Source organism: Lontra canadensis, unplaced genomic scaffold (genome assembly GCF_010015895.1).
Source record: "Lontra canadensis isolate GAN:19392208 unplaced genomic scaffold, GSC_riverotter_1.0 scaffold19, whole genome shotgun sequence".
NCBI classification, from domain to species: Eukaryota; Metazoa; Chordata; class Mammalia; order Carnivora; family Mustelidae; genus Lontra; species Lontra canadensis.
The window spans coordinates 25,040,887-25,329,244 of NW_022631013.1; the positions used below are offsets into that span (position 1 = coordinate 25,040,887).

Sequence of the window (288,358 nt, forward strand, 5' to 3'; positions counted from 1 at the left end):
GCAACAAAACACTAAAAAGTGGTATCTCAGCTATAAACATCCACACACAGGTCTCTGTGTAGACAGAAGTTTTCAGTTTCTGGATGAGTATCAAGGAGGGTGACTGCGGGCTCATAGGCTGAGAGTATAGTTTTGTGAGAAACTACCAGTTTGTCTTCCGAAGTGGCTGTACCATTTCGTGGTCCTGCCAGCAATGCGTGAGAGTTGCTGCGACTCCACATCCTCACCAGAATATGATGTCTGTTGTATGATTCTAATGGGTATATAGTAGTATCTCATTTTTCTTCTACTGTGTAATTCCTTAATGATAGAGGAGGATGAGCCTCTTTTCATATCTTTGGTACTATCCTTAGAACTTGTTTTCCAAGTGCCAGTTCAAGCCCTTTCCCTGCTTTAAAATGGATTATTGTTGAGTTTTAAGAGTTTTTTTTGTATTAAAATAAATACAGAGGTATCTTTTGCAAATATTTTCTCCTAGTCTGTGGCTTATTTTTTCATTCTCTTGTGTCTTTTACAGAGCAAATGTTTTTAATATTAATGAAGTCTAGTTTATCAGTTATTTCTTTCATGGATCCTCCCTTTGGTGTTTTATCCAGAAATTCATAGCCATGGCCAAGATCATCTGGATTTACTCTTATGCTAACTTCTAGGAGTTTCAGAGTTTTCTATTTGACATTAAAGTCTCTGATCCATTTTGAGTTGATTCTTGGGATGGGGTGTAAAGTCTGTGTCTAGATTCACGTTTTTGCCTGTGTATATTCTGTAGGACTCTAAAATGGTACCCTTTTTCTGGAATGCATTTTGGTATCCTCCACCAAAGTTCAAAATTTTAATGAACATCCCCTATGATCCAGGAAAGATTAGAATCTTAATATTCCTCAAAATGTAACACTATTTGTTAACATAAGTTGGTTATACTGCAGTAACAAATGAGCCACAAAGGCTCACCATAAACACAGCAGCGTGTTTATTTCTTGATCGTACCGTACACTTGGCATGACTTGGCAGGGATTTTCTCTGCCTTGTGGATCAAGGTCTCACGTTGATGGGGACTTCAGTCTTTTCATATTCACCTCTCCGTGCTTGGCTTTCAGGGAAGAGATCTGAAGAGTAGCACAAAAACTTTTACTTTCTCAGCCTAGAAATGACATTTGTCACATGCACTCAGTCTTCCGGCCATAATTAGTCACACGGACTCACCAAGCAGCAATGTAGTTTTCCAAGAGGCTTGGAAGGAGGGGAAAATAAAATATGGATGAGCTCTAAAAATCTCGACTTCAGTTACACATTAAGGTGGCTACATATTTACCAACCTTGGATATTTCTGTTACTGAGTAAAAAAAAAAAAAACAAAAAAACAAAAACCAAATATGTCATAGACAGCTAATCTCATTTTGTTTCAAAGAAATCTCTCTGCTTCTTCCTGGATAATAGTTTCAGATATTAAGTTCTATTCTTTTATTTCTCCCCTACTCTTAAACATATCAAAGGCTCTGTGCTTCTTGGCTTGAGGAGGAATGTGGCAGGAACACAGCAGAAGATCTTGGACTCTAGATCTGGATCTGCTCCTCATCTATGTTCCTTAGCTCACCACATCACATCCCCATCTGTCTGGTGACCAAGGTCATCACCTGGATTTTGACCTTATCCGCGCAATCTCCGGGCACCAAGCTCTCGCGAATCCAACCACCTCCTTCTCTGCACCTCCATTACTACCTTCATCTGTCATCCCAGCTAATGGGAGAGCCACTGAACTTGTCCTTTTCCTCTGGACTTCCTTGTCTTCAATTTCTTCTGAAATGTAAACCAGACCATGTCACTCCTTTACTTAAATCCTCTAACCCATTCCCCATAATTACCAGGAATAAATGACTCTCTAAATCACTCAAGAAATCATGCCTGCCTGCCTTTAAGCCTCAATCTCACAGTCTAGACTTGCTCTTCTTTCCAAAATGACATGCAATCTCTCACCAAGCATTTATGCACCTTGCTGGGAATTCCTCCCTACCTGGGCCAGATGTGTGTGTGCCCTTTTTCTAATGGGTGGTTTGGGTGTGTACTAGTTACCAGAGTGGATGCAAGTTCAGGAGATTAACAGAGCCACACCTTTTGTGCAACTCCAGCCCAAGGGGAGGGTTTCGAGGGGACAGTTCCTGTGCTAAGATGGAGCCTTCCTATTCTTACAAAAGTAGTCCCTCTCCCTGCCATCTTTATCTCTTTTATTTGCCTTTAATTCTGTCATGCCAGAGTTTCCTTCATAACTCAATATATTTTCTGCTTCATTCCTACTGAATTCTAAGCTCCATTAAAGACCTTGTCTATCTCATGTGCAGCAGGACCAAACACACCTAGTATAGGGAGGGCTCTCAAAGAGTCCTTGGGAACAAATAAAGAATGAGATCATGATGACTATCACATCTAATTATGGTTTTATAGTTCTCAATCAAGAACCATTAAGCAAATGGCACCATACTTGTATTTTTGTTCCAGTCATTTGTATCATAAAAAGGAGGCAGAAAGTACAAGATGATCTCATTCTCAAAGAATTTATAATCTCGTTTGGGATACAGTCTCACCTGCACGCCTATACAAGCATGAGCACCCCACAGAATGAATCATGCACCTGTTTATGACCTGTTACCTTCTATCGCTTTTACCTGGCCAAGTTCTTTAAAGGATTTAAAATAATGCAACACATTGTACCTCTCATGGAACTCATAATTTGGGGAGCCAAGATAAGGACATATGAGGAATTACAGATCGCTATATAAAATAGATGTAACTATGTTCAAATAATTCTATAGACCACAAATATTAGGTCCCTGACTTTTCCTCTGAGACCCACTTTCCTCATATGTAACAGGGGCTTTGCAAAGACCAAAATACAAATTATATGAGTGTCTTCTGTAAGCTGCAGAACACATTACAAATCCAACATGTACTAAATTAAAATCTTCCCAAAGCATACCAAGGTGAGTTAAACAAGACACACTCAGAAAGTACAAACTAATATTGACAAAATGTTAAGTCAAAAGCCTTGACCTTGGTTTTTCATTGTTCCTACTTAATTTTAAAGGATTCTTAAACGTGAGGGAAAACCTGCGTCGGGTTTGTGGAACCAAGGAGCCATTTCTTGGTCTTGAGTGCCTTTATTTGTGGTTCACACATTTCACTTCATTTAAACAAGTGCGTTTTAAGCACTACTTAGCATTGTGCTCTGTGAGGTGGGGAGTATCAAGTAAGATTCCTTTTCTTAAATGTTCAAGAGATAAAATGCAAACCAATTATAAACAATATTATACCACAACAAAATGCATTCTGGCTTCCCTGATGTCAATGCAAAGACACTGAGAGTATTCCATAAAATAAAATATAAGATCACTTTGTGAAGGTCTCTGGGTCTTAGGTAATGTGTGCAACAGAGATCAGTGGTCTAGCTACCAACATTTGGGAGTGATTTTTACTTTCTACTTTATTCACTCCTGTATTCCTTGAAATATTTATAAGTGTGTGTAATTTTTATCATCACAAAACTCAGGACACATCCACACACAACCGCTGGGGAAGCATCAGCCCCAACTTGCAACTATTGTGATAAAGAAGTTTTAGAAGCTTCAGTATGAAAAAGTTAAAATGTATCTGAAGAATTGGAGAACAGATTAGTGTTCAGCCAGGATGGGGGTCAGGGAAAGGACTGTGGCTATCAAAGTGTAATAGGAGGGATCTTTGTGTTAAGAGAACTACTCTATACATTGTATCAATGTCAATATCCTGGTTGTGCTTTAGGCTATGGTTTGGCAAGATACTGCCATTGGGGGAAACTGGGTGAAGGACAGAGGAATCTCTCCATATTATTCTTACAACTACATATGAATCTACAATCATCTCCAAAGAAACGTTTAATTTTCAAATATTAACTGAATAAAATTGGAATCCAAGAGCCCATACTGGTATACATAAAAGGAAGAGGACAAGACCTTCTTACAGTAGAAAGCTAACCAAAAATTAACAGGAAAAAAAAGAATTCGAAATTCATTACTTGGCAATCATCAGAGTAATGATTCATTCATCCAAGAAGTATCAACTGATGCTAAGACTAGACATCAAAATTCCATGATGAATAGAGTATTTCTTACAAAATGCCATTATTACAAAAAAAAAAAGCAAAAAGAGATTTTCTTTACAATGAAGAAATCTGGCAGGCAATATTGTCATCAAGTAATGGAAGTTGACATCACCAGGAAAGGAACAAATCAGCCTCGTGGGTTACTTGCTAGGAGGCAGTGAGAAGAACCACAGCAGCACTTGTGTTTTCTTACCAAAGTAATATGAATCTAATCATAAAGATATACTAAATGCACCCAAATTCAGGGATATTCTACAAAATCACTGACCTATGACCTTGAAATGTCAAGGTCAGGAAGGTCAAGGGAAGACTTCGGGATTGTCCAAGATCCCAGAAGACTCGAGAGATGTGGTAACTAAGTAACCAGTGATCCTAGACTGGAGTCTTTTGCTGCAAGGGGCGTTTAGCTGAAAAACTGGTGAATGAAGCTTGAATGGGGCTGTGAATAAGATGGTAGTTTATCAGTGTTAATTGCCTGATTTTGATGATTGTATTCAGGTTGTGAAAGAGAATGTTTGTAGGAATCACAGCGTATTCAAGGATGATGGGGCATCATGTCGGCAACTTCCAAATGGTTCCAGAAAATGTTCTGTGAACCTGGCAAACTTTGAAATTGTTTCAAAATAAAAATTATGTTTTATATAAAAAACACAACTGGGACGCCTGGGTGGCTCAGTTGGTTGGACGACTGCCTTCGGCTCAGGTCATGATCCCGGAGTCCCGGGATCGAGTCCCACATCGGGCTCCCAGCTCCATGGGGACTCTACTTCTCCCTCTGACCTTCTCCTCGCTCATGTTCTCTCTCACTGTCTCTCTCTCAAATAAATAAATAAAATCTTTAAAAAAAAAAAAAAACACAACTGATAATTTTTTCTGTAGTCTAGAGCTCAAGAGATCGTGGTATACCCAACTTCTTCCTCTTCTGATAAGCAATACACAAACGAGGAGGACAGCATGAGTGAAAATGGAATTCTCTAAATCAGGGGTTGGTACAGTTTTTCTGTAAAGGGTCAGATAGTAAATATTTTAGACTTTGAGGGATGATCTCTGTTGCAACTATTCAATTTTGCTATTGTAATACAAAAATAGCCATAAACAATAAACTGGTGGGTGTGACTGTATTCCAATAGAACTACTGACACTGAAATTTCATATAATGTGCTGGAAAATATTCCTCCCTCACACCCCAATCATTTAAGAATGTAAAGCTCATCCTAAGTTCACACAAAAACTATAGATTTGGCCAATGGGTCTTAATTTGCTGATCTCAGCTTTAGATTTTTTAAAATGGTCTTTACATGCCAGGTCGTTAAAAAAATTAGTAAATAATTGGTAAACATAAGCATTATAAATTTATAAGAACTAGAGAATCTTGTGTGTAGATTATCAAGGTACAGGTGAATGTTATAGAATGAACACACCCAGCTTTGGAAGATGGCAGACCCATTCGGCTCTTAGTTACACACATTTCTTCTGTCAGATCATGCCTGAATCCAAGCCCATCCCAATTCACATTCAAATCCTAATCCCTCTGAGGGCCTGGGGTTTGGTGAAGCTCATTTGGTGCGAAAAACAATTTGTTTAAAAAGGTCTTGCCATAGAAATGTTCTTACCTTGGTGTAGCGAAGGGAACTGATAAAGACATGTTTCTACAGTTTAATCTAGCAAGAGTCACAAGCCAGGTTTAAGAAAAAGGACTAGAGGGGCACCTGGATGGCTCAGTCAGTTAAGCATCTGCCTTTGACTCAGGTCATGGTCTCAGGGTCCTGCTCAGCGGGGAGTCTGCTTCTCTCTCTCTCTCTCTCTCCCTGGCTCATGCTCTCTCTCTCTCAAATAAAATCTTAAAAAAAAAAAAGGCTTAAAAACATTATCACAAAATTACACTTCTAAAGTTGAGGGACTCAGAGTAAATTAGAAGGAAGACAGAGAGTGGAACCTAAGAGTTAATTGGGAAAAAAAATGGGAAAACCACGTATCAGCTGAGGTTTTGAGTCTAGGAAATTATCGTTTCACTAATTTAAAAAAGAAAACATCTAAGAGGTGGCTAATTTGTGAAGAAGAGTTCTAAAATATGATTTCTAACAATCTTACATCCACCTAAATTTAAAGGTTCAGAATTCTCTTCCAAATAATCATTGAGACATTCATTTGAATAAACGTTTTGTTATCTTTTCCAACATCTTAGAAATATACCAAAACAAATATGATTGGCATATAACTGGAAGATAGCTGTGACTTTTGTTATTAAAATCAATAAGCATGAAGGGGCACCTGGGTGGTTCAGTCTATTAAGCACCTCTCGGTTTCCCCTCAAGTCATGATCTCATGGGTCATGAGATCGACCCCCAACTGGGGCTCCGCACTCAGTAGGGAGACTGCTTGAGATTCTCTCCCCCTTTCCCTCCTAAAATAAATAAATCTTTAAAGAAAGAAAAACAACCAATAAGCATGAAGATCACTGTCATTTTATAAACTCCTAGTGAGAGTTTTTCATCAGGTCAACCAGAAAGTTTTCATTAAATCACTTTTTCCAAAAGAAAGCCATGCTAAGAATAAGACTAATTCCTGATGTTGAAAAGCCACCGTTCTGAGCTGGGGAAGTATATGGTGGCTTCACCTCAAGAGTACGGAAGCCCCGGTGGCAGGGAAATAACGTTGTTCACAGAAGGCAGGCACCACGAAACCCAAGCTGGAAGACTCAGGGGTAAAAGAAACAGCACTGACCACAACCGCACACTGCCAAACACTGACTGAAAATGAATTTATTAAGGTCCAATTAGTATGTTTTTAATTTCAAATCATCCAGAATATATGCACATGAAAGTCCAAGTTCATTTCATCACTTCCAATATAACATGCTCTGTATTTTGTATAAAGAATGTGCAAACACCTTTCTGCTGACTGGTTCCCCCTGTTCTTCTCACGGTGGGTGCCATACAAGTCTGCCCTCTGCTCAAATGCTGACCGCGCTGACTTCTTCCCTCCTAGACAAAGTGATTCTTCTGGACATCCTTCTCTTAAACATACTCCCGACTTTCCCACACCTGCTTCATGACTGTGACTTTTACCGGTTACTTTTGCGAACAAACTGGTGCAATAACTAGTTCATCTGGACCATTCACTGAGCAGGTATCACCTACCACGGTGATTCCTAAAGAACAGTCAGTATCCAGTCCCATACCAACACACTCAACCCATTTGCTACAGGAGAGTCCCAAGCCATTTACTACGAGGATCCTTTATTCACTTAGCATGTTTGATGTCTTCCCGTGACCCTCACTTCTACATATGGGTGTGGCCACCAAGAGCTGGACATTGGCTCCTCAAACGAAATTTGGCATTGCTAGACATGTTCATTACGGTGTCATGGTTATTTGTGACAACTGTTTCTAGTCCATCTTGTGATATAAAAAAGTCACTCTCAACTAAAGTGACCACTGCATTTCCTTTGTAAAAAGGCAATTTAACTGGCTTTCCTCTCAACTGCCACCCATGTGGCGCAAAGCAGGAAATCCCTTTTTATAAAAGGTAAGAGCATAAAAAGACATTTCACATTTAAAAAAAAAATCCTTCATGGGAATATGTCCTAAGTAAATAATCAATTACACGGACAAAGTTGTATGTACACAAAATTTTTGCAACATTGTTTATAGTAGCGAAAATTAGAAATGACCTAAGGAGTCAACAGTGTGGGAACGGTTAAATAAATGGAGTTGCATCCATTAAATGGAATATTATATAGCCAGTAAAATTGTTTTTGTAAAATTTTTAATGCCGTAGGAAAATGTGGCAACTCTGCAGTGGAAGAAAAAAAAAAAAACTGGTTATAAAATCGTTTACGTATGATCCCAATTATATAAAAAGTTATATAATATACATAGAGGCATACACGAGGGAAAAGCTGTTAATGGTGGTTACTTCTGGGTTGTGAGATTACCAGTAATTATTTTTTTCTGTTTTACACATTTCTGTATTTTTCAAGTTTTCTACAATGACTATGTATTATTTTATAATACAGAAAACACAGGCTATTAAAACATTCCTCTGATGTACTGATAATTAGAACGTACTTTGATATTATAAATATGTGGGAACAATATTACTGTGCTTCAACTTCTAGGACTTTTTTTTAGAGTACATTTTCTTTTGGTAATAAACCTACATTCCCTGTTTTACATGTGTTATGACACTTTGACAAGAAGGTAATATTAGAATTAGAGCATTGTTTCATAACCTAAACAAATACTGGCTTTGACATCTAGGTTCTTCTAGGTCCTAGAAGATTTAAAATCAATACTCTTTAATCTTTTTAAGTAAGGCATACTGCATACATACATTACATGCATGCTTTCTAAAAAATCATTCTAATTTACAGTTTCCCTACAGAAGGAAAAAAATGGAATTATGATAGTTCAAAAACCACCTATAGTCTTATCCATCGCAAGCATGCTGATAAGTATACACGTTTATTAAATGAAATGTATCCTTCTGGAATAAAAAAAGGGAAGCCTGTATGTAGATGAAGTTGTGGATTCAATTAGTCAGAATTTATTCTGACTTGCACCAAACCACACCAAATCGTCGGAAGTCTAGTTAGTGTAGTCTAAATGGGCACTCCCGAGTCTGTTTATGAATTCCATTGCAAGATCTCCACTTTCTACTTTTCAAAAGGAACGGGGATCGGGATGAGGGTTGTCCCGTAAGCTAATTTTCCGCATATCTCAAGTCTTGCTGGGTCTAGGAACGAATACTGCCATTGGTTAGTGTTTAAGTACAAGAGTTTATTTTTCCTCACTCTCTCTCACACCCCACCTGGCCCTGGCACTGGGGGAGGGGGAGCTGTTCATCCCTCCATCTCTAATGGCTGGTTCCTCATCCTGGTTGCCTTTCTAAACCACAGAGTGGTCATTGCTGTGAACTCCGGCCAAGATGGTGTGGTTGAGGGAGGAAGCCGAGCGGTCAGAGCCTTCCGTGGGGCCGCTGGTGCTGTCGCTGCGCTGGCAGCAGAGGATCTGTCTGAAGGTGGCGCTCATCTCCTTGTCGCGGTAGGAGTAGATGATGGGGTTCATGGCGGAGTTGAACTCGGCCAGCAGAAGGAAAAATTTCTCATAGGCCAGGACGTCACACTGTGGACAGCACACATCGAGAAGTAACAAGACCAATCCAGGAGTCCAACAGATGATAAAGGCACCTATAAAGGGCAGGGATTGAGAAGATTTTTATTTTTCTTATTTATTATTTATAATAAATATTAATTTATAATATACTCATTTATAATATATTAATTTATAATAAAATTATTATTATTATTAAAATTTTTTAAAGATATTTTATTTATTTTACAGAAAGAGAGAGTGCCCCTTGAGAAGATTTTTAAAAGGAAGAACAAATATAATATTATATATATATATATATAAAATTACAAAGCAAAGCAACTCGGTTCAATAAAAAAACACTGAGATTTGGGGCACCTAGGCGGCTCAGCCATTAGGCTAGGCTCAGGTCGTGATCCCAGGATCCTGGGATCGAGTCCCACATTGGGGCTCCCTGCTCAGAGGGGAGCCTCTTTCTCCCTCTCCCTCTGCTCCCCCCGACTTGTGTTCCCTCTCTTGCCATCTCTCTGTCAAATAAATAAATAAAATCAGTAAGTAAATAAAATTAAAAGAAATACTGAGATTCAAAGCCACCAGACCATCATCTGAAATGAAATGCTCTTTTGCTGGAAAAAAAAAAAAACAAAAAACAAAAAACTGAAGAAAATTCTAATGTTAAAATAATTTAATAGTATCTCATTGATCTAGATGAGATCTGGATCATTTTGAGTACTTATGATACTCAAATTGAGTATTTATGAGACGATGATAATGATTACTTCAAGCAAAACACTGAGTTCCCTAAGCAACTGAGACATGACGGACTGCATAGGAGATACACACCTCAACAGTTATGACGGTAGGTTTTGAGCAGTATGACACTGTTTTGGGACAAAAGGTAAGCCTGTGACCAATGTCCTTTAATGTTTAGTTTAAGGCATAATTTCTGAGTTCAAGTTGAATGGACTCAAATCCTTGCTTTGCTGTTTTAAAAACTGGGTGAATTTGGACAATAATTTTCTTACCTCAGTTTTCTGATGTGGAAAATAGAAACAATCGTATTTGCCTCATCAGGTTTGTTGTAAGGCGTAAACGAGGGCTAAGAAAATAATCATTAAGTATGTATTTTAGCAGTAACAACAATAATACTGTTATTATCTGCTCAGTATCATGGGCCCATTTGGAAATAGAAATTTCCAACAATAAGATGGATATTTATTTTTTATTCAGCAATCACTTAAAAGGTGCTGTTCTGCACGCTTTAAAAATACTAATTCATTTCATCTGTACACCACCGTATGAGAGAGAAACCATTACCCCATCACGTGTATGATGGAGCTGAGAAAATACTAGGTGATATTCCTGCTTCCTGAACTTAATAAAATTAAATGTTTACACCAAACTTCATGCTTTAGATGTTTTACTAATTTAGATCCACTTTCTCTTCTTCTCAGCTATTCTGAATTGTTAAGATTTTACTAGAACCGGCGAAAGAAGGGAAATATAGACTATATTCTTAATTTCAGCTGATTTTGTTCCTCAAATCACTAATCTGGCTCGCAGGGGAAATGGAAGTTGTGAAACAGCACCAAAACCAACCGCTGTGTTACTCTGGGATCTGCTGGGGCTCCTCAGCCAAGAGGACATAGGTCAACAGAACCAGTGGGCCCCATTACAACCCATTACAGATCACCCTGCACGGGTAATCAGGCTCCATAGCGAGCAGAGAGGGAACAGGGAGGACCCCTGAAATGCATCTGAATCTTCAGATGGAAATGACAGCGGCCTACGTGGATCCAGGCTGGGGCTGGGGTCGTGGATCCCGACCAGCCTCAAGGAGTGAGTTTTGTAAAATGTAAACACAAAAGATTTAGTCTCCAAACAGCTCAGTTTTGAATGCAAGCTTTCTTTTTTGAACGATTCAGCAGGGAAATGAAAATAAAGGAGAGAAGTACCCCCATAAAGCTCTTTGTTCGAAAACACAAATGTGTCTTGGTTTTAAACTGCTGTTCACTTTGAAGACTGTCCAAGGTGCTTCATTTTCTAATAAATATAATACCTTAGACTTTCCTCAGAGACGAAAAAAAAATATTTCAAGTATCAGGAGATAATAGCCAAGGAGCTATTTGAACTTCAAGTAAAAATGTTAATAAAGCCTACATTCCAAGTCCTTGAATTTCCTTGCTTGAAAATCACTCAGAAAGCTAAACATAAAGGGAAATCAAAGGAATGCCTCTTGGGTTTCAGAAATAATGCATTATTCATTGAGAAGCCAGGAAGGGAATTATTCTCAGGGTGGAAAATGCTTGGATGGAAAATGCATGGTCCCATTATTCCATTTACTTGGAAACTAAAAACATGCAGGCCCTTCATGAATGGGAGAGCATTCTTGTAAGTTTCCTTTCCCTTTCTTTTATCAAAGCTCGAATTGAGCTCAAATTCAGAACTTGATTAGATACCAGCAACATGCATCTCAACAGATTTATTTGAAATAAAATGATCTTTTTCTCCTCCTGGGCAGCAGAAGGGAACATCCTTATTCTCACAGACTTTAAGTGACTGAATTCAGATATGGTCATTTGTTGCTTGTAACTTCTTCCAATTTTTAAGTTCAAAAGGACCAAGATCTTTTCAATAAAAGCCAGAGTCTCAGAAACTAACCCATGGGTGTTACTTTCAGACCAGAAGGAAAAAAAAAAAAAAAAGTAAAGGAGACTTGTTAGATCAGAGACAGGAAGTGGGAAACACCAGTCTGACACAGGAGCTAATACATGTGAACACTTCACTGAGGAACTCAGACTCATGTCCATTCTTCACCAAAAGGAACTGTTTTTAGTGCTGTGATCAGGCCCAACTACACAGTCCCAAGACTGTTTGGTTCTTCAAGACTCAAAGAGTAATTCGAGGGACTCACAGCAGAGGCCTCAGAAATCAACACCTGAAACCAATCAGGTTGGTTGACCATTTCAGTCAAGATGGACTACTGAAGGAGAAAATCTCAAGGTGCTGAGGCTTCTAAACAATAGTCAGTGGGGCTCCTGGTTCACTCACTCAGTAGACTATGTGACTCTCGATCTTGGGGTGGTGAGTTCAAGCCCCACATTGGGTGTAGAGATTACTAAAAACTAAAGTCTTTAAACAAATGAAATAGTGAGTGAATGTTATGAAATCAAGTTTGCTTAAATTAAGGATTTACCCACAAGCTTCTAAAAACAAACAAAAACTACACCCAGTCCCCTTTAGTAATAAGCAGCCAACCATAATTCCATTGGGTGATAGGACTTGAGAAGTGCATTATGGACCCTATCAACACCTAATCTGTAGAGACTCAAGGGCACACCAACAGCAGGTTAATAAGAGTCCAAAGGACTTTCATTTCCTCATCAGTGAAGTGGAAAGGTGATAGCTCCCTGCCTACTCCATAGGGTACGGTGAGGATCATGCTAAGAAACGTGTGAAAGCTCTCTAGACACTGTGCATCTATATGACTAGACTACCTACACACACTGTGGGCAGCATGAGCAAAGCCTGGTGTAGCAGAACCAGAGGAGATTTCTGCCAAGGGCAGAATGTGGAAGCATGTTTTGATCTGTAGACGAGCTGGCAGCTCCAAGAAGAAACCACCTCAACTGTAAGAGATTCCAAGGCCTTGCAGTTGAGTAGAATGAGGTAAGAAGGGAGAGCGAGGGAACGCAAAGAAGCATGGGAACCCTAAATCATTCTGAAGGTTCTCATGGGTCAACTCAATACCTATACCAAGATGGAACATAAAATGATGGAGTACTTGGTGGGGACACTGCTTTATGTAGCTTGAACATTTCCAGAACATTTCCGATGGACATATTCCCACAGATCAAGGCATAAAACGTATCGTAACGTTTTAGATTTACATTTTACGTTTTACATAAAATGTAAAAAGGAATCGTATGCAACAGTAGGAAAGTAAGAGGAAGCATAAATACTTTATGGTTATTTACTATAAATTCAGAAGCAGAAGTGGCAGAAGATAAGATGTTCAAGGTCATGAAGGCTTTGGGCATCTGGTTGAGACATCCGAAATTTCTCCAGTGTGGCACACCAGTTCTCGGGACTAGTCACACATTATAATAACTCATAAAGCTTATAAGAAAGAAGGATCTTCACCTATACTCCTCCATGAGATGTTAATGTCATTGGCCCTCCTAGTCGGTGTCTCACTGAATATGGAACACTATCATAGAGTAGAAGAAGAAAATAATCTGGATAAAAATAAAGACAAAAACATTGGATGTTTCCAAATTCCAGAGGAGAAATAATGAAAGCCTGAATCAGGGCAGTGGCACTGAGGGTGAGTATGAAAGGATCAGTGAACTATTTAGGAGACGGGCTTCATGAAATGGGTAAGATAAAAAGAATCTAAGTGTGATGCTTCGATTTTCCACTGGGGTGAAGGAAGAACGTTGCTACCTTTCACTGAAGGAGGAAAACACAGGAAAAAAGGTTGATGGGGGTTTTCTGAGGGAAGATGAGGAGATCAGAGAGGATGACCGTGAGTTTACCCATCTATAGTCCGAGGCACCTGCCAGGCTTCAAATGCAGAATTTTAAGGACATGATATGATCATGGCAACTTGAGTTCTGGGAAACCATCTCCTAGCACACTGAACAAGAGTGGTTACATTTTGCGCTATTTGCCAATGTCACAAGTAACACGGGGAGAGAGCTATTCAAAAAAATATCCGTGGGTTAGAATAAAATAGCTGAAAGTTGCTCTTCTTAGAACAAGCTTCATTCCTTCCTTCCGCATCTGTCAAATCAATCCGTGAGAGCCCCCGTGCCCACGAAGACGGAAGGAGAGGTGCTGGAATGCAGACGTGAAAAGCAGGGAGGAAGGAGGCTGTTTTGGAACAACGGGTCACAGCTGCAGATCAAGATCGTATTACCACACCTTCCTTCAAATCTACACAACCTCATCAGCTCAGTAATGCTTACCATCTGGTCTCACAATTAGAGTCTTTTTTTTTCTAGAGTGGCTTTTCCCTAACGAGTTAAACTCTGCTTACATATGGAACATCAGAACCAAAGTGAAAGAGAGTATTTGACAGAGAAGACTGCTAGGGAGGGAGCCCAAGATTTCTGATGAAGAAAAACCAGGAAACATTTCCAGTCTGGCTGGCAAATTTGTGTTTTTATAAAAACAACAACAACAACAACAACAACAACAACAAACCCAGATATCCCACAGATCTAAAACGACTCAAGGTTAACTCAATTCCACACCAGCGGTGTGTTCAAGTCAACCTCTTCTTTGGCCTCGCTCTTCTTGTTTCTCAAAGGATCTAGGAAACGAGTCTAATCTCAGAGGCGGGTGGTGTTAGAGGCTGAAGGGGAATTTAGGTGTTCAAATACATACACTCCTTCCATTGCCACTACATTGTGTATCCCAGAATTCAGTCCAATTTCTGTAGTTGTTATGATTTCTGCTACTGAGGTACACATAAACAATTTGGCTAGCTAAGAAATCATCTAAACTCTGTATCTTAAAAGAGGCTACATTAGATAATAGACCACGGGTTAAAAAGTTTATTCCTAGGTCTAGCAGTCAAGGGATCATTGCAGTGGAGATGTAAATGACTTTCCTAAATTAAAGTTTTTTTCTATAAGAGTAACCTAGATTATTTATAAGATCCTGTTCCAAGAACACGGAGAAGATAAAAGTAATGCATTTGTACTTCTTCATGGTCATAGTAAATGCTTCATACGTTTAAAGCTGCATGATTTCATTCATCGTGTGATGTACTCTTATCGTTTCCTTCACCCCTGAGAGCAACGTTTATCCTTTAAGGAAGAACATTAGCTACGTGCAGATCCTCAGGGTGCCTGGCTGGCTCAGTCAGTGGACCATGCAACTCGATCTCTGGGTTGTGACTTTGAGCCCCACCAGGTATAGAGATTACATTACATTGAAAAAACAAAACAAAACAACAACAAAACCTTAAAAACAACAACACAGAGATTTCAAAGCAGAACAGAATACTCATTATGCTTTCTTTTGAATATTTCTGGATAAAAGCTTCAGCTAGTACTGTCTTTAGTAATGCAGTGTTGGCTTTCGGATACACAGGAGAATGCCACCCCGGCTTCGCTTCGGCATTTGACACTCTCTTTCACGTTGAACACTGAGTATCATACACATACCTGCTTCGTATCCTACAAGAGACGGTAAATCTCATCCTGCAACTGGACATTGGAAAGCACGTGCTGAAGTGGTTTGCAGGCCAGCATCCCCTCTTACAGAATACATCTGTGCTCGACGACAGCCGGGAGAAACCACTTCTCCATAGCTACAACCCCAGCCGAGTAAGCAATACCTTTTATCTGCCTGCTGTGACAGGCTCCTGACCAATTCCTCTTCCTCAATGCTTCTTCCCCAAAGCTTGCACAGAATGGCCAGAGCGATCTTTCATAAGCATAAATCAATTTGTATTACATCACTTGCTTGCTTAAAATCCTACAAAGGTTTTCTTCTTGAAATCCTTACTGTGATCTGGAATGCCCCATAGGACTGGCCCCTGCCAGTCTCTCCAACATCATCTCTTTCCACTCATACCCCATTCACTAGATTCTAATCACATGCACCAAGCTCATTTCTGTCTCAGGACCTTTGCATTTGTGGTTCCTTCACCGAGGAATACTCCTTCTGGAGATCTTCACAACTACTTACTTACTATTAAGTATCCCTTCCTCAAAAGCAATACCTGTTATCCTAACTAAAGCTGCACACCCTCCCCACTACACTCTCCCGTATTTTGTCATCTTCCTATCGCTTATCTTTACCCTAAATTCTCTTATTGATTTGACATATTTATTTTCTATCTTCCTTCAGTGAGAATGTCAGCTTCGTGAAGGGAGTAACTGCGGTTTCTGTCATGTCTGGATCTCCAGCGTCTAGAACAGTAGCAGGCATATGGTGGACATTCAATGTATCTGTCACACATCAGTCACATTTAACCACCCAACAGACACATCAAAAACAAGGAAAATTAATGAGTAATAAAGTAACTGCATACGGTTTAGAAAATAAACATTAGAGGCGCCTGGGTGGCTCAGTGGGTTAATTAAGCCTCTGCCTTCGGCTCGGGTCATGATCTCAGGGTCCTGGAATCAAGCCCCGTATCGGGCTCTCTGCTCAGTGAGGAGCCTGCTTCCCCCTTCCTCTCTCTGCCTGCCTCTCTGCCTACCTGGGATCTCTTTCTGTCAAATAAATAAAATCTTAAAAAAAAATTAAAAAAAAAAAAAAAAGGAACATTAATGCCAACAGGATGCAAAGTCTTCAAATGGGTGCTACAACGCATTCCAAAGGGCATGAGGTGGACCCTAGAGGCAAAAGTCTCACCATATATGCCTTTGTTACTGTAACATAAGCAAATCTATTGCTAACAATCCTAGCGGACATCAGATTCTCTCCTGAGTTCTGGAAAAACGTGTTGGGTTCAGTGATGAAGGGAGACATGGCATTACCCATGTCGCTGCTATAGGAATGGTTCAGTAGAATCATGCTGCCCCATCAGATCCTGGATTCTGCAGTGTCACTAATGCACCAGATATACCTTTGTGCTAATCCCTCAGAATTCAAAGTTCCATGTTGGGGCTCTGACAGGTGGTGATTAGGTCTCATACCCACGTCCTGGCTCTCAGTGAGTGCGGAGAGAGAATATATTCTGTGCCTTGGCATACAGTGTCTTACCTTTTTTTTTTTTTTTTTTTTAATAGAATATGAAGTACACTTCAAGGGATGTCTGGGTGGCTCAGTGAGTTAAGTGGCTGCCTTCGACTCAGGTCATGATCCCAGGGTCCTGGGTTCCAGTCCCACATCTGGCTCTCTGCTCTGCAGAGAGCCTGCTTTTCCCTCTCTCTCTGCCTGCCTCTCTGTCTCCTTGTGATCTCTCTCTCTCTCAAATAAATGAATAAATAAAATATTTTTAAAAATCATTTAAAAAATAGAATATAAAGTACACTTCTAATCACTTATCATCATAATCAGTATCCATGCATAATATTAAATGTGAATATTTGCAGCACTTTTCCAAGTATCATGCCTATATTGGTGTATTGTTTTCATATACTTATGTCTTGATAATTTATAATAGTTTGCTTACCTCAAGGAAAACTCATAATGTATGAGAGGATAAGGATAATTCTCATTAATTATATTTTTCTTCCCAGCATATTGTATCAGCTGTTTTCCTTTCAGTGACTGATGTCTAAACAATGGTACAAAGCTAATTCCTTCAATTATTACATCTTTTTTTTCCCCTATAGAAAGTTTGGAAAATGCAGGAAATTACGAATAGGAAATTTTAAAAATCACTTAGAGCACTGCAGTCTAGAGATACTTCAGTATATGATCTTGCACTTTCAAAATGCTGTTTTTTATTCTAAATGTGTGCCTTTTTTCTGACTGCATATGAAATTAACATGGAATGACTGTTGATTAGTGATGCGGAAGGGAAGTAGATCTTTTATCTTGAGGACCATTATTTAGTTATCTGATTGGTGTTTTCATGTAGTGGATGTACCCTAGCTCGGTCAATACAACATCCACTGGAGCTGGTGAGGACATTAACTATAATTTATTTGAAGCTGATTTGTGTTTCCTGGAGGACTTCAGGTTCAATGTAAGATACTGCAGTACACACAAATCCATGCAGGGACATCATGCTTCAGGGAATGTGTGTATTCACGATGCAGGAGACTTTCCCAAACAGGGGATTCCCTGGGAAATCAACTGTCATTAGAGCCAGCTTTGTCCTATCCCTAAAATATCCAGTGATCCCATCTAATGGGTAAGCAAAATGCTGTATTAGACAATCACACAGAGAGAAGTGCGCTCCTCGGAAAGTTCTTATCTATGAGCAGTGAATACGAGACTGTAATAATGTTCAAATAAGACAGAAATAGCATGGCCAACTCGTTAGCTCCAAATTCCAAGGACTCAAGAGACAGCTGGTAAATGAAAGACGCAATGAGTTATATGTCCTTACACAGCCACAGCCATGCCCCACTTCCAGCTGTAGCTAATAATCTCCCAGAGTAGTATATGACCCCTGAGGTCTCTATAAGCATACAAAACAGGAAATGCTTGAATTTAATTGTAACAAAACCAATGCATATGAAACTATGTTAAAATGGATAACCATCTCTCCCCTTCCTCCCTAAACATGTTTTCTGATTTCTACCCAGCTGTGTCTTGGGGTGAACTAGCTGAGGACAAGTCTGGCTCACCAGAACGTCACCACCCACTAATAACCAAAAAACAGTGCTCCTCCAAATGCCTACACCAAAGCATTTTCTTGCAAGTGCTTACTATTCTCAAATGACAGATTGTAAAATTATAAAAATATATACAATTTATATATATGCACACACATGATATGAATGTATATATAACACACATGTGTATGTGTGTGCATGGATATATATTTTCATGTGTGCATATATATATACATACATATACATATATATGCATACACACACACACACAGAGTCATACATTCATACCCACATCCATCACTGCATTTTAGGGTCTTTAAAAAAAATGAGATTTATTTTCTTTCGCACACAGTAAACTCTGAGACTCAAACAAAAAGGATGCCACTTAACATATTCTTCACATAGAAAATAATTCACCATTTTCAGAATAGTGAAATCTCTTTTGCCTTCCAAGCCCTGTGACTGCAAATTTTTTTAAAAAGCAAACTTCACCCCTTATTTTAAAAATGATAAATCTTAAATCTCACTGACAATGTTGTCGACTCCAGACCAACATCAACTAACTCAGAAAGTGATACTGAACATATTGCATGACTGTGGTCCAGCTGTTACCAAGGTAATTTGAATAATATTTATTCCTTTACAAAAATAAATAAAATCTACCCCCCAGAATCTTTCCCTAGCAAAAGTTTAACATAAACATGTAATTTATAATCAGTTTTGCAACATAAATAAGGAATTTGTAATAGGCTTTGCAATATATTTAATTTTTCCACTATGAATTAAGATTCTGCCAAAATGACGCAAGTCTGAAAAATGAGTATTAAAATCTGGTTGAAAAATATTCACAGAATGTAGCTGATGACAGCATCCTATGGATCTTATTCTTTACAGTTCATGAACTACTGGCGTGGGTCAGCAAGATATGTATTACTCAAGAGACAAACTTGAAGGACAAAGAAATGTAATGAAAATTCCATTTATTATTCATTTCCTTACTAACAAAACGGGGAAAATTTAACCCAAAAGCAAATTCAGCAAATTTTGTGAAATATTATTGTAACCTAAAAATGTTTATATAAAATTATATGTGTATAAATATATAGGTGTATACATACATTTTAGTAGCTAAAAGATAATGAAAAGAACAACAACAGAAATGGAAAATCTAATTATTCTTTTCTATACTGGCTATCCCTCCTACAGTTGCTAAATGTTCTGGATGGATATTTACAAAGCAGATTCTTGGCAGAATAGGAAAAAGATACAGTCTGTTCTACTAGGATATGATAGTTGTATGCCTAAGAGATCTCTCATTATCAAAAATGTTGAAGTTTAAAAAGAAAGTTACAAAAGCAACCATTCAATTGGGAGGTGGGGATTTAGGCTAAAGAGTTCCAGATTTAAAATCATAAACATATTTTTCTACATGAACTTCAATTATTTTAACTACATGTTCCGAGCAAAATATTGATTGCTCAAAACTAACAAAACAAGATTAAATATCACAAGGCAAATTCTAAGACATAAATTCTGAACAAAAGCCTATCAGTTCTAAAGCCTTCAAAATAAACTGCAACAGTATCACTTCTGGGAATCTGTCATACAGATATACTTACACACGATACAATTGTGCTTGTGTAAGGAATTCTTTGCAGCATTATTATTTAGTTCCGGTATGGTTAACATACAGTGTTATATTAGTTTCAGGTGTACAATATAGCGATTCAACAATTCTATATATTACTCAGTGCTCATCATGGTAAGTGTCTTCTTAATCCCCATCACCTATTTCACCCAACCTCCCACCTACTTCCCCTCTGGTAACCAACAGTTTGTTCTCTATAGTTAAGACTATTTCTTGGTTTGTCTTTGTTTTTGTTTTTGTTTTTTTGTTTTTTTTCCTTTGTTCATTTGTTTCTTAATTCCACCTGTGGGAGAAATCATACTGTATTTGTCTTTCCCTGACTGACTTATTTCACTTGGCATTACACCCTCTAGTTCCATCCATGGTTGTTACCAATGGCAAGATTTCATTCTCTTTCATGGCTGAGTAATATTCCACCGTATTTATACACACCACATCTTCCTCATCCATTCATCAACCGATGGCATTTGGGCTGCTTCCAAAATTTGGCTATTGTAAATGTTATTGCAATAAACATAACGTGCATATATCTTTTCAAATTCTTTGGGTAAATACCCAGTAGTGAAACTACTGGATTATATGGTGATTATATTTTTAATTTTTTGAGGAACCTCCATACTGTTTACTGCAGTGGTTGCACCAGTTTGCATTCCCACGAACAGTCCACAGGGGTTTCTTTTTCTCCACAACCTCACCAACTCTTGTTTCTCAGCATCATTTATTTTTAAAAATAGGAAATAGTGTAGGTAATCACAACTAGAGAAGAGAAACAAATTACACTGTATTCATAAAGTAGAATCCTAGTTGACTGATTAGTAAGATACTCCATCCTGATACCAAATGATCTCCAAGATACACTGTTCAGTGAAAAAAAAAGATAAAGAAAAATATGTACAATATGCTGTCAGTTATGCTTTGACAGCAACAGAAAAGCATGTGCGAATACAAACACAAAGCAGATGCCCTATCATTAGCCCCAACTGAAGCTATCAATTTATTTTAAAAATGTTTAGAACATGAAATTATAAAAATGACACTTCAACATTCTATTTGAACTTAAAATACCAATTTGTTTTCTCATTTGCCAATCCTTTCATATAGAGCCAAGGCCCTCTATGTGAATATGGGTCTGCTAATTGGAGTTCTGCATCATCTTTCATGCAAAGCCACACCAATAAAGCATCACATATTACTTCCAAGTTGGCTCCTTCAAAGTGGAGTCAGAACTTTAAAATTCCTGTAAAGCAGTTTGAGTACAAAAATCTTGCAAATTTTTTTTCTCCAAACTTAGAGTTGTTCTCATCAGCAAATCTATAATAATTTCTTTTTGCAACTTGCTTTCATTAAATATTAATAAAATATTCACCTTCATTTTCCCAGAATCATCTTGTACTCGTTTTCCTTCGATACTGTAATATTTAATTAGTTATGCTATTTTATAATAAACTGGCATAAAGAGCTTTAGGAGCAAAAACCAACTGATTCTTGGTAATAGTCAGGAGCTGAATTACTTGGCTTTAAAAAAATATTATATGTCAAGTACTCTCCTAGGTACTGGGGATACCACGTGAAATCAAAAAGAAAGAAATCTCTCCTCTCACTGAGTTTAGGTTCCAGAAGGGATGTAAAAGACCACAAAATAAATAAAATCTCTCTTAGAGGGGGACAGCATTTGGAGACTAGGAGAGCAGGTGGGGAAGCAAGGAGATCAGTTGAAGGCTCTTGTAGAAATCCAGACAGGAGACAATGACGGCTTTGAACCTGGGAAGGTGATCACGGATGTATGCTGATGGTCAAACTTATCTAATTTGAGAATAGAATGGATGTTTGAGAGAGAAAGAGAGAGAGAGAGAGGAGTCAGAAAGCCTGCAAGCAACCAAAATAAAGGATTTAGCGCCAAGGAGTTCTGATAAGAGTTCAACGTGTCTTGAGAACGAAAGCCTGACTGGAGTGGATTCAAGAGTGAATGGAGAAATTGGATACTGCAAGAACAGACCATGCTTTGACGCAGTTTTGCTGTGGCTAAGAGAAAAAGGACCGCTGGCATTAATTGTTATGTTTTAGGAAGTTTTTGTTAACAAACATGTTGGTTAAGATAACATTAATGGGTCTACACTCTGTGCATGTGTGTGTATACATACGTGCTTACCCACCCCCCACATATATATAAGCTCATATATATACAGAGTGTTTTTAGAATGCTACATCAAACATTGATTATTGTCAAGTACATGTAAATGGTATGCTGTTAAAATATGGTTATATGTCAATTATCCTTCAATAAAGGGGAAAGGGGAGGAAGATGGGAGGGAGGAAGGAGGAAAAGTGATTGAGATGAAGAAGCAGATTGACCAAGATGAACACTGACCATCCTTAGTCTCTTTCCCATCTGCTGGCAGGAAGCCCATGTCCGGCTGCTCAGAACCACACAGTCACCTTGTGCGCCGGCTTCAAGCTGGGAGGCCCCCGGCTGTCCAGCACGGCCTGTGGCTCGGTGGTTGAGTCTTCTGATCCAGGAATGAAATGTGAGCCAACACGTCTGACTTCACAGCTAAAACTCCTCAGTGTTACATAGGATGTTCTTATCTTAAAAAGAACAGATAGCAGACTGGGGAAGATTTAAAACCCTATTAATGATGGGATGAGTCATCAATAAACGGGCACGCCCATATACTGTTGACAGAAAAGTCACTGCACCATCTTTTTGAAGGGCCATTTGGCAATGTTCTAAATTAAAATGTCCTCTTCTAGCTACCAAGTCCAACGTGCATCATCCAGAAATACTTGAAGCAGCACATAAAATTTGTGAATATGGATTGTTCAGTGAAGCAATACTTGTGATGGTAGAAAATCATAAATTTAAACATCCACCAATATTATAAATCAGCGGGGTAGTCAACAGCGGGCACACGGACAGACATTTCTCCATGTAGGTCTTTATCCACAAAGGAAGATTTGCAAACTACACATCTGTAAAGTTATACCACACACCATTCATTATAAAATCGCAATAGGTACTTACATGTGTACATACACTACACACATTACAGAAAAGTCTAGAAAGAAGACACATACCAAATTGTTACCAGCAGTTACCTCGAAGGCTCAGGGTAGTGAAGTGTAGATTCTAAATTTTAATGTCAATATTTTTGTAATTTTCAGCTTGTTTTTTTTTTTTTTAACTAGGAGCATATTTAATCATTAAGGGAATAGGTGACAATATTCAGGCATTATTCCCATGGCACTCAAGAAGCTAGCTGTGGGGAGGAAGACAGATTGAGGTTTCTTAAGGATAACATTTTGTTCAGTCTCCCAGACTGTGTGATTTGGAAGACTTGAAGGGTATATATTCATATTTGCGTGGACAAAAGAGATAGATAGGCCTGAGGTCACACACAGTTTTTTCCCTTACCAGGGGTGGGACATCGGACAGCTTCTTCAATTCTGCGGAGCCTTCATTTCCTTCTGTGTCAAATGGGGAAAGTACTTTCAGCACTAGCATGAGGACTGAAGGAGGGAGACCACCTCTAGACTAACAGGCCACCTGATACACACCCTTCATTTTTTTCCCTCTTTCCTCCTCCTTCAGGAAAAACCCAAGGAATAAATCTACAAGAAATATAGGTCTTTGGAGTGAACTATTACTGGTTCTCCAGGCCTAGAAGTAGCAAAGTGGGGAGCGGCACTAACTTCACCCTAGCCACAGAGCGAGCACAAGACCGCCTTCCTCCTCCTGGTTTGAGAATGTTCTGGAGGCGTCCACCAGTGTTTCTTGATGGGCTCTCAAATTTTAGGGCCGGTCCTCTTCCTACTTTAGGTGGAAAGTCAATTAAGTATTTTCTTTTACTTTCTTACTTTTAGACTCTATCTCCTTTGAACAAGGATTGGAGCTAAGAGAAAAATTAGTAAAAAGTTGAAAGGACCCTGATTTTATTGTGCTTCAGAGGAGAACAATTGCTAAACACTAATGGGCTACTCAGTCTTGCTGTGCTGTAACAGAGTTCTAAAAAAGGATGAACTCCTGGCTCTGGGGGGCTCAGGTGCAGGGACACAGCTGCCCACAGCCTGGCCAGTGGAGTTTCCGACGCTGGGGCCTGGCTACCTGGCAGGTGGGCCCACAGCCAAGAAGGGCAGGACTGAGACACGCCCCCTTCCCCAGTCCAGGCCCAAGGCAGAGGCCAGATTCCTCACTGGGAAACTGGCTGAGAGGGACTTGTTTTTCTAATGACAGGGTCTGACCCAGCCGAGCTGTCTGAGGAAAACAGGTAAGACAGGGAGGGAACTTCTTCAGGGAGTGGACACTGGCCTCCCATTTCTATTTTCTCCCAGGTTACCATTTAGGAAGGGATGGAGGGTACTTATTGGGCAGTACAAGCTGTGAGTGGGATGCTCGGCCTTGGAGGCCCTCCAGCCTCTCCCGTGGGCTTGGAAGCCACCCTCCTGAAACAGCCCAGCCCGCAGGCCGAGGGTGTGTGCTGAAGGAATTCCAGCACAGGGCTAGTTTTGGCTAACGGGGGGAAAAACAGATAAAATATAATTTTCCCAAGAAAAAGAGCAGCAATAGTACTAAACCAAATGAAGCCGAGAAGGGCTGGACATTTTTCTTGCCATCAGGGAATATACAATTCATTTGCCTTTCTGCAGCTCTGAAGGGTTAGTCAAATGTCTGCTTCCAGTTTACCCTGGTGAGAGAAATGGGCTTTCCCACGTTAATCCAGGGATACAATGCTAATGAAGACCCTCCCGTCTCATTTGTGATTAGGCTTGTTAACACTTAAGATTTAAAACTCTGCTGATACCTTCCAGGCCTCTCATTTTTCATAAATATTACTGATGGCTTCCTGTTAATAAACCTTTATTTTTCAGACACCTGCTGTATCATCCAGTCTTTGGTGATCTGTTGAGCTTAACTACCTAAAGTGCTGAGGGGCAATGATACCTTTTAAAGGCATTTTTACGCAGTATCTTTTGTAATGCCTGATTGAACTCACCAGGGACAACCCATTCATGGAACATTAGAAAGGCATCTCAGGATGTGAAATTTAGTTTTGCAGTTTGTACGTAAGTGTTGGATTTTTTTTTTCTATTCCCCACCATGTTCCACGGTACAATGTGGAAAGTAGCCCTACATTAAAAACAAAGCAAAGGATCAGCAAGAATTGCACCGTAAGATGGAATAATATAAGACTAGAACATTCCAGAAAGATGAAACTATTATTTTAATAGTAAAATAAGAGTGAGGTTGGTAGATCAAAGACTTCTAGAGCCAGGTGCTATACGGGTATTAAAGAAGTACATAATACATTCAAACATGGCTTTGAAGTTGGGGGTTGGGTCCAGTAACTTGTCTATCAATCTGCAACTTTTTTGTCAGGCAGAAACATTTCTTCCTACATCCTGCCCTCCCATCCTTTAACCCCCTTAGTGTATTTGCAAAGCCCCCACAGATCAGAATTGCAAACAGATCAGACACTGTTTGAGAATGGAATGTCACTTTGTTTGTTAGAGGCACCTGTGTTCTTCAATTGAGAGCATCCCCATCACACCTTTCTCTGAAAAAGACAACTGGAGAATTAATTTCAGAGAGACAGAAATACTGAGGATATCTAGAAAGAAAAAGAACTGGGTATTCACTAAAATTAGCTTTTTTTTTTTTTTTTAAACTAAGCAGATACCCACACTACACTTACAATGATATAGTTTCTATACCACTACTGTTGAATTTGAAGACTTTGGGATGATTTCATAAAGATTACATAAAATCGTCATAGAATTTTTGAAGGAAGGGAAGAAAATATTTAATGGGGGAAACAAGGGATTCAAGAAATCCTACTAGTTAGACTTAGAGTCTTGCACAAGCCACATCTCACTGGCCTTCAGACATACATTTCAGAAGCTGAAAAGATGGATAGCTCTTAATCATTTCTGTAACATCAACCCCTCAAGAATCCAGTGAAAGCCATGGCCCTACTTCAGCAGGAATAATGTTCTAAAACAACATTTCGCTTATATACAAAAATTTTCAGAAAAACTTATTTTTCCCAGTGCTAGTTATGCTTTCAAGAATTAAAAAAGAAGGGGGGGGGGTGTTTAATTTTGTCAGTAGCTGTCAATTGTAGAACTATGACATCAGAAAATTAATATAATTTGTCACTTTTATTCATCTATATAGGAAGTAAAAATTCTCTCTTATAGGTTGATCTGTGCAAAGAAACATTAGTTTAAATCTAACTTCAATACCAGTATTGTAGTGAGGACTTCCACCCCTCTGCCTATTTATTCCCTGTTCCCTCATCCCACCCCTCTGCAGATAGAAAGAGCTCACAAGAGAGGCAGTATAATGCTATAAAAAGAATGTTACTTTTAAAATGAAGAGAGCTGGGGAGCACCTGGGTGACTCAGTGGGTTAGGCCTCTGCCTTCGGCTAGGGTCATGATCTCAGGGTCCTGGGATCGAGTCCCGCATCGGGCTCTCTGCTTGGCAGGGAGCCTACTTCCCTTCCTCTCTCTCTCTGCCTGCCTCTCTGCCTGCTTGTGATCTCTCTCTCTTTCTCTCTCTGTCAAATAACTAAATACTTAAAATGAAGAGAGCTGGACTTAAGATGTTTTTAAAGTTATGAGGTACTCAAGGATCATCTGGTTTACTGCACATATTTATGAGATAAAGATAATGAAATTTAGAAGAACTTGTTGCCCTTTCCATAAAGCATAAGCCAAAAAAGGCCCATCCTTCGCCCCATTCTTACTTCTCTGGGCCTCATTATCCTTATTTGCAAAAGGAAGATCGCTTACAGCCTAAATAATCTAAGGCTAATTAAACTAGAAGTTTGATTTTCCCCTTTTCTATAGAACTTAATTCTTATTTATGCTATAAGCTATAATATTCATAATATCCATCCTTTCATGTAGTGTATGTCACCTTAACTCCAAAACAACCTATGAATGTTTTCATTGCATTAGTGTAAAGCAAGAACAATTCCTTGGCGTTTTAACTGTCATATAAAGTAATAGATTTTGATTTGTACCAAAAAACCTGATAACCCTTAGATGACTCAGACAAACAGGCAATTTAAAAAAATGCAATACGAATTATTCCATCAGAACAAATGATGATTCTGGAGATCTTTGCAATTAATATTACGAATGAAAAGGTTTAGAAGGGGCACCCGGGTGGCTTAGTTGGTTGGGTGTCCAGTTCTTGATTTTGGCTCAGGTCATGAGCTCAGGATTTTGAGACTGAGCCCTGCACTGGGCTTTGCACTGAGCATGGAGCCGGCTTGGTATTCTCTCTCCCTCTTCCTCCGCCCCTCTCTCCCACCCCCTCATGTGCACACATACACTCTTAAAAAAAGAAAAAAAAAGAATGAAAAGGTTTGCTACATTTTGTTACAGAGAAAAATCTCACTATAGCATACATACATACATACATACATATGCATTCTCTCCTTCACATCATGAAATCACTAGGAACCTTAAATTCACTATGAAATTTTCAGATATTTGAAAAGGTTATGTATTTTTTCATAGCTGACACTCTAGGGAATGCCCAAATTAAATTATAAAGTAAAAGATGAAAACAGCTGTTTTTTTGGTTAAAAGGAAAACTTACACTGATTGTTCAGAAGTTAGTTCAACAAAATTCAATCCAGAAACAATAATACCAAGCAGCTATTTTGTGCAAAACGATGTGTTAAGTGTCTTTGCGGTTGGAATGCAGAGATGAAATAAGACACAGTTCTGGCTTAAAGAGCCTAGAAACTGAGGTTGGAAAGAAAGGCACTTACGTGACTAAAAGGGAAGCAGTAAAGGGGGCCCATAGGAGGAGATGAAACAGGAAACAAGAAGGCAAGAGAAAGTCATGTAGACCCTTTTCAAACTTAAATGTGCATACGAATCACCTGGAATCTTACTAAAATACAAATTCTCATTTAATAGGTCTGGGGGAACCCTGGGAGTCTGCATTTCTAAGACCTTCCAGATGTCGCTAATTTTACTTGTCCACATAGAACTCTTTGGGTAGCAAGGGTCTAGAAGACCCTGCTGCCCAAAAGAACTTTCTGCAATGACAAAAATGGTCTATACCCAAGCTGTCCAATATGGTAGCCAAGAGGCACTGAAAATAGTGAGCCCTTGAAATATGACAAGTGTAACTGAGGAGCTATTTAAAATTTATTGCATTTTAATGAATTTAAATAGCCACAGGTCTAACAGCCACCCTACTGGACCCTGCAGGTCTAGATCAGGCAGTTAATTTAGACCAAATTGCATGGTACAGCATGCTTTGAGTAGGTAAATCAACCTAGTTCAGGATTTCTCAGCCTGGGCTAATGACATTTTGGACTGGGCAATGCTTTCCTGGGCAGGGGGTGAGAGAATGGGGGGTGGGCCTTCCAGTGTAGGATGTTTTGCAGCATCCCTGGCCTTTACCCACTAGATGCCAGTAGTACTCCCTGGTCATGAAAATAAAAAACCTCCAGACACCGTCAAACTTTCTCAGGGGGACAAAATCACTGGTCTAGGTAAGGCTTCTATAGGAAGTGAACAGAAACATCCTTAAAAGTAACCCAGTATTTGTATTCGTTTTCCTTCTTTTTTTTAAATTATTTTTATTAACATATAATGTATTATTTGCGCCAGGGGTACAGGTCTGTGAATCAGGCTGACACACTTCACAGCACTCACCATAGCACATACCCTCCCCATGCATTTGTTTTCTATTGCTGCCGGGACAAATTACCACAAACTCAGTGGGGCAAAATGACACCAATTTATTATCTTATAGGTCTAGAGGTAGAAGTCTGAGATGGGCTAAAATCAAAGGGTTGGCAGGGCTGGCTATCTTTCTGGGAGCTCAAGGGGAGAACATGTTCCCTTGACTCTGCCACCTTTCAGAGGCTACCTGTGTTCCTTGGCTCACAAACCCTTCCTCCATCTTCAAGCCAACTACCCCATCTCAAGGTCCTTAACTTAATCACAACTGCAAAGTCCCTTTTGTCACATAAGGGGGGGCATGTTCCCACGTTCTGGGAAGAAGGGTATGGATATCCTTGGCGGGCCATTTATTTTTCTCACTACTATAGTAGTAAAATAAAAGCTGAGAACATTAAGTAATTTCATACCAAAAATAATTTAAGTCTTCCTCCAATGTCCTACAAAAATTGTGATTGTATTCTGTGCTGAAAGTACTTTCCTACCTAGAAATAGCATTTTCTATTCACACATAGATTTGTCTACATAGCAGGTTGCTCCTCTTTTGCTCTTACCATTCTCATGCACTGCCTCATGCCTCCCCAATGCTGTTGAAATCGCGAGTAGAAAATTACATGTTTTCTAAAGATTTTATTTATTTGAGATCGAGAGCAGAGTAAGAGAGAGAGAGCAAAAGAGCAGAGGTGAGGGCAAAGGGAGAGGGACAAGCAGATGCCCAGCTGAGCAAGGAGCCTGATGTGGGACTCAATCCGTGGACCCTGAGATCATGACTTGAGCCAAGACAGACGCTTAATTGACTGAGCCACCCAGGCGTCCCTAAAATTACATTTTAGCACCCAAATGAGAAAATATCATTCATTTCTAAATCTTTGGATGATTTCTAGAACTTGAGAATTCTATTTGTGTATGCATATAGTTATATCTTAGTCTGTTTGTGTTGCTATGAAAAAACACCACAAGCTAGGTAGGTTATAAATGACAAAAATTTATTTCTCATGGTTTAGGAGGCTGGAAGTCCAAGACCAGGACACCAGCATGGTCAGGTTTTGGTGAGAGCCCTCTTCCAACTTCTCGTTGCATCCTCATGTGATGAGAGGGACTAGAGATCTCAGTGAGGTCTCTTTTATAAGGGCACTAATCCCATTCATGGATGGGGGCTCCACCACCATGACCCAAACACCTCCTGACGACCCTACCTCCTAATACCGTCACCGTGGGGGGTGGGGTTCAACATGGGAATTTGAGAGGGATGCATTCGAATTATAGCAGTTATATTTCCTACTTCTTTAAATACCTCTAAACTTTCTGTTATCTTTCTTAAAAGGAGAAGGAGTATTTGGTTATGTGAACTTGTATCCAAAACGTCCATCAGCAACTTTTTTGTATTTTTTAGATTTTTGCTCATATGTGCCAAGGGCTGGGGCATCTTCAGTTACAGAACAATTAGTGATGAAGGTGATTATCATTCAAAAAATACAAATCCTTTCTTCAACCTGTTCCTACAAACTGCTGTTTAGAGTAAAAGCTTACCTCTGCTCAACTGCTTCTGAAAGAGAAGAGTGGTGATGAGCAAAGCCAGATGGCATTTATACTCAGAGTGTCCTTCCCTTCTTGAATTTGATGTACAAGACTGAACGAATTGTCTTCAAAGGCCCATTTTTCCAGGCTCGGGAAGTTACACTTGTTGAGGTCAACATGAGGTGATTAGGAGGAAGGCAGAGGGAGAAGTGGTGGCCTAAGGACACAGCATCTGCTGACTCACTTTCCCACCGCAGAGAGTGGCAAACTGAAACCGAGGCTTCAATTTAGTGCTTCCTCCACACTCTTGAAAGTACAAGAACTTCCATTCATAGAAGCCTATGATGGCAGAGTGATTAGAGTGGAGGTGGCTGGGGAGAGGATAGATCGCGTTCTGGTTTCTTACAGGGAACTATGAGAGGCAGAAATGGAAAGAGATAGATTACTCTAGTTGAAATGAAGCCACTGACCAAATTCATTTTATCTATCACAGAAAGTCTTTTTTTTTTTTTAAAGATTTTATTTATTTATTTGACAGACAGAGATCACAAGTAGGCAGAGAGACAGGCAGAGAGAGAGGGGGGGAAGCAGGCTCCCCACTGAGCAGAGAGCCCGATGTGGGGCTCGATCCCAGGACCCTGGGATCATGACCTGAGCTGAAGGCAGAGGCTTTAACCCGCTGAGCCACCCAGGAGCCCTATCACAGAAAGTCTTAAAGGGTCCCTCCCAACCCCCACGAAGTCCCCTAATAAGACTTTTGGTCCCAGTAAGATGGCATAGTCTACTTTCTCCCTGTAGCTCCCAGCTAACTACAAATATAAACCATGGGGGAAAACCGTAAGAGGCAACCCAAAAACACCAAAACAAATCAAAGCCAAAACCAGAAACTTCTGAAATGCAGAAAAGGGAAGGTGAACTGGTTAGAAACCCTAAGATTGAATGGTCTTACAATGTCCACCTAGCAGGAGAAGGCCAACCAAGCCCAGATTTTCCACACGTCCAACCCAGCAACAGAAGGCAGCCCAGCTAGGATCAAAGAGTCCCACCAACACCACCAGGGTAACCAGCAGCACTGGCAGTGGGGATGATTCAGAAGCTCCGCTGACAGTAAGTGGCCAGGGAGAACACTCTCCTTACTCACTAGGCCTACGACTCCCTTCCCACGTGAGAGACAGCAGGCAGCTGGCTGTACCAGCAAAGGGGACATTGCCACAAAAAAGAGGCCTCACCCAGGAAGTGCCCTCTTTCCCTGCAGTGTTGGGGCAGAGGGAGGAGAGAGGAAGGGAGAACTGCAGAAAAATAGGTGCCAGGAAGTGTGCCTGTCCTCAGCAGCCAAAGAATGCCTCTCCTCACCCCCCACCAGAGGCACTGGGAGGCCCTTCCCAGGAAAACGCCTCCATCTCTTCAGGTGGAACAAACAGGGCCAGTGGGATGTCTAGCAACTCCAGATAAACCAAGATAGCACCACAAAGTCTCTGAAAATTTAACTGTCATTGGAAGCAACTGCCTACAAAATTAGGACAAGGTCTCCATGCTAAAACTAAATGGGATGGCTGCCTGGTAAAAGTAAAGATTTATATAAGACCACAAGCCTTCTAATGTAATAGTCAAAATGTCCAGACACAATGAAAAAAAAAATCACCCATCACAGAAAAAAACTAGGAAAATAACTATGTGATTGAGAAAAGAATCAACGGATTCTTCATCAATCCATCTTGATCAATCTTCATCAAGAATCAGTGGATTCATCTCCAACACAGAGATGAATCAGATGTTGGAATTACTGACGTCCTTGTCAAAGCAGTCATCAAAAAATGCTTTGATATCCAACAGCAAATTATTTTAGAACTATAAAAACAGAAACATCACAGCAAAAAACTAGAAGTTATAAAAAAGGACTGAAGTTATTTTAATACATGATAACAAGCAGAAGCTTAGTGGGTTCGATAGTAGAAATGACAGAGGACAGGTCATCAGTGAAGGTGATAATCAATAGACTCTATGAATTTGAACAAAAGAGAGAAAATAGACCAAACAAAAACAATGGCAGGAAATGAGACAGTAAGATCCAACATTCGTCTGTATCATGAGTCCCAGAAAGACAGGACAAAGAGAGTATAAAAGAATTTTAGAAGAATCAATGGTTTAAACTTTCCAAACTGCAAGAAACTAAAAGAGAATAAGCCCAAAGAAACACACACCAAGACATTTCATAATTAAAAATTTAGTTAATTAATTAATAATAAATTTTTTTAAAAAGAAAATGTTGATGACAACCAGAGACAAATGACACTTCATCAGTAAGGGAGCACCAGTTCACAAAACAGTAAATTTCCCATCTAAAACTATGGGGGCCAGAAAAAGTCACACATTTTCCAACTGCTGGAAAAACAAAAAAAAATAATCAACCTTCAATTCTATATCCAGCAGAACTATCCTTTAGGATGAGGGGGGAAAATAAAGACATCCTCAGAAGAAGGAAAAGGAAAAGAATTTGTTGCTAGCAGACTTACCTTGAAAGAATGACTGAAAAAAATTTTTTTTTTCAAACAGAAAGGAAATGATAGAAGAAGGAATCTTAGAACCAAGAAAGAAGAACAACAAAGGGAACAGAAATATGGTTACTTAGCTGGGAGCTACAGGGAGAAAGTAGTCTCTTGTCTGGACCAGAAGTCTTACTAGGATACTTTGTGGGGCTGGGAGGGACCCATTAAGACTACCTGTAATAGAAACAGACAATCCTCCTCCTGAGTTTTACAAAACCTATTAGATATTTGAAACAAATACTCTACCACCTGATACTCAAAACTATGATATTTCAAAGTGGGGAAGGTCAAGGCACCTCAATGGAAGTAAGGCTTCCACACTGCCAAGTGGTAAAATGTTGACATCAGTACACCATGTTCAATTACGCATGTATGCTGTAATAGCCACAGCAACTGTTAAGAGAGAAATACAAAGAGATCCACTCAAAAACACTGCACATAAATCAAGATGCAATTCTAAAAGCCATGAACTTCTACTTGGGATTCTGCACACCAGATACCTACCCATATATAAAAGCATAAAGTCATTCAGGGAAAAGTCCTGGAGTGGATGGGTCTCTATCTGAATCTAACTAGGGACGTAGATCACCAGAATTTACTGGGCCTCAGTTTCCACTTCTCTGAAAGAGAAGTGGCTGGAGAGGTATGTCTGTCAGACAAACTGGGACATGTCCAGTGATAAAATCTGATTATAAATTATGAATCTCCATTCTTCTCATTTGCCTTGTATTATTCCTTAGGATTCAGATGTCTCTAAAAGTGCTCTGAAAATCAAAACTAAAAAGATTTTTGCATGGAAAATATTCTTAAAATATGCTTAAGGAGGAAAAAAATGGGGAAAACCCACTGATTTGTTATTTCCCAACAGATAAACAAGGGGCCATTGATGGGAGGCTGAATTATTCAGACTAGATTAAGAGTTTAGCCTTTATCCACTGTAGTATAACTTCCTTCAAAATCCATTTTAGCTTTTCCCTGAAATCAGAAAAGTGGTGTGTGTGTGCGTGTGTGTGTGTGTGTGTATGTTTTAAGGATAAGCCTTTCCCCTTTTTTTCTGGTATGAAAATTTCAGAACAATTAAACAGATACATGTAAATCAGAAATCTCAAGTATTCTTTGAATAGCAAGGCATTCTCTTACTCTTTGTAGTTCCTATGCTGCTCTAAAATCTGAATCATTATAACATTTATTTCCTTCCATTGTAAAGGTAATAGATAATCAGAAAGGAGAACACAAGCAATGTAGCTATGTCGTATGGCTGGCCCAGGAGCTAGGTAGCGGGGGCAGGGGTGAGTGGTCTAGAATGGACTTCCCTTCCTTTCTCTCCAGAGCTAGCCTTCTGGATGTAGTCAGCATTTGTTATCTGGGGTTTAATCACTGCTTAGTTTTCTCTCTCTCCTTTTCCCTCTGTCCCTCCTCCTATATCTCTCTCCCTCTAAATAAAAAAATCCTCTCTGTAATTTTAGCCTGTTGTAGAAACACAAGCTTATCTTTTCTTTTTCTAATACCAGCCCAGTATATGCCAAAATGCTTACCTCAAAAAATTATCTAATAAAAGCACACATTCCAATCATTCTGTGGTAAATTTTTTTTTTCATATTTAAACATTTTTCTTGGATGTGATTCTCATAACTCTTAGAGCTGTTAACCTATTGTCAAAGTACTTTAAAAACAGTTTTCTTCTAGGACAGCAATGTTTAAATTAAAATGCTTTTCTATGTATAACATATAAATATATTCAGCAAAAATGTAACGAATATAAGATACATCAATTATATATATCTAAGACTGAAGTTTCTGTAGTGGTATTGGAATCACTTTAAGGACCAATTCAAGGACAAAGGAAGTTTCTAAAAATGACAATATGAGGACATTTTTCACTGATGCAAAAAGAGTTTTAGATAAAATTAAAATTAAGAAAAAGACTTCTATAAATACCCATATAGTGTCTTTTACTACAATATAGGTATCTAGTCACAACAGCTAACACGTGTTTGAAAATATTCAAAATGCACTGATCAAAACACTCTGACAAAGCGAATAAAAGAACGCTAATCTAATAACTCCTATTATCTAAGAGATTATAATCTTAAGAAATTGGTGGTAATGATGTCGCACATAACAACACTGTCCAGTGAGTAACATCACGGAACTATCAAGGGAGGGGAGGAGGGGTAGAGAGAAACTACGACCAACAGACAAGGATGGAGACAGGCCTAGAACGACTCCTCAGAGACCTGGCAGGCATCAAGGCATTGATGGTTCTCACCCACTTTCGCACTGAAGAAAGGGGAGGGGTAAAGTTCCAAGCTTCCATGGAAAAGGCTCTTAGGTGGAAGAGACTAAGTCCCGAGAAAGGAGCATAGGCTAAAACAGATGATCTGAGGCGAAAATAGATTAGCCATAAAAGGAGAATAATCTAATTGGCTCTAGACTCTTCTAACTCAGCGTCCAGTAAGGCAACATCTTTAAGCGTTTGCGGGAAATGTCCTCATCTGTTCTCTCTTCTCTCCAGTCATTCACACGTCAGGACCACAGAAAGCCCTGCTCAGATAAAAGGGAACATTATTGTCTGCGTGATGGGACCACAAGTGACTATTTTCTTTCTTCCTTTCTTTCTTTTTTCCTTTCTTTCTTTCTTGACTGATTAGACAAGCCATTTTACTTCTACTTATATTAATCTCTTTTTCAAAATTATGTTCAGTTAGCCACTGTACAGTACATCATTAGTTTTTGATGTGGTGTTCAATGACTATTCTCTTTCTTTTTCAGTATTTCCCAATTTATCTTTACAGTGGAAGGAAATTAACATAGTAATTCAGAGATTAGAGCAGACCAGGACCTATAGAGAGAAGAATGACTTTCTGGTCAAATAATTGAGATTTCTGATTTACTGGACTTAAATGTATTTTAATTGTTCTAAAATCTTCATACCAAAAAAAAAGAAAGACTCATCCTTAAAATACACACACACACACACACACACACACACACCACTTTTCTGATTTCAGGGAAAGGCTAAAATGGATTTTTAAGGACGTTCTACTGGGGGTAAAGGCTAAGCTCCTTTCTATTCTGAATGATTCAGCCTCCCATCAATGGTCCCTTATTTGTTTCTGAAGAAATAACAGATCAGTGGGTTTTTCCCATTTTTTTCTCCTTAAGCGTATTTTAAGAACATTTTCCATTTAAACCAGGAATTAAAGTACTGTTAATTTTAAATATTTAGCATTTAAATATTTAAGAAATTCTTAGTAAGCTGTTTTAAAATCCTTTAATTATTATTTTATTGTATTTTAGGATACGACTATAAATGATACAACAATTTAACAGTAAAAGCCATTTTTTCCTATTAGACTTTCTTATTAAATTACCTTAATAGTTTAGTTTCAATTATTAAAGTCTTAAGGTAGATTACTCCTATATAAATTAATGCCTTATCACATAATATCTTTGAAAGAAACCCAGAGGGAAATATGAAGTACACTAATGACCCAAGTAGATAAATACATTTTAACCAACTGCACTGAATAGAACATTCTCCCCTGTCAGAGTCTCACTAAGAAGTCAGATCAACTAGACACTGTGAAGAAATGTCTTTTCCTCTGTGGAACAGAAACTCCCTGACCTGCATACAATTTCCCAGAAAGCCTCCTAAACTCAGAGACAACAGCTCAGGGAGGGAGGAAGCGCCTTGCTGAAGGACAGGGAAGGCGTGCCCAGCATCCCTAGAAGAGAGGGTGCACATTCCACACACAGGAAAAAGTCAGCAGGACTTTTGAGTTTCCATTTCAGAAGGGACAGGAGAACTAGGGACCGGACACCAGAGGGGTGGGCTGTGTCTATGATCCTGAGCGCTTTTGTTCCTTCCCCTTACTCCTAACACTTCCTGTTTCTCAGTTGAGATCGGAAGGAAACAGTAAGACCCAAAAGGTCTAGGTGCCCGTATAAGGGATGACAAGAAAGCAGAAAGGCCAGAGAGCCGCTGCACCGGTCTAAAGGAAACCTCAAAGGCAGAAAACCCAGAGAGAGTAAGGAGATGGAAGAAAAGCAACGAGGGTCCCTGTGGACCATGGAAGGGAGAGAGGAAAGCACAAAAGCAAAACAGAAATGAAACCATTAAATCATAGGTTTTAAATACTTCAAAGACAACGGAAAGAAAAACACAACTTCTTTCCAAACACACCCTGCTTTTGACCACCCATAAGGCTAGGATTCTCTGCCGGGACCCTCTCCTCATGAAGGTGAGTGGAAGAACCTCCTATCTCAGAACCTTGAACTTGGAAGCTGGGATAGTGCCAAGAAGCTCCCTCCCTCGAAGGCAATTCTTGTCTTCCTAGATGCAAACGTCTGATCCCGGATCCCGAGACAGAGTATAAAACCTCAAAAAAGGAAAACTCTAGTCTTTTAATGAGAGTTTACCAAAAAAAGAGAATTAATAGAGGTCAAAGGCCTTTTTGCTGACAGCAGAGTCCTCATTTAATTGTTTTTACTTCTAAAAGCAAAGAGAGAAGAGGTGAAATTAAATGAGCTTCTCCTTTCACAATAAAACTGTTTTCAGACATTCCTCATTCAGAGAGCTCTGAAATCTTATCAATGGAGCTAATGGTTAGCCACTCAGGTTTCCATCAACTATAGAAACGTGAACCAACTATTGACACACAGTCCTAATGTCTCTTGCTGAAGACAGTATCTTAACATCATAGCTTTCCCCCCATAACTCAGAAACTGTCCAGAAAGATGGGTTAGAGATTCCATTCTCAATGTCCCCTGGAATCTGTCCTTCCTTCTCCAGCCTCCCGGTGAGAGAGGGTTGCTTTCAGCACAAAGGGAGCTCATCCTGCCTCTCCAGGGACTGCCTCAACAAATGAAGCTGGACTGAGCAATGGCTCACACTTGGCAAGGTCAGATGTTCAGCCCCCGGAAGGTCTGGCACAGAAATAAGGCAAGGAAGTTCGCAAGCACCGAATGAGGACTTTGTGGCAGACATTCTGCCTTTATTCTTCAATGCAGTGTGGGAAGTATGATCAGCTTTCCTGCCTCCCAGATGAGGAACCTAAAGCTGATTTCAATGGGCTCGTCAATGGGCTACCACCCAATCTGAATTTTGTGTGCAAATTCAGGTATACCTCTGTATTCCCAGACCCAGAAACTCATCTGGTAGACAGAAGGTGCCATTTATTTATCTATCAATGTGGAAATACAGTGTTATACTATCTGACTCAAAGGTATTTCCCCCAGACCATGTCATATGGTAAATACAGAGAAGCCCACACATTAAGCACAAGTTTGTACAAGTAGCATTTACCACTGTTCCAAGTTGGTCCGAGAGCCAAATCAGAAAGGTTCATCCTAAGAGAAGTGAAAATCAGCATCAACTTAACACACACACACACACACACACACGTACGCACGCACATACACATTCTCTAAGTCTCTGAGTCAAATTTAGCAAAAGTAGTGATGAAAGGTATTTTTCCATATATCTTAAGTATACCCACTTTTAGCTTTAGACATCACGAGCCCATGGAATAAGCAGGAGAGACCAGCAGATAACCGCACAATATGCCCAAGGAACAACAGCCCGTTTTCGATGGAAGACAGTAAATAGAGGGGGTAATGGGACATAAGTCTCCAGAATAGGCTGGACTATCATTCTAGAAGGATGAAAATATTAGGGTAAGAGATTTAGGCTTTCCTTCTTAGGCAGTAGGGGACCTATCTGAATTATCAATTAGGAAGATTGCCGTGACAATTTTGTAGGACAGAGAGGAAAGGTATGATGCCCTAAGTGGAGGGAGGGGCTCTGACCTGCAGTCTGGCACCTGTGGTACTCCTCCCCAGAAAGGCTGGCAGTTATTAGACTGTATTAATGAGACGTGTCCAAACCTGACAAGTATCAAGTCCTTTATCTTTGGCAGGAGATGAAGAACTACAGGAAGTTCCCCTATTGCTTTTTTCCTTGTTCCTGCCCACAGAAAATGCCATCATCTCAAAGACTGCCTCTTCTCAGGGGAAAGCAAGCTCCACACCCAAGAACTTACAAACCTCCAGCTCTTTCAATTCTAATCACATTTCCCCTTATTTTCTCGTGTAGGTATCTCCCTAGCTTTTCAACTGTTTTATCATTATATACACAATGTCTTTAATAAATGTGTTTCTATCAAGCTTCAAGAACAATCTCATTTGTGAGAATAACTCATGGTTTCCTTCTTATGAGAATGGCACTCCCACTATCTTTATTTTACAAATGAGAAAATTGAGGTTCAGAGAGCTCCAGAAACCTCTCCAGGCATTTCAGTTAACAAATGGTGGGACAGGGATCTCAGTGCCTCCAGAGGTCCTCACTCTAAGCCACAAAGCTAACACTGCCATAGGAACAAATACACAGCATAGACATATGTCAAAATGGCGGCGGTCAAATTCAGGATGAGTTTGGTATTCTTACTCTGATATTTCTGTATATTTTAAAACATCAATACTAGGTGGCGTTTACTTTGATAGTTGGGAATAAATTAGTGATTAGTAAATTAGTATCACATGCAGCCCTTGGGAATCAGCACCATGAAGTCCAGAAGGCCCAGTCCCTTGCTCTGCACAGGGATCCTGGACGTGGCCACGGGGTCTCCCTTTCCTTTCTTTGCAATGGAGGTAGAACAGTTTCCAAATGAGGCAGATGACGTTTGAAGCTTCTCAGGTTTCTCTGGAAAATGTTAATTACCAACCACCTCCCACACACACAACTCACCAAAAAAATAAACAGAAAATCCCACTGACTTCGATCAAACTATACTTAACTAGGAAAAAAAAAAAAAGTGTTCAGATGTTATCAAGAAATAGAATCTGAAGGGAAAAAACTTTAAAAAAGAGCACGATATAATGTGCATGGCAAACTGCACCCCTCAGTCTTCTACACGAGCTACAATAAAGATTCTTAATGGTTGCTGGAAAACGATATATAATACCTAGGGCTATGTGTTCATTCTCAATAATGTAATGACTTTCCAGCTGGAAGATAAACCAAATTCACCTCAAAACATACTCCAAGGGATGAAAAGCAAAATTTTAAAAATGTCTTAAACTTCTGTGTGGAGGGCAGGAAGTATGAAAGAGACTAAGAAGTACTGTGCTACATTTCATTCCAAATTGAGTCAACCGATAGATTAGAAAGTCAAGCCCCACAGAAAGGCTTTCACTGACCACACTTTGGCAGCATGCCACCAGCCTTCATGGAAGAATGTTCTAAGATATGACCAATGGGACACGGCCCTGCATGTGAACACCATCAGCTGTCCAGCACACCACACCAGGGCCAACGTGTCCACCACAGATAAAGACCCCCAGGAGAAATGTCTACTTTGGGCTCAGTACTCAGAGGCGCTATTTCTCCTGATCTTACCTTTGGCCACCAAATCATGGACCTTTTGTGTTTATGTCCACATGAACTGCCAGAAAGTACGCCCTTACCTCACTCCATGTCACTTTCTGACATTGATTCTTCCCTCTCTTTCTTGCTTATTTTTAGTTCAACTTTTGTCCTCTGAACTGTATGCCTCTTTCTGAGCTGCCTTAAATTCTTTTTTTCCACAAAGCGTAAACCAACACAGGCACATACCCTGCACACGTCTGTAGGACTGTTTACATAATCTGCTATTAGAACATAAAACCACCCAGCAAGAATGAAACCAGCGTGTCTCCTACAGACCAAGAAGGAGAAAGTAAATTTTCATTCCTATTTTAACAGCGAGATACAAACACGCGTAAGGTCCATGCCCCACAGGCCTTCCGGCAGACGCTCAGATTCCAGCCTGACCCCAACAGAGTTGCTGGCTTAGTGGCAGGGTCACAATTATGCTGTGATTATGTGTTTCTGCACCACTGTGCTCAGGAAGTCGGTGGTCGGGGTGTAAGACTTCCATCCTTGAGGTGGGTGGACAAAGACAACTGTCAGGCTAGAGGTGTGACATTTCAAAAACAGAGAGGAAGGAAGAAGGCAAGGGAAGGGATGCATCAAGATGCAAGGGAACCCGCTAGGAGTAATTTCCCAGCAGCCAAAGGGAAAGAAAAATCCAAGATGGAAGTGTTCATTGACACATTCTTTAGGGAAAGGTAAATAGCTCAGGTGCAAATACCTTTTTTGAAAAATGTGGACTTAAATACATAGTATCCTTTAGTCTTTCGCTCAATAACGGATTCCTTTTAAAATGGAACTTTTCAAAAGTAAATTTTTCTTCCAGCTATAATCCTGTTGAAACACACGAGCAGGTCTATGGCGGACACACTCCCACATTGGACCCCCCAATGAGTCAGACCCCGGTATAGCGCCCTCCCCTTGTGTGTGGGAAGAGCCTACAATCTGCTTCTAACAATATGGCAATTTGGGTTGGAGGAGTCACTCTCTTGACTAGGTTCTATTATATGGCAGAGGTGAAGGGATTTTCCAGATGTGATTAAACTTAATCAAATAGGAGATCAATCTGGGTCAGCTGGACTTGATCAAGTCAACTCTTTTCAAAAAGAATCTAGAGACCAGAGACGAGAATAGAAGCAGCAGAGACTATCCTCCTTGCTGCTTTTGAGGAAGCAAGCTGCTGTGAAAGCTACAGACAATGAAATACGCTCCGTCTGCACCTGGGGGGGGTCTCAGAAGCAGATCCTCCCCAAGTCCAGCCTCCTGAGGAGAACAGAGCCCAGCCCGACAGCTCATTCAGCCTGGTGAGACCCTGGGCAGAGAACCCACGAAGGAGGGCCTGGAATTCTGACCTGCAGAAACTGAAATAAAAATAAATGGGCGTTTTACCACCAAACTTGTGGCGATCTGTTATGCAGTATGGAAAATGAATCTCACGTCTCAAGATAGTCAGTTGGCATGGGAATTGCTTATAGTATTAGCCAAACAAAAACAAGTGGAATGGAGACTTCAGACTCTTTTTACCCTGGGAGTTTCTATTCTTTCTTTGTTGCTTTAATGCTTTTTTAAAACCACTCTATCAAGACATGACTGACATCAGACTCTTTTTTTTTTTTTAAGATTTTATTTATTTATTTATTTATTTGTGAGAGAAAGAGAGAGAGCACAAGCAGGCAGAGTGACAGGCAGAGGAAGAGAGAGAAGCAGGCTCCCCACTGAGCAAGGAGCCTGATGAGGGACTTGATCCCAGGACCCCGCGATTATGACCTCAGCCGAAGGCAGTGGCTTAACCAACTGAGCCACCCAGGTGTCCCCTGACATCAGACTCTTAACTATTCACATTACTAAAGCTGCTGTCACCATGTCTGGAAGACCACCACATGGCATCTTTGTGAGGATTCAGGGCTTACCTGCTCCCAAGAAACCTGCCTCCAGTAGGCCAAGAAACATTTAGGCTGTCCATCCTATGACTTCCATGATTTCCTAGTCAGCCAAGCAGAGAATTAAGCTCCATTTTTAGATTATTACAGTGATTCAGCACATCCAAGTCAATGCCTTTGAGCCTGACGCTAAAAGACCATTTCTTCCCCCTCACCTGCCATCTGGACATGAAACCCACCAAACAAGCATGGAACCAGCAAGCTTCTGACAGACCTGAGAGGAGCAGCCTGGGCTTTACTTCCATTTTAACACTGAAATCAAAACACAGTCTACCACCAGGCTACCCAGCAGAGATTCGGTTCCATAATAGCATGTTCTCCTGGCTATGCACAAAATTATACCCTGATGATGTATTTCCATGCCACTGTGCCCAAAGAGCGGTTAGGCAGCAATGGCTCTAGCACGGGTGAAGGGGTTAGGCATGTGAACATTTGGGAATAAAAGAAAGACAGGGAGAGGACAAAGTTTGTCCCTTTTTCCGGGGCCTTTTCTCTTCATCAGAAACTGAAATTAAAATTTTTTTTAAATTTTTTATTTATTTATTTGATACACAGAGAGAGAGAACACAAGCAGGGGGAGAAGAGGGAAAGGGAGAAGCAGGCTCCCTACTGAGCAGGGAGCCTGATACACGGGGCTCAATCCCAGGACCCTGAGATCGTGACCTGAGCTGAAGGCAGACATTTAACTGACTGAGCCACCCATAATGCCCCCTTGCATTATGTTTTTTTGTGTGGTGAATACAGTGTTTTTGGTATGCAGTGAGAAGGCCAAGCATTTTCTCTTCTGAAATTATTTCAGGCAACAAAGCATTGGCAATGTTCCTTCAAACTGCTATGACTCCTATACACTAATTAAAATCAGTAGCACACTGAGATGTACTGGACCCAGCAGAAATGGCCAATTTTCATTGCTTACAAAAATCATGAGTAATAGTCACCTTTTCTTTTCCTTCCTTTTCTTCCCTCTTTTCTTCCTTCCTTCCTTTTCCATTTCTAACTTTTGAAATATTAAAAGGAAGCAACACAGCAAATTTGGAGTGCTAGTTCTGAAATTACAAATTCTGAGTGAGGGCGCAGACTACCGTAAACAATGAATAATCTTCAGCAATAATCAATGAATGATCTCTTGAGACTCAGTTTTAGCACCTCTGCAATGGGAACAATAGTACTTGCGCTGTCGAACCTATAAGGTATACATGTATTATAAGAACTTTTTAAAGATTTATTTTAAAGGGAGCAAGAAAGAGAGAGAGAGAAGCAGACTCCTCACTGAGCGGGGTGCCTGACCCGGGGCTCCATCCCACAACCCCGAGATCATGACCTGAGCGGAAACCGAGAGTCAAACACTTAACCAACTGAGCCACTCAGTCACCCATCATGAGAATCTTCAATGATTACATAGGTCTATGAAGATACTTTAGTTCATATAAACCAAATGTTACAAGAATGCAAAGTGCTTCATGTTTAATAATTGATGCTTTTGCTCTTAAACTGGCAAAGACAATCACTAAATTTAAAAAATTAGTGGTTATGTTATTCCTAACAAAATTTGAAATATTTGGAAGTAAATTTCATGGTTACTGTCAGAAAAAAAAATAGCAGTACCTGTCAACATTTATTCAGTGCCTCAATAATTTATTAATGTCAGGCATGGCTCTAATTTTCTCACTTGATTCTCATGAGAATTAAGGCCTATTATCATCTCCATTTTGTAGATGGGGAATATGGAGCTTCGGGAAATGGAACAGTAAGTGGTAAACCAGGACACAAAAGCAAACAGTCTAATCCAGAGCCCACAAGTAACCACTCAATGGTTTCAAACACATTTCCTGGGTGGACAGGCCAAGAGCACCGCCAGCGAGATGTGGTCTGGGCAGTTCTCTGTCGCTTAAAAGCAAAGACTGCTCCTGAAGAGTTGGGAGGTCTGGTGTGGAGGGCATGTCCACCCACACCGTGGGGGAGTGCCACAGATGGGTATCTAAAGAGAAGCCACATCACTGGCATACCATTTAGGAAGCCTACAGTGGAAAGGACGCTCCCCAGAGTTGTGAACTGAAAAAATCCTCTCAGATTTAGAGCCCCATGACTGACCTTGGCCAGCTACCAAACCGTATCAGGACCTCCACGGCTGCAGTGAGGGCTGTGAAGGTCCAGCAGCAACCACACACACACCAGTGCTGCTTGACGGGAGACTAGACAGAGAACGACCCTATGCAAAGGAGAAGGAAATGAGGCAGCTAGAACCAAGAAATAAATAAAAACAGGAACTAGAGAACGAGAGGGGGCAACTAGCCAGAAGAAAACAAAGCTGAAGTAAAACCAGAAAACAGAAATACCGTAGGGCCCTGGTTCCCAAACTGCACCCCAAGGCACCGTAAGGTTCCACAGTTCATTTGAAAAAGAGCACTGCTGGATATTTTACGTTTGAGGGCATCAGGGACACTCAATGTCTGTCAGAAAGTGTGAAAACTGACAGCTTGAAGTAGTTCACAGTTTCAACATTAGATGGCATTAAATTCCTTTCTGTGACATGTTTTTGCGTTATTGTCTGCTATAATAAAAATCAAACATTGCCTAAAGCTCACTGTGGAACAGGAAAGGAGGATGGTGGTATCTGATTCGAGTCCAAAGTTTGAAAAGTTGCATAGTGGTCAAAAGGTGTACACAGCCCTCCGTTGTTGCTGTTAAGAATTAGGTTAAAATGATCTTTCTCTCAATTTATTTTGTTGTTAGTGCTGTTGCTACAAAATGGCTGCTAGTTTATTAGGAGCTGTGTACTTGGGTTTGTTTGTTTAAGATTTATATATTTATTTGAGAGAGAAAGGGGGTAGGAGGGTGGGGCAGAGGGAGGGAGAAAGAGAAGCTTAAGCAGACTCCCTGCTGAGCACAGAGCCTGAAACAGGGCTCGATCCCAGGACCCTGAGCCCATAACCCAAAATGAATCCAAGAGCCAGCCACTTAACCAACTGAGCCACCCAAGCAACCCAGGAAATGTATATACTTATTAAGTTGACTTATCTGCTAAATAAATTAAGCTCTTATGTATTTATTCAGAACTGTGAAAAGATGGAAATAAAGACACTGAGAAATGATGGGAACCTCTGCATGTGGGACTAAAGTCATCTAGGGCAGATAGCATGGGGGGAATCTCAGAACTGAGCTGTCTCCAGAGACTTTCAGGATCCCTGAGATGAAAGCCCCACCCAGTCCACGGAAAACCCGTCTTACTGAGTCCCAAAAGCGTAATGGGTCCCGATCCTTCTGCTCTGCCACTTCTTCTCACAATATAATGAATAAAGACCCACCACAATGAGGACTAATCCAGGGGCTTTAGGTTTCAACATAACAGCATGATCTTTCTATACAAATACCAAGTTATGTCTTTTGTCATAGTATCTACCAAGTACCTATATTCCTGGCATCTTATGTAACCGTCTTACTCATTTGGGGCTTTTCTGTTTCAGCTCCACCTCTCCTTATCCAGACAGAGGAACGGAAGCATGGGGTGACTGAGCCCATCGCCCAGGACGACACTGCTCTGTAGCAGGGTCAGGACTAAAACCCAGGCAGCTGGAACTTCAGAGGAAACCCTGTTTTCCCTGTGCTATGCTGTTCAGTTGTTAGGCCTGTAGGTTTCTAGAGAAATAAATACACTTGTTAGACTTTTACATGGAACAACGTACTTCAAAGTAGTGTAGATATTTAAGTGGAGTGGACTAAATGCATTCCCATTTTTTTTATCCTTAGTTTCTCAATCCTGGAAAAGCTTCCATTTCTTTTCCAGGCCTGTGCTCATGAATAAAAATAACATAAATGGTTACAACATGGCACCATTAAGGAGGGGAAAAAAAAAAGCCTTCCATCCAAATACTGGCATGAATATAACAAAATATTCTCATTCCTTTGTGTTAAGAGTGTAAATTGGTACACACTTTATGGAGAACTAGTAATCAAGATTCATAAAGTCTCAGTGAGGAGAGTAAAGATTCACATTAGATAATATTTATCTTGGGGCCCCTGGGTGGCTCAGTTGGTTAAGTGTCTGCCTTCAGCTCAGGTCATGATCCCAGGGTCCTGGGACTGAGTCCTGCATTGGGCTCCCTGGTCTTCGGGGAGCCTGCTTCTTCATTTCCCTCTGCCAGCTGCAACCTCTGCTTGTACTTTGTCTCTCTGTGTCAAATAAATAAATAAACTCTTTAAAAAATAGATAATATTTATCTCAGTGTTATTTACCATGGCAGAGAGAGAGAGAGAGAGAAAGAGAGATAAAACTTAAATGCCCACTGATCTATCACTTGGAATGTCTCAATCTGTGTAGAAAATTCATGTTTTCATACAGATGACCCTCAGACACATGAAAAGATGTTCAACATCACTGATCATCGGGGAAATGCAAATCAAAACCACAATGAGATATTATCACCTTCCATCTGTCAGAATGGCTAAAATGAAAAACACAAGGAATAACAAAGTGTTGGCGAGGACCTGGAGGAAAAGAAACGCTTGTGCTCTGTTGATGGAAAGGCAAACTGGCGCAGCCACCCTGGAAGACAGTATGGAGGTTCCTCAAAAAATTTAAGAACACAACTGCCCTATGATCCAGTAATTCCACTACTGGGTATTTACCCAAAGAAAATGATAACACGAATTTGAAAAACAAAAACAAAAACAAAAAAACAGATACACCCCTATGTTTACTGCAGCATTATTTACAATAGCCAAATTATGGAAGCAACTCAAGTGTCCATCCATGGATGATGAATGGATAAAGAAGAAGCAGGCCTAACAACACACACACACACACACACACACACACACACACACACACACGGAGGAATATTACTCAGCCATAAAAAAGAATGAATCTTGCCATTTGCAACAACATGGATGGACCTAGAGGCTGTGATGCTAAATGAAATAAATCAGAAAGACAAATGCCATGATTTTACTTACACATGGAATTTAAGAAACAAAACAATGAACAAAGAAAAAAGGGGACAAAAAAAAAAAAGACTCTTAAAATACAGAGAACAAACTGGTTGTTGCCAGAAGGGAGATGGGTGTGGGGATGGATGAAGTAGGTAACCTGGATTAAAAGGACACTTGTCTTGATGAGTGCTGAGTAATGAATCACTGAATCACACTATATGGGATACCTAAAAATAACAGAATACTGTCTGTTAATTATACTTCAATAATAAAAGGAAAACTCATGTTTTTAAAAATTACTTAAGGACATTAACGAGCACAGGATTTTTTTTTAATTGTGCAACAAAACTGTACTATATAACCTCAGTTGAAAAGTATTCATTAAAACAAAGGACTGGAGAGAAACAGTGTATTCATTTTAATATTTTGCTTTTTCTCTGAATGGTTTAGAATTCTAGATTTTCTTAATTTTAATTTTTTAATTTTCTTCATCTTCCCTTTTTTCCCTCCTGACAAGTATGTGTTACCTTGGTAGTCAAGAAAAAAGTCATAATATTAAAAAAGTGTTCAGATCTAAAGAGGTAAATGCAGTCCAACAATATCTCATTCCTCCCTCATCACCTACACTGTACCACTCCAAACCTCATTCACATAAAGCTTTCCTGATTATACTGATAGGATTCTCTCCCTTCTATCCATTTTTAGACAGCTTTATCTGTACTTCTTTGTTGGTATTTTTGTGACCGCCTACCTTCTACAATCATCACCTATATACATATGGAATCTTTCCTACCAGACTGTGGGCTTTAGGGTGGCAGGGCCAAATCTGCTTCATAACTGTACCTGTCATCAACCTTACTCCCATCCTGCCTTGTAGTTGGGTCATACTGGTAAATGAGTAGGGATTATACATTTTGGTATTTGTTATTCTAATACCCAAAAGGCAATATAGGCCATGTGAACTGAATTAGTTAGTAAATACTTGCAGTGTTCTTTATGGCACTCAAGGGCAGTAACTAGATCTGGTGAGTGGTTCCCAGAAAACGGTTCCCTCCCAGACTGTGACTCAGTTTCTGTACTAGTCCCTCTGTAGCTGAGGACAGTCTGGTCTCTAGAGAGACAAGAGTGCTCCAGGCATCCAAGGTGTTTGAGCAGAGGCAAGAAGACCACGTGTTCTTCTGGCTTTGTAAGAGGGTATAAATACAGGGAACCTGAGTGGCTCAGTGGGTTAAGCATCTGCCTTTCGCTCGGGTCATGATCCCAGGGTCCTGGGATCGAGCTCCACATCGGGCTCTCTGCTTGTCGGGGAGCCTGCTTCCTCCTCCTCCTCTCTCTCTGCCTACTTGTGATCTCTGTCAAATAAATAAATAAATAATCTTAAAAAAAAAAGAGAAGGTATAAATACCATGATCCTTGAAAGTCTCATTCCACACCAAGTTTCTAGGATTCTACATGGATAGATGTGCACGGACGAACTAATGGGCTGAATCCCCATATAGGGCTCTCCGCTCCATTTCTATGGGAAGACAAGGCAAAGCGCCACCAGTGATAATATAGGCCTGTAAAGTAGCTGAATATCTGCAAGAAATGACCGTGCTGGGCACACAGTGCAAAGCATTAATTGCAGCCAGTTGCAGGTGGAACTTTCATGAATGCAGAACAACAGGAAAAGCGTGTTCACTCCAACAGGTGCCAGACAGGATTACAAGCACTTAACATGCATCATTTAAATTTTCAAAATAACCTCCCCTTTTGAGGAGAGAGTGGTGAGTAATGCTCTTCCCCACCCGTAGGGAAAAGAAGCTCTGAAAGGTCAAAAATACTGCCCAAGGTTAAAGTTGATAGGTCAGCTGAAGTGGGATTTTTAACCCATGGACATACCCACTCTAATCCCATGCTCCTTATGCCAAGCTGAAGAAAATAAAGGAATAGTGGGGACAGAATATTCTTTATGTAACCTGTGAACAACTAAATGATCATTCTGTCCTTCTCTGTAAAGGTCTCCATGCAGACCCACATAACTGCAACAGGTTACCCCCCCAAAAAAAAAGAACATGGTTGCCTTATCTCCCCTTTTGGGGTGACAAAACCTTTCTCCTTGGAACAGAAAATTACATGTCTACCTGAAAAAAATCTTAGACTTGCCATGATTTCTCAAGGGACCTGTACAGTAAGTTAGCTGCATTTTCAGTCATTAAATTAAAGGTGACAGATTTTCCTTGGGTGCTAACAATTAGCATGGATATTCAAATATTTTGAGAGTAAAGTCTATTTAGTGCAAAAATATCAATCTTCTTCACAGGAAGCTTTTTAAAAACCAAGCACCTTCTCTTAGTAATATCATTTTCTCCATAATTCCAACCTCCATTACTTTCTCTCTTCATTCCATGGCTGGCAAAGCAAGTCCACAAACACCCAAGTGTGGGGGCCATCACCGGTCCTACTCATGGGTAAGTGGTACTCATTATGTGTCTCTTTTAGTAGGAGAAGAGGAAATAGATTTTTTTTTCAAGATTTTATTTATTGGGGTGCCTGGGTGGCTCAGTGGGTTAAAGCCTCTGCCTTCAGCTCAGGTCATGATCTCAGGGTCCTGGGATCGAGCCCCTCATCGGGCTCTCTGCTCAGCAGGGAGACTGCTTCCTCCTCTCTCTCTGCCTGCATCTCTGCCTACATGTGATTTCTGTCTGTCAAATAAATAAATAAAATCTTTAAAAAAAAAAAAAGATTTTATTTATTTATTTGAGAGAGCAGGAGAGCACACACAAGCAGAAGCAGAGGGGCAGCAGGCTCCTGATGAGCAAGGAGCCCGATACGGGGCTCGATCCCAAGACCCTGGGATCATGACCTGAGCTGAAGGCACGGAGCCACCCAGGTGCCCCTGAGAAATAGATCTGAGAAATGAGCAAGGACAGGTTTAATGCCAGGTCTACATGACTCAACTATGATGACCAGATGCCGCCACAGAGAATCTGCTCCCATAGGTCTGGGCTAGGACCCAGCACTCAGCCTGTTCAACAAGCAGCCCAGGTGATTCACGTGCTGGTGGCCCTCCAGGCACACCTGGAGAGACACCGACAGAGTGAAGCCCCTCATGGTACAGATGAAGAAACTATCACAAGGGTCAAGTGCTTTGCCCAAAGTTAGAGGCAAATTGGAAGTTAGAATATGGTTAATGGCTTTGCAAACTCTCTACATCACATTTCTTGCTTGGCATTCCAAACTTTTTTTTGGTCACTGCTCTATAAGCAGCAGCTGCAAAAACATTCATAACTTACATTTATGTGACATTTCCTATACAAAGAGCTTTCACAACCACTATCATATATGATCTTCACAAAAATGTATGATCCACATTTGCCAGATGAGGGAACTGAAATTCACAGGGATTTAGATTCTTGCTTGAAATTCTTCTATTGTATATATTTGGGGCAAAGTAGTAGGATCTGGTAAGCCCTCAAATGTTAACATTATCTTTTTTTTTTTTTTAATAAACTGTAAATATCGACTCAGGAGATGTTAAAATTGGTAGGAAAACTTAATTAAAAATAAAACTAACAACCAAACTCAATAACACTTAATACTAATTAACCCCCTCCAAATCAAGTATTTTTTTAAAAAATTTAGCCATAAAGTAAGGCCAAGGAAAAATCAATGTGGGAGGAAAAACTCACAATTTATCAGAAAAACTGATAAATTAAGTCATTTTATAAGCTATATAAAAACATGTGATTCTCTTAAAAATTTCAGAACTTTAAATCTGAAGAAAAATGTAGCAAACTAGAAATGCTTTCATTGTGCTATATATTAAATTGTTGAAGTAATTAAAACAGACTAGTAATATACACTTCAGAAAATACCTTCTCAACAAAAATGTTACTCCGATTTAAATACATAGATTTATAAAGACAGTCCTTGAGGTCTGCACGAAACAATGGGTCAAAGTACTCCATACCTCAGTAAGTTACAGAGTAATAAAGCTACCTACAACACTATTATTAAAGCTGTAAGCCTGACTGCTGAGGGACAACACAATGGTCATGTATTATACTGTAATATATCGCTTACTATGTAATGTACTACAGACAGATCAACATATGAATGACTGCATTTTCTAATTCTGTTCCTAATTTTTTCTGCTCCTGCTTCTAATGTCTTTTAAGTTTATGTAAGGCATCAGCCTTAAAAGTGACAGAACCAAATCAGATTGAACTACAATGCTAAGACATTCCATTACAGAATTATAGCAGTCTTGTTATCTTAGACTTACTGCTCACATCTTGTTTCCGCAGCATCCTCTTGCATTTTAAATAAAATGCTGTTATGGATTGATACTTGCAAATATGGTAGAGTATGTGCATGGTACCTTGCGAGTAATTTATTTTATTTTATTTTTTTAAAGACTGTATTTATTTATTTGACAGACAGAGATCACAAGTAGGCAGAGAGGCAGGCAGAGAGAGAGGAGGAAGCAGGCTCACCGCTGAGCAGAGAGCCCAATGTGGGGCTCGATCCCAGGACCGTGAAATCGTGACCTGAGCTGAAGCCAGAAGCTTTAACCCACTGAGCCACCCAGGCGCCCCGCAAATAATTTATTTTTATGAAAACCTCTTCCCTGGCCCCCCGACCCCTGACCAAGACAGTAGAATTTGCCAAATTAAATAAAGCTGGTGCTTCTCATCTCTACCACTTCTGCGTATCTGGATCATTACATAGCACTTTGTAGAACGTCCAAATACAGGCTCCCATTTTTGGTCTGAACCTCACTAATTCCAGCTCCTCAATTTATAGGGTGGCATTTCCTTTGGGGCTGGGGCAATTTACAAAGGAGCATTCCAGGCTACCACGTGCTCAGCTAGGTTAGCAGAGCAAATCCCTGCAGCGTTAACGTGGTGAGTCACATGCTGGCTGCCACAAAAGCTTCTCAGCTTTTCAGTTCATCAGTTTGCTGGGCAGGTCCTGGACTCCTAAGTGTATCTTCCCCTCTCCTAAAAGAAAGGAAAATAACTCGGGCAAATGAATTCATTCTGGTTGCATGAAGAGAAGCTTTTTGAAGTGCAGAAATGCCCATTTAGAATGAACTCATGGAAAACCCTGCTTAAAATGCAGTGTTCTCTGTGTCAACAAAGGTCTGCTTGGGCAGGATAAATAGGTGAAGCCATGAATTTCCAGTCTCCTGATGCCAGATTAAATCCCACTTCTTCAAAAAAGACCCTGTTATTGCTGTGTCACCCTATTAGAACTTCTTATTTGCTTTGGATCATCACAGTAACTCCTCTATTGGCGGAGGAGCCCTGCCAGGGTTTAAGTAAAGCCATGACCACACTCAGTCTAGACACTATCATCTGCGCTAAAACACATGAATAAAAAGTTGCTTCTCAGCAGCATAAGGCTGTAATTTAGACCTCAAAGGAGAAAAATATCGAAGGTACAAACACAAGGAAAAAAATCCTTTGTTCCTATGGAAAAACAAACTTTTGTTAAAGTACTTTTTTTTTTCCCCAAAAAAGCATGATGAAGAATGTGTAAAAGGAGAGAATAATTCAGTTTTGAACTGGATGGATGCGGTATACAGGATGCTCATAAACCAACATAACTTCTGAGACACAGATAAAAGATTTTATTAAACCAGATATGTCCCTCTATTTCTAGACAACTCAAAATACAAATCAGAAGTATTAAATAAGCGAAACCATTCATGCACTTAAATCGATCTCAGGATAATATGGAAACCTGTAAGAGAAAAATCTCTGTAGAGAGAGTTGATTGCCGTCTAAAATGCTTACCTTCCCATTCAACGCTGTGTATTGGGGTTGCAAGATAAAATGTATCATCTGACTTTCATATCAACAATGAGTACTTTTGTTAGCACGTCCCCCCAAAATTGTTTTTATTTGCTAAATCTGGCAATTCCCCACGCACATCTGTGTGTTTATTGCCATATTTCCTGGCAATACTCTTTCAGGCCCTGAAACGTACATGTCACTACAGAGCCCATCTTACTTCCCACAGGATGTTAATTTGCACATGTAGAAATTCATCCCTTTCCTGACAGGTCAGTAAAGGAACTCCTTTACTTTACAAACAATTGCATGTGAAGCTGCTAACTATGGTCAATTTAAAAAAAGATGTATTATACCAGTTCAAAAATGAGGGCAAAAAACGATACACACAATATTGTCTTAAAATTATGCAAGCCTTCCCTCCTGCCTCCAGCAGACTTGCCAGCCTAACGGGACTAATTGTCATATCTAAGTGACACATTAACTGCACTCTAAGAAGGTGACTGAGTATTTAATTCAATTCAGAGTTCCAAGAGTATTTACTGAAATTATTTCTTTGCTGGGGTTCACATGGCAAACTCTTACGTACCATCTAAGATGTAATTCCGAATCATCATCATGAAGTCTTTCCTTTCACCACCCTGATGGAAAGACAGCATTCTCACAGCACCTTGCATATTTTATTTTTACCATACTATACTGCATTTACTTAAATTACCTATCTTGATCTACTAAAATGAGAGCTCCTTGAGAACAGAGCCCCTATTTTCACTGATCTTTGCATCCCTACTCCTTAACAGAGGACCTACTCCTTAACAGAGGACCTACTAGACATTCAATACATGTTTGTTGACAAAATAAACTATTATTAACAAGCTCACTCTGGAACTTAGCCCCAAAAAATGTGCTTGACAGGCAGGATGTGGGATTGCCTTACAACTACTCCTTTGAATGAGACTCATTATTACATTATACTGAATTTCAAGCTAGACAGGTATATTTCTATTGTTACCGGGGAGCCTGTAAAATTCTATCCAGAATAAAAAGTATATTTCACTGATTTATTCTACAAATATCTAGAGTTGGCTAAATGCTAGCCCCCGTTCTAGGTACTGGGAAATAATAAAGCCCCGCCATCACGGAATGTCCATAATGGTACTCCGAGGAGACTGATGAAGTAGCAGTGAGAGAGTAGGAGTTAAGTATCTTTTATCCTTTTCTTTCCAGGGGAACAGCGATGAGGCCCCAGCTCAAGTAATCCTAACTGGATACACTGTCAAGCTGGGCCTGAATAGGGAACAGCAATAAGGTGTCCTGACCCCAGCCTCTGGCTAGTCTTCCATTTATGCCAAACATGTCCTTCACTGTAGGTCAAAAGCAAACAGAACTGGTGCCCTTAATGGTAGCTGGACTGCCAGCTGTGCCCTAATAATAGCACGTCCATTTGAAGGAACTGAAGACCCTTTTCTTTTTTTTTTTTTTTTTTTTTGAAGATTTATTTATTTATTTGAGAGAGAGCGAGCACGTGAGCAGGGCGGTTGGGAGAGGTGCAGGGGCAGGGAAGGGGCAGAGGGGGAGAGAGCGTTAAGCAGACTCCGCATTGAGCATGGGGCCCGACGTGGGGCTCGATCTCACTGCCCTGAGTTCACAACCTGAGCTGAAACCAAGAGTCAGACGGACAATTAACCGACTGCACCACCCAGACGCCCCCGATGACCTTTTCTAATAGATATTGGCAGAGTGGCCTGTTCCGTTTCAGAAGTCCTTTTTTTTTTTTTTTTTTTCCCAAAGTTCATTTTAAGGGTTAATGCCATTTAATCTTCAGAGAGTTACCAGGTCAAAACTGCCACTACTTACGACGCTAACAGGACTTTGAGTACATTGAGCTGTGGCTCAAGAAGACGCAGACACCACTGCAGTACAGACAGATCTCTGGAAAAGCAAGGGCCTGTCTGAACCAAAGGTACAGCCTGAAACTGGAGCCGACAGCGGCTAAAACACAGTAGGACGTCTACACGGTGTCCCAGAAAGGAAGCGCTATCTCAACCACCAAATCCACTGGCCACGGTCTGCTGGCCTGTGGGTGTGGCCAAAGGAGAGAAGGGGGAGGGTGCACGTGCCGACAAGACCTAACGGTAAGGAGGAGATCCGCTACCACTCGGGTTTTATATTGGCGGGACCCTGGCTGCCTTTGCTTCATGTGCTCAGCACATCGAGTGGTCCTCATCACTTGAGAAAGGTCCCACTATTAATTCTGAAACTGAGGTTCAAAGGGATTAAACCAAACGCTCACAGTTACGAAACCAGCAAGAGATGGTCAGAGCTTGAATTCTAAACTCTGGCCTAGCTTATTCCAAACCCCTGCCCTCAAGCCCTCAGCAACAGTGGGTTCCCGGGGGTCACCACACACCGTTCAAGGAATCGCTACATCTCTTACGACCTTTCCTGATAAGGACAAATGTCTGTGCAGAGCTCACAGGGGGACTGACAGGAGCCCCAGGAACACGAAGTCTGCATGAGGCCTAAAATAATAAAGAGCTTCGTGTTCTGGCTGCTCCGTCCACACCTCAAAAGAAACTCTGTTAGGTCCGTGCGGTATTTTTGTTTTTTGTTTCTGTTTGAGAGTTGCTCCTGAGTAAAAATATTTGAATGGAGTTGGGCAACAAAAGGGTATAAAGAACTGGTATTTCAAAGTTGTTTTTGCTTTTGACCAGGGCCGTGGATTTGGGGTCTGGGCAGCCCTGTGGCGCTTCTGTAGGATGTCCCTCCTGACCACACCCAAGGTGCCAAGCCAGCCGTGTGGTTGGCCAGACAATCAGGGCTCTCATGAATATTCTCTTAGGTCCCACCTCAAAGAGGTCTTAACAGGGATGCCACAGAGACCTGAGAAGACTTGGGATGGCTCTAGTTCGTGTGCAGAGCAACAGGATGTGTGACTGGTCACCAGCGGCCAGGGAATAAGAGCCTCTTGTACCCACTCCTTTCCTCTCACAACGGGACAAACTGGGAAGCCTTCTCTTCCTGGCACAGAGCTCTCTATGGGGGTGGGGGGGAAGGGTAAAGCAAAACAACTCATTTGAGATTATCCTGTATGAATGTACCCCTCCCTCTAATGGGGTATAGATATCTAAAACTAATTATTAAAGAAGTGGATATGGAGAAAGATCACCATCCCTTGCTATTATTCCATTTCTATTTCTGTGTTTTCTACTAGAGAATTTTGCATGGTCGACCCACGAGAGTTATGTTCTTATTGTTTTATTGACAGGGTAATAAGCAGAACTGTAATCTTGGAAATCAAATTAGCCAACTTCCTCCTACAGATGAAAGTACAGAGAAATTAATGCACAGAAAAAGTAACTTGCCCAGAATCACCCAGATGGTTAACAGCAGAGTCAGGAAAGATCCCAGAGGCATCTACCTTGATGAATATTAACTGGGAAAACACACATACACATACACACTCCCCGTGAGTAAAACAAACTTGATAATAAACTAAGATAAATGAGAAATTCATACAACTGCTGTTATTAAAGCTGACAGGATGCTATAATGTGTAAAAACTACTTGCTGTGCCAGTTATTCAGTTCCCAAGGACTTTTGTGAAAGTTTCATTACAGAGATTACTAGGTGGTTATAATGAGGCCAAATTCAAGGTGACCCTTTCTGTGGGTGCCAGGTAGCTTTACAGCCACAGTGTTTACTCCCATCCTGGCGGGCTAGCCCCATAAATACATGCTGAAGTTCACAAGGAAGAAAATGATGGAAATTGTGGGTGGGACTGAACAACATGGAGACATATACAGTAAGAACAGAACCTTTCTGGAAGTGAGCAAACCTGGATCTTGGCTTGGGCCACCAGAGAACTCAGATCTAAATTTTTCAATTAGCCCGGGAGCTTCAGTCTCTCTCTTTGTAGGATGAAGGAGCTGGATGGTGTAATTTTTTGGGTTTTTGTACTACTTGTAATTTATAAGGACTCTTTCAGCTCTAAAATTCAAATCTGGACAGATCCTTGCTTTAAAACAAAGCAGAGGGGCACCTGGGTGGCTCGGTGGGTTAAAGCCTCTGCTTTTGGCTTGGGTCGTGGTCCCAGGGTCCTGGGATAGAGCCCCATATTGGGCTCTCTGCTCAGCGGGGAGCCTGCTTCCTCCTCTCTCTCTGCCTGCCTCTCTGTCTACTTGTGATCTCTGTCAAAAAAATAAAATCTTAAAAAAAAAAAACAAAAAACAAAGCAGAAACGAAAAACAGAAGTTCTTCCTCACCATCTATACAATGGATCAAAACCAGAGTTGAAATCTGCATTTAAAAAGCCAAAAGAAAATGTGGAAAGACTATAAACAAAAAGCAGAACCCAGAAGCAGAGTGACCACACACCCTGCATTGACCACACTTGGTTTAGGCCTGTTGCTCCTGAGTTCCAACCAATTAGTGCCTGTCTTCACTACCAAAAGCATCTCATTTGGATGATAAATTATATGGGAACCCCTATAGGGAACTGGTGTTATCAGGAACCCCTTACCACCTTTGATCGCCTACAGCCAGAAGTCTAAATGCCTTGGTATGTTATGAAGGCTTTGACTCTCCAGTCAAAACTCTCCAGCACACCCACCATATGCTAATCACACCTGATTGCTTCAGTGCCCGGAAGATAAGGAGCATTGCTCCTGCCATTGCTTTCCTTCTCTGCCCCATCCTACAGATGGCATTTCCTTCACAAGCATCAAGACCTCCACTAGATTCAGTATAACTCTGTTAACTCTGTTCCCTCAGTACAAAACAGGCGAAATACGACTTTCCTTGGTAAGATTATATACGGCGCATGAAGACTGGTGCCAAGTATTGACCCTGGCACAGGGTATGCAGGTAAAAAGTAGTAATTTCATTTTAGTGGTGATCATTTCCAACCAGAGCAGATCAAGCTAGAAAAAACCATGACTCCTCCCTGCTCCCCAAAGAGGTAAGCCCCACCTGGATTTATTTTGCTTTTTTATGTCCCTTACTCTCTCCTGGGGAAAGATGCCAAGACCTCCACAGAGTAAATATTATTCTCCTTCCAAATCCTGCTTCTTTGCTTTTCTAATTATCACCAATACAAAGGTCAACACGAGGAATATGGCAAGAAAGACAAGGACTTACAACTCAAGATAGACTTTGGTCAAATAAGGAAGAACTTCTTGACGGCCACTCTGATTCAACTAGGAACACACTCCAGGAATTCTTGGCAAAATGTCAATAGGGAGAATTCAAGCCTGGGGAAGGATTACATGGCCTTTTGCTGGAACCGTGAATCCTTAAGTGAAATACGCCTTGAGCAAAACACTCCCTCACAATCAATAGTTGGTTCTTGGTGCTCCATCACCAAGCAGTGGAAACGGACTGACAAAATGACTGTCGTGAGCATCTTTAGCAGAAGGAAGAGGAGTAAAGGAATGTTCCCTTCGAGATTTCTTCATCAGAGGAAACAAGGCACAGACAGCTAGGCAGTATCAACAGCAACGAATGGGATCACGATGTTTCCATTAAATAGCACAGAGCTGTTGGAACTTTAAAACAAAATACAGCCTGTGCTCATAGTTGTTTTTATTATAGAGAGGCAGGATCGCATGGAGGTAAAAACAAAAGACAGGAAAACCAGGACGCCCGGGTGGCTCAGTGAGTTAAGCCACTGCCTTCAGCTCAGGTCATGATCCCAGGGTCCTGGGATTGAGTCCCGCATCGGGTTCCTTGCTCAGTGGGGAGCCTGCTTCTCTCTCTCTGCCTCTGCCTGCCGTTCTGCCTGTGTTCTCCCGCGCTCGCTCTCTCTCTCTCTCTCTGACAAATAAATAAATAAATAATATCTTAAAAAAAAAAAAAAAGACAGGAAAACCCCACATGAGCTCTGGAACCAGACTGCCTGAAATGTTTTCTAGCCTCTGTCCTTATCTAGCTGTGTGGCTCTCGGCAAGTTACCTCATCTCCCCATACCTCACGTTTCACCTCTGGAAGGTGAAGATAACAAAAAGAAATGGTACCTATACTCTGTGGGGCTGTTTTTTTGTTTGATTTGGTTTTTTGGTAAATACTAATTCCTCAGGTAGAGTAGGGCTGGGCACATGATTAATGGTACATAAGTATTTGACAACGAAAAATATTAAGACTCAGTCCTCAAAAGTAGCATACGTACAACCTTGCGCTGAAAAATTTCTACCGGTGTTGCCATGATACATCTCAAAGATGTCTTTACTTTATGTTGACTCCTGGGAGTCTGACTTGTTGACCAACACATCTTTTGTTGATCATGGGAACTGAACAGGTCTGAAACCCAGAGGTCATTCTGACATGGTAAAATGGAAACTGAAGGTTTCTAACAAAATTAATTAAACCTTAATCATCATCCCACAATAAATGAAAGTAAAACATATTACTGAGTCACTTCCTAAGCTGTTGTATTTGATTGGAAGGCACCTAACGTGATAGGAGTGTACCTAGGTCTATCTTCTGCCACACAGCTCAATACACTGGTCTTAGCTTAGTGAATTCACCACGGCTCTCTCCGCTCCTCAGTTCTGAAGCCTCGATGGCTTTGCACCATATTCATTCATTCATCAGTTACTTAATAAGCATCTACTTTGTGCCAGATACCAGGACAGGTAATGTGGACCAAATGGACAACATGTCATAACAGTCCCTGCTGGCCATCACAAAGCTGACCATCTGGCAGAAAAGGCAGATGTTAAAAACCAAATGTGCACACACAAAGCCTGATGATCAATAAATGAATTTACAGTGGGAAGAGCTTCGAGTAGATTAGATTTATTTCTATAAGACCAAGTCATGTCTTCCATCCAATCATTATGACTACACAGGATTCAGAAGAATACATTGTATAAATAATATTAGACATCACCTTGACAAACATCTGATTGTTGAGGATTGTGAATTCCCTATTCTAAGCTTTCCAACCACCCATCCCCTCACCCCACCCGTTCTTCCACTCATGCTGCTTTTCTAAAAAAGGCTACAGTCCATTTAGTTTCTCCTTCTCATATTACAATCATATACATGTCTTACTTCACCAAATTTCTTCACCTATCACCCTGATTGGAGTTTTCCATGTTCTAAAATTTCTTCCATCACACCCCTATAAAAAATGTTATTCATTCCAGAGATAGTTACACATATTCAATCCTCACAGAGGCTACTAGTTTAAACCTCAGAGGGCAACATTAATCCTGTTATTTTCATGTTTGGGGTTGGCACGGTGGTGTGGGAGAGGCATTCAGGGGCGGATCTACACCGAAGCTATTGCCCCATAAAGCCTCAAAATAATTCTCATCTAACCTGTAAAACGATCCAATGAAGCACAGAAGTTAATTTTATATGAATCATGAAAACTCACTACACACCAGAAGGTGCTACACATTGTACAAAGGGCAAAATTAAAACAAGAACTTGGTAGGTTCATAGTTTAAGATCATTGTTTACTGGTGTTTCTGTGAACTATAAGCAGCACTCGAGATGGTAATAGAAGAAGTACACCCATATGAAAAGTTTCAACCAACATTCAGAACATCAGTAAATGAACAACTATTTCAGTCGACGCAGAAGTAAAACATCTCATGTTATTTCATTTCACACAAAAATGATAATCATGGTAAACTAAGACAGGGCTTCTGTTGTGTCAGCCATTTCAAGGTTTTGTTTTTATTCTTGGAGGTCTACTAGAGGACCACAAGCAGGATACTCAGGTATGAACTCCTGGATGCATTCGCCCTTACCAAAATGGATGGGACTGATGCATTAACCAGAATGTTAGCTTAGTTAGCCATAATTAGGGCTCCCTTCTCCAGTGGCTCAGATTAATATGAGTCCCAGAGTTTCCAAGGAGCCACACAATCCAAGTTATACTCATTCAACACTGCTCTACAAATTGATGCAATGAGCATTACAGGAACTTTCCAGTGAATTTCCACGGGAAAAGATGAAATGCTCAAGATTTTTAGATATTTTCAAATGGTGATCAAACATTAATCTGAATGTAGCCTGTGGAAAAAAATGTAATTCAAGAGGGTAATTATTTAAACAAATTTTCACTGGGTGAACTTCTATTTTTTATTTAAAAAAAAAAAAAAAGATTATTTGAGAAAAAGAGTGGGGGGGGGGGTGGAGAGACGGAGAGACTGTCCCAAGCAGACTCCACACTGAGCACACAGCCCAATGCAGGGTTCGATCTCGCCACCCCGAAATGATGACCCAGACTGAAACCAAAGGTCAGCTGTTTAACCTACTGCACCACCCAGGCACCCCTCGCTGGGTGAACTTTTAAAACAGGTACTCTAAGCTCAAAAAGAAATGTTCTGTGTTTGTCTTCTTGGGTACATGGCCAGGAGTCAGCACAGGGTCTGGAACATATGAGGTACTCAGAACTATTTTCTGAGTACATATATGAATAAATATATTCCCCTGATCCTTCCCATGCATTTACATCTAAGAAAAACAACAGTGAAAGGCAGAAGTTACTAGAGTGTATGGAAAATAAAATCTTCCTCTTCACCTTGAAATATGAATTTTCCGCCACTAAAAACAGAAACTTAATGAAAACATAAGTTTCCATTAAGATGGTCACAGAAGTGCTATTTTGTGCAGCAAATCTATACAAAACCTTAGCATGTTTACCTCCATATTTGTTATTACAACTACAGAATGTGGAAGATAACTTATTTAGAAAGAGTCTCAGAAAAACAACTATATGTGAAAGCATATTCATATTATATAAAAGCACTTACTTTCTGAATATCTGTAATAAAGAGACCACAAGGCAAAAATAACATGATTTGGGCTATAAGGAAACCCTTTGAAAGCTGGTATTTTCAATACTTGATAGCTAAACTCATTAATGACCTCTTTCACATTGTATCACTTACAGCGCATCACTGAGACATTTCCCCAAAACCAATTCTGCAACTGTAGAAAGAGCTGTGTGCTGACTTCATCCTAGGCATTTGTTATAAAGTGCCTCATCCCCCTTTTAATTCCTATATGTTCATCTGCCTACCACTATTATAAATATGGTTTTATATAAAGACAATGATATTCCATAAAATAAGTTAACGGTCAAGACAAAACTTACCAAGCACAATGACCACCGTCTTCAGAAGACTCATCATGGTATCCCGATTCCGCCGGGGTCCAGAACTGTGCCGAGACATTCTCATAGTCCTCTGGCGAACATAGCCAAAGATATGCGCATAGAGAACCACCATGACGACAAAGGTCACCAAGTTGAAAATGGCCCAGAAGACTAAGTAAGAGTCACTGTAGAGGGGCGCCATGTTGGAACAATTTTCGATATCACAGATGCAGTTCCAGCCCACACTGGGTATAGCGCCCATGACAATGGCCATAGTCCAGATGACCACAATCACTACCACCACCCGCCGGTTGCTCATCCGGGTGTGGAGCTGCATGCGGAAAACCGTAATGTGCCTCTCGATTGCAATAGCCAGTAAGTTGGCCACAGATGCTGTCAGGCTGGTGTCAATGAGGCCCTGGCGGAGGAGCCACGTGCTGACAGTCAGTCTCCGAGTGTTGGGTCCTGTGTTGAACATTAGGTAGAAATAAGCCAACCCAGCAAAGAAGTCTGCAGCAGCCAGATTGGCCATTAGGTAATAAATAGGAAAATGGAAGCGGCGGTTGACATAGATTGCTACCATGACCAGTAGGTTGGCCAACATGATGAAGATACAGACAGTGATTCCAAGTCCCATCACCAGCTTGCTGACCGTGTTCCATTCTGTGGCGAGATACTTTCCACTCCGGTTATAAAAGAAGGCGATGGACTCATTGTAGAAGCACTGTGGTTCATTCATGGCTGTGAACTAAAAGAGAAAGGAAGATGAAAAAGAAAGAAGAAACCACAGATCCAAATTTAAAGATGTACAGTATGGTAAATGTGGCAAAAAAAAAAAAAAAAAAGAAAGAAAGAAAGAGAAAACCTACACACACACACAGACACAAAGGCAAAGAATCTGAAAATCTGACCCTGCATAACATTCTATATTATGTTGAAAACCCAAGGCTCTTCAGTGTCTTACTGTCCTCAAGATTAAAGACAGCTGGAATTAAATAAATGACAAGGTCTGTGCTTAGTGGTAGCAGGTCATTGAAGTCTACTAGAAAAGCCACATGGCCCAGAAATCTTGCTTAAAATACATGAGACAGATGAAAATTGAGCAGAGATTGCAATTGGAGTATTTACCGTCGTAAAACCTACATTGACCTGTTATTTAGGGAATCTGTAAACACAGTTGGTTTATAGACAGGGTATTATTGCTCCATTATTCTGCATTTCTGTTCTCACATAGTATGTTCGATCTGTGACAAACACTTTGTAATGCAAGTCCCCGCAAGGACCATCAGTACCAACATTTCAGAGAGGTCACCATGCATCAAAGCTGCTCTGCCCAAAGCCAGCATTTGCTGTTCGACATTCCTGTGGTCAACACTGTCTACCCCCATGACTCCTTATCCCCAGAATAGCATTTGTCGACCAATCTATGACGTTGGAGAACTTTTTTCTCTTCGGAGGACATAAAAAATATGTTACCTAATGTAACCTCCAATGTAATCCAAAATGTAGTTGACACTTTGACGCTGCTCTACAAAAAGTGAAGTGTACTTCAGGTTTTTCCAAAATGTGAAGTAAGGATGTTTTATTATGTGTTCTTATTTTTCAGCAATTAGATACACTCATTTATTAATTATACTCACTTGAATCCTAAAGGGGCTGAACAAGTTTGTAACATAATATAGGTAGTCAATAAAAGGATTAAAATTAGAAAATAGTAACATAAAATAGAATGTGAAAATTACACATCAAGTAGAAAAAGTGATTCTCCTGAAGCCTTGAGTTTGTGTGAGACTCCTAGAATCAGAAATTATTTAAAGACACTCACATCCTAACTTTTTATCTTTTATGTTTAACCAATGACTTAGCAAATATGACAGTTTTAACCACTATTTTTGATCCAATGTTATACTGACTATCCATAGGGTATACAAAAATTTTAATAAACACCAAACATTACAAGAGCGTAAGATGCTTATTAAATGGTTACTATTCTGACTTGACCATTTAGTCTCTCCTCCTTTAGACTTTAAGACCTTTTAGATCATGTTTCTATCATTACCCTTACCATGTATATCATTATTTATCAGCTGTCTGTTTCTTAAGGAGATCATGGCCCAAGAAAAGAGTGAAGACCTTGTCTTACACACCCTGGTAATCTTGTTTACTTTCCAAAAAGTCTCATTCATTGGCGATCTGAGAACCTGGTTTGTCATGTCCCACTCTACCCCAAATCATGCCAGTCCTCTGGCTATTTCATCTAATTTTCTTGCCTCTCAGTTTCTTGACCTCATCCCTAATGACCTTCTATTTCATTATAACTCAGCTGCCCATTCCCATGGTCACACCCTGAACTTTGTAACCACTCAGAACTATCTCCCTTTGGAAATAAATTATACACTTTAATTACTCACCACACCTGCCATTTTCCCAATTTTCTCATTTGATCCCCAATACATCAATTCTTTGAAGTCATCTATTTCCTTACGCATCCTACCTTTCCCCACTGGATACTCTCGCTATCTTCTCCCTTTCCCTATACAGCTTAGATTTCATAGTATACATTTCAACCTCTTTATTGCTAAGACAGAAATACATTCTCTCCTTGAAGATTCTGAGGTCAGATCCTTCAAAACTCAATTTTTTTTCTGGTTTTAAGAACAGTTACGCAGTAGATAATCCTTAGATGATAAAATATCCCCCAACAAAATTTGAAGCCTCATTCCATAATCATACACATTATTTTCTATAGCAAAATATATTAACATATACATTAAATTTGATAAATAAAAGTTATAAATAGCCTCACATAAATTCATTCTGAGGTATTGCCACTAAGTGAATTATGAAAAAGTCTTCAGTTTTCAGACCTTGAATATTGTAACTTCAGATAAGGAAGAAATGACCTTTCTCCTTTAGCCTACTTGCCTCACTGCCCTTCCATGACCAGTCTCTTGAAATAACACCAGTCTTGGCTGAATGCAACTGGATGTCACTTCCACATCTATACCAAGGCTTCTGAGAAACGTTCAAGAAAATTGACATATCTGGGAGATTGTTTCTGATCTAAATTCATGACATCTAACCTCAATGGAGACTTCAGGAGCACAAGGGGTTTGATTTTCCCATCATTCTCCCTCTTCTCCACAGTGGCTAATTTAAGCTTACCTAGTGTTCTCTTTGATGAAAAACAAAATCACCTATTCAAGAATCCATCCTTTCTTCCTCTTCTGTTACAATGGAAGGGATCTACCTTCCATCCAAGTGTTGTGAACTCCTACACCTGACCTCCAGCCTCAACCCAAACTGCTAATGACTTCCAGCCCTCTTCTTTAGCTCTACGTAATGTGATGTGCTCTCCCTCATCTCTGCTTCTCAGAACAGTGTTTTTTCTATCAAGATCACTTGGAGGGTTTCTAAAACATGGATTGCTGGCCAGATCCCGAAATTACTGATTCGGCAGATACAAAGTTGGTCCCCAGGTGATACTGATGCTGCCGGTCCAGAGACCACACTGTGACTCCCACTGGCCTAGAACAATCATCCCCCAGTTTTCACCTGGCTCCCTTGCTCTCATTCTTCATGCAGAAAGGAAACCATCAGTTTCCCTAGACATTCCCAAGTCTACGCAAGGTGTTTTCCGCTACAGTTCACTGCATTTATCCCACAATAACACTCAGCACACTGTATAATAATTGCTCAATTAACACGTCCTCATAATAGGCCATAAACCCTATGAGAGCCAAAATCCTAACTTTCTTGCTCATTGTTGTACAGCATTCAACTGTTAGATTAGATACTAACTATATGTTGGTTGCATTAATAAATGCCAGAAATGTTTACAAGTTTCCTCTCTGCAAAGGACATACAGTACATAAAAATATAAATTCTAACTAGAAATGCAAAACTCTCTCTTCCCTTTAGCCCCTATAACCATTTACTTTCTCTGGACAAATCCATTTTTAAATCAAACACCAAGCACACAGTATTTCATAGTGTTCCAACTTTGTAAACACCAGATCACATTTAATGACATAACTTACATGACTGTTTGAACCCCAGTTTTATCATCTGTGAAATAAGAAAACTGAGCTAGATTATTATTATCTGTATCAAGAGAATTCTGGATAAGAACTTAACATTTCATAAAAACTGCAAGCTAAATATTAAGACAGCCCAAAATATGCCTGGAATGGAAATAGTAAGGATAGAATATACCTGAGAAAAAGAGGGAATGTCAGCTGAATTGAGGGTAACAGGACTGAACTGAAAGAAGAATGAAATCTCCTCTCTTTTCATCTGCAAAAAGGAGGCCTGGAGTATAAGTGAAGGTGACCCCGACAAAGCCACCAACGGGGTAGAGTCAACCGGCTTTCTCACTTCTTCAGGACCCAAGGGACTTAGGCAGAAACCCAAATCAAGCTCAGGGAGAATCTAACTCAACTATGATTGGACTATAATACATTCAGGCAGTCATGCTTGTAACAATACAGCAAACAGAAAAAAAAAAACAATCAAATACAGTAAGACAAAAATGCAACCTCAGAGGAGAGGACCATTCTGAAGAATAGAAAATACCCACCTTGAGCAAATTTATTGGGGGAGGAGGGGAGGTTAAAAGAAAAAGATTAAGTTATAGGACATTTCTGATTTGTATTCTCAAAGTACTTTGTTAGGGTACTAGCACTGAAAACAGAACAAGCCATGGTGAACACAAAAAACAAAAATAAAAACAGTAAAAACTACATGGAGATTGTAGTTTCCTACTGCTACTGTAATAAATCACCACACAGCTTAAATACAAATTTATTACTTTGTACTCCTGGAGGTCAGAAGTCCAAAGTGGGCAAAAATCAACATGTTAGCAGAGCTGTGTTCCTTTCCAAAGGTTGCACAGTGACTTTTTCTTGTCTTTTCCAATTTCTAGAGACTGTCCACATCCTTTGGTTCTTGGCCCCCTTCCCTGAAAGCCAGCAACAGCCAATCAAGTCTTCCTCACACTGTATCATTCTTATACCTACCATTCCCATCCACTCCCCCTTTCCACATTTAGGGACCCTTGTGCTTACACTTAGACTACCCAGATAACCTAGGATCATCTCCCCATGTCAAAATCCTTAACTGAATCACATCTTGTCCAGTAAAGTAGAATATTTACAGGTTCCAGAGGTTAAGTAATGGACATCTTTGAAAACCACTATTGTGCCCACCAAAGATGAAAAACAACTTCTGAATTAAAATCAGCAATTCAAACAATGAAACAAAGTTGAAAATTCCAGAAAACATGAAATGGCAAGTTGAAGACATATTGAAGAAATTCACTCAGCACTCAGAGAAGATCAGAGATGACAAGAGTAAAAGGAAAGGAGGCATAGAGAGGGAAACATCTAGTTACTAGGAATCCAAGAAAGATCAGGACAAAGCTGAGTAAGATAGCTTGAAATGGAAGTTACTGCTTAAGAACAAAGACCTCAGATTACTGGTTTGCATTTGTGTAAATTACATAACAGAGTTAATTAAAAGCAACCAGAATTTAGATATAACTTGGTTAGATTTTGCAATCTCAAGGGTAAAGATAAAAATTCTTTAGGTATAAAAAGAAAAAACAAAAAAATAAACAAAAAGCCAACAAATCAAATACCTAGAGAAAGAGAGACAAAATAGGGTATTGCCAAGCTACTGCGACAGAAGAATTCCAAAGGACAGAACACAACCAAACCAAATCTCCATTAAATAGAGAAAATGAAGTCCATAAATTCCACAACCAACTATACTGATGTTCCCATATGAGGATAATATACAACAGTTTCAGAAATGTGGCAGGTCACAAAGAACATCATCTACACTTCCTGCCTAAAAAACACAACAGAGCAAAAGCAGTGGCAGCAAGATGCCTAAGTCACTGCTCTTCATGTGGTTCTAAAACTTAAAGCAAATATCAAAAGTAAGGCTTGACAGTGTACTTATAAAAATAACTTAATCTGGAATTAGAATCACTTTATCAAGAAGAGCCTGGACTACAATGCATTGAAATGAGGGAGAAGTATGTAAACGTTCATTTTCTCTTCTTTCTCAAGAATCAAGACGTGCTACTTCAGTCATAACGGTAATTTTCAAAAACGTTTAAAAACCACCTCATTGGGGCGCCTGGGTGGCTCAGTGGGTTAAGCCTCTGCCTCCGGCTCAGGTCATGATCTCAGGGTCCTGGGATCGAGGCCCGCATCGGGCTCTCTGCTCTGCGGGGAGCCTGCTTTCTCCTCTCTTTCTCTATGCCTGCCTCTCTGCATACTTGTGATCTCTCTCTCTCTGTTTCAAATAAATAAAAATAAAATCTTTAAAAAAAAAAACACCTCATTGAATAATTATCATATCATTCGTAAAAAATCTAGGGAAAACAAAAATATGATCAGATGGAACTCAACACTTTTAAAAAGCTTATTGTGCTGGGGCGCCTGGGTGGCTCAGTGGGTTAAAGCCTCTGCCTTTGGCTCAGGGTCATGATCCCAGGGTCCTGGAATCAAGCCCCACATCGGGCTCTCTGCTCAGTGGGGAGCCTGCTTCCCCCTCTCTCTCTGCCTGCCTCTCTGCCTACTTGTGACCTCTCTCTCTCTGTCAAATAAATAAAAATCTTAAAAAAAAAAAAAGTTTATTGTGCTAAATCCAAATCACTACAGTCAGAAATTTCTCTGTAATCAGAGAAGTTGCAGAATTCTGCAACGCCCAAGGAACAAAGATGTAAATAAAACAGGATTATTTTATTCCGAAAATATTGTCCTTGATGCTAAAAAGAGAAGTCCCCATTTCATGCCCTTTTCACATCCACCAATTACATCTCAGGCTGATGGGGTGGAGGGAGGCCTCTTGGCTGCCCTGCACAGCAGATGTTCCCAATCTGAGACGTTTACCTCACCCTGTCATGTGATCTCGAAAGAAGTCATAACAATTCCACCAAGCCTGAACGCTAAGGAGCCACATACGGTGTTCATCTTCACTATGCACCTCATTGACTTGTTCACACACTCACAGACATTCAGAGAATGCCAGGTAGGGGTGGGGCACTGCACGGCACTATGGCTTACAGGGGTACCGAAATGATAACCCTGGTGCCTGCTACACATCCCCTCACAGTCCACACAATGTGACTTTTTAAGACAATAATGTAGTCATTTCCACCTGTAGCCAGGTGGAAAAGAGAACACATGGCACAAGCTCTCAGACTGGTAATCAACCCTTTGTGATTTAGTAACTATTTAGATAAAAAGTGTGTATGCAACTCACATTCTAAAAGGGAGATTTCACTCTACACTAGATAAAGGACCAGTCGTAAGATATACATGAAGCTTAGTTTCCCATTTCTGCTGAAGTAAAACAATGGAGTGAATGCTTCTCCCTGATTCTGACGCTGGGGAGAGCTAACTCGTCTTCAGTAAGCCCCGTTAACTGCCCAGATTGGTGATTCTCTTATTTACAAAGCAAGGTATGAATGCTAAGGCCCCTGAATTCAAGTTCCTCAATCTAAAATAATCAGGCCTTCTACACATTTCTTCCCCCTTCCAAAAAAAGAAAGAAAGAAAGAGAGGGAGAAGGGAGGGAGGGAGGAAGAATCAGAAAAGAGCACAGAATTAAATGCCATCTTTATGAAGAAAAATAATTCTCACCCCATTTAGAGCCTCAACTTAGAAACCAAAAAGTGAAAGGATCTGCCACTAGAACTAGAAAATGGGCCACAAAACAATGCTGACAGAAACAAAAAATGTGTGAAAGCTATAATTTGGGGAGGGGGTGCGGATGGTGAGGGAGAGAATCTCAAGCAGGTTCCACGTTCAGAGCAGAGCCCTACGTGGGCCGTGATCTCATGACCCTGAGATCATGACCTGAGCCTAAATCATGAGCCAGATGCTTAACTGACTGAATCACACCTGCACTCCTGAAAGCTAGAATTATTACCAAGGTACAGAACAGGCCAACTATAAGATTTTTGAAAGTTTACCTGAAAGGGTACATAAAATGCTATTTCTTATAAAGTAACAATGTACATGAAAAGAGATGTACCTATGTAAAGAAAAACCATTGAAAGCAAATTGCACCCCAGTAAAAATACTCTGTATCTGTTATAGCCCCTTGCAAGGGGCAGAGATAAAGCGGGGAATATTATACTCATCAAATTTCCAACAAGAAAATGCAGAGTTGGTCCTAAGAGGAAGGAATTTTTTTTAAAAATTAATAAAAGGATTCAGAGGTTATGGAGAAAATATAATACTCTTTTCAATTCATTATTGAGTTAAAAGGGAACCACAAGCCAAGGCGACAGGCAGCCCCAGTAGCACACTGTCAGATTACGGAGACAGGGCATTCAATATTACTGGGGGAAAAAGGAGTCCTGAGCCTTGACGGAGGCAGTGAGCTAAAACTAAGAACAATCACTAAGCTAGAAGGCTTGAAGATCCCTTATCAGTAAAAGAGTGCAGGGGTGTGTGTGTATAATCTACCCACTTGCACTGGGGAAAACAAGGAAGTCTGTCTGTCTCAGCTTAGGCTCCAGGCTAGGAAACAGATAAAAAGTCTCCCTTCTGAGTCATGACCCCAAGCCTATAAATCACATATAGTTGTGATCTGAAGTTCAACTACCTGCCAAGTCTTGTGAAGTCACAGGAGAATGACCACAAACCATGGTCCTGGGGGTGCGATATCCCCACCCCCTTCCTCCTGCTGCACATTTGCCTGGCACTAGCAAGCAGCAAACCTCTCTGGAAGGCCAGACCTGAGGGCAGCCAAACCAAAGACAAACTCATCACCAAAAGAACAAGGACACACGAGGAATACCACATGTGAGAACCAGCAGAACAGTCCACAGCAGGATTAGTCCCAAGCATAGCAGATTAAAGATTATCAGAATATCAGATTTAACATGCATATCTGACATCCAGTCTAAAGATGATCTTCTTCCCCTGATGCAAGCTTTCCTTCCAATGCCTCTGCTCCCATCCTATGTGTTACTGCCGCTCAGCATTCTACTTCCATTTGTTTTTAAACCTACCTAAAATACTTGATATCACTGGGTTTTTTTTTTTTTTTTAAGATTTATTTTAGAGAGAGAGAGCACACAAGCAGGGGGAGGGGAGGGAGGAGGAGAGATAGTCCCAAGCAGACTCTATGCTGACTGTGGAGTCCAATATGGGGTTCCATCTCACGACCCCAAGATCATGACCTGAGCTAAAACCAAGAGTTGATGCTTAACTAAGCCACCAGGCACCCCTCCTGTTTTGGTTCTATATTTTCAAAGTCTATTTGGCTATCTTTGTATGAAGCCAGCCTAACTGTTATAAGAACAAACAAGGAAACTAAGAGCAAAAGAAATTATTAGTCAATATTTTTTAGGAATATAAATAAGAGCTTCTAAATACATTATATATTCCTAATGTATATTAGACATTCATGTATTTATATATTATAGTGATATTAGAACATACATATAATTATATATCATATATAATATAAAAATATAATTTTATAATTCAAGAATAAATAGGGTTTAATCCAGAATGCAAAGATGATCTAACATTTAAGTATCTAATAATACAATCCACCACACAAATTCAAGGAAAGAAAAAAAGCCAATGATTATCTCAACAGACATGAGAAGAATGTATTTGGCAAACTGTAGTGCCTTTTCATGATAATATGGCAATGTAGAATTAGAAGGGAGCTTCTTTAGCTTGATAAAAGATGCATGGCAATTGTTGCTGTTGATGGAAGTATTCCCTTCCAGAAATGAGGGGCACCTGGGTGGCTCAGTGGGTTAAAGCCTCTGCCTTCGGCTCGGGTCGTGATCCCAGGGTCCTGGGATCGAGCCCTGCATCAGGCTCTCTGCTCAGCAGGGAGCCTGCTCCCTTCCTCTCTCTCTGCCTGCCTCTCTGCCTACTTGTGATCTCTCTGTCAAATAAATAAATAAAATCTTAAAAAACAAATAAATAAAAACAGAAATGAAACAAATTAACAAATGCTTTTTTAGCATGTATTGGTGGTCATAGCCAAACAGTAAGAACAAAAAACAAAAAGAATTAGAAAAGAAAAACTTATTGTTTTTCACAAATGAGATAATCAGTTACATAGAAAATGCAAAGATGACTGTATGATAGGGCTTAGCCAATTTGTTAGATTAAACATCAAGTCACATGAATCAGCTGTGTTTTTACAAACACCAGAAAAAGTATTTTTTTCATTATTTTAAGAACTCATTTACAAGAACAAAATCTCTAATGTACCTAAGAATAAGTCTAAATATTCAAAACTTACAAGTAAACCTAAACAGAGAAAATATTTTATGGCCAGAGAAAGATTTTAAGATGTCAATATTCCTGCTATTAATATATCAATTCAGTACAATAAAATGAAAAATCCCAAAGGGTTCATCACGGTGCTTGACAGTTTCCCTGAACATTGACATGGAGGTATACAAGAATCAGAATACCCAGGTAACTTGGAAGACAAGTTGTCCTATAAGATGCACCACATTTTTAAAGTCATAGTAGTTAAGACATTGTCACAGAAAATCATGAATGGCCCAATGGAATAGCGAGCCAGAAATTTCATAAGAGACATGCTTTACCCATCAATGGAGAAAATGGTGTAACTGTTCCTCTATATGAAAAAATAAAATAAATTGATTACGCCACATACACAGAAATCAATTTCAGGTAATATAAAGACATGTGCGAAAAATAATAAATCTCTAAAACTTTTAGAAGAAACAAAGACCTATGTTTATAACCCATAAACAGATTTTTCCAAACAAGGCCAAAACATTGACAAAATACGACTAATTAGAAACCCGAGACTTCTATGCTGCGAAGAACTTATAATTAGCAAAAAGAAAAGCCGAAGACTAGAAGAAATTCTGGCAATGTCCACAAAAAAGACTTACAGAGAAATGTACAAAACAAACAATCCAATAATAGAACAGGCAGAGCTAAGGAGAGGTAATTCACAGAAGAGGAAACCTTAATGGCCAATAATCACACAAAAAGGTAATTGGTCTTCAAGGAATCAGAAAAAGTTACATACAAAGTGCAGTCAGATGCAACTTAGGTCCATCAGGCTGGCAAAAATTAACACGTGTGAAAACATCAAGAGTTGTCAGTGGGAGTAAAATTTAGTACAACTGCTTTGAAAAAGTTTGGCAGGAGCCACTCAAGTTGGACATGTTCCTACACGTGACTGAGAGATTCTAATCCTAGAAAAAACTCACACATGTGCCTAAGGAGGCACGCGCAAGACTTTTCATTGTTACTCTCTTCTTTAACATTGAAATACGAGGATGCCTGGGTGGCTCAGTGGGTTAAGCCTCTTCAGCTCAGAGCATGATCCCAGGGTCCCAGGATCGAGCCCCACATCAGGCTCCCTGTTCAACGGGAAGCCTGCTTCTCCCTCTCCCTGCCCCCAGCTTGTGTTCCCTCTCTTCTTGTCTTCTTTCTGTCAATCTCTTAGATAAATAAAATAAACACATTGAAATATCAGAAGCAACATAAATACCCACCAAGTGGAGAATGGGTAAGTTATAATCTGGACAGAAAGGTATGCTATGGAGCAGTCAGAATGAACAAAGAGAGCTTTATGTATGCTGATGACTAAAGCGGTGGGTGCACCACACCATTCTTGGGAAGCATTTCTTGCAGAAATACTAAATATCGTTTGTGTTTTCCCACGTATGTATATATATCCACCAACACACGCAGGGAGATGACAAATCTCCAGGTCAGACATGAGCCAAGAGGGAGGTTCATTAAACTAGCAAAGACTACAAGGGTTTTCAACTTTATCTGTAATTATTTGTTTCATTTATTCAAGACCCAAAGATTTTGAAGGGATTACACCAAAATGTTTAAAATTTTACAAGGCTGGGTAACAGATCTACCACTGTATTGTAACAGTCTCTACACTTTTCTGTAGACTTGACATATTAAAAACAACAACAACAATAATAAAAACCACACAGGGGTGCCTGGGTGGCTCAGTTGGTTGACTGCCTCCAGTAATAATCCTGGAGTCCCTAAATCGAGTCCCGCATCAGGCTCCCTGCTCGGTGGGGAGTCTGATTTTTCCCTCTGCCCCTCCCCCACTCTCCTGCTCTTTCTCTCGTTCTCTTTCAAATAAATAAATAAAATCTTAAAAAAAAAAAAACCAAAAACACGCACAGCTAATGGAGTTGGGAGTCACAGCAAATGGGTTGCATTGTCAATTTAAAAGGGCTCGGGAAGAAGGAGAGGGAAGGGTAGCAGCAAGCCTAACAGTGTGATTAAAGAGTAACAACACCTGGATACGGGATGATACTTCACCTTCAATTGCCCATTTCCTGGGAGACAGCAAGGGGAATGGGAGGCGCCACCACAGATTTATAGCGGCTGGGAACTTATATTAGACTCAGCGAAACCGGAGTTCAAATGCCAATTATATAACACTCCACTCTCAGTGCTCCGTTTCCTCAACTGCAAAAACGGAGAGAAAAACACCACCCACTTTGAAAGATGGAGTACTTATTACTCAGTCTCTGTGAGATCCCTTCTCTGGAAACTTTTGAATTCAGTAACCCAGAGAGCTTGACATTCATAAATCAATGACCACCTCCAAACACAATGTTCTTGAACTCACAGATGAAAACAGTATGTCATTCATCCATGAAGAAAATGAAAAATTATTTTCCATTAGCCCCTCTTTTTCATAGTCTGACAGTAGAATGTTTCCTTATTATCTTGTTCCAATTTGTTTTTTTTTCTTTACAGCGATACGGGTGTGGACTGGTGTCTATTTCTCCTGATGCTTTATCTATCCCCACACAAATACCTCACTGCCTTATTCATTTTAACTTTATTATAAATTCTGGTATCTGGAAAAGCACTTTTTTCCCATCTAGTTTTTAAGATTTTATCAGCTTTTTGACCTTTTAAATTTATTTTTTTAAAGATTTTGTTTGATTTGACAGAGATCACAAGTAGGCAGAGAAGCAGAGAGAGAGAGAGAGGAGGAAGCAGGCTCCCCGCTAAGCAGAAAGCCCGATGTGGGGCTCGATCCCAGGACCCCAGGATCACGACCCAAGCCGAAGGCAGAGGCTTTAACCCACTGAGCCACCCAGGCACCCCTGACCTTTTATATTTTTATACAAGTGTTAGAACTCGTGAGGTTTCCAAACAAATTTAGTATTTTATTGTGATCACATTCAATCTACAAAATGCATTTGCAATGAACTGACATCAAATCAATGAGTCTTACAATCTACTGACACAGCACCTATACAAGTCTTCTCGAAGGTCTATGAAACTTTGATAAGTAATCTGAAAGAGCTCTTACATCTATTTTATTATTATTCTTAGGTGCTTAATACTTTTCACATACTTTCTTAGGTGCTTAATACTTTTCACATACTTACACGTTGCTTGTCTGGATAATTTTCTCAACTAACAGTGGTTTCTTTTATTACTGAGATATAACTGATAAATAATATTAGTTTCAGGTGCTCAGTTTTTAAAAATAAGATTATTTACCTATTTAAATTTTTATATTCTACCACCTACAAATATGTACTCTTTTATTCCTACAGAGCTCATCTGCTTTTTTTTTCTGTAATACAGAAAGCAATAAAACGTGCATCCAAAAGCAGCAGCACTCACTACTTTATTGGCTTTTTAATGATTTTTAAGGAAAATATGCAAAAAAGTTCTAAGAATAAGTGTATATTCCTGATACATCATCTGAAAAAGCTAAACATCACAGTGTAACTACAACCATAATCCTCACAGATTCCCCATCATGCCTCCTTGTTTCTTCCACCTTTTCTTGCTCCACTATCAAGGAACTGAATTCCCATCTGCAAGCTCAGTGTCATCCTAGTTTTCCAAGCTCATCCTGAATGAAACAATGGCCGATGAGCAGCTGAGTCTCCACCCTGATGAGTCTCACAGAGGTAGGAAGATCTTTGCCTGACCATGACTGCAGAATCCTGAGTCCCCACCGGTCACCCACTCAATCCAGCATGTCAGAGATAAACCCAGAACACAAGGCATAGGGCTGGGGTTCTTCCGGGCCCTCCCCTCCACTGTTTTTTCCAGATTTCTTTGGTAACCTGATCGACTACAATTAAGGTCATGCTAGACAGAGTTTCAGAGTATGCAAAGCCCTTAGAGTTGGGGCTCAAAGCTGATTGTGGATGAACAGATCTTCTTTCCAGGCCTCAACTAAGCCTCCAAAACTTAACCATGCTGGCTGGTGGGGGTTCAACTAAGTGCAAATATTGAGACATCAGGAAGCTACCTAGTTCAACCATGTCCTATCCCTCCTTTCTCTGAGACTGGAGGTTCTTGCTTCCAAAGTGGGTCTGAATCATTGAAAGTCACTTTACTTCCAACTTAACCTTTCAAGAACTCAATCTATTCCATGACTCTTTCACAAATTTTCTGTCTTAGACGCTAAGGTGAAGGTAACAATACACTTCTTTCCCAGCCTGTGCCTGCCTAGGATTACCGTTTATGAAGTGGGATAAGTTTAACTGAAGGGCAGTTCTTAAGGGATGCTGTGCAATTATGAAACAGCAGTATCATCACAGACAGGGGATGGAGGCTGATTCTTTAAATGACAGTCTTCTTATAGCAAGGTACGGTTCTCCAAAGACAGAAATCTGGACTCTGTGATTATGCTCTCCTCCACTGGGAAACGCAGCAGGGCCCAGCCCCACCTTAGTGTCTATTCCTGGAAAAGCTGCAGTGAAAGTTCAAAGAAAAATAGTGGGAGAAGCTAGGCAGGCGAAAAGGAAACTAGGCAAACAGCATCAGAATGGGCAGAAGAGTGAGAAAAACACATCCCTTTTGAAGGCTATAGAGGAAGCTCCATTAATCATTAAAGACTAATTAGAAAGAAAATATTGGAAAGAAAAAGCAGCAAACACGAAAGGTCTTTGTACCCAGATATCTTCACTGTATGAATAGAAAAGTCAAAATGTGCCCTCATATAGATGAATGGATAAAGAAGATGTGGTGTGTATAGAATATTACTTGGCCATAAAAAGGAATGAAATCTTGCCATGTGCAACAATGTGGATGGACTCAGAGGGTATTATGCTAAGTGAAATAATTCAGAGAAAGAAATTCTGTATGATTTCATTCATATGTGGAATTTAAGAAACAAAACAAATGAGCAAAAGAAAAAAAGAGAGAGACACACATACACACCAAGAAACCAGAGGGGAGGTGGGTGGGGGGATGGGGGAAATCGATGATGGGGATGAAGGAGTGTACTTGTCAAGATGAGCACTGAGTAATGGACACAACTGTTGAATCACTATACTGGACACTACAGTGTACACTATTATACACTATATTATACACCTGAAACTAATATAACACTATATGTTAACTATAATAGAATTAAAGTTCAAAACTTACTAAATGGGTATAATTGTTAAACATTTCCTAGACCCATTCTAAGTAAAATCACGTGGCCTCAGGGCTCCCAGCTGGTTCAGTCCCTGTGGCATGCAACTCTTGGATTGTGAGTATAAGCCCACGCTGGATGTGGAGTTTACTTAACGAAAATAAATAAATAGGGAAGCCTGGGTGGCTGAGCCGATTAAGTGTCTGCCTTCAGCTCGGGTCAAGATCCTGGGGTCCTGGCATTGAGTCCTGCATTGGGCTCCCTATTCAATAGGGAGCCTGCTTCTCCCTCTTCCTGCTGCTCCCCCTGTTTGTGCTCTCTCTCTCTCTCTCTCACCCTCTCCCTCTCTGGCAAATAAATGAATAAAATCTTAAAAGAAAAAAAAAAGAAATACATAAAATCTTTTTAAAAAAATCACATGATCCTGGGCACCTGGGTGGCTCAGTGGGTTAAGCCTCTGCCTTCGGCTCGGGTCATGATCTCAGGGTCCTGGGATCGAGCCCCACAACAGGCTCTCTGCTCAGCAGGGAGCCTGCTTCTCTCTCTCTCTCTGCCTGCCTCTCTGCCTACTTGTGATCTCTCTCTGTCAAATAAATAAATAAATAAATAAAAACCCTTTTTTAAAAATCACACGACTTTTTGTCACGTGAGATAATTAACTCCCTATCCCTCTTCCCCCACCTTTATTTTATGTAAGTTGGTTTGGAGGGGGAAAGAAAATGTGCCCTCATATTATGAAATAAAATATCCTCTCAAGCTTTATCTGAGCTTATAAACACAAAAAAGAGCAGAGATGAATTTAAATTTCAATATAAGCACAAGTTTTAACCTCTAAGAGAAATGTGGCTCAAGACAGAGTAAGTTGGAAATCTAAGTGTTTATCTACGCATGCATTTGTTCCTGGCAATAGGCTGGAGTTTTCCGTACTGTTTATCTAACTTGGCTTTCCTCTGATGGATATCTGGCATACTACATAAGCACATCATATACACAGACCATTTGTAGAGGTAACCACCATCTCCCTGTAAAGAATTCTCAGAATAATTATGGGGGGGGAAGGAAGGAAATAATATAGGTCACATATCTAACTAAGGGGCTGATAGTGTACTTAACAGATATTTTGCCATTTAAACAGATAAAGGACTTCACAGATATTTTGCCATTTAAACTTAGGAGCACCGTGTATATTACTTGAATTTTAGAGATTAAAAGAAATAAAACTAAAAGAGATACTTATATTAAAACATGCCGTAGTGGGGCGCCTGGGTGGCTCAGTGGGTTAAGCCTCTGCCTTCGGCTCAGGTCATGACCTTAGGGTCCTGGGATGGAGCCCCAAATCGGGCTCTGTGCTCAGCAGGGAGCCTGCTTCCTCCTCTCTCTCTGCCTGCCTCTCTGCCTACTTGTGATCTCTCTCTGTCAAATAAATAAATAAAATCTTAAAAAAAAAAAAAAGAAAAAACACGCCGTAGCTATGAGATTTGACCTAAAATTCACCTGTATCTCAGGAACTCTTTTTTCTCAATTCCATGTTAGATGAAGCCAGACCACACCATGTCTTCACTGTGTGGCACTGGAAATATATTTCAAATTCCAATATTTACATTTTAGTCTAAAAGCCCTATCCAGCTGTCTGTGATCCCTTAGAGACTGAAAATTTAACAATTACAATCACTCTTTTACTTTGGAGCCTTCAGTGTATGTCCCATTTTTTTTTTTTAAAGACTCTTTGTTTTTTTTAAAGACTTTATTTATTTGACAGGGAGAGAGATCACAAGTAGGTAGAGAGGCAGGCAGAGAGAGAGAGGAGGAAGCAGTTTCCCGCTGAGCAGAGAGGCCGAGGTGTGGCTCGATCCCAGGACTCTGAGATTATGACCCAATCCAAAGGCAGAGGCTTAAACCACTGAGCCACCTAGGTGCCCCCATTTCATTTTTTCTTATTCTTCAGTGGTGAAATATTCTGATTCATATATCAATCTACCTCCCACCTAGAGAATAAAGGAAGGAAACGGAACTGCCTTTTAAACCTTAAAAAGTGATGGAATAGTCTTAGAGAAAACGGATCTATCAATGTGTTTAAAAGATAACACGACTGCAAAACCACTTTTTAGAAGAGCAACTGGGGATATCTGAATATGGAGGAGTATAAAAAAACATTAAGGAGTTGTTTAAAATTTTGTTAAATGTGATAACGGTACTGTGGTTATAGACATGAATAATTTTTAGAGATGCACACCGATGTACAAAGGTCGAGGTGAGAGGACACAATGTCAAACATTGGCTTTACAATGGTTCATCTCCCCAAATGAGAGGAAGTGAAACAAGCACGGTAAAATACTAAGAACTGTTAAATCTAGGTAATGGCTCTACTGGGATTTGTTATACTATTCTTTTTTTTTTTTTTTTAAGATTTTATATATTTATTTGACAGATAGAGATCACAAGTAGATGGAGAGGCAGGCAAAGAGAGAGAGGAGGAAGCAGGTTCCCTGCTGAGCAGAGAGGCCAATGCGGGGCTCAATCCCAGAACCCTGAGATCATGACCTGAGCCGAACGCAGAGGCTTTAACCCACTGAGCCACCCAGGCGCCCCTGTTATACTATTCTTTTTTGGTTTTGTGAATGTTTGAAAAACTGCCATCATAAAAAGTTCTAAAAAACTTTAGTTTCAAAACTTTTCTTTCAATGGCAAAAAATGCAACCCACTTAATATGGAATTCAAGTGCTTTAATCCAAAAGTATCCAGTCTCTAACATCAGAAATGAAACCTCTAGAACATACATTTTGGAAATATGATGGATTTTGTTAGAGGAACCTATTGGGTAATGTTCAAAAACACCTGTCTTCCAAGAGACAAGTAGAGACCTACTTGTGTTCCATGAAAACACTGGGTATCTACTAGTCCCTATCTACCCAAACTCATGTCTTTAAAGAAAGCTACAGGAAATCACTTGGAGGGATCAAAATATCTTTGTTTCCCAGGCTTAAAACCAAGATAGCCACTTCACAAATGACAGAATGAAGTACCTTGTAAAATGCGGCTAGAAGAGAGTCCTCCCTTATTGGAATCCCAGGGAGCGGGATTGGAATACCGTTGAAATTCTCCACATCAGTCCTGGGATTGAGATAGGCCAAACTGTTCATGCATGTAGTGAACCACTCAGCGCTTCCAATCAAAAGGAAAATAAAACTTCGAATCCATCCTCTACCCACGGTCATTGGATGCAACTCAATTAAAGCAATGCTAACCAGAATTCCAGAAACAGAAACCGGCCATTAAGAATGGCAAGATTTTTTTTTTAATTTCCTACCCCACCCCAAGCTCATATCTGCAGGATATGAACACATTAATTTAACCTAATGGTGAACGTGTTCCCGTCTGCAAACATTTCCCTAAAGGTTTCCTTGGGCAAGGAACTCTTTATCGAGGCCTAGACTAACACAGGAGTATCTTAGCTACACACGGTCTTCCTGCTGCTACTAGCCTGGTTTCGCTGCAGTATTTATCTCGCTTCGTAAGAACAAGGTGCTTTCTCAACAGGAGAAAACAAAAATCCACCCCACAGTCTAGTCAGGGGCAAAGCAGGGAATACAAACTTGTCCCACTTCAAAGCACAAGGCCTATCTGTCACTAACTAAACAGCAACCCCAGCCCAAGTGACAAAGGAAGCTTTCTTCCCTATTATTGTTTGAAACAATTACAGGCTATTTGTTCATATTAATTAGCTTATATCTAGTATTAGGCAGCCTTGATTAGAAAAATGCTCTTTGTTACCAAATGAATAGAGGAAAACAAAACCAAAAGCTTTTTTTTTTTTTGCAATTTTTTTTTTTTTTTTTTTTTGCCTTAGAAAAGGTTTGTCAGGATTCTCACACTCGAAGGTGGGTTTATCTTTACATAGGTCCCTGAATTCAGTCTAAAAGAACGCAAGTGGATATGCCAGACGATACCAGGCTAGACTGATGGAAGGAATTGCTCATTTCGCCTTGTCTGAGGAGACGGTGTATTTCAACTACTTTCACCTTCTCTAAACCTGGAGAAACCTGGGAGAGTAGACATCCATACAGACTCTTGAGCGAGGGCAAGTCAGCCTGGGATTAAAATCTGACAGCACAAATTACATGTGAAGAACGGATGTACAGATCATCAGAAGGCATGTCGTTGACCAGAGGACCTGGGAACAAAGTGACCCAGGGACGTGCAGCTCTCCAGGAGCATAAGCTCCCTCTCCCTGGGACTTAAGCTGATAGTTTACTGCTGACTCCTTCCAGGTGGACTTGGGTTCCTCCAACAATCCGAGGCTGCTTGTTCCCAGCACATGCTAAGAATAATGGGACTTGCTACCCTCATTGAGATTAATTAATGAACTTGTTCAATAGAACTATCAAAAGTCAGGGTCTGAAGCCAGCCCCATGACTCCAAAGCTACACACGCTTCAAGACTAATGTTTAATTCTTCCATGTAGCTTTCGACCTTGTAACCTAACCCATCTCCCTCCTCTACAACCAGAAGTATGCTGATAAATACCTAACAATGGGCCCTTAAGAGTCAGGGACTGTGTTTGCCAATTTCCCTGGTTAAAGACTCCACCCCGGCTGAGTGCAAGCTACAAGCATGAAGTCAGCTGGCTTGCACGGTTCCTGAAAATGTTAACAATCAGATCTCAGGAGCTGGCAGAGCTGGCTTGAGCACATCTGTGCTTACCACCTCACACCCCAGCAGACGGCAGCCATCCTGAACGGACCCCCAAATGCTGGGCTCTCGCTCTCCCCTTGGGACATTCAACATTCACACGTGCTCCTTCTCCTCCCTTGTCAAAGTGAGGACACATCAGCTCCCAGCCTGGCGGTCCTCCTTCCAGAAGCCTTCCCTGATCCTGCAGATCTTTCCTGGCTGCTTTACTTTTCTCCTAAAGTCCCCATACTTCTATCCTAGCGGGTGTGACATTGGTCTCTAATATTTTGTTTCCCCGTCTGCACATTTCCCACTACATTTCTAAACCCTGCAGGGCAAAAGCCTTGTTTCTTTTATTTATTCTTGGACTCCCCAGGCCTGCCCACAGTGAGCGTGCTCAACACTATTAACTAAAGTGTACTGAGCACTCGGTGCCAGACTTTGTTCTAAGTTTCAGACATATTATCTCATTTCATCCTTAAAACAATCCTATGAAGCTGGCTCTGTAATTTTTATGTGCATTTTGCAGGTAAGGAAGCACCTCACAGGGCAGAAACCTTTCTCCCACCCCCACAGGCTCAGGCAGTAAACGCTGAGCCAGGATTTAAACCCCAGGATTTAAACCCAGGGAGAGCCCTTGAACATCTATCCCAGGGTTTGACTTTTTGCACCCCCACCGTGGTAATTCTCAACAAGAAAACTCACTATATTTAAATTCTCTCCAATGAGAGAAATTAAATATTAAGGGACAGGATGTCATCAGGTAGGGTTAAACTTTAGAACGGCTTTTTCTGTCTCCCAAGATCCAATTTTTGCACTCTGGGGGAAAACATCATCCCCACTGACAATGTATGTTCTAGACTTTTCACTATGCGCTTACATTAATGTATCCTACAGTTGTCCCTAAAAACATACGATCTTGGTTTACGGTTTGAATGATACCTTCCTGAATGAGTCTGCATTTTACTTTCTTTTTCCTCCGTCAGGTATCTTAGGGAGACAGAACTGTGTTGAGATATGTACTTACCATTTTTCTAATTGCTTCATGGTACTTAAATCATACCAGCATGCCTGAATTGTCGCTCTGCTATCATATATTCAGAAAGTTTTGTACTTCTTGGCCTTCAACTAATGCTTCAGTGAATAAATATCTTAATGCAAGTCTCCCTGGGCTCATCTACAAGTGTTTTTCTAATGCAGTTACTGAGATGGGAAGAGGGTATATGGAAAGGGATAGAATTTTAATAGATGCTATCAAATTACTCTCCAGAGTGACTGTACCAATTTACCTTCCCACAGAGGATTTACAAGAGCCCATATTTTCCCCCAGTGTTTGTATTCAATACAAAATCTTTCTACCTTGGGTGGTGTTAAACATTTTAATTAAATGAGTCACTGAGAAATACTACTCTGGCTTACCAGCTGATAGTAGCTTGTGTAAGAGCAAAAAGGTGTGCAGATAAGATGCTCCTCTGGGAGATGCTGACGGAAGCAACAGCAAGACAGAGGGGCTGAAATCCTTGCCCAGAAAACCGGAGCTAGGGCCTACCTCACTTCACCAGAGGCTCAGAATGGCTGCTGCATGGGGACCGCCACAGCAGACTCTGACAGGGCGACCTCGGGTAACGGGTGCTCGGTCTCACCACACACTTACAAGGTCTCTGCAGCACTAAAAACCCGACTGAGGGGAATGGAAACCAAACAGCCCAAGTCAATGAAATGCTGGAAAAGCAAGATTCATTTACCAGAAAGAGAAATACACATGATGGTGGTAACAATAAACTTTGTGGAAAATATCAAATGCTTTAAAATCTTAGATAACAGGAGGACTTTATCCAGATGACAAATTCCAAGGTCTTTTTTTTAGAAGAGACAAAAATCACTTATATATACATGAAGTAAAAATGCTCTCTGCCCTCTCCCCACCCCCCGCCCCCGGCTTCTTGGCTCTTCCCTCCACATATCCCTTACTTGAAATACGTACAGAACCCAGTGGCCTGGAAAACAATACAGAACCAAAAAAGGTGTGGAAAAACATTCTGTATCACCAAGATTTAAACTTCAAACAAAATGGTTCTTTTTTCAAAGGTATACTTTTTTCTTAACCTTGGCTTAAAAATGATTATCATGAATGAGATGGGGAAGGCCACACTCTAAAAGGAGGGGTGGAAGACGATGGAAGAGCAGATGGGAAACTAATTGTTGAGCCCCTGCTATGTGCTCCACATATATGCTATCACTTAATCCAGAGAACCATCCCGCAAAGTAGGGTGGCATGAGGAGAGGTCGAAGCTGAGCGAGGTCAGCATGACCAAGGCCATCCAACCATCGGGATGTGACTTCAGGCCCAACACTCGCAAAGGCTGTTTCCCCACTACACCACACTGCCAGTTAAAACGGAAAGGGTCCAATGACTACTCTAATAGATCAGACTGTAAAATAATCTGCAGGCAATGTTCTTGCCACGTGACTGCTGTTCACTGGACAGGAAAAATAACGCATGACTACGGTTCACAAGTTTCGGGAGAGGCCTCTTCTTTGCAAAGCTCCTAGAACAGGTCAAGGCAAAACAGTAATTAGAGGAAGCAGACAATGAGACTGCATTCAGAAAACTTCTAAGATGAGATCTGGCCTGAGCTATTTCACTGAAACCCTAAAAAAAGCCAAGAGAGGGAAAGCATCAGGATTGACCTTCAACTGTCTTGACTGGGATGCCTCTAGGAACAGACAGACATTCAAAGCACTGAAAACGAAAACCCCTCCACACAGAGGGTGGTCCTCTGTCATCACCTGCTCATTGTTCCAGCTGCTTCGAACTCAACAGCACCTCCCCCACAAAAGCACCATTATCCAAATGCCCACCAAATGATCATTACAAGGTTTCATACCGTCCCTAGAGTCAGACGCACCTTCTGAAACTCAATTTAAATATCTGGTGCAATCAAGATCAGTGCAAACTTACGCCAGGTTGAATCACTTACCTGGGGTTGTGAATTTAGAGGGGTGGACGTGGAGGCAGCAGCCATGGCAGCTCTGTAGTTGTGGGCAGTGACCAGCCCCCAGCACAGCTGTGCCACACACAGGAGTCAGGTCACGTTAGCTGTTGATCAGATCACGGTCATGCTAAGAGGAACTGTGTACCTGGAAAAGGGCAGGAAAATCCACAGTTAACCTGAAAGGAATAGGGCATGGGAGTCAAGTACTACTGGCCAGAGGAAGCAAAAGTCCCTGTGCCACATACCAACTCCTAGCTTAATGAAAGAACCCAGAAGACAGCATCGCACAACTCAGAGCCAGGACTTCCATACCACTCAGCCAAATCATGTTAGGTTGATGCATTTTCAGAAATCTGAATCCAGCTGTCCTTGCTGGCTAGATGTTTTGAGGAGGCTGTTTCAAGCTGTAAAGCTGGGGACGGTGGGCCCAAGGGAGACACCATTCCATCATTCAAAATCAAAGGACCCACGATCGATAACCGCCAGTTTAAATACAAAGGGCAAAGAGTGTCTTAAAGACCACCTAGTTCAAGTATACCCATTTGCAGATGGAAAACTGAGGTGTGGAGAAGAAACTATTGTCATATATTTCATTAATGACAGAAGCAGGATTGGAGCTACAATCATCCCCAGTCTCGTAGGGATTGTAAGATAGTAAGTATGTTCCATGTTCACATTTCCTCAGGAAACTGAGTTACCGCTAAAATTAAAGAAAGGGAAGACGTTCCAAAGTGATAGGAGTCAGTTACAAGAATGAATCAAGAACTCCAACTGCTGGTTTCATTCCCCTTGCCCATGAGTGGGGAAGAGTACATTTCTACAGCCTTCTTGACATCCTTGGAGACAGGATGCTAGATAGGCACAGAACAGTAACAAACCTTCTGTTACTAATATGTTCATTAAGGAAACTCAAAAAGATGTTGAATTCTCTGCAGTAAAGCATGGCCCCAGTTCTGTCTGAAGACCGAAGTGATTGTTTCCACACTATAATTCGATCCGTGGGGAAACTGTTTTCATTGTAAGAATTTAAGAAAAGTCTTCCCTTCTAAGTTCTTATTCTTACGTTGTTTTCGGGCCACCTAACAGTACCCTTTCTTTTATTCAAAAGATATTTATTGAACATCTACAGTGAACCAGAAGCATAATGAATTAAACTGACCTCAGCTCCCTGACCTCAGGGAGCTCTTGTCTGGAAATATCCTTTCTCGTTTCACCAGCATGCAAGATGATACTCAGCACTTCTCAACTACTGGAAGACGATACTTTCCATTATAGCAGAAGTAAAGATTTAACTCTTGAGCTGGACATCTAATCCAAGCCTTCTGAATACCGAATTCTCTGGCACCACTCTGTACCAGCTGGATGATGCCAGGCAAATCACAGAATCTCACAACTGTGTCCCAAGAAATAACCTAGGTTCTATGAACCTAAAGTTCTAATTTTTATCCCATCTTTGCATATTACCCTTCATCCTAGAGTTTCAATCGCTTTAGGTTTTGTGTAGAACTATGGCTCCTTCCTTCTTTGTCTTCTCTGTTATAGGGATTACAGTTATCAACAGGTAAGGAGTAAAGCTGTCAAACTATTTTGGTATAGAATGTTCAACATTAAATTCTTTAGGTGCCCTAATGTTCTCCTTAATCCTCGCTTTAGGGGAGAAAGAAAAAAAAAAAAGACCATTGTTCATCATACTGTGAATCTAAGTGAACAGCCTGGGAGAAAGGTGTATGTAAAGGGGAGTGGGAGTGCCTTTGGGCTTGAATGCCAAGCCTCCACTGAGAAAATTACAGGACACCCATGGTGCACTGTTTTGTACTGAACTTATTCCCAGCATCATTTTGTGCCCATCCCTACTTTTTTTTTTTAATTTTTCCTCTTTCCTTCTCATGTGTCTTACTCTATCATATGTGGGGTGGACAGATGTATATATAACCAAGAAACAAAATAAGCAGGCAAGTGAGATTCTATTCTTAAAGACTCACACTGTGTGCTCGGGTCCAATATCTAAATTAAGTCATTTAGCGATATGACCTTAAAAGATTTTCAAGATTCAGAGTACAGAGAATTGCCTGAAAGATGACTAGAGAGCAGCTAGCCTGTGGTGGGGAAAAGGATACAGAAGTGGATGTGGCAAATATGCCACATATGTGGCATCACTGCCAACCAGCAAAGGGGGCAGGCAAGACACTGGGATTTAATGAAAGCCTAGGAGATGCTGAGCACTGAGAAACTCATTCCGCATACAGTTTGAGGCCCAGAGTGTCACCTCATTTCACGGACAAGGACCCTCAGGCTGTAAAAGTTTGTGTAGCATAGGTAGCCAAAGCCACACAACACGGACACGAGGGAGGGGACACCTGTTCACGTCCCACTCCAGGGCCATGCTCTTTCCACAGACTAGCTGCCCCCGACCCATGTGAACACAAATTAACGACAGAACGTGTTTAGGCTTGAAGAACAAATTTCAGATGATCCTGAAGAAAGCAGGATGTAAGCCAGAGGCCCTGTAGAGTAACCAACTTCCCCAAACTCTGAAACAGAGAACCCTGGGCTGCTGCTCTCATCTGTAGAAAACGGTAACAAGGCCTTCCTAATTTTGATTTATGTCACACATCCTTGAGATACGTAAGAGAGAGCCCATATTCTTAGTTTCCTATCTTCAAGAAGCAAGCAAGAAAATAAGGCGGAAAGTTAACTGCCTTCTCTAATGCATTTCAGACCTATAGAGTTGTGAGGCTTCTGTGGAACCTATTCTGACATAACAGGAGACCTTTATGAAATGGCACAAGGTTACTTAACTCCAAAAATACGAGGGCTAAGCGATACTACTGCAAAGGGTATAAATCAGCTCTCTTGTGGGAGTGAAGTCCTAAAACTACATTTATAAAACCTATGTACTTCCCAGCTTATTTACCAAACTGCACAGATCATGGGGGAGCTAGACAAGATAAGAGGACATCCTAAATACTAACATTCAGTCCCTATCCAAGTAAGCCACCACCCTGTGACATGCTAGTCCCCTGCTGTCCCAGAGCCTCGCAACGTCAACCATAGCATCGCACCGAATTTCTGAAGAAATTAATCCCTCTTTGAACTCTTCCAAATATCTGGTTGCCCATCCTGTAGTTCTTCCAACGGGCCACCAATCCAGCTCTCCACTCCCTTCACTTGAGTCGGAACACTGTGCCCCAGCTAGAGAGAGCCACAGAGTGAAGGGGGTTGGCCCCACTGACCCCAGCTGCCCTTGGGTCATTATCGTTGCTCTTCCCCTCCTTCTCTACTTCACTTAATTCTCCATTCTAGGCATCTCTTCTGATCTCTACCATTCTTCCCCAAACCGCAAACCACTTCTCATGCCCTTCACTTGCAAAAGATCAGCCATCACTTACTTATTTACTGGCCCATTCATCTATTCCTCTACAGTCATTGGGTATGAATTAACTCATTATCCCTCCCTACGATTCAAAACAGATGTACAAAATACAGTTCCTAAGTAAGAAAGCTACATAGGCTCATTCCTCTGTGCCACATTACCAGAGAAATCACCAGCTGACTCTAAGAACAGGAAATATCCTGAATCAGCCTCAGAGGCCCTGCTATTGCTTGAATTTTCAGAAAAATATTCTAGAAAGAATCAATATGAGAGGCTGACAGGAGGACTAAGGTACAACATTGCCTTCATGTGAAACCACACTGAATGGACAGAAAATAAGCAAATGAGACCCTAATAGATTCATAATGATACTCCTAGTTCAGAGGGATGAGGGGTGGAGGGAATGAAGCCAGGAGGCATTGGAGCACCTTTCCAATACACTCACTCCTTAGATGGGGTTCCTGGCTTCAACTGAGCAAGTCACCTCTGGCTGTATTTACTTCTGATTTACATGTGGCCATGATGACTGCCCCAGAAAACATGTGGGCAAAAACTCTACCAGCTGGCTTCTGACATGGGCTTGCCAAGTGACAAAGACCTTACTAAGTGCCACCCCAAATAACTAAAAGAAAAGTCTTTGGTTCTGAGGGAGTTTGCCTTGTTTACTTCTGCAGCTGATGCTGGCTCCTTCTCTAGGCCTCACAGGAAGATGAATTTCTAACTGGCAAATTAATGTACTATAAATCTAACCATTTTCCTTTATCTGGACTTGAGTCCAACAGTGACTCATTTCAGTCTCTTGAAAGAACACAGAGCAATACCGGATACTGAATATGCATAGACTTCCCTCCCTATGGATAAGCAACAGAGAAAAATTCAAATCCACCAGGCAAATGAAAAATATTATGGCTCAAGAGAAGGGAAGATTCTAGGATCAGAGCAAGTATTTACTTAAGGAATGGGGGTACTATGTTAAGAAAAAAACTTTTAAAATCTTGAGGTCAGAATGAGTCTACGTTAACCAAAAAGAAAAAAGAAAAAAATCTGAATTATGAACTTGAATGAAGGCAGTCGATAAAGCAGAAAACAAAAAATAAAGTAAAAGACGGTTTTCCAGAAGGAGAAGATAAATCAGAGCTTGGTGGGGGAGGGGCTTACATGGGTAAAGATTTCAAAGCTGCCATTCCATAACAGATGAATGAAAAGTACCACAGGGGGGGAAGAAAGAAGTCATCCATGCTACAACCAGGAAAGAATAATGTTTAAAGTTTTAGAAAAACATTACATATAAATAAAGACGTTTAGATGATGTAGGAAAAAATGCCAGACTTTAAATCTGTGCATCCTTCCACAGGGAACTCTTTTTAGTCTGGCAGAAACCAACTAGAAAAAAATACTCTGAACCTCAAACCTGGAGGAACAAGATGTGAGATAGGAAGGTCAGAGCTATAGGTCGTCTTTCTTGGTATTTATTCCCCCTACCAGAGCAAAATAGCATTGAGAGCCAGCCTTATAGCATCAAAGGACTAATGTTCTCTGGATTCTAAGCAGATGAAAACGTAACAACAGTAACACCAGAAAGATAACATTGCACCCACTGAAACAAACACAGGATACTTAACAAATGCTAATTCAAAATGCAGTAGAAAGACTGAAATATCAGGTTAAGAAACTTGCCCAAAATGTAGAGCCAAAAAAGCAAAGGAAAATAGAACGGTAAGAAGGAAAAAGGTAGTGGATAGTCAAGGAGATCCAAGAGCTCAAGAAAAGCAATTCCAGAATGAAAGAAAAAAGGAAATGGGAGGAGGAGGGTCACATAACTCAAAACATTTCCTAAAACAGAAAAGTCATAAATCTGTTGACTATTAGAGTCCACTGAGTGCCTACCTGCCCAACTCAACTGATTTTAACATGCCCACATTAAGCATACGATTACAAAAATTTTTTAAATGGTAGAGATAGAAAAAAATCCCATGGCCAATCAGAAATTGGGGGTGGGTGGTGCAGATAAACAAAGAATTACGGATCAGAGAGTCTTTGGACTTCTCAACAGCAACCTGAAAGCCGGAAGACAATGAGGCAAGCCATTTACAACCTACAATTGTATTGGAGGATATTCTTCAGCAAAACAGGGAGGAAAATAAAATAAAAGGCATGTAATACAGAAACAGGAGTTCAAAACAGGAGAAAAACCAAAGGAGTTTCTGGCATCACTGAGAAATGCGATCCCTGGCTGACAGGTGATAGGACTCAAAAAGCAGCTTTGGCAAAATAACTGTCCATCTGGATACATCGAGAGCAGACTTCTAGAACTGACAGAGTTTAGGACTGAATGAGTCCACAGAACACAAACATAAAAAGAAGGATTAAAATTTTGGAGGATTTGCAGAAGAGGAGAAAGATTCCTAGAATTCTAGATACCTCCACTATTAACATTAACAAGGTCACAATGGCATTAACACTGAGGAATGAAGGGCCCTAATCAAAATCATGACCTGTATTAGGACAAAGAGGTACAGGATGGGAATGTGTGTATGACATACCTTCCCCGGGGGACAGCTAGAAATATTCAAAACTGATATACCAAAAAGTACAAGTAAAGATCTTAGAGATCTTAGAGATCCAATGAAAATACTGAATAAAGCCACTAAAACGAATGAAAATGCTGTTTATGGTGAGGGTAAAATGGTAGGGAGAGAAGAGCTCCTTTTCTTAAGCAAGTCTCATAACAGCTACTTGACAAAGTTATAAACATGCAGCAAAAAATAAAAGCAAAAGAAATAGTCTCACTGCTGACACTAAAAATTTAAAACTACAACAGGCAGAAGTATTACAACAGAAAACCAAGTGGATGCCATGGAAGAGGGGCTTGAGAAAAACTACACATACTTATAGTAATAGAATTTACTAGACTGATTAGACAGTATGGCTATGGAGCACAGAAAGAAGAGAGTCAATATAAGAATAAATGGTAGATCTGAGGACAAATGGCACTTTAGTTACTTAAAAATACAAGCAAATTTTTCTTAAAAGATGTAGAAAATTTAAAGAGCTTGCCACAACACAAACAATAGAAAGAAAAAAAAAAACAAGATGCAGTAAATCAAAATTAAGAATTTCTGTGCAAAGGACACAATCAAAAGTAAAAATACAGTCCATGGAATCGAAGAAAATATTTGCAAATCCTAAATCTAAAAAGGAGTTAATATCCAGAATATATAAAGAACTGCTACAACTCAACAATAAAATCAAACACTTAAAAAATGAACAAAAGACTTGAACAAACATTTCTCCATACACAGATGGCCAAAAAGCACCATGACAAGATAGTCAACATCACCAAGTGTTAGGGAGATGCATATTGAAACCACAATGAGATAGCACCCCACTGTTAGAACGGTTGCTATCCAAAAAAGCAGAAAATAAGAATTGGCAGGGATGTGAAGAAATCAGAACCTTTATTTTACTGCTTGTGTACTATGCACTAAGTACATAGTACATATATAGTACATAGTACACTATGTACTAATACCAGTAGTATGATGTACTACTGGTAACATGGCTCAGCTCCTATCAAAAACAGGACGGGGGTTCCTCAAAAAGTTAAGAATGGAATCATCATATGACCCAGCAATTCCACTTCTGGATATATCACCAAAAGAACTGAAAGCAGAGTCTCAACAGAGATATTTGTATACCCATGTTCCAACTAGCATTATTCACAATAGCCAAAAAGTAAAAACTCCAGTGCCCATCAGCAAGTGAACGGAGCAATGATGTGGTAGTAAATACGAGGGAATATCACTCAGCCTTCAAAAGAAGAAAATGCTGACCCGTATTACAACATGGATAAACCTTGAGGGCATTATGCTAAGCGAAATAAGCCAGTAACGAAAAGATAAACCCTTAGTGATTCCACTCATACACGGTACCTAAAGCAGTGGGATTCACAGAGACAGAAAGCAGAAGGATAGCTGGCAGCGGCTGCGGGGAGGAGGAAATGGGGATCTGTTGTTTCATAGGTACCGCGTCTCAGTTTGGCCAAATGAAGAGTTCTGGAGAGCTTCTCCCCAGCAATGGGAAGATACTTAACACTATTCAAACCTGAAAACGGGTAAGATAGTAAATTTTATCTTAGGTATCTGCTACCACAATTAAAAGGGGGAAAACAGAGAGCTCACCACCTTCCAGGGAAACTATGGGGTAAATGACCTACAACTGAAGCACTAAGTTAAGTTAGTGAACCACAAGGGTTAAAAGCATTCCCGTTAAAATAAAGATCAAGGCGAGGCAGTGGGTATGGGCTGTACATAGCCACCATCATCCTGACCACAACAGATAAGACAGGAACAAATTTCATGGTTTTGTCAGAAACACGGAATGACTCAAAAAGTATATGTACGGGGCGCCTGGGTGGCTCAGTGGGTTAAGCCATTACCTTTGGCTCAGGTCATGGTCCCAGGGTCCTGGGATCCAGCCCTGCATCGGGCTCTCTGCTCAGCAGAGTATATGTTCACCCAAACTGTCAGCTACTTGCAATAGCAAGAACAAGGCACTTTTATTAAATATAATTGGGATATAGTTCTCCCTGAAACATCCACTCAATGGTATAATGCACATGATAAATAAAAATAAGGTGCTGAGGGGAGCCTGAGCACGGGCAGGCTTTCAATGTAAACACAGAATACCTGGGATCCTAACAGGACCAAAAAATGCAGTTATTGTAACTTTTACAGGACCAAAAATGCAGTTATTCTAACTATTAAAAGCTATGTAACTGAAATGCATATAGCTGTAGTGAACTAAGAGAAAAACTCCGTCAGGGCACCTGAGTGGCTCAGTCAGTTAAGCATCAGACTCTTGGTGGCAGCTCAGGTCATGATCTCAGGGTTGTAAGATCAAGCCCCGCATCAGGCTCTGCACGAGTCCTTTCCCTCTCCCTCTGCACCCGCTCTCTTCAGCTCACTCTCTCCAAAATAAATAAATAAATAAATAAATAAATGTTTTTTTTAAAAAGACCTTCAGTAAATTGCCAGAAAAAGGAAAACATTCATCACCTTTTGAGAGTTAATCAATACTCTTTTATTTCTAATGTCAATAAAAGGAAAATTTCAGGCTCAAAGGACCAAAAAAGGGGGAACACGTGGGTGACTAAAGATCCATGGTGCATTCTTTTAGCTCAATTTCCTAGCCTTACCACTGCTTCACATAAAACCAATGAAGCAAATGGTCCAGCTGGGATGAAGAAAGCTGTGATCATTCTCAGGGTCCATTTGCTTCCCATGCAGACTTAGAACAAAGAAATCAGAAAAGCACTTAAGAAACCGAATCGTTTCCTCATGTTTTGTTTTAAAATACCATCTCTACCTGTGGCGGCAGAAACTTTTCCTCTCTTCTTCAAAGTATCAGGCCCAAGACCTTGCTTCAATATATTTACTGAAGACAAAATGTTTCGTGTTCTTAATTCTTTTCCTACATATAGGATCAGTTTTTCCATCTGCTTTTCCAGCTTTTCAATCAGACCTTTCACTCTACACTTGGCCTAAGAGTCTATCATTCTTTCCATATGGCACTCAGCGGACGCATTCCAAGGAAGGGATACACGCGGCCAGCAGAAGGAGAAACGAAAGTACCACCATCGCCCATTTTAACATGTATCTTATCTGTTCAGTGTCCAGCATTCTACAGATGTTAGAAACTGGCCCAAAATGATCTAAAGAAACTCACTGTTCTGATTTCAAAGAGTGCACTGACAGGCACACTGTTTTCACTTTTGAACAGTGCTCTTGACTGGGAGAGATACTTTCCTGAAATGTCTCAAAATAACCAGGAATTGTCAGAACACAAGTGACAGAAAAATCTCAGAACAGCTGTCACTACTAAAGGGAAAGATGTGTTGCTCATCCTCTGTTTATCGTCTCAAACTCAAGCTAGTCTGTGTTATAATTGCTTAGAAAATGGGGGAGAGGGGTTGTGCTTTAGTAAGAGTAGATCAGGAATGGGCTAGAATTACAGCTTTCAGGGTTAGAAAACAATGAAAAAGTGAGTGTACTCCATCACGAAGGGGGAGAGAAGGGACAGGGATGAAGGAAGAGAAGTCAACTAAAAGGACTGAGAGAATCCTCTTGAAAGGTAGGACAAATTTCTCTTTGGATAAGAGATAGACTCAGGACGCCTGGGTGGCTCAGTTGGTTGAGCAACTGCCTTCGGCTCGGGTCATAATCCTGGAGTCCCAGGATGGAGTCCCACATCGGGCTACCTGCTCGGCGGGGAGTCTGCTTTTCCCACTGACCTCTCTCCTTCATGCTCTCGCTCTCTCTAATAAATAAATAAAATCTTAAAAAAAAAAAAAAGATTAAAAAAAAAGAGAAAGAGAGACAGACTCACTACTGCCAAGCCCCACAATGTCTAAGCTCTTGGTCTTCTTGGTATCTCATGCCATGACCCTCAGCCATTTGCATAGGTACCCAGAGTAGTGCAAAGACCAATGGGACTTAAGACTTGTATCTACAGTTAAGAAGAAGTACCCTGACACATAGCATGGATAAATTTTACTGAGGAATGTTTAGGGAGGGTGCCTCTGAGCTGTGCTGGAGTATTTGCAGTCCCTCAGTTTCAAGACATGGAGAATGACAACCTCCCTAACCAAGCCTTGGGCCAAGCTAGACTCTGCCAAAAACAGCCACTGGAGGAGATGGAAGGTACTTCCTCCTGAGAGCAAGCGCATATTTCTCAAGTCAGAATTCCCAAATGGCCCACAACTGAAGGAATATGGACATGCATATTCATGTTAATGGAGGTAAGGAGAAGGGAAGAGGGGAAGAAAAGAGAGCAAATGGGAGGGGGGGGCAAAGTATCCAAACAGTTGGCCAGAATACAGAAGTCTACAGCTATGATAAGACCAGTGACTCAGCCCAGAGTAACAGTTTGTAAGAGCAAAGGGGCCTGTTAACAAAGGCATCTAGGAATTCATACTGGGTAAAGAATTAATACTAAGCAAAGATTTTGCTACAAGGATGCTTGATGCATTGTTGTGTATGACTGGCAAATTTTAGAAACAATCTAAACACCTGATACTACAAGACTTGCCAAACTGAGTTACTAAAACTGTTTACATACAATTTAATTTTATATGATAAAAATTTATACAATTTTATACAATGAAAATTAAATTATATTGAAATTGTGTATCTATACACTGCCCACAATTTGGAAAAACATACAAAGATAATACACACATATTTACTAAGCCCTGAAATGGTACATGGTATCTCTCAGAGTATCTTGTTTTGCCAGAAAGACAGCACTCAAAGAATCATGGGGACATGTTAAAAGAACAGGGAAGTTAGCTTGAAGGGCAGCGCCTTGGCCTAAAATAAAAATTTTTAATCTTCAAAATAAAGGACAGTAACAGCTTTAAAACCTTTTAAATAGAAATCCAGGAGTTCATTTTAATGTAAATAAATAATAAAATGTAATGTAATGTAAATGTAATGTAAATAAATAAATAAAAATTTGGCAAGAAATGGGATATTTCCATAGACCCAAACACTCTCCCACAAAATCCCATATACATTACAAAGGGAAATCAGAAGCTTTACAGTGGAGAAGTCTGGAAGACACCACCTTAATCAAATCTTTGAAGTAAGTATCACAGGAAATTGGAACAAATGGACTCTGTGCCACTGAGAGGATGTGATGAGAAGAACAAAGTCTCACTTCTGTGATATTCCTGCCCAAGTTTCAAAATCTGAATTTAACCAAGGGAAACATGAGCCAAACCCAAATTAAGGGACGCTCTGCAAGATAACTTTCCTATAACCTTTAATTTTAAGTTTTACTTATTGAAGTAAATCTCTACACCCAATGTGGGGCTCAAACTCACGACCCTGAGATCAAGAGTCATGGGCTCCTCTGACTGAGCCAGGCGTCCTGTAATTTTTTAAAAGATCAGGTCACAAAAGGGGGAAAATAACACCGAGACACTGTTCCCTGTTAAAGAAGACAAGAGACATGATAAACGAATACAATGCAAGATTCTGGACTGGATCCTTTGCTATAAGGATTATTGAGGTAAATTGGGGAAAGCACAGGAGGACCTGAAAATTAGACACAATAAAGATGCTCATCTCCTAATGTGGATGGTGGCTTTGTGACTATATGAAGAACATCCTTGTATATGGGAAATATATTCTATAATATTTGAGGGTGTCAACATCACATCAACAAGTCACTTCTTTTTTTTTTTTTAAGATTTTTTTATTTATTTATCTGACAGACAGAGATCACAAATAGGCAGAGAGGCAGGCAGGGTGGGTGGGCGGAGTAAGCAGGCTCCCTGCCGAGCAGAGAGCCTGATGTGGGGATCATGACCTGAACCGAAGGCAGAGGCCCTAACCCACTGAGCCACCCAGGTGCCCCTCAACAACTCACTTCTAATTGACTCAGTGAGTTAAAAGGTCCCTTCGTACTTTCGTAATCTACTTGCAACTTCTCTGTAAGTTGGAAAGAGGAGGGAAAGGTGGAGGATGAGGAGGGGAGAAGCAGGGGCAGCAGAAGCCCCACCATCCAAGAGAAAATGTGTTTAATTGGAAAGGAGTGTTCATGTGTCACCGTTTAACATAGGAATACACAGGCCCGAAAATAAATTGAATTTTACAAAATTTAATCTGGTTAGGAGTTACTGTTACAAATTACATGACTACCCCAGACACACATGCGCCTGATTGTACAGAAGACAGGAAAAGAGGTCTCAGACAAACGGCTGGGTATGAGAGGCGCGTTGCCAAAAGTCAAATAGGTCTTTTGAAAGAGGAGAAAAGTCTGGACCACAGCGCACAATGCAGGCAGCATCACACCATTAAGTTTTGCTTGAGTTTCAAAGCTAAAGAAGTATTACGGCACCAAAGAGATACATTTCCATGCAACACAAAACAAAGCAAAAGGCAGATGACCCACCAATGTGGTCTTAAGACGTCTTCAGTTTCCAGGCTATGGGGGAAATGGGACAAGGTATCACGTTCTTTGAAGAGGGTGGATTATGAAACTTCTTCTGCCTACCAGTGAGAATAATCTCTTCCAGATGCTTTTTGGCTCTCAACGTGCTATTCAGAAATATGAATGTTTTATTTCTTTTCAAAGTTCAAGAGCCGAATAAGAAACCACGTTTCCTTTACTAATCTCTAATTAAACTGGAGATGAGTTACCTTAAAAATAAAAAAAGAAGAAGAAAGAAAGAAAGAAAGAAAAAAATCCTATACATCCTAAGTCTAGACCTAGACATCCTGGCCAACGTTTTGAGGAGGGAAAGAAATAATACCTGTTGAATACAATGGGAACAATGAGGCGCTTAATTTAATTTCCTTTCCTGCTCGCTGTTTCTCAGTGAGGTCCCTCCTGGCGATCTCTCTTTAAAACAGACTTCCTAAGAACAATAAGTATGGAGGGAAATCTGAAGACCGCTAGGATTGGGGGACAGCATGAATTGTTCCCGGCTGGGCGGAGGATATGTAAATACCATTGGTTCCTGAGAATTCTCGAACATGCTTTTGCCAACTTGAAAGGTCAGTAAGGGAAGGCTGGCCTCGTTCATTAATATAACAATTTCATGAGTAACATTTTACAACATTATCATCCCTGCTGAAGAAATTAGGAATGTGGAGCAAAGGGAATTAGAGGACTCTCCTCTGTGCGCCATGATTTAGTAACTAGGAAAACAAGCAAACAAAAAAGGGGCCCCTCCCGAACTTACGTGAATGGTATTCTAAGTCTTGTTTTCCTCTTATGAAAGGATTTTAAATGTGACAGTGGTTATCTTTTTAAATTATTGTTGAAGCTGTTTATCAGGAAAGCAGCAGAAAATGGGAAGGTGGTGAAGGCTTTTTACAAACTGCAGAGATAATAAAACCACCAAGTAGCCACAGAACCCCTATGCCTGAGACGTGACCTAAAAACCAGCTGGAGACCTAAAAACAGCTGTGAGACACCACTTTAAAGGCTTCTGACCATCTAATCATCAGTCTGAAAAATGCTGTCCTACTTGTCCAGAAAAATCACAGGGGGAAATCCAAATATGTAAAGAATGGAGAGTGTCCTACAGAAAAACATCTCGCCAGCGTGAAAAGATATTATATGGCTAAGCCCAAGAGAAGAGAAAGCATGATAAAATTAAAAAGGGTATTCTGGTAGAAAAGGAATCAGAAAAAGAAAAAAAAAAAAGTTTTGCTCAACAGATGTTATATGAAAAATCTGGAAGAAGGAAAAACCCCCAACCACACTCAGTGGCAGAGTTTCTACCTGAAAAGGGTTTCCTGGGGCTTAAAAAAGGAAGGAGTATGCTGTAAGGCCAGGGTTCATGTGGTTGCCATTTTAAGCCAAGTCATGGAGATAAAATAAGCAGGCAACAGATCTATAAATCCTCTGTGTTCCGAGATTTCTTCATTTTGCACTACTGTGGCACAGGGTTCCAACTGAAGGTGGTGTGCTCAGTCCACAGCCCAGAAGGGGATCCAGATGCAACAGGAACCAGTCACCTCTCTAAGAGCCATCCCTGTCTTAGTGGTGGCTGTGGAGGTGACCAGGATGACAAGGGAAGACTCTTCTCCTGCTGGGGCCTGATGGTTTCGTTTTGGAGCCTGATCTCAGATCCATGTTACATGAACTCCTCTCAGCTGGAGTTCAGAGCACCACACTGATTTCTTCTGGCCCCAATCCTGCATTGCAGCTGTTTGTACTTATTTGAGGTATGGTGTATTTTGAAACAAAATGAACTAGATTTCCCCTACTGCCTAGGTCAGTGCCTGGTAATGGAAAACATTAACTCTTTCACGACCAGGATACTGACAACTGTAGTACGTCTATCATATATGTAAGAAGACACAAAGGAGACAGGGATCCACAGCTGGGAGAGGTTCTCCAAATAAGCTTATTTCAAAGCCAAAGGCAGATATTATACCACTTACATAGTTTCTGGGCCCCCTCCATCTCCAGTTTCAGCCAGCTTACAGGTTTTAAAAGAACAAAAGTTATGAGTTCGAACAACTGTATGCCAACAAACTGGACAATCTAGAAAAAACAGATAAATTCCTAGAAACAAACAACCTACCAAGACTGAATCATAAAGAAATAGAAGATCTGAACAGATCAAACACAAATAAGGAGATAGAAACACTAATCAAAAACCTCCTCCCAACCAAAAAAAGGCCAGGCCTAGATAGTTCTGCTGGTGAATTCTACCAAACATGTAAAGAAGAATTAATGCCAATCCTTTCCAAATGGTTCCCAAAACAACTGAAGAGGAAGGAATACTCCCAAGTCCATTGTATGAGGCCTACATTAACCTGATGCAAAAGCCAGATAAAGATACTACAAGAAAACATAAGCCAATATCCCTGATAAACACAGGTGCACAGGGTGCCTGGATGGCTCAGCTGATTAAGCGTCTGCCTTTGGCTCAGGTCATGATCCCAGAGCCCTAGGATCAAGCCCCATGTTGGGCTCCCTGCTCAGTGGGGAGCCTGCTCCTCCCTTTCCCTCTGCCTGTCACTCCTCCTGCTTGTGCTCTCTGTCAAATAAGTAAATAAAATCTTAAAAAAAAAAAAAGTGCAAAACTTCTCAAAATTTTAGCAAACCAAATTCAATAGCCCATGAAAAGGATCATACACCATGACAACTGTGATTTAACACTGCAAGTGTGGCTCAACATACACAAATCAATAAGTATGATACAACCACATTAATAAAAGGTTAAAATATTGTTATCTTCTCAACAGATGCAGAAAAAGTATTTGACAAAATTTGACATCTGTTCATAATAAAAAACTCTCAACAAATTGGGACTAGAAGGAACATATCTCAAAATAATAAAGGCCACATATGACAAACTCACGACTAACATCATGTTCAACTCTGAAAGGTTAAAAGCTTTCCCACTAAGATCAGGAATGAGGCAAAAATGGCCACTCTCACCACTCCTATATTTAGTATTGGAAATTCTAACCAAAGCAATTAGGCAATAAATAAATAAATAAATAAATAAATAAATGGCTTCCAAATCAGAAAGGAAGAAAAGTTGTCTCTCTTTGCAGATGATAGGATTTTATAAATAGAAAATCTCAAAGACGCCACCAAAAAAAGAGTTAGAATAAACTCAATAAAGTTGCAGGATATGAAATCAATACACAAAAATCATTTCTTTCTTCACACTAACAATCAACTATATTAAAAAGAAAATAATCCCATTTAGAATGAGTCAAAAACAATAAAATGTTTAAGAATAATTATTTGATGAAGGCACAAAGAGCTGTATGCTGAAAATTAGTAGACTGATGAAAAAACAGAAGACACAAATGGAAGATATGTGTTCATGAATAAGAATATTGTTAAAATGTCCATACTACCAAAAGCCATCTATCAATTCAAAGCATCTTCTATCAATGTTCCAATGGCATTTTTTATAGCGATAGAAAAAAAAAAATCCTAAAATTCTTATGGAACTACAAAAGACCCCAAATAGCCATTGTTCCTGAGAAATAAACCTAGAAGCACCCCAATTCCTGATTTCAAACTTTATCACAAGCTGTCATAATCAAAACTAATGGTACTGACATAAAAACAAACACACAGCACTGGGGGTTATAAGTAACCAATGAATTGTTGAACGCTACATCAAAAACTAATGCTACTCAAACATAATTAAAAAAGAAAAAACACAAGCAACTGAAACAGAACTGAGGATTGAGAAATAATAGCAACATATATGATCAACTAATATTTGACAAGGGAGCTAAGAATCCTCAATGGGGGAAAAGACAGTCTTCCCCACCAATGATGCTGAGAAAACTGGATATCCACATGCAAAAAAGAATGAAACTGTACCCCTTCTTCTACTCACAAAAATTAACTCAAAATGAATTAAAGACTTAAGTATAAAGCCAAAACCATAAAACTACTAGAAGAAAACATAACAATGTCCTTGACATTGGCCTTGGCAACGATTTTTTTAATATGACACCAAAAGACAAACAACAAAAGCCAAAATAATTAAATGGGACTATATTCTCTATATTCTCTGCCCAGCAAAAGAAATCATCAACAAAATGAAAAGACATCTACATACTGGGAGAAAAAAATCACAAACCACCTATCTGTTAAGGGATGAATATCTGAACTAGATAAGGAATTCCTACAACTCAATAGCAAAAAAAAAAAAAAAAAAATTGTGGATTTTAAAAATGGGCAAGGGTCTTGAATAGAGATTTTTCCAAAGACATACAAATGGCCAATGGATACATGAAAAGGTTCATAACATCACTAATTATCAGGGGAATACAAATCAAAACCGCAATGAGATGTCTCCTCACACCTGTTAGAATAGCTGTCGTCAAAAAGACGAGAGATAATAAGCGTTGCTGAGGTGGTGCGCAAAAAAGAATCCTTGTGCCCCTTGCTGGGAATGCAGACTGGTACAGCCACTTTTGGAAACAGAATGGAGGTTTACAGACAATCAGAACTACCTTACGATCTAGCAATCTCACTTCTGGACTTCATTACTGAAGGAAATAAAATCATTATCTCAAAGGAGTATCTGCACTCCTATTTTTATTGCAACATTAACAACAGAAAAGACATGGAAACAACCTAACTGCCCATGGACAGATAAATGGCTAAAGGAAAAGTGGTGTATATATGTACAATGAAATATTATTTAGCCATAAAAAGGGGGAAATCCTGCCTTTTGTGACATCGATAGACCCTGAGGGCATTATGCTAAGTGAAGTCAGACAGAGAAAGACAAATATTGTATGCCCTCACTTGTATGTGAAATCTAAAAAAGTGAAGTCATAGAAATAGTGAGTAGGACAGTGGTTGCCAGGGGCTAGGAAGTAGAGGAAATGGGGAGATGTTGGTCAAAGTTTACAAAATTCCAGTGATAAAATGAGTAAGTTCTGGGACTCTGTATAGCATGGTGACTATAACTAACATTCTGTATTATACACTTGAAAGTTATTAAGAGAATAGTTCTTAAATGTCATGACCACCAAAAAAAAAAAAGGTAATTATAAGAGATAATGGTTATGTTAACTAAACTTTTTTATAATCATTTTGCAACATATACCTACAAATCATCATGTTGTGCATCTTAAACTCAGTGTTACAGATCAATAATATCTCAGTAAAGCTGGGGGTGATAAGACTCATGGATAAAAGTGGACAAGGGAAATAAGTATTTCTAAATTGAGTGCAAAATGTTACCGAGCTCTCTGGTAACTAAACCAAAAAGAGAAAATGAAGAGCTGCATATTAACTATTGGGAGAGAGAGACTATGTTCTACTAAATCTAAGTGAGAGTCATCATGTGGTAAAAACAGAAAGAAATATTAATATGGCCATTTCTTCTCTACCAACCCTCAATGAAAGCAGAAGACAAAAATCCATGGTTCTTAGGATATTTGCAAATGACAGATCCAATAAAGGGTTAGTACCCAAAACATATTTAAAAAACTTATACAACTCAACACCAAAAAAAACCAAATAATGTAATTTGAAAATGGGCAGAGGACACAAACAGACATTTTCCAAAGAAGGTATACAGATGGCCCACGGACACATGAAAAGATGCTCAACATCACTGATCATCAGGGAAATGCAATCCAAACTACACTGAGATACCACCTCACACCTATCAGAATGGCTAAAATCAAAAACACAAGAAACAAGTGTTGGCGAGGATGTGGAGATATAGGAACCTTCTTGCATTGCTAGTGGGAATGCAAACTGGTGTAGCCACTGTACAAGACATATGGAGATTCCTCACAAAGTTAAAAATAGAACTACCTGTCAATCCAGCAATCACACTACTGAGTATTTACCCCCCAAATACAAAAATAGTAATTCCAAGGGATACATGTACCTCTATGTTTACAGCAGCATTAATCATAATAGCCAAATTATGGAAGCAGCCCAGTGTCCATTAGATAGATGAATGGATAAAGAAGGTGTGTGTGTTGTGTTCCACATGTGTATGTATACACACACACACATACACACACACACAATGGAATATTATTTAGCCATAAAGAAGAGTGAAATCTTGCCATGTCATCATGGATGGAGCTAGACAGTATTATGCTAAGTGAAAAAAGTCCATCAAAGAAACACAAATACCATATGATCTCACTCATCTGCGGAATTTAAGAAACAAAACATATGAGGAAAGAAACAGGTAGAGAGAGACTGACAAACCAAGACAGGCTCTTAACTATAGAGAACAAACTGATGGTTACTAGAGGCAGGTAGGGAGGTAGGTAGGGTAAGGCATAGAGGAAATAGGTGAGGGGGTTTAAAGAGTACATTTATCATGATGACCACCAAGTAATATACAGAATTGTCGAATCACTATACTTCACACCTCAAAGTAACATAAGACTGTATGTTATCTATACTGGAATTAAAATTAAAAACTTAATAAATAAAAAAAAAAATTAAATCCACAGTTCTCAGAGGGCTGAGACTCTTAAACCCAGAACACACACCAGAATGAACAACTCTCCTCACCTCTACCAGAGGCTTTTGCTTTAGCAGAATCCAGTCACCTGTAGTTTTAACACCTTCTTAAGTAAACCTCCATTAAATGCAAGCCATGTTCTTAAATCAGAGTTCTACAGAGACACCTGTATACGGACAATGCATTATCTTCCACATGTATATAACTGAGTGATCTAATAGGCCACAAGGTGAGAGCAGAGGTTGCCAAAGCAGGCTTTGCCACAGAATATTAAAAACACCAATTCCTGGGCCCTATGCGAGGCTCACTGAATCAGACTGTGTGTGGATGTGAACCAGGAATGTGTATTTTATTTTATTTTATTATTTTTTTTAAAGATTTTATTCATTTATTTGACGGAGAGAGATCACAAGCAGGCAGAGAGGCAGGCAGAGAGAGAGGAGGAAGCAGGCTCCCTGCTGAGCAGAGAGCCCAATGCGGGGCTCGATCCCAGGACCCTGAGATCATGACCCGAGCCGAAGGCAGCGGCTTAACCCACTGAGCCACCCAGGCGCCCAGGAATGTGTATTTTAATGACTGCCCCAAGAGAGCCTAGGTTGAAAGCCAGATGTGTTAACTAGTGCATTAGACTGGTGGTTCTCAAACTATAGTCTACAACGCCCAGATTTCATCAGAAGGTTTGTTCAAACACCAGACGGCTGAGCGCTGACCTACGGAGTTTCTGATTCCATAGGTCTGCAAGGGGCAGCCATCTTGCACTCAGTAACAAGTTCTCAAGTGATGCTGGTGGAGCTGCACCAGGGACGACACTTTGAGAACCACTCATGAGACTGTTCCTTTAATCTATCAGTTCCCTCAAATGGCCTTTGATACAACTGGAAAGTAGACAACTCAGGACTGCAGTCTCTGCTAAGTGCCTAAAGTCTAAGTGTTCAGGGCTGTTGAATAAAAACCAGTCCCATGTGTTTTGGATACCAGAAATAAAAAGCAAATTCGGTCTTTTCTTAAAAAAAAAAAAATGACTTTGTAATCCAAACAGAGGGCAATTTTATTCAATTGTGAGGATTTCCAGAAATTTTCTTAGGAAGGAGCTTTGCATTATTCAGTAAAGACTAATTGAAACTCCACGGGTCAGTGATGAAAAGATCGGAGTTCAGGTGTTGCCCTTTATATAAGTCTTGGACATGAACACACACTTACTGAAGCTAAGAACAAGTCATTTTGAGCAGGACTCAGTCCCAGTGTGAGTCCACAAGAATAAGAGGGCTGCAAAATGTACCCAGCACACCATTATACGAACTGACCCACGGAATGAAGGGATTTAATGCTGTCCATCTGAAAGGTGAAAGGTGTCTGCCAAAACCAACAGTTTTCATGTGGACAAAGTCAACAGCAAGGTTTCCTTTAAGAAAAGGACCAGCCAACACGTCTGAGGCATCTTAAAATCATTTCCTGGTCAGAAGCACAAGATCACACCACGATAAAGGAAATAGCTGGTTCACAGAAAGGTTTAAGTTATTAGTCATAAATTTAAAAGAAAACAGAGGGATGTGGACACAGATAGGTTTTAGATCACTTGGAAATGGAATTGGATCCATCTAAAAGATAATTCCTATATACTCATGATTCTCAGGGCGGCTGTAATAACCCTTTTAAATACTCAAGTCTAAAATCTTTGAGATCAATTAGTTCAACCCAAGAACCATTTCATTAGGATCAAAAGCCTTGGTTAAGTCAATACATCATGCAAATGGTCATAAACGGACTTCTGAATAAAGATGACATCAGACCCAACTCCTTGATACGTCTCCACCCAATTTCCGGTTAAAAAGACAAGCAAAAACCTCAACATGGCCTCAAAACCAAGAATAACGGCCTGCCATTAATAATAATAATAACAGGGACCCCTGGGTGGCTCAGTCCTTAGGCGTCTGCCTTCGGCCTGGGTGGGGATCCCAGAATCCTGGGATCGATCCCTGCCTCCGGCTCCCTGCTCAGTGGGGAGCCTGCTTCTCCCTCTCCACTCCCCCTGCTTTGTTCCCTGTCTCTCTCTGTCAAACAAATAAAATCTTTAAAAATAATAATGATGATGATGATGATGATACCCAGCAGTGATATCTACTAAGTACAGTGTATTATCTATAAAGTACAGTGAAGGTGAGGCTGAGTTAAAAAAAGTGAATGTCCACTGAACGCTTCATTTGCTGATAAAGAACAATTAAAAGCGAGAAGGCTCAGACCTCCTCCACTCTCCCTCCTTTTCCAGAATAAAGGGTGGGTACCAAAGAGAACAGCGGGGAACAGCCCTGTATGATGTAGCTCTGCTTTCTGAAATAATCATGTAGCAATCCACTATTTCCCCTTTTCTCCCATCACCCTCGGAAATCCTGTGCAAGGAACTTTTTTGGTTGTCAGTAGGCACAAGGAAGAATCCACAGGCAGGTCCAGGGTCTCCTGAATATGGCAGAATGCAAGTCTGTTCTAAAGAGATCTGGGTACAGGAAGAATTCTAACATGCAGTTTGTCTGTCTGTATACCCGAGGCTCTTAGCACTGATTTGTAACTTGGGAAAGAATGGGCCGAGCTCTAAGTGGGGAGACTTCTTTGGGGCATGGAGCCAGGGTTTTCTCCCGGGTCAGAAGTCAAGGTACAGAGCTTCGGTGGTGAGGTGGTGGGGAGGGGGTCATCCTTGCCAATGGTCCCACTTGCTCTCTGCACAAGAACACATGGCTAGGTGGGAGGGGCAGGGCTGGAATCCAGCAAGCACCCTCCCACTCACTGTGGAGCTGTGCCTGCCCAAAAGAAAAGGCCTTCTGAAACCAGCAGAGCTACACAGCTAGTAACAGGGGTTGGTTTTCAGTCCAAAGTCAGGGTCTGCACTATCCAATACGATGGTCATGCGTAATATGCAAACAGTGCAAAAATAGAACATTTCCATCACTGCAGAAATTTCTATTGGACATGCTGGAATGCTGTCCACAAACACTGTGAAGTGGAGAAAAGCTCTGTTACTTTCTAATTAAAACAGAAGCGGGATAATTCTCTTCTACAAAATGTAGTTTCCAGAGAGTTCTGTCCTTTTGGAGTCAGAATGAAATCTAGCTCCAACCAAGTAGGCATTAAGGCAGTGATGATAAGATCACAGCCGATTAACGATTTCTGTTCACTGTTTCCCAATTTTTCATACATTAAAGTAAAATACATGGAAACACTGAGCGGTTCAAAGTAAATCCCTTAAAAGGAAGAGGGTTCTAATTACATATTTGTCTATATTCCTCTATTATGCTATCCTTGTAAAATTCCCTTGAGCAATCAATTTTTTATCTTACTTTTAAGCCACCCCACACTGCACATGCCACAGTAAATCACTGTAATACTAGAGTATGTATTGTAGCTATTTTAAGACAAAACACACTTATTTTTACCAGACAATATTCACTGTGTGTCAAAGTTAAACCAGAATATATTTCAGAAAGATCTTTTAAAATGGAGAAAAGTATCACACAATATCAATGGGAGAATAGTGAGGATAAATGCAAGTCAATATCCATCAGCTTTTGAGAGCTTAATAGGTGGACATCCTTTTTTAAATTTTATTTTTTTTAAATTGCTTTTCAGTGTTCCAGAATTCATTATTTATGCACCACACCCAGTGCTCCATGCAGTACATGCCCTCCTTAATACCCACCACCAGGCTCATCCATTCCCCCCACCCCTCTCCCTTCCAAAACCCAGTTTGTTTCTCAGAGTCCACAGTCTTTCATGGTTTGTCTCCCACTCCGATTTCCCCCAACTCACTTTTCCTATCTTCTAATGTCCTCCATGCTATTCCTTACGCTCCACAAGTAAGTGAAACCATATGATAACTGACTGTCTCTGCTTGACTTATTTCACTCAGCATAATCTCCTCCAGTCCCGTCCATGTTGATACAAAAGTTGGGTATTCATCCTTTCTGATGGAGGCATAATACTCCATTGTATATATGGACCACATCTTCCTTATCCATTCATCTGTTCAAGGGCATCTTGGTTCTTTCCACAGTTTGGCGACTGTGACCATTGCTGTTATGAACATTGGGGTACAGATGGCCCTTCTTTTCATCTATATTTTTGGAGTAAATCCCAATAGTGCAATTGCAGGGTCATAGGGAAGCTCTATTTTTAATTTCTTAAGGAATCTCCACACTGTTTTCCAAAGTGACTGCACCAACTTGCATTCCCACCAACAGTGTAAGAGGGTTCCCCTTTCTCCACATCCTCTCCAACACACGTTATTTACTATCTTGTTAATTTGGCCATTCTAACTGGTGTAAGGTGGTATCTCAATGTAGTTTTTTGTTTGTTTGTTTGTTTGTTTTAAAGATTTTATTCATTTATCTGACAGAGATCACAAGTAGGCAGAGGCAGGCAGAGAGAGAGAGGGAAGCAGGCTCCCTGCCGAACAGAGAGCCCAACGTGGGGCTCGATCCCAAGACCCTGAGATCATGACGTGAGCCAAAGGCAGACGCTTTAACCCAATGAGCCACTCAGGCACCCCCTCAATGTGGTTTTTATTTTAATCTCCCTGATGGCTAGTGATGATGAACATTTTTTCATTTGTCTGTTAGCCATTTGTATGTCTTCTTTGGAGAAGTGTCTGTTCATGTCTTCTGCCCATTTTTGATGTGATTATCTTGTGTGTGTTTTGTGTGTATTGAGTTTGAGGAGTTCTTTATAGATCTTGGATATCAGCCCTTTGTCTGGACTGTCATTTGCGAATATTTTCTCCCATTCCGTGGGTCTTCTCTTTGTTTTGTTGACTGTTTCCTTTGCTGTACAGAAGCTTTTCATCTTGATGAAGTCCCAAAAGTTCATTTTTGCTTTTGTTTCCTCTGCCTTTGGAGACCTATCTTGAAAGAAGTTGCTGTGGCCAATGTCGAAGAGGTTACTGCCTATATTCTCTTCTAGGATTCTGTTAGATTCCTGCCTCATGTTGAAGTCTTTTATCCATTTCGAGTTTATCTTTGTGTATGGTGTAAGAGAATGGTCAAGTTTCATTCTTCTACACATACCTGCCCAATTTTCCCAGCACCATTTATTGAAGAGACTATCTTTTTTCCACTATTTTTTCCTGCTTTGTCAAAGATTATTTGACCATAAAGTTGAGGGTCCATATCCGGGCTCTCTACTCTGTTCCACTGGTCTATGAGTCTGTTTTAGTGCCAGTAGGTGGGCATCCTCTTATCCCTAATTGAAGGTAAATAAACATGAGGATCTAAAACCATAAATACACATGGGATTTTTCCTGCCAAGGGTAATAGGGCAAAGCAATTCAAACTGTCAGTAAAAGAAGAATATAAGGACCAGGCTAATTTGCATGCCTAGATCAGAAACTCTGGAAATCCAAGCAGGTCTTCAGGAGCCCATTTTGAAATGGAATCCTTAGTTCCCATGGAATCAATCGGAAAGTATTTAAACCACAGAGATTCATTCTCAAACAGAGGAGGACAGATGATGGCTGCCCCAATCCCTAAAGTTTAGTGGGCAAAACCAGAATACTCCAAGGTAGAAGAGCATTCACAGGTGCACACTCACGTCTCAAGTGCTGATTCAGAGAAAGGTTGGCCTAAGTGCAAAAAGCAGGATGGCACCCAAATCATCCTAGCGCCCATCCTCCGGGGAAACCTAAAATAAAATTTGCTTAGTGGGAAGTGCCTTTGAAAGTGCAGGCATCTCTGAGAATGCCTAGTAGAGTTTCCCTACTTAGAAGGACAAGTTCCTTCCGTTGTCGGGAGATGGAGGAAGGTGAACTATTATTTGGAATTCAGTGACTTCAAAGTGGTGGCAGCAATCACAGAATGAGCAGAATCACCCAGGTTTCTGTACAACATGGTATGACCGGGAGCTTCCTTCCTTCCCAAGAGCACCATCCGTCTGAAGTCATCTGTCTGGGAGCCAGCAAATGACAACTAAATCAGTCTTTATGGGAATGAAGGCAAGATGTGAGCCACAAATCTTCATTATCTCCTAACACCTCTGATTGTACTTCAGGTTCTCGTGGCTCACAGAAGCAAGAATGTAATGGAAACCAGAATTAGGCTAAGCAATAATCCAAAAGTAACAATGTGTTTACAAGTACCTGTGAACATTGTGCCAACTATGGTTTTTATACAGTGTCCTTATATTTTTAGTCGTGTCACAATCTGATTAATGATTCCAATAAAGTTTATCCCAACAAGTCAGACTTAGGAGGAAATGACCAACTCATCACTCCATGAAGACATAATCAAGGCTCTATCATACACCCAATAGACAGCTTACACAGTTCTTTGTGCCCATAAACATCTGTAAAGCATATGACTTGAAAACCTTCACCTTCCAATGATAGTAATAGTCACCAGTTTTGGCCAACACTGACTCTGTAAGACATTTCTCCCCATCCATCCTAGTCCTCAAACAGCCATATCTAGTTTTGAACTGAAGTTTGCTTTACTCTTATTCTCTCTTTTGTACCTTCAGCTTTGTTCTCTCCTCCATTCCCAGCCCTCAGAATAAAAACATACTATAATTCATATTTTTAACAGAAGAATACTCCCTTGACCCCAGCTACTACTTCTTCCTCTCTCCCCACGCCCCACTTTGCTCCTTCCCTCCATCACCCTCTCTGTTTAAGGCCAAGAACACTGAAGTAACAGATTGTGTTCACTGCCTTTGCATCCTTCAATGATGTACCATGGCTTCTGCTCTCACCAACTCAAATTTTTGAGAAAAGATCACTTTCCTCTAAATAAGGACATTTCTCTGTCTTCATCTTACTTGACCCTTGAGTGGCATTTTACACTGTCAGTCACTATCTTTTTAAAGTGGCCCTACTCATGACACCATACTCCCTTGATTCTTAACCAACTTTCTGACAGCTCTCTCTCAGCCATCTTTGCAAGATCCTCTTCCTTTGCTGATCTGGAAATGTTGGTGCACCCCTGAGTTCTCGTCTGGCTCTTTTCTATTCTCCTTCTGCTCCCTCTTCTTAGACCAGCTTATTCATACCAATGGATCCCACAGATTTTTGCAGGCTGATGCTTCTTAACTATACATCCCCATTCTAGAACATTCTCCCACACTCCAACTGGCCTATATATAATTTAAGGACCTCACATTTTAAAATATTCCAAATCCACTTATTATTTTCCTACTTCGAACATGCCACTAAATCCTATTGACAACACTTTCCACTAGATTCTAATCCACTCTCTCTCCTCTACTGCCCAGTGTCCCTTACTTAGTTCAGATCATCTCCCCAGGACAATTGTAGGAATCTCTATCACTAATCTTACTGCACTTCTCTGCCCCTCTCCAACTTAACCTGCCATAGTAGGTTCAGATCTACCTGAAAAGCCTGTGGAAATCCTTTCAATTGTTAAGAATTGAGACGGAAGAGACAAACTTAGATTCATCTCCATACTCCACAAGACCTCTCATAATCTGGCCTCTGCCTCATGCATGAGCAAGTCTTCCATTATTTACCAACGGAACTACTTGGTGTTCCTAGAACACACCGTATTATTTCAAGCCTTTTATATCTATTTTCATGGATTAAAATGCCCTCTTCCACTACTGAAATGCAAAGTAAGCTCGTCTTTATCTTTTGTTACCAAATCCCAGCAGTCTCCAGTCTCCTTAGTCACACACACAGACCTATCAGTACCAGCAGAGAGTTGTGTATCCTCATATATGTCGTCCTCTCTGCACCTTGCACACAAGAGATAAGAGCCACCACACTAAACTATTTATGACACAGCTGCCGGACTTTGTGCTCCTTGAGGACATAATCAGCACCATAATTATCTTGTTCTACTAATACCCAGTGCGCCTGACACACAGTCCTCAATAAAGGCTTGTGGAACAACAAAAGGAAAAATGAATAAGGACACACAGCCATGAGAAATGAAGAACGAACTAAAGAACTGGTCTACCCCAAACCGCAAAGTATTTAAATACTACTTAACTATATGTCCTAGCCAGTGGATCTCATTTATTCATTCATTCATTCATTCATTCATACAACGAACACTTATTCAGCACCCACGATACACAAAAGGCCATACCACACAAGAAACAACGTGCCGGTAACAGAGTCCTCTCAGCTTTCTCAAGTCACTGCAACCCCCGACAATACAAGAGCCTTCCTGGTCAATCCCACACATTCCCAATTGTCACTAGGAAGACAAAGGAAAAACATACACGAATTGGTAGAAAGATGACCCTTTGATGGTTAAGCATTATACTTAACCTTCTTCTTTAACACATCCCTAAGCTCATTCCTTCTTCCTTAACACACTCACCTGCTTTGTTCATCATGAATTTGGAATTCACCATTGTCCATATGAACATCTACATTACAAATTCCATATTAAGCCAATTCTATTTCTAAAAGTTATAGCCTCAACATGAAAAACACTCCCAAATAATTTGGCTTTATCCAACCCGTACCTCCAAGCAATAACAAAGACAAATCAACATGAAAAAAAATCTGCAGTGGTCTAAGGTGATAGATCTTTATACCACATAAACAAATACAGTTTCTATGAAAAATAAAGCTTTAATGGACCTAAAAGAAAACATAATAGAACACTTATGTAATTGTAGAGAAAGGGGAGGCTATTTTAGCAAAAGCAAAAGCAAAAGCCATACAAGATCAATAGAGGTGACTAAACATTTAAAGCTTCTTTATATTAGGAAAAAAAAGAAAAGGAAATGCACGCTGGAATGTGTTTTACATCGTATGAACACATTACTATCTTAAAAGTTTTAAAAGAATTATATATGATATACAGTTTAGACAAATAAAAAGAAACCTAGAAATGACCATCCTAAGAGAAAAACAATTGATAAATATGAATGAAAATTGATGAGAGAAATCCAAATGGTCCTCATTGAGGATAAGAAAATGTTATAATTTGGGGCACCTGGGTGGCTCAGTGGGTTAAAGCCTCTGCCTTCTGCTCAGGTCACGGTCTCAAGGTCCTGGGATAGAGCCCCACATCAGGCTCTCCTCTCAGCAGGGAGCCTGCTTCCTCCTCTCTCTCTGCCTGCCTCTCTGACTACTTGTGACCTCTCTCTCTGTCAAATAAATTAAAAAAAAAAGAAAAAAAATGTTATAATTCACCTTTCAAAGAAATGGTCAAAGAACACTCAGTTTTAATTAAGTATGGCACTTTCAAATACCGTGATCACAAATTTCAATACGGAACAATCATCCTGACCCTTCAGGAGGACTCTAGCAACGTCTATCAAAAACCAAACAAGCATGCTCTTTGACCTAGCAATTCTGCCTCAAGATATTTGTCCTGGGGAAACAATCAGTGGCCTATGCTAAGACAACTATATGAGGACATCTATTACAACACTGTAACAGAGAAACTGAAAGTAACCTTAAGGTTCCAAGGAAGGGGATTATTTAAGTAAAAAACGTATTTGAAGGATGACACGTATCCTATGGTTAAAAAGTCCCACTGTAGACTTCCTTGCCAGGAAAGCTAAGAACAAATTACCCTCAATACACTCCCAGTACAAAATCATCTAAAACCGCTGAGTATTTGTATACATATGCATCACATACACACATACACCCACACCTGCCTTCATAAATGCCTAGTCAAGGTGGCCAAAAGAGTAATGAACCTCTTGGAAAGCCAAAATGTGTTAAGAAATCAGTCAATGTGAAAGAACACTGAACCGAGTAACCAGGTACATCCTAATCCTGGGTGACTGCTAATTTTTACTTTCACAGGCAGAAAGCAAGTAAAAAGTGGGAAGTCAAAAACCTCTGCAGAAACCTGGGACATCCCACTCACAACCCCTAAATCCCCTAAATTTAGGGGAAAAGATATACTGACCCTCATCGCATAGGAAGCACGTAAGGAAATAGGACTGGCTCAGACTTGAGTATAAGCAGGAAAGAGTCTCTCCTGAGAATTTGCATCCATATACATGCCCTTAATACTGGGGAGGCTTGAATGCACACACTCTGTGTAGCCACTCAAAAGATCTCAAGCTGAACATTTAAACTGAAGTGAACAGGACCCCAAAGTATCTTCAAGGCATCTAGTAGAAGCAAATGCAAGATTTTCTGAACTGATTCACTTTGAGTTCTCAAAGAATTCCCAAAGAAAAAGTTCCTAGAAATGTGAGATCCCATTAAAAAAAAAAAAAAAAATCGCAAAACACATGAGGAAGTAAGGCAACATATACAAGAATCATTAAAAACAACAAACAGAGTTGGACCTACAAAATCTACAAATAATTCCAAAATCTAATGGAATTATTTAATACAGCCTATAAAATAAAAATGTTTATGGGCGCCTGGGTGGCTCAATTAAGTGTCTGCCTCTCTTTCTGTCCCTCCCCCTTGCTTGTGCGCGCTCTCTAATAAGTAAAATTAAAAAAAAAATTTGATATGCTCCTAAGATTAAAAAAAAGGCAGTATATTGTGCTCCAAGGTCACTTTTTTAAAATTTTATTTATTTATTTGACAGACGGAAATCACAAGTAGGTAGAGAGGCAGGCAGAGAGAGAGGGAAGCAGGCTCCCCGCTGAGCAGAGAGCCTGATGTGGGGCTCGATCCCAGGACCCCGAGATCACAACCTGAGCCGAAGGCAGAGGCTTAACCCAATGACCCACCCAGGCACCCCTCTAGGGTCATTTTTATAAGAAGTGTCAGTTTACAGACACATGTATGTACTTAGAAGAGCTGGTTTTAAAAATTGTTAGTGTATGCTTATTTTAAGTGGAAAAATTTGTCTATTTTTGATTTATGCTTTTTAATCTTTTCCAGGGATTCTGAATTATATATGTATCATTTTTATAACAAGTTACCTAAACTTTTTTTTTTTTTAAAGATTTTATTTATTTATTTGACAGGCAGAGATCACAAGTAGGCAGAGAGGCAGGCAGAGAGAGGAAGGGAAGCAGGCTCCCCGCTGTGCAGAGAGCCTGATGCGGGGCTCGATCCCAGGACTCTGGGATCACGACCCGAGCCGAAGGCAGCAGCTTAACCCACTGAGCCACCCAGGCGCCCCTTACCTAAACTTTTTAAAACAATGCTGAACATATGTATTCGAGTATATGAAAAAACATACCAAAATGTCAACAGTCAATATTTCTAGTTTATAAGAATTTGAATGATTTTTACCTATAGTTTCTAATTCACAATCACACAAGTATAGGTACAAATATAGATAAATTATATGTATAAATACAGAAGGAAACAGGTGGTATTTTAAAACATATACAGTGGCTTTACAAGAATGTTATTACTACATGACCTATAATTTTTATATTTTACAAATTCATTTTTTTATTGTTAATATCGGTTACATTTTACACATTTTCATTTGGTGTTTCAAAATTCAGAAAAAAATTAACATGTGCATATGAATATATAAGTGAGCCAGTTGGGTCTCAGAATTCTGGATAGAACTTTGTATAAGAAAACCCCATTTTAAAATTATCAAAATTGAGAACAAACATGCAGCATATCCACACATTTACATACAATGTTTTCAGAGGGTTATACTGTTATGGGAAAGTGTTGTCTTTAAATGTTAAAATTTTAAAGCCCACAACCAAAACAGGTGCAGATCTCATGAGCCATCTGCAGGAGGATAACAGGCAGAAATAACAGAATGCTAGCAGTGGCTGTCCCTGGTGGTGCAGTTTCCTTCTTACATTAATATCAGGGGAGAGAGAGAACAAGAGGGCCAGTCAGGGTTTCTCAATGCTGACACACATCTGGCCCCAATTTTTGAGTCCTGGGAATCAGAGCAGTGCAAACAAGAGAACCCGGAAAATAAGACAGGAACTAAAACCACCTATCTTAAAACACATTAAAATTTAGAATAATTGGCACTTAGAGGGGAAAAGTCAACATTGACTAGGGCCTTTCTACATAAGGAGAAAAGACCAATGTGACTAAGGAAAAGGGGCATAGCTAATAATGCATGGTGGCTGCCACTTCTCTTTAATGCCATCAAAATCCACATCAGATACACGATTTGTGTGCTGGCATAGAGTATCTTTAACCTAAAAAACAGATTTTAATCTCTTATTTATTCAGGAATCAACATTCAAACTATAGGCAACACACTCTGATGAAACTTTAAATATGCATTATTATTAGCAAATGAGAGGAAAACCTCACATTGCCTGGTTGAGTTTACACAAAAGGTCATGACTCCCCCTTTCTACAAGCAGATCCCTAATCAAAGGACATGAATACAAAGTCTCAGAACAAAACTTTTAATTTATTCTATTCAGTCTTCGTCTGATCTCTAAAGGAGTGATTCTGCTGTGCCTTCCAAATTCGCAGCAGACCTGATGTATAAACATCGAATCATCAAAGACAGTTCAAGAGAGCACTCTGCTTCCAGAAACATTACAAGGAAAAACTAAGACCTTCTACACCTGCAAATAATAAACTTCAAAGACAACCCCAAACTAGCCTGGCATTTATCACTAATGTGCCTAAGTATATGTGTGTATACTCAATCAACCCACTATAGTTTACCTAGTCTTCTTTAGCTCTGAGTTCTTGCATTGTGTCCTCAACAGCATCTCCCAAATGGAAGGAAATTTCTAGTCCAGTTCTGCCTCTTATCCAATGCTTTAATCGTGCCTACATTCTCCAGTAGCTGCAGGAAACTTCCAATGATGGGAAGCTCACTACTTCCCAAGGCCATCCATGAAATCCTCAAGCAGGTTGCTTCCTAGAAATTCTCTCTTAGATGTAGTTCAAGTCATTCTGACTGAGAAGGCCATGCACGGGACGCAGCCGCTCTTCTATAGCTAAACTGAATCTCATCCTTCAAACACGTGAAGGTATAGCAAACAGATGAACCTAGTGGTCAGGTCACCCGTTTCTTTCTTTTTGTCATTTCTCACGATGTGTTTCACACATCTTCAGAGAAATGTCCCACTCTCCACTCAGAGCACAGCTGTTCTCAAAGGGTGACAGCTAAAACACCTGACAGTACAGCACCCTTGCTGGATGGTTCTACCCAAGCCAAGAGATGGGGAAACCAACCTGTCATTTGCATGCGTGTTAATTTTCACATGTGAGGTGTACAGAGAACACACTGCAATGAAAGAAAGTCTACACGTTGGTATAACAGCCACTTCAAACATCCCCGCTTCAGAAACTGCTACTACTATGAAACGGAGAATTATAAAAATTAAAGTTCTGAAATCTGCTGTTTCTCGAAGAAAATGTGGTCCACCAATAAAGTTTGCTTAAAAATGCAAAGTCCTGGATCCTTCCCAGGTTGCATGAATCAGAATCTTTGTGAGAGGGCCTGGGACTTTGAGTTTTAAAATATAGTCTCTGGTGATTATGACACAATGTAACGGGTGAGCACCACCGGGGTACCCCATGATCGCTACACTGCTGTTGCCTTACCACACACACACATCTCCCTGCCCCTTTCCCTCCATCTCCTGGCCGTCCACAAAGGCAGAAACAAAATGACTAGTACCATCTCACCTGCTTTCAGTTGATGGCTCAACTGGGATTAGAACCAAATAATAGTAATCACTTCTTTTAGCTCCAGTCCAAGCTCGTCCCTAAAAAGGAGAACAGCCAGTCTGTGAGGTAGGAGGAGGAGGAGAGGGGCTGAGTATTAGATGGGGCTAAATTTGGGCAAACAGCCTAAAGCAATTATCCACACTTGATCCTTGGAGGTAAGCGGTAAAAAGCTGAGAAACTGCTCGATGTGGAGGAACCTGCCAAAAGAGGAGAGAAGAGAGGAAATCCCAAGCAACAGAGAAGGGGAATTCCTGTGACTGTACAGGACACACTAACTGGCTTCAGCCCATGGCTCGGTGAAGGCTCTGTTGTTTCACTCTTAGAACGTTGTCGAGTACTCTTGATTTCAAACGAAGCTTTATGCAATTTAGAAAACATTTTTCCCCAGGTAAGCAAACTCAAAATGAAAGTCTGCGTTTGCTGCAACTAGAACCAAAATCCAAAGGTCCCTTTTATATGCAGGGATGAGGATCAAAGTCATTTCCTCAAATATCAAGGAGAAATCCTAACCCTGAACACAAACTGTGCCCATCACAAATCTTTCTGATGTTCTGGGTCCTCGTTTTTCAAACTACACTTCATTCTCCTGCCAAACACAGACGCAAACTGCAGACAAAACATCCTACCACAAAACTAAATCTGAAAATGCCCAAGACCAATAAATCCACAAGAAAGGGGGCGAAAGTCCAAACCCAAAATGGTAAGTGTAGTAACGATGATCCTTTACCATGTGGTAAAAGATGAATCCAATTAATGTTACCTTAAAAAGAATTTCAACAGCTCCTCTCTTTTCTGTTATAACTGCCCAGGATAGGCCTCAGAAGCCAGCAGTTTGATGGAGACATTTTCTGACCAATGTACTACTTCACCCTGTGTGGACTCTACGACCCAAGCGTTAGTGGATTCCATAATCTGTCAAACATTTACAATTATAAGGGCATCAATAAAAATGGAATTGTCCTATGGTTGTTTTCTAGATTGCTCTGATTCCAAAGTAACAAAGAGAAGGAAAAAAACAAATAGTGACCCCCAAAATTACATTCTGTTAAATCCTGAGACTGGAAGGGACCTGAAAGATTATCTGTTAAATCCCTCGGCCATCCATTCCCTCTTCCAAACAACTCAGTCGTCAAGCAAGTCATTATCAAGGGCAATTTCAACATATTCAATAGTCTGACCTCTCTGCTTAGCTCCTCATTACTCAGAGTCGCCCGGTGACACTTCCAAATCCCCCTTCTAACTGGAACTGGACATTCAAACAGCTGTTTTCACTCACATACAATATATCTGCCCTTGGATGTCAAGTTCCCAGCTTCCCACCCTGGCCAATCAAAATGCCACGGTCTACCCCCTCAGCTCACCACATACCAGCTTGCTACCTCTCAGGCTCCTTTCTGCCCTTTCAAACCCCAATTCTGACTCAACTCCAAACTGCCTGTTCTGTTCCCGTTCACAGCCTCCAGGGGTCCTATGGAGAAAACAAGATGAAGATGTCACTGCTAACTGATGTGTTCTAATCTCAGCAGAGCCCACAATAGCACCGTTAGTGCTGTCCTTTCTCTCTGCTCTCTTCCATTTCTCGTGGTATTTCTTCTAAGTCTTTAATCCTTTCAAATAAGCCCCGTAACTTTCACATCCATCGTGGAGAAATCAGTAAGCATCAGGCAAGAACCCCCTTTAAGTTCTGTCCTTCCCCTCCTGCTCCACCCTACTGCCCATCACTTGAATAATCTGGGCCATTATTTTCACTTATCTTCTCTGGTTTACACACCACACACAGCCTAGACCACACCTCTCAGTGAAATCTTTTATGAACCTCCTCCCCACCCAGATTAATTGCTACCTGTTCTTTACTGCCTCTGAAACTTACACATACTTCAGATTACACGGTGACCGTGTGGCTGGTGGCACCAACATGAACACCTACAGGACCAGGTATCATAAACCAATGAAGTATCTAGCAAAAATACATCTTAAATGTGCATAATGATACAGAAACCATGCTTGCACTAGACCCAATCTTAACGATGCTCACCGTCTTACCTTTTAAAACCCTGCACCAAATAAAATGCAGAGGAAGCCAAGCTCATTTAGCCAAAGGCACACAATGTCAGGGCCTTCGTTTCCCTTCCTTCTACTTCTTGAGGTGAAAAAGCTAAGGAATATGCCTGTGGGTTATTTTCATAGCCTACCTGTGGTTCATAGACTGGTCCACGTTCACTCTACCCTCAATGGGACAGACGCTTAAAGCACACAGATACACACTTCGCCGATTACAAGGAAAGGATGCAGTGTTGAGCTGAATTCACTGTTACTCAACATTTACCGAAAATATTTTGTGAGAAATAACATTCACAGGCAAGATCTTGAAAGGTACTGAGCCCACTGTTCCATAAGGAATGTGGAAGGCCTATGCTTGGACAGAGCCACACCAGCAAAGAGCTACCTGTCTGAATTATCTTGCCTTGACTCCCATAGAACTGCTTTTCTGAGATAAGCTTTGGCATTATGCCCTTGACCCATATTGAGCAACATTGTTTTTTTAACGCCACTGTTACATTCATTATAAAGACTGTGTTTGGAGACATTGTTAATTATACTAACATATCTAATATTTCGAGAACCATAGATAAAACCTTCTCTCCTCCCAGGGCCAAGAAGTGTTGGGTCCTCTCTTTAGTCCTGATGCTCACAGGTTGTCCGGATCATAGAGGTGATCGTGTTCCCTCTTCGTGTCAACTACTAGGAAGAAGAGTGAAATGTCAAGTCCTTTCCTAATACATGGGTAGGACCCCTCAGGGGGACCCTCCGTCTTGGTCTTTGCTTAAATTCACACTCTCTTTTTCTCTCTGCATTTCCTTCCTGTGCATATTAAACTTCTTTTTCTTCAGGAGGGAAATGCACAAATAACCAACACAGTATTTTCAGTTAGCTCCCACCTCTACAGTTTGTCAGTATTTAAAGACAAGGCCTCCCTTCTCACTCATTTTGTAGCTCTAGAGTCTAATAAGCAATCATTTATTGCCAAATTGAATTACATCGCATGATTACTTCCAGTTATGGCTGAAATGGTAAACTACCTCCTTCTTAAGGAAGGTCATTTAATTTCCTCAGAAGAATAAAAGTGGCCTCTGTCCTTAACACCAATGGCATCTAGAAGGCATTATGGAGAAAACCTTCAGGAAAACACAGTAAACAAGTACAGGTATAAACACTACATAATTTTTAGTCATTTGCTATCCATTTTTAGAATATTTGTTCCATTTGTTAGTAGTTAACCAGGAGCCTACTAACCAGGAATATTCCACAATCAGTTAATATAGTGAATGCAATTAAAACCAAAATATGTTATGGCATATTAAAATCTGTGTATTCAAAGGGCAAAGGACCAAGAGAAACCTCAAGAAAATGTTCTCTGTTAGAATATCTAACTGTGGGGGAGTGAAAATATTACCACAAAGGGAAGAAGTATATCCACTAGTGAGGGCAGATCAGTTCCACTCAGTGTCATCCAGGACTGATTATTATTAAAGCTTGAGGCTCTGATCATTTTCCAAGTTCTGCAAATCTACATTTATACAAATTTCAATCTTTAAATTTTTCTGAAATTCAGCTGGCAGTACTGTGAAGTGTTATCATTGTTTCGAAAAGCAATTTAATAATTTCTCCTCACTAGTCATAAAAATCATCCCTACTTTTTGAGTAAGACCTAACTAGGAATCTGCTCTAAAGAAATTATCCAAGGGGTACCTGGGTGGTGTAGTTGGTTAAGCCTCTGACTCTTGGTTTAAATGCTCAGGTCTGATCTCAGGGTCTTGGGATTAAGCTCTTCGTGGGGCTCCACACTCAGCATGGAGTCCACTTCTCTCCCTCCTTTCCTCTGTTCCCCTCCCCTGTGTGCATGCGTGATCTCGCCTTAAAAAAATAAATCTTAAAAAAAAAATCATCTGAAATGCAGAAAAAGCCATGCATACAAAGGTGTTCACTGAAGTGAGAGGTAGAACTACTGCTGGAATTAAGGTCACCTCTAATTAGGATATATTATTAAGACAAAGGACAGGATAGTCATTGTACCCAATAAGATACTGACCCCATAAAACGTATCAAGAAATTAGAAGGAAATATCTCATAAAAAGTTGACAATTGCTATCTCCAGGTGATAACTCTAACTTGTTTTTACCTTCTTTATATTGAGAAATGAGAAAATGAGAAATGAGAAAACTAAATGTCCAAAAACAGGACAATGGTCAAATGAACAACAGTTTAACAACTTAATCCAAATGGATTACTATTAGGCTATTAAAAAATATAATGATTCAGTCCATATGGCCACATCTAACAGTAAACAGAAAATGGTCAGTAAAGGCACAAAAACAGACATATAGATCAACAGAATAAAAGAGCCCACATATGCTTATATGGTCAATGAATCTACAACAAAGGAGGCAAGAATGTACAATGGAGAAAGACAGTCTCTTCAACAAATGGTATTGGGAAAACTGGGCAGCTACATTCAAAAAATGAAATGGACCACCTTCTTATACCATACGTAAAATAAACTCAAAATAAAGACCTAAATGTGAGACTTGAAACCATAAATTTCCTAGAAAGAAACATGGGCAGTAATCTCTTCCAAATCAGTCATAGAAACAGTTTTCTAGCTATGTCTCCTGAGGCAAGGGAGACAAGCAAAATTAAACTATCAGACTTAATCAAAATAAAAAAGCTTCTGCACAGAAAATGAAACAATCAACAAAACAAAAAGACAATCTACTGACTGGGAGAAGATATTTACAAATGACATATCTGATAAAGGATTAGTATCCAAACTATATAAAGAACTTCTACAACTCAAACCCCCAAAACCAAGTAATCCAATTTAAAAGTAGGCAGAAGATATGAATAGACATTTTCCCAAAGAATAAAGATGGGCAACAGACACATGAAAAGATGCTCAACATCACTCATCATGAGGGAAATGCAAATCAAAAGTTTAATGAAATATTACCTCATACCTGTTTGGATGGCTAAAATTGAAAACATAAGAAATAACAGTGTTGGCAAGGCTCTGGAGAAAAAGGAATCCTCACGCACTGTTGGTGGGAATGCAAATTGGTGGAAAACCATATGAAGTTCCTCAAAAAATTAAAAACAGAACTACCCTATGATCCAGTAACTCTACTGTGCATTTCCTCAAAGAAAACAAAAACACAAATTCAAAGATAGATGCATTCTATGTTCATTGCAGCGTAATTTACAATAGCCGCAATATGGAAGCACCCCAAGTGTCCATACCTAGATGAATGAAGATATGATGTACACACAAACACCACACACACACACACACACACACAGAGTATCACTCAGCCATAAAAAGAATGCAATCTTGCCATTTGTAACATGTATCAATCTAGAGGGCATAATGCTAAGTGAAATAAGGCAGATGATCACGTGATTTCACTCATATGTGGAATTTAAAAAACAAACAAACAAAAAAAGAGACACAAAAGAAAACAAAAACCCAGACTCGTAATTACAGAGAACTGATGGTCACCAGAGGGGAGGTAGGTGGGGGGATGGGTGAAATAGGTGAATCGGATTAAGAGTACACTTATTGTGATGAGCACTGACTCATGCAGAGAATTATTCAATCATTGTATTGTATACCTGAAACTAATATAACACTGAATATTATACTTGAATTAAAAAAAAAATTAACTTTCTTAAAAAAGAAATGGTCAGTAGAAACAAAAACACATTTGTTAACTCTAGGTAGAAGTAGGCCATAAAATAGACCACAGTGGAAATAGGCCATAAAATTAACATGATTAAATGAAAAATATACTACATTAGGGAACTGCAAACATGAGTGGGTTTGTTTATTTAAATATTACCATAATGCAGTGGTTTCATAATGTCTGGTTTCAGAAAATTTTTAAGCATTTTAAGGAATATTCTAATCAGTGTTTTTATATAAAAACTTTTTAAAAGGAGTTGAACAGTTTTGTGAATACTTTAAGATATGTTTACTGGAAAATTTTTACTACCTGAGTTATTCCACCATCAAAATAGGACGAAAAAGGAAAGAACCCAGGTAAGTAAATAATTAGGTCAGTACATTCTCCCTATATTAGTATTAGCCCCAAATAGTCCACTAACCTCTGCTGTAACAGCAATGGACACACTTAAAACTTTTTTCCCAAAATTAATGGAACACTAAGTATATTTTTTACAGTAACTATTATAGTTACTGTAAAATAATATATTAGACATGAAACCTGAGCTGATTCTTGCTCCTAGAGAAGGTGTTCAACAAGGTCCCTAATTCCTGGAACAGATACGAATTTGTGATTTGTGGTCTTCCACTTTAAGGTGGCCAAATGCTTGAAGAGTTGCCAAGATTCCATTTCCCAAGGTCACGGTGACAAAGCAGCTCTGCTTGAGGGTTGACATTCCCTTGAACAAGCAGAGACGTTCAAGTGATGCTCCTAATTCTGAAGATAAAATTCCTCCAGGGAGCTTTAGATTTCTGTCTACACAACTTCAATCCTTGAGCTATCCAGAATGCCTTTCCCTAGAACACCAGGCAGTGCATGAGAACACCCTGTGCCTCTTCCTGGCTTTGTCTGCCTTGAACTTAACCTAACTCCATGACTCCAAACCCTTCTGATTCACTTATTTCTAGTACTAGCCTTAAGCAATACCTGTGCCTATTACCTGCCTGGATTTATGCCCAACCTGTATCCCAAACACCACCTACATGACCTGCCCCTGCCTTGTCCCAGATCAGGAGCCCTGAGGTCCTGGCTGGGTTTCCACAAAGTTTCAGCTTAAAGAGAAGATAATTCAACAACAAATAAAGGAATATGAGCAGATGAATCAGCACCAAAACCCATTAATTAAAATACCCACAGCTACCCAAACTTCTTGAATAAATATTATAAATAAGGAATTAAATAAAGCTCAAACAGAAAAAGCATGTGTCTTGTCTTTTTTTTTTCAAGTACTTTTTACTCAAAAATAAGAACAAGTGAAATAAAGCACTCCTAAGTAAAATAATGACTTAAAACTTTGAAATTACAAAAAACTCCACTTTAATCAACTGATTTAATACGCGTGTAAGAAAAATAGAGTCATCAAGTACTTTTCTTCTGTTCCACTAAGACCCATTCTTTATCAAATATTCTTTAATTAAACTTGGAATAGTCATTAAATAGTCATTAAAACTGAATTAGTCTTCTACATGATTCCTTAGCCCTTTAAATCTCTTTGAAATAACCTCACCACTGTTCAATGGGTTTTTATAAAATGTGATTTTTATATATTCATATATTTTTTTATTATTTTTATATTTTATATTTATTTATTTTTCTATATATTTACATTATATTTATATATTTATATATATTTTTATATATGTTATATATTATATATATTATTATTTTTATATAGTCAATGGGATTTTCTAAAATGTGGGTTATATATAACTTAGATACTGCACATTTCCCCCACAGCAACTACTCAGAAAATAAACTGAAGGAAGATAATGATTTTTCACCTTCATAGACTCTCAAAGGTTAAAAAAAGAAAAATTTAACTTCAGGTATGCACGAACCGCAAACCAGGATGGTAAAGCCGTAAGGATCTGCTCAGTCCTAATTTTTGCCCACCCGTCCATGCGGCCGAGAGAAGCACCAGCTGTGTCATCCTATGAGCCTAGCCTTACAATACAGGTAAGGACGGAAGTACCCAGAGTTCTCCTGCATTTAGCTGGAACCTGTCAGGCTAAATTCGCTTGATGGCACGGGGTCATCAGGTCTTTGAACATTAAACAGCCAGAGCAAAGTCGAAAATAAAAAGTACAGAGTCACAGACTATGACAAGAATGATTAGTGCAAACCGATCCCAAGTCCTGTAGACAATGTTACATTAGTTTCATGTGTACGACACAGTGATTCAACTCCTCTCTAGGTTCTGCTCTGCTCACAAGGGTAGCTACCATCTGGCACTACACAACGCCATTCCAGTATCACTGACTATACTCCCTATGCTGGACCTTTTATTCCCATGACTTACTCATTCCTTCACTGGAAGCCGGTATCTCCCACTGACCCCACCCCGACCCCCACCCACTGCTTCACTCACTTTGCCCATCCCCCAACCTCCTTCTCTCTGACCACCACGTTTGTTCTCTGAATTTATGGGGCCAATTCTGCTTTTTTTCCATTTGTTTTTTAGATTCTGCTTCTGCGTGAAATCAAGGTGCCTGTCTTTCTCAGTCTGACCAAGGCCTCTGTTTTAAGACAAGGACGTAAAGGCCTGGAAAGTGTGGGTACAATCAAAGGCCCCACGGACAGTGGTGACAAAACTGGCACTTGACTCCTGATCTCGCATCTGTCTCTTTTAGTTTCAAACTTATTAATTTCCAATTTAAAATGTTAAAACAAAAACAAAAACAAAAACCTCTTCACACAGATTTAGAAAAGGTGAGGGGAGAACCCTAAAAATCCTACTACAGAGAAAAAAAAAAAATCTTCACAGCAATAATTCCTAATTTCATTCTTGGAAGCAAAAAAGCCACTGAGAAGTTATGAAACACTCACCCAGCCGTGTGGTCCTCACGTACCAAAACTTAATTTCAGTGTTTAACTTTCTTCCAGATTATGCATACCTACTAAATTGGTAATAACACTATATAAGTATTTTTTAATCCAACCAAAACCACACCTATGTATCCAGGCAGGGCTTTATACAGTTCCTAATGCAGAGCAAGCCTTCAATAAACACCAATGTTTTTAGCAATACACAAAATTGCTACAACATATACTTACACCTACCTCCCCAAAATAGCCTTTCTATTCCTACCTGAATTTCATTCAGTGGGGGAAGAAAAGTCACAATTAGGAAGGCCCACTAAGTATCACAAAAAATTGCCAACTCATCAGATCAAAAGGCCTGCCTTCCATCCGTCATTCACTTCTAGCACTCTATTTTGCTTCTATCATTCAATTCTTCCATGACTCTACAGTCCCATGTGCACACAACCCACCACAGCCCTGCGGAGTTAACCCCTTCTCACTCTGCAGATCTAATCAAATGTCACTTCCCCAGGGAAATCCTGATTCACCCCAAAGTCAGATAAGATTCCCCATTTAATCTCTTTTGAAACTCCCTGTTCTTCTTCCCTTCTAATACTCACCATATTTTGTAAGCATATATCTGAGTGACCATTTGGTCAACAGCCCCCTTCCCTCTAGACTCCATGCTTCATGCCTCCAGTGATAATGACTGCTTTATGCACCACTTCATTCCCAGCTACCAGTACAGGAACTGGTATTGTACATAATAAAGACATGTTGAGTAGTGGATGGTCCTAATTCCACATAGAACAGCAAAAGACCAGATCATGGTTTTCAAAATTTCTGAGTTATGACCAGCACTTTTTAATGAAAATGAACAGGCCATAATAGAAAATATAGGAACAAAAAGTGTTACAGTTTTTAGTTTATAGTTAAGCTGCATGAAACTTGTTTTATTCACATATATAACCATTGCTAACCTTGGGACATGGTTAAAAAAAAAAAAAAAAGCCGAAAGCCACTAAACCAGATATCCCAATACAATTCCTCCCAATTCCCATTAAAATGCTCAAGAAGGTGCACAAAATGCCAAAAATCAGCAACAGTACTAGAACAAGAAGGGGAAGGCAAAAATCAAGCCATTATTTCCACTATACTCTTTGAAGATGGATATGCAGCACATTCTTAGACCACATAAATCTGAAAGACACACAATGCATCTTTTGAACTTCAACAGGACAGATGCTCTGATGAATATAGGAAAAATCCTGAGTCTAACTCAGGAATGCAGAAGAATGCAATATTTATCCATTGGCCGGATAAATCTGAGGACATTCCCCAACTACAGAGGAGACACCTTTCCAGCCAGCTAAAGCAAGGGGCCTAATGGTCCCAAGAGCTAACGAGGGTCAAAACAGGCAGATACAAAATACAGTGGCAGACTTTATTACAGAATAGAAGACAAAAATCTGAAGTCTATTCTTACAATTTGGGAGGTAAAACATATACAAATTTACATATAAATGTATAATGGAAATTGGAAAGGGGAAAGAAGGCAAGAATAATTAAAGGCATACTAAATTCTTTGTTATGCAGGGAAGTGGGATCAACGTAATTTAGTTCTTTGACTTTGAGAACCAGAGAAACCAAGGTTTAGGAATGTATTTGGAAAAGGGAGGCAATCAGTTGTAAAATTGGAAACTAGACTTGGCCACTTCAGATACTATAGATGTACTGAACCAACAATGCACAGAAAGAGAAAATAAAAGCAGAAAGCATAATAATAGATTGAACCACACAAAACCTGCCATTTTCGTAGGTCAGGAGCCACCAACTATCATCAAGTTCACATGACAACCTATCAACAATGAAAATAGTAAAAGCGAACACGTTCAGTGTGCCAAACATTTTTAAATTATTAATGCAGGATTTGTGTGTGTGTGTTTGTGTGTTGTTTCTTTACAAATAGAAATCTGTAGGCTTAAAGACATTATGTAATTTATGTAAGCCCAAATGACTAAATATTGGTGGGGAAAGGCAAGCTACTACTTCGTACTCAAGCCATGGTATCTTTCATAACAAAGAGGAAAAAAGTTAAGGGTAAGAGTTAGGTTCAAACATGTTGGTTGTAACAATAAACATAAAAACCAAACATTTCCTTTAAGAGGTATGTTAAAACAAAATCCAACTAAATGTTCATAGGCAAAAATATATTAAATAAAATGACACTGAAAGTTTAAAATCAGAAAGGATGAGTGAAGTCTTTTCACACAAAGACAAAAAGCAGATTGGTAATATATTAATATAAAATAATCCTCTGTGTATTTGGAGAATAGTAGTCCCAAATGCACAGAGGATTATTTTTTATTAAAAAACACTTCATAAAGGCCCAATAGGAATTTTTATTTAATATTATGCTAACACACAGAAAGTGCTATCAAGAAATAGACAAAAGCCCATTTGTAGAGACTAAAGGCCCATTATCCGTCTATGATAACTCCAGTACAGAACCAGGGCATAGAAAATATGAATAATATTACAATGGCTAAATTAATAAACCTATCTGTACTTGTCACAGAGAGAAAATACTGCATTTTCCAAGCATCACAAAACCCTCAGCTGACCAGAAAGAGAAACTGTACAAAACTCATTTAGTTACATGATAAAAGACGTTTATGCCAAAGTTTACATGTATACAATAAAGCAATGATTGGCCACGTCATATTGAGTCACCAGTAGCATTCCTGATGAAGTCAGGTATTAGCAAGAATGTTTACTAATGGCATGTGTACTTAGGACACAACACGCCTGTATTGTTTTACATTTTCACAGCGTTTTTCTGAGCACAAAACAGAATTTAAGCTAGGTCCGTTAAAAATATTGCTACTTTCAGACTGAAAAATTCCTCCTCCCTCAATGACAGGCAAAATTAGCAAAAATACTGCTGATAATGCAAAATTACTGCAAATGAAGTACTATATGTCAAAAAAGCCAAAACTGATCAATCCCCACCCTTATACAATTTCATCATTTAAAACAAATGACCTAATTTCAACTCAAGAAGTGAGACTCAGACTTTTTGCTTATTTTCCTAATTTTTTTCCAATCAAATCATCCCTTCCTTTTCTCTATCAAGGTCTCTTCTCCTCTTCACACCTTCACCTCTCAGTTTCACTTAACTCATCTTTCCAGCCTCAGTATAAACACCACTTTCTCCAAGAAACTCTTCCCACCCTCCCAAAGCTGGTCTCCCTGCTATACTCTTCCAGGACACCCTGCTTTTCTCAATCATTCCAATCACACTGGGGGTTACTTGTTCAAGGCTGCCTCCTTCCCTAGACTGTAAATCCCAAGCAGTCAAGACCATACGTTATGGACTATATAACATGCTCAGTATATTAATTTTGAATTTTAAAAATGTCCGTTCAAAAGACTTTCTTCAGAAAATCTGAGTTCTACTATGTGCCAGGTACTGTACTAAGCATTGGGAACAGAGCAGTAAGAAAGAAAAATTTTTAAAAACTACTTTCCCTCACTTAAGAAGTCAAAAGACAATACAGTGGAGAAAAAAAAAAATATCAGGCATGTCGATAAATGGGAAAGGTCATACAATTTTAAATGAAGTCATCAGGGCAGGCTGCACTAAGAAGGTGGCATTTGAGTGGAGACCTGAAAATGGAAAGAGAGCAAGCATAGAGATACCAGGGAACAGAGAACTGCTGGCAGAAGCCACAGTCCACCGTGTAGTTAAGCTCGCCCACGGAGACGACGGAGAAGGCGGCTGGGGCTCTGGGAACACCAGCACCTGAAGATGGCCGAGAAGCCAAGCAAGCAGAGATGGGAAATAATGAAACCTGTTACATATTAAACATTGTGACTACCAGGTTGTCACTGGAAATTAAACATGATTTTAATGGCATGTGTACTTAGGACACAACACGGGATGCTACCGACTATTCGGGAAGATCAGATATTCAAAAAACTGCCAGAAATTATCCCAAAATGGAAGGAGGAAGTTATTCTTGAGGGACAGCACTATGGCTGAGTCTCCTGTACTTTCCAGATTCTAAAAGCAGCACGTACTGTTTTTACTATCAAATGGAAAGGAGTGTAATTTTAAAGATTTATTTATTTATTTATTTGATGGACAGAGATCACAAATAAGCAGAGAGACAGACAGAGAGAGAGAGAGAGGGGGAAGCAGGCTCCCCGCCAAGAAGAGAGCCCGATGTGGGGCTCAATCCCAGGACCCTGGAATCATGACCCAAGCCGAAGGCAGAGGTTGTAACCCACGGAGCCACTCAGGCGCCCCAGGAGTATAATTTTAAAGAATCATAACAGCCTAGACAGAAGAACAACTAAGAACAGATTTGTCCTTGTCCTAGCTCACATGCAGGAAACCATGCCAATATAATTACACAAAATGGAAATACACTGTTAATTAGAAAAGTGTTTTTTTTTTTTTCTTGACCAAGTAAATAGCAAAGTTGTACTGTGTCCTATTTTTACCTTAATCAGCCAATGGAAGCTTACATGTACTAGACCAGATTTTATAAATCCCCACGACAAACCTGTTGGGGTTTCTACACCTGGTCTTTTGGCTAGGGGGAGTTTCCGGAGTTTCGCTGAGTTTCTCAGCTTGTCTTCTATTGTAGCAATGACTGTAATAGCACTTTCACTGCTCTGAGTCCCACGGTAAATTAAAAGTATATTTTGCAATTCCTCTCAGCACCCAAACTATCACTGGTGTTCTAGTTAGTTTCAGAGTTGTCTTTTCCTTTGCCAAAATGAATTGTTTTGGGAGCTTTCATGCACCCAAAGGGACATCGAGCTAGGACTTCTTCCTCTGTATGATCCCAGGACTGCCTCATCAAGAGAAGCCGCCGTGAGTGCCCAGGGAATGTGTGATATAGCCTGTAAGACTATTTCAATCACCTGCTAGAAAGAAAAACAGTCTGAAGAATCAAAATACATCTTGTCCTTGTTAAAACACCAAGTATGGGGTGCCTGAGTGGCTCAGTGGGTTAAGCCTCTGCCTTCAGCTCAGGTCATGATCCCAGGGTCCTAGGATCAAGCCCAGCATTGGGTTCCCTGCTCAGCAGGGAGCCTGTTTCTCCCTCTGCCTGCTGCTCTGCCTACTTCTGGTCTCTCTTGCTCTGTCAAATAAAAATATTTTTTTTAAAAACCACCAAGAATATTGAGGGTGAGGGTCCTTTCACAATGTATGCGTACATCCAATCATCACATTGTACACTTTAAATATCTTAACATTTTCTGTCAATTATACCTCCATAAAGCTGGGGGAGGGCATTTTGTATATTGAAAAAAAACATGAGTATATATACCACTCTTCTCACTCTAAAAGTGCTCTTCGGCTTATCCCATAAATTTCACTGGCATTTACTCTGACATATAACAATTTCTCCCCAATACTGCCAAGCTCTGACTTCTCTGCCAAGCTTCAAACTCACATTCCAGCTCCCAGCTGAAAATCTTTGCCTAAAACCGACATGCCTCACTGGAAGAATTCTTATACTGTCACGTCCCCTCTGCTAACGGCTTCGACAAGCCTTTTTTTTTTTTTTTTTGGCCCCCAGTGACTTTGCCCCCTTCTGTGGGCACTGCAAGATTGACGCAAAGCAAACCATCATTATGCCACAAACCCTAACCAGTCACTCACACGAAGTCCCTGGGCCTTCTACGCTTCCATGTGGAATGAGCTGCTCAGCCAGCCTGTGCGCAGAGGCCAGAATTCTGCTGCAAATCCTTCCTCTCCTCCAAGGCAGAGTTGTTCTCTCTATCCTCAGGCGCTCAGATAGCACGTGGTTTAAACCTCAGCTTCAAGGATTCATCATTGTCGGCCTGATCTTGGGCATTTGTTTTCACGGTTCTCCATCTTTATGAGCTACTTGAGAGCAGGGACCATACTTCCTGGGTGTATTTTTTTTTAATTATTATTATTATCATTTTTTACTTGAGTGTCCTAAGCCAAGCATGAGGACTTAACCATGGAAGTGCTCCAGGACCAGGATTTCAGCCACACGAAGCTGAATGGACGAGGTCTCAGAGAAAGTGACAAGGGAACCAGATTCTGCTGAATTTGGAAGTCAGTTGTCCTGCCCTAGCCTTTGAATTTTTAGGTCTCTGTGTGGACGCCAAGGACAGCAAGCAGTTCTGTATGGAACTACAATAGAATACTGAATACAGAATGGATGCCTCGTTTTCTTGACGGGACAATAACCCCTCTTCCAACAAATCAGAGCCCAAGATGGCGAAGCAGTTCCTTCACAAAAGGAATTCTGTCTCAGCCGGGAGTCTCCTTAGCAAGAGCCCACCACCCTCGCCGTCTGATTACTGATTTCGAAGAGGGTCCTCGCGTAATACCGGCACCATGAAACCTGTCGCGGATAAGGAGCTCCACCAGTCTTCTCTGGGGGCATGCTCGCTGGGCCTACCACAAACTTCTTGTTTTCCTCCTAACAAAAGGTTCACAGATGCCAGAGTCGTGCTCCCCAAGGCCCCTCCTCCCCTCACCGGACACTCAGATGAAGCAGAGTCTTGTGAGAATAACATTCTTTGCAATGCTATTTGTTGTCTCGGTGGTCACGCAGCTGGAAATAGTTTTCTTGCTCCCTGTTCCTAACAGCCAGACGTCCGTCTCTGACAGAAGCCTCACGGAGTGACACCGGACTGCGCCAGCTCAGGAAAGCCTCACGTGCTCCTGGGACTTCAAGCATCTGAGCCCTGGCAACAGCCTTCATGACAAACAGAGGAAGGGGCGAGCGGGTGCACCCAGACACACAGACACTTGGGTATCTATAAACAGACCTGCACGCACACACAGAAATATCTACACACACGACAAGTTTGTAGATCTGTACGAGCAGAAGCACAAGTGTGGAAGGCCGTGCGACCAACTGTTGACAAAGAAGGTACATCGTGTGCTTAAGGTTAAAGGGGCTGAGGGAGGTTATTGTGTTTACTTTAGACACATCTATACTGTTTGGATCATTACAAAATCCACATCTTTTTATCAATGGATGCAGCTACCTTCTTTTGGTTAGAACATTTTCTGCTGTGTTCACTCCCTCTGGGATGGAAACCAGTGAAATGCATTAACAGCAAAGTTCGGAGATAGTGTGGCCTCAAAAGAACTCTCACTCTCCAGTGAACACTAGATCTGGATTATTCTAGTAAAGCATAAACTGAAAATAGAAACTTAAACACACATTGGGTCAAAATTGATATCTAAAATGAGAGCGCCTGGGTGGCTCATTCCGTTAAGCCTCTGCCTTTGGCTCAGGTCACAGTCTCAGGGTCCTGGGATCCAGCCCCGTGTCAGGCTCCCTGCTCAACGTGGAAGTCTGCTTCTCCCTCTGCCCTCTCTCTTGCTCATGCTTGCGCTCCTTCTCTCTCTCAAATGAGTAAAATCTTTAAAACAATAAAATAAAAATATCCAAAATGAGATGGAAGCAAGTCAAGGTTACGGGTAAGACACAGCTGCATCTGGCTCTACAACGGACACAAACAGGTAAATCTCAGCAAAACATTTCAAGTTTGTAAGTTGACAATGAGAATACCAGGCTCTGTGTCCTCCTGTTTACGAGGGAAAGGCTAACTTACCTGGAGCCACCGTGACTCAAATGGAAGAATAATTCCACAATCATGCTCCATATTTGAAGCATTTCAAAAGAACGTCCATTAAAACAGTATGACAGAATGAGAACTCCCTGAAAAGGAACCTTACACATCTTGTTTTCTTCTGTGTCCCAGTATATGTCAGGTGTGCAACCAATATCCACTGACTTTGGAACAAATAAATGAACAAATGAAAGATTAAGGAACAAGTAAATGAAAACTAGAATTAGCAAGCAGATAATGTCAGGTCTTATTCCCATTGTACAGATGTAAAAAGAGAGAAACATTGACTTAGTGCAATAATAGCAAATCTATTTGCTACAAACACAGAGCCTTTTGATTACCTCTATCTTGATCCCTTTTTTCTCTTTTAGGTTCCTTGATTTCTCTCCTAGGGTCCTTCAAAATCCTGATCTTTCAGCAGCCTTCACTGACCCTGACCACCACCACCACCACCACGCCCCTGAAGGTCAGGTGTCCCTGCTTGGTGCTCCCATACTGCCTGGCACTCATCTCCCTCCTCACACGTGCTGCACTGAATCACTTGTTACACGGAATCTGTTAACATGTCTGTACCTCCTGGAGGACTCCCAGCACCGACCACCTAGCACAATGCTTATTACACAGCAGGCAGTCACTTCAGTGCTGCTAGAGTTAGGGAGAACTGGTCTCCTCTGCCCCTGAATTATTTCTCCTTCCAAAGAGCCAGGAATATTCTGCCGTTAGGGCAGAATTTCAGGATGAAGGCAGTTTACAGGCTGGTCAAGGAGAACCACTTAAACAGACAAAGAAAACCGAGGATGACAGATTTACATGAAATCAAATCTAGTCCATTGTTTTGATATTTAAGGAAATGGATAAAGGGAAACTTGCTACAAAGAAGTGGTTCACAGGAGCACCCTCGTAAGCATAGGCACCTATGATGGCTGTAATGAACAAAATTCCCTTCAACGGTTTCAACCTGGGAAATCCCACCCCCAGAGAGAGCCACGACCAGGTGTTATGGGTCAAACTTTCTTTTTCTCTTTTAGAGAAACAGGCTGGTTTTGAAATTCTTTTCCCTTATCTCCATATTAAATACAACAAACACAGCCTGCTCTAGCTCATTCACGCTTATACATGTTTGTTTTAGCACTAAAGTTAAGAGTCTGCCCTGTCATTCTAGCACTTTTTCAAAAACGGTACTACAAAAATAAAAAAAAATAACCTAGATCCATGCACACAGTACAACAGTCCTCTTTCATTTCTGAAAGAAATTTGTGTTTTACATGAACGTCAAGGTTCATGTTTCTATAGCAGCAATCGGGTGACAGGAGCTAACATCAAAGTGGTAGGACAATCTTCTTTGCCCATCTCCGGAAGTCAGTAACGACAATGCTACGGTGAAATCATACTAACCTGCAGGAAAAAAATGTCAGGGCATTTAAATAAAATCACAATCACCACCATCCTCTCTTACTTCCCTCCCTAGAAACTGAAGAAACAAAGTATCCTTCTAAGAAACAGAGTATACAACCCTGGGCTCCTTCAAGTTAACTAATTAAACACACCAAAGCCTGGTTCCCTTGTAAAAGATAAAACTGGTGGGAGGATCCTTCTTCATTCAAATGGTTTCCAGAAGATAGTAAAAAAACAGCTGACCTAATCTCCTTTTATTAAGGCTCTTGGGTACCCCAGCATCTCCAGATTCAAGGCATTAGAAGACTTAGCCAGACTAGCTCCCACCTGTGACATACAGCCGAAAAGCCACCCACTCCTACCTGTGACATGGAGGCACTGTGGGAGGAGAAGAAACAGACTGGCCAGAAAGAGATTCTTCCTATCTGAGAGGTTATGAACTAGACACCGTAGCTCTGGAGATTTAGGGAGGAAAAAAAAAACAAAAACAGTAGGGAAAAAAAATTATTGGAAAGGAGATTCTTAAAGAAGTATTCATCTATACCCTGAAGCTACTTCTATTGGAATTATGTTTAAAGGATTTTCAGGGTTGGGTCTAGCCCTCACTGCAGTCCCCAAAGTATTGCTCTCTCCCACCTCCTCCCTGGATCCTTTCCTCCTCCCCTTTACAAGGCCATTAGCCCCATTTCGAAACTAATAATAATTCTTTCTCTTCTGCACGACAAATATCCAACCGCTGTGGTTAAACACTATGTATAAGATAAACAGGGTCAAGAATGCTGGTTGCCATCAGAGTCATGTTTAAATTAGCATTAACTAGCAGGCCCTTTCCTAAACAAAACAAAATGCTTTCTTGGTCAGCTCTGGGCCTGGAGAGTGATTTTAACTCACACGCTCAAAAGGCCTCGCAAGCATCATTAATTTCTGCTCAATGAAATTTCTCGAAAGACCGCTATTGGTTTGGGAGGACTGTGGAGGAAGAGACTACGTATCATTTATTCTATCATTTTTATATAATCTGGATGAGCTGGCAGCAGTGCCCAAAAAATCACTAGCCATGAGTTACAATGAAAAGTAAAGGAATCAAAGCTCAGTCCTTTCACATATTTCACCTCTCACGACGCCCCAATAGGCGTCACCATTGTCTTTTAGCATTTTGGGGGTTAACGCCTAGTCCTTCCCAACCCCACATAGCGCAACTTCTTAAAATAACATCCAAGGTCCCCCCTAATTTACCGCCTGGTCCCTTTCCAGCCTTCAATACCCCAGACTCCAACTAGATCTTCGTTCTCCACCATTCATCTTTTCAGAGATGCATCCATTTAAGGATCCTTCAAGGCCCTTCTGTGAAGTCTTCCCCAGAGTAAGAAGTTCATTTTACATTCCAGAGCATGCCAAGGGTTCTTGGGTTCTACAACTGCCACCTAGTTATGCAAACCAGCTACTATGTTAGCTGCATGTTTCCCCTCTGCACTGCCGCTCCTTCTAAAGCCTCCTTTTTAGCATCTTTGTGTCTCTCTCTGTAGGAGGAATTCAGTAACTGCTTATTCTATTACAATCTTCTCCTTTTTTCCCAACCTTCTAAGGCATCTGTAATAGTTCCCCACGTGATATTTTAAGTAATAACACAAAAGGGATGGAGGGAGGGGGCAGGATATGTAAAAACAAGAAACCAAATAGTATGATGCTGAGTTAACAAGGCGAGAGCAAACTTTGAGACTTTAAACCAAGAGCTTATGTTCCCAGTTTTATTACATCACACTTCACTTTTAAAATAAATCATGTTCAAGTGTGTATGCATATGGGTACAAAAAAAAAAGAACCCCTAAAAAAAGACCAGCCACACATTAAGCACAGACATTAAAATCCTGACCTTAAACTAAATTTTAACTGTTATTTGTTGAACACTTGGAGCTTCCCACTGAAAATGATACAGTGTATTCTGCCCAGAGTGCAACTTTCCTTACTAAGCATTTGAAATAAGATTCTTGGCCCTAAAAATCACAAACTTAAAGACTAAATGTCATTATGCAGCAAAAAAACTTAGCAAGTGAGAGCTTCACTTTCTTTGAATTTCCCAGTCTAACAGAGCAGATTCAATAAGGCCTTGAAAAATCTATGGTATAATTTTTTTTTAATGAAATTTCTGTTTGGTAAATATTAGCTTCAAACAAAAATAGAAGTTTCCAAACACAAGTTGTTGAAAGAGCTGCCCTTCCCATCTCTGTATTTTTCCCCATCTTTCACAGGGATACTGAGGTCCACGGCACTGGGCAGCTGCGAGCCTGAGACAGTGGGGCAAATGGGAAGCTGGTCAGCTCCCGCGACAGAGACTACCCTCACATCACATCACTTTTAAGGCTGAACAAGTTCACTCACTGTAAGAGAATAATGGGAGACTGAGGGGGTGTGGGGGAGTATTACTGATGCCGTTGTGGAGGAGGAAAGAAAAAACAGAGGAAAATCAACCCCCCTAGGTCAAGGTTCTACCTCTACCCACCCCTCCAGGCATCTCTTACAGCAGGTTTTTTTTTTTTTTTCTACCTTTCATCCTGTTGCTCTCTCACTTCCCTTCTGGAATAACCCATTCACACTTTACTCTCTTCGTATTGTTCCAGCAAAGGATAACCAGCCGCCAGGCTCTAATTACTTGGGGGAGCTGGAAAGAACAGCGAAGATCATTAAATCCATCCATTTTCCAGATGAGTACCAGGAGGTGAAGGAAAAGCTGACCTGACTGGCTGAGGCGGCACCACTAGGGGACGTGGTGAGCATACAGGCTCAGATTAGGACAACCCACTCTTCCCGCCTGGCCCTGCCTTCAGCCGGTCCCTTCCCCCTAGCACTACCTCTTTCCCTAATTATTCCGCTTCTTTATCCTCAAATTAAACAGCGTGAAGTAAAACACAGACTTAACACACTTAACAGCGCTAATCGTTATTCACAGTTTTGCATTCGAGGCAAATTTGCTCACTCCTACCAGATTTAGAGAACCGAGGACAGAAACAACTAGATGGTACAGTGTGTGTGAGAGAGAAACAGACAGAATGCAATTTAGCTCAGTCCAAACCATCAGAACGTCAGTATACACCCTTTTCCTTCAGGCCTACTCTTCTATTTGACAAGGGAATCGCTTCTTAGAATTTAAAAGGTTTCCCAGTACAGTCTCCCTTTAACCAGAATCGTAGGCTTTAAATCACAGACCTCTGGCTTCACAGTTATGCTTAACGCTGGGCAAACAACACTTATGCAAATAAGTGAAAAACACGGACTGTTAGAGCCTGAAGGAATAGAAGATTTTATCCTAATAACGGCAGTTACAATTTTCCGATATTCAGGTTTGCAAATGTGCACCTATGCCACTGGGAATCGGTGCAACTTTAACAAGGGAGCACTCTCTGAAAACCCACATTTACGAAAAATCCAGAGATTTCAACAAACAAGAAAAGAAAGAGAAGTGGCGACAGAGAGCAACAATCTCGGGCCCCAGACTGAAGGCAGCAACAAGTCCTGGATGCCGTCATGCCTCACACACCAAAGGCCAAATGGCAGCAAAGAAAAAAACAAGAATAAAATTTAAATCCATTCATAACAAACTAGTCCTACACAAACCAAACGAGCCTGTCGGTTTCAAAACCACCAACTCTAAGCCAGGTCCCTCCCTTGCCTTCAATTTCCCAGTTACTTGCTGAGCGTGTTTGTTAGGCGGCTGCACAGAAACTAAGTTGAAAGTCCGCAGCTGGAGAGAGACTAAGGAGTCGCCCGAGAGAAGCAAGTGGTGCGGGAGCTCCGCGCTGCGGGGCGCAGGGTATCCCGGCGATCCTCGTCCACCCCGACCCGGCTTTGGGGTAATTTCGAGCCCTCCACCCCCTGCAAGCCTTCTCGCGCTCCCACCCAGACCCAGGTAACCCGAGGCCACCTACGTGTCACTTGGGCGGGTCCGGGACGCAAACGCGGCACCAAGCGCGGGCCCCGGGGCGCACGGACCTGGCCGGTGGGGGGGCACGAAAGGGCCGGCGGCCCGGGCGGCTGCGGCAACTTCCCTCCCGGGACTCGGTCAACTGGTTGGCGGCGGAGGCCAGGAGAGCCTCGCCTCCCACAGGCCAGCTCGCAAGCGCGCACGCCCACCCACAGCCGACCCAGGCGAGCGCGCGCGCGCGCACACACACTTACACTCGCTCGCACACTTGCACGCACAGCCACAAAGCCTGTCTGCCCCGGGACACTGCGAGCCGGGCGCGCCGTGCGGCGGCGCAGGCGACGCGGCGGCCACTGGCTCCGCGCCCTGTCCCCCGCCCCGCGCCCGCCCCTTTACCTGCGCCCGCCGCTGGCCCCCGGGCTGGCCCCCCGCGGCGCGCTCGCTCCCCGCCGCCCGCACCCGGCCCTCCGCCCGCCCCCTCGGCGGTCGCCCGGAACGGGGCCGCCCCCTGCGCCCACCCCCCGGGGAAGCCGGGGAGGGCTCCGCGGCGCCGGCGCCCAGGCCGCCCAAGATCCGGGCAGCGCTCCGCCGCGGACGGAGCAGTCGCATCCGGAGGAGCGCCAGCCGCCGCTGGGGCCGCCTGCTCGCGCTTTGGCGCGCGGGCCGGGGCGGCGGGGGAGGGGGCGCCGAGGCCGCGGCGGGGACGCCAGCCTCCTTTCTTCCTCCGCCTTCTTTCTTTTCTGCCGGCTCCACGTAGCACCAGTCAGCAACTCCCGCACCCCCGACTCCCTCCCCCTGGCCCGCTCCGTCACCTGGCGTGACGCCCCCGGAGCCCCGACCCTCGGCGCGCCCCCTCCCCCATCATGGCGACCTCCGGGCACCGGCCGCTGGGCGCGAGCGGAGGGGCGCCGAAGCCTCCCGTTACGGTCTCACACCCGCCCTCTCCGCAGCCCCCCGTGACCCAAGGTCGGGGAGACCCGCGGCCGCCGGCTCGGATGCTCGCCCCTCCCGCGCTCACCTCAGCGCCCGCCAGCTTGCTGAGCTGGGGCCAGGGCTCCCTCGCACCGCGCGTTTTCATTTTGTCGCTCTCCTCTTCCCCCTCGAAAAGCGCTGGAAAACATCGCGGGCCCGCAAAACCCCTGAAGTCTGGGCCTCTCTCGTAGTTCAGCTTCTCAACTTTGCAGAGGACACGAAGTTTCTCCCTGCACAGCCTGTAACCCGAGGCTGCAAAGAGCCGAGAGTCGACTTTTCGGGCTAGAAAGGTGCACGCGTTTCTGTGTCTGAGTTTTCCGCTGACTCGATCTGCAGACCACAGCCAGTGGGACTGGGCTCCCCTAGATCTCCGGAGCCGGGATTACACGCTTCTCTTCCGCTTTCCCAAACTTTCAGTGCAAACTACCAGTTGCAGGCGAGTGATTAAGGGCGGGGAATGCACACCTGGAGGTGTGGGCGGGAGCGGCGCCGGACTGAGGCCTGGGGATCGAGCTCTGGAAGGTGGCAGCCGCAGGGGATCGCCCTGGTCCTGTGTCAACACCCGCTCCCTGGGGAGCTTTCCAGCCGCGCCACCCCCCACCCACCTCCCGCTTCCCACCCTTAGCTTCCCAGGATTTCCGCAGTTGGGGCACTTCTCTGCCTCTCGCTCCGCTGCCCAAGTCGCCACGCCTCAGAAGTAGCTGTTTGGGAGTAAAAGCTGAGGGCTCTCTCGCCTGAAAGGACACATAAGAGACCGGGACAGCGGTGTGGCGTGGGGACTCGCTCGGCGGGACGGTAACTGCGTCGGAGGAAGAAACGCAGAACGGAGATGGGGGGCTGCACTGGTGGGAGTCGCTCGGTACTCTTCGGCTTTCCGAAGGGAGAGGCCCCTTTAAACCGCAGTGGGCGGGGAGGGGAAGACTTCTCAGAAGGGATGGAAACTTTTCTAGATAAAAGTGAGGTGTGCTTCTGCTAGGACCTGACCCGCTCCTGCCCGCGGCTGCTTAGAACTTGACCGTGTTGGCCTGTGGTTTTCACAGGATGCGCAGGGCTAAGACCTGTCCGCTACTCAGTTACTACCTAAAGCGGTTTCTTTTAAAAAAAAAATAATCTTTCAGGAGCGCCTGGGTGGCTCAGTGGGGTTAAAGTCTCTGCCTTCGTCTGAGGTCATGATCCCAGAGTGCTGGGATCGAGCCCCGCATCGGGCTCTCTGCTCAGGAGGGAGCCTGCTTCCTCCTCTCTCTCTGCCTGCCTCTCTGCCTACTTGTGATCTCACTCTCTGTCAAATAAATAAAATATTTTTTAAAATAAAAAATAATCTTTCAAATCCTTCTTTCAAAATATGTATGTGTATATACATATATGTGTATATGTGTGTATACATATATGTGTATACATATGTATATGTGTGTATACATATGTGTGTGTGTATTTTTTTTTTTTAAAGAACTCTCTACACCTCATTTGAGGCTTGAACCTACAACCGGGAGATGGAGACCCAGGCTATATGGACTGAGCCAGCCAAGTGCCCCTTTCTTAAAAAACCATACATTCCACTTTCTCTCCTTTCCTACCAAATTTATGGTTTATTTTACAATAATCCACTTAGAATGTGAAAAATTAGAAATGGTAATACATGCATGGTGCCAATATGTCCATTACAGTATAGAAATGCATGTACACACTCTTATTTCAAATGATGAGAGGCATTGATCTTATACTCAAAAAATATGTTGGACAAATAGGACCATATCCACTATAAAGTCTAAGTATGATACAATGTATATATTGCTAAGAAGAAAAGAATATATGCTGAAAGGGTTTTGTTTTCAACCATAGCTCTACACAACTCAGAAAATCACTTAGCTAATTTTCTTTTTTTTTCCAAAGATTTTATTTATTTGACAGAGATCACAAGTAGGCAGAGAGTCACACAGAGAGAGAGAGAGGAGGAAGCAGGCTCCCCGCCGAGCAGAGAGCCCGATTTGGGTCTCAATCCCAGGATCCTGAGATCATGACCTGAGCCGAAGGCAGAGGCTTAACCCACTGAGCCACCCAGGCGCCCCACACTTAGCTAATTTTCATGTCTCCTGATTACACACTCCTTATTTACCTCTAGGTTTCTCAATGCCAAAACTTTACTATCTAAAAAGAATATTCTACATTTTATTTAAAATAGTAAAAGTATGATATTAATTTTATCAATAAGCATTATAGATTAATTTAAACAAGTATTTCAATGTTTAGCCCCTCCTCATAAGTCAAAGTGTAAATGAGTTTCTTGTTTACCACAGCCCTTGAATATTTTTGAATACACTGATTGTCCCTTACCATCTTAAGGAATATTGCTGCTTGTGTTTTGATTATATATTAACTGCCTTAATATATAACTGCCTACTCTGTTGTCCTAACATCCAATGGGGAGTTCTACCCACATAAGACATATATGTATTCAAGAGTTCTAAGTTATCTGCTGCACAATACTTTATTTCCTCTTTATTTGGTCTACTGGGGCCTAAAATGAAATGGAGGGCAAAATTCAAGGTTAGCCTGGACAGACTTGTCTCTCTGACAAGTGTAGACCTGTCTGAATAAGACCGCTCTGCAATCAGCTTTAGAACAGTAACTTTCAAGTCGAATGTAAGCTGTATGCCCAGTGTAAAAGGGAGTGAGAAAATGAAATCCAAAACAGAATTCAGCTCAGCACAGAGATTAATTCATCAAAACTAGTACTGTGTTCCAAATAAGCCAGTTTTCTCCTCTGTAAAATGGGATAATAATACCAGCATAGTCTATTTTACTGGATTCTGAGTCGTCTTTATCAAAGTAAGGTAATAGATTTGAACAGTCTTCTTAAAACAGTGAATGTCTTCAATATTGAAACACTGATGCTTCAATAGAGGTGAAGGATACTGTGATACACTTTCTTCAGTGCTTTTACCTGCCTGTGGCCCTCTTGTCCTTCAGGTCATTCTCTCTCCTGGATAGTCATCCAAACACTTTCTGCTCTAACCCTTCTCTCTTATCCTCTGCCAAGCAGTGTTTCTCTAGATCTGTTTCTTCAAGTGACTTCGGCAGAGCCGAAGACTCAAAGACAGCTGGTACTGTCAAATGTGAGAAAAAACTATTTTCAGCAAAATGAAGATAATTTTAATGAGTATTTCAAGTACATTTTACACTATTATCTCAAAGGATACTACAGACTTTGTTGGATTACTAATGTTATCTAGCTAGGGGTCCAAGAGTTAAAACTGACGAAGCATTTAGCATGGAAAAATGGGCTGTGACTGCGTTAGGCTCTATCATTTGTTCAGAAAAGGACTGCTGGTCTTGCCAGTTCTTGGGTGGCCTCCCCATGTTCCCTTTCGTCTGGCAAAAAATCTTTGAAATTTTCTACGAGAGTAATCAAAACTATCAACAGAAAGATCTGTTGGAAACTTTCCCTCTGGTCTGGTAATGTAGAGACTGGTGCAAAAAATATATTTCGGCGAAACAATACCCTGAGAGAACACAGCCTGCTGGGAAAGTTCTTCAGGTGCCTCTGGGGCATAGGTTTCTTCCTTCTTTAAATGGGGCATTTGTGCTGCTCTGGTGTTTTCCCTTTGGCCAGAAAGAAATCATTCTCCTTAGGAAACCGTTCTATTTTAAAAGGCCAGCGGCAGAGGTGGGTGAGGCAGCCCAATTTAGTTTTGTTGTTGTTGTTGTTGTTTTGTTTTTCTAAAAATGCTCTTGAGGGTAGAAGTAGCATAGGGAGACTTCAGGAATGGGGAGGAGAAGTTGGGGTTGTGTGCACAGCAGCCATGTGGGAGGGCAATGAAATGGAAACCCTCAATGGCGTGCCTCTGTGCTCACCTGCTTCTCATCACACATTTCTGACCAAAAAATCTAGCTTGTCTGCAGCAGATCAAGGACTAGCAATTCCTTTCCTATCATCTTCCTTAGCCAAGTGAAAAGACTTTGATAGAAAACAAATGGAGGGAAAAGAAAAAAAAGAAAATGAAGATCAAAAAACATGTGTCACGTGTATAATTTGAGTTAATAAGACACCTATACACAAAGGAACCACAGAAAGGGTCATAAAACAAAAATCAAACAAAAATAGCTAAATTGCTAGTAAAATGGATAGTGGGAAAAAAAAAGACTATGAATGAGATTATAATTATAGTTCAGTAGAATTTTTTAATACTAATAGTATAGTCATATATTCCTTCTGAACATTAAAAACTTAGCTAAAATAAATACTTCTTAACAAAATATAAATTTATAAAACCAGTTGATTCAAAAGATCTATAACATGAATGTATCTATAACCATTAAATAAATTGAATTTGCTTTTCTAAATTTACCTACAAGAAAGCTCAAGGATTTAGTGGGAAAGATTTATGAAATCTTCGTAGACGATCTCTATTCAAATGGTTTCAAAGATTAGAAAAAGATGGAAAGCATCTTGATGATTTTATGAACTAATAAAATCTTGATACCAAAATCAGAAAGGAAAAAAAAAAAAAAGGAAAAAGGAAAATTATTGGCCAAATCTCAAAAGGCATTAAAAAAATGTTATTCCTACATGCAGTGTTATCAAACCCAGTTCAGCAATGGGTTTTAAAAATATACTTCAGGGTGCCTAAGGTGGCTCAGTGGGTTAAGGCCTCTGCCTTCGGCTCAGGTCATGATCCCAGGGTCCTGGGATGGAGCCCCACATCGGGCTCTCTGCTCAGCAGGGAGGCTGCTTCCTCCTCTCTCTCTGCCTGCCTCTCTGCCTACTTGTGATCTCTGTCAAATAAATAAAATCTTAAAAAAAAAAGTTCTTTAATAAAAATAAAAATATACTTCATCAGATTAATATCGTAATGTAACAATGACTTAATATTAGAAAATATAAAGTAATTTGTCATTCATTTATTTTTTTTTATCTTAGCAAACTAGGAAAGGAAGGAATTTCATGAACACAATAAAGAGTTGCTACCACCAACGTAATTCTAGAAACATTATTCTTAATTTTAATTTATTAAACATTTTTCTATTAAAGTCAGCAACACAAGGACAGATTTACCATTTTACCATTTCTACTCAACATTGTACTGAAGCCCCTTGCCTATAACATACACACACACAGAAATGAGAAGCTATAAAGGTCAGAAAATATGAAAATATGATTTATAGATGATGTGGTTGTCTGCTAAGAAATTCAAGCAAATCTAATAAAGTAATAGAACAAATAAGAGAGTTTAACAACATTGTTGGATAAAAGGTCAATATAAAAGAAACTACAGTCCATTAGAGATGATAAATTCTTAAAGGTTGTACTCATAATAGAAACCAATCTTTATTATAACTTGAATAAAAATTCACAGAAAGGTATCATATCTATGGAGAAAATTATAAAGCTTTATTGAAATACAGAGAAGGGCCTAAATAAATGTAGAGATAAATCATGTTCAGAGATATGAAGACTCCATGACCACAAACCAGTCTACTCCAAATTGTAATTCAGGGTCTTTCGTAGACTTTGACAAAGTGATTCCAGAATTCATGTAGAATTGGAAGAGGCCAAGAATGACCAAGATAATTCTGAGGAAGTGTAGGGAAGAAAAACTTTCCCTTCAGATATCAAAAGCTTCATATTGTAATAATGTGGTGTTGGTGCAGTGATTGGTAAATAACTAATGAACAAGAAAAGCAGGTTCAGAAACAGAACCACAAGGACCTGCAGGGTCTATTATGTCATTCAATAATCTAATGAAAGAGAATAGTAGGTTGAGAAACAACCATTCATATAAATAATGGATAAGTCAACACAAATTAGTAAATCAAAGATGATCTGTTTAGTTAATGATGCTGAGATAATTAGCACTCTCTTCATATATTTTTTAAGATGGGACCCCTACCTCACACTGTAAACAAAAGTAAGTTCTTAATTATTTTAAAAACAAGGCAACACCTCCAGATTTTTAGAAGATCTTCATCATTTCAGAGTACAGAAGAATTTCTTACACAAGGTACAAAAAGCACAAACCATAAAAAGAGTCTTCTCTTCTCTTTAAAAAAAAAAAAAAAGACTGATTCTAATATGCTGGATTCTTGTGAGTTCTGGTAGTTGATATGATGTCTGCTTCAAGCCCTGCAATGATTATTCTAAGGGATATGAATAGCACTGTGTCACCCTAGGAAAAAGTGGGGTGCAGGGTTTTCCTAAGTCATGTGTATTTTGTCATCTGTTGTTTTGCTTTCATAGTCAACTATATATTATATTTATATGTATATAATATATAGTATATATATAGCATATAATATATACTATATATTCTAGAGCAAAGTGAAAACAGCAGTACAAGAGGCTGAAACATATTTGGATATAGATCCCTTTCAGAACCTAATCAAAGCTGTGAAACTTCTCTACAGATGAATGTAGAGTGTATATCTTGTAGCAGAGGCCTCTGACTACAATAATATCCTTTCTTGATTTCTTGGGTACCAGCTAGACTAGATTTCCCAGCTACTCTCATAAGTATTTGAGGCCACATAGCTGAGTTCTCTCCAGCAGAATGTGAGCATAAGTGACTTCTCCCTAGTCTACGAATACCTATAAAATTCTCCCACATGTGCTTCCTTATGGTCTTTGTCCCTTTGGGTTGACTGGGATGGTGATGCCCATACCAACCTTGGAGCCATGGGTTGAAGACAATGGGCAGCCATAAGTCCTGAGGCCTTAGTGTCCATATGAGCAAAAGCCTATCTACTGATGTGGACACTCTCTCTGGACTTTTGCCTGAGAAAGACATCTGTTGTGCTTTGAACCAGTAAATTTTGGGATCTATTGGTTAACTTGGCTTAACTACTGTATATACTTACATGCATTTTGACTGCAATCTCAGCAGGTCAATGACACCTGTGGATTGATCTGAGAAAAGGAGAAATTCTGATGTACTGCCTTCTGGAGTGGGCACTCACCAAAAGTGGGCAAGTTAGAGATGGTACACCTTTGCACAAACTCTGCTTGAATAAGCACTGATTACATTTCACTAAATGGCTCCACCAACGTATATTCTGCCAAACAGAGACAGGATAAATTCCAAAGGTTTAAAAAAAAAAAATGGACATGAATGGAAGAACACACTCATGTGAACCTCATTTTACCTTAATTACCTCTTTAAAGGCCCTATCTCCAAATACAGTAATATTCTGTGGGTTAGTACTTCAAAAAAAAATTGGGGGGAGATACAATTCAGTGCATAACACTGATTAAGGTTGGAGTTCTTATCCATGATTGCTAATAACACTTGGCCAACTCATGTGGGCGCCTTGGAAAGATTACAAACCCTATACACAATGTGACCACAACCTTGGGAGGATTACTATGCAGACAAGAAGTAACTTCGCAGAAGTCACTGCTAATTTGCACCATAGAGATGGACTATAAGGAGTTTGAAACAGTAATGCAAAACACTTTAAAACTCCTGAGATGATGTAGTATGATTGGTAGGAAGGAAGTAATAGGAAATGAGCCTTGATAGAATGTGCTGATGAGGTTATCTTTAATTTCCAAGGAAAGATCTAGAACATCTATGAAAAGTTATTTGTAAAACCCATTTCTGGGACTTTAAGTTTCTGAAAGGTGAACAACAATAACCATAACTTCCCAGAGCGAGATTGGCACTGACTTATAGAAATTTAGACCTAGAGAACCTGGACTTGACCCATTTGGCATAGGTTTTGGCAAGTGTAAATTATATTCAGTATCATAATCTATTCCAAGATGAAGTTGAATGAACATGATCCTCCCCATTCCATAATTCTTCTGACTGGTAAAAGAGAGGGAAGAGGTGGAACTTCTACACTTTTCCACAAGTAGGAATGCTGACCCAGCCTTTGTCAACAGCACAATGGACACATGAATGAAGTGGCCACCATGGCAGAGAGGAAGGCTATAGACTCCCACTTACCAAAGCTGACCTCTTGGATGCTCCTTCTAAATATCTAAACTGCCAGCTACAGAGACCTACTCAAAGCCCAAGTATGGATGTAAGCATGGACCGACTCTGAGCAACTAGTACAGACCATTTCTTGAGAAGACCAACTGGCAACTTAGTGGCAAGTTGACTAGGTTGAGCCTCTTCCCTGCTAGAAGGGTTGTGGTTCATTTCCACAGGAATAAACATCTATTCTGCATATGGTGTTGCTGTTCCTAGCATCAGGGTCTCAGTCATCATCACTATCCAGATCTTATGGAATGCCTGATCCACAGGCATGGAATCACATGCAACATTCAACCAAGGCATTTAGTTTACAGTGAAGAAGATACATCGTGTGGTCTTATCACATAAAGCCCCACCCAGAAGCTTCCTGTGGAAGGATGGAGAAGCTGCTAAAAAACACAGCTGAAGTACCAACTTGGAGGCAGGACCTTTCAAGGATGGGGAACTCCTTTCAGGATGCAATATATGCATTGGATCAGAGACCTATTAAGGTGATACTTTATCATCAACAGGAAAAATAGGCAGGTCCCTGAAATTAGAGGGCATAAGAAGGAACCCCTACCATCACTGTCCATGACCCATTGTGGGACTTTGGTCTTCTCTCACTATAATTCTGGGATCTACAAGGTGGATGGTCTGTACTCTTACCAGGGCTAAAAGTCTCATAGCAAAAGTCCCAGTGAACTACAAGCTGTGGTTTCTGCTTGGGCAGTGTGTGGTCCTGGGGTGTCAAGACCAGAAGACAAGGTGTTGTGGCTGTGAACAGATGAACACAGCAACTAAAAAAGAACATGGTTACCCAGGACACAGAGCCCAGAGGAATGAGGGTTTAAGTCCCACCATGAGGTGTTTTACCAAGACTGGCAGACATGTTACCTGAGGGTGAGGAGATATAGAAGGTATAAGGGGCAAGAGATGGCAGAGTGGGAGAGCAGCTAAGTACCAGCTGTGGCCCTGAGACAAACTGCAGTGATAAAGATTACAGTTGGTCCCTCCTTCTTCTAAGTTTATCTTCAGGAAGAGAGGCCCACCTGATCCCTGGAGGCGCTACTACCTCTACAAGCCTCCGGAAGTGGATCCACGTAGAGCAAGTACATACATGTGAAGACGTGCCATTCAGATCTGCTTCAAGAAAGAACTCACTGATCAGCTGCAAAGATAATCCATGGCTTTTAGCAATTTCAGGGTCCTCTGTGGCTTTTGAGGTGAGGCCACATTCTTCCTAGGACATCCTTTCAGCCAACAAAGGAGGGAAGTGATAGCCAAGAGCAGGCTCATCTCCTGGTGGGCCACGGCCAATGACTGAGCAAGGGGGTGGTACAAGTTCCAGTGTGGGACTTCTCTAATGGACTATCTTTGTTCCCAAGATCCTATCAGGCCTGCAAGAACTTTGTTGGTTCTGTGTCATGGCCTGATGGCTCCCCTTGCCTTATCCTGCTTCTCCAGCTTTTCCTTTCATAGATGTTACTCCCCAATAAATTCTTTGCACTCCCAACTCAGCCACAGCATCTACTTCCCAGAGAACTCAACCTGTAACAAGTATACTCCACAGTCACTGCCTTTTTAGAATTGGATTATACTTATCTTTAAATAATGGTCATGTAATAGTCCCTGTGTTGAGATTTTGAAATTGCTTGAACTGGAATTGTTAGGGGGTTTATCCTTTTGTTTATCCTAGTACTGTAAATTAATATTTTATTTTTTATATTTTTATATATAAAAATTATATGAAATATATTAAATATATTAAAAATTATATAAAATTATATAAAATTTATATTTTAATGATTTGCTTTGCTAAAGTTTTTTAACTTTTCACAAAAAAAAGATCTAGGATCTATTTATCAGCACTATTCATTTTCTGCTGAGTATCTCATTAACTTTTTGTTTACAGTGAAATCCTTCCTATTGACTTCTTTGGGTTTATTCTGTAATTCTCTTTAGTTTCTGGTGCTAAATGCTTCATTAATTTATTTTTTTTCTTTTCTTTTAATAGTAGTTTTTAAATGCTCTCAACTTGGCATATAGCTCAGTCACTTAGACTAATTTTTACACTTCTCAACAAGGCTTTATGGGAGGTATGTGTTGTAGTCTGCATATCTCTGAATGTTTTCTGTTCTCTCCAAAAAATAGGTTACATTGTAACCTAGAAACCTCTTCAAATTTACAAAAATGGTCTTTATGTAATAAGTTTACAAATAGGTTTGCAAACCTTTATAAAATAGGCTCAGAAGAGTTCTCTTCTAATACATAGTTAATTGTGCCTTTGCTTCCTTTTTTTTTTTTTTTGTCTCCTTCAGCAACAGCCCTATCCATACCCATACATTGGTTCTTTGTTCTCTATTCTCCACTCACTTAATCTCTTCTCATTTTTATCTCTTTGCTTTTTCTCCCTGGGAGAGCTTATAACATGTGAAATCCACTTTATTGATCTTATGATCCATGGCATTTTTCTCTTTATTTTATTTTTTTTAAGATTATATTTCTTTATTTGACAGAGAGACAGAGAGAGGGAACACAACCAGGGGGAGTGGGAGAGGGAGAAGCAAGCTTCCCACTGAGCAGGGAGCCCAATGCAGGGCTCGATCCCAGGACCCCAGGATCATGACCTGAGCCAAAGGCAGATGCTTAACGACTGAGCCACCCAGGTGCCCCGTATTTTTTTTCTTTAATCACTCCAATATAAATTTTATTTACATTGAATTTTAAATTTTCTTGCACATCTTCTTCTTGTCTTCCTTCTTCTTTTTCATCTTATTCAATTATCTTAAAAAAAAAAAACTCTTGCTATTAACATTTCATATCAACCTGCCCTTCTCCTTACTCATCTGTTCTCATTTCTTAAAAACTCATCTTTTTACACTCTATTACATATGTATGCCTAACTCAGTATCTAGTGCTTAGTAAATACTTGTTGGATTCATTAAGTTTAAGTAAATGAACAAACCTTTGACTGTAGATCAAGTCCAAAGCAAAGTGGAAAATAAGATCTTAACAAAATTGGCAGTTCATTCGAGTAAAAATGAAATGTCATTAATTTGTTTCCAGTTTTATTCAAAATCAGTTTTTAAGGTATAGTAAGAGAATTATCCAATATTTAATTTCAGTTTGTTTAGAAGAAATAACCAATTATCAAGACTGAATCCAGCCTAGGTAACTTGGCACCTCTTCTTTAAAAATTGCCTTGAAGAAAAATTTATTTCTGAGATGTTGAAATCTGCCCACCGTCGTGTGCTCTGCATTTATATTTGCGGCTCTTTCTTTTTGTGTTCTTTCAGGAAAAAAAAAAAAAAAAAAGAAGTCTGAATTTGAAACATTAACAGTGGAACAGTTGAAAAAAACAACAACAACAACAACAACAAAAACCTATTCTGGTAATATTAACCAGCCACAAATGGCCAGGATAAACTTCCTTCATGAAAGCTTCTTGCCTAGAAGTGGGATTGGGTCATTATGTCTGCACAGTAACGACCCCTGCAAACAACATATGAATGCCAGATGGTTGGAACTGTTCCATTAAGAAACTGATGTTTTCATTGTTTGGAATTTGATTTTGTAGCTTTCTCCATATAGTGATTTGATTGTAGCATTTAGAAGCCTTGAGAGCTTTCCCATAAATTATTCCACCCCTTGAATATGAAACTAGGGGAGGCTTATTAGCCTGTTTTTCCATTAGTATGTCATTCCCACTTTCTTACTCAGATGTGGATAATTTAGGCAGGATTCTTAAAAAGAAAATGTGGGTTTTGTGCTTTGGTTGTTCTCGTCAAGGAACGTGCTACTGAATAATGCTTCCCTCACTTTGTCCCTCGAATAGGTATATGTGAATTTCATTTAAAAAATTAAATAATACTAGCAAACAAACTCTTACTGTGTACTTGCATGGTTCATATATTACTTTTACAGTTTTAACTATTCTATACATTTTATCATGTTAACTTGTATGAGCACCACATCAACTCAACAAGTCAATGCTGTTATTATCTCCACTTTATAGATGAAGAAACTAGGGGAAAGTCAAGTGAAGTAACTTTCCTAAGGTCAAAAAGGCAGTGGTAGATGTAGGATGTCAACCTCGGGGGATGGAAAATGTCTGAGTCCGTGTTCTTAACCACCTCACCCCACATTACATTGTTTAAATCGCAGCTAATCTAATTTGTTCCAAGAGAACAGTGACAAAACTAGATTCTCTGCTCCTTATTTCATCCTCATTAATGTAAACAGGGTTTGCTATGATTGTGGCAAATGTCTTATTTATTGCAAACCTTAGAGTATATGCCAGCATGTATAACCATTTATCAATAGGATCCGTCAAAACTGTATCTCGGTGAGATCTATTATTCTCTTAAAAAATAAAGGCAGTTTGGGGTGCCTGGGTGACTCAGTCAGTTAAGCCTCTGCCTTCAGGTCAGGTCATGATCCCAGGGTCCCAGACAGAGCCCCATATCAGGCTCTCTGCTCAGCAGGGAGTCTGCTTCTCCCCCTCTCTCTGCTCCTCCCCCTGTTCCTGTTCTCTCACTCACTCTCTGTCAAATAAATAATCTTTTAAAAGAAAGAAAGGGTTTTTTTTTCTCCAGAAATCCTTTACAAATTACTCTTGCTATGAGCGCTCTGGTCTTGACATCCTTTATTATGTTACGGTGGGTCATGATTTAAAAAAAAAAAAAAAAAAAAGCCACTCCTTTGCATTAGAACTAATGTGCAGCTTGAAGTTACAGAAAATGGAAATGGGCTATAAAATCAAAACTACAAGGAGGTACAATTGCAAAATAGCAATTACTGTGATAGGACTTATGATCAGTAGGTCCTAGTGAGAAAGAAAGTGAGAAAGCCTGCGGTCAAGGTGAAAGGACACGGGGACATGATAATGACAAACATTTGGAGGATGGCGCTGCAAGAGGATGACTCAGAGAAACCAAGTAGTTCAAAGGGCTTTAGAAAAAAATCTTAACTCACAGGCAAGTATTTAAATGTCATCCTAAGACTAGTTCTGATCTGTCAAGTCCATAGGCAAAAGGATGATGTAGAGAACATATATCTGTTGTCCTGCATCCATGCTCGCTTCTGCTAACAACACCCTGATATTCCTTTCTAGTATTTCTTGTTGGCCTAACCTTTTCCTCTCATGTGGTCCTGGCCATTGAAAGCATTCAGTTCCACAGTCCCATTGATCAGTTCAAAGAGGAGACAGTGATCCTATCAGAGCCAATGATGTACAACCTTGGGTACTTTTGCTTGAGCTGATGAGAAAGGAATATATTCTCTTTTCCTGCTACAATTGGAGCGGTGAAATTGAATACCTAAAATGTCAGAGGCCACCATGAATGAGAACTTCCAAAGGTGTAAGCCAACACTCAGAAAAGCAGCATAGAGACCTAGAGGGAGTGAGATAATATCCTGAAGACATCACTTGAACCCCTGCATCAAGGTGTACCTATGGTCTGTCCCTCGAACTTTTAACTTACATAAGCCAATACATTCCAGTCTGCATTTAAGCTCTTTGAGCTACCCAAGGAGTTCAGACAGGGGGAAAGAACTAAGAGTCTCTGGCCCCTTTGGAGAGAATTTGCTTTGTGTTCCTTTGTGAGGGGAAACAATAAAGCACTTGAAGAAGGCTCTGGAGAAAAAGAAAAAGATTGGGATTTAAGGATATCCCTGAGCAGAGCTAATCTTTCAGGGCATGAAAAGAGAGAGTCTAGATTGCCCTTCATAGAAAGGCAAAGAAAACTTTCTGTACCTTTACACAGAATCCTTGGGGATAAAGCTGAAAAGAAAACAATTTCAACAGGTAGCAACTAAAAGGTTTCATTTGTGTTACTGTGACAGATTTCAGAGACTTGCCTTCTAGCCAGTAACCCACAAGGGTGCTTTGTGCCTTAGGAAAAGGCATTGACCTGAGTTTCCATACTTTCCACTAAATGTGCTCCCTGTATAGGGATTAGTATGGTGTGGCACACTGCTGGTGGCGACCAGAAACCCTTACTTTTCTTATCCCCTACGAGTGGAATTTTAGCTGGGTTTACGGATGTTCAGCTAGAGTCCCCACTTCCCAGCCAACTTTGTAGCCAGTTATGATCATGTGATTAGTTCGCACTAATGGAAACGGAAGAGTATGAGTGGGAGACAAGTGTGCAATTTCTACATCATTTGCTTAAAAGGAGATTGCTTGTCTTCCATCACCTAACTTGATTCAATTTCAAACAATTAGCAAGGATAATACCCTAGAGACCAGATAAGCAACAAGATGGAAGAAACAATGTCTTGGAATGATTAAGTGAAGACAGGAGAGCTGTACCACCAAGCAGCACCACTCACCACTAGACTGTTATTTGACAGGGAAACAAATTTCTATTATTTAAGCTCCTGTATTTTAGACCTCTCTTTTGTGTGTATGTGTGTGTGTATGTATATATGTGTGTGTGTATGTTTACATACATACATACACATATATATGTACTTATACACACACACATGTACTTACACACACACACACACACATATAGCAGCTTAGCCCCTATTCTAATATTCTAATATTCTAATATTCCTATTTCTGAATCTTTCACCATTTCCTCCTCTACTTTTTCATAACAGCTAATTTCCATTTCATACTCTCTCCTAAATCACACTCCATCTGGCCACGGTCTTTCAGTGTCTCCTCAGTCTTTACAAACTATTGCAGCCGTCACCATATTGCTTTGTCCTCTAACGACAAAGCTGAAACTCTTATCAAATAATACTGAGAAAAACAACTCTGCTTAAATATGAAGAAGGAAGCCCCTCAGCTATGAGAACTTCGTTTTGATTCATTTCTAGACCCAACTGCTTTGATTTTATAGGGGCTGTATCTGTGTCATTCTCAATCATCAGGAGGATGATGCTCGCTGTGCGAATGATTCTCCCAAATATGTCAGATGAAAATACCGTAACTTGCCCTATAATTTTAAGTGCATCAAAGAGAGTGGGTGGGGGGGAAGAAATTTGAGAAAAAAAATTTTCCCATAAAATAGCTGACACTTTTCTATTTTCTCACCTTTGGAAGTGTGTGTGGCTTGATGATTAAGAACCGGTCATCTTCCCCCAAAAGTCGGAGGGTATGATTGGCCCAGCCATACCTCAGTCCAGCTACACTCTGCGGCTGTGAGAGGTCTCCCAGAGACGGAGCTGGATGTCTGAGAGCAGCAGGTTGTAGATTCTTTAAAGCACACCTTTAACGTGACTCAGTTTTTGTCTCAGTCTCTGTTCCTGCCTCTATCATCCTGCTTCTCCTACTCCCAACTGCATTCATCACTCTCAATGGTAAGTCTTTTATTTACATTTTAGTTTTCAGCTTCTTTATAACTTTAAGTTGACAATGCTCCCCGAAGCACCCCAACACTTCTCTCCCTACACCCCTTTTTTCTTCTGTTCTTCCTGCCACTGCCTGATTCTCACTCTGTTTCATTTGAATTCTTGAGAGTGAGAATCCCATTGGCCCCGCTTATCCCTAGCTGGACAAACCTTTTTGTTCCAGGCTTTCTTATAAGACTGGCTACCTTTGGGTTAGAGAGCCTCTGTCCTCCCTGACAACTGCAGTGTAGTGGGGTAGAGGGGAGGCTATGCTGTAAAACATAACTACCTATTCCCTTCATTTGTGGGCATAATATAGGACAGAACAGTTTTTCTTAAACATGGCTATGGGAACAGTAAGCACTGTGATTAACCATTGTGCCACAGTAATGAATATAAAGTCCACTAAACTTGAGCCGCTCATACAGAGTGGGCAAATCTGGTGTGTATTTCCAGATTTTGTTTGGTGAGGACAGCTCCAATAAGTAAAATGGACAATTCTGTGTGGCAGGCCTCTAAAGTAGAGCGGGGCCAAAAGTTCTGCTAAATGAAAAGATAACCTACTGAATGGGAGAAGATATTTGCAAAAGACATAGCCAATAAAGGGTTAGTAACTAAAATATACAAAGAACCTATACAACTCAACACACACAAAAAACAAATAATCCAATTAACAGTGGGCACAGACATGAACAGATATTTCTCCAAAGAAGACATACAGGTCGTCGACAGACCATAAAAGCATAAAAGATGCTCGACATCACTCATCATCGGGGAAACGCACATCAAAACCACAATGGGATATCACCTCACACCTGTCAGAATAGCTAAATTCAAAACCTCAAGAAACACCAAGTGTTGGTGAAGACGTGGAGAAAAAGGGACCCTCTTGCACTGTTGGTGGGACTGCAAACCAGTACAGCCACTGTGGAAAACAGTACGGAGGTTTCCCCCAAAATTAAAAATAGAACTACCCTATGATCTAGTAATCACACTACTAGGTATTTACCCAAAGAATACAAAAACGTTAATATGAAGAGATATATGCACCCCTATGTTTATTGCAGCATTCTTTAAAATACCAAATTTGGAAGCAGTCTAAATGCTAAATGAGTTCTTTGAAAAATGAGTGGATAAAGATATGTTTGTTTATATATATATATATATATATATGAATATTACTCAGGCATAAAAAAGAATGAAATCTTGTCATTTACAACATGAATGGAGCTGCCAAGTATAAGGCTAAGCAAAATATGTCAGTCAGAGAAAGACAAATACCATGATTTCACTCATATGTGGAATTCAAGAAATAAAACAAAGTAAAAGAAAGACAACCAAAACACAGACTCTTAACTATAGAGAACAAATTGATGGTTACCAGAGGAGAGCTGGGTGGGGGGATGAGTGAAATAGGTGAAGGGGATTAAGAGTATACTTATCTTGATAAGCACTGGGCCATGTATGGAAAGGATGAATTGCTATATTCTGCACCTGAAACTAATACAATACTGTATGTTAACCACGCAAGAATTTTTTTTTTTAAATTAACTTCTGCTAAATAAAGTTTCTACCACAAAACTACAAGGGGGTGAGGGGGAATAGCTCAGTATATCAGTAAAACCCCACTTGTTCTCAGTCACCATGGTAACCTCTTCCTGCCTCCCAGCAGCAGCTACATTTCTAACCAGATGTCAATGTCCCTGGGATCCCATGAGCAAAGGCTGTATGAATAGGCAAGCTGAAGACCAATCAGTGACCAGAGAGCAAACCACAGGATGTCAACAGCATACCTGGAATACCTCACGTACCTCATTTAACCTGAACTTCACTTGGGGCAAGTAGTAGGGTAAACGATGTGGAGCTCTGGCACTCAAGAAGTCACTAGAAGGGCAGTTCTGAGGCTGTTCTTCAGGTCTGCTTCTATCTTGAAAAGAAGAAACTTTTCTGGCCCAGACCAGCCAACTCACTTCATTCAGGATTCTTACATTTACCTACCCTACCCAAGAAGGGAAGTGGAGGGAAGAGAACTACCAAGGGATAGTAAACACGATCCAACAAGACCATTAAAAAAGCCCATGATGGCTGATGTTCATCATTCTAACCCTCTTCATAAGGAGTGGACAGTGAAAAATAACCAGATAAAAGGAAAGAATCTGACACCCAAGAGAAGAGTGGTTCTCTTTTGAAAAATCAGGAAAAAATGGCCTCAGTTAAGAGTAGCAATGGTGAACACTAACTAGAACTTTTAAGAAACATTCTAATTGACATTTTCAATGAGATTTAAAGGATAATGCATAGATGAGATGAAAACAGGCTACTGTTTGTTGTACTAGAAAGTAGTAAGTGAAGAGCAAGAATGAATTCTTACAGATTTAAAAATATAATTGCCAAAAGTAAATAAATTAAAGCAAAACCAACAAGTGGCAGAATGGACATTCCTGGAAATCACATTAATGGGTTAGATCCACTGCTGGACTCTCCTAGCTAGAACAGCGTATAACCATAAGGTAGTGTTTTGATGGGATCATGGACTTCACCGTTAGGGGACCCTTTTGAGTTCAATCCATAGCTCTACTCCCTTTATAGTTATTTTGTCTTGTGCTGTTTTAGTTAACTTTTCTAAGCATTTATTCCTCATCTATCACTTTGAGGCAATAAGAATGTCTTTTTATTGGAGCCATGAAGATTCAACCAGGTAATTTATGCAAACTCTAAATGCCTGATACATAAAATACTTAAATGTTAGTTATCATTATTAATATCCAGCAAAAAGCAAAGAAGTGGACTTCTTAATAGAGAAGATAAAGAACATGGAAGAGAAATACAGGAGACTGGATGCTATATGTATCCAACAGAGTGTTGAGTAAAACTTTTCCAATTTTATAAAAATGGTAACTCTGGGGGGCAGCTGGGTGGCTCCGTCAGTTAAGTGTCTGACTCTTGATTTCAGCTCAGGTCATGATCTCAGGGTCCTAGGACTGAACCCTGCATCAGGTTTGGTGCTCAGTGGCGAGCCTGCCTGAAATTCTTTCTCTCCCTCTCGCTCTGTCCTTCCCCCAGCTCAGTCTCTCTCTAAAATAAATAAATAAATCTTTAAAAATATATATGTATACATATATTTTAAAAACGGTAACTCATGTTGACAACTAAAAATAAAGAAATTCCTGTGCACACTTCCTAAGGACAGACACTAACAGGTAGGGACAGACTTACATGGTATAATAAAAGATGTCACAATGGCCCTTAGCCATTACCAGCACCCTTTTCCCCAGCCCCAGGCGATAAGGGAAGGGCGAGGATTTTCAGAGAGTTTACATAAATCACTCTATGTGATTCTCACTGATGATACATATTATCTAGTGAAACTGCTATTAGCAGTGAACATAGCAGAAGCAGCAGGGACAGAGAACCTCTGGCACCTGACTCAGTCCAGTATATTAAAGAACCCGAGAAATGTCAAGTAAGTAGGAGGCAATCAGTGAAGAATACCATTCATTGTCAAGTCCAAAGGCTCTCTCTTGACAGCTTGGGGAAGTTTTAATTGGGAGAATTGATTATAAGATACAATAGTAAAGGCACCTGGGTGGTCTGTTGAGTACCTGTCTTCAGCTCAGGTCATGATCCGACATCCTGGGATTGAGTCCCCTGCTCAGCAGGAAGTCTGCTTCTTCCTCTCCCTCTGCCCCTCCCTCCACTCATGCTCTCCCTCTTGTTTTCTCTCCTGTTCTCTCTCTCAAATAAATAAATAAAATCTTTTTAAAAAGATATAGTAGTAAGAAAAAAAAAAAAACACGGGTAGAGGTACAACTCTAGACTTAACAGAACTTGAGACATACTATTTGGTGTATGAACCTTAGTTGGATTCTGACTCGAACAGATAAATTTTGTTTTAAAAATGACACAATTGGGAAATTTGTACTGTGACTGGGTATTGAGATATTAAGGAACTATTTTTAATTTTTAGGTGTGATCAAAGTATTGTGGTATGTTTTAAAGGGTTATTTTCTTTTATAACACACTGAAGTAGTCAAATATAAAATAATACAATGTCTGAGAATTGTTTCTAAATTATCAGAAAACACATATGGGTATAGTTATTGATGAAAAAAATTTTAGAATTTTTTTTTAAGGTTGAGTGTTTGAATAAAACAACCATTATCTGCTGTTTAAAATAAGCAGACCTAAAAGAAAAAGAAAATATAACTTTGGAAATAAGCAAAATGAGAAAGTACTATGCAAATGATAGTTTAAAACTCATTAACATTATTAAGGTCAGAATAAGTAATATTCAAAGAAAAAATTAAGTGAGATTAAGATGGATGGTTCATCTGAACAGATAGTCTAATTTATCGAGAGATGTAGCAATGAAACTTTGTGTTCAAACAATATTGCATTAACTATCCAAAGCAAAAATGATTAGAAGCACGGGGAGATTTCAGTATGGAAAAAGAAAGTACTAATCATTTGTACTTATAGATGAAAATGTTCTAAAAGCAACTGTTACAAGACAGATGGCAATAGTGTAAGATTTCAAAATAACCACATAAAGTTACTTCTAGGAGTTTAAAAATGGTTTATAATTTCATTCATAAGTCATCCCCAAATGAGGTCAAGGCAGAAAAAAGAAATGCATCTTAATAAATGCAGTCAAATCCCATGTTAGGCCTTGGGGACCGAAAGGTGAACAAAAGAGAGCTCTCCCTCAAGGAGCTGACATTCCAGTGGGAGGAGACAGAAAAAAATCAACCAATAAACAAACTGCCCAACAGGTAGCAATCAGAGCCATAGAGAAGATGAGAGAAAAGTGACTGCGGAGCTCTTAGGGGAGCACTTAGTTGAGATAGAATGGTCAGGAAAGGCCTTTTGTAAAGATGGCATTTGAACAGAGACCCGAGGAACTATAGACAAGGCAGGGAGGAAGGGGTGGGAGTCAGGGTTCCATGTAGAAGGGAAGATAAACCCAACCAGCCCAAGATGGCACTTTGCTCCCCTTATTCGATAAGGGGGTTACATACCAATTTAAAAAGTCTCCAAATAAAAACAAGCCAACGCTTTAAAAAAATGATAAACTGGGTAAAAATGTGTGAAATATGGAAAGTATTTTAATGTGGTTTTCCTTTTCTGAACATCCATCCCATTTGGATGACGGTCGGTGGTAATGAGCACTGTTAGCAGCAGAATGCAAGAGAAACAAGACTCAGTGTTCAGCTTCTGACTGTCAAATGGTTTTGCTCAGGAAGAAAAGGATTTTCTAAATTCTTTGAGCTCTCACTTACTGTATTGCTAAACTGATCACAGAGTTCCGCTACCAGGATCACACAGAGAGGACTCAGGAAGCAAAGGCCGGGCCAACAGAGGAAGGAGTGAAAGTACATCCTTTCCTTTTGCAGTGGAGTTTGGAGAGAAAGAAGAGGTGGGATGAAGTTCGGCGCCAGTGATTTCACTTTTGTCCTCCCAGTGTAGAGGTCAATGAGAGACACGGAGGAAAGATACCGTGGAAGCTGAGGGCCTGAAGCCGGTGGACTGCTTCCCTAGGTGCAGGGAGGTGGCTAGGAAGATGGCTTCCCACACCTGGATGTGTCCCGTAGGGGAACTGGATGTTCCCATGTGCCTTCATGTGTATGACCTAAGGCCACTGAGTGGATTCAACAGTGAGTGTCTGCTGTTGAAACCAAGAGTCTGAGATGGTGGGGACTTGGCACCTTGCTTCATTTCAGGTGGGAGCATGTCCACAGGTTATTTCAAGGTCTGTGTAGTCCACTGAGTCCCCTCCAGAATGCAGGCAAGAGTTTATCATCTTCTTTCCGACTCATGTTTTCCTTTTCTCGGGGTTTTATAGATATTTTAGTGGAGGCCCATGTGAGTGGGCTTCAGGGAGTAGTAGCCTTGTTATTGGCACACCAAAAAAGAGACTGGGATGGCTTTAGACACCCCACCCCACCACCAGTAATCTCTATCCCCCCTTTATTCTTTGAGATGAACATTGACTTTCTCAAACTTACGTAAAGTGCTATGCAAACCCAACTTTGGGCTTCCATTCAACACTATAAATGCCTCCGACTCCTTCATACACAGAAATTTTGTAATCATCGGTGGCAAACACAAACACCATCTTGAACTCTCAACCCTTAAATTAGGCACTTGAAATATAAAGTTTTGAAGCTGGCATTTCTGAGGCAGGGACTAACAGGCTGTCATCTTTCTATTGGCAATTTTAGATCCTAGCTCTTCTGGATCAGATTTCCTTTGAGTTACTTAATTTTTTTCTATTAAAGATTTTATTTATTTGACAGAGAGAGATCACAAGTAGGCAGAGAGCCCGATGCAGGGCTCGATCCCAGGCCCTGAGATCAGAACCCGAGCTGCAGGCAGAGGCTTAACCCACTGAGCCACCCAGGCACCCCTCCTTTGAGTGACTTTAAAATTCCATCCTCCTCTCTCACAGAAGGCAGGCACCTCAGCAGAACTTCTGGGAATAAGGGCCATAAATTCAAACTGTCGTTTACTCCTGACAGTACTTTCTTATGATTTCCTTCTTGTGCGATAAATATCTCAAAGAGAAATGTTGGGACATAATGACCAATCGAGTCATCCAGGAACTCCGCTGCAAGTTTCGGCTAATTTAATTGATGCAACTTGGTCCTCTTCTATTGCTTCTCCTTTTCCTATCCTGTGTTTCATCTAAAGAGAGGCAAATCTGGATGTCATAAGTGAAAAAGAATCTAGAATCTGTGTAACTACTCACCCCATCTTTGAACCCCCTCTCTGGTATCTCATTAGTTCACTGCTGTTTGACCCATTATTCCCTTCCCTACCCATGTTCCCCCTTGTTCCCTCTGAAATGTTCATTCTTTCTGCTTCTGTGGTTTCATGGCCCTCACAGCCCATCTTCCAGCAACATCTACAGGCCTCGATGGATACCTGAGAGGAACTGCCCTTCACCATTTTTGCTATTATTCAACATTATGGCTATTAAGGTGTACTTGTTAAGCTGTGGATTCCTGGGCCTCTGGCAAATCAGAAACTGTCAGCAAGTCTTGGGATTCTTCATTTTACAAGCTTTTGGGATGATTATGATGCATACTAAACCTTAGGAAGTGAAAAAAAAATAGATAAAAGGCCTTTGGTCTTCTCAACTCTTCATTTTTTGACTCTTTCCTTCCTTTCTCCCTTCCTTTTCTCCTTCTTTGGAACTTAATACAATACAGTGCACTCGTTTTCTGGTTTTCAGTCTCCCCACTTCCCTTCCACTCTTTCCTCACCCCTTCTTTCTCATCCTCTGTCTCTCTGTTTCTCTCTCCTATCCTGCCCTGCTTTGCTCTGGCATTTAAGTGTATCCTGGCAATATGTTAAGTATTACAAGTATCTGATACCCTTTACCAAAAAGGGGGAAGGGGACATGAAGGGAAGGGAAAGGAGGAGAGGAGGGGTGAGGGGAGGGGAGAAGAGAAAACCAAGCTGGGCAAGAGCTGCTGGGCTGAAATCTCCCTTGAGCTTTGGACACGTAGGCTACAAACTACAGAATGGTAAAGAGCCAGGAAACTCGAAAGTAAGCACAGCTGGGATTCATAAAGTCCCCTCCCTCTTTGATTTGGGGAGAGACATTTAAACAGCTGACTTACGGCTCCAGTGTTTCTTCTCCATCATATGGAATGTGTGATAAACAGATATTTAAGAGCCTACAGTGTCCTGCCCTCCTTTATCCTTTACCAGAATTTCACTAATTATTTTTCAAGAAAGTTTCCATCTGATGGGCCTTATAGAAAAAGGCTTAACTCTTCCATATGCTTTTAGAGTTCTGTGTTAGTCGAATAGGAAAAAATTCTCTTCAAAACCTGTTGCCTGCAGAAGTGAGTAATACAGACCTTCTGGGGTTGTTGTTTTATTAAACACAAAAAGCTAAAAGAAAACTGGTTAGAAATTTACTGGTTTTTATTGCAGTCAAGGTTACTGAAGAATTGCATGTTAATTAAATTGTGGCTAATAAAAGTGTGTTTAAGCTCTATGTATTCCCAGACTCTGTAATTTAAAGGAAATTTATAGTAATCTTTTTGTCAAATAATGACTTCTTTTTGTTATGCAAATATTCATCTTATTTGGCACATTAATGTTGATTAAAAATCCTTTTTCCTTAAAGTGGAGGCATATTCTGTCTCACTGAGTGTTTTGTTTTAAATGTTGGGAGAAGCAGGAACTCTACACCCGCGTTTACCTCGCATAAGAAATGCTAATTTCATGTAAGTTAACTGGTTAGTAGAATTGTCTCAGATGGGTAGGCTTTGTGTCCAGGAATGAGAAAAGTTCTCTCACTTGGAAAAAAGATCCATTTTATCTTCCTCAGTAGATTTTTAAAACAACAAATTCTGTTTTAGTTGCAAAAGTTCACAAAGAGATCTATTTGATTTGCTGAATTTAAATCACTTAGAGACAGCTTTCCTAGAGATAGGAAGGGGAGGGGGAGTCACAGCAGCGCTCTCCGAGAATTATCTTCCAAACACCGACTCTCAGTCTGGACTTCACATCAAGATCTGGCCAACACAGTCCTGAAATTATCAGCTTTCTATAAAATCACAGCCTGCCGTCACTCAGAGGCTTTGCCCTCGAATTAATGCACATTCTCCTTTTCACAGCACTCTCCCTTTAATTCTTATTCTTCTCGCTTAACTTTTATAATAACTTGATTGACACCTATACCCCCCTCTGTTGTACAGATTCACAACGGAAAACCTCAGTCAAGGGACCCAGGCTGGGGGAGGCAGGGGGGAGAAAAGTATGTGTAAAAGACAGGGAAGTGATGGAGAGAAAGTGCCGACCCCCCCCCCATGGCTTCAGTATGCCCATCCCAAGTCTGATAAACATCTCTTTCATATTAAATATTGGCTGGAAGTACTTTTACATTAAGGAAAAAGTAGACCCTTTTTTATGGCTCTGGAAGGTGAGCACAAGATCAAAGGAGCCAGGATCGGAGTTTCTTGACTGGAATTCCGCTAACACAGATGGAAAACCCATTTAAAAAAAAAAAAAAAAAGTCAGATCTATTCACAAATAAAAACAAGCCACTAGGTTTTAAGAGCTCTGGCCAGTGCTCTGTGGAACATTAGGAACCAATTAAATTGCTCTTCCCTTCTTGTTGAACCTAAATTATGCGGTCTTTTCCCCTTTTCTGCTTATACCAGCTTCATGTCCCTGTGACAGGAGTCCGCTCTTCATTGTCATTAAACCTCTGTCTCCACAGCACGTCAGAATTGGTAAAAAGCCTGCATTTTATCATGCTGGGGCTGGGGGTGTGGGGACAGCTAAGCATCGACTGTATATCCTGTTGTATTTTCTTTTGCCCCCAAAAGACAGTGGACAGTTGCTTAAGGGTTGGGTGCATTTGTATGTTGAATCACAATGTCCAACCATTGACAATGATTCTGTTTTTCATTTGCTTAAACTTTTCACCTCCCTCTTAAGCTTATCATGGAACATATTCTTCATGTTCTGCTTTTAGTTTTCCTTTTTTAGGCGTGTGCACATGGTGCAGCTCTGAGAGGACAGAGAGGTAGGCTTAGTGCCTTATTGTGAAATATGGACTGTAACATGACATCAATCCTTCCAGTTACCGTCTGAGAACACACCACTCAGCGGGTCTGCTTCCCGTCTGCCCACCAAGACCACAGCCCCAACGGACAGGATGATGTCTCAAGTCCGCAAATCAACAAATCTACGTATCTGCTCCCAGGGCATATTCCTAGGAGCAGGGTGGGAATTACACATTGGAAAGAGCTACCAGTTAAGTTCAGCAAACCACAAGTCACATGGCTCTCTGTCTGTACGATACGCAGACGTGATCATCCTTGCACATTTTGCCATAGAAAACAAACAGGGAAAGAGAAGGAGCTTGGACCGGCAGCTTATTAAATCTCTCCAGAATGACTAAGACCACTCTGGAGCCTCAGAGCACTTTAGGTAGGAACGGACAATGACCTCACAGGACTTTTTGGAGCTTCTGCTCCCTGCGAATCCCAGTCAGTGTGTTCAAAGTTCAGTCATGCGTCTTGTTAATGGCAGATACTTATGCCAGGAAATGACAGAGGAAGTATTATCTTGAAGTCAAAAACTGGTTTTCATCTTCAACCTACCATAACCCAAAAGCTTAGCTTCACGATCCTAGTGGTTCATCAAGAAACACTTCTTCCTTAAGAAACGCTTGCACTGGGGCACCTGGGTGGCTCAGTGGGTTAAAGCCTTTGCCTTCGGCTCAGGTCATGATCCCAGGTTCTTGGGATCGAGCCCCACATTGGGCTCTCCCCTCAGCAGGGAGCCTGCTTCCTCCTCTCTCTCTCTCTGCCTACTTCTGTCTGTCAAATAAATAAGTAAAATCTTTGAAAAAAGAAAAGAAAAAAGAAGCGCTTGCACTGTTCTGCTTGGACCCGCCGCACAGGACCTCACCGTTCCTTTCTTTTTTTTTTTTTTTTTTAGATTTTATTTATTTATTTGACAGAGAGAGAGAGAGACATCACAAGCAGGCAGAGAGGCAGTCAGAGAGAGAGGGGGAAGCAGGTTCCCCGCTGAGCAGGGAGCCTGATGCGGGGCTGGATCCCAGGACCCTGAGATCATGACCTGAGCGGAAGGCAGAGCCTTTAACCCATTGAGCCATCCAGGCACCCTTCACCGTTCCCTTCGAAGTCAGCAGCAGGATTAAATTATGCATCTTCAGGGACAGCTGACTGGCCATCCGCCTTGTCTGCACAACAGTGCTGCTTTTTATGCTTTTCTAGGAAACAGAAAGGAATAGCTGCCTTCCTAGAAACTGCCTGGTGACCTGGCACTACCAGATGCATCCAGGTTGCCTAGCAGAGGTCATTCACATTTGAGTGGTGACAAAGCGTAATGGGAGGGAAAAATCCGACCAGGGAAAAGGAAACCTGATTTTGGCCAAATCTCCTTATCAAAGGCGGCACCCAATCTCCGAGCCTCAATGTTCTCAACTATTAAAGGAACAGCAGAAAATTGACATTCACAGGCATTTGGCAGAACTTGTAAATTTTTATTCGCACAAAACCCTTCCAAAGGCAGACCTTCTGTCCCCGTGTTTTACATGAGGAAACTGGAGCTCTGAAAGGTTAATTAATTTGCCCACGGTCGCAAAGTAAAAAAGTGGCAGAGCCCAGATTTGACTCTTAAGTCTAACTAGCTTGGAGGCTATTGCCTCCCCTAAAACCACACGTATAAGACCATTATGCTTGGCTCATGGTTAGAGTTCTGCTCCCTTCCAAAGTCCCTTCTAGCTTTAAAATACAGATCCTATTACAGATTCTAAGCTTCAGGCCTATTCGTTTATGCAACTCACATAACTCACTGCACCCAGAGTCTGGCACTATCTGCTTAATTCCCCCTCTTTAATTCCGACCAGGCTACTCTCTCAAAGCATCTTCATGTCTTTCAGACCAAACTTCTGGCTACCCTCTTATTCTAATGTCCCCATGTCCCCCTCTTTGATGCTAATCAGTTTATGCTCCACTGTCCAGTACCATTCGTCAAATTCTGACCCTTTTCTGTGTGCTAAGAGCTCCTGAAATCTTGGCCTTCTTTCGAGTCTCTTCAGAAATTCCCCGAACCCTCACTGACTTAGTTGACAATTGATTTGCATTAAACAAATTGTACTCTACATGTATACTGTATATTTCATATGTATAATATAAACCATGTATAACAATATATATAACATATACCAAATATAAAATAATGTATAAAATACATAATATGTACTATCCCATGTATATATGGCCTGTGGATAACTGTGACAACACACACACACACACAAACATACACATACACTTCATAAGAATAACAATTTTCAGTAACAGCGCAGTCCAAAAAAAAAAAAGCAGTATTTTAGAAAAGCAGTATTTTCCTAAAGGAAATAAAATCTGCAAAGATCCAACTCTGCCCACAGTGAAGTCAACCTTTTATAGGAATAACAGAGGATTTTAGTTCCAGGCAACCGCATGTTGTCTCTGCTTTCCAACCCAAAATAAGGTATTTGTGGTGGTCTTCCCAAAACTAAGGAATGTCTCCCCCCAACCCCGACCCCTACTTACCCACATAAAACAAAGAACTGCCAGAACTTTGAGAGAACAGTATTTTAGTTAGGAATTAAGCTCCGAAAGTATGGGATCCCCCTTCCCTCAGCGGCCGTTCAGCAAGAAATAATTTCAGTCAAGCACTTGGCCTGAGGAGAGGAGAGGAGGAAGCTGATGCCTTCCCTCTCCTCAGGTAGGAAATTCTGTAGGTCACGACCTCTGCTCCCCGTTTAAATTTATTCTCACACCAAAACATCAAGTTCTCCACAAGTTTTGCCCTTCTATTTTTTTCCAAACCGACACAATGTTTGAGAAAGATAACTTTCTCAAATTTGCCTGAGTTATCTGGCCGTGCTATTTTTGGTTTTGTGTTTGAACAATTTTACTTTGAAGTGCACCACGTATTAGACTGTGGGTTAAAAGAATTGGCAGGTGCAGAAGGCAGTAAAGGCATACTTCGGGTAGGATGAACAAGAAATCCTACAACTCTCTCTGCACTTTCCACGAATTAAAATTTTCCAAAAGATGTCCACTTTCTGTTATTTTTCCCTACTGTTAAGGATTCCGCATCTGTTGCCCTGAGGTAGTAACATGGGTAGACTCCTAAGATTATTATTGTTCCCCTCCCACCCTGAGCCAGAGAAAGGAAAACGAAGGCAATCTGGGACCTGTCACTCTTTCTCTCTCCTCATCAGCTTTTTCTCTCACTCAGTCCCTCTTCTTGCTCACCGGGGACTTCAGTCCAAACCGTGCCCACAGGGACTGGTCATTGACTAAAAGAAACCATCTCAGCACTGTGCACGTCAGCTCTGTACTAGAGTCTCATTAAATTTTTGGAGTGACTTATAAAAGCCAAACATTATTTTTAGTGTTAGGCCTCCTATTTCCTGGGGGAAAATACGGCTCAGTCACACATGAGAATGAACCTAGTCCTAGACAGATCCTCAACATGCTTCCCCCAACCTCCCAGGCAGCAGGGAATCGGATCTCAACTTTCTCATCTCCACCTCGGTTCTCTCAAAGGCAGATCCTGGGGTAAAGACAAGTCCAAAGTAGAAAATCAAAACACATCAAAATCCTACTGGTAGAAGACTTTCATGGGGCAGCTGGTTCTCTGGATACTTCCCAGGTTCAGATGAGTTAGGTATCAGGGAAAAAGTTTTTCGGGAACGTGACCAAGAACTTCCTACTAGGGGAGAACTACAGCATTCTTTCTATCCCATACTTCTCCCTGAACCAATACCCTGATAGAGGTGGGGCATTAACATAATGATTGCCTCGCTCCAGGGACAAAGGAAGAAGCAAGAAGAACTTCCTGGAACCCCTGAGCAATCAATCACAGGAAAACCCTATTTGGGTTTGGCTGGTAGAAAGCAGTTACCAAGAAAATGCGTCGTCCACCCAGAAAAATGGTGTAACTGTGGAACCCACCTCAGAGGGAAATATTTAAGAGAATAGTTCTATTGACTTGTTGGTTTAAGCATTTATGAAAAGACATAGAAAAGCTAAAGAAACAGCTAATTTAAGTAGAAGGTGATTCTGGAAACTGACCCAGACAAAGGGCAGGTGCTACAGATATGGAAAATACAAACTTAGTTGTAGGGGCTGGGTAGCTTTCAAAAGAGCTGATAGTACATTACTCATAGCCTGTAGGAAAGTAAAGAAGCAAAGTTGATGTCATCGATAAGAATTTTGTGAGATCATGGGGCGCCTGGGTGGCTCAGTGGGTTAAAGCATTTGCCTTCGGCTCAGGTCATGATCCCAGGGTCTTGGGATTAAGCCCCACCTCAGGCTCTCTGCTCAACAGAGAGCCTACTTTCTCCTCTCTCTCTCTCTCTGCCTGCCTCTCTGCCTAGTTGTGATCTGTCTGTCCAATAAATAAATAAATAAATCTTTAAAAAAAAAAAAAAAAGAATTTTGTGAGATCAGGGTGCCTGGGTGGATCAGTGGGTTAACCGTCTGCCTTCAGCCCAGGTTGTCATCTTAGGCTTCTGAGATCCTGACCCTCATCAGGCTCCCTGCTCAGTGGGGAGTCCACTTCTTCCTCTCCCTCTGTCCCTCCCCACCCCTCTCATGCTCTCTCTCTCTCAAATAAATAAATAAAATCTTTAATTTAAAAAAAAAAGAATTTTGTGAGATCCGATGAAAAATGTCTACCCCCGAGGGTCTCCAGAGATCCTCAGAAGAATCCATGTGAGCTCTTTTCAGAAGGTGATGACTTGGAGGCCTGAATTCTGCTTTTAGGAGAATATTCTGCTGGCCTCAGGCCAAATCTGAGGTCACTTTGTCTGACCAGTGTTTATTTAGAGAAGGAAACAATTAAAAGGAAAGTCTTAGGGGTGAAAGATTCCCCCCCCCTCCACTTTTTAGAGCATATGGAGGCAGAGAACCTGAATACCTTGGCCCAGATCTCTCTCATTAGACTGAATTTGTTGAGGTGGGAGTTGATTCCAAGGTAAGTCAAGCACCTGGATGGATTTTACAGATTGGTAAATACCCTTCCTCTGTTCTCAGCTGAAGGGAAGAGACGGAGCTCCCAGAGGCCACCATATGTGACCAGCAGGAACTCCTTGAGGTTCGGTGGAAAACTGCAAAGTGCTTACTCAACTACATGGTTTCCTTAAGAGTTCTAAAAAACTCCTTAAACCCAGATTCCTAAGAATCCAGCTATGGTTGGGAGTGCTCTCATGTTGGGGGCAAGGGGAAGGGAAGAGGTATAAATTCTACATTACAAACTAGTTTAATGCATTGGGTAATCATTTGAATAATAATTTTAAAAAATCTAGATAGTTTCCAAGTTGGCATTTACAGTGCATAGGATTCCTAGCTTATCAGTAATTACTCTCATTATACCAAATTTACTTTCTCTATTTCTCTTCGTCTGCTGGATGTAGTCTCTTACTGAGCTGATGCTTACTACCTTGTCTACCAAAGTTCTGCTTATATAAATCTGCTGCCACCTCCAGTGGAATTATTCCACAGGTCTTACAGAAAGGAAGGTAACTGTGTGAAACTGAATGATACAGGATGGTTAGTTCTAATGGTGAGAGTCACGTGACCTGGGGAAATGACTAGAACTAGAGTGGATTTGATAACAGTACCCGCCCTGCACGGTTGCTGTGAGGATTAACTGCCGTGACAAGTCTCTGACACTAAGTGGCCTACAAGAGCTGTTCAATGAATGGCGCTTCCTTCCCAGATGTCTGGGTAGTGGACCCTTTTGAGACTCCTCTGTTTCCCGCTCAGCATCACACTGGGCTGCCACTGGATGGATGTGTTATCTGATCTCAAGTACCTTTACCCGCTTCTCCACTCTCAGACCTAGAAATATGCTGTTATTCCTCCCCTGAAGCCTCGAGTTCTCAGTTTCTTCAAAGCTTTGCTTCACACCATTGCACTGAACACTATTTCAAGTTCCTCCTGGCCTCCACTCTGTATCTCTCACCTTCCTCTGCCAGCTGCATTTTCTAACTCAGACATTTTTGCCACCCTCTTTAAGGGTTCACAGCCTCTGTCCAGAAATAGTCTGCCCTGCATAACATTTGCCTGTTACACCTTCAGGAGGCTTCTCCACAGTCCAGCTTCTAGGGATAGTCCAGCTCTTGAGAGATTTAAAAATAAAATACATAAAGATAAAAGGAAAAGAGAAAAAGATAGTATAGGCATTCAGGAGAAGCTAATAAATTGTTCCATGTGGCTGGGAAAGCCTACCTATTGAGAATTAAATGCAGAGTTCATGGAGAACCAATAAATTATCTTCATTCTCTACCTCAGGTTCTTATCCAATTTGAACAATATAAAACAGCACTTTTTGAGTTGTTAGTAGGTGTCAGTCATAGACTGTTTTATATAGGTTATCTCATTTCACCTTTAAAGATTTTATCAGTAGGTAATCTCTACACCCAATGTGGGACTTGAACTCACAACCCCAAGATCAAGAGTTATGTGCATGCTTTACCGACTGGGCCAGCCAGGTGCCCCCTACCTCATTTTGTTCTATTTCCATGTAAGTGGACACATTCATTATCATAATTCTCATTTTATGGATGTTGAAATTGAAGCACAGAAAGATGTTCAAGGTCACAAAGCCAGGGAACAACTCAGACATCCTGGGCCACTGCTCTACACGAAGGGGTTCAAGTCTACTATGGTTTTCAGGCTAAGAGAAAGTAACCATTTCAGTCCAACTTGTTTTTTCTAAGACTTTGGACCCTGATTCTCTTCTTGATATACTGATAAATCTGGAAGAAAGGATCTGACAAAGATAAAAATGTTAATGCACTACTCTTGGAGCACCAGAATTTTCTGTAATTCTCTATTCTGTAGTAATAATAATAGCTGTCATTCACTATGTGATGGTGCTACATAGGAACCTTCCTTATTTCATTTAATTCTAAAAATGACCCTTCTAATTACTTATTAATATCCCCATTTTATAGCTGAGAAAACTGAGGCTTACAATAGTTTAATGACTAAGTAGTGAGGCAGGATTTAGTTCAAGTCTCCCAGATTCCAAAGCCCTTATTCTTTCCAAGATACTGTCTTCCACTTGTTTTCTTTGCTTTTAGAAAAAGCATGTACAGTGATCTTCTCGCCTGTAGTCGCTGACCTATGACCATCTTTAATTCTGCATGAAAAGATTAAAATGATAAAGAGATTAAAATGATTCAAGTAATCAATTTCTGGTTATCTCAAGTTGCCAAACAAAGCGAACTTACCCCATGAGCCAAAGCCTTTCACCAAGAAAAGGAATAAACAAACACATTATTTTATCTTTCTTTATGTGGTTTGTGACTCCCAGTGAAAGGAACTCGGCTGTAAAATTAAGAAACGAAAACCAAATGGTTCGCAGTGAAGTTCTGGAATCTATTCTCTTTAACAGGTAGGGGAAATGGAAAAAATAAAAAACTAGGCTAAATTACTAAACGAATATTGGAATGATCATATTCCATGAAAAGAATACGGGGGTGTGGGTTGAATCCCAGTTCTGCACAAGCCATGCATTTTTTAATCGCTTTATTTCTTTGAGATACAGTTTCCTCATCTCTAAAATAAATAAAATAAATAAATAAAATAAAATAAATAAAATTCCTCATCCAATACCTGCCTTGCTTAACCCAATAGCTTGACGGAAGAGTTAAAATAAGAGAAGGTACACCCGTGTTGTAAAATTAATAAAATCTATTTAATTACATTGCTCTGTAATCCACATTGCCTTTGGAGTCAAATGGGTTAGTTAGGGTGTACGTAAGTCCTAATTCAGTCCCTGACTAAACCTGGATGTCAGATCAGGTTACCTACCTTCTCTGTCCTTCCACTTACCATTGATAAAATGGATGTAGTGAATATTTGCTAACTGCCTACCCCAGAATCCAATCCCCACCTCTGCCACCCTAACATTATCCATAGTTCCCATTCATGAGTATACCCCTGACTCATGGATTTCAAATACTCTAGAGGTCACCTGATTCCACTTCCAGCTTCAAGGGTGAATCTTGATTGGATTAAGGAAATCAAGGACTAAGACCGCCTTGCCCTAATGATTGATTTACAATAATCATACTCTGATAACCAAAGAGACTGGTTCAGAAACAAGCAAATTCATTACTTCACTATGACTAATGAGAGGCATTGGAGGTTTGCATCTGAGCTGAACTTTGGGAAAGAAGCTTCCTAGCTCTTATGAGATAATACCTTATAAAAAAAACATTATAGGTCTACTTTCGGCCAGAGGAACTACTTGGACAGAGTAACTGATATCCCAGACTAGCCTTCCTACAGTAAACAACTGGGAAACTGGACAAAATGTATAAAACAACTATTTCTACACAACATACACTTGGCACAGGATTGTGACACCTAACAGAAGAAAAACAAATGAATTGAATCTTATGATGACCCCAGCTTCCTGTACAGAGGCATTTACCAGACACTGACAGGAGGAAGAATCCAGGCAGAGCACAGGGGTCTTAATAACCTGAGGACACAGAGACCAGAGTTCAGGGCAGCAAAACTAGCTAGAATTTTTTTTTTTCAACTGGATAGAATTTTTATGGAGCACCAGAAAGGAAGGAGTTGCATAAATAAATTGCTCCATAAATCTGCATGGGGATTGCCTTGAATGTCTGACCAGATAATAAACTGTGTTATTTAAAGCATGAGACTACACAAGAGTAACTGGTAGGCAAGGAGTACTTATATGAAGCTGTAAGCTGAACAACTACAAGAGCCTTCACAGAGTTAAGAAACACTTCAATCTGCCCAACCAAAATGGAGAAACCTCACTGAACATTCAAGGCTTCGTTAGAATCTGCAGAAGGCTACACCTTAAGAACAGGGCTTAGCCCTGGAGCAAAGGCTACTTTAGACATGCTCTAATAGAGCTTTAGAAATGCCTTGAAAGGACAAACAATATCCAGAAGTAAGTTCCCTTCCAGAATAAAATCCAGCACAGATTAAAGGAAGGCGACAAACACAAGACACTCAACAAGGCAATCATCACAATGTCCGGAATCCAATAAAAATTATATGTGCTCAATATCATTAGGAATTAGGTAGATGCAAATCAAAACTTCAGTGAGATACTACTTCACACCCACTGGAATGGCCCTAATACAACAGTATGAAAAATAACAAGGGCAACGATATTGAGAAATTTCCATATCACCAATGGATATAAAGATTTTATTTATTTATTTGACACAGAGAGATCACAAGTAGACAGAGAGGCAGGCAGAGAGAGAGAGAAGCAGGCTCCCCGCTGAGCAGAGAGCCCGATGCGGGACTCGATCCCAGGACCCTGAGATCATGACCTGAGCTGAAGGCAGCGGCTTAACCCACTGAGCCACCCAGGCGCCCTCGCCAATGGATATAGAAAGTGCTACGGCTGCTGCAGGAAAACAGTTTGGTGGTTTTTCAGTGAATTAAACATAGAATTACTATTTGACCTAGAAATCCCACTCTGAGATATATACAAAAGAAGGCAGATGTTCAAACAAAACTTGTACATGAAGGCTCATAACAACACTAGCCACAGTGGAAACAACCCAAATGTCCATCAGCCAATATGTGGATAAACAAATGTGGTATGTCCATTCAATGGGATATTATTCAGCCATAAAAACAAAGAGGTACTGATGTAGGCATGCTATGATATGAAAACTTAAAAACATTGTATTAAGCCAGACACAAAAGATCACATATTGTATGATTCCATTTATATGAAATATTGAGAATAAGCAAATCCATAGAGACAGAAAGCAGATTAGTGGTGTCCAGGGGTGTTGGGAAAAGAGGAAATCAAAGAGGAATGACTGCTTAATGGATATATAGGTATACCCCACTAAGGTATATGTTCTCTTTTGGGGTTAAAAAAAATTGTTCTCACACTAGATAGAGGTGAGGTTTGCATAATACTATGAATATACTTAATACTACTGAATTGTACACTTTAACATAGTTAGAATGGTAAATTTCATGTTATGTATGCTTTACCACAATTTTTAAAAAATGTATGTGTCAAAAAGTAGGAAAATTCTTGTTGTTTTTTTCCCCCCCATTTGGAACTTTTATTATAAAACAGGGAGAGGGGCGCCTGGGTGGCTCAGTGGGTTAAGCCTCTGCTTTCAGCTCAGGTCATGATCTCAGGGTCCTGGGATCGAGCCCCACATCGGGCTCTCTGCTCAGCAGGGAGCCTGCTTCTCCCCTCTCTCTGCCTGCCTCCTCTCTGCCTACTTGTGATTTCTCTCTCCGTCAAATGAATAAATAAAATCTTAAAAAAAAAAAAAAAGGATTTAATATAAAAATAAATAAATAAATAAATAAAAATAATAATAAAACAGGGAGAAAAATCAGAGAATAGAAACAAATCCATGGACGAAAGACTTGATGGGATGAGCAAAAAAGGACATCATTATTATTTTTTTTAAAGTAGGCTCCGTACCCAGCATGGAGCCCAACATGGGTCTTGAACTCACAACCCAGAGATTAAGACTTGAGCTGAGATCAAGAGTCAGATGCTTAACCGACTGAGTAACTCAGTTGCCTCCAATAAAGGACTTTAAAGCAGTGATTATAACTACATTAAAGTATCATATTAGTTATGTGTTGCTGTGTAACAAATTAACCCAAAATTTAGCAGTGTAAAATAGCAAACACTTATTATCTCATATTTTCCAGGAACCAGAAATTCAAGAGTACATTAGTTGTGCCTCTGAGAACCTAATGATTCCTTATGCAGTTAATAGGATTAATTTTCATTACCAACTTAATCCTATTAACTGCATATAAAAGACAACAAAATATAAAAGGCAGTAAAACTAAAGATGGTCAATACAGAAGTAAAATGGCAAATGTGGCAATAAATATGAAAAGACCTTTTCTGCTTTTTAAGTTTCTTTAAAAGGTAATTGGAAGACTTCTTCTGGTTGTGACAGAGTAAATGTGCAGAAAACAATTATAAAACTGAAATAGGAATATAGTGCTAAGACCTTTATCCCAGGACAAAAACCCAGAAGACTCAAAGAAAGCAGAAAGCTTGTGTGTCACCTCCTACAGGAGATACAAAGTCACGAGGTAAGTCTTCCCTGGGTATGTCACCTGCTGGAATAATCTTGGGAGAAAAGCAATAGGGTTCACGTAAGGAACTTAGATGGGACCCATCTTAGCACACCCTGAGGGAAAAAATGAAGGTCAAACGAAAGAGTGTTGAGACATGCATTTATTTTTAGACTTGTTTGCAAATCAAAAATCCGCTCTTAGATCACCGAGGAAAAAGTGAAATATCTGTCCCTATGGAATTGAACATGGAGCGAAATTCTAAAATTCTCCATTTAGCAGCTCTTCCATGGCATCAAACTGATCCCCTTCCAGCCAGTTGGGATGCTCCCAGCAACTGATAACCAGGAGCCATTTGAGAGCTGTGGGAACTCTCTCCAGACAACGTTCTTAGAGGATGTCACTAAGCTTCTTGTTTCCATGAGTACCAAATTATTCGTTTAAAAAGATTTCCTATGACCTCACTTTTTTAAATTGGGGGCTTGGCGTGTCTTATTTAGAAAGTCAGCACAGCCCATGTCTGAGCAAAGTAATGGGATACAACAGAATAAGGGGGTGTGGAGCTCCCCGCCCCCCGTCATGCTGGGGACCAGGAAATAGCAGAAGCACGCGCTCACCGTGAAGGTAGAGCAAGGGAGGTGCGTGGAGGTGAGTGTGGGAATCTTAAGAGAGAATAATGTTCCCATAAACCAAGTGAAACAAATTGAGATTTAAAAATTCAGTGGTGTTAGATTGTGACAACATCAAATTAAGGGTTAAATCTCTTCTGCTCCTTAGGGGTCAATGTGGTTAAAACCTCCTGCCTTCTTTGGGAGTTCCACGTATCTGCTAGCCGTCTCCAGCACTGGTTCCCCGCCCTTGCTGTACAATGGCATCACCTGGGAAGCTTCCGAAACTACTCATGCCTGGGACCCATTCCCGGAAACTCTGACTTCATTGCTCTAGAGTGAGCCCGGGCATCAGCTCGTTGTAACGTCCCCTGCTGATTCTCACGTGCAGCAGAGTTTGAAAATGAGGTCTCTACTGCTTGGTGACATAAAGTATGGTCTGAGGAGCTCGTAAGAAATGCAGATCTCAGGCAACATCTGGATTCCACAGACTCAGAATCTCCACTTTACTAAAACCTCTACGTGCCTCAAAGGCAAGCTCAGTGTGAGACATTGCTTGATTTTCCTGACCCCCTCCTACAATCTTCAGAGCAGTGGTTCTCACCCTGGGCTTTATATTAGAATGGTCTGGAAAGCTTTTTAAAAAACAGTGATGCATGGACCCTCCCTCCAGCGATTCTGATAGAGCGTGGCCCGGGCATGGCTTTTTGTTTTTTCATTTTCATGAAAAAACAACAACTTTCCCAGGGATTTTAATATAAATTCAAGGCTGAGGACCATTGCTATAGAGATTCTTTTTCTTCTTTTACTTTAACAGCCTTCAGTGTAATGACAATTTCTGTCAAAAATTTAGGCTCCTTGGAAGAGGTAACACTTTAGCTATTTTCCAACACAGGCTATGAAACGTTAATGTGCAAAGGCAATCACCGTGTTGCGTCTTAAAAATGTGGATTCCCTGTGCCTCAGTTTCAGAGAGTTTCCTTTGGTAAGTCAGGAATGGGTTCCGGAATCTGCGCTTTTTACAAGCCCCGGCTGGAATTCGGACATGTGTGCTCTTTGCATCACAGTTTGAAAATCACTGCTCTAGTGTGACAGAAGAATCTGAGAGTAGACTTTGATGGGGATAAGGAGAAAGACAGGAGCCTGTAAGCGCCCAGAGCTCAAGGTGAGAGAGCAGAAAGAAGTTATGCAGGCAAAGCAAAAGATGGATCCCCAAAGGTCACTAAGAGAAAGATGGCACTGGATGGCACGATTCCCAAGAATGAGCTGTGAATATCAAGGCTGTCTGTACATGCTACTTCCTATCCAAGCAACTCCATGTTGCCCAAGACCACAGCATGTCTGATCACAGTGAGCTCCATCTTGGAAGCCTCAAGAGAGGAAGAACTTCTACGGTTTTAATTGCTACTACCCAGGGCCCTGAGGTTTTCCCTTTCCCTTGGGACCCACCAGATTAAGAAAGAGAAGAAACAGAAGCGCTCAACCTGAAAGAACAGTGTTCAAAACCCCAAATCCACCAGTGTATCTCGCCTTATAGAAGCAAAGTATGTGAACAACTGTACATTGAATTCTTACAAATCAAATGACAGTTTGAATCCCTATGCAACATCACTAATGATCAGGAAACTGCAAATCAAAATCACAATCGGATATCAACTGACACCTGTGAGGATATCTATTATCAGATTTTTAAATTTTTTTACATAATCTCTACATCCATTGTGGGGCTCAAACTCACAACCCCAAGATGAGTCATGTGTTCTACCACCTGAGCCAGCCAGGTACCCCCAGACATCTATTATCAAAAAGACAATAGACTGGGTGGCTCAGTGGGTTAAAGCCTCTCCTTTGGCTCAGGTCATGATCCCAGGGTCCTGGGATGGAGCCCCGCATTGGGCTCTCTGCTCAGCAGGGAGCCTGCTTCTACCTCTCTCTCTGCCTGCCTCTCTGCCTACTTGTGATCTCTGTCTGTCAAATAAATAAATACGTACATACATACATAATCTAAAAAAAAAAAGAGACAATGGACAAATGTTGGTGAGAACGTAGAGAAGGAGAACACTTGTATACTGCTAGTGGAAATGTAAATTAGTACAGCCTTTACAGAAACTATACTTAACTAATTAAAAAAGAACTATCCCATGATCCAGCAAGCCTACTTCTGAGTATATATCCTAAGGAAATGAAATATGTATCTCAAAGAGATGTCTGCACTCCCATGTTCATTGCAGCATTATTCAATGACCAATATACAGATGCAACCTAAATGCCTACCAATGAATAAACGGATAAAGAAAATGGAATATTATACAGCCGTAAAAGGAAATCTTGTCATTTGCAACCACATGGATGAACCTGGATGACATTATTCTAAGCGCAATAACCCAGACACAGAAAGACAGACACTCTGGAATTTCACTTATATGTGGAATCTAAAAAACTCAACTCACAGAAAAAGAAACCAGACAAGACCGCCAGGGATTAGGTAGGAATGGGGAAGATGGGGAGATGCTGGTCAAAGGTAATAAACTTCCAGTTATAAGATGAATGAGATCTGGGGATCTAATGTACAGTATGGGGACTATATTTAATAATACTGTATTCTATACTAGAAAGCTGCTAAGAGAGTAAATCCTAAGTGTTTTCACCGCCCCCCCCCACCGACACAAAGGTGACTATTTAAGGTGATGGATGTGTTAATAAGCTTGAGTGTGGCAATCGTTTCACAATATGTATGTATATCATATTATCATATTGTATACCTTAAATACACATTATTTTTGTCAATTATACCTCAGTAAAGCTGGTGGGAAAAATCACTGTGGCAGGGGCAATGGGCTTGCAATTTTAAAGACTCCCCTGATGAATTCTGCTTATCTGATCTTCTTAATGAAGGACATACATCTACTCTTGACAGTTCAAACATTATGATGTTCCCTGGCACATAGAAATTAAAAAAACAGAGAGAGATTATTTTTACTATGATGGTGGAATCTGTCTAATCTATACCTCAGAAGACTTATCTCAGGGGTCGTGACCAGTGCTAGGAGGCTTAGTGAGATTTATGTCTATCATGCAAGAGCTTGCAGACAGGAACACAATCAGGCAAAACCACAATTTGTCAATGATTGACCAAATGATAACTCCTTAGAGACGATGTAAGTGAGAACAACAGTGATTCATTTTCCCTAACAAATCCATTCATAAACCATTTAGTCTCAATCGAGAGCTTACTACAAAAACACATGGGTTTAAATCTCATTAAATCCCTAATTGTTATTAGTTCCACTTCCCTTATGGGAAACTCTAGAAAGGGACAAAGCAATGGCTAAGATCTGGGTCTGTCTCCCTGGACCCGATTGCAACCAGTCTATACCTTCCCGTTCCCTGACTAATCGTCCCAACAAATGTTCACTTTGCTACGCTATCAGAACAAGCACGGACAAGTCGCTTGGGAGGCGACGCTCAGCCATGCTGAAATCAGACCTCTATCCCCTGAAACAATTTCAGATTACAGAACGGAAACCTCTTTTTCTAAAAAGTCAGGTTCTAAGCAAGACGTTGAGCTCTCCATTCAGGATCTCAAGAGACCTCTCAATGTCATCGAGCCTTGTTTATGGAGTGACGTTCTTCATGATGCATGGGGATGGCAGGCAGAGCTAGAAGATCGAACCCATGGAGGAGTCCATCAACAGTCTGAGCCCTTGTCTTCACATCTACCTGCCTTCCTCCACCCTTAGCACCTGACTCGGCAGACCACCCCCCCACCCAAGCTCATGCTTCTTCCATGAAGGGCCACAGTGTGATGACCTGATGTATGTTCTCTTTGTCAAATGGTTGCCACTATCAAAGCTAATTAACACATCCACCACCTCACATAATAGTTACACCTTTCTGTATACATGTGTCTGGCTGAGAACATTTAAGATGTATTTTTCTTAGCACCTTTCAAGGACAGAATACGGTATTAACTCTAGTCATTGTGCAGTACACAAAATCCTCAGAACATAATCATCTTATAGCTGGCAGTTAAGACCCTTTGACCAGCATCTCCTCATTTTCCCCAGCCCAGCCCCTGGCACCCAGCATTCTAGTCTCTGCTTCCGCGAGCTCACTTGTTTTTGTTTTTGTTTTTTTAAGATTTTTATTTATTTATTTGACAGAGAGATCACAAGTAGGCAGAGAGGCAGGCAAAGAGAGAGGAGGAAGCAGGCTCCCTGCTGAGGAGAGAGCCTGATGTGGGCCTTGATCCCAGGACCCTGGGATCAGGGCCTGAGCCGAAGGTAGAGGCTTTAACCCACTGAGCCACCCAAGCTCACTTTTTTAGATTCCATAAGTAAATGAGATCACTTAGTCCCTCCCTTCATTCTCAGTCATGGTGCCCTATCTGTATTTGCTGCATCCCAGATCTGAGGTTGGAAGCCCTATTACCCTCCCTGTCCTTGTGGGGCGTTCTCAAATATGGGAGGCTGACATTTGGTGGGGATTTGCACCCAGAGTAGGACCACAAAATGACATCTGCTGGCCCAGGTGAACCAGCCTCTGAGTGGAGCACTTAAGGAAATGAAAGCCCAGCGGGATTCTGATTTTCCTCCTTAATTAGCTTCCTCCATTCCCTTAGGCATTTGTTCCCTTAGCAAGATCCTACCCCATAAACTTTCCTTTGTCTTGGCTCAAGGGTGTTAAGTAAATACCTGGGAGCAAGATCGCCTGTGGCTGGAGCCAGCTTTTTGCAGCCCGCAGCAGGCTCCAGGGCCAGACAGCTTCTGCTAATGCTAATTGGATGGCTGTGTCACACTTGCTGTCCCCAGGAGAGCTGCTGCTCTACCTGCCTGAGCTCCTGCCAAAGGAGCCCTAGAGTTCCGGCTCAAAGAACTGCTATAAATGTGCATTGATTCCCAGCCAGTCTCCCAAGGGGTCAACAGGTGTTTATCTTAGCCACATTAAAGGACTTGTTTTCCCATGACCTCTGGGTGTTCTGAAATGGAAAGGTCAAAGGACAAACAGAATATACCCATAACTATAAATAATATCGATCCCATTCTTAAAAGTCAGATTAAGGCAACTCAGATTATTGATCAAATGGAACCGATGTTAATTCTAGAAGTAAATGTCGTAAATCTCATCACCAGGTTAAAGTTAAAATCACACATAATAAGATAAGAACACTGAAATCTAGGGATCCTTGGAATCTCTCTGTTTCTATCTCAATAGCTTCTCCCTCTCCTGATCCTTGATGGCTCCACGGCTCTGTCAGGCTTTATCGCTATGCTAATTTTTTAAAGAAGAAATGGGGAAAGTTTAGAGACAGGAGAAGAGAAGTGAGGAGGGAAGAGGCATCTTTTCACTTTTTCTATATTAGGGAATCTGAATCTATTTCTTTGGCTGAATTATGCTTCCAGGCAAAACACTACAGTTGAAATGTTTATCTTTATTTTCCTCGGGTTGGATGAAGCTGGGAATTCATTCAGCCATCCATTCATTCGTTCACCAATATGTATACTGGGGTTATGATGAACATATACCTATGATTTATTATCCAAATGGGGATAGTCTAGAGAATGAAAGGGATGCTTAGTTGTTTCTACCAAGACAGAAGGACATACCAGGACCGTTCTGAACAAAATGGGAGGTGTGGTCACCTTAATAACTGAACACTTCCTCTGCACCAGGTGTAAAATCAGAAAATGTCGATGGGATGGGTAAAGAGGCTCTTCTTCATTCCTAGATTCAAAAATCAGTACTAACTCCCACCTTTTCTCAACATACCAAAAGGTTCCGGTTCTTTCCGGTAAAATAAAAATATTGCTCAGGTCTTTCACCCACAAATTTTTTTCTAGCTTGAATAATTCTCTCAACCCAAACAGGACCTAACTTTTCTTCTGCGATTTCTGAGAACAGCCTCAATGTTGATACATAATTCTACATTTAATTACAGTGATAGACGATAAGCATCTCACTGAGACCCAATCTTACCCCAAAACCTACTGTTCTCCCTCAAAAATGAGGAAATTACTATGTCACCATTCAAGGGAAAGTAGTCAAGACAAAGTACGAAAACATATATGTATGTTTTTGTATACATATATGTATACACACAAATACAAATATATACATTCAGTTTTAGAAAGATTTGAGCATAGCCATTATTAGTTCATAGTATATGTTTTCACAGAATGATATTTATAGTTTAGAAATAAAATTTGCCCACCTTATCACAGTTGATTCTCACAACTGGCTGGCTTAGACACGATCACTATCCCCAGCTTACAATTGAGGAAATTAACTACTATAGGCTAACACAGGACAGGCACTCGAAACTCCTAACCCTGATTTCATCACTCTTCTTACAATAATACAATAACTCATGACAGATGTTTAAGTGACAACGTTGTCAAAAATTCCTTCTACTTCCATCACATTTAAAACTTTTCAAAGCATTTTCACATTGTCTCAGTATACTTAAGGGGACTGCCATGTGTCATGCACTGACTGGATGCTAGAGGCACAGAGGGGGATAAAACTGTCCCTGAATAGAAGGAACTGGAACTCTGATACATAAGACAGATAAGGAAACGGGTCCCATTCAGCTGATAAAGTAAAATGAAAGAGCTGCAAACTATGCCAAGAGCCACACAGCAAAGAGTGCCAAGGCCAGGCTGAGGGGACCACACAAGGCATCCCAAGGATGTAGTGCTTGCAAGAGAAATGGGAGTTTGCCAGAAGGACAAACTGCACATGCGCTCATGACCTTAATTAAGTCAGGGAACATCAGGTTATGTGAAACAACAGTAAGTTGTTTATAAATAGTTGTAGCAAAGGTTGTGTTTCAGGATAGGAGGCTGGATCATTGGCGAGGCCCAGGATGGGAGCCTATGGTGTTTGGCTAAGGAAGTTGAAATTCATTTTATAGGCTTAGGGTGCCAAAGAAAGGAGAAGGAAGTGATGGGGGGGGGGGGACAGTGAGACACCCAGGGAAGCAAATGCACGAGGCTTGGTTGGGATCTAAATTTAAGAGAATGAAGAGGAAAGCATTGCCAGGAAACAAATGTATCGAAGACAAAAGTTGGTAGGACTTGGGGTCTGGATGCGGTAGATGAGGGGTGAGAAGAAAGCAAATGTACCTCTAAGCTCTCTGAGGCACTGGGTGATTAAATTTCATGAACCAAGACAGGGCACATAGAGGGATGAGCAGATTTCTGAGGGACACTAAGGAGTTCAGTTTTGTATCTATTGAATGTATATACTGAGTGTAAGGCCCATAAGGTGTCAAGTGGTGAGAAAACTCGAGGAAACTGGCAGTAGACTCGTGAAACTCTAGAGAAAATTCTAGACAGTAGTTTCAGTTTTGAAGGTCACAGGTGAGGTAAATACAGAAGGCCCTTCACTGAAGGAGGAAGTAGAAGAAACCTTCCATGGGGCAGGGTGGGGGGAGTTTAAACAATAGTAGGTTATTATAGTGTTTTGTTTTATTTGAAACCAATTAGTTGAAAATAGATGTTTTAATTAAAATGTAGCAAAACACTTGCCCCTTCTTTGTTTTCTTAAGAGATCTATACATACCTCCACAAGAGTTCCCCTAAAAATGGACTTTGTACCACATATATGGAAAAAACAAGATTGGAGGAAATCTCTCTTCCCTGATGTCAAATTGATGAATGTGTGATGACCTTTCAGAGGGAGAGATGCACTAGGGGAACAAGGGGCATATTTCTAGAGTCCCATAGGACTGACCTTCAAAGTTTCTTGACAGTTCCAAGACACCCTCTGAGATCACAACATTTCGTTCAGCTTCTCCATGTACTCGTATCTAAACAAATGGTTGCAATGTCCACCACCCATGTTCTCATCCCTTTCAAAGATCAGATGTAGATTTCCCCATGGCTAGCAAGAAAGCCAAAGAATGACTGAAACCCCTAGCTAGCCCTGGGAAACAGGCCACACAGTGAGGAAGAGGGAGGTTATTTCCCTAAGCGTTCTGTAGTGAAGTCACTTTTGGCTCCATTCTGGTTGTACAGACAGCCTGTGAAATTGGATCCCATCATACAGTGTGAATATGGTTCTGCCCTTGGGCCAGATTAGGTCCGCTGCCACCCCCTACCCCCAAATTCATATGTTGAAGTTTTAACCCCCAGTACCTCAGAATGTAATTGCGTTTGGAGACAAGGTCTTTAAAGAGGTAGTTAAGTTAAAATAAGGTCTTTAGGCTGGACAGTAATCCAGTATGACTGATGTCTTTATCAGAAGAGATTTGGACACAGATATGCACAAAAGAAAGATGGTGGAAGACCACAACAGGAAGGCCGCCACCTTCAAGATAAGGAAAGGGGCCTCAGATGAAACCAAACCTTCCAACATTCACTCTGGACTCCTAGCCCCCACAACTGTGAGAAAATAAATTTCTGTTCTTTAAGCCACCTAACCTGTGATACTTTATTCTGCATGCCTGGAAACCAACACAGGCAATGACAAATGTGGTGTCAAACATGTGCCGAGGACTTCCCAAGATGAAGTTATGTAGGGGAAAAAAAAAATCAGGCTTATTTTCCAATTAAGGGTATTGATGATACACAACTGCATGGTGTAAAAATGTTAATTGATTTACAGGCTCTGGAGAAGTCTAACCATCCAGGAGAGAAGCTAGCGTGTGGACACTTGAGTTTTCTATCATCACTGCTATAGAAGTCACTGACAGAGTTTCGTGGGATTCCATCGTGTCTGGGGCTCAGGTGGGATTTGGGGTCTATTGTACCCTGAGATGGAGTGAACTGCTTTAGGCAGATTATACTGTGTTGATTCTGCAACACTCCTAATATCTGAAACACAAAATCCTGAATATAATATGACATTGCAAAAGCAGAAGGAAAAAAAAATTATGGCTAATGTCTCTGCTTGTGTGACAAGTCACTTTTCCCCCCTCTCCTTTCTCCTTCAATTTGTCACCAAGTCCTATAGACATAACTTTTGAACTTGGCCTCACCTCTGTTTTCCCACCCATACTGACTGCGACTGCTTTCACCCAAACTTGTATAATTTCTGGCCCATTCGACCGTCCACTTACCTAAACTTTTCGGGGGGAATGCAATAGCGTGTAAAGGTTAAGGGACACAGTCTCTTCAGTTAACATCCCAGCTCTGCCCTTTATAAATTGTGTGACCTCCCTCAAATCTAAGCCTAAAATTTTCATGATTCAAACAGAGGTAATAACAGTTCTCTCTTTATAAGGCTGTTGGAGAATTAGTGAAATAACAAATAAAAAGCATCTGGGGTAGTACATAGTAGGAGACAAAGAAAATATTAGGCATGCTATTACTAACCTTTAAAAATCCATTGCCTTGCAACATTGTTTCACGCTGTCTTCTGCATAATTCCACCAGCCAAGATTTTCTTGTGCTTGGCTTTCTTGTCAATGATATTATGAAAACAACAGACACACTGAATTTTCTGTTTCATATATCACTAGTTTCTCCCATCCGAGTCACCGCAATGAAGGGGCCCAAGCTCCCCATGTGAAAACCCCCATCTTCGCTGACATTTTCCAAGTCCCTGTTGTAACCCATTCTCCCTGCGACACCAAGCTCCTGAGCTCTTTTTCCAAAGCACAGAACTCATCTTTCCCATCCCTCAGGGGCCTGTTCAAGGTCATGAGCTGAAGCCCAGATACTTCCACAGGGACCACAGCACCTTCGTCAAGCCTCCCGCACCTCCACAGTCTCCCCTCCAGCCCTGAGGACCGTGCAGGGCCCAAGGAACAGCAGGTGATGGGCAGGTGAGAGGAGTGCCTGAGAACCACGCGAGCTCCAAGGCTTGTTTCTTCTCCATCAGCATTACTAGCCTATTGTAGAAGCTTCCTACAGCTGCCGTGACAGACTATCATGAATTTCGAGGTTTCCAACAACAGAGTTATTGTCTCACAGATCTGAAGACCCAAAGTCTGAGCTCAAAGTGCTGGCAGGGCAGCGCTCCCTCTCAAACCTTCAGGGGAGACTCCGTCCTCTTTTCTCCTATAAGGACACCAGTCAGTAGACTCAGGACTCACCCTAAAACCAGGACGACCTCCTCTTGAGATGCTTAACTTCCCAATATACACGAAGTCCCTACTTCTTAATAAAGTCACATTCACAAGTACCTGGGATTAAGACTTGGACATATTTTTTTGGGGAAACACAACTACAAACAAACTACCACAGTCAAGGGTAAGAGAGGTCAAGGAGGGAGGTGTGATTAGAAAACGGAGAGCTCTGACGGTGCCCTGAAAGGAAATGGGATTTTCATCTGTGGTTCTGAGACCAGAGCCGTCTGGGCGCTGAGCGTGCCATCTGGCGAGAGCCCTCGAGTGAGCCCAGAGCAGCTGGGGGACAGCGTTTTCTGCTCTCTGGTCTCAGATCCACTTGTTAATGGTTTTTGTTTTTATCCTATGAAGGATTATTAATTAATAAGGCAAATTTGAGGAAAGGAAAAAAAAAATACACGAATCCCATCACTCTTACATCTTTTTCTCCCCATGTTTAGGATTTGGTTTGGGTTTTGTTATATTTTAATGAATAAGCTTATACTAGACATACAATTTGTACCCTGCTTTTGTCTTATAACAAAATTATTAAAATCAAAATTATTTCCATTCATATACTCTCTATAAATATTTTTTCTTAACGTATTTTAAAATTCAGTTTTATATTTTTCAAAATTATACCTTCACAGAACTTTATAAGGTTTGTTACAAAGATAAAAATAAATCACAAACAAAAACAGCAATCCTCTGTATCGTAGATCTCTCTCATGTCCCGCTGCCCAAAAACAAACACTTTAAAGAATTCCCAGCCGATTCTTTACTTTCATATATCTCAATAGCATGTTTATAGTGCTTCTTGATTTCTCAGTTTTAGATGTTATTTATTGTCTGGTTGGCACCTCTGCATCTCTTCCCATTTCCACCATCACTACTATCACTAACACACACACACAATCACACGTATCTTATCTCTCTGTACTCGTGATATGTTTATGTATTAATTGCACTTAGATCAACAGACAGTGTTGACATTACCTGCAATTAAGCCAGGAAGTGGAGCTATACTTACTTATTTCATTCTTAAACAACTTTTACCTGCCACAGTATTAATAATTGCATTTTTTGTTTTGTTTGCTGTATAGTTACTACGAAGACATTTTCAAATTCTTCTCCATGGTCTAAACCTCCTTTCGAGACTCTGTTAATTTCTTCTACACTTGGTCTTAGCCAAAAGGCCGAGAAGCGATCTATTAATTTCTTCTTTTGGAGCCTTATCTCCTGGAGCTAGCTGACGTGTTTCCATGAGCTCAATGGCTCCCTAGACCAGCTACACAGCTGCTGTCCTGGGATCTCCCGTGGACCTTCCCTTGAGAAGTCCCCTTACCTCCATGTTCCTTTACCTTTCCCAGGTCCCATGTCTTCCTTTTTATTATTTACTCTCTCACTGTGGTGGAACATCTCCTTCAGTAACGTCCTAGGAAATAATGTTTTGATGGTAAATCCCCCGAGACCCAGCACATCTGAAAACATCTTCAGTCTATTTCATAGTTAACTGATTCTCTCCTGGGTGTAGAATCCATGTCGGAAATAATTTTCATTCAGAGCTTGTAAGAAAAGCCTCCATGAATCTCTGGCTTCCTCTGGTTGCTGTTAAGAAAACCAAAATCATTCACTGCCAACATCTTCACCCAACGCGTCCCCTCCTCTATCTCTAAGCTTACAGGATTTTCTCCTTGTCGCCAGAGTTCTGTAATTTCATGATTATGAGGGTATCAGCCAAGGGCAGGAAACTCACCATACTCCCAGAAGACACTTTTTTAAAGACTTTTTAATAAAGGAAGTGGTGAAAGGAGCCCAGGGTCTTGGAGGCACTTCCGAACTAGCAAGTGCAGAGGGCTAAAAGCTCTATTTGACGTGAAGGATCAGGGCGAAGACAGACATGGCTGTCTCAGATTCTGCTTGCATGCTGCAGCTCTGGACAAAGGGTTGCACAACAGGAACTGTAGCAGCAACAGGAGTCGTCGCTGCTAGGACTGTGCATGACCTTGCCATAGTCTGGGTCATCTGGTTGTGATAAACAAAACCGCATTTATGTCCTCACTCACATGGTCTCCCGGTGAGTGCTTGGTGCTGGCCAGCTGTGTCTTGGTCTCTGGCTGATCGGATACTCCTTCCCATGTTCACAAAGAAAAAAAAAAAATGCCTTCCTTTTGCTGAGTACAAGGGTATGCGTTAGATGTGGATACAGGAAGAAGATTAATCAGTAGAACTTAGCTGTTGCAACTTAGCTGGTGGAGAAGGAAGAAAGTCCAGCTGTCCAGCTGGGAGGAAGTACAGCTTTTGGCCCACTCCTCCAGGGCCCTGTTCCTTTGGGCAAGAAGAACACAAACAATGGGATTTGTCTCTGGAAGGCCTTCAGATGGCCTTTCCAAGGAAAACATACATGAACAGGTCATGAAGGAAAAACATCATCCAAAGGACCCAGGATGGGCCAGTGTGGGTCCCCATAGGGCCACTGGGCTCTATAAAAGTATCTTTGTATGAGCTAGAGAAAGACAACACTTCTATGGGGACATCAGAAAAAGATGCCCATTTGGTACAGATTCAGCCCTGAGGGAGCACAGCTCAATGAACAGAGCCTGGCTAGAGGCCAACCGCCATTTACTCCTGGGTTAGGCGCCTTTGTCTGTCAAAAGGACAAACTTTACAACTATTTAAAGTGGCCCCAGGTACTCATTTACAGAATCCAACAAATTTGTCTGGATATGGACCAGGACCAATAGAGTATCCTAACACCAGATAAAGGGGGTCTATTGTTACCCTCCCAGAGCTGACTCAGAGTAAAACAATAACACAGATTTGGGGAAGCTAAAAAATGCAGGAAGACAAACAGTAAACAAGTTAGCAGACCCAAGAAAGGTGAATCCTAAGCGATCAAGTCAAGACACCATCGGAATTACACCACAAAGAGACCCTCAACACAAACAGAACTTCCAATATGCTACCAGAATTCCCATTCCAAAGGGGATCAGACCTGGCTTCTCGAACCATTTCCCTCAGGTGTCCTTTGCTTTGAAGCAAAGTTCGCCTACAATCATAAGAGTGTTGTTCTTCAAGGGAGGCCGCTAGGAGCCTGGGAGGGACCCTGCTAGCCATCTGCAGCAGTAGCCCAGGACCGACTACAAGAGCATGGGAAGCCCACCCAGCATTTAGCTCCTGCTGATACCTTGAGCTCAGGTGGGATGGAGGAAGAGTTGTTCTGTAGGACTAACAAATAAAGATGGGTCTGTAATCGCCAAATGGGGCTACAGAGAGCTACAAAGTCTTTGATGGAAGAGTTCCAAGGCAAAGTAACCTCTGACATCCCTTGTCCTCTGGGTTTTCAGAAGCATTGGAACAACATAGCCCATTCTACTGCGGGGACTTTGCCAAACCACATACCTCTTGCAGTTCCTACCTCATCCTCCCAGGCCCTGAAAAAAAGGTTTTATCAGGAGCTCACTTTCCCACTCCTGGCAAGTTAGCTCAGCTAGGAATAAAGAATACTCACAAAAATAGATGGTAAGTCTAAGTTCTCTGGGGAGCCTTCATTGTGCTATTGCATCTAATATCTTGTTGCCTCTCTGTGTCGGCATTGGGGAGATTTCCAGGAACATGGAAGTCTTTGTCTTCCCCAATATTTCAGCATTAGAGTCCCCGAGACCTCTTCAGGAGATCCAGAGGTCAAAACTACTTTTATAATACTAAGATATCATGTGCTTTTCACTACATTCCTATTTGGACTGATGGGACGAAAGCAATGGTGGGTAAAACTGTTGGCACAAGTCAAGGCAGGGACACCAAACATGTACTCGTGGGCCAGCAGTCACTCTACTCTCTACTACCACACATTCAAAAGAGGGAAAGCCAGTTTCACTTTAAATGTCTTGGATGAAGCAGTAAAAAGGATAACTTTCATTAACTGGATTCTTTTTCATATTCTGTCTGATGTATTTTGGCAGTATGCATGAAGTTAATGCATAACAAAGTAACATGTTTGTCTCAGAGAAAAACGCTTGTGCAATTTTGAATTTCAAGCTAAACTAGGTACTTTCTTTTTTCATGAAGCATGATTTTTCCTTGAAAGGAAGCTGAAAGACAAATACTCATATACAGATTTGGGTGTTTGACAGAAAATTTAAAAGCAAATCCATCCCTTGACTCTATCATATGGACAGTATTTGTTGCCAATTACAAAATTTGAGCTTTTGATCAAAAATCACAATTTTGGAAAATTTGTACCTGTATCATGAAGCCGACAGCTTTCCAGTACTTAGGGATGTTTCTATCTTTAAGCTGCTATAATTGTTTTTCTGAGACCAGTGCTGAAATAAACGGTTGGGATGTTTTGATGTTATATAATAAAATATGTCAACATTTTAAAGATCTCTATAACTTAGTGAACCAATAGTGTAATGGGCAAAAAAAAAAAAAAAAAAAAAATCCATTCAAAATACCAAATAGACCAATAGACTTTTCCTGAAACTGAGTATGAAAGTTCTTTGATACAGTTTCAGATTTCATAATACAACTAATCTTTAAGAAACTATCACTTGCTGGGGCTCCTGGGTGGCTCTGTTGGTTGGGCATCTGTTTCTTGATTTTGGCTCAGGTCATGATGTCAGGGTCACGAGGTCCATCCCGGTGTCAGGTTCCGTGCTCAGTGCAGATTATACTTGCGATTCTCTCCCTCTGCCCCTCCCCCACTCGAGGTCGCCCAATCTCAAATAAATAAAACCTTAAAAAAAAAAAAAAGAAGGAAAAGAAACTACCACTTGTCAAGGGGTAATTCCTGTACTCATGGCTGTGCTCCGGAGCACAGGTGGATAGACTGTCTTTAGGATCGTCGACAATCCATTGCAACAGAAAGGAAGGTGGAGTATATGGAGACAGAGGCAAGCTGGTAAACTTGGAAGAAGCCCAAGGATATGGAAGCTCCGTCCTGACTGCAATGGTCTCAGGGAAATGAGAGGCAAGAGTTCCAAAGAAGGGAGAAGGAACTGAGTGGAGAGTGGAGGAGGATTGCTAGGCAGCCCCCCAGGGCCCACTTAAGGTTTACGGTCATAAATTTAAAGTGAGACTAGCCAGCACATTTATGTGGAGTATGATATTAAAAGTTTTCTGTTGAAATACTTTTTTTTTTTATTGATCTCTAAGAAAGAAAGGGAAACTACCACTTGTCATTTGGTGCAATGTCAAAGGAGAATAAAATTTCCTGAAATGGCTGCTAAACCACTCCTCCCTTTTCCAACTACTAATCCACACGTGGCTAGCTTTTCCTCATATACTTTCACCAAAAGAACATATCACAACAGAATGACTGCAGCAATGTATGCGAGAATCCAGCTGTCTTCTATTAAGCCAGCCACTAAAAGATCTGCAAAAATGTAAAATAATCACCCTCCTTTCACTAAATGTTTTGTCTTTAAAAATATAGTTTTTAATTAAAATATTCCTTAGAGTAACACATACAAGATATAATTATTTTAAGTGAATTAATACATAATTTAAATTTTTACTGTAAAGTACATTGTTTTCATAAAAATATATTATTTATGTGAATATGTAATAGGCTTATTACTGTTACTTTTAAGTGACTTAGTAAACAGTTAATAAAATTGTCTTAGTTCTACTTTCTAAATGTGGTAAATTCACCCATAGAAACAAATGCTAATTGGACTCCTAAATAATTTTTTTTTTTTAGATTTTTTTTTACTTATTTGACAGAGATCACAAGTAGGCAGAGAGACAGGAAGGGTAGCAGGCTCCCTTCTGAGCAGAGAGCCCAATGTGGGGCTTGATCCCAGGACCCTGGGATCACGACCTGAGCCGAAGGTACTGAGCCACCCAGGCACCCCTAATTTTTAAGAGTTTGAGGTCATGAGATCCAAACAATTGAGAAATCCCACTCTAGAATATGATACAAGTCAACATGGTTGAAGGCAGCTCACTGGGCAGGTCCTTGGGAAGAGGATGAAGCAGCATTCAGGTTCCCACGATCTACCAGGGCCCATGTTACGTTGTTCATAGCATTGAGGGAACATGAATGGAGAGAGGATCGCACCACAGATTTCAGTTTGTCTACCACCAAAAGGACTAGCTGCTTCAGAGAACTCTGGGCCTGATAAAGAACAACTGCCTTCTCTGAGAGCAAAGTCTTCCTCTCTTATTTGCTCTGGAATGACCTATAAGCTGCCTATTGGACCAGCCACCAGACAGCCCCTGTGGAAAGTGGGCACAGGTGGCTTCCTCTGAGCCTAGTGCCCGGTAGATGGGACCAGCCGTGGTGAGACTGAGTGCCCAGCCTGTATGGTTCACACAGGACGCTGATGGCCAATCTCAGCAGCTCAGCTCAGCAGATCCCCAGCTCAAGTCACACATATCACTTCATTTCATCTTCATCTTTTGGTCTTTAAAATAAAGAATAAACAATGTGTTCATTCCCAGGGTTGCTGAGAAAATCAAGCAAGATTTATGCTGTAAAACACTATGTACCAAAAAGTTGGAACAGTCAGTTAACATGACCGTTACCTCCACCTGACACAGTCGAGAGATCTTTAGGTCACCTATGCTTTCTTGGGTTCATATGTCCTCTTCCTTAGCACTCAATCTCTAGAACTTTTTCCCCTTGGAAACCTGAAACTCTACTGATTAAATAACCACTCCCCATTCCTCTCAAAATTGATTTTGAAGTAATCCTTCCTCTCAAGCTTCCAGAGCCATGATCAGCTAAGCTGATGGGCCACACAGGGGGCCCCAGGAATTTTCACCTTCCCGTTAGCTACTCATCAAGCATGGATTCTACTGAGGACACCATATGACAAGTTCTTTGCAATGCTTTGAGGCTAAAAATATTTTTTTTCCTCAAAAATCTCACAGCATACTTTATTTTACAAGTATGTCAGTAACTGACTCTGGTCATAACATGTGGTTAAGATCTGTACACATGTGGAGGTAGCCTGGAAGAAGCAGCCATCCACCAAACTGAGAGAGGCGTGCAAAGGAAGCACGTGGGGGTGTTACTAAAGCTTCATAGAGAAGGTCCTCAAGTTGGGATCTGAAGAACAAGGAGGCAAGAATTCAGTACAAAAGAACAGTGGAAAAGTTCCGAAATACAATGGATTCAGTCTAATGTGAGGTAGTTTTAGTCTAATGTTTTCTCATCAATTGTCTAATTCACCAAAGAGGTTTTAAGTTATAAGGATAACAGGCAAGAACTTCAGCAGAGTGGGGGGTCAGGGGGTGGAGTGGTTATGACCATGACAGACCAATGAAGGAGAGGATTTTTGCAGAGATTTGGAAATCCTGCCTGTGCAGATAACACCTCTCACTAATATGCACATATCCTTCTAGGGACAAATATTCAGGATAAAAAGAAAAATTATTCTACGTACTATGGAATATGACATAGCCATATAAAAGGATGAGGTCATTCCATTTATGACAACATGGGTGGACATATGCTAACTGAAATAAGTCAGACTGAGAAAGACAAATGCCATATGATTTCACTCATATGTGGAGTCAAAAAAGCTCAAGTGAACAAACAAAAAGCAGAATGAGACCAACAGAGGAAAAAAACTGATGGTTGCCAGAGGAGAGTGGGTAGGGGGATGGGCAAAATGGGTGAAGGGAAGCGGGAGGTACAGGTTCCAGGTATGGAATGAATACGCCACAGGATTAGAAGGCCATAAGGAATACAGTCCATGATACTGTAATTGCCTCCTGTGGTGACAGATCATGGCTCCACTGTGGTGAGCACAGCATAGCCTACAGACTCGTGGAAACACTATGTTACACACCTGAAACTAATGTAAATCTCTTTCTGATGTATTTTTAGTTTTTTTGTTTGATTTCAAAGCTTGAGTTCTGTTTACATTGCTAAAAAGCCTACCAATTGTGCAGGGAGGTTTTTCTTTTGAAGTCCGTTCTTCTGCTGTTCAAAACCATTTTTAAAAATCGATCTCTTTGGAAATTATTCCTAAAGCCATATTTACCGACAGCAATCTCAAACATATCTGTTGGACATATGCCAAGTTAAATATTGATTAAGTGTTTAACAACTGATTTATTTTCCTTTCTGCCTAAGTATTCTAAAATGGTGATAGGATTGTTCTACAGCATTCCAAACTTTATACTTATATTCGTATAAATACTTAGTTGAAACTCAGTGCTTTATGGCTTCAGTATAGAAGAGTTATTCCTGCTACAAATTCTATGGATGTTTTTAATAAACAATCAAAATATTTACAGACCCATAAATTTTAAGATCCTTTCTATCCTGCAACTGTAACAATTGCTTCCACTTTGCTTCAAAAGAAGGGCCCGACAAGCTAAAAGGTAAGAAGAAGTCAGGACTGGGACCCATCATGGAGAATTAAATAGTCCCAGGGCTCTAGAAAGCGCTCCCTTGGATACAGAAGTCTAATGACCTGGGGATGTCTCAACTTCCAAGGCAGAACTCACCTGGCTAATTTTCCTGGCTCCTGGGGGCTATTATCCAGAGGCTGCGTGCCACAGAAGAATCCTAAAACCAAGTGAAATAACCCTGAAATGCCATTGTCTTAGCATAGACGTGAAGCCAGGGTAAACATATGGCCCAGGTAAAAACCTACGAGAATTGCCAGCAAGCTTAAACTATGCTCCCCTTCACCCTGATTTTATTTTGCTATGTCGATGGCATCATTTAGCAACAAATTAAATTCAACAAAAAATTGAATAAGGGCAGACGCCTGGGTGGCTCACTGGGTTAAGCGGCTGCCTTCGGCTCAGGTCATGATCCCAGGGTTCGGGATCGAGCCCCATATCAGGCTCCCCGCTCAGCAGGGAGTTTGCTTCTCCCTCTCCCTCTGCCTGCTACTCTGCAGGCTTGTGTTCTCTGTCTGTCAAATAAATAAATACAATCTTTTAAAAAATGTTGAATAAGGGAAAATTTAAAAATCTACCTGGGAGACCATAGTGATATTTGCTTTTTTGTGTGTATATATATATTTGGGGGGCGGGGGACAAAAAAGATGGATGTTTCCCAGATGTTGTGGGCCAGGGGCAAACAACCAGGTGCTTTCAATTACTCGAGAAGCAGGAGAGTCTGTTTAGACAGAGCAACTGCACGTATAATTTAAATTCCATGATTTAGGAAGTTTAATAAGACAAAGGAGAAATGCCCTGTACTAATTTGTTTCATCAGCAAGCTCTCCAATTATGGAGCCTTTAACTAACATGCCAGGAAATCTTATGGTCCGCAGGATGCAAAGGGTATAAAAACCTCATTGGGTTTCTTTTTATTCCATTTCCTCCTTTAGTATCAATTTTTCCATACTTGATTAATTTTAACCAAAGTAACTATTTTAACATCTCTCTGTCCTGACATATAAAGTAACACAAATTTTTTTGCAGTGACCGTTTTTCCTTTTTCACCCTGTGATTTAAAAATATTCTTTTCTTTGAATCAGTTCAGATACTAGTGCATCTGTTTTAAATATAATGCATTTTTGGGTAGATTTTTTTCCTCCCACATTTTTGTTAAGTGATACATCGGCTTTATTGGTTCATCTTGAAATGATATCTGCTTCTTTTAAATGTGAAAACATCGATGAGAAATTGAGTATAGTATTCATAATTAAATACTATATTTATGGATATGCGTTTGTGGTAAAAGATTTAAAACCTGCGTGAGAACTTCAAGATACTAACTAGCTCCCAGGAGGGAGGGAGAAGAAAAGATGGGGCTTCCGCTGTATTGGTAACGTTTTATTGCACAGAAAAAAAATTATGTGAAGCAACTATGACATATAAAGAGCATCTATTAACTCTCTTAGTGGGGGATAGAGGTCATTTGCTGTTGCCACGGGAACCTTTAGGAATAAAGCTACTGCTGAATTCACATGAACTGTCGCGGCATAAAACATAAGAAGAACGAATATCATCAGATAGAATGTATCATGGTTCTATGGGGAAAAACCTGGCTTTGAATCCCAGCTCTGTCACTTTGTAGATACAGCCTAGGATAAACTATTGAATCCCTCTGAGCCATAATCTCTCTGTTTGTAAAAAGAGTACAGTGATTTTGACTTTGTGGGTTATGAAGAATATTGTGTAGCTATACATGCAAAGTATAAAACCAGGATCAGACTTCCCACTTCGGTTTCTAGATTTATTGAACTTTTTATAAATTTCCATCAAACAAATTTCAACATTCCTCACTGAAACACTTCATAAAGTAATCCAAGCAGCGGGTGCTAGTGTGAATGTGGGTAATGTAATAAATGATCCGAGTACATAGAAGAATTAAAGTAGGATACGGAAAAATGAAACCTTGAGATGGTGCTACTGCGGAAAAATATCCCTTTAAAAATTTTTCATTTTTGTGGAAAAAAAAAAAAAAAGAAGAGGACATCTATGGAACTATCTACACAGAGGGAACCAAAAAGGAAAATTCATCACTGCTTTCACATGTCACATTTACTACTCTTACCCAAGGTTACACAGCTAGTGAGCGGGAGAGCTAGGCTTCAAAGCTAAGTTTGGTTTAATTCTCAGAGCCACACTTTTCATGATTCTACAAAAGTATTCCATTTCTGGAAGCTAATTCTGACCAACACAGAGGAATCTGTTGGCTAAGGGGAGGTGATTATTCAATACGACTTCACGGAGAGAAGAGCCTATTGGTAAAAATCTCTAAACCACTTCATCTTTGATTTCTGGAAAATATAAATGTGAGGAAAAAATGTAATTCTAATACATTCCTACACTGAGGAATTTTATTATTGACCCTTATCAAGAGGGAGATTAAAAAACAAATCAGGGATTACTACAACCATTATAGTCACATAAAATGAATTGTGGTAAATGAACCTCATTTCTCTTTTAACAGATTTATGATAGGCTGATCAGGAAAAAGACAGTAGAAGAGAGTTATCTGTGCTTTAGCAGGGCTCTGGACTAAATCTCCCATTCAATCACTCAGTACACAATTACTAAACCCTAGACCTGGCGGACAACTGCCCTGACATTTAAACACCCCACCCCATCCATGCTTCCTACAGCACACTTGTCAGAATCTGTTCACGTATTTTCAATGGTGCCCATCAGTGTGTTTCCACCATCCTTTCCTTGGATTAACCGACTCCTGCTCATCCTTTGAGATTCAGGAATCAGTGCTTCCAGGAAGCCTTCCCCAATGCCCCTTCCCCTAAAGCAGTCCCTCACACACTGCAGTACTGTTTCTTGTGCACAAATTTATCCAAGCACCTATCCCACTGCTTTGCAACTGTTGGCTTACTTGCTCGTCTTACTCTCTGGATTTTAATTATCCTACCAGCAGGAACTCTGTTCTCTCTCTGTTGCCGGCATAAATTAAGTGCCTGATAAATACTGTTTGGAAGAAAAAAATGTATTCAGCAGTATTGGAAGTGGTACCAGAATTGACACATTAAATATGCATAAGCCTTCTTCCCTTTTAGTGGTCAATTTCTACATTTATTCAAAAGAGTTTCTTTTGTGCTTGTCCTGATGTGACTATCAGACAGCTGCTCACTTTTGGGTGTTCCTCTAGGTCACCTTACCCATGTAAGTTACAGACAAACTTCTTTCCTCTTCGGGTTGCTCAAAAATTAACTGTGGAATCAGAACAGACTCAGACAGAAAGCAGCTGCGTGCATTTCCATAAAACAAACAAATAGCAAAGTCTAAATTCATAGGAAGCAATTTCCTAATTGTCTCCATGATTAGGTAAGAGCAACTGTACGTGCTTTACCTCTTTACACTGATCTTTATATTAATCAACACCAACCATTTCGTTTCAGAGATGTGAAAGCAGAGGTGACGGGAGGAGACGTGAATGGCTATATGCAGTATTTTAGCGCAAGATCTGGAGCCCAAGGCTCTGCTCTCAGGCCAGGCAGGTTACATTTTCATATTCATAACTTGGTGCCTCTGAGTCACAGTTTCTTCCCTAAGGCAGCATCCCAGCAGGGTCCCAGAAGGATCCCTATCACCTTCAGGTTATATCAGGCAGTTTGAAATGTCAAAACATTTTCAAGTATTAAAGGGGGAATAGGGTTTGGATCTCCACCTACAAATATTATACACTCTTCATGTCCCTCAGCACAACTTGTCTGCTCAAATGCACAAGGTAAGATAGCCCAGAGGGTTGAGGTAGCTTTTTATTTGATTTGATCTGATTGCTTTCTTTCACTAGAAAAGAGTTATCTTCTCTGCGTCATTGCTGAATCACTCAAAACCTGGCCCCCCTGGTCAGCAGTGGACAGCATTTCAAATCTCAGAAGAACCACGACTATTCCGAGATACTCAGCACCCAGACCCAGTGAAGACTTGGATTCTAAAACCACTGACCTGTGACTGGGATGCCGACCTACCTGAAATTCCTTGTGGCAAGTGACTCAAGAGGGCCAAGATACAAGGCTTTATAAGGGTAAGGGGAATTAGGGAAATTATATAAAAAGCAGATTTTTTTTTGTCTATTTCTATTCTCCATTTCTAGTGGATTGTTCAATGTTGCAAAGAGAGTTTGAGTCTCCTCCTATTGGAGTTCAGCGCCCCAATCTTCTCATTTGAAACTGGCATCTCCTTCATGAAAGAAGTACAAGCCATGGGACAGCCGAGACAGTAGAAGAACACCAGCATCACTGGCCGGTCAGTATGGCTGGTCAGTAACATCCACTTAAAAGGAGTCATGGCGGACCTGGGACAGTTAGGAGCTCAAAATAACTAAACCTTGCCTGATTTTTTTAAAGGTCTATAAAATACTTCCTGCTTACAAATGACATCTGGCCAGCAGTTCCCCATTTAGTTTATCTGCTTCTTACTAGAAAGGCACTGGGGAAAAGGTAGAAACCGATCACGAACCAAAACTAAATCAAGGAAGTACCTTCGCATTTAGATTCCTTCTTTCGTCTGCCTAGAAATGCACGGGATTTTTTTTGTCCTCCATTTTTATCATCAGAAGTGTTTCCAGAATGTGTTTGACCTTCTGCTTCTCTCAGTGAATTTCACTCAGGAACAGGTTTCCATCTTGTGGTTGAATTGTTCCCGCTGTTCCATTTGTCTGGGGCTCTTATACAGGATCACAGGCTTCACCTGTGAGAAATCTCTGGTTCTGTCTTCCATGGCTCTCATTTTCTTTCTCCTCGTCATCCTTTTCTTGTACTGCAGGAACGTGTCCATTGTGTATTGTACTTTATTGATGAGATTTTCCATGGTCCCAATCCTCCCCCTTTCTCCTTATTTGTAGGATTTAAGATGTTTTTAGATTCTTTGTGGTCATTCTTTATCTTACCTGATAACTTCACATATGCCTACTGCCCACAAAAATGCCAAAAGACACTCAGTGATTACGTCCAAATGATAAAAACCAAATTGCCTATCATGAGTGGAGGCAAGAAATTCATACTTCCAAATATATAAACAATTAGAAAGCATACCATCCAGGTGCAGTTTTTAGAAAAATTCAGATTAATATCTACCTCCATGTGATTTCTGTACAAAGAGCTAACACAAGGGAAAAAAAGAAGCAAAATACTGGGAGGGGGCACACAGTTTCATGCTCAACTCTCTGCAGAGAACAGGATAAAAAATTTCAAGACAATCACTCATAATATTCCAAAGCACTGCAAAGTTAAAAGCAAAGAAAACACAGTCCATAGAGCAAAAGATAGAAAATGAAGGGAAAAAGACAAATGGGAAAGCACAGAAAATGCCAGAAATAAAAAAAAATAAACTAACTATAATAAATGTAAATCAAATCACTTTCCCTACGAAATAAAAAAGTCTCTCAGATGTGTCAGAAAATGAAGTTCTGCTCTATTCCATTTCTACAAAATAAATTCAAAGCAAAAATAATAGAAAAATGGCTATAAAAAAGTCAGTTATATAAAGCTAATATCTGACAAAAATAAAGCAATGATTGCAATATAATATCAGATAAATTTTAATTAAAGGCAAAAAGCATGAATTGGGTCTAAGAAGGCAATTCATATTAATAAGAGATTTATTTAAAATGAGTAAATATGGGCGCCTGGGTGGCTCAGTGGGTTAAAGCCTCTGCCTTCGGCTCAGGTCATGATCCCAGAGTCCTGGGATTGAGCCCCGCAACGGGCTCTCTGCTCAGCGGGGAGCCTGCTTCCTCCTGCCTCTCTGCCTACTTGTGATCTCTGCCTGTCAAATAAATAAATAAATAAATCTTTAAAATGAGTAAATACTATTCATGACTGTTTTTATACATTTCAATAAAACATAAAAAAACTAACAGTAGAATAACAGTTATTGAAAAATGTTAGCACTATTTTGGTCATTCTACTAAAAACTTTTAACAGACTGTTATTACTGATTGTGATCAATATATGGCACTTGAGGTATTCAGGTACATGATTTTTTTAGTCTACATGAATAAAAGTTCCTGAAGAATTCTCGAATCAGCTGAGGGGGTAGCCTTGAACAAGCTCAGTCTCGTGGGTCTGAGAGAAACAGTGACCAGATGGTTTAGGAGCCTAAAGAATTATGTGATCAAATATTCATGCTGGTCTAAAGTATATGCTGTATCCCGTAAGATAATTTCCCAGTCGGGCAGGGTTTTGTCTCCCAACTCCCTTTATTAGGTCATTCACTGCTTCTAGGATGAGGTACATAGTAATACCAGTGAATTGCTTGGGCACATATCTTTGAAGCTTCTTCACTATTCCCAGCCAGATGAAATGTTGTTTGGAATACCATGACAATGGACAGGCCCGTTTGTAAATCCACAGAGCAGTGCTATCAGGGCAAGGCACATCCCTGTCTGGAATTTACACGTATATCTTTAAAAATAAGTTGCTGTATCCTCCATAATGGTGATGGCAGGTTGTGTTGGAAATGGTGCCATATCAGGGTTTCAGCATTGGTCTCCTTCGTTGACAAGGTAGACCATCATCAGAGTAACCACCAAATAAATCTTGGTAAGAGGAAATCTACATTTCTGAGTCCATGCATAACCTCCATCCTTGCCAGTATGATCACTTTGTACAAAAGTCCACCAAATAAGCCATTTGGGGGAAAGAAACTGTCTGATATTCAAAGGATAGGTCATCTTGTCCACCTGATTGTTGAGATATTCCTCTACAGCGGGTGCCACCTGATGAGATACAAATATCTCCACACTCTTTGGCCATTCTGTGAGGTCCATCCACGTATTTCATATAACCAATCCTCTTCTTTCTAAGTCCCAGGCCTGCTGGGACTTAGAGTTTATTTCCCACCGTCTGGCAGGCATACATCTCACTAATCACCATGGAATGTGTTAATTTTCTCCAGCAGAAACATCACATTTGCAATAGCAGCTGCAATCAGAGAGACCACTGATGGTGAGTTCCGTAATCCACGTTAGTAATGCCACTACGTACAGCATCTTACCATTTTCTCATTGCCCGGTACACTCAAGCTGAGAAGTTATTTTCCCTAAGTAAGATAGCAATCTTGCTCAAGAATTCCCATGCTGAAGGTTTGACTCTGGGGCTACTTTTTGTGCCAAATACCCAAGTCCCAACAGTAAACAGAATTCTCCCCAGTAGCTCAAATTAGGAGACTTTAATGAAAACGCCATTACAAATATATGGGCAGTATTAATGAATGTTGAGGTACCTTGAAATTAACACCACTCGGCTTGAGAGACAAGGGAAGGAAACAGTGTTACTGGATCCCAGTGAGCAGAGTCACCAGCAGAGAGCTGTACTCATGGACAGTCACAGCTACTGCCAAAGACGTAGCACTGAAGCAGGAAGAATCCAGGAATAAATATTCTGATATCTCTCACATACCACCACTGATCTCCATCAGCTTAATCTGGTTTAAGTCAGATAACGAACCCTGGGTGATATACTGGGAAGAGATCAGGCTTCTGGGGTAAACAAGAATGCAGAGAGGGTAGATAATGGGTATGGGAGTGGGGAGGCAGAATCATCAGTACAGAAATGCATGAACAAAAAAAGCTTATGTGACCATGCGTTCAGATAACAAGGACTAAACTAATGATCTACTTAGAATGTGTAGCATTTATTGCATGAAGATACGTCTACAAATTATTTTTATAGTGATTTATAGTCAACATATATATACTATAAATATAAATTTACACACACACACACACACACACACACACTGTTCGGATAGCCCAACTCACAGCTTTTCTAAGAACTACCCCCTTCTTTTTCACCCGTCCATCTATATGGTATGAAGCGCTGAGTAAGCCAGTAAAGGTAGGGTCAAGAATAATGCAGATGTATAGTGAAAACATGGGAGAAAATGGAGAAAGAAGATGTATAAAGCACCTCTTTACCAGTTTATTCCTGAAACACAGTATCATATTGCCCTTGAATCCTATACGATTCCCTAGAATCCTTCAAACAAATCTACCTACAGTTGACCCATGAGCAACATGGGTTTGAACAGCACAGGTCCACTCACATGTGAATGTTTTTTCAATAAATACAGTAAAGTATGGTAAATTTTTTCTCTTCCTTATGATTTTCTTAATAACTTTTTTCCTCCAACATACTTTACTGTAAGACTATAGTACATACTATATACAACATACAAAATATGTATCGATTGGCTCTTTGTGTTATCAGTAGGTTTCCAGTCAACAGCAGGCTATTAATACTTAAGTTTTGAAGGAATCAAGTCACCACAGATTTCTGACTGCATGGGGGGTGCAGCAGGGGTCACCACACCTAACTCCTACATTATTCAAGGATCAACTGCATTTTGCTTAAGTTAGAATTTGGTTTCCGTTACTTAGAATCCTAAGAGACCATCGTTATGAATGCAAGGCTAGATATAACACAACTTTAAACATTAATATAGGGACGCCTGGGTGGCTCAGTTGGTTAAGCCGCTGCCTTCAGCTCAGGTCATGATCCCAGGGTCCTGGGATCGAGTTCCGCATCGGGTTCCTTGCTCAGTGGGGAGCCTGCTTCTCTCTCTGCCTCTGCCTGCTGCTCTGCCTGTATTCTCTCTCTCTCTGACAAATAAATAAATAAATAAAATCTTTAAACATTAATATATCGTGTCAATTTGAGCTTATAGCAATGTTTCCTTCTCAATCTCAGGTGATTCTTTTTGAAAAATATGAGAAATTAATGAAAAGAAAAAGAAATATTACATGTATTGATTGAATGGAAGAGTCACAGAAAAGAAATTGGGGGATGAGTGTGTCCCAGTTTTTCTACTACAAAAGCAGAAAACCCATTAAATCTACGTAAGCAATTCTAGAAATGTATTACTGCAATTGCACATGAACTTTGGTGTAGAACATAGATAATCTTTGAATTATCTGAATTCCTAAAGGGCAGAGTGTTTGACTCACAACCAGTTTGATTTCACTTTGTCGATGTACTCACATTTCAGAAATTGCCAGAGACCTTTTCTGTTCTCAAACCCCATGAACACCAGCAGCTTCTGAAAGTCTATATACTCCCCACTGGGGAAACACAAATAAAATAGATATTTTTTTTAACCTTTTTTTTAAAAGATTTTTAATTTACTTATTTGACAGAGAGATAGAGCACAAGTAGGTAGAGAGGCAGGCAGAGGGAGAGAGAAAAGCAGGTTCTCCACAGAGCAGGGAGCACTACGTGGGGCTCCATCCCAGAACCCAGGGATCGTGACCCAAGCCAAAGGCAGCCACTTAACTGACTGAGCCACCCAGGCGCCCCGAAGAAGCAGGCTACCTGGAAGCAGGGAGCCCGACATGGGGCTCGATCCCAGGACCCTGGGATCATGACCTGAGCCGAAGGCAGACGTTAACGGACTGAGCCACCCAGGCACCCCTAGATATTCTTGAGGGAAAGAAGGTTTCGAGAAAATGACTTTTCAATGCAGTTTGAATCCATAAGCTTCCTCTGCTAAAATTCCCCATCTCAAATTTCTTTATCAAGGTCTTAGCTTAAAACACTTATCAAAAAAATAAATATCCTCAAGAAAATAACATCATCCTAATGTTCTCTCCTAAATTCAAGCTTACTTCAGGAAAAGAAACTTAACTTAATGTCAGAATTAGCCATAGAAAATTCGGTCTGGGTATATGTTGAAAACATCATTAGACTCTAATCCTGACCCAAGAAAGGTTAAAATGGTTTTGCTTGGTTGATTGTGTTTAGTTAGTAGAGGAATGTTTGTTCTCCCTCTGTATTGCTATCATAAAACACATTGATCATTGTCCGTAGCCATTTGGTTTTACTGTTTATATTTGAGAGATGTTGCAATATTGAGCAGGGAAGTCTCTGTCATAGGAGGGAAATGATTTGGACCATAAATGGTTGTTTACAAATAAAGGCAGCTTATTCATCTGTTTTCCGTTTATGTTGCTAATTATCAGACCTAAATGAGTGTTTTCATTTAGACATTTCCTGATTCTCAAAGTCTCCTTCAGGCAGATTTTGAATACCAGGGGATTTATTTTTCACCAACCATCACAAGCAAATATTTAGCCTAATTTCCCCAAAGTTATTATTGCATTGTGATTCCTGCCGCCTTATCTTTCCCTAATCTCATGGAATGAACATAAAAATAAGGACATTTTAAATCCAATGGAACAAACACTGGATATTTTCATGTGCTAAACCTGAGCTAGTCATTCAGAGTGCAAAAAAATGAATACAATTCCTGGTCTATCTGGAGAGGAAAGGAAAACAGAAGATACACAAGTGTTGGCCTCTATTCTCCATAAAGTCAAAGCAGTTGTTAAGAGTAGAGGGTAATAGGGAAGAAAGGAAGATTCAAGGGAAAGGACATAAAGAAAGGAGCAAAATTTGGGATTTGCCATTAAAACAAGGGCAAGCATTAACTGAGTATTCTGTGCCAGGCAAGGGATACATTGCTTCAATATACATTGTTATTTTAATCCTTAAAATAATCTTTTGATGTAGGTACCACTGTTCTCATTTTAGAGACTAAGTAATGGAAAATCAGGGAGGTTAAATGACTTACCCACAGTCATACAGACTAGTAACTTGTAGAATCAGGATACAACCTGCTATTTATAAAAGTAATTGACTAGAAAGAAGCAAAAAATTGCTGAATGGCAGTAAGTGCCATGTTCGATTTAACATCTATGGACTTAGAGTAATACAAACTTGATTTTTTTCCCCAGCAAGGCTTGGCAACTCAAGAAAAAGAATGCAGAAGGCTAACTGTTGAAGTCATCTAGGATCGGCTGAGGATTGACCTGGTTGTGGTGGGTGAACCATAGTCGTGGCAAAGGACCTGAATGTGCTGAAGAGTCCTGTGGAAATGGATATTAGGTTAAAAAGGGGAGAGGCGCCTGGCTAACTCAGTAATAGAGCAGATGACTCTTGATCTCTGGGTCGTGAGTACAAGCCCTACACCGAGTGCAGAGATTACTTTTTTTTTTTTTTAATGTGTAGTGTTAATGACATTAACATTTTTTCCTCTTTTCTTTCTTTTGCAGGGTGCAGAGGGAGAGAGAGAATTTCAAGCAGGTTCCATGCCCAGCACAGGGCCTAACACAGGGCTCAGTCCTACAACCCTGAGATCATGACCTGAGCCGAAATCAAGAGCTTGATACACAACTGACTAAGCCACTTGGAAAAACATTTTTAAAAAGAAGTTCAAGATTTGATCACTGGAAATTACAGCATATCATTGAAATAAGTTAAGACCTAAATGAAAGGGAAGACATCCCATATTCATGGATTGGAAGATTTAAAATTGTTAGATAGAAATTCTCTAGCAATTGATCTATAGGGTCAATGAAATCCCTAACATAATCCCAGCTGCCTTTTATTTTTGCAGAAATTAATAAGATGATCATATGAAAATTCTAAGAACTCAGAATAACCAAAACATTATAAAAGAAGTACAACATTGGTGGACCCACACTTCCCAATTTTAAAACTTACCACAAAGCCATAGTAATCAAAACTGTATGGCACTTGCATTGGAATAGACATATAAATCAATAGAAAAGAGAGTCTAGAAATAAATCCATACATTTATGGCCAATTTATTTTTGATGAGTGCCATGACAGTTCAATGTAAAAGAATAAACTTTTCAATAAATCTTGCTAAAAGAATTATCTATTCACGCACAAAAGAATGAATTTAGACCACTACTTCACATCACATCAAAAATAACTCAAAACAGATCAAAGACCTCCATGTCAGAGCTAAAACTATAAAACTCTTACTAGATTAGGCAATGATTTCTTAGCTACAACACTAAAAGATCAAACATCACAAGAAAAAAACATGTAAATTATATTTCATAAAAATTTAAGACATATGTGCTTTAAAAGACACTAGCAAGAAAGTGAAAAAAACCACAGAATGGGAGAAAACATTTGTGAATCATATACCTGATAAGAGACTTATATCCAGGATATGTAAACCACTCTCATAACTCAACAAATAACCCAAATGAAAAATGGACTAAGGACTTAAACAGACATTTCTCTAAAGATAACAAACAGGCCAAAAGCACATGGAAATATGCTCAATGTCATTAGCCATCAGGAAATGCAAATAAAAACCATAAGGAGATACCACTTCACATCTAATAGGATGGCTATAATAAAAAAACATAGGGGCACCTGGGTGGCTGAGTGGGTTAAAGCCTCTGCCTTTGGCTCAGGTCATGATCCCAGAGTCCTGGGATCGAGCCCCGCATCGGGCTCTCTGCTCTGCGGGGAGCCTGCTTCCTCCTCTCTCTCTCTCTCTGCCTGCCTCTCTGCCTACTTGTGATCTCTGTCTGTCAAATAAATAAATAAAATCTTTAAAAAAAAAAACATACACAATAACAAGTGAAGATACAGAAAAATTAGAACACTTGCATATTGCTGGTAGGATTGTAAAATGGTGTAGCCACTTTAGAAAATAATTTGGCAGTTCTTTGAGAATTTAATTATATGACCCAGCAATTCTACTCCTAGGTATATGACAAGAAAATTTAAAATATATGTTCACACAAAAAACTTCTGCATATAATGTTTATAGCAGATTTATTCATAATAGCTCAAAGGTGTAAATCATCCAAAATCCATCAACTGACAAATGGATAAACAAAATGTGGTTTTACACACAATAGACTATCATTTGGCCATAAAAAGAGATGAAGTACTAGTACATGCCTCAACGTGGATGAACCTTTGAACATTATGCTCAGTGAGATAGAGAGCATCTTTTAGGGAAATGAAAATGCTTTAGAATTAATGGTGATGTTTGTATAACTCCCTGAGTATATTAAAATCCACTGAATTATACATAATTTATTGCAGGTAAATTTAATGTTCTTTGAATCATATATCAATTTTACAACTGAAGAACTCTGTGGAAAGATGAAATATAAAGGTCGTTTTATTTGGAACAGGAAAACTCCTAAATTAACCCATAAATTCCATACAGATCCAATCAAAATCTTTTTTTTTTTTAAAGATTTTATTTATTTATTTGACAGAGAGAGATCACAAGTATGCAGAGAGGCAGGCAGAGAGAGAGAGGGAAGCAGGCTCCCTGCTGAGCAGGGAGCCCGATGCGGGGCTTGATCCCAGGACCCCGAGATCATGACCTGAGCCGAAGGCAGAGGCTTAACCCACTGAGCCACCCAGGCGCCCCTATCCAATCAAAATCTTAATGGAACTTTTTTCACCTGACAAAATGATTATACATTTCTTGAGAAAATAAACATGAAAGAATTCAACTTTAGAAATATGGAAAATAGTGTAAAACGTAAGCCAGTTGACATTGACTTAGTGCTTCTAGATATTATTTCTATGTGCTAAAATACTACAATGCCTAAAAGCATATGCAGTGAGAAAATTTCAATCTTTAATTATTAAAATAATGCAAATATATTACTTTTATAATAATAAAATAAAAAATTAAGCAAAAAAGGCAAATTAAAAAATAAATAACCTATGCTTATCCTTCTCCAGTGTTAGTTTATTCTATTTTGGGATAAAAATCTCTTTGATATATCTTCATATGCTTGATTTTAAGTTGCTTTTTCAGCCTTGTTGATTTTCTCTGAATATAGATTAATTTATGAATAACCTCCCTAGAATTTGGCACCTAACCCAAATACATTTAATGTGGACTGACTGGCACACAATAAATGCTTATTTTCTTGGTTATTCTGGTTACTTCATTTACATGAATGTATCCTAAAATCATATTAGCCCTTTGGGGCAGTTAATGCACAAAGCTTACTGATAACTGAGTCAAAGACTAGTGCCTAAAGCTCCGAGACTTGTTCATAATCAGTGCTGCTAAGTCAAAACTATCTTTATTATCTCATCCCTCATGCAGTGGTATTGGAATAAAGCATAAAATGTTACCTTAATTCCATCAAACTTCATCTTGATCTATTGTTCCAGTTCTTAATATTTGACGCAATTTTTTAAGGTATTCATGAACTCCACCAGCTCTGTGATATCTGAAAATTTGTAAGGAACAATCCTTAGGTCATCATCAAAGTCACTGATGAAAAGAATTACCAGGACATCTTGGGGCACAGAGGTTATACATAATGTGAAACCTCCTTATGCATTAATTAATTCCCATCATGTTTCTAGCATCTAGCCCATAGGCACTCAGACCTTAGTACCTAAGAGTCAGCTGGGTAGCTTACAAATTCTCTGGACTCACCTGTAGGGATTCTGATTCAATAGGTCTAATATCCACAGAACTACTTTTAGGTTTACCAAAGACTACATTTCTCTTTTCTGATTATTAGCATATTGGACAGGTCATGTCATACATGTCGCTGAAGGCAAGATGCAGTGACCTCACCCTCCAGCCTGGCTCCATGTTAAAGAAGACAATGAAGTTAAGGTGCAAGAAAGTCCATGTTGCTTTCTTGTGAACAATGCTGCCTATGCATTCACAGAGCCTTTTCTAATAATCAGTCCTAAAGGTTTACTTTCATACATATTCATTCAATTACCAAATATCTGGAGGGTGGCTAATATACACCAGATATTATGCTATCTGTAATCCCACTGGTGGTAAGAGCTTTTCATTGTATTCATGTTCACACTGTCTTATAACTCTCCATGGTACTTAGCTTGACAAGATAAACTAAATATAATTGCATTATTTTATGTTTTTATTATCTTCAATAATGAAAGTGAAGACTCTTTTATATTTTTCTTAGCCATTACAAATATTCCATTGATTTCCATGTATGAATTGCCATGTTTATATTTTCTAATAAACTTATAAGTTATCACTCTTATTTTTAATCCATTATATGAGTTCCAAATAGTTTTCTCATTGTTTCTTTATTCCCATTTTTTTCTTGTCCTTTAGCCTTTTTTATGATTTTTCTCTTTTATAGCAAATATGTTTTTATATCTTATAGAAAGCCAATACTCTTTCATTGTGATTTCTTCCATTGTTTGAAACCATGCTTCAAACATCTTCCTCCAAGTTTATGTAAATATTCAATTATATTATTTTAGAATATAATCTTTCATATTTTTATAGGTTTAAATTTTAGATATCTTTTTATCAGTTATATATTCCCATTGATTTTTAAAAATGTCAACCTTCAAAAATCTGATAAGGATATTATAGCAGTATTGCTTAAATACCAAAAGTTGAGGAACTGCCTAAATGTATTAGAAGATGAAATTAGTTGATTACATAGAACATCCATAAGATAGAACCTTGTGCCAAGTGAGATTTTGGTCAAAAAGGATATTTTCTGATATGACAATATTCATAATTTCATGTTAAGCAAAACAAAGCAGGACTAAACATAAACACACACACATTTATGAGGTCTGGAGCTAAAACTATACACTAAGTTGAAATCTAATAACTTTGAGCTAAATAGGAAAATATGGTAAAGTATAAACTATTTGGTTTTAGATGACCTGCAAAATATTTGGAAGTTATTTAGAAATTTTTGTTTTCAAATACAACTGTGCTGCCATTGTGAATCACTGACACTCAAACCAAGTCAGCAATAAACTTTCTGTAAATGAGCATAAATTTAGCTAGTTCTATATGGTCATACACTAATATAAACATACTGTCGCATTTTACTGATATGGAGTCAGCATGCTTCTCCACTTAAGTTCATTCCCACACTTAAATGATTTTTTTTGAAGATTTTATTTTATTAGAGAGAGAGAGAGAGAGAGAAAGAACATGAGCAAGGGGAAGGGTAGAAGGAGAAGGAGAGAGAGAGAAAAATCTCAAGTAGGCTTCCTGCTGTGCTCTGAACTAGATTAGAGGCTTGATCCCAGGACCCTGAGATCATGACCTGAGCCAAAACCAAGAGTCAGATGGACATGTAACTGACTAAGCCACCACCCAGGCACCCCTAAATTATGTCTTAATGTCAATTAAAAACACAATTCTGGCATAAAGTTTTCAACAACATGTGTCAGGGGTCCCCAAGACCACCCCCAGGTTTGATGATCTGCTGGGAGGATTCCAAGACTCAAGAGAAAGCCATACTCATGGCTCTGACTTATTACATCAAAAATATCAAAGCAAAATCAAAGCAAAGGCCAGTGGAAATCATGAAAGCTTCCAAGAGTGTTCTCCCAGTGGAGTCACAGAGGAAACACTTAATTCCCCAGCAACGCACTGTGACAACACATGTAAAATGTTGTCTACCAACCAAGTTCATTAGAAACTCAGCCCCCAGGGTTTTTGCTGGGGGCTGGTCACACAGGCACCCTCTGCCTAGCATGTTCCAAAATTCCAGATTCCCAAAAGGAAAGCCAGTATTCAGCAGAAACCACATTGTGCAAAAGGTCTAGGCCCAGTGAGCCACGCTTATCAGTTCTGCAAATGATAGAAACCTTCCAGAAATCCAGGTTTCCAGATGCCAGTCAAAGGCCACCTTGCAAACAGGCATTTCCAAGGATAGAAGTTTCTAGTCTGCTGCTTTAACTCTTTTCTGCACACACGTTACAAGTTCTCAAGTCACCAGATGTGGCAATCACATACACACACGTGTTAGTCTCATCCATGTCCAAATAAAGTTAAAGAAAAGTGAATGAAGTTTACCTAAAATTCACTTTTACTGGGTCCACAAATAAATTATTTCAGAAGCAACCAATTCAGAGGGATCAGAAATTAAAATATTACAATGTTTTTTTCTTGAGTTGTAAAATTAATGCACATTCATTATAGAAAATGTAGAACACTCAGAAAAATATGAAAGAAGTAAGATTCATGGAAGCCCTCAAATGTAGATTTTACCATTGCTAACTTTTTCTATTCATGGATATCTATTAACCTATTAACCTATTAACTATTAAATTTTAACTTTAGTTACTTTCATTTTTCTATGCCATTAAAAATTACCAATGAACATTTTTCATAATGAAAAGTATTCTATTCCTGGTAGTAATATAATTTTTAAAGTCTTCTCCTTTCAGTTGGATAGATAGGTTGTTTCCTGTCATTAATATTTCTTTAAGCCCTCATAAAACTTTTCAGTGGCTTCCTATTGCTCTTGGAATAAAGGTCAAAATCTTTAATACGGTCAACAAGGCCCCACGTGACCCGGGGTTTCCTTCCCTCTGTGGCTCCAGTTCATTCTTTCTGATTCTCTCTCTGCCCTCAATCACTATGACCTTCCTGGAATTCCTCAACTGTGCCACTGTCTCCCACTTCATGGTTTACCCATGTGTAGGTTGCCTGTACCTTATATACTGCAATCAGCACAGTTTTAATTAGTCATGTCACTAAGTATGCATATTTTTAAAATATAAATCTTCCATAACAAGGCAGTAATCTCCTTGGAGGTGGAGGATATATCTGTCTTGTTCACTGATGTATTCCCTCCCAGGGCTAGATGTTAACCCTGGAATACAGACATGCAAAATAATTGTAGAACTAGAGGAGATGCGTTCATAATAGGATTCTATCTTTAAGCCAACCAGTTACCCAGCATTGTGAGTAGAGTTTTGTTTAAATGTTGCAGTCCGATCTCAGCTAACTCTGCGTACTAATTGATGGGCCTATGTCCCCATTTGGGTTACAGCTCTATAGGGTGAGCTGCAGTGGCCTTAGAAAGCCAGTTTGGAAATAATAAGAAGGTATTATCCAAAGATTAGAGATGCAGGCCAGAAGGAGGTCACTGGCCCAAGGGTGCAGTGAAGTCTAGGACTGATGTGGGAAATACTCGGGTATTCTCGAGGGAGTCTCAGAGCCCTTGGGGAGGGGAAAGTGGGAAAAGCCTAACTTTGCTGCAGTCAAACATAATGAGAGCTCAGATCCTTTCATTCAGAATCAGGGGGAAGCGCTAGTTCTGACAACCTTGGAGGTCAGCAACCTCTGGGTTTTAAACCAATAAATTCACTTAATAGGCAGTCAGTGAGACAGGAACTGCTTTTCCAGATGCTTCTGTGTCTTCCTGCTACACAGCACTATGCTTACTGTTCTAAAGTTTTATTTCAAAATACACAATATTAATTTTGGGTTTTGTAGATGAATGTAAAATAAATGTGGCACCTTTGTATTTGGTACATGAATAAAGAGCCACAAACTTATTTGTGTAATTAGACCCAGAAATTTTACTTAATGAAAACATATTAAAATAATAAATCAGAAATATGAGGGAAGGCACAAAAAGGTGTTAAAAAACAAAATAAACTTCTGGTTTACAAAAATGCCTTAAAACTTTGGGATGAAAAACAAAAAATCTTGATTCATTAATAGAACACTGATTAATAATGATAAGGAGACAGATATATTATTGATATCACCAACAAGGGTATAAAAATTTTGGAATCACATATAAAATTAGATAAGTAAAATAGGCAGCAGCCTGAGTGCAAAATGGCAAATAATAGGTTAAGCAATGCAAAGATTTTCAATACTTAAAATATTGAGTTGCAAAAGGACACGGTGTATCCACTGCAAAATTGGGTCCCTGTCTTCGACTCCTGGTAGAATGGAGAGGTAGCCAGCCCTGGCACAGGCCGCGGAGCCCATCAGACGATCTTCACTAGCTAGCTTGCTTTCTTTACCCTTCACTATCTGTGCTTACATACATTGAGGGAAAGGTATGCACGTTCCTAAGCAAACAGTAATAGCCTTTAGTGTAACCTCCATTCATACTTGTACATAACTGCCAACGCATGGAGATAATATGTACACAAAAGCATCCAGAGGCACGTGGGTGGTTCAGTTGGTTAAACGTCTGCCTCTGGCTCAGGTCCCGATCTCAGGGTCCTGAGATGGCCCCACGTGGGGCTCCCTGCTCAGTGGGAAACCTGCTTCTTCTCCTTCTCCTTCTGCCCCACCCCCTGCTCATGCTTTCACTTTCTCTCTCTCTTAAATAAATAAAACCTTTAAAAAAAAAAAAAGACATCCATCACAGTGTTATTTATACCAGTAAAAAATGGACACAACCTAAAATGACTAAGAATTAGAAAATCATTAAACATCTCATCATAAGTGAGCTCACTGAAATACTCTGGAACCCTCCGAAAATATTTTCTTTCTTTTTTTTTTTTTTAAAGATTTTATTCATTTGAGAGAGAGAGATCACAAGCAGGCAGAGAGGCAGGCAGAGAGAGAGAGAGGGGAAGCAGGCTACCCGCTATGCAGAGAGCCCGACGCGGGGCTCGATCCCAGGATGCTGAGACCACGACCTGAGCCAAAGGCAGAGGCTTAACCCACTGAGCCACCCAGGCACCCCGTGAATTGATTACCAAAACTAAGATAATTAACACACATATCTCCTCACACAGTTAACACGTGTGCGCGCATGAGTGCATGTGTGTCTACTTTCAGCAGATTTCAAGTGTACAGTACCACACGATTATGTAAGGTCACCATGCTGTACATTCGCTCCTCAGAACATTATCTAATAGTTTATCTGAAACTTTATCTGAAAGTTTATACCTTTTGATTTACATCTCCTCATTTTCACCCACCCACAGCCCCTAGCAACCACTCTATTGTTTGTTTCTATGAAATTGCCTTTTTTTTTTAGATGCCACATATGAGTGATACTATATAGTTTTGTCTTTATGCGGCTTACTTCACTTAGCATAACATCCTTCAGTTTCATCCATGTTGTCATGAATGGCAGGATTATCCTGATGGATAATACTCCATTATACAGATACACAACATTTTCTTTCTCTGTCTCCCGAAGGACACATAGGCTGTTTCCATATCACAACTATGCTGAATAATACTATAATGAATATGAGAGTGCAGATATCTCTCCAAGACAGTGATTTTGTTTCCTTCAGATATATAGCCAGGAGTGGGATGGCTGGTCGTATGGTAGATCATGTGGTAGAATGGAAGTTCTATTTTTAACTTTTTGTGGAACCTCTACGGTGTTTTCCATAATGACTATAACCAATTTCCATTCCCACCAATAGCATATAAGGATTTCCTTTTCTCCATATCTTCGCCAACATTTGTTATCTCTTGGCCTTTTCATAATAACCATCCTAACTGATGTGCGGTGATAGCTCCTGGAACCACATACATTTTTATTTCCAGGTGAATATAACCCTTTGAGAGAAATAAGGAGCCTGCCTGTCCCTGTGAGGTCAAGCTTAATACTGAATTATGCTAAGCGATCAGATCACCCCCTCTGCCAATGGCAGGAAATAGAAAAGTTGAGAGACTACATCTGGAGTTTCACCAGTTCATGACAACCACAGACCATTACGAAGCCTCCTGTAGGAAAAAAAAGAGTAGAGCTTATTCTGCCCTCCCCAGACTCCAGGCCATCCCTGCCACTGTCCAGAGCCTACCATCCGCGAGTTTAAAAGTCTACATTTTGTTCCTCTCTTTTCAGTCTTTTCAGTCAAGTATTCTGTAGCAAATGCATAAGAGTTAAGATCTCATGTGTGTCTCCTAGCTAGTAATTAACACGACATAAACAGAATTGCCATACGTTTATTCAGCGTGTATTTCCCTTTCACTTCAGGCCTAGAGGCATCTGAGGACTCATACAGATAATTTCACACTACAGGTCGCTAAACATCTGTACGCCTCTGAACAGATGTTATTTAGGGATGTGTGTGTCCTTTACTTAAAGGAGAAACTGACTGAATGATGGTTGGGAGGACCTGAGGCCCCTCTGCACAGTCCTAGAAACAGAATCTCACTGGCTGTGACTAGAGCTTGCTTTCTAAAAAGCCAATTCCTCCCACCCCAAGAGTCTACCTAGGTAAAACACTCTTCAACCACCTAGAGAACTCTCCCCAAGAGTAGCTGTGCTAAATACAATTTTCTCCATATAGTTACATCTACAGTAATGTTTCGGTAGCCCTATGACGAGAGACTCAGGCACCTATCTTGTTAGCTCACCTGTTTCCCAAAATAGGAAATCAGCTCCATGATGAAAAATCAGAGTACTGATGTTGGGGAGAGGGAGGGGAGCTGCGGAGCAGGGGCAGGGAGTATCTAGGAAGAAGGACAAGAGAACTTTCTAAGATGAAGGAAATAGGAGTTTGGGCCACGCAAGTATATGCATTTGTGAAAACTCAAAAAATTAATACCCAAGACTTGTGCATTTCACAGTGTGTCAGTTTTACATTAAAAAGTGTAAATTAGGGGCGTCTGGGTGACTCAGTGAGTTAAAGCTTCTCCCCTTCGGCTCAGGTCATGATCCCAGGGTCCTGGGATTGAGTCCCACATGGGGCTATCTGGTCAGCAAGGAGCCTGTTTCCTCCTCTCTCTCTGCCTGCCTCTCTGCCTACTTGTGATCTCTTGTCTGTCAAATAAATAAATAAATAAATAAATAAATAATCTTTTTTAAAAAGTGTAAATTAATAGTTTTAATGACATACATAATACAATATACAGATATCAGTATACTGAAGTCTACAATTTACCTTGAATTATATCATCAAAATAATATGGATTAGGGGCACCTGGGTGGCTCAGATTATTAAGCATCTGCCTTTGGCTCAGGTCATAATCCCGGGGTCCTGAGATCAAGCCTGGTGTTGGGCTCCCTGCTCAACAGGGAGCCTGCTTCTCCCTCTCCCTTTCCCCTCCCCCAACTTCTGCCATTCTTTTCTCTTTCTCTCCCTCTCTCTCAAATAAATAAAAATCTTAAAAAAAAAATAAGATGGATTAACAGATGTTTAGAGGAATGGTTATATAGATATATGACAAAGCAAATAAAGTAAAATTTTCATTATAGAATGTAGATAGTGGACATAGGGTTGTTCACTGTAAAGTTTGTTCAACTTGGCTGTACGTTTAAAATTTTTCATAATAAAATGCTGGAGGGAAAAAAAATCAATTCACATTCTCCATCCCAGCTATAAATAAAATACGAAGTAAGTACATTACTTTGTTGTATCTGCCTTCAATAACCCCCTTTGCTCATGATCATTTGGGGAATGTTTTGGGATTACGGCTCCATTCTTCTCTCAAAAATAGACTTGCCTATATTGATTCAGTATAGTGCTAGTACTGTGAACATCACAAGGCTCAGCCTGAATTACTTTACCTCACCTAGAATATTCGAAGATCAGTATTAGATCACATTGGTCGTGATCACCATATGCTGACTAACTTAAACAGGGAATTTATTGGAAGGATATAGGGAAGCTCACAGGATTGACGGAAGGCTTGGAAACCAGGCATGGAACATGCAGAAACCAGACTGCTCCAAAGAGTTTAGGTAACAGCAATAATAATACCATTGCCCTCCAGGAACTGGTGCCATAAGGAATTAATTCCAATAACTAACAGCCTTTCATCATTCTGCTCCTAATTCACTTTAGGCAGAGAACTTCCAGCTAGCCTTCCTTGACCATCAGACTGTCTTTAAAGGCAAATTTTAAAGAAAATCCAGGTCCTATTTCCAAAAGAAACTGGAACAGATGCTGAATAACCAAAAAACAAGACCAAAAAAGCTAAACAAAACAAAGATTAAAGCATACTTACATTCCTCTGTCACCCTTACCAGACACTGAGACTGGATTATTTACTCAAACACCACTGCTTTTCACTTCCATCTCTTTCTCTTGTTTGGTCGCTCCAACTCTGGGGCCATCTTGTTATCTCCACCAAAATTTCCTAGGTTCTATTTTTGCTCCCCTTCTCAGCCCAGATTCCATAATTTCATAAAAAAGCATCACCTCTCTATACCCATCACTTCCACTGCTGGCTAAGGATTTAAGACTGCTCCAGGTCCCAGTAGCGTATCTAAACCTAGATGAGCTTGTATACGTGGGTCTACTTAGTGATTAGGAAGCTCTTCTCCAGATATTTGAGAAGATGGGAACTTGGTCCTACTTGATCGTCCAACACAATATATTGGAATTTAAGGAAGCTCAAGGAACTAACGGGACCTGCCCGAGTTCTACTCTTTCTAGAACAGGAATGCTCTGAGTTGACTGCTTCTTAGGAGAACTACTACCTAGACACAGGAGACTAATGAAAGTCTGCAGAGCAGACTAAGCCATTTTAAGCAACTGGGTTTGAAATAACTAACAATTTCAGCAAAAATCTGTGAGTAGGGAATGGAGACTTGGCCCCGGAGCTGCACATTTGGGCCGTGTTTATGTGAGTCAGGAGAAAATCTGGCTCTGAAGCTGACACACTAGCACGATTGTGGCTGGTGTCTCGCAGAGTAATTTGGAGTGCATCCAGCCAGGACTGGCCCTCCAATGTGGGAGGCGGGAGGCCAGCTGGAATTATTTTCCAAGGGTACATACCCCTGGATTTTCAGGGTGTCCTCACACCACTGGCTCCATTGTGAAAGAGCACACCCAATGTCAGATAACAACCTGGGGGGTTCCCATCACCACTTGATTTTCCAAGTTCTGACTTCATTTTCTCCAAGGCATTTTCTCCTCATTTTTCTGGTTACAAGGGACTGCAGCTGCTTTATTTGGCTATGCTTGTCCTTAAAAATGGCATATTAACTGATTTAAGAGTTTATAGCTGCCTATTCATATTCAGAAAATTTTAATTCTAGTTCTGGCTTCATAAGTTATTGATTGTCTGAGTTTGGAAAAACCAATCTTCTCTAAATTGTAGTTTGTTTGTCTAAACAAAACAAAACAAAACTGTCCTATGTACTTTAGATTATTATGAGGATGAAGGGTCATAACTTTTTATCATTCCACAATGGGTTTCCTAGGTGTGTCTGATAAAACTACATAGGTTCTTTATATATTAAATATATGAATCATATAGCAAATTTTTAAGTCTGGTATTTGCCTTTAATTATCTTTAGGTTGCTTTTAAAACACAAAATAAAATCAAGCACAATGATTATGGAAAGAATAGTGTTATAGTTTTTAAACAGACACTCAAAAAAATTAAAAATTACTCATAACTTCACTCACTAATGCGCATTTTGGGATATATACTTCCATCTTCACTATGCATGTATTTGCATTTGAAGGCATTTGTGAAGACAAACTTATTTTTTTTAAGATTTTATTTATTTATTTGACAGAGAGAGAGAGATTACAAGTAGGCAGAGAGGCAGGCAGAGAACGGGGGAAGCACGCTCCCCGCTGAGCAGAAAGCCCGATGCAGGGCTTGATCCCAAGACCCTGGGATCATGACCTGAGCTGAAGGCATAGGCTTAACCCACTGAGCCAACCAGCAGCCCCAAAACATACATATTTTATAACAAAATTAGGACCAGAGATATATAGTTTGGTAAATTCCATTTTTATTTCACAATATATTGCATATATGGATATGTGAGATGATTTGCAAAATACAAAATATCTTGCAAACACTCCTCATCACTGTCATTATAATACTTTGTACTACTAACCCACCAAAACTTATTTTTTTCCAGGATAATGATTAATTTTAAGATTTTATTTCTGGAGCACCTGAGTGATTCAGTTAAGATAGCAACTTTAGACTTCAGCTCAGGTCATAATGTCAGGGTCCTGGAATCCAGCCCCACATCAGGCTCCATGTTCAGTGGGGAGTCTGCTTGAGATCTCTCTCTCCCTTTCTCCCTGTTCCTCCCCCTGCTCATTCTATCTCTTTCAAATAAATAAGTCTTTAAAAAAAAATACTGAGGATGTTACAGATTTCATGGTCTAATTTAGGGATATAACCTATCATTTGACTGTCACAAAACCGTCTTCCCCCTTTACCTGGGTAGAAAATTAAACCATTAAAATTTTTCCTAGTATTAGCAGAAAAATGGAAATACATGATGAGAAATCTCACAAAAGAGAGAGTACAATAATCCTTGTTTCCAATAATAATAAATGTTCAACCTTCCTATTAATTAAGGATATGGTTACAGCAATAATATATAAACATTTTCACCAATTACATTATTTAAAAAAAAAACAGAAGAGACTATTGATGGCAGCTGTCCATTAAAATAAGCAATACTGGTGGAGAAAGTGCTACAGCTTTTAGAAAGTAACATAGTATGTCACAGGATAATTTAAAAACTGATAGTAATTTATCAATAGTCACAGTTCTAGAATTCCCTTCTAACAAAAAAGGTGATTACAGTAGACTCTTTATCACAGATTTGGCTGTTACACTTTTATCTATGTTAGTGAAAAATAATAATACAAATATCTGAGAACAGGAGACTAAGAGACTCTTAGTACACCCATTCAGTGTAATACAAGGCCATTGGAATATGATTAAACTAACTTCCTAATAACATTTGTAAATACTTGTGTTATATTAGCATGACAAATTCAAAGAACACTTCATAGGCTGAATGTTATTTGTGTTTTTCATGCTTTTGGAGACATCTATTCCAATCTTGTTTTTGTCTTTCACCAGCATAAGTGGATTCTCTTCCCTCTTCCTCCACTTATTTGCCTCCTGACTGGATCACCTCAGACCCACTGAGGTACTCCACCTTCTCACATGGCTCCAGGCCTCTGGCCATAAGAGGACACCAGATCCAGCCTGAAGTTTTATTCTACTCAGGTATATTACCCTGAAAGCCTTCCTAGCAGCCTCCACATTCTTTTCATTTCTTCCCTGACCTATAACCTCTCCGTTGAAGTAAACACACATCTTGGGAAATAACACATCCTTTTTCTTCTTTCCTTTAGTTTGTACAATGGTTAGGTTGCTGCCATGAGTGAAAAAAAGAGGACAGTTGATGGGGGCTAGGAATTTGAGAAAGAGAGAGATGTGTACTTGGCCCCTTTACCAAAAAATTCATATGTATGCAGTAGTGAAGGAGGCTGTCTTTCTGCCCAGGGAAACTTCCATCTCTCAGAGGTAAGGCCAGAGAGCGGGAGTGAGTTCAAATCTCCTTCTGCTTTATTTTCCCACCTGCCATGCACTGTGGCATTAGTAGGGGAGCATATAGGTCATGGTCTTTTAGTTTCAACAGTTTCTGTGTCACAGCAGCAGATGGAATTGCCTTCTGTACTCTAGAATGTGGTCTCCTACTATCTCTATTTTCTAGGGCCTTTATTCATTTAGTTCATTTGGTTTTAGGGTCTTTAGTTATGTAGTTTTATATACCAGTCATAGCCTAATGGATCACTGGGAAAGAGTATATCATACACTGAGCTTTAAAACCAAATTTGGTAGCACAAAATCTAAGTAGGGATTGTTAAAAAGTTGTCATTACCAAGAGTGTTTAAAATACCTTGATCACAGATTACTGTTTTCAATTAGTTAGCTTAGAATATCTAGTTGTAGATTTTTAATATTTCTATATTCGTATAATGTCATAAATAACTTATTTACATATATTTTAATAAAAACTTATTTGGGGTTCTGCTGCCCTCACATCCGTTTCAAAATTTGTCTTCCTTTCCCTAGATAATGATCCTAAGGAAAATGTTTAATTGAGACGATCTGAGAAACAGGTAATGTAAAAAGAGAAAAATAATTTTGTTTTATTTATGGACTTTAAAAAAATTTTTTTAAAAGATTTATTTCTTTACATTAGAAAGAGTGTATGAGCAAGGGGTGGGGCAGAGGGAGAAAGAGAGAGAGAAAGAAGCAGACTCCCCACTGAGCATGGAGCTTGACATGGGGGTTGACCTCAGGGACCCTGAGATCATGCCCCAAGCCAGAATCAAGAGTCAGATGCTCAACCGACTAAGCCACCCAAGTGCCTCTATTAATGGACTTTGAAAAATTATAGCATCAGGGGTGTCTGGATGGCTCAGTCGTTAAGTGTCTACCTTCAGCTCATGTCATGATCCCAGGGTCCTGGGATGGAGCCCCACATCAGGCTCCCTGCTAAGCAGGGAGCCTGCTTCTCTCTTTCCCTCTGCCTGCCACTCTGCCTACATGTGCTCTCTATCTCTCTGTCAAATAAATAAATAAAATCTTTTTTTTTTTAAATGATGGCATCAGATGAATTTTATTACACTGCTTCAGGAACAAAATGTCTATTGAAAATATCAGACTCATCATCCTCTGGATGGAGAGAAATGTAAATGTCAGCCAACAATATATTAATGAGATTTTAGGTCTATTTACTTACAGAAAGTCTAGGAGTTAGCACTGCATGCAAATCTCCAAGCCACAAAAACACTGCAGAAAGATGAAACGACAAAAGTGGCGTGCCAAAAGGTTTCAATTAAACGGAAAGCCATGAACGCAATTTAATTGGGATCTCCTTCCAGGGCCAGAAATGCGGCCTCCTGCTCTGTCAGGACCGCGCCTTGCTGTGGCTTCTGTGTGAACAACTACATGCTGAGGGTCTTGCAGTCACTCCTTACATCAAAGATGTAAGTCAAGCTTCTCCAGTGACTTTAAAGCAAGTTAAATAAACACACATCAGGGAAAAGAGAAAAAGCTGTGGTTGAGAAAAACAGAGAGAATTCAAAACAGCAAGAAGCAGCAGATATTACAGAGAACCACTTTGTTTCCCCTTCCCCATTTGGCAGGGTCAAGGATATGAACTCCCCAAGTTTCTCAGAACCGTAATGAACACAGCAATACCCTGTCCAGGTCCCTCTTCAAGAATGAATTCACTGCCTGGCTAAGAGAAGTGTGGTCAGCAGTGAGCCTCCAGCTGACAGAAACTTCAGGGTCAGTCTCCTCTACCTAGGACTTCTTCCTCCATGGCCATACCCACCTCAGGGCAGTCTGTATCCAACGACCTAGCAACCTGTGGGGGTGTAAAGGTTCAGGCATTAATATATGCAGTGTGATTCCAGGCGGCTCTAATGTATTAAGGCCACAATAAAATAAATAGAAAAGGAGGGTGAAGTTGAGAATAAAATAATACCAGGTGACAGAATTAGTATACAAAGCACATTCTATAAAGTCCTATACTCTTGCTAGTGGTGGGCTGCAAATTTGAGTTAAATAAGAAATGTGCTCCCTGGGGCACCTGGGTGGCTCAGTCAGTTAAGTGTCCAACTCTTAATTTCGGTTCAGGTCACGGTCTCAGGGTCATGAGATCGAGCCCCACATGGGGCTCCATGCTGGGTGTGGAGTCTGCATAAGATATTCTTTCTCCCCCCGCTTTCGTCCCCCACTCCTGTCCTCTGCTCATATTCTCTCAGAAAGGAAGAAAGGGAAAAAGAAAGGGAATGATGGAAGGAGGGAGGGAGGAAAGAAGAAATGTGCCCTCTGGTTCCAGGGAAAATGGCAGAATAGGAGAATCCTGAGCTCACTTCCTCCCATGGATACAACTAGATAACACTTACATCTGTATAAATAACCCAGAAAATGACCCAAAGACTGGAAGAACAAGCTCCACAACTAAATGTAGAGAAGAGACCACATCAGATTGGGTAGGGAGTGCAGAGACTCTGTGGGGAACTAAATAGACACATGGAACTGTCTGCAGGAGGCGGGGAGCCACTGGTTTGGAGAAGGGAGAGGAAAAGACTATCACACTGGGGACCCTACAAACAGAAGATGAATCCCCATAATATTTGGCAAAATCTAAAGGGACCAAATTTCATGAGTTCTTACAACCAATGAGACTTAAAACCTGGAACTTTAACAATCAGCAGGCTCAACTCTGGGAGAGAGAGTGTGATAGGAAGCCAAGTCCCCACCCTTAAGGAGACAGCACAACAAACAGCCAACAGAAATTCAGCATGGACATATCAGTTTGAAAAATGCCTGGAGCACATGGGAGGGGGAATTATTTACTTTCCCAGAAGGAAGGAGATCACTGGGAAACTCCTCCAGAAACAAAAGAGTTGGCAGGTGCCATTTCCATCTCTGCCCTCCCCCACCCCCCAGCAAAAACACAAGGCCACCTGCAGGGTGGAAACAGCAGGGCACCAGCATTCATACCTAACTTGCTTATGCAGTGTCCCACCCCCTCCAGCCAGCCAACCTCAATCCCAGCTTTGTGGGTCCCTTCCCTTAGAAGACCTAAACAAACCTTGCCAACACCAAGTCTCTCAACCACATACTTTGCAGGACCTCAGTCCTGGTGGCTGCCACCAGTCACCTACAGAGTATGTAAGAACCTTGTTAAAATGGCACACCTGTCCCCACACATTTTGTGGATGGGCCTGACCAGTCCAAGTCTCAGTGGCAGCGGCTGCAAGTCCCCTGTGGAAGAGGTAGTCCTCTTTGTGGTAGTACCTCCTTTGTGAGGTAGAGCTCACAAAACTTGCAGGCACTGAATGCCCCACCCACACATGCTTTGCAGATTGGTCTCCACTGCAATGTCTTGGCAGCAGCAGCATATCCCCTCTGGCAGAGGACCACTACCACCCATTAAAAGTTCATGCTCCACCCACTACTTTCAAGAACAGGAGACTTAGCTGACTTTCCTAACACAGAAACAAAGAGAGTTAGACAAAATGATGAGACAGAAGAACACGTACCAAATGACAGAACAGGACAAAATTATAGCAAGAGACCTAAGCAAAAATGGAGATAAGTAATATGCCTGATAGAAAATTTAAAGGAATGATCATAAGGATCTATAAAGAAATCCTCAAACCCAACACACACAAAACAGATAATCACATCAAAAAATGGGCAGAAGGCATGAACAGACACTTTTCCAAAGAAGACATACAAATGGCTAACAGACACATGAAATAATGTTCATCATCATCAGCCATCAGGGAGATTCAAACCAAAACCATGTTGAGATACCACCTTACACCAGCTAGAATGGTCAAAATTAACAAGACAGGAAACAAGTGTTGGAGAAGATGTGGAAAAAGGGGAACGCTCTTACACTGTTGGTGGGAATGCAAGTTGGTGCAGTCACTTTGGAAAACAGTATGAAGATTCCTTAAGAGATTAAAAACAGAGCTTCCCTATGACCCTGCAATTGCACTATTGGGTATTTACCCCAAAGATACAGATGTAGTGAAAAGAAGGGCCATCTGTACCCCAACGTTCATAACAGCAATGGCCATAGTCACCAAACTGTGGAAAGAACCAAGATGCCCTTCAACAGACGAATGGATAAAGAAGATATGGTCCATATATACAATGGACTATTGTGCCTCCATCAGAAAGAATGAATACCCAACTTTTGTATCAACATGGACAGGACTAGAATAGATTATGCTGAGTGAAATAAGTCAAGCAGAGAGAATCAATTATCATATGGTTTCACTTACTTGTGGAGCATAAGGAATAACACAGAGGACATTGGGAGATGGAGAGGAGAAGTGAGTTGGGGGAAATCGGAGGGGGAGATGAATCATGAGAGACTGTGGACTCTGAGAAACAAACTGAGGGTTTTGGAGGGGAGGGGTTGGGTGAGCCTGGTGGTGGGTATTACAGAAGGCACGTATTGCATGGAGCACTGGGTGTGGTGCATAAACAATGAATTTTGGAACACTGAAAAAAAATTAAATTAAAAAAATAAAGTAATGATCATAAAGATACTCAATGGACTTGAGAAAAGAGTGGAGGACATTAGTAAGACCCTTTACAAAGAGATAAAAAAGAACCAATCAGAGATGAAGAGCACAATAATTGAAATTAAAAATACATTAGATGGAATAAATAGCAGTCTAGAGGAAGCAGAAGAACAAATCAGCAAACTAAAGGATAGAATAATGGAAAGTAATCAAACTGAGCACGTGAGAGAAAAAAAGAATTATATAAAATGAGGGCAGACTTAGAGACCTCAGTGACCCCATCAACTGAAATAACATTCATATTATAGGGGTCATGGAAGAAGAAGAGAAAAGGGGGCAGAAAATTTCTTTGAAGAAATAATAGCTGAAAATTTTCCTAATCTGGGGAAGGAAACAAAAATTCAGATCCAGGAGGCACAGAGATAACCCAACAAAATTAACTCAAGAACACCCACAAAAAGACATATAATAATTAAAATGGCAAAAAGTAGTGATAGAGAATTCTAAAAGCAGCACAAGAAAAGAAAGCACTTACATACAAAGGAAACCCCATAAGGCTATTAGCAGACTTTTTAGCAGAAACATTACAGGCGGGAAGGGAGTGTCATGAAATATTCAAAGTGCTGAAAGGAAAAAAATCTGCAGCCAAGAACACTCTAGCAAGGCTATCATTCAGAAATGAAGGAAAGATAACAAGTTTCCCAGACAAATGAAAATTAAAAGACTTCATGACCACTAAACCAGTCCTATAAGAAATGTTAAAGGAGACTCTTTGAGTGGAAAAGAAAGACCACAAGTAAAAGTAAGGAAAGTAGGAAGCACAAAAGCAGTAAAAATAAGTGTCTCTATAAAAATCAGTCAAGGGACTCATAAGATAAAAGGATGTAAAGTATAACACCATATACCTCAAATGTGGGGAGAAGAGAAAAGAATGGGTTCAAACTTAGGTGACCATCAACTTAATATAGACGGTTATAGGCCTAAGATGTTCTATATAAACCAAATGGTAACCACAAATCAAAACCAGTAATAGATATGCAAAAAATAAAGAGAAAGGAATATAAGCATATCGCTAAAGAAAGCCAACTTATAGTGGGAGAAGGGAGAAAAAGAAGAAAGAACAGAGAAGATCTACAAAAACAACCACAAAACAAATAACAAAATGGCAAAAAAGATACATACTTATCAATAATTACTTTGAATTTAAATGGACTAAGTGCTCCAATCAAAAGACATAGGGTGACAGAATGGATTTTAAAAAAAGAAAACAAGACCCACCTATATGCTGCCTATAAGAGACTCATTTCAGACTTAAAGATACGTGCAGATTGAAAAACGAGGGAATGGAGAAATATTTACCATGCAAATGGATGCGAAAAGAAAGTCAGAACAGCAATATTTATATCAGGCAAAATAGACTTTAAAACAGAGTGTAATGAGAGACAAAGAAGGACATTATATAATCATTAAGAGGACATTCCAAAAAAAGACATAATAATTGTAAATATTTATGCACCCAACGTGGAAGTACCCAAATATATAAGACAGTTAATTACAGATATAAAGGAGCTAATCTATAAAAATATAATAATAGTAGGGGACTTTAACACTCCATTTACAACAACGGACAGGTCATCCAAACAGAAAATTGACAAGGAAACAAACAGTGGCTCTGAATGACACACTGGACCACAGGGATTTAACATATTTCAGACATTCCATCCCAAAACAACAGAATACACATTCTTTTCAAGTGTTCAGAATAGATCACATATTAGCCCACAAAACAAGTCTCAACAAATTCAAAAAGCTCGAAGTCATGCCATGCACATTCTGTGAATACAACACATGAAACTAGAACTCAATTACAAGAAAAACTTTTGAAAGACCACAGATACATGGGGTTAAATAACATGCTACTAAACAATTAATGGGCCAACCAAGAAATCAAAGTGGAAATAAATACATGGAGACAAATGGAAAAGAGAAAACAATGGTACAAAATCGTTGGGATGCAGCAAAAGCAGTCGTAAAAGTTTATAGCAATACAGGCCTACTTCAAGAAGCAAGAGAAATCTCCAAGAAATAACTAACCTTATACCTAAAGGAGCTAGAAAGAGAACAAACAAAATGTAAACCAACAGAAAAAAGGAAATAACAAAGATTAGAACAGAAATAAAACATATAAAATAAAAACTTTAATTTGTATTTATTTATTTGATGGAGAGAGATCACAAGTAGGCAGAGAGGCAGGCAGAGAGGGGGAGGGAGAAGCAAGCTCCCCGCTGAGCAGAGAACCTGATGCGGGGCTCGATCCCAGGACCCTGGGATCATGACCTGAGCTGATGACAGAGGCTTAACCCACGGAGCCACTCAGGTGTCCCAAAATAAAAACTTTAAAAAGGTAGAAAAATCAATGAAACCAGGAGCTGGTTCTTTGAAAAGATCAATGAATTTGATAAATATCTAGTCAGACTCATCAAAGAGAGAGAGGACATAAATAAACTAAATTAGAAATGAAAGAGGAGAAATAACAACCAACACCTCAAAAACACAAAGGATCTTAATAGAATACTATGAAAAAAATTATGCCAACAAATTCGACAATCTAGAAGAAATAGTTAAATTCCTAAAAACATATAACCTACCAAAACTGAAGCAGAAAGAAATAGAAAATTTAAACAGACCAATTACCAGCAAGGAAACTGAATCAGTAACCAAAAAATTCCCAACAAACAAAGTTCAGGACCAGATGGCTTCACAGGTGAATTCTACCAAACATTTAAAAAACTGTTAATACCTATTCTTCTCAAATTTTTCCATGAAACAGAAGAGGAAGGAAAGCTTCCAAATTCATTCTATGAGGCCAGCATTACTCTAATTCCAAAACCAGATAATCATCCCACAAAAAAGAGAACCACAGGCCAATATCTCTGATGAACATAGATTAAAAAAAAAAAAAATCCTCAACAAACTACTAGCAAACTGAATCCAAAATTACATAAAAAAAAAAAAAAAAAAATCAGGGGCGCCTGGGTGGCTCAGTGGGTTAAGCCTCTGCCTTCAGCTCTGTTCATGATCTCAGGGTCCTGGGATCAAGCCCCGCATTGGGCTCTCTGCTCAACAGGAAGTCTGCTTCCCCCTCTCTCTCTGCCTGCTGCTCTGCCACTTGTGATCTCTCTTTTTGTCAAATAAATAAATAAAATCTTAAAAAAAAAATCATTCACCACAATCAAGTGGGATTTATTCCATTGAGGCAAGGGTGGTTCAATATTCTCAAATCAATCAACATGATAAGTGACATCAGTTGAGAGAAAGGATAAAAACCATATGATCATTTCAATAGATTTAGAAAAAGTATTTGATAAAGTACAAATTCCATTCATGACAGAAACCATCACCAAAGTAGATTTAGAGAGAATATACCTCAACATAATAAAGGCCTTATGTGGAAAAACCCACAGCGAACATCATATACAATGGGAAAAACTAAAACCTTTTCTCCTAAGGTCAAGAACAAGACAAGGATTTCTACTCTCACCACTTTTATTCAGCATACTATTGAAAGTCCTAGTAATAAGACAAGAAAAAGGAAGAAAAGGTATCCAAATTATATATTATATATAATAAAGGAAAATTTCCACTATTCAGGATGACATGATACTATATATCGAAACCCCAAGTCATTCCACCAAAAAACTACTAGAACTGATAAAGGAATTTAGGAAGGATGTAGGATACAAAATCAATGTATAGAAATCTCTTGCATTTCTATACACTGTCAATGAAGCAGCAGAAAGAGAAGAAAACAATCTCACTTATAATTGCACCAAAAATAATTAAATACCTAGAAATAAACTTAACCAAGGAGGTGAAAGGCTTATACTCTGAAAACTATAAAACATCCATAAAAGAAATTGAAGATGACACAAACAACTGGAAACAAATTTAAAAAGATTGAAGTCGTGCCATACATCTTTTCCATGTTCATCGATCAGAAGAACAAATACTGTTAAAATGTCCATATTTACCCAAAGCAATCTACAAATTTAATGCAAACCCTATCAAAATACCACCAGCATTTTTCACAGAATGAGTACAAACAATCCTAAGATTTGAATGGAACCACAAAAGACCCCGAAGAGTCAAAGCGATCTCAAAAAAGAAAAGCAACACTGGAGGGATCACAACGCCAGGTTTCAAGCTATCTTACAAAGCTGTAGGAATCAAAACAGTATGGTACTGGCACAAAAACAGATACATGGATCAATAGAATGGAATAGAAAGCCCAGGAATAAACCCATGACTGTATGGTCAATTAATCTTCAAGAAAGGAGACAAGAATATGCTATGGGGAAAAGACAGCCTCTTCAACAAATGGTCTTGGGAAAACTGGACAGCGACATGCCAAAGAATGAAACTGGACCATTTCCTTATGCCAGACACAAAAATAAACTCAAAATGGATTACGGTGAGACCTGAAACATAAAAATCCTATAAGAGAGCTCAGGCAGTAATTTCTCTCATATTGGCCATAACAACATCTTTCTAGATATGTCTCCTGAGGCAAGGGGAACAAAAGCAAAAATAAACTATCGGGACTACATCAAAACAAGGAAGCTTCTGCACAGGAAAGGAGACAACCAACAAACTCAAAGACAACCTACTGAGTGGGAGAACATATTTTCAAATGACATATTCAGTAAAGTATTGGGACCCAAGAAATATAAAGAACTTAAACAATTCAAACACCAAAAAATCAAATAATCCAATAAAACAATAGGCAGAAGACATGAATGGACGTTTCTCCAAAGACGATGTACAGATGGCCAATAGACACATGAAAAGATGCTCAACATCGTTCATCATCAGGGAAATGCAGATTAAAAACTGCAACAAAACATTATTTTGCACGTGTCAGAACGGCTAAAATCAAAAACACTAGTGTTGGCGAGGATGTGGAAAAAAAGGAACCCTTGTGCACTACTGGGGGGGATGCAAACAGGTGTAATAACTGTGGAAGATGGTATGAAGGTTCCTCAAAACATTAAAAATAGAATTAACATATGACATAGAAATCACACTACTGGTTATTTACCCAAAGAATATGAAAATCCTAAATTGATGGGTATATGCACCCCAATGTTTATTACAACATTATTTACTACAGTCAAATTACAGAAGCAGCCCACATATCTACCAATAGATGAATGGATAAGAAGATGTGGTGTATACACACACACACACTAGAATATTCAGTCATTAAAAAGAATGAAATCCTGCCATTTCCAGCAACACGGATGGATCTAGAGAGTAACATACTAAGTGAAATCAGTCAGAGAAAGAAAAATAGCAGACTTCACTTACTTGTGGAATTTAAGAAATAAAGCAAATGAACAAAACGGGGGGAAAGAGAGAGAGACAAACCAAAACCAAAACCAAAGCCAAAACAACAACAACAACAAAAAAACCCAGACTCTTAACTGTGGAGACAAACTGATCGTTACCATAGAGAAGATGGAAAGGGAGGGGGTGAAACGGGCTAAGAGAATTAAGAGGACACTTATCATGAGGAACACTGAGTCATATAGAGACTTGTTGAATCACTATATTGTATACATGAAGCTAGTGTAACTGTTTGTTAACTATGCTGGAATTAAAATAAAATTTAAAAAAAAAAGAAATGTGCCCTCTCAATTAGTAATGAACGAATGAGTGAATGAAGGGTTAAATTTTAAAAATGTAAAGATTATAATAATTACTAAGGATTGTAAAAGGGCTTGAAAATATGAAAAGACAAATCATGAATTAGGGTGTAAAGAAAACCACGCAAATATTCTTCCCAAAATAACTCATAACTTTAATGCAATCCTAATGAAATTCTGAAGGGTTTTAGGAAACTGACAAAAAGGGGCACCTGGGTGGCTCAGTTGGTTAAGTGTCTGCCTTTGGCTCAGCTCACGAACCCATGGTCCTGGGATGGAGCCCCTTGTCTGGCTCCTTGCTCAGCGGGGAGCCTGCTTCTCCTTCTGCCCCTCCCCCCATCCATGCTCACTCTCACTTTCTTTCTCTATCTCTCTCTCTTAAATAAATAAAGACGATCTTTAAGAAACAAAAAGGAAATTGACAACAATTTTCTGAAGTTCACTGGAATGAAAAAACAAGACAGGAATTTTTTTTAAAATCCAGAATAAAAAGAGGAAAAATATAATGAAGTAATACTAACAGCCATGTGAGAGATGGGCAGAAAAAAAACCAGATGATAACAATCCCACAAACAATAAGAGACAGAAACAGACCCAACCATAACATTAGAATTTAGTACAAAAATCCATTTGTTGCTTCTCATGATCCTAAAATTGTGGTACGGCTCCAAGTAGACAGCGTATTTCCACCTTTCATTGTGTGAACTAAAACAGCTCAGCTTGGACTAGAAGTTTCAAGATGGTTTTCACCATGTGTCTGGGGGCTTCAGTTGGGGTGGCAGGATTGACTGAGACTGGCTGGACCTTCTCTCCTCTCCTCCTCCCCGTCTCTCCCTTCTTCTCTCTTCTCTCTCTCTCCCAGTCACACACCTCTCTCCCTCCCCCACCATCAATCACTCTCTCTTCGCTTGGACTCTTTATCTGCCAGTAATCTTGTGTGAGTTCCTTTACACAGTGGCTGATCAGGCAAGAGAGCAAGAACCCAAGCTCCCTGGTCTTTCAAGGACGACAGCTAGCACAACACCAGCACAGCTGCTTCCATGAGCCAAAGCAAGGCACACCAGCCCATGTTCAAAAAAGGGTAAACAGACTTAACTCTTGACTGGAGGACTTTCGTGTGCATACAACATCCTGTTGCTCATGTCTACCTCTATAGACAACCTACCGGAATAGATCTGTTACTGTTATGAAATACATACGCACACACGCACCCACAGTCAGGCCCATTTGGTTTCGCAGACTAATTCTATAAACACTCTCTTCCAAAAGATTAAAAAAAAAAAAAGAAAGAAAAAAAGAAAAGAAATGTTCCCCAGCTCACTTTACATTGCTTTTGTAATCTTGATTCCAAAGCCTACTGAAGTACTACTGCAAGGAAATGAGCCATTCTTATTTAAAAATATAAATCAAAAAGTACCTAGATGAAATATTATTAAATCAAACCCAGTAATGTATAAAATAAACTACATGGTGTCCAAACGCAGCTCACATCTGAAAACCTAATTAGTATAACCCAACCACTTTAACAAAATGAACTAGGGAATGAGGGAAATGATTTTTTAATTCATGACTTTAAAGAACTCTTAGCAAATAAAAATAAAAGTGAACTTCCTTAACCTGATAAACAGAATCTACTGAAGCTTACAACAATCCCCCTGAATAGTGAGAAGTCATAGCATTCCTTTTGAACATGATAAGGATACCCACAATCAATACTTCCCATTCAACATTGTACCAGATGCCCTAGCCAGAGGGTTAAGGAAGGAAAAGATAAGTGGCATATAGGTTGGAGAGAAAGAAACAAAACGATTCTTTCCTGACAATATTTGTTAACATTAGGAACTCTAAGAAACCCTTAGAACAAACTACCAGAGCAAACAACACAGTTTAGCTGAGTCATTGTATAAAATGTCAATATATAAAATCAATGCATTCTCCTACATTAAAAATCCAAACCAAAAAATGACACTAAAATAAACTATTATAAATTTAAAACAAAACACATCTTAGTCCCAAAGAAACTCTTATGCATTAATGTTATTTTTTTTTTAAAGATTTTATTATTTGTCAGAGAGAGGGAGCACAGGCAGACAGAGTGGCAGGCAGACGTAGAGGGAGAAGGAGGCTCCCTGCTGAGCCAGGAGCCCAATGTGGGACTCAATTCCATGATGCTGGGATCATGACCTCAGCCGAAGGCAGCTGCTTAACCAACTGAGCCACCCAGGTGTCCCAATGTTATTTTTTTTTAATGAAACGATTAGACTATCAGAAAATATAGATGAATGTCTAAGCAAATGGAAAGAGGTTTTGCAAGTGTAAAGGCCATGGAAAGATTCATAAGGCAAAAAACTGATAAATTAAACTCCATAAAGTATGTTAAATGATATAAAAAATATAACACAGTAAGTGAGGAACTGGAAAAACAGCTACAAATAAGGCAAAAATTTGATACCCTTAATATACAAAGCATACTTCTAAGTCTTCAAATCCAATGGAAAAACACTGCTACTCCCAATAAAAATAGTAGCAAAGAAAATTCATGCAAGAAAATATCACTTATAATCATGTGAATAAAAGGTTAGCCTTACCATAATAAAATAATTGCTTATTAAAATAACAGTGATGTCTTGCTTTTTAACCAGCAAATGGAAAATAACACCAAGAAAACATAATTTGTGTGCTATGAGACAGGTCCTTTCCCACGTTGTTGTTAGGAGTTGAAGTCACACAAGCAGACCCCAGGCTGTATTCAGTTATGGCACATGAGACAACGCTCTGTGCCTAACCCACCACCTGGGCCCAGATCTTTTCATGTCCCAGAGAAATAACTATATATTTATATTTATATTATATATATATGCACCTATTTTACACATAATTGTATTTGGTATGTTGTATTTATATTTTATATTTACATGTGAATCTATGTATGCATGTACAAAATGGTCCATGCTATGACTTAAACTATGAAAAAACTGTATATGCAACAAATAATGTGGTTAAATAAATCATGGCTCACCAGTAATTGATTTCAAACTTAGATATGCTTGGGAACCCTTCTTCAAGAAGAATTTTGTACAGAAGCCCAATATATAGATGAGTTAAGTGTGGAGCTGCTGTTTGAAAATCACAAGGGGATCCTTGAGCCAACTGACTCAGTAGCTTCCCTCCCAGCTCTTGCTTCTCCCAAGCCCTGTGGTGGCCCTTAAGCACTTCAGTGAATCCCCAAGACTACACGAAAAACTGAAAAAAAACACCACTGTACAATAGTATAAGACTACTGAATTTATACTTTGAAAAATCTGTAATGATGAGAGCAAAGGCTCAAGATATAATAGCACATAAAAATTAAAATATAGAAAACTGCATCCTATATGATCCCAACTAAATGCATGTGTATAAATATCCAACGATTCTTTCTACTTTCTTCTTTACAGTTATCTGTAATTCTCAGCTTTCTTACTGAGACCATGAATTCCTTTCATAATTATGGAGAAATGGAAAAATTATTAACAAACGTGTAGTTTGCATTCAGGCCCACTAGTTCATGCTAGAATTATTATATGCATCTGTAGGGAAAAAAAATCTTGGAATTTTTAAGAAAGTTTTATTAGAAACAGCTAAAGAGCTCTCCAATAATCTACCTCTGGGACATTTATCTTCAGTGTTATTCAGAGCACATCTGAAATCAATTACAGCCCCCCAACTGGCTTCAGGAGCCTCTGTGTGCCTCCAGCCATCTCCACAGCAAATTGCCTCAGCCGTGGTCAAAGTCAAAATTTCTCAGTTGCCTTGGTTGACCTAGAAATGTTTTATGTAATTTGCCATTATCTGGAAGGGAAACAGTTGTTAGAAAATAAATCATTTTTGGCTTGTCTTGTTAAAGGGGTGCCAAGAAATATTCTTCATCATTCAGACATACCAGAAGAAAAATAAGAAATATTCAGTAAAATAAATGAAATCTCCAAATCAAATGCAAAGAAAAATCGCTGTTAGTCTATCTCTAGAGACACAAAGTGTAGTGATTTGTTTTTTAGTCTTTGAATGTCAGAAATAGGGCATCTATAAGGACTGAACATGGAAATAAGAGGCAGTATTTTTATTTTTCATTCCTTCCTCCATTCATTACAGATTTGCCCAAAAATCTCTAATAAGAAGATAATGTACTAGTGGTTGGGAAGAGAAATTCATACACAGTGAAGGAGAGAGTGGAGGAAGAAACGTAAAGAAATTATTGCAGTTCATTGAAGAGTGCTAGAAGAAAGGTATGTGTGAGCAGTTTGGGAAGGGCAGAAGAGAAACCACTCACTTACTTTCCTAGGAAAAAAAATTGTGAAGGGGGATGTGAAGGGGAGGATGGAGGCAGAGATATCCTAGTACTTCTAATAACTCTTGCAGCTTTACGTTGATGATCACTAATCTCAAATGGTCCCAGAGAGCCTCTGGGCCACTCAACTGTGTTTCAGTAGCTCATTCACCAGCCTACTCTCCATAACTGGTTTGTACCCTTTTCTGTCTCCTCAAACCTTCAACACTTCCTCCCCTTCTTCTGTCTCAGAGGCTGAGACAGCTTGCTTTCTCACTGAGAAAACAGAAGCAATGGGGAAAGGTTTTGACATACTCCCACCACCACGTCTCCTGACGTATCGGTACGTGTGCCCTTACTCTCCACCATCCCTGCTGTGGCTATGGATAAACTCGTGGCCTCTGAGCGGAGGCCAAGCCCTCCACTTGTGTGGTAGGTCTCATCCTTCCACAAGAACTCAAGAACACTACTTCAACAATTGTTTCCTCTCTCCCCTGCATCTTCAATTTCCCTCTCTCTACTGAGTCATTCGCATCAGCGTACAAAAATGCTAGATCTTAAAATAAAACCCTCACTTGACCCCACATTCCCTCCCTGCTACCACAACACAACTCTGCCTCCCTCTACTGCGGACATTCTATGAAAGGTCAACCTACAAAGAGTGTCTCACATCCTGCTCTTCCCGTTCTCTCTCGGATACATTCCTGTCAGACTCCCTTCCCAAATGCTCCGCGAAACAGCTTTCATAAACAACATCCCCAAACCTGTCTCCCTCACTTACCCTCCATCCTTCATGTCATCATTTGATATACCGTATATTTACTTGCTTGTTTGTTGCCTCTCTCCCCCAACCAGTCTGTAGCCTCCAGGATCTCTACCCCAAGGGCCCAGAACACCGCCTGGCACAAGTAGACATAAATTTCTGTTACCTGGATAAGTAAGATATATAAATCACCATGCTGAAGATTATGCAACTAGCCAGGTGGGGAGCAGAGATCTAAACACAGCTGTACCTGACTTTCACCTCGTGCACCCCAGTCCTTCATGGTACAACCTGGGCCTCTGGGGAGGTGACTGAAATAGATGGCAGTGTCATTAGTGATGTAGGGTCTATAACAGGAGGAAGATTTGCCATGGAGAGTTGTGAAATCATTTAATAGTTGCAAAATAAGCATAATATTAGAGAAATTGCCTACTTACTCAGAGGTGAGTAATCTGGCAATCTCCTAGACCTACTACACAATCCAGAATGAGAAATGGAAGAACCACAGTCTCTAAATGACCTAAGCAGATGTCACAAAGCCCAAGCTTACACATGAGGACCTTGGTGGGTTCTCTCAGGGCCCCAAGTTTAGGGATAGGTATTCTTTTTTTTTTTTTTTTTTTTAAAGACTGACAGACAGAGATCACAAGTAGGCTGAGAGGCAGGCAGAGACAGAGGAAGGGAAGCAGGCTCCCTGATGAGCAGAGAGCCCGATGTGGGGCTTGATCCCAGGACCCTGGGATCATAACCCAAGCCAAAGGCAGAGGCTTTAACCCACTGAGCCACCCCAGCGCCCCTAGGGATAGGTATTCTAAAAGCAACCAACTACGAGGTACTAGAGGGAGCACACCAGCACACACACACACACACACACACACACACACACACACAAAGTTCCAGAAGCTTGGGCAAGAACTTAAATGACCTAGTGTGGTTTCATGCAGGCTTACCACAGCACTTTACACCTCACAAGTTCTTTATACCTCAGCAGTGGTTCCCCTGAAAGATAGCAGGATGCAGAGAAGCACAAGACAACAATTGTTTAGAACAATGATCTGAGGTTATGAGGATAAGACTGAGTTGTATTCAGTTATCTTGTTTTATTTTTATTTTTAAAATTTATTTAAATTCAATTAATTAACATAGCTTCTATTTTAAAAAGGCAGAGAGGGAACTCATACATTTTAGAGTTATCCATAGAATCTGGTTGCAAGGTTTTAAAGCCTGTAGTTGAAGAGGTAACATTTCGGTTGGGGGGGGGGTCTATTTAATAGAAGAGCCCAACCCTCAATCATGCTAAATAAATGGGACATTAACGTACTGCTTCAAAGGGTAAAAAAAGAACCAAAGTGGATTTAAGTGGATAAGTGGATTTAATTTTTAATTTGTGTTTAAGTCATGCCAAAGGTATTTGAGAGGTGATAAATATAACACAACTTGCATCATGGAAATAACATCTGATATCAGCAATCCTACACAAGTTGGTACACACTGGTCCAGGGACTGGGAGGTTGCTGATGTTGGTAGGTCTACAGTCTTCCACAGAGAGATGACAGTCTTATTTGTGGTTAACGAAGTATACTTTTTCCAAGTAAGGGAGTGGTTTTTCGAAGATTAGCAGTATAATGTTCTTAAGACTGAAAATAAACTAGCAGTACCAAAGAAAACTCCAGTAATCATGCTGTTAACTCTGCACACCAAAAAGAGAGAGAAATAAGAGCATAATATCAAAATTTTCACATTTTTTCCAACCTCATTAGCAGTTCTGGTCTCAGATTTCACTGCCGGCATTACCAACGGCGAATGGAAGCTTGTTTTTGTCACATATGTGAAGATTTATTTAACTTGAAAGCCCTCCCCAGTTCATGCAGATTGAAACCATAACTAAACACCTTGTCACATGTTTCCTATTGTGAATAGGCATACATAGCTTTCCAAAGAATAATTAATATTCCAGGGTGCAGATTTTGCCCAGACTTTCAAAAGGCACATTATACATCTTGAGAAACTAAAAAACTTAAGATTTTTAACCAGGAAAAGACTGTTCAAAAGACTGTTCAAAATAAGACATGGAAAACAACTCATTCTCTGGAAAACAGGGAAATAAAGCTTTGGAAAATCAATTTCCCCTTTTCTTTGAGCCAGATTCTAAAATCTGTGGTAAAAAGATATTACATGAGGGGAAAAAAAATCTTTTTTTTTTCCTGTATCCAGTCGTCCAAATATCATTATGAGATACTTCAAAGATAGAATTTTTGCTTTTGGGGGGAATGGAATGGCTTCCTAAATGTCATTTAAGATCATCACTCTGCCTTGTGGCCAAATCTTTCTAAAATCACTACAATCTGATACCTCAACACATAAAATTCAAGACAATATAACAAAGGAATTAAAGACTATAGGCTCTCAAATCAGATTTGAGTTTGAATTCTCCATTTTATTTACTATCCTAACTATCCTTGAGCTATTAACTTCTGTGGGCCTCACTTTTCTCATCTACAAAATGGGATAAAATATGGCCTGTTCCATACTTTCAGAGTTACTGAAAGAATTAGTGAAGTAATACATGGAAACCACCTACCATAGAGTACACACTCAAGCACTTTTATTAGTGATTTCAGTTAGGAATGGGAATGTCATCACGGTAAGTAGTATAGATGGCGATGAGTGAGTCTGGTTTCCTTTAACCCCACTTGCCTGCCTGGCACATGGTCACATAATACTTCCTTCTTAAATATTTCCTATAGATGATGGAAGGATGAGTTTTAACCTGGATCCATGCTCTTAAAAGTCAAGAAATGTAATGACTCTTCTCTATTCCTTTTGATCCACCTTCATTGTTCCTTCATCCTTCTTCCCTACTTTCAGAAACCAGAGAAGGAAAGAATGAGAAGACTTGGTGACAAACAGGAGAATGTTTTTGAGGATCTGGACACTGAAGAGCACGAGGTTTACTCCTGAGAGAGTTGAAATGGGGTAACATAAAATGAAATATGAAGGACAGCCAGCCCAAGTGAGAAGAAAACAAATCCTGGGATATGTATGTGTCCATCATTGGTCTGACCTACTGAAAAGCCAGTCTAGCAGTGACTTTTTTGCCTCCAAAATTCCATAATTGTACCTTGAGCCTTTTCCGTCTCTTTAAGACCCACTTCCTTGATGTGGCGGCTGTATTTAAAAAGTACCAGTGAACAAAAAGTTTAATTAACCCAGTAAATTACAAACCAAGAAATGAAGACAATAAAGAAAGTACCAGCAACACTACTGGAAGACTGACAAGGGTTGTTCAGGGAAGGTAAGTGGACCTTGAACTACTCTGTAGTCTTCACCCAAATCTGATCCAAAAAGCAAAGTTCAGTCCCTTCTGTTTTCACACAGGGCTTGATGAGCATGTTTTATCAATTATTATCAATGCCCGGCCATGACATTAGAAAATGTTATTTCTTCAAACTGAAAAGAACCTGGCATTGACCCTTCTCTGTTGTGCTTCCCCATCCCCCACACCACTATGCCCCTTCACCTCTGTTTTTTTTTTTTTTTTTCTTCTTCTTCTTTCTTCTTCTTCTTTTACTTCAGGATTTATAAAATCCTTTGAAACATGCTGTTTCCAGATGTAGGTCTCAAGTGCCCTGTCATTTACTTCCTGTCCAAGCACAGAGCAGATGGAATTACACAAGTTTGGCCATATGAGTCCACCCTCCAATGCCTTCATTAAACTTCAGGATTTTAAAAGAGTCTGCCCAGTTCCTGGCAGGGACCTTTCCATACTTCCACCCCCAAAGCTGTAAATTACTACCTCATTAAACTCAATTGTAAATGATTAGGTGTCTGGTATGTACTTTCCTTTCCCTGCAGCCTCCTTGGAGTAATTACTGCATCCCAGGCCTCCCTCCTTAACTTAGCACATTATTCAAGCAGTACATTGTTTGAGTAGCTCCTTGAGGGAGGAGGTTTTATTTCTCTGAAGGTATTAGAACTCTATCTTTTGGTTTCAAAAGTGGGAGATTTGTGATCTTTCAGTTCCCATGAGCAATCGCTCTTTTAACAAGAGAAAGCTGTGATCAACAGACTTTTTTCAAGAATTCATTTTTCTTTCTACCACACAGGCAGTTGGAACTACAGACCTTTTTGTTTTTTTCCAAGGATCCATGAGATAATTTAACATTTTTAAAAGGCTACTGTTGCTACCATTAATTTCCATAGGTAGAGATCACCTGGGTATTTAAAGGTGGGGGGGGTTGTTGGTTTTGGGGGGTTTTTGTTTTGTTTTTTGAGACAAAGGGAAACAAAGTTTACTCAGGTAACCAATGCCTAGTCACTTAAGACTGATTCTTTGATGACGTTTGTTTTACACAACCTCAGAGACATGAAAGGTCATGGGTAAAGTGTAGGAGGGGGAGATAGAGGAGGAGGGACTGTCATATTGAATAAATAATCTATCCCAAATTCCCAGCCTGGTTACCATCACGTTAACAGCAAAGGTAAAACTAATATTCCCTGAGGGGCAAAAGCTTAGAAGGTCAGTCCTCTTTCTTATGGAGATTTTGTCTCTTTAGTTGATTCGTTGGTTTGAGTCTTAAAATTTTTCACTGTGCCTGTCTTGGGCTTCTCTCTCACATGTTTCACTATAGTCAATCAGTTACACTTAAAACTGTGTCACCAGAATATAGGTAAAGATAGTGACTTGCCACACAGAGGGAAGGAAATGAGGGCCATTGAGCAAAAGGCTTTCGCTGAGGCCAAACAAGTACTAGCAATACAGTCCCTGCTGAAGTAGAGTTTCCACCACAAGTGAAGGGAAATGCAAAAATTGGTAATGGAATGTATCATCATTCATCTCTAACTCAGCCTACGAATGTGTTCTTGGGAATTATAGTTGATCCCAAAGGAGACTCATTCAGGTGTGGACATGACACACAAGGGGTAGATCAGGTAGTTTAGGTGTTCATTTGTCTGTGTTCATTTGTGTGTGTAGAAAGTTCAAATGAACTTTGCTTGGGAGACCTCTCTCTCTCTCTCTCTTTTTTTTTTTTTTAAGATTTTATATATTTGTCAGAGAGACAGAGAAAAGGAGAGAGAAAGAGAGTGCACACAAGTAGGGGAGAGCAGCTGGCAGAGGGAGAAGCAGGCTCCCACCAAGCAAGGAACCCAACTTGATCCCAGGACCCTGGGATCATGACCTGAGATGAAGGCAGAAGCTTCACTGACTGAGCCACTCAGGCATCCCAACAGACCACTCTTTAATTGGGGTAGAATAAAAGGGTATACTTGGTCTTGGTTCCTAGCCTAGCACCTTGGAGTAGACAGCAGGAAAGAGGTAAAGGAGCTATTTCCCCAAGGAAGGAAAAGCAGCATAGTGTTACCCAGGTGACAAAGAGCAACATATAGTCAGAAAGGGTGCAGGCTCCTCCCTTTGGCCCATGCATAGCACAGCTTTGGTTTGGTGAGGACTAAAGGAACTATAGTGTCCCTCAGGCACCCCAAGGGCCTGAGGATTGCCATCTTTTGGCAATGTCACCAAAGCTGTCATGGTAGACACCAGCAGCAGTGATGAGATGCTGAGTTACAACTTTCTGGAAGTTTCATGAACATCAGATATTCAAAAGGGTGCACAGGGTGGAAAAAACATGAGCTAAAGTAAGACACCACAGAAATAACCAAATTAAACTTGAAAAGGCTGCACATCCTTTGTCAGTCTTACACAAGTGCCCAAAGAATTTATTACTACAATCATCGCATCCAGACCTATGGTCTGGTGAGTTCTGGGAACATCAATTTACACAAAGGAACACGATTTAAATTAGTACCACAAAATGGGCACAGAAAAAGTTAGCTAGTGAAGTAGACTGAATGGAAGCAAAGGAGGTTTGTAAAATACTTTATGTTAACTAAGTTTAGGCAAGTCACTCTCTGATTATTTTTTTTAATTCCTTTTTAAAATTATCATTTAAAAGACTGTTCCAATTTTAAGGTTATTTTTCCCCCATAAAGGAGAAGAAGCAAAAAAATGATATGTGCCCAAAATGCTACTGTAGGGCTGGATTTTTATGCAATTCAATACCAGGTAAAACTAATCTATGATGACAGATACCACAATGTAATTACTTCTGGGTTGGGGCTTTCTAGGGATATGAAAATGTTCTATATCTTATGTAGTGGTCATAAGGGGTATACACATGTGTAAAAATTCACTGAGCTGTAAAATCAAAATTTTTACGTTTTATTGTATTAATATAACTCACTGAAAACAGTGTTAAAAATGTTTATGGGGGGCGCCTGGGTGGCTCAGTGGGTTAAAGCCTCTGCCTTCGGCTCAGGTCATGATCCCAGAGTCCTGGGATCGAGCCCCCATCGGGCTCTCTGCTCAGCGGGGAGCCTGCTTCCTCCTCTCTCTCTCTCTGCCTGCCTCTCTGCCTACTTGTGATCTCTGTCAATAAATAACTAAATAAAATCTTAAAAAAAATGTTTATTGCATACGTATTGCCTATTCTTGATTTCATATACTTCCACAAAGAAAAAATTGATAGATCCAAAATACCCATGTTGATGTCTTGCTTAGAGTCATATTATTTTCTCTTGAGTGAGAGAGTGCTCAGAGGGAGGGGGGAGAGAGAGCAAAGGGAGAAAGAGAATCTTAAAGAGCCCCCGTGTCCAGTGTGGAGCCCAACACGGGGCTTGATCTCACAACCCTGAAATCATGACCTGAGCAGAAATCAAGAGTCGGAGGCTTACATGACTGAGCCACCCAGGCGCCCCTAGGGTCATATTAAATATACAAGTTAACCTAAGAGGAACTGATAACATAGTGGGTCAACCTATCAGAAACACATTATATATCCATTTATTCATTTTTATTTGAATATGCTCTCAACATATTAAGTTTTTTCCTCAGTTCAAAAATTACTTTTGTAGAAATTTTAATTATATATTTTTCCATCATACTCACCAGTGAGTTGTTTCTTCCATATAGGAAAATAATAGCATAGTTATTTTAACTAACTTCCTTATTTCCATTATTTTCTCTCTAGAATTTGTTGTTTTGGCTTGTTTTCATTGATCATATCACTAAAAAATAATGACAGTACTGCCTTGTTCTTGGCTTGCACTACCAAAAAGCTATTTTTTAAAAGTGATGGAAAATTTTATACAGTGCTACATATCAATTATATATCAGTAAAAATTAAAGGAAAAATGATAAAATCTAGAATTCCTGTCCTCTTTATAATCTTGATAAAATGCCTTTATTATTTACCACTAGTAGGATATTGACATTAGATTAAGAGAAAGATTCACTCTCATATTAAGATATTATCATCTATCCTTAGTTTTCTTTGAATTTTGTCATAGATGAGTATAGAATTTTGCATCTCCACGTACAGAAAATTCATCTCAACAACTTATCAAAATGTTCAAATGGTTTCCTTCCTTTGATCTACTAATGCCATGATATGTTAAAAGAGTTTCTTTTTTTTTAAGATTTTATATATTTATTTGACAGACAGAGATCACAAGCAGGCAGAGAGGCAGGCAGAGAGAGAGGGAAAGCAGGCACCCTGCTGACTGATGCAGCTTGATCCCAGGACCCTGAGATCATGACCCAAGCCAAAAGCAGAGGCTTAACCCACTGCGCCACCCCGGAGCCCCTAACAGAGTTTCTAATATCAAATTATTCCAGATTCCTAGGTACCATATTCCTTTCAATGCAGTTCTACATTTGGTTTGTCAAGAATTTAGGTAGTTTTTCCCCCTCTTGAGTTGTAAATATACAGCTTTATTTTTTAAATAAGCAATGTAGGTCCATTTTTTGCCTCTGTAATTGTAAATGGAGAACTTTTTTTCCTGTGGTAAGCATTTCAGGAAGTTTGGTCTCAGTGACCATAATTGTCAGATTTTGGTATCAGTGTTTAGCCAGTACACAATGAATTGGGGACTTTTCCTTCATTTTATGGAATCTAGAATAGTTCATGTACTACAGCAATTACCAGTTACTAGAAGGTTTGAAAAAACTCACACATAAAAATGACTCAGGTCTTTATCCATTTCAGAAAAAATTCTTTTTGAAGGTTATTGGTATATTCAATTTTTCTGTATCCTGACTCATTTTGAGCAATATATATTTTCCTACAAATTGCCAGTTTACCTATTTGCTAATACTAAATATCATATTTTCTTATAAAATTTTTATAACTCCATTACTTAAAGTTAAATCCCATTTTAATTCATAACACTGTGTGTTTTGTACATGGCAAGCTAACTTTGTTTGGCAGCTTCTCTCTTTTATCTGTCTTGATTAATTTCTGCTTTTACCTTTAATCCTTTTCCCTTGCTTACCTTAGATTAATTTAATTGCTTTCCAACTCTTTGATGATGATAGCTTATTTTCATCCTTTCTGGTTTAGTAGAGATGCACTGTAAGAACACATTCTGGATATACTTAGCTTCCATTATGTAAGATCTTATACTCAAGTGTTCTCATCATGTTCAATAACCTCAGCTTCAAATTTTTTTTCCTATTTAACTCAAGAAAAGAGATGTATTCATTAGAAATCAGGTTTGGCTGCTGGGAGAGGGCCTGACAGTGGCTGAAATCAGGGAAATATCCATGTAGGAGCCCAAAGCTGAGGGCAGCTCAGTCTTTCTCTATCTTGTTAAGATATATACCACCAGTGTCCATAGTGTGCAGTTTCCACATCATGACTTCAGATCACTGAAGTGGTCCTTAACATCACAGCTACATTCCCATCCACAGAAGGAGCAGAAGAGGGAAGGAAAGGATTTACAAAGTATACACTGCATATATCACTGCCATCCGCATTAGAATTCAGTCACGTGGCCACATCTGGAATCAAGGTATCCTGAGACGCATGGTCTTCCCCTGTTTGGCCAGGTGCTCGGTTAAAAACTCTATTACTATGTAAAATGGGAGAACAGATATATGGGGAAAAAGAATCACTATCTGCCAGAGAGTTTTAAAGATGTTTCCAGTAAGCTGATTTATTTTAATTTTTAATTTCTAAGTTTGTTTCAGTGGACCAAACAATGGGATATGAATTATTCCTAGCTGTTAAATTTATTGACATTTGTTTTACCTGAAGGATACTTGACACGCTGTGTTACATTAGTTTCAGGTGTACAGCACAGTGATTGGGCAAGGCTGTATGCTACACTATACACACCACAAGTGTAGTTACTATCACTCACCATACAACACTATTACAATACCATTGACTATATTCCCTATGTTGTACCTTTTATTCCTGTGACTTATGTATTCCATAACTGTAGCCCTGTGTCTCCCACACCCCTACACCCATTTTGCCCATCCCCCCACCCACCTCTCCTCTGGCAACCATCAGTTTGTTCTCTGTATATATGGGTCTGTTTCTGCTTTTTGTTTATTGGTTTGTTTTTGTTTTTTAGATTCAACATATAAATGAAATCATATGGTATTTGTCTTTCTCTGACTTATTTCAATTATATTACTAGGTTCATCCATGTTGTCCCAAAGAGCAAGATCTCATCCTCTTTATGGCTGAGTAGTATTCCATTATACATATATGTACCACTTCTTTATCCATTCATCTCTCGATGGACACTGAGTTGCTTTCATATCTCAGCTACTGTAAATAATGCTGCAATAAACACAGGGGTGTGTATATATACATATTTATCTTTCAAATCAGTGTTTTCATTTTTGTTGGGTGGTGGGGATAAATACCCAGTAGTGGAATTACTGTTTCTATAACTATTACTAATTACTATTTTTTTTACTATTAATTACTATTACTATTGCTATTTCTATTTTTAGTTTTTTACTTTTACTATTTAGTTTTTTGAGGAGCCTCCATACTGTTTCCACAGTGGCCACACCAATTTGCATTCCCACCAACAGTGCACAAGGTTTCATTTTTCTCCACACCCTTGCCAACCCTTGTTAGTTATCTTTTCAACTCTAGCCATTTTGACAGGTGTAAAGTGATATATTTCATTGTGGTTTTAATTTGCAGTTCCTAATGATGAGTCATGTTAAACATCTTTTCATATGTCTGTTGGCCATCTGTATGTCTTCTTTTTTTTTTTAAGATTTTATTTATTTATTTGACAGAGAAAGAAAGCACAACTAGGCAGAGAGGCAGGCACAGAGAGGGGGTGGGGGAAGCAGGTTCCCCACTGAGCAGAGAGCCTGATATGGGGCTCAATCCCAGAACTCTGAGATCATAACTTGAGGTGAAGGCAGTGGTGTAACTCACTGAGCCACCCAGGCACCCCCATCTGTATGTCTTCTTTGGAAAAATGTCTATTCAGGTCTTCTGCCTATTTTAATCGGGGTTTTTTTTTTTTTTGGTGTTAAATCATATAAGTTCTTTATATATTTGGATATTAACCTATTATTGGATATATCATTTGCAAATATCTTCTCCCATGTGGTAGGTTGCCTTTTCATGTTATTGATTTGGTTTCCTTTGGTGTGCAAAAGCTTTTCATCTTGGTGTAGTCTCAGTAGTTTATCTTTGCTTTTGTGTCCCTTACCTGAGGAGACCTATCTAGAAAAGTGTTGCAACTGCTAATATCAAAGAGATTATTGCCTATGTTTTCTTCTGGGAGTCTTATGGTTTCAGGTCCCACATCTAGGTCTTTAACCCATTTTGAGTTTATTGTTGTGTATGGTATAAAAAAATGGTTGAGTTTCATTCTTTTGCATGTAGTGGTCCAATTTTCCCAGCAACATTTATTGAAGACTATCTTTATCCCATTGTATATTCTTCCCTCCTCTGTTGGAGATGAATTAACCATACAAGTGTGGGCTTATTATAGGGCTCTCTATTCAGTTCCATTGATCTATGTGTCTACTTTTGTGCCAGTTCCATATTGTTTTGATTACTACAGCTTTGTGGTATATCTTGAAATAGTGTGATGCCTCAAGCTTTGTTCTTCTTTTTTCAAGATCACGTTGGCTATTCAGGGTCTTCTGTGGCTCCTTACATATTGATATTTTTTAATACCTTAACAGATGATCATATATTTTTAAAAACCCATAGATAATGAAAAAGGATGGGTTTTCTCTGTAGGGTACAACATTTTATGCATATTTATAAATCAACTCTCCCATCTTGTTTCTGTTTTTACCTAAAGGGTTTACCTGCCAGTTACATTCCTCCCACAACCAATACTTCTGCTAGTTTCCTTTTTACTTGCTTTCCTGTCTTCTCGAGCTTCTCTGAATTGCTGCTTAGATAAGGCACAGTAGAGGTAGATGACAGCTTCGTATAGCCCACTGTCTTAATTCTGTAAAATGTAATTTATTTTAGAAATGGCTAATTTGCTACTTTTCACTAATATTATCAAGTATCTTGGACAAATATGCTCTTTAATAAAGTATCAGGTACTACGTTTACTCAAATAATAATTTGGACTATCTTTCAAGTTATAGTTTCACTATAAATCCTTATTCTTAAAAAGAATTTTTAACTAATTTCAATAATAAAATTTGGGGTTTTTTTAAATTAAAATTTTAGATACTAGCGTACCTTGTACCCAAAAACCTTATATAGCTGTTCTATATTTTCCAGTGTTGATAATAAGCATTTTCCATTATTATGGCATATTTCCACTATTTTAAATTTTTTAAATTTATATCAGTACTTTATAAACTTTAAATAAAATTGTATATACTATTTTATAAATTATGTTATAATTTCAAATACTGCCTAAGAAGCTATGTAATGTTTTCTAATAAATGCTAAGTTTTTCATTTTATAAAATATAGCCTCTTGTAATTAGGGAAAAACTGGAAAGTTAAAAATGAGATGTAGGTCTGCAGCTGGTGAAGAAACATGCTAAAAACTCCGTAGAGTTAAAAATTATAGAGGCTGAATTCTTGGCCAGAAGATGTTTTCCCAATGTCAGGTTAATAATTTGGTGTGTCTGGCACTGTGGTTCAACTGTGAAAACAATAGAACTCCAACAAGATGGGATTGTTGTGGGGGAGGGGGAAGAAGAAAGCCAAGAAGGGTGAGGAGGATATGATTTTAACATCTGAAACTCAACTTTATAATGAGAAACAGAGGAGACATGATGTCATACTGTAGAAGGTAACTCTACTGTATTTTTTTTTCAAGCTGGCTTGACCTGAGGTTTTCAACAAAGTCCAGATGGAAAGAAGGGAGAAATCCATATACTCCAAGTTTGAAACAAAGACTTAAAACAGGGGGTTTCTCACTCATGAATTTAACATGCTTGCATTTAAGGCAGACCAAGGAAAGCTACCTCATTATTCCCTCCTCCTGGCCTCCTTACCCCAAATCTGCTAACCTCACTCTCATTCTGCAGGATGCTGGCTGGCCTGGGTAGTCACCTAACTACTAACTGAGGGAGGAGGTTCCTTCTTGCCCACTGATGGAAAAGTCATCTATTGGCCTTTCATCAACTCTAAAGACTCAGGTTTGGTTTATTGTGTTTAGTTTTTATTCTTGTTTGGTTTGGTTTTCATATTTTACCACCTCTGCAATCAGGATGGATCTTACAATCTATGATGCTTTGTGGTTTGACTGGCAAAGATTTTTTGTTGTTGTTTGCCTGGCTGCTTGCTGTTGTGTTTGCTAACGTTGTCTTAGAATTTATAAAATATAATTACTCTGATGGGGTGACTGATGAGGCACAAGGGCTTTATCTGCTTTGTTTTGCTTGGCTTTTCTTTTATTCTGGGTGACATCCTTTTGTTTTTAAAGTTTATTTATTTGAGAGAGAGAGAGAGCGAGAGAGCGTGCGAGCTTGTGAGGAGAGGAGCAGAGAGTAAGGGAGAGAGAGAATACCAAGCAGACTCCTTGCTGAATGTGGAGCCCCACATGGGGCTCGATCTCACCACCCTGAGATCAGGACCCAAGCCAAAACCAAGAGTTGGACGCTCAACTCACTGAGCCATCCAGGCGTCCCCTGGGGTGATATCTTGATTGAAGAAGACACCCAGAAAGGAGCTCCCTAGGAGCTGGTCTGTGTTCGGTGAAAATTCACTTCTGTGGCTGCCCTCGATTATGCAGCATAAAGTCAGCAGTCATTGCTCACCTGGGGGAAGGCTGCCCATCTTCCCTAAGAGCTCTAGGGAAGAAGTGTATCAACTTGCATAAGAAGCCCAGAATCTACAAGGTGGAAAGGAAGGAGACTGCAGCCCCTGTCCCCCTAAAAATCCAAGGCCAGGGAAATGTGGGAAGGACCAAGGTGTTACTGAGCAAGAGATACTGGAAGAAAGTGACAAGGACATAAAAGGAGAAAACGTTGAGAGAAAACCAAAAAAGGCTCTTTTTTCTTGAGTAGGTGGTGCAGCCTTCAGCTAAGCCTAGGTTTTAGGGAGGAAAGCCCCGGGTGCCTACGACAATATACCCTGCAGCCTCGGCCACACTAGCGCTGTGCCGAGCTGTTTGGAGAATAGTGACCAAGCCCAAAACGCAGCCGCACAGCCAGGAACCGCCGCAGTACTGGCAGGAAGCCAGACCTTTACGAGCATTTCCTCAGCTGCAGACAGGCACCCATCAGGCTGAGCAGGACTGGCCTTGTAACAGCAACAAAGCATGGCAGAAGCCAAAGCAACGGCACCAATAAACCAAATCAACTGGCAAATCCCCCTTCTCCACCTGGCATTAGGAGGTAAGACTGACACCCTCTGGATCAGGTATGGCTCTGCATTCATGAAAAATTAATAGAAAAATAAGATACTTGTCAATCTATGTATCCCAGCGACTAGAGCAGACCCTTTGCCTAACAAGTACTTAGTACCTGGTACAAATCAGGTACCATAGAAGAAACTTAAAATGCTTCCAGTGATCAGGGACAAGTTGTAATTATTCTGAGGAAACAAAGTCACAAAGGTTTAGAAAAAAAAAAATCATTGTCTGAAGACAGAAAGCTAGTAAGCAATGGATTAAAAATTCAAATGAAGACCAACGTGACTTGGTAAGTCATATTCTTTTTAGAGCTTCATCCGGGCCATGTCTGGAAAGACAACAGTCTTTCCACAAGGGTCAAGTTCTTCAGAGATCATCCATAATGCTTAACTGATTGTTTTACTCTGGATTAGAAAATATAATCTGGGTTTGGAATATGAAGAGGAAACAGCTGGGCCTAGAACCAGCCATCCATTCCAGTGATCCAGAAGTCTCCAGTCAAATTTTCTTGGTTTCACTGTGAACTGATTGATATGAAGCTTGGCAAATTTGGGAGTTCCCGAAAGTCTCTAATGAGAGGTTTTCTGAAAAATAAAGGAGACCTTGACTCTGCTTCCTCAGTTCACACAAGACACTATAGAGAAGTCCTAAAAAGCATGTCTTGCAGGATCTTGTTTCATGGGTCAGTAAGGAAAGGTAGAGGGGTTTGTCACTAATCTAAAATCCACCTGCTTGGTTGCCTGAGGGGAGGGGGAGTGGGAGAACAGGGGAACCCGTGAAGGGGAGTGGGAGGTACAGGCTTCCAGATATGGAATGAATAAGTCAGGAAAATAAAAGGCACAGCACAGGGAATATAATCAATAATATTGTCGCAGCTCTGTATGGTGACAGATGGTAACTACATTGCGGTGAGTGGAGCATAAGAGAAATGAAATAGGTGAGCGGAGCATAAGAGAAATTGAATAACTTTGTTATATACCTGAAACTAATGTAACATTGTATGTCAGATATATATTTTTAAAAATTTTAATAAGTATAAATAAAATCCATCTACTAAAGGATGGATGAGGCACCTCTGGAACTTGCTGGACATTGAACTTCTTAAGGCAAAAGAGACCACTAACATTTCTGCATTATTTTTACATCCTTTTTCTGATGGTAAAATGTGACATGACTTTATGTGAATGGTGGATTAAAATCAATTTCCACAAATAAAAGGCAAGACAATATTTGATCCATAATCTTCCCACGAAGTGATAAGAAAAGTTACCAGTTCAAGTTACTGTTTCCAGTCATAGCTAGTAAAAAAAAAAATCATAATTAGTACCACACATGGAAATAGTTGTATATCCTTCTTCTGCTTAACATTACATCATGCATTTTCCCTGAGCCATTACAAATTTCCAGAATGTGCCAAGCTTGTAATTTTGGGTATGAGCCATCAAGGATTCTAATCATGGAACAGAGACTAAAAGAACATAGTGCCTGCCTGCTAATACATTCATAGGAAAAGGCAACCAAAGTCAACAAGATGAGGGCATGCTTGAGAGGCAATGGAAACTTGAAGTATTATTTCAAAAGGCATGAGTAGGAAACAACAACAAAAAAATCAGAAAACATCTGCTCCAAACATTAGGGAACATGGGTTAAACTCGTTAGGGATTTAAAATTCTATAGAGATTTACTGCAATAATGACACCCAGAGGGAGGGAATCTTTTATAAACAGGGTGATTACATAATTATCATTCAATCTGGAATACTGTGGATAATTGCATTGGGACAACAGTGGTAAACCAGGACATTCCTAGGGAAACTGAATACATAGTTGCCTTATTTATAGTTCTTTTATAGCCAGTCAAGAAGATACGAAGGTGAAGAGTTCTTACGAGCTCCCAGACTCCTTGTATATTAGCGCGTTGGCAATATATACTAACAGGGGCACCAGCAATTCTGATTCTGTTTCACTGTTTTGGCTATGCTACTCAAAGCCGGAAGCAATGCTTCAATATCATAAACACACACACACACACACACACACACACACACACACACACAAATGGTCCAGTGGGATTCATGAGGCAGAAACTAGAAACTTCCCTAGGGGGGATGGTACACAAGGGTCCATTATATAATGCTTTTTCAGTGGACACTGGACATTACATAAGAAACATTCATTATACAGTATTCTAAGGTCTGCACGGTTGTGTCAATCCCCACATTCGTCCCAGAGCATCATCATTGTGATTCCAGGATTTCCCTCGGTCCTTTTTCCATTCTCCATCACAGGAACACTAAGCAGAGAATGAGATTTTGGTGGGATAAATGACTGAGAATTAGTGAAAGATGGGGTGGATTTGTGTGGGAAAAGACCTGGATTCCAAAGGTTGTGGGGCAGGCGTCTCCCACCATGAGTCCATAGAGAGACGCGGGTAGCACACAACCATTGCAGGAGTTGCTAATGAGATGGACTTGCCAGGGTCTGAATTAAGTGATAAAAGGTTTATTAAAACTGCTGGGAAGTTTTTTCCTAGCATAATGAGGACAGGCTGAGAAACCCACCACCAGCTAAGGTCACATCAAAGGATCAGTCTGGCACACGGCTGCTGCCACCACCAAAAAATGTTATGCAATCTGCCCAAGATCCCACAGCTGATAATGGTAGAGCAGGGACTTAAACCTGGCTGGTCTGATTCCAGACTCTTCACTACCCAATTCAGATATGTAGAATCTGTAAAATCTACTGTACTAGGGGGTGTGTATGATATCTTCATGGTAGAGGGGATGACTGCTTCAAACGTTCTTGCTGGCATTTTTTTAATGACCTTGTGCTTAATCTGAAAGCTTTCTGAACTATTGGTTCTCTAGGGTGTCTTGTCACTCTCAGGACACAATGAAGACATGGGCCAGAACAATCTTCTACCACATCTTGACTAATGTGTATAATAATACAAACAAAAGAAAGAATACATGCATATGCAGTAGTATTCATTGGCAGTAAAAACTGATGAGAAATCTAGGGCACAAGGGATGCTGGGTGGCTCAATCATTAAGCGTCTGACTTTTGGCTCAGGTCATGATCCCAAGGGTCCTGAGATGGAGCCCCACATCAGGCTCCCTGCTCAGCAGGGAGCCTGCTTCTTCCTCCCCCACTCCCCCTGCTTGTGCTCTCTTTCTCTCTCTGTCAAATAAATAAATAAATAAAATCTTAAAAAAAAAAATCTAAGGCACAAGATGGGAAAATGGTTTATTTGTCATCAAAATAAAGGAGACAAATAATTTAAATGACTTGGTAATCAATTTAATTAGGCAATCAGTTATTATTGTCTTATATCAACAACACTCTACAATTATCCTTCTCTAAGTAGTATTTTGTGTCAACAATCTCTCTCCCTCTTTCTCCTTCCCTCTGCATTACTTCAAAGTAAAATAGATGGTCCTTTATTTCTATACCATGTTTCCTGTTCCTTAATAACCCAGCTTTTTGGTTGGAGTCAATGTATAGCATAAATTCTATTTTGTCTCGCCAGAGCGAAATTCCAGTGGTCTACCACCTTTTTTTCTGTGACCAAGCCTTCTGGCTGAGCATTAACAACCTTCTTTATAAAAGACAGAGACCAGGAACATGAAGAAGATCCAAGCTAAACAATGAGCACACAGTTATTAAGCATGAGAACCCAAATTTGTTTGACAGAAAAGATGTCCTCCATGTGTTACATACATGACCCTGAAGCATTGACTTCTCAAAGAATTTTCACTGAGATTTGTAACAGTTTCACCAACTTTCACAAGACCAATCTGTTATTTGGGGATACCAGGTTAAATATTTATAAAAGTAGAAGAAATTATTCACTAGCCTTATTTCCTTTTTAGGACAGAGAGAGTGCCTAATGGTGTACGGAGCACAAACATTTTAAGAAATAATCTATATCCTTTCACATTCTTGAGTAATTCTGGGGAAAGATTATTTTACACAGAGAACTGTCTGTAAATTTCCCTCAGTCTTGAAAAAGCTCTCTGAATGATTATACTTTTGAGAATGTGGACATAGTAAGCTCTCACAGCAACTATGGCAGCACCCAAAATGTTTGCAGTTGAGCATAATTCTTATAGTATATTGAAGTATTCTGCAGATTATAGGAGAAAGCAAGCTTCTTTGTCATTAGAGCAGGACTATTTGGTGATGCTGAGGCAGGATGACATGGTGATAAAACAGAGAATGTGGAGATAGACAGGTTAGGGTTGAAAAACAGTCAAGAATGCCGGTATGTCCATCTCTAAGCCCCTGACAACCCTTCGTCTACAGGGATAGAAGCACTTCCTTCCTCAGGGATACTATCTCAGAATGAGTGAAGAGTCTGCAAATGGCTAGGATCGGCTAGGTACAGTGTAAACATAAAATTATTACTTCTCCTATGGGTCACAGTTCATTCATTCTTGACTGTGGGATAAATATGATAGTGTTTACCCAGGATCCTGAGTGGACAATGAGCCTAATAATATACTGGAAGGGTTCAGTGTTTGCAGCCTGGCTTGGAAATTCTGGGTATTATTACTTTTTGAAGTTATATATTATTTTAGTCTCAGCGATTTGGCTACTTTTGTTAAAGGAAAAACTCATTTCATGTGTTCATTTATTATTGCTGTTCCTCCAAATTCCAAAAAGGATTTTAAGAGACTGAAAAAGAAATGAAAGACTAACAGAGACATTGTAAGAAGTGGTAGAATAAGTAATTATGTGAGAAAACTATGTTGAGGAAAAAAAAAATTTTTAAGTAGGCTTCATACCTAGAATGGAGCCCAGTGTGGGGCTTGAACTCAAGACCGTGAGATCCCGAGATCAAGACCTGAGCTGAAATCAAGAGTGGGACACTTAACTGACTGAACCACCCAGGTGCCCCAAAGAAAAGTATTTCAATTGAACACAGGACTTAGATATTTCCACCAGATAAAAGAAAATGTAAGACTTTGGTATAAAATGGCATCTAGGGACACCTGAGTGGCTCAGTTGGTTAAGCTGCTGCCTTCAGCTCAGGTCACGATCCCAGCGTCCTGGGATCGAGTCCCACATTGGGCTCCCTGCTCAGCAGGGAGCCTGCTTCTCTCTCTGCCTCCGCCTGCTGCTCTGCCTGCTTGTGTTCTCCCCCCCGCCTCTGACAAATAAATAAATAAAATCTTTTTTAAAAAAAATTAAATTGGCGTCTACTTTGCAACTTCTGTAACAACTTTTCCTGAAAACATTCTCACACTGTGGTGAAGATTCAGGAAACTATGAAAGCAGCAGTCAGATTAATAGACACTATAGTGGAAATATGTGGAAGGAAAAGAATTCCCATTGACTAAAATATCAATGGAGCTGGATTGAGAAAAAATAATCCAGAGTTTCTCAAGCCTCATCAAGCAAAAGAGAGGGTTCGGTTTAGTTGAAAAATGACAGTACAGACACTTCACTTCATCCTTCTTCTGCTCTCTTTCTCTGGCCCCACACAAGGAGAGCTGTATCACAAAGGCAAAAATTTCATAAGAAGGTACAATGCCGGCTCTGATGTTTCACACACTCCTTGGCTCACAGAGTGGAAATGAAAGAAAAGCACACCTTGTTCCAGCAGAACGCATGGACCACGGTGCCATTTTGGCTAAGAGGCACCAATAAGATCATGCCAAGATTTAAGGAGAATCCACTCATCTTGACTTATGAGATAAACACCAGGGTCGAGTAGGTCTTGCCATTGATTAAAAAGAATAAGAAGGGGCACACAGGTGGCTCAGTCAGTTAAGCACCTGCCTTTGGCTCAAGTGTCCTGAGGTCATGATCCTGGGGTCTTCAGGTCCTTAGGCTCCATGCTCAGCAAAGAGCCTGCTTCTTTCTCTCCCTCTCTCTCTCTCCCTCTGCCCCTCCCTGCAATGCTCATGCTCTCTCTCTCTCTCAAATAAATAAATCTTAAAAAAAGAAAATATTTAATGTCAAATTTTTAAGATAGTTTAAAAATATAAATAAAATATTTTAATTTAGATGTTTAATTAAAATTGTTTTAAATTTAAAATTTTTATTTTAAATTTTTTAAAAAATGTATAGCTTCAAATTTCTTCCAAAACAAAAAAAGAAAAAGAAAAGGTAAACAGGCCCTGTGGAAAAAAAAATGGATCACAAGGAAAACATAATATCAATCTGATAATCTAAAAGAAACTTTCCTATCTTTGAAAAAGATATTTGGTGGGAAGCAAATGATAATTTCATAAAACTTGGCATCTTCAATAGGATGCAAGACAACAGAACAATTATGAAAGAAGGACAACAGGAAGAGGTAAAATAATGCAACAAATTGAGAAGCCCAGATAGTAATTAGAGATGAGCAGAGGTTGGAGTGAGAGAGAGAAGAACAAAAAAGAAACTGGTACTGAACTAGCAGAATTAAGATCTGCAAAGAGAAGAAATGACGTGGCAAAGAAAGCAAATATGGAAATCAACTTGAAGAATCTTCCAAAAACAGAGCTGTAAAGGACAATGAACTATCATGTGGGAAGTTATATTGAGGACTTTTATGATAGTCTAACCAAGGAATTAATGATGGTCATACCTACAAAACCAGAATAATTTTAAGTCACATAACATTTTTGAGCTTAAAAACACAAAGATTAGAATATTTCATATCAAAAGTAATTAACATGTTTTATGTGAAATTAACAAAAAGAGATCTATGCCAACATTTCTGAATTAGAAGAATAAAGGAAATACCCTGTAAGATCGAGCCCCATGCTGGGATCCATGCTGGATGTGGAGCCTCCTTAAGATTCTCTCTCTCCCTGTCCCTCTGCCCCTCTCGCCCTCTCTCTAAAAATAAATTTTTAAAAAATATATATAGGGGCACCTAGGTGGCTCAGTGGGTTAAAGCCTCTGCCTTCGGCTCAGGTCATGATCCTAGGGTCCTGGGATCGAGCCCCACATCGGGCTCTCTGCTCAGCAGGGAGCCTGTATCCCCCTCTCTCTCTCTATGCCTGCCTACTTGTGATCTCTGTTTGTCAAATAAATAAATAAAATCTTTAAAAGATATATGTATATATATCTTTTAAGCTTTATATATATATATATATATCTTTTAAGTTATATATATATACACACATAAGCTATATATATATATATATACATATACGTACGTATATATACGTATACGTGTGTGTGTGTGTATATATAGTCTTTTAAATTTCCTTTGAGCCCCTGAAAGCTTAAAGGAGATACACACACATACACACATATGTATATATACATATACATATATATCTCCTTTAAGCTTTCAGGGGCACGAAAGAAATTTAAAAGACAACAGCAACGATAAGAAAGAAAGGATGGATGGAAGGCCAGCTGGCCGGCCCTGACATTATGCTGGCCTCAAAATTCTCTCCAATAAAAAAATGCCAAAACAAAATAGAAAAGTCTCTAGGATTTTCTGGAGGTAAAGTCCTAAAACAAGAATATTATTTACACATGGGTAGTTGTTCCTGTGTGAAAGAAAAAAAATTCATCTTTCCAGATATACAAAAACCCAGAAAAATAGAAAATCCAGTGTCTTTTTTTCTTAGAATAAATTTTCCTTTCTAATTATAAGACATATATAACGACTGTATTAGAAAAAGAATATTCAAATAAGCAACAGGAAAGATGGCAATCACCCATAAGTCTACCACCCCAAGATGACCTTCTAGTTTCAGGTAGCGATATGTCCCAATATGCCACCCGTCTCATTAAAATCCTCCTACAGCATCATTCACAATGTTGGGATTAGAGTTAGAGTTCATGGCAATGAACTCCAATATAGAAAATAATGAATTATGGGTATGCCACCACTTATCTAACCTATTCCCTGTGACCCAAATGTGCATTTGGTCAAAAGTCCAATACCTTCCCTCAAGATTTTGTATATTCCTAGGGAATTAAAATTCCAAATGTTACCTCTAGCTTTGAACTCTAGCTTTCTACTGAGTTCACTTAGAATAGCCTTGGCATATACTGTATCTGATCCTGTCACTTCTCTGCTACAAACCTTATAATAAATACTTTTTCATTGCCCTTGTAATAAAGTATAAATTACTCAGCTTGACTTACAAATCCTGCCTGTGCCTCCAGCCTCATTTCCAGACGCTGCCACCTCCCACTTTCTACTCTCCCCCTTTCCCCTCCATTCCAATCACATGAACAATTGATTCTAGTTTCCCAAACAAGTCACATTCCCTCTTTCCTCTAGACCTCTGGCAAGCTGTCCAAAAAAATATTTACTAATCTATATTTTTAGGCACCTTGCTAGAGATGTAAAAGGCCTGGTCTTAGAAAAGTGAGAATATGTGGCAAGAACACAGATTTTAGTATGTCTAAGAATTTAATAAGTGACAAAGTATCACACACCAGTGGAAACATAATGAATTATCTAAGAACTATTGTGAGAACACTGGCTTCTGTTGGGAAGGAAAAAAAAGTCAAGAATAATAAAGATGAAAGCCCCTCCTAATACTACATATAAAAATTAATAAGCCAGATTTAGAAGTTAATGCAGCTATGAAACCCTTAAAAACCAGAAGATATTACAACTGGTTATTTAACTGATCTTGAGTTGTGGAAAGAATTCAGCAATAGAGATATGTTTAAAGGAAAAATTTAACAGATTCGATAACATAAAAATTGAGAACTTTGGCAATTAGGGAAAACAAAGAGCAAATAACAAACTGAGCAATATGGTTTGAGTTGTAAGGAATGCTTTGTGTTTTCGGGGACTCCCAGCTCACTTAGAGAGAAGGTCCTAGTCCTTATAGCCCAGCAGTTGGATGACCTCATCTCCTCCACTCTTACCCTCCCTGCCAACTCCCTTGACTCATGGCCACACGAAACCATCCATCCTTCAACCCATCCCTCATGCTCCTACCTCAATGCCTTAGTCCTTGCTATGCTTTCCTCTGGGATTCCTCTTTCCCCAATTACCTTAATCCTGCTTCTGCCTTTGCTTCTTTCCTGCCACTGCTGTAACAAATTACTACAAGCCCGGTGGCTTAAAAATGACATAAAAATATTATCGTACATTTCTGAAGGTCAGAAATCTTAAAATCCAGCTGCCAGCAGGGCTGCATTCCTTCTGGAGGATCTAGGGGAGAATCTGTTTGCATGCCTTTCTCAACTTCGAGAAGCTGCCTGCATTCCTTGGTTCATGGCCCCTTCCTTCATCTTCAAGCCATCAGCACAGCATCTTCAAATCTCCCTGACTCTACTTCCCCACGCTGCATCTCCTTCTCTGACTGACCCTCCTACCAGCCTCTTAGAAAGACTCTTGGGCCCCTGCTTGTAACAATCCCTTCCAGTGAGTCTAACCTTCCCATCTCAAGATCATTAATCACAACTGCAAATCCCTTTTACATGTAAGGTAACATATGTACAGGTTTCAATGATTCAGACATAGAAATCTTTGGAGGGGGGCATTGTTCTGTCTACAAAATTTCCTCCAGAGATTTGCTCAAATGTTACTTGGTTAAAAAGATGATGCTACGCCTAAATATAACAGAGAGACCCTCTGTTCCCCCCCAAACCTATGCTTCTTGCTGTGTTTTATTCTTCTGTTATAGTACTTTATACCAACTAATTTATTTCATATTAACTACCCATGTATTCCCATAGCTGGAAGAGTAGGAAGCACACAGTAGGTCCTCAGCACATGTTTGCTGAATAAATAAATGAACCAGAAAAAAATAAAATGATTTGTTTCTAAAGCAAACAAGAAAAATACCAGAGATGACAAATTCTCTCTTGTATCAAGAAAAAAAAAAAGAAAAGAAAGGAAGAAAGGATAGACTGCTTCTTCTCAAATGGCTGTTGAATCATGAAAGTTCCCTATCTGTAAAACTTTCATTCATGCGTCAGATTTTCTTCAAATTTGAGGCAGCGCAGTGTAAGTCACTGTAACGATAAAGAAGTGAAAAGTCTGTACATTTCTCAAGAAAACTCTCAATTCTTACATGTTCTTCCTGCTTCTCTGGTAACCTAAGGAAGGTAACTCTAAGCAAAATCAAAAAGGGAGAAGGAACATTGAGCCCCCATGGCCAGTTCACAACAAAAGTCTGTTCTGCTGTGATCTGTAGTCTGTTATCCAGCAGGAAAGAATCCTGGAAAAACAAGCATCTTGTTCTTGGAATGTCAGAGAGAATCAAAATAATTCAAAATCCAATCAGTGGCTTTGAACGAAACACATACTCTTTTCTCCTGCTCGATCTGGACAATAACTCCTCACACAGTAGAGTTTGTAGAGCTGGAGACTACTGGAATAATGAGCAAGTCTAGGAAACCCAGAACCACACTGGCTTGCTAAGAGTTGGGGATGGTGCGGGGCTATAGGGGGAGACCAACGGAGAGGATGGAAGAGGGAACGATGTGTGAAATGCAAGCGTGGATTCTGGCAAAGGAAGCTGCCTGCTCTGGGATCTGCATAGCAGAACAGTAACACTGGAAACCTTCGCTTTTATTTTTCCTTAAAATGTATGAAGCCACATGATTGTTCCAGTCACTCTTGCTGTATAAAAAGCATCCCAAGGTTTAGTGGTATAAAAACAGTCATTTGATTTTGCTCACAATTGTGAGGGTCAGGAATTTAGGAAAGGCTTTACTAAGTCTCTCTTTGGGGTCTCTCATGTCATGGCATTCAGATGTCAACTAGGCCACAGTCACCCAAACGCTTGCCTGGGTGGACAGCCAAGTTGGCTCAACCACATGGTTGGCAAGTGTTCACCTCTGGTGGGGTCTTTATTGCATTCAGTATATAATTATTGAACACATATTACCTGCTAAGCACCATGCTAAGTAATTAGAATTATTACTTACTGAAATAGGAAAAAAAGAAGGAGGAAAGGCTATTTTAGTTTGTCACGTTCCACCTTAAAAATAATGTTCTTTTTGGCATGCAGATAAACTGTGTGGTTCACTCTGGCTTTTGTCCTCCAAAAGTTCAAGTACGTATGTATGTATGTCTTTATTTATTTAAGATTTTGTCCATTTATTTGACAGAGAGAGACACAGTGAAAGAGGGAACATAAGCAGGGAGAAGTGGGAGAGGGAGAAGCAGGCTCCCTGCCAAGAAGGGAGCCCGATGTGGGGCTCATGACCTGTGCCGAAGGCAGATGCTTAACAACTGAGCCACGCAGGTGCCCCCAGAATTTCAAGTATTTAAAGAGAGAACTTAAAACATGAGGTTCATAAATCGATGTTTGAGAATCACAGGAAGAAGACAGCAGGGCTCTCACTTGCTGCCCACCCAATCCCAGAATCATGTTCCCCTGGATACAGTGAAAAGCAAAGGAAGTGGAAGAGGTCTGCGTGGGACTTTCCTCCAAAGTGGGGCCCAGAAGCAAAGTGGCTCCCTCAATATATCAATTAAGCGGGGGTCCCCCAGTTGGCAGAGACTATGTAGAAGACATGGGGCTTTGAGCACTTGGTCCAATGACCAAGGAACAGAGTTGCCTCCCACTAACACCTTAGTTCAGTGTAAGCCCTCTCGAAATTCAACACAACCCCAGGAGAATTGGAGTAGACCTCACAAAAGCTAACGATAGGTTTTCTACCTGCCAGACATGAATGAACTAGAAACAGAAATCTATTTAAGTAATCAAAAGTAACACACAGCTCTTCCTCATCTTCCTCTTCCCCTTCACCACACTCTCTGCCTCTGTGGTCACATTGTTTCCTCCACTTCTGTCTCTGTGTCTGTTTACTCTCCCTGTGCTTGTCTCATAAGGACACTTGCGAAGGCAACTGGGGCCCACCTGGATAATGCAGGATAATCTCTCCATCTGAACTTAATCATACATGTAAGGACCCTCTTTCCCTATGTAACACTCAGTTTCCAGAGAGTAAAACCTAGTATCGTGAGGGCTATTATCCTGCCCATCCCACCCACTAAAGTATTTGGGGGTAATGAAGCATCAGGTTGACAAATTTCTCTTAGTTTTTTTTTTTTTTAAGAGTTTATTTATTTATTTGACAGAGAGTAGGCAGAGAGGCAGGCGGGGCGGGGGGAGGAAGCAGGGTCCCTGCTGAGCAGGGAGCCGGATTCGGGGCTCCATCCCAGGACCCTCGGATCATGACCTGAGCTAAAGGCAGAGGCTTAACCCAGTGAGCCACCCAGGTGCCCCGACAAATTTATCTTAAATATTTTGAGAAAAGTAGTTATTTGTTCTGTACTTCAACTTTTTAATAACTTTGTTTCAAAATAAGCAAGTACAGATAGTTCAATTGTAGTCTGAGACTCTACTCACTGCATGATGTCTACTTGTACACAGTTCCATACACAAAGAAGTTCAGGTTATGTGCCCAAGGACACAGAGTCTCTTCTGGTCTACTTGCTAAATCAGGAGGCAAAAGAAATTTTCTACTGCTTTTGTGCCAGCTTTGGAAGAATGCCCCCCCACCCAAAACTCTCTTCCATCTCTCCCTTTCACTCCCCCACCCGCTTTTTTTTTTTTTTTTTTTTGAGAGAGAGAGAGAATGAGCATGTGAGTGGGGAAGAGGGGCAGAAGGAGAAGTAGAGAAAACCTCAAGCCAACTCTGCCCTGAGACAGAGCCCTACTCAGGGCTTAATCCCACAACCCAGAGACCAAGAATGGAGCCAAAACCAAGAGTTGGCCATTTAACCGACTGCACTACCCAGGTGCCCCTCTTCCATCTCTTTTTAAACCAACTTTACTCATGTGTATTTCATAATAAAATGTATAGTTATTCAGTATACACTTCAATGAATTTGATAAGTGTAGGCAACTGTATAACCACTACCCTAATCAAGATATAGGAAATTTCCAATGACCCTTGTGCTCCTTCCCAGCCCAATTTGGGAATATTACAAATCAAGTTTACATGAATGTTCATGTTAAAGCTTTTATGCATGTGGCTTTTCATTTCTCCTGAATAAACACCTACAGTAGACTTGCTAGCTCATAAGGTGCATGTATTTTTAATCCATGCTCTCTTTTGTGCCAATACATTACTCATAGGGGGTTCTTTTTCTCTACTTTCCTCAGTAATAAGTTGTTAATCATCTTTAACCAGTTTGACTATCCATCCCTTTCTTCCTTGGTATGCCAAACCACTGTTCCTTTACGCAGTCTTTAATCAGTTTAACCGTTCCTTTCTTCCTTGGTATGTCCTACTTTGGCCATTGCTCCACTTGCTCTGTGCTGGCATATTTACTTCTCACTTCATGGAATGTATCGCTGATTCATTATGGTTATCTTTGCAATTTATTGTTTAGGGAAAAATGTGCTTCCCTCCAAAATTCGCTACACAGTGCAGGCTTAAGTATATGATGCTGCAGCTCCTTGTGTCTCTATCCCGAGCTGGCTCTGTCAATGGCCTTTTTTCACAGGCAATTCTGTCCTTTCTAACCCAATGATCATCCTTTAGGGAAATGGAAAAAAGGATATAAATGCTCCTTTTGGTTCTTCAGTATGTGCCTGAAAGATGTTGTGTTGCTTCTTTGGTCATGAATTGGGTCATTCATAATTTTCCCAGGTAAGTATGCCACCGATATTGCCGTATAATCACTTCATACATGATACTACGTAGGGTACAATACTATGTCAACTGAAGGTTTCTGCATTTAATCCCATCAAAAATAATGATATGAGAATACTATGAAGAATTATTCACAAAGGAAAAAGGATGTGGAAAAAAGCTAAACATGTACTTGAACTGAGCCTGACTCATCTCCCAAATTTGTATGCTGAGTACAGACTCTCTCCATATACTTGAAGTCATCAAGATCACTAGAATGTCCTAGGATTAGGATAGACACCAATTAAAAGACAGCATAAAAAGCTCTTGGAATATAATGGAGGTACATCTGCCATGCTTTTCATAAATAAACTAAATTCCTTTACCTGATTATCCATTTCTTCCTCAGTATTTATTTTACAGGAAAAAAAAAAAAATGAAGATCTTCAATAGAAGCCTTGAAGAGGGGCCTGGCTGGCACAGTAGGTTAAGCATCGACTCTTGGTTTCAGCTCAGGTTTTGATCGCAGGGTTGTGAGATGGCCTCATGTGCAGAGTCGGCTTGAGTTTCTCTCTCTCCCTTCCTCTACTCCTTCCCCCCACCCAAGCTCTCTCTCTCTCTAAAATAAATAAATAAATCTTGAAAGAAAGACAGAAAGAAAGAAAGAGAAAGAAAGGAAGCCTTAAAGATTTAATTTGCAGCAGCCTTCGTCTTTAAGGAAAAAATTTCATTTTTATAATATATTGTTTCACAAAGTGGTTTATGATAACATCTAAACTGTTTAGATTGCTTTGGAGACATGTTTTAAGCCTTCACTTGAAAAAAAAAAAAAAACCAGCTGAAACTTGCATTACAGTAACTCAGTGATCCCTGGATTCTGTGTGTTGTGGACTTACAAATGGTTTCATTTGCATTGCCATTGGGAAATTTTTTCCAGTGAACTCTGCGACACAATGAATATCCATATTTGGGATATAAGAGGCCAGCTTGGCCTCCAAACTCTATTATGTGAACAATCATTATTTCTTAAATATTGATTTAACATTCACAATGAAAGTATGAATGATTGTGTGGCATGACAGACCACCAGCCTAAGATAAGAACAGCCTCTCAATCTAGATAAAAAGGCAGAAACAAAACCAGTGTTCTCTGTCTGTGACCTTTTAAGATGAGATGATAGAATCTCATTCCTCCTTCCTTCCACTTCCTCTTCCCCAGCTCTTGGGGTTTCCAGAAAAATTTCTGGATGGCTCCAGAAGTCTCTCTGCTGTGGCCAAGTTACTTCCTCATAGCTTATCTCATTCAGCCATGGCTGCTGTCTCTCCTAAGTCCCTGCCTCTCCTGTTGCTCTGCAGTCCTGAGCAGCAGTAAGAGCAAAAGACATGAGGCATTCCCATCCCAGAAATGGGTTATAGTATTGTCAGAATCCCTGACATCCCAGAAGCATCTGGGTATAACTGCATACTCATTAACAGCTTTTTCTGATTCCTGCTTCCTAGGATGTGGCAGATCAGAAATCCATAAAGAGGGGTGCCTGGGTGGCTCAGTAGGTTAAAGCCTCTGCCTTCAGCTCAGGTCATGATCCCAGGGTCCTGGGATTGAGCCCCATATCGGGCTCTCTGCTCGGCAAAGATTTCTGTCAAATAAACAGATAAAATCTTTAAAATCTTAAAAAAAAAAGAAAAGAAATCCATAAAGAGCAAAGGAGAACTTCCTACATTTTCTCAAAGCTAAGAAATAAATGATCATAATAAGTTGAAAAAATTGAAGCAGAAATGGAAAAACAAGTAATACGAGCTAAAGACATGGATAAGCTATAAATGTTATGGTGGTTGATCTGCTAATTCCTTTACTGCTCTTTCTATTCCACTAGTGAGAAGATTAGTAACACTGGAAACTTTCAAGGATGATGTTCAAATGCCTGGGTAGTTTGAGGGTTTTTTTAACTGTAAATAATTTTTGGAAAAAATCATCTCTGGCATGCAATGATCTGGGAATATTTTCTGAAAAATAAGAATGCTTTTTGTTGGTATTGGTACTGGTTTTCAAAGATTACAAAGAAGAGTAACATATATTATCCCATTTAATCCTCAAAGCGACTCTGCAAAGCATACAGGAAATTCATACTATGATCACCATTTTTTTAAAAGATTATTTATTTATTGGACAGAGCACAAGCAGGGGGAGCAGCAAGCAGAGGCAGAGGGAGAAGCAGACTCCCTGCTGAGCAGGGAGCCCAATGTGGGGCTCAACCCCAGGACCCTGGGATCATGACCTAAGCTGAAGGTAAATGCTTAAGTGACTGAGTCACCCAGATGCCCCCTAAGATCACCATTTTAAGATGAGGAAACTGAGGACCAAAAATCATAAAACTCCTGAACAAGATCTTATAAATAGTAAATGGCAATATTTGGCCTTGATCTCAATTCAATGTATTTCCCATTAAACCAGTTAAATTTCATTTAACTCTTTTTTCCTGGAAAAATCAAGGCACCCCATTTTTAAAATTGAAAAGGTTGTTGGGTTTAAAGAAAAAAAAACATTTTTTCCTTTTTAAAATTGCATGAACAACTGATCTTCTTTACAGAAAAACAAAAATCTTCAAAAGGAAAAGAGGTGGAAAAAAATCTCTGAGTTATCACCTAGAGACAAAAATAACACCTAGAATTAGTAAGTTGGTGTATTTCCTTTCAGACTATTTCCTATGCAATTTTGCCCATGTAAATAACTATATATTTGCTTACAAAAATTGTACCATCTTTATAGACTGCTTTTGTGCATTGCCTTTTGCACTTAATATATTTAGAACTATTTATATCAATATTTAAACATCTATAACTATCATTTTGACAACATATTATCTCATATTCTAGCTATATCTTAACTTATTTAATCAAACAACCAGATTAGGTTGTTTCCAAATTTTCTCTATTATAAATAAGTAATGTGAATATTTCCTTGAGAAACATCAGGCAAATCTAAACTGAAGAACATTCTAGAAAATAATTGCCTTTAATCTTCAAAAAAAATCAATGTCATGAACATAAATTTAAAAATAAAGAATTGCTATAGATAACAAAGAGATGAAAGAGACCAAGAAGTAAATGGCTATAAGGACATAATCGGATGCCAACAAATTCAACAACCTAAAAGACTTATCAAAATAACCTATAAAAACTGAAGGAGGAAGAAAAATCTGAACAGACCAATTACCAGCAATGATATTGAATCAATAATCAAGAAAAAAAAAAAAAGCCTCCCAGGAAACAAAAGTGCAGGACTAGATGATTTTGCAGGTGAATTCTACCAAATATTGAAAAAACAGTTAATACCTATTCTTCTCAAATTTTTCCATAAAATAAAGGAGGAAGGAAAACTTCCAAATTCATCCTATGAGGAGAGCATTTCCCTGATTCCAAAACAATATAATTATCTCTCTCTGTCTCTCTCTCTCTTACACACACACAAACACACACACACACACACACACACACAGAGAGAGAGAGAGAGAGAGAGAAAGAACTACAGGCCAACATCTCTACTAAACATAGAAGAAGAAAAAAAATCCTCAACAAAGCATTAGCAAACCAAATCCAACAATAAATTTTAAAAAATCATTCATCATGATCAAGGGATTTTTCCAAAGGTGCAAGGGCAGCTCAGTATTCACAAATCAAGCAATGTGATACATCATAACAAAAAGAGAGAGAATAAAAATCACACGATCATTTCAATAGATCCACAAAAAGAATTCACCAAAATGTAAATTCTATTCATGATAAAAACCATCACCAAAAATAGATTTAGAGAGAACATACCTCAACATAATAAAGCCCTTATATGAAAAATCCACAGTGAATTTCAAACTCAATGGGGAAAACTGAGACATTTCCTCCCAAGGTCAAGAACAAGACAAGGATTTCTACCCTCATCACCTTCATTCAGCATAGTACTGGAAGTCCTAGCCACAGCAATCAGACAAGAAAAGGGAAGGCATCTAAATTAGTAAGAAAGAAGTAAAACTTCCACTATTTGCAATGACATGATACTATATATCGAAACCCCAAGACATTCCACCAAAAAACTACTAGAACTGATAAAGGAATTCAGGAAGCATGTAGGATACAAAATCAATGTATAGAAATCTCTTGCATTCCTATACACTACCAATGAAGCAGCAGAAAGAGAAGAAAACAATCTCATTTATAACTGCACCAAAAATAATACAGTACCTAGAAATAGACTTAACCAAGGAGGTGGAAGACCTGTACTCTGAAAACTATAAAACATCGATAAAAGAAATTGAAGGGTGCCTGGGTGGCTCACTGGGTTAAAGCCCCTGCCTTCAGCTCATGTCATGATATCAGGGTCCTGGGATTGAGGCCCACATTGGGCTCTCTGCTCAGCAGGGAGCCTGCTTCGCCTGACACCCCTCTGCCTGCCTATCTACTTGTGATCTCTGTCAAATAAATTTTTTAAAAAGAAAGAAATTTAAGACAACATAAACAACTGGAAAGACATTCCATGCTCATGGGTCAGAAGAACAAATATTGTTAAAATGTCCATATTTACCCAAAGCAATCTACAGATTTAATGCAAACGCTATCAAAATACCACCAGCATTTTTCACAGAATGAGTACAATCCTAAGATTTGAATGGAACCACGAAAGACCCCAAATAGCCAAAGCAATCTCAAAAAAAAAGAAAAGCGACACTGGAGGGATCACAACGCCAGATTTCAAGATATCTTACAAAGTTGTAGGAATCAAAACAGTACGGTACTGGCGCAAAAACAGACACATGGATCAATAGAATGGAATAGAAAGCCCAGGAATAAACCCATGACTGTATGGTCAATTAATCTTCAAGAAAGGAGGCAAGAATATGCAATGGGAAAAAGACAGCTTCTTCAACAAATGGTGTTGGGAAAACTGGACAGCAACACGCCAAAGAATGAAACTGGACCACTTTCTTACACCAAACACAAAAATAAGCTCAAAATAGATTAATGTCCTAAATGTGAGACCTGAAACATAAAAATCCTAGAAGAGTGCACAGGCAGTAATTTCTATGATATTGGCCATAACAACATCTTTCTAGATATGTCTCCTGAGGCCAGAGGAACAAAAGCAAAAATAAGCTATCAGGACTACGTCAAAACAGGAAGCTTCTGCACAGCAAAGGAGACAACCAACAAAACTAAGAACATATTTTTAAATGAAATATTCAATAAAGTATTTGTACCCAAGATATATAAAGAACTTAAACAATTCAAACATCAAAAAAATCAAATATTCTGATTAAACAATGGGCAGAAGATGTGAATGGACATTTCTTCAAAGAAGACGTACAGATGGCAAAGAGACACATGAAAAGATGCTCAACATCGCTCATCACCAGGGAAATGCAGATCAAAACCACAATGAAACATTACTTCACACATGTCAGAATGGCTAAAATCAAAAACACAAAACACAAGTGTTGACAAGGATGTGGAGAAAAAAGAACCCTTGTGCACTATTGGTGGGAATGAAAACATGTGCAGCCATTATGGAAGACAGTATGGAGGTTCCTCAAAAAATTGAAAATATAGCTACCATATGATCCTGTAATCACACTACGGGGTGTTTACCCTTAAAATATGAAAACACTAAGTTGAAGGGTGTATGCACCCTTATGTTTACTGCAGCATTGTTTACAGTAGCCAAATTATGGAAGTAGCCCGTGTATCTGCCAAAAGATGAATGGAGAAAGATGTGATATACGTGTATACACACACACACATATATATATGCCAGAATAATATTCACCCATAAAAAAGAATGAACTCTTGCCACTTCCAACAACATGGATGGATCTAGGAGTATCAGGCTAAGCTAAATAAGTCAGAGAAAGACAAATACCGTATGACTGATTTCACTCGTATGTGGAATTTAAGAAACAAAACTAATGAACGACAACAAAAAGACAAACCAAAACAATCAGACTCTTAACTATAGAGAACAAACAGATGGTCACCAGAGGGGGAGGTGGGGGTGGGTGGAGCAGTAAGTGACAGGGGTTAAGAGGACCCTTCTCTTCATGAGCCCTGAGTAACATATGGAATGGCTGAATCACTACGTTGTACATCTGAAACTAATACAACATGATACTGTATAATATACAGTATATTATACAGTATCATGTTGTACACCTGAAACAGTATAGCTAACTCTACTGGAATTAAAACAAAATTTATTTAAAAGACACAATTACTTAACAAGTAACAAAATTTGAATATGAACCATGGATTAGGTAATAGTGTTATATCAATGTTCCTGATGTTATTTGTTCCATAAAAGAATGTCTTTACTCTTGGGAATTATGCATTGAAATATTTAGAGGTAAGAAAGCATGATAACTTCAAGTTAGTCTCAAAGTGGCTCAAAAAGTTTACCCACATACTCACATACTCCACAGAGTGAATGGGAAAGCAGATAGGACAGTAATGTAGTAATGTAAAATATTGGTGATTTCAGTAAAGAAGATAAGGCAGCTGTCTGTGCTACTCTTGCAACTGCTCTTTAAGTTTGAAATATTATCAAAATAAAATGTTACTCTTCTGGGAGTAACTCCCTTTTGTATAAGAGAGTATCCTGATGAAAGTGGTATTTTACAAATAACAGTATAGCAGAGGTTAACAAGTTTAACCTCAGACACAAGTCCATTTTTTTTTTAACAAAGCAGACACCAAGCAAGTGAGAAGGCACACACAGTTCTGTGTTAACGGCCTCCAAACTGCATATCCTATGCTTACAGTCACCTGGCATAACATGATATTTGCACACAGCACCTGGATGTGTGTCCTTCCTTCTCTAATTCCTTTTATTCACTTTTTTAAAAAAAACTCACTGCACACAAAATGGTAAAGCTAAGGGATTTGCAGAACATCCATTAGAGATAAGAACCCCCTAGCTGCTGTTTGTTCATTTTCAACTGGCAGACATCTCCAGGCATAGGTGTCACCCAGAGTAGTAATGTAAATAGGTCATCGAAACAAGGAATTCAGGTAGAAAATGGAAATCATCAAAGCACCATTAATGCCCACACCAGCTTGCTTCAGCTAAAAACAGAGAGGAAAAATGCACCCACCCATGAGCTGATGATAACAGGGCACAGTATCAGATGGTTCTGTTCTACAAAGCCTGTTAGCCCCCACGCAAATGAAAATGTAGTCATTCTTCAAGAACCAGCTCAAATGTTCTCTCCTTCAAGAAGACTCAGCGATTCCCACACAGGAATGAGATACTGACTTCTGGGAGACCCTAGCACCATACTGATACCAAGCCTTAGCACTTACCTTATCTTGTAGATACACAGTTATGGGTATTCGACATCATTGTCACCATGAGGGCAGGAATCCTGGGCTTTTAATCTTGTATATGACCTCCGGCACCTCACCCATACATATAACAAATCCTTAATTGAACCAAATCAAATGCTTCCAAATTTATTTCCCATTCCAGTAGACCATCAAAGATCTTTGTATATAGTAGGTATTTGCTGAATTCATTTGAGTGGAATCTCAAATTTGTTATTTCTGGAAACTCTTTTTTTCCATTAGTTCTATCTGAGCTCAGGTAGACCACTGAGTAAGGTCAGCAGCTTTCACCTGTTCTTATTCTTTCAATTAACCAAATTTCTCTATTTAGCCAAGTTTTTTAAGATTTTATTTATTTATTTGACAGATGGAGATCACAAGTAGGCAGAGAAGCAGGCAGAGAAAGAGAAGGAAGCAGGCTCCCTGCTGAGCAGAGAGCCTGATGAGGGGCTCAATCCCAGGACCCTGGGATCACAATCTGATCCAAAGGCAGAGACTTTAACCCACTGAGCCACCCAGGCACCCCACCAAGTTTTATTGATCTCCAGTATAAAAGGGCATATGGTCTGAATGATTGCCTACATCATTCAAATGTAGACTCCATGAAGACAGTAGTTTTTGTCTCTTGGTTCTCTGCTCTAACAATGATTAAAACAGTCTCTAAGGACGGCTGGTTAGCACAGTTGGTTAGGTGTCAGACCAACTCCTGGTTTTGGCTTAGGTTGTGAATTTAGGATCCAGAGGTGGAGCCCCAAGCTGGGCTCCACAGTCAACACTGAGTCTGCTTGAGACTCTCTCTCCCTCTCCTTCTGCCCACCATGCTCTCTCTCCATCCCCCCCCTTTCTCAAATAAATAAATCTTCAAAGAAATAGTCCCTGACACATAGTAGATATTCAATAGTAATTATTGAAGTTGTTCAAAGAACCACAAAAAACCAGCGTTCTGCCAACAGACCATGAACAGCTGAATACTTACTACTAACACAGTAGATCATTTCCTAAGAGCCTCCAACTGTTCCTCGATCCCCGTAGGCATGTGTCTCTCCACACATTAAGAGGGAGTCTTTTTCCTTTCCCCTTGAGTCTTAACTGGCCTTGTGAATGGTTTCGAGCAACAGAATGCATGCAAGGTGTGTTCTGGGACTAACACCCAGATCTTAAAGCTCTTGTAACCTCTGCTTTCTCCTTCTAGGGATCCACAGAATAATAAGAACCCATGAAAAAACAGAAGCCTAGCCAGAGGCCCTGAGCCATTCTAGCCATCCTAGCAGAGGTTCCTAACATGGAAGTGATCTTAGATGTTCCAGCCCCACCCACGTTCCCAGCTGAATGCAACTACACAAGGAACTCCAGCCAACACGAGGAGTAATGACAGGCATCCTACCAAGCTCTGCTCCGTTGCAGAATCATAAATAAATAACTGGGTTTTGTAACCATAGCCACTAGGTTTAGAGGTAGTTTGTTATACACACTACATAATTGGGGCAATCCTAATTTGCCTACGTATCTGTCCTTCTTTTACATATGCGTAAAAGATACTGTGAAATGTTTATCACTTCATACGTGTTTCTGAGTGGTGGGGCTTTTTTTTTGTCTTTAGTTTTTTGCTTAGTACTTTATATTGTTAGAATTGCATTAATATAGGTCATTAAAAAACCAGTAATTATTATTTTCTATAATCACTTAAGACATTTGTAGATGTAGGGGTGCCTGGGAGGCTCAGTCGGTTAAAGTCTCTGCCTTTGGCTCAGGTCATGATCTCAGGGTCCTGGGATCAGCCCCGCATCGGGCTCTCTGCTCAGCAGGGAGCCTGCTTCCCTTCCTCTCTCTCTGCCTGCCTCTCTGTCTACTTGTGATCTCTGTCTGTCAAATAAATAAAGTCTTTAAAAAAAAAAAAAGACATTTGTAGATATAAAATGAATGTTTATGGGGCACCTGGGTGGCTCAGTTGGTTAAGCGACTGCCTTCAGCTCAGTCCTGGGATCAAGTCCTGCAATAGGCTCCCAGCTCAATGGGGAGTCTACTTCTCTCTCCAGCCTCCCCCCTCCTCATGCACTCTCTCTCATTCTCTCTGTTTCAGATAAACAAAATCTTAAAAAACAAAGACTGTTTATAAAAATATATGAATATAAAGAACAGTTTTTAAAAACCCTGTATACCTATCACCCAGTGTAAGAAATAGAACGTTGTATTTGAAGCTTTCTGTATGCTCCTCCCATGACCCGTCACCTTCCCTCAACTTCTACTTCATAAATTTTGCTTTGCTTCTCTATGAAAATTTCCCCAAACATGATTATGTACCTGAATATAAAATTATATGGTTTCGTATTTGTGAACAGACGTAATTCTATTTTATTGCTGTATTGTATTCCATTTCGTTAACACACTGTCCAGGACCCTCGGGATGCTGTAACAGAACACCACACATTGGGTGGCTTGTGAACAACAGAAATTCATTTCTCACAGTTCTGGAAGAACTTCTGGGAAGGTCCAAGATCAAGGAGCCAGAAGACCTGGTGTCTGATAAAAATCTCCTCACAGGGCAGAAGGGGTGATGCAGCTTTCCTGGGGCTCTTCTATTTCACGGGAGCTCCACCCCCATGACCTAATCACTTCTTAGAGGACACGATCTACCATCACACTGGGGGTCAGGCCTTTAACATAATGAATCTGGGGGAGGGGGGACGCAAGCATTCAGTCTTAGTATACACCAGTTTATTGATCCATTCTGCTGCCGTGGAACACTTCTGCTTGTTTCTAGATTCCACCCATCACAAAAAGGGCTACTATGAATATTCTGACCCCCCGATGCAAGAATATCAGGTATATGCCCGGGAGTGGTAAATACCTTGAGAGACCGTATAGCAAAGAGGTTAAGACAAGGCTCTAAAATCTAACAGCCCTGGATTCCAAGCCCTGCTCCATCACCCAGTCAGCCCTGTGACCTTGCACTGGTGAATTCACTGTTCTCACAGTCAGGAGTTCTAGCCTTCGCGCACTTCGTAATCACCCGGGGAGCGCTAAGAAATTACAGAAGCCCAGGTCCCACGTTCAGCGAGGTTCTGGTTTCATTGCTCCGGGTGGGTGGTAGCCTGAGCCCTGACAGTCTTCAAAGCCCCACCCCCAGCCACACAAATGGGCAGCCACAGCTGAGGAGCACTGCTCGAAGACCTCGTCTCCCCATCTGTGAATCCCCGATGGGAAGGCTAATAACAATGCCTCATGGGAGGGCTGCCAGAAGGACGAGATACAGTGATACAGCGTGTGATAGAGCCTGGTGGTCAACAGCTTTAACTCATGGTTAGACTCTTTACTCTATTTCGTTTTCAAGTTTGAGTACAACTGATATTGAAGTATCCTAAGAAATAGGAGTTGAGGGGCACCTGGGTGGCTCAGTGGGTTAAGTGTCCAACTCCTGATTTCCGCTCAAGTCGTGATCTCAGGTTTGTGAGATCGAGCCCTGAGTCGGGCTCCATGCTGGGTGTGGAACCTGCTGATGATTCTCTCTGCCCCCCTCCCTCTGCCCTTCCCCCCCAAAAAAAGAAACATGATTTGATGACAAGCTGGATGCAGAAGAATAAAAAGCAGGAACCCTGCTCCCAGAAAAGGGAGCACAACCAGTCTTTTGATCCCAACTACCTAAACACCTAATCTTGCAGTTACTCTGTTGTAATTTTCCAAGTTTATGTGAGTGATTCAAAACCCAGTTAAAGTCTTGGCTTTATTGTTTGCTGGTCTTACTGTGGCTGGAATCTTAGAAATGCTGGTGTCGTACAGAGATAATGTTCTCTTTGTTGGAAGATTTTGTTTTCTAACTAAGGAAATAATTAATTAAGCTTGAATTCTCCCATCCCCCTCTCTGATGTTCTAAACAGCTGGTACTTATTTGGGACATATTAATTTTGTTTGGAATCCATGGTGACATAGTATTTCTTTCTTGTCATGAACATGTTACAAAGTGTTTTTATGATTTTCTAAACCAATCAGTAACCATTCATTCCACTAGGAATCCTCCTCCATGCAGACAAAACTAAAAATTTACCTCAATCTCAGACATCAAAAAATTCTTTCTCTAATTCAGTTAATGAGTTAGGCTTCCAAGTCCTTAAAAAAACAAAAGGTACTGAATATCAGAAATTCATAACTACATCAAATTTTCTTTAAACTGATTTGTCACTTTCAAAAACCACTTCTGTTGAAGGGGTTTTTATGCTTATTCCCTTCAACTGTCATTTAGCAAAAAAATGCTGTAGAATGTCCACCCCAGGGGAGAAAAATGTGAAGAAGAGCTGCCTTACAAAGGAATGAACTCATGGGGAATGGTGAGAACAGTTAAGGGAATCTGTGGGCTGGGCTGGGTTGGGCTGGGTTGGGCTGGGCCCCCAGCTCGATTTCATCCCGTCCACCTGTCAGCTGCCAAGAAAAATAAGTGCCTTTTGCAGAGGCCGGTATCTCTAGCACTCCCCTCTGACCTCTTTCCTTCCTGACCCTTGACCTTCCCTGCAGGAGCTGCTCTGAGCAACTGTGTCCAGCACCTGGGAGGCTAAGAACTCTGCAGAGGCCAACAAGTCAACATTCCACCAGGAACACTGGGGCTGGATAATTCAACAAATTCAGCTGTTAGCCTCGCCACACCCTCAATCTAGGCTTCCACCCTTGCCTCCTCCTTCTTCACTAAGGAAGAGTATAAGCCAAGGCTCCCCAGCCTCTCTCCTCTCCCCTCCCAGGCTGTCCCCACTCTGCTTCCCACCTCCATGCCTCGCTGCTTGCAAGCCGCCCCACTGTGCCTTGTGAAATCCCAGCTCTTTAAGGAACGAGCTTCCTTTGGTCTACATAGAAATATCTCCTTGAACAATCCCCTAACGTTAGAGACAAGTAGGTTTATTAGTTTCCTCCCAAACCTGTCATTCCACTCGGCACAATCACCCCTTTAGTCACGAGGACAAGAACCATTCCTGAACAGGATCTTTGGCCATTTGCCTCCCATATGCAGTCTGTGGCCATGTCTTGACAACAGTAACTCTAGTGACTTAATGGGGGGAGGGAACTAGATGCGCCCATGTTCCTTTATTAGCCCTCCTATTATAAGATCTTTTTGTTAAGAGAATTTTAAACATATTTAAATACAGTGAATGGTAGAAAAATCCCACATCCTTACCACAGAACTTCCTCAGATCATAACGTTTTACAATACTGTATTTGATCCCATTTCAACACTTTTTCTTCAAACAGATGACACTCAAAAAGTTGAGTAACTTTCCCCAGGTCTACAGCCCACAGCCAGCACAGTGACTGAGATGCAGTATATGCGAGGAATCATTTGCTCAGTAGCACTTGCCGAATTTATGAGCCTCCCCTCGGTCCTTTCTCTCCCTATCTCCCTTGCCAATCTGCTTCCTTTGAATATGCATATTTCTGTCTGCTTTGTCTCTCAATATTTTCCTTGCACTATCCTGGTATTTTCTAGGTATGTGCATTTCCCTATTTCCTTTCATTTTATTCTTCCCATGCCACTCATTCTATCACTGGAGAACTATTTCATAAGCACCTACTATGTAACAGGCACTATCCTAGTGCCTGTCCATCTTTTTCTCTATGTAGCTTTCTCTGTGCTGATACTTATTTTTGGACCATCTATCCACATGAATTCCTTCCCCCTTTCCTTTCATCATCTTTATCCTCATCAACTCTTACCATGCTTTTCTGATTACCAAAAAAAAAAAGAAAGAAAGAAAGAAAGAAACATCAATTTACTTTTTCATTCTTATATTAGAATGATGTGTTCTCTGTATCTTGATTTTTTAAAATTAAGAAATAATTTCCTATTGAATTGTTGACAGCAGCACCAAGTTTTCAAAAAAACTTGAATTTCTCACCAAGCAACCTGTATCCCCACCACACCTGGATGTCCTCCATGCTACAGCTTTGCTCCCAAGGCTGCATGTGTGCTGGTCCTCAATATAGGGGACGCTCTCAACCTGGATTTGTCAAGGTTCATGGGAAACGTGGCTCCACCGTCTGCTTTTTCGCCCACGTCTCCAGCATTTAGCACAATGCTTGGTGCACAGGAAGAGCTCAAGAAATGTTCGTTGTATTTTTTTAAATAATATTTATATTATTTAAATAAATTATAATAAATTAAATAATATTAATAAATATTTAAATAAATAAATATTAAGTTACCCATTACTTGGGACAGCATATTTTCTTTTAGCTGACGGGCCACCATAGAAACACAGTTTTTTGGCTTACGTCGACCAGCCAAGATGGAATAAGAGAAGGTAAGAGCAGACAAGGAAGAGAAACATGTCACTCTGAGGAGCACTGAGAAACTCGGAGGTGGTTCGTTCTCATGGGGTTAAAGAGCTGTCAGAGGTAAGGCCGAAGCAACTGCAGATAGTTTGCCTCCCTGTTAATCCTTCAGGGGAGGGAAACCTGCTCTAAGTAGAAGATGTAACAGCTGCACTTCTACCAGCACATTCCAGAGAAGTCACAAGAAAATTGATGAGAATTCAAATACGCTTCGAGAGCCGTAAGGCAATGCCTCCAAAGGAAAAAAGAAGCACCGGGGAGAGGGACATGGAGACATTTCTCCCTCAGAGGAGGGACTAGTTAAACCACAGGCATCTGGTAGACCCCGCAAATCAGAGGTTAGAGGAACGGCATCAGATGCCCCAGTGAAGCTTTACGCCAAGGGGCACAGCACCAGCACTAAATCACACAACCAGAAGTTTGAGAATCCTACTAAACTCCGCTCTCTAGACCCCGCCCTGGATCTCACACCAGGGGTGAGATCATTCACCTGCACCAAGAGATAAAGCCCTTGATGGTTCACTCCCTTAGGAGCTGAGTAATCAAGGATCATTTAGAAAACGAGTAAGAGCTGTTGGAGAAGACAGGCATCCGGGCAAGGCAATGCGCAGGCTCTTGGGGCAGCTGGATCTTGAGGGGGTGGGGCGGGGCGCTAAATAAACCACATCCTTAGTAAAAGACAATGTTTGCCAGCACCTCCCTGCCATGAGATCGTCCAGGGTGTTTGTTAAAAGTTTAGATTTTTGTACCCCAACTCTTTTCTACTGAATCAAGGTTTACGCAGAGAGAAGTGGTTCAGTGTTGAATGACTAAGAAGTTTAGAACAGAGCAAGACAAAACGCTCTTCTCTGTCCTCACTCAAATCTAAGCTAGTTTCCAACACTTTTGTGAATCTCTTTCCCTTCCACAGAGAGAGAGAGAGAGAGAGAGAGGTTGGGAGGGTCAAATGCGTGTTGTCAGCAAGTTCCCCTGGTGATTAACACCCACTGAAGTGTGAGATGAGCCTGGTCCGAAGACCATTACCAGGGCCCCTGTAACATCGCAGACACCAGCCCAAGCTGCCCTGAGCTTTCTCTGCCCTGGGACCATCCTCCCCTGACCTCAGGCCTGAGGAGCCGCAAGCAGGAAAGCCCTCCTGTTTCAGAGCCTCTGGACCTTTGCTCTCGCATAGAATTGTGACACGGAGCCTTGTACTCCTAACAGTTGTGTACATCTGTCGCATTATCCTGTTGCGTTTTCTCCTCCAGATTTATGTACTTTTTAAAAATTTAACTCTATCACTATTCTAACGTACTCTTCTTGCTAAACTCCCGTTTTTACTAAATTCTAAAAATGATTAAGCATCCTTGGTTTTTAATTAAGTGATAGAGCAATTATAGAAAATCATTACAGCATCTGGGTGGTAAATTTATGGGTTTTCACTGAATAGCTCCTTAAACTTTCTACATGTTTAAAATTTTGCATAATACAATACTGGGGAGGAGGGATTCCCAAGGTAGAGAAAGTGAGAGAGTCAAAAGTAAACTCCTCCCCTCTCCTTTTGATCCCCTCAATCTAATTCCCAGAAAATAGTCACTGTCAACAATTTTTTTAATGATGTAAGTTTCAGATGTACAGTTTTATAATTCAATATCCATACACACTACAAAGTGATCACGGCAAATCTAGTTACTGTCCATCACCATACAGTCAAACCCCTTCAACAATTTCTTATAAATTCTTCCACAAGTTGTCTTTGCATAACTAAGCACGTTTTTTTTTTTCTACCTGATAGCGTAACATATGACATAAGTGCATAAAACCATAAAAGCAAGTCTGAACTTTTTTTTTTCAGTTATTGGCATATCAGGAACTTCTTTTCAAATAAGTATACAGAGACCAGTCCATTTTCTAGTTGCTATATAAAATTTCCCTTTATGAATATACCTCATTTGAGCAGTACCATGGTGAGAGATATACAGGCTATGCAGACAGTTCACAGTTTGGTTATCTGTTTTGCTGATACACAAACATTCACAAATGTCAAAAGAACCACTTTCTGCTATTTTTTATATGCATCAAATATTTGTACAAGATAAAATCCTAGAAGTGAAAATGGGCCAAAATTTGCATTGAAATGTTTTTAAATATTGCAAAACTGACTCCTAAAAAGTCACACCAATTTATACATCCATAAAGCATTTCTGTTTCCCTACTTCCTCACATCCATTTATTATTTTCAGACTTCTTCCTCTTTATCAATCTGAGAAGTGAAAAAAATCTGATTTTAATTTCATTTCTCCAACTAGAAGAAATGAGCATCTTTTCACGTATTTGCCATTTGTATTTTTTCCCATAAAATGCTGATTCATGTTCTTTGCCTAAATTATATTATGGTTTTCAACTTTTTTTGCTGATGTATTTAAAAGCTCTTTATGGGGTGCCTGGGTGGTTCAGTCGGTTAAGCGTCTGCCTTCAGTTCAGGTCATGATCCAAGGTCCTGGGATCAAGTTCCAGGGAACCTGCTCCTCCCTCTGCCCCTGCCTCTGCCCCCCTCTTTCTCCCTGTCTCTTATGAATAAATTAAAAAAATAAAATTAAAAAAAAAAGTTCTTTGTGTATTACGCAAATTAACCTATTTGCCAAATATGCTGTAAAAAGACACTGCCAGCCAGTCTTCCGTCATCTTCTCTTATTTGCAGTATTTTTTGCATTGGAGAAGTTGGGAGTGAAGCTTTACCACAGAAACAGTTTTTCACAATTGCAAAAGCAGTAAGTGACCACTACAATGAATTGGAACAATACACCAAATGCTGTATGGTTCACTTATACGTGGAATTTACAAACAGCAACAACAAAAAACTATACCCATGGTTACGAAGAACAGAGTGATGGTTGTCAGAGATGGAGGGTGAAGAGCGGGGGACTGGGTGAAGGTGGTGAAAAGGTAAAAACTTCCGGTTATAGGATAAATTCTGAGGATGTATCATACAGCATGGTGACTACAGTTGACAATACTGTATTGTATATTTGAAAGTTTTTAAGAGAGTATATGTAGATAGATGTATATAGAGAGATGGAAGGATGGATAGATGATAGATACAGAAAACAACCTTAAACATGGTAAATAAATATAGTATAACCACTTATATGGCTCATTCATATAAATGGAATAGCATGTATCCAATTAAAAAGTGTGTGGTAGGGGCACCTGGGTGGCTCAGTGGGTTAAGCCTCTGCCTTTGGCTCGGGTCATGATCCCAAGGTCGTGGAATCGAGCCCCACATCAGGCTCCCCGTTCCGTGTGGAGCCTGCTTCTCCCTCTTCCTCTGCCTGCCATACCTCCTGCTTGTGTGCGCGGATGTGCTGTCTCCCTCTTTGTCAAAAAAAATAAAATCTTTTAAAAAAATTGTGTTGTAGTTTGTTACATGAAAAAGCAGTTTACAAAGAGTACATACTTTCATATATATAATGCTTTGCTACTTACAAACTATATCCTGCCGCGTGATACTTCCAACAACTCTGAATTATGCGACTGTCACCATCCTAGAGGTAATAAAACAGAAAGCCAAGACCCACGTGATTTCTCTGCATTGACGTAATTTGTAAATGTGAGATCCAGGACTTACACTTGGAACTTCTAACTCTAAATCACCTGATTTTTTCATTTGGTCATGCTGCCTCAGAGGGAGAGCAAGAAGGTAGAATAGTATTTATAGGGAGTGATGTTTCCATAGATATGTAGAAGTCTTTTGAATTGTAACTGTAGTAGCATACATCCCCAAATCACGCATTTATTCTCAAAATTCAAATTCAAATTTTTTACATAATTCTAGTGCACACAAATTACTGCATATTTATTAATCACAGTCAAAATCTGTCTTAAATGTTACAAAAGAAGTCCTCAGTAGGGAATGTGTTACAAAGAAGTCCTCAGTAGGGACTGTGTCTAGTAACACATACCATAATGATCCACCACTCCCTCGTGTTTCTTGTGAATTAATATCTTTAATTATAACTGTCAATGACTAATATAACAGGCAGCCCTCACTTGGGACTGTTTTCTACATTAAATTAGAATTGCATTTCCTCTTCTGTCAATTCAATTTTCCATAGAAAGTCAAGCAGGAACACTTGGTGCTAAATGTCCCATTAGCATTCGCTGACCTTCTGCACAGTTGGGCTGCAGTTGTGAACCTGCTGTGACCACTGAGACACACAAAAGAAGTGGAAAAAGCCGCTTAATGTCTAGAGGGATCCAAAATGCCAAGAAGCAGCCAGGGAAAGGAAAGAAATCTATAGGCCCTATTGAGCTACTAGATATAAAGGAGGCAAGAATCCTAAAGGTCTGGGGCCACAAAATCATCTTCATCCCCCCACCAAAAAATAATAAAAAATAATAATAAATAAATTAAAAAACAGAGATACCTTTAGGGAAGTTGTCCATAAAACAGAGTATATTTTTTAATAGGAAATACAATGATTAAAAGTAATGCATGTAAAATCCAAAGAAAATTCCAACCTCAGTGCAAATCTGAACAACTTTCAAATTCACATATCACTGTTCTTCTTGAGTAATTGTGTAATGTGGTATGATAAAGCAGAAGAAATTTGGGGGGAAATACTAATATCCCCTAATTTAGAGAGACAGGTTTGGGTAGATGCAGAAAAAAATAAACACCCACTTAGAGCCACACCTCTCCAATTAATTTTTCCCCCTCTGCATAAAAACAATATTCTGAGGCTGTGATTGTGCTGGGCTAGGAGAGTTTCCTCTGACCAAAAGATGCTGGGAACAGAGAAGGTGACAGACACCAAAACTTAGCTGATCTCCCTCCTTTTCTAACTCCCTTCTTCCTTGTCTGCCTCTGCCACAGAGTCTATAAAAAATTAAGACTTAATTGCCTGCCTCCGGTCAGCTAGGATTGGCAATGAGACATGCTCCCAACCAAAGAAATGAACGGAGAAGTCTCTTGGTGCTGCTTCTTCCTCTCCCCCTTCCTCCCTCCTAGAACCCACACACAGCCTGAAGGTGTGGCAGACCCCAATCAAAACAGCAGGGCAGGGGCGCCTGGGTGGCTCAGTGGGTTAAGCCGCTGCCTTCGGCTCAGGTCATGATCCCAGGGTCCTGGGATCGAGCCCCGCATTGGGTCTGCACAGCGGGGAGCCTGCTTCCCTTCTTCTCTCTGCCTGCCTCTCTGCCTACTTCTCTGCCTACTTGTGATCTCTGCCTGTCAAATAAATAAATAAAATCTTTAAAAAAAAAAAAAAAACAGCAGGGCAGAAAGGCAGGAGCCTGTGTGTGATAGCATCATGAGTCAGCCAACGAGTCCTAGACTGACCACCTCTGGTCTTCTTGTTTTCTGGTTAAGTTACAATAGAGTGGGTTTTGATTCTCTGAAACTAAACACAATTCTAGTACAACAAATATCTCTAAGAGCCAAGCCATTATTCAATTGCATGTCAATGCCTAAAAAGCAGAGCCATAAAAAGAGGCAGGAAGGTCCAGTAGGGGACTCTTGCAATAAAGAGTTAGACACGATGAGATATGAGATAAAACAGTAGGAGTCGGATAAAAGAGACAGACTTAAGAGATACTTGGAAAAATGGGGCTCAACTTTCCTCTTCCCCCCACCAACGAACCCCACTGAATTGGGAAAAGGAATAGAAAAATGGGAGAAAACTTACATCTATGCTAAAAATCGAGAAGGATGTTTTTGTATGGCTTCTGAATGGTTCCAGTAAGACCAGATGGAGAGACAACACTCAGGACCTGCTAATGAGAAAAAGTGAGGAGACAACACCCTGGGAGAGCCCTACAGACACTAGTAAATGTGGAGGCCAAAGGGGTGGGAGAAGGTAGCAGTAGATAAAAGGGAAGCACCCCTATGATATTTGTAGCCGTAGGTCAGGACCATTCCAAGGAAGCTGTTCAAGGAGATCCCAGGGAAGCAGGCTGTTAGTCCAGCAGGCAGGAACAGGTTTCTTGGCAAAACCCTGAAACAGCCCCACTCCTCCCAGTGAGGAAAGGCTTCCTTCTGAGGCAGAACAAAAATGGCGGACAGACAGAGCCACGCCACATGGAGAGCCACGCACAGAGTTTGCATCCAGTTCACCAGATTCAAAGGAATAAGATGAACACGAAATTCATGCCCACGGGATAGTCCAGGATCCTGCTCCTTTCCTTCTCCACCCAACTTAATCGGCTGGTAGTACAAGTATATGCCGGTCAGGCTTCCAGCTTAAAATCTAAAACAAATATTTATTATTAGAGCTACTATTGTTTTTTATTTTGATTTTGATTTTTATTATTTACAGTAATCAGACCTACAGGGAGGAGATCCAAAGATAATTCAGCTACCCTGTTTAAACAGGTAAACACCAAAGGTAAACAGAACTCTCTTTATGCAAGAAGATATACATAGAAGAAAAGGGGAGCCTATAAAACATATGAACCTTGGAAGATTGCTTGGAACCTTCTTGGAAGGAGGAAGCATATGCACTTGAAAAAGACTTGTAACAGGGAAAAAAATTTTTTTGAGGTGAATTCTTGGTGCTTTCCAGAAATTTGAGAAAATATAAACTCATTATTACAGATTTAAAGACAGAGGCTGAGAAATAGGCAGAAATTTTAGAACAAACCTGAATTTTGTAACAGCAATAATGTAGGAGGGAAACAATATAATAGGAGGCAACATTTCATTAGAAGAGGTAAAGACCAGAATATAAAGTATCAAAGATCAAATTAGGGACATGGAGGGCAAACACTGGAAGTTTTCTCAGACTACAAAGAAAAAGATCAACACTTTGAAATTTCAAGAAATGACAAATACAGATCACCAGCCTTAAAAATATTCAACATACAGAGAAAAGAACAAATAGAACAAAAGTGATATTAAGAGGTATCAAAGAAACAGCTCTTTTTTACAGGCAAACCTACTAAGGAAACACCTCAACTTAACCATATTCTGAAGGCATTTTTGAACTTCATGGATGGGAAGAAAAAACAACAAATATTCAAGGGAGAAAAAGTGGATTCATGACTACTGGTTAAAGGTCCCTTGAGTATAAGTGAAAGAAACTCACATTAAGCTTAAAGACAAGAAATTAGCTCAACCAAAACAAACAAACAAATAAAACAACAACAACAACAAAAAAAAAAACCAATGTTTTGATTCATGTATTCTGGGGAGTTCTGGAAAGGCTAGGATGACTTTGGTTTCAGAATTAGCTCCAAGTGATATCTTCAGGGCTGTCTCTTTCCATTTCATAATTCAGTGTGCCTCTGCCTACCTTCCTATTCATATTCCTTCTCTCTGTCTCTGTCTCTCCCTCTACTTCCATCTATATCGATCCATCAATAGCTGTATCCACCTCTGCGTCCTATTACATCTGTACAAGAAGTTAGGAGAAATCATTGTTCTTGACAGATTTGGTAAATAAGCAATATGAGTCTAGGTAGCTCTCTACCTTTCTTATCTATTTATCTACCTATAGATAAATTATATATTATACACATGTATAATATATAATTTATCATATATGTATAATATATAATTTATCTATTGTAGCACTCTGCCAATCAACCCGTAGTATGTGGGGAGTGGGAAGTGGGGTGGGAACCTCCATGGCATCATTATTAACAGACTCAACAGAGCCGTGTGGATCTTCCCAAAGGAGCCCAAAGAACCGGATGGGGAAAACTTTAGCTCCCACAGTCTATCAGACACAGTGAAGGAAAACTCAGTCCAGCCCCAGATACTGCCCCATGACAGTAAGTGCTATGTAGCAATGTTTTCCTGAGTTTTGTGGGTAAAACACAATAAAAAGAAATCAGGTATTAAGGGAAGGCCCCCAAAATGATCCCTCCTAAAAATAACTCAGAAAGACACTCTAAATAACTAAGTGATAAGAAAATAAAGACAGCTAAGGAACAGTAAACATGGGCTTAAACTAGAAAAATGTAACCAAAATCTCACTTTGTCCACTATTACAGATTTTTGTTGACGCAAAGCAGGTCCACAACAAGGTGAAAGACCAGGCACAAAACAGGTAAGCGAGGGAGCAGGCCGAGCAGGAGAGCATGGCATGCAGTGAGTTGTTGGACCAAGATTTAAAGGCTGTGGACCCTGGGTGTGATGGCGGATTTAAGGTGTAGTGCTGGAAGCAGGTGTCTGAGAGACATTAGAGTTCAAAATGTCAAAGAACAATGAAGATAGGGTCCTGGGACATTGTTCGTATGCACCTGGCACTTCCTCAGACAATGCAAGGACTGAGCCAAGATCATGTGCATGGACAGGGGATTGAGCCAAGATCACGTGCATGGACAGGGGAGCAGCAGTCATGGATGCATCAGCGATATGGAGTTAGACGGAGGCCTAGCTGGCTGGAATGAACTTCACCAGTGAACCAGAAGAGGAATGGGTAAGAGGACCCTTCAGAAAAGAGACTGAAGAGAGCACAGCTTGGTTAGTAAGGGACAAAGTTCCAGAGACACACAGAGAAGTGTGGGAAGCGGAAAGGAGTAGTGTGAACGTGGGTCAAGCAAGAGAACTGTATCACACTATCAGAATGGGAGCGTGCAAAGGAGCAATTAAGTGACAAGAAGGGTTTGTATGTTGAGGGGTGGCCGAGAGTGGTAAGAAGGCAAGGCCTGGCGGGATCAGAGCTCTACTGTCAGTGTGTTTCTGGGGAGGCGGAGAGCAAGCAGCCGCTGAGGTTGGCAGGTTTGTCTCCCGTTCCTGCCTCCAGTTGGTACCTGCAACACAAGATTGTCAGCCGAGGACAGAGCGTGCCTCTTACACCCAACACAAGCAATACAGAGCTCCCTTGTTCTCATGTCCTAAGCCAGGGGTCATTATTCAGTTTATAATCAGGAGCCAGACCTGCTCTCAGTCGTGATGCTTTTCCTCACTCCTGCCAATCACATTTTTCATTTTTCAAGAGGAAGCCTTTTGAGAGGCTGTGTTGACCTCCTGTATTCTCCCATGGGGACCAGACAAACACCCGCAAGGATCTGGCTCATGCTTCACAGAACAGCCTTGGTTCTCAGAATGCTGGGAGCTTGTTGTGCCAGAGGTCTCTTGTTCTTGTATGAATTAATTTTCATTCATGGGGTTCATTCGAAGTTAATAGATCTGACACAGTCTACCTTGTTTCTCATACTGATTTTATTTTATAAAGATTCTCCTACTGCATTTTAGTTTATAAAGACTAAAACAGCACACGATAAAACTATCCATCGAAACAACACAGTTTCAAAGTAAAATTTCCATACTGTCGTCTGTAAGGCACAACTGTGAAAACCTACAGGTTTATCAACGCCATACTCTTGCAGTCATTAAAAGTAGCAAAATAAAAAATAAATTAAAAAAAAAAACAGAAAAGGTAGCAAAATCTAGGCTGCCTGCAATCAAAAAGACAGATAACAACAAATGTGGGCAAGGCTGTAGAGAAGTTAGAGCCATCATTCATTGTTGCTGGGAATGTAAAGTAATCCAGTCACTTTAGAAAAAAGTTTGGTAGCTTCTCAGCCTAAAGTTAAACTCAAGAGTTCACATATGACACCCCAATTCCACTCCTTGCTATATACCCAGAAGAAACTTATACATGAATGATCATAGCAGCATTACTGATAACAGCTAAACAGTAGGAACAATCCAAATGTCCACCAACAAGTGAAGAGATAAATTAAAAAGTATATCTAGAAAATGTAATGGAAAGTGGCAATAAAAAGTAATGAAGTTATCAATACATGCTACAACATGGAGTGAACCCCAAAAACATTATGTTGAGTGAAAGAAACCAGACATGCAAGCCATTTATTGTGATGTCTTTTATATCAAATATCCAGATTAGGCAAATATATATGGTAAATTTCCACAACAGGCAAGTCATCTATATATTGTAAACTTTAACTGGATCAATCTTACGGTGTGTGAATTCTGTCTCGGTAAGATTTAAGTGGCATAAATGAATTCCACGAATTTTACATCCTAGGCCTAGCATATGACAGGCACCCAATAAATGTTTGCTGGATGAAGAAATGAAGAAATTAATGGGCTTAAATTCACAAGGGTCACAAACTGTGTGCTTTGGTAAACTTCACTGAAGCATCCCATTCGCTATATTAATTTGAAATCCGCTAGAGCTAATGCAGAGACAAAACTGATGTTCACACAAGCAATATCAATACCTTCCGAGTGTGCCAAACCATTCAAACAAAGTAGCCCTGAAAATGTTTATTTTAGCATCCATCCCATCTCAGCCACCAGTAATGGTATTCATTATAGAGATACCTAGCCTGATAATATGGAAACATATTTAGAATTACTCACTTCTACTCCATAATTTTTCAGAACTACTTCACATTCACTCATTCAGATCTATGCCCCTGTCATTTTTCCCAATTCATTGAACTCTGGATGGTTGCAGAGTTGGGGTCAAAGGTGAACTGTAGGCTTCTAGATCTAGCCTCATGTCAGCTTTTTGCTCTCATGCCCAATCTTGGACATGCTTCTCAATCTCAAATGGGGCATTTCCCCCAGAATTCAGTCTTTGGCCCTATACACAACAGCTCAGAGAAGGAAATACAAGCCTCCCCTACAGGGCAGTGTGTATCAGGCATTATTCCAGAAAGTTTCAACCTATCACTCTGCAAGAAGATATAGGTAATATGGCATCTTCAAATCCTTGTATGTACGTGTCAGAGAAATAGAAAACAGAGAACCTGGCATCTCTGAAAAATCATGTAGATTTAAACCTATCGTAGAAATTCCACCTCTAGAATAAAAAAGAAAAGTCTATCAGTCCTACTCCAACTTAATATTGAGGACAGATACCCACACAGCCCATGAAGGTCAATTTACAAGGAACTGTCATCAAAGCCCAATTCTTAGAAAAGGTTCTCCTATACTAATAATGTGAGCTACCAGCCTACATAATATTGAAGGAGTAGTGCTGAGAGAGCTGCATTCATGAGCTACTGCCACTAGAGAGATGTTTAATAGAGCTACATGGGAAACATCATTGCACTCTAGAATCAGATGATTAATTACCTTTGGCATCCAGCAAGGAAGTGAATTCCTACCAAAAGAAATAGTATAAAAATTTACCCTTTAACTCTAGAGTAATATTTCTCAAACCAGGCTGTGTGTTAGAATCACTTTACAAAACATATTGATGTTCACTTCTCACCCCTATAGAGTATGATTAGTTTTAAAAGATCCCCCAAGGGATTCCAATGGGCATCCAAGGTTCAGAAACACTGGTGTGGAGAGCTGGACAGCAAAAACCCAGCAGAGAGACTGAACAATAGGGTGGAACACCCAGAACTTCAGACCTTCAGATC

General features: G+C 40.1%; 1 protein-coding gene across 8 annotated transcripts; it reads right to left on the reverse strand.

The window, feature by feature from the left end:
• Nucleotides 1–8,968: 8,968 nt before the first annotated feature.
• On the reverse strand, nt 8,969–209,062 carry LPAR1 (lysophosphatidic acid receptor 1). Of its 8 annotated transcripts, none has more exons than XM_032860843.1 (4): nt 209,020–209,062; nt 85,132–85,291; nt 62,063–62,810; nt 8,969–9,317 (listed from the first exon to the last, which is right to left on the reverse strand). In XM_032860843.1, exons 2-4 carry the CDS (start codon nt 85,174–85,176, stop codon nt 9,016–9,018), a joined length of 1,095 nt encoding a protein of 364 aa, XP_032716734.1. In that variant the 5' UTR covers nt 85,177–85,291; nt 209,020–209,062; the 3' UTR covers nt 8,969–9,015. The 8 variants fall into 8 exon arrangements, with proteins under 8 accessions (XP_032716734.1, XP_032716732.1, XP_032716733.1 ...); XM_032860841.1 differs by lacking the exon at nt 209,020–209,062 and adding an exon at nt 140,135–140,165; XM_032860842.1 differs by lacking the exon at nt 209,020–209,062 and adding an exon at nt 139,513–139,543.
• Between the last annotated feature and the right edge of the window lie 79,296 nt (nt 209,063–288,358).

Excerpts from the sequence above, each read along its gene's own strand:
- LPAR1 (XM_032860843.1), bottom strand. The coding sequence starts at position 85,176 with ATGGCTGCTGCCTCCACGTCCACCCCTCTAAATTCACAACCCCAG. Across the intron at positions 62,811-85,131 it reads CTCTAAATTCACAACCCCAG|TTCACAGCCATGAATGAACC; the intron begins GTAAGTGATTCA and ends TTTCTCTTTTAG. Across the intron at positions 9,318-62,062 it reads GACGGTGGTCATTGTGCTTG|GTGCCTTTATCATCTGTTGG; the intron begins GTAAGTTTTGTC and ends TGCCCTTTATAG.